Raw genomic sequence first — 288,358 nt, forward strand, 5'->3', positions numbered from 1 at the left:
AATTAAATTGCTATGTGTAAATTCAAATCTGCAGGATTTCTGCGTTTCTGAACTGTATATTAATCTTAAGAAACATATGCACACACGCACGCACACACACACACACACACACACACACACACACACACACACACACACGCACACACACACACACACAAACAAGACATTCTGCAGTAGATGCTAATAGAAATATGTTGTGATTTATTCAGTTGTTCATGACTGGAAAGAAAAGCATTGTAGAAAACTGTACATTCAAAAGAATGTCATTTATTTGGAAACATGCTAAACATTCGAATTGTGGCAGTACTCGTATGTCCTTACAGCAATCCCACTATCTTTGAAGTGTTACACAAAGCAGATTTCACACAGGTACTGGTTCGTCCCTCCAGTGTCTGAGGTCGACTCGAGGTATTGACTGACTCGTGCAGCTGACTCTTTGGTTCCTGAAATTAGAAGAAATATTTTCGTTATTTATTTTACTTACATATTCAGAGAAATTGTTGTAAGGTTTGGTGTAGTGGTCTAACAAATAAGTTTTACCACTAAATCATCAAAGCATCTTCGGATTTCCACAGTGGGCCTGCGGTTTTGCTGGTAATTCATAATAGTTACATCGTTGTATTTACGAGTGATGCATTACAAAAGTTTGCGATTATGTTTTTACTCCAGATTGTAAACAAAACATTTTCGAATAATCAGAAATGCAGCATTATCTTATATGGATTATATTAGTAATTCACCAGAAAATAAGAACATGCCGTGTGAAGAACTTTCTATTATTAGCTAGAATGCGTGTCAATGGACTCTTAAGTGACAATAATTTTTTAGAGTGCAAATAGTTTTTAAGCGAACAGTGTGCTCCTTATACACAAAGGCCTAACGGATAAAGATTGTGTACTTACAACAGCCAGGAATCAAATAGCTGACTTTGAACTGTATGCGGAGAAAGATTCCGCTGTAACGAACCATAATTAAGTACAAATGTATCAGCAACTTACAAGAATGAAGCTTGGACGAATACTAGCGGCTGCACCTGGGCCAGGTCATTCGTATTGTCGCACAACACTCTCGCTAAACTTGTCTTCCTGATGCTGTCCAGTTGTGCTGAAACGATAATGAAACCGAGTTATAAGCACTATGATAATAATGAAAACCAGAGGATTACGCTATTGGAATTTCCCGTAACTGCAAGACATGCAATTGCTTCTAGTAGCACACAGAAACTGTTAACAGACTAACATGATTCAAATACATAGACCTGATACAATTAAAGCTGAGACTTATGAGTCTCAACTTTATGAATTAAAATTTGTGCAACAGCCGGGACTTGAACCTGGATCTGATTGCTTACTAGGGAGGAGTGCTAGTCTTTACAACACAGTCACAGTGTAGGTAACATAGCAGCACGAACTACCCTAGTCCAAGGTCTCCCTAATACAAATTTCAATTCACATCTTCACCTTACTTTAATTCATTTCTTCAGCTTACAACATTATCGTAGATAAGGTTGAGACTCATATGCCTAACAAAAAAAAAAAGTTATTATATCTGATCTAAAGATCACGTACGCCAGGAGGTACAGGCGGGATTTCCCCATTACGTCCAAAGTTGGGGTGCTACTCCAATACAGGAGAGCCTCGGTGATAGTGACGATGTAAGAAGCGGAAAATAACCTGAAGACGTGAACTGAAGTTTGTGTTAGGGAGAGCACTGGAGTGGGATAATCCATGCAGCTGTGTTCCCTATTTTGCTGGCTCACACGCCTCGTAAACAACGGAACCTTTGTTCAAGTCACGGTTGTGGCACAAATTTTGGTTAATTTCTTCAGCTTCCAGCATTATCATCATGGTTCAAGTGTCTTTATTAATAAAGCATGCAGTTAATTTTTGTGTGTTTGGACCCACGATTAGTTTATGAAAAACGAGCTATGAAGCGAGATCCATCGAAGCAAACAAACGCCCGAACTGTTGGCTGGGGTTATTTTGGTCCCCAGTTTACCTGTCTTTTTATATAAGGCAAGAAAACGATTGATATTGGCAGAGAGAAAAACAACAAATTTAAAAAGATATTAAACAAAACACATTACATCTCTTACTGTGGTACCATTAAATAAAAGTGGGCCAATTCCGTCCACACTCAGGGCTACTTCGACCCACTCAGTCATTTCTTCAGGAATAAAGCGGTAAAATGATGTTAGGACAAAGCAAACTCAATGAGTATCTCTAGATTAGACGTTCAAGGGCACAGAAACAATTAAAACACTATATTTTGAAGGCAGGAACATGGAATATTGAACTTCATTCAGAAGGTGATACAGTGAATATACAAATGTAATATATTTCCCAAGTAAGCTAATTCATTTTCAAGTCATGTGCTACACTATAGCAATTATTTGCGAAGAGAATATATTGCATGTTAAGGCTACTGTACAATATGAGTTCGAACCTTATTACATTAATTACTGAAGCTCTGGTACCTGAAAATAGCCACGTTTTGTTAGTCGTGTTGGACTGATAATTCTTATCGAATCCTCCATCTTATTGTTCTGTCCTTTTGCAGTAGCACTTTACCACCCTCATCACTCACCTCTTTCCCAATTCCGGAATATTCGTCTTTGTCGCAAAAAAAAACTGAAGCATATTGTATCTGAATTGTATTTCACACAAACGAAAGTTTCTCATTACCTAACACAAGCAGAATGAAAAATTACGTCCACCACACTTTCAGTTTAACTGATGTGACCCTCCAGGCAGAAATTATTGGAGTGTAATAGTTGTTGAACTATTTATGATTAACATTGAGTCCAGTGCTGCCAATACAGTATTACTTCACGGAACTCACGACTTTCTAGATCTTTCTTCGCACATTGTGAATGCATCCTGCCTTGTTTACTCCATGCTAATGAATTAATTTTAGCGTGAAAAAAATTTGAAACTTTTTCCGACCAGTGGGCCAAAGTTATCTGCAAAGGGCCAAAATAACCCCAGCTTACTGAATGTTAAAAGTAAATGGGCTGCATAGCCATGATGAGTAAAGATTGTAGTGTTGCGTGGTTCCTCTGAGGTCTACGACGGACTCCACCAAAACAAGTACGAGGCGTGTGCTTTAAGTAAGGTTCGTTTTGTTGTAGGCACTAGTAGTTCGCGCGCATACCGCAACGAGCGCGTGCATCGTGTACCGACACGCCTCGGGAACAACTGCGCTAAGTTTCAGCTCTGTAGCTAACCTGTACGGCTCTGTTGTGTGCTTTCAAAATGTTTAATAAGACTATCAACTCGCCCGCCACGTATGAGGTTCGCTCAGTGATACAGTTTTTGTCAGCAAGGAACCTGTCTGCTGCAGAAATTCAGCGAGAGATCTGCGAAGTGTACGGTAATACTGTTATGAGTGAAAGCAAAGTGCGTAAGTGGGTACGAGAATTCAAAGATGGCCCTGACAACGTCCATGATGAGGACCGCTCTGGTCGCCCTTCTTTGATTACAGACGGTATCTTGTGCTGCAGAAGGCGCTAGCAGTGTTTGCCGGCATGCAATGGATGTAAAAGGCAACGACCCGGCAAGGCAAACTGACAACGAATCAGAATTTTGAACATTAGAACACTGACAGGGAAGGAAGAGGGGACAGCGGATGTGGTGGAAAGGATAAAGCTAGACATTTCAGGAATGGGAGAGACAAAATGAAAAGGAGAAAGCGTTAGGGAACTGAGAAGAGGTTACAGGTTGTGTTGGAGTGGAAATGAGGAAGAAAGACAAAAGGGAGTGGGAGTTGTTGTGAGGGTTAGTATGAAATAAGAGGTACAAGGATAAGGGACAGGATAATAAAGATAATAATGACAAACAGAAGACGTACAGAGGTGATTCAACTGTGTGTCCCTCGGGTGGGCTGTACATCTCAAGAGAAGGAGGACTTTGAGAAGTAACTACAAAATTAGTGAAATGGACAAGGATAATAGTCATGGGAGACTTGAATGCACACGTAGGGAATGAAAGACAAGGGTATGAAAATGTATTGGTAGCAGAAGTATGGGGAAGTAGATATGAAAGACATTGCTGGAACTCTGTAAGAGAAATGGTTGAGTTAAGGTAACTCCTGGTTTCGGAAGAAAGATAGCCACCAAGTAGCGTGATACAGCAGCAATCTAGCGCAGAAATCTTTGTTGGATTACATTCTCTATGGCAGGTAAACGAAGAGGACTGCAACGGATACAAAGGTACACTACTGGCCATTAAAATTGCCACACCACGAAGATGACGCGCTACAGACGCGAAATTTAACCGACAGGAAGAAGATGCTGTGATATGCAAATGATTAGCTTTTCAGAGCATTCACACAAGGTTGGCGCCGGTGGCGACACCTACAACGTGCTGACATGAGGAAAGTTTCCAACCGATTTCTCATACACAAACAGCAGTTGACCGGCGTTGCCCGGTGAAACGATTTTGTGATGCCTCGTGTAAGGAGGAGAAATGCGTACAATCACGTTTCAGTCTTTGATAAAGGTCGGAATGTAGCCTATCGTGATTGCGGTTTATGGTATCGCGACATTGCGCTCGCTTTGGTCGAGATCCAATGACTGTTAGCAGAATATGGAATCGGTGGGTTCAGGAGGGTAATACGGAACGCCGTGCTGGTTCCCAACGGCCTCGTATCACTAGCAGTCGAGGTGACAGGCATCTTATCCGCACGGCTGTAACGGATCGTGCAGCCACGTCTCGATCCCCGAGTCAACAGATGGGGACGTTTGCAAGACGACAACCATCTGCACGAACAGTTCGACGGAGTTTGCATCAGCATGGGCTATCAGCTCGTAGACCATGGCTGCGGTTACCCTTGACGCTGCATCACAGACAGGAGCGCCCGCGATGATGTACTCAACGACGAACCTGGGTTCACGAATGGCAAAACGTCATTTTTTCGGATGAATCCAGATTCTGTTTACAGCATCATGATGGTCGCATCCGTGTTTGGCGTCATCGCAAGAACGCACGTTGGAAGCGTGTATTCGTCATCGCCATACTGGCGTATCACCCGGCCTTATGGTATGGGGTGCCATTGGTTGTACGTCTCGGTCACCTCTTGTTCGCACTGACGGCACTTTGAACAGTGGACGTTACATGCAGATGTGTTACGACCCGTGGCTCTACCCTTCATTCGATCCATGCGAAACCCTACATTACAGCAAGATAATGCACGACCGCATGTTGCAGGTCCTGTACGGGCTTTTCTGGATACAGAAAATGTTCGACTGCTGCCCTGGCCAGCACATTCTCCATATCTCTCACCAATTGAAAACGTCTAGTCAATGATGGCCGAGCAACTGGCTCGTCACAATACGCCAGTCACTACCCTTGATGAACTGTGGTATCGTATTGAAGCTGCATGGGCAGCTGTACCTGTACACGCCATCCAAGCTCTGTTTGACTCAATGCCTAGGCGTATCAAGGCCGTTATTACAGCCAGAGGTGGTTGTTCTGGGTACAGATTTCTCAGGATCTATGCACCCAAATTGCGTGAAAATGTAGTCACATGTCAGTTATAGTATAATATATTTGTCCAATGAATACCCGTTTATCATCTGCATTTCTTCTTGGTATAGCAATTTTAATGGCCAATAGTGTACCATCGCTTGAAGCATTGGATAGTGACCACCAACTATTGGTAATGGGCACGGGAATCAGGAGGGAATGGGAGAAGGCAGAGAACCAGGAAAGGTGAATCAGAGTATGGAAACTGAAGGAAAAGGAATTCGAGAAAGAATATCAGGATATTATAAGGGGAAGGTTCCCAAAGGATCAACCAAAGGCAGGAGAAGAGGAATGAGGACAATTTAAATGTGCTGTGGTAGAAGCCGTATAACTGTTTGTGGAAGGACAAGTGATAGAAAACAGAGGCACTATGGTGGAATGAAGGAGTCAAGGAGGTAGTGGAAAGGAAGAACAAGGCTCAGACTGTAGTTCAGAAAAAGGATGGAATTAGCAAGAGAGGACAATAAGAAAAAATTAGAAAGAGACCAATAAGACAGCGGCTGAGGAGAGAAGGAAGTGGATAGAAGAATGGACAAATATGATGGAAGAAGACAGCAGGATGGAACGGTAAAAAGTAAGAGGAAAGGTTTGAGAGAGGCTGCAGCAATGATGGATAGAAAGGAGAAAAAGGTTAATAACAAAAAGATACTGAAGGTTGTGTGGAAGGAGTATTTTGAGCACTTGCTAAATCCGAACGGACTTGGAGATGAGGATAACAGACTACAGGAGGCAGACGTAAACTCGTGGAGGGTGGCGGGGGAGGGGGGGGGGTGGCGGGGGAGGAGGAACTGACATGGAAGGAAATGCAAATGGCACTCGACAAGATGAAAGGAAGAAAGGCATGAGGTGTGGACGAAGTAAGAGTCGAAATGCTGAAGGCAGAAGGGTAGGTTGGGAAACACTGGGTGTATGACGATGGTGTGCAAGGAGTAGAAGACTCCAGAAGATTGCAAGAGGGCACTAATTGTCCCTATACTCAAGAAAGAGAGTAGGAAGGATTGTAGAAACTACAGGGGAGTCACACTAATACCACATTGTGGCAAGATATATGAGAAGATCCTGGAGAGTATAATCCGAACAAGGGTCGAGAACAAATTGAGAGAGGAGCAGCATGGTTTCAGACCTAGAAGGTCAACTGTTGTCATCATATCTGCAGTGAGGTAGCTCCAGTAGCAGCACTACGAATTCGGAGAAGGTCTTCTGATGGCCGTTCTCGATATAGGAAAGGCATTTGCTAGCGTCTATAGAAGAACGATCTGGAAAGCACTAGAAAAGAATGGGATGAAAAAAGAGACAACAAACAGAGTGAAGGAGATGTACTGTGGAAGTCTGTATGAAAGTGGGAAATGAACGGATGGATTGGTTCTAGCAAATAAGTCATGTGAACAGAGTAGTGCATTATCACCTATCCTTTCCATTGTGGCCTTAGATGAAACAATGACTAAGGTGGCAGAAAAAAACTGGAGAACGCAAGATGAAAGCAATAGCATTCGCGGATTACTTGATGAATTGGAGAAACAGGGAGGAAGAGATTCAGGAACAGCTAGATGCTTGGGAAGAAACAGTGAGACAGTATGGAACGAAATTTAATATAGACAAATGTGAGATCCTAGAAATAAAGATAGAACAACTAGCGGAATAAGGGTTGGGGGGTGAACAATAGAAGAAGATGGAAAGTGTCAAGTACTTGGAAAGTGTGATGAAGAAATTGGAATAAATGAGAAAAAAAATCAGTGAACGTGGTAGACAGGCAGAAGCATTCGTGCGAAGCGTAAGGTACCTACCTGGTTTGGAACCAAGACGTCCTACAAAAAAGTAAAGAAATAATACACAGAAGTCACTACATCCCAATGCTGAACTATGCATCTGAAACATAGGCAATGAAGAAAAGAGATGTAAGCATGTTACGTGCACATGAAATGGAGTCCCTCGAGTGGGAGCAACAATGAGAGATAGGATGAGGAACCAAAGGGTAAGGGAAATTTTTAAAAGAGTAAACCGCCACTTGACTCTGTATTATTATAGTTGTCTTTTGTACAATACAGATTTCGACTTTTATGCCATTATCAGGTAGAGTGCTAAAGATTGTTAGACTGTTATTAAATCATATTTGTTAAGTCAGTCCAAAGCAGGTAAGTAAGGCTAACACATGTCTTTAAGATGTAACTATGAGAAATAGTGAAAGACAAACCCTTGCAGAGGAGGACAGAAACATCAAGGCAGAGGTGGTATAGGCGCTTAAAGAGAATGGAAAACAAGAAGATTCCCAAGAAGATACATGAAATGGAGATGCGAAGGAAACGGGCAAGAGGAAGACCACAGGTTAAATGACTGAAAAGTATGAAGGAGTGCGTTGAAAAAAGAGGTGAGGAACAGTGTGTAAACAAAAAGATGATGAGAAAACAGAGAATTAGACGGACAGCCTTCTGTTCGAAACACACCCAGCCTGGTGCTGAAAACTTTTGAGATAGTTATGATGATGATCTCCTGAACTATGATATACTTTGCAAGGATATTCAGTAGTATATATGGATACTGTCTGCAAACTGTATTACGAATAGTGTCGTTAGTAAAGCAGTAATAAATTGAAACGTCATGTCTGGTGATGCAGTTTTATTGAATGAGCAGCGAAGATGTAGTAAGCGTTAAACTTCTTTAATCATTTTGTCAGCGAGAAAAAGTTCGTAAATCTTTGAAATTATGTGCAAAGTTTGTTGAAAGTCGCTTTGTGCTCTGATTCTCAAATACTGAATGAATAAATTGCGGGTATTTGCGCGTCGCCAGTTACGCTGCCTCATGACAAACACATGGTTTCTAACTGTAATACTTGTCCTACCGTGTTAAACTTTTGACATAGGAATATGCTTCCTAATAAGTAGATTATGAAATGATTTGAAACTTTAAATTCGAAATAAGTACGCAAAATATTACAAATTAAATTTTTGCCACTGGAAGTTGCCAGAGAGGCAACCTGCAACTGATACTGGGTTCTGGGTTCCGGTTTCTGGGATAGTTGCTTAATAATATAAACTGTCCAGTGATGTTAATGTGGTCAGATGTCAACAGCCTGAAGAACCACCTTTTGCAGCACGGATCGCTGCGAGACAGGTTAGGAAGAGAGCCAATGAGGGTCTGGGAGGTACCAGCGCTGAGCCATGCCGACTCAAGGGCCGTGGACAGCTGCGTTTCTCAGCTGAAGATCCATAGTGCAAACAGCCCGATCGATGTGGTTCCACAGGTTCTCGATCCGGTGGCGAGTGGAGTACGATAAACCATCTTGCTGCTCTTCGAACCATGCCCGTACACTGAGAGCCGTGTGCCACGTCGTACTGACCTGCTGGTAGTCACCATGCTGCCGAGGAAAAGCGAACTGCATGTAGGTGTGGACTTGGTCCTCAAGGACAGATGCATAATTGTGTTGATCCTTTGTGCCTTCCAGAGTGACGAGATCACCCAGGGAATGCCACGAAAACATTCTCCAGACCATAACGCTCCACCCTCCCATCTGGATCCTTCCGACGATTGTTGCAGGGTATTTTCTTTCAGATATTTCATCCCGTACATGCCAATGGCCATCTGTCTGAAGCACCAATAAACGTGATTAATCTGAAAAGGACGCCTGTCACCATTCAGTGGATGTCCAGTTGCGGTATTGGCATGTAAATTCCAGGATTTGTCGTCAATGCACAGCAGTGAGCATGGGTTCATAAACCTCTACCTGCTGCAGAGGCCCTTATGCAGCAATATTCGCTGAACAGTCGTTGAGGAGACACTGTTGGTGGCCCTTTGGTTCATCTTGGCAGCCCGTTGCTTTACAGTTGCACTTCTATTCGTCAGTATACACCTCCGCAGCCGCCGCTCACCCATATCATCTATGGCCCGTAGTGTGCCACACTTGCCTTTGCTCCGCTTTTGGATGCCCCCATTTTGCCATGCACGGTATACTTTAACCACGGCGGCACTCGAACAGTTTGCAAACTTGGACGCTTCGGAAATGCCTTCACCCTTGGCCTGCCAATCAATGATCGGGCTGTGTTGGACATCAGATAAATCGCTCCGTTTCCGCATGACAATGACTGCACTATTTTCTGCATCCCCTCGCAAGCTTTATATACCCTCCATTGCTAGAGCTGCCACGGGCCGATTGTGAGTGGTTTTTGCACAATGACGTCGAACATAAGCCTTGTACACATTAATCTGACTTGGCCGTGTAAATTGCCAGGAATTACAAGTTATGCTATGTTATGTTATGTTAACCGGGGACCTAGAAACGACGGAGAGGCTCCGTCTCCACCGCAGCCGCAGTGGTCCGCAACTCCACGACGAATACGGCAGTCCACTTCACCCCTCCGCCGCCCACACCGAACCCAGGGTTATTGTGCGGTTCGGCCCCCGGTGGACCCCCCAGGGAACGTCTCACACCAGACGAGTGTAGCCCCTATGTTTGCGTGGTAGAGTAATGGCGGTGTACGCGTACGTGGAGAACTTGTTTGCGCAGCAATAGCCGACATAGTGTAGCTGAGGCGGAATAAGGGGAACCAGCCCGCATTTGCCGAGGCAGATGGAAAACCGCCTAAAAACCATCCACAGACTGGCCGGTTCACCGGACCTCGACACAAATCCGCCGGGCGGGTTCGTGCCGGGGACCGGCGCTCCTTCCCGCCCGGAAAGACGTGCGTTAGACCGCACGGCCAACAGGGCAGGCCTGGAATTACAAGTACTCTGTATTAATTCAACTTGGAATATTTTTAATTTTGAAGACCGTCTCTCATTTTATATGCATACGAGTTGAAGAATTAGATTTGACTAAACGTGTTTATAATGTGCGATCTTCATAAACAGTAATAGAAATTAGTATAAAGGCATGGATATTCGTAGGAAAATTAACATTGTCGGTTGGTACAGTTATGCGCAGTGTGTATGCAGTAGCATGATACCCAGTACACTGACATATTCAGTCAAATGATATCGCATTTGATGTCAGTAGTACGGTATATAGCAAGACTTCAGCGATTCAGATGACAGAGGGTGGAAGTGGATATGAAGGCAGTCGGCTCTGCGCGATGTTACTGTGCCTGTACATGCCTTTCCTGCAGACAGAAAACAGACACCATTAGTGACAGTGCGTATTGTGTACGCGGAAAACAGTTATCATGTGATGAAAAAACAAAAATTGGTATGTACAAGGGAATGGGACTCTACAATCGTCAAATCGCCAAGAAGTTGAACCTTTCGAATGCAGTGATTTATAATTTCGTTAGATTCGAACAAGATATGGAGAGAACGGGAAATATGGGAAAAGCAGAAAATTATCTGAGGCATCTAAACGGTTACGCTTGCGCAAATCAAGGGGCACAAACCGTTACTATTGTTCTCCAACTTTTTGCTGGTTTACAGTTGCCATTACCTGTCAGACGTGTACGACACATTTTGTTAAATGACAAACACCTTGCATTGAAGAAACGACTGCAGAAGCCAGCTCTAACACCGAAACATAAACAGGGTAAACTGGAGTTTGCTGAAAACCATACGTCATGGATTTGAGAATGGAATAAAGTGATGTACAGTGATGAGAAGAAGTTTAATTTAGATGGTGAGGATGGAATTCAGTATGGTTGGTAAGATCTGAGAAAAGAGGAGCAGGTAAGAAGGAGCAGAAATTTTGGTGGTGGAACGGTTATGATTCGGGCAGCATTGCTTTGGTGAACACTAGAATGAACTGTAATATGTACACTGAGATGCTGGAGACAGAATGGACTAGAATGTATTAGGACATGAGGGACAAAAGCGTAATGTTTCAACAAGATAACGCATCTGTCCACGTTTCTGCACAAGAAAAAAGTAGTTTTAAAATGAAGATATCCATGACCTGCTTTGGCCTGCGCATAGTCCGAATTTGGACCCGGTGGAAAGCCTTTGGGGAATAGTTGCAAGGCGTGTTTATCGCAATGGGACGCAATTTGACTCCATATATGAGATGAAAAGAGCGGTGTGAGAAGATTGGGCGACAGTTTCACTGCAAGAACTACAAACCCTAGCTAAATCAACGCCGAAGATAATATTTGAGATAATTGGGGATGGAGGTTGGACAAAGTACTAACAATGCAATGACACAAGGGGACAATGAGTACTTCTATACCGATTTCCATCCAGGGACTGCAAACGACTTATTTTGTTAGTCATGTTATGAAAGAAACCATGTGATTCCGCAATGACTGTTTATGTCTTATATGTATCTACTACTTACATACACGGAAGGGCCAAAGAAACTGGTATAGGTATGCGTATTCAAACAGAGATAAGTAAACAGGTAGAATACGGCGCTGCGGTCGGCAACACCTATATAAGATAACAAGTGTCTAGCGCAGTTGTTAGATCGGTTACTGCTGCTACAGTGGTAGGTTATCAAGATTTAAGCGAGTGTGAGCGTGTTGTTTTAGTCGGCGCACGAGCGATGGGACACAGCATCTCCGAGATGGTGATGAAGTGAGGATTTTCCTGTACGACCATTTCAAGAGTATACCGTGAATATTACGAATCCGGTAAAATATCAAATCTTCAACATCGCTACGGCCGGAAAAAATCCTGCAATAACGGGACCAACGATGACTGAAGAGAATTATTCAACGTGACAGAAGTGCAACCCTACCGCAAATTGCTGCAGATTTGAATTCTGGATCATCAACAAGATCAGCATGCTAACCGTTCAACGAAGCATCGTTGATATGGGCTTTCGGAGCCGAAGGCCCAGTCATGTACCTTTGATGACTGCACGACACAAAGCTTTATGCCTGCCTGGGCCCGTCAACATCGACATTGGACTGCTGATGACTGGAAATACCGGGTGATCAAAAAGTCAGTATAAATTTGAAAACTTAATAAACCACGGAATAATGTAGATAGAGAGGTAAAAATTGACACACAAGCTTGAAATGACATGGGGTTTTATTAGAACAAAAAAAAAAACAAAGTTCACAAAATGTCCGACAGATGCGCGTAGCTTGGTGATGATCGTGTGCTCAGCCGCCACTTTCGTCATGCTTGGTCTCCCAGGTCCCCAGACCTCAGTCCGTGCGATTATTGGCTTTGGGGTTACCTGAAGTCGCAAGTGTATCGTGATCGACCGACATCTCTAGGGATGCTGAAAGACAACATCCGACGCCAGTGCCTCACCATAACACCGGACATGCTTTACAGTGCTGTTCACAACATTATTCCTCGACTACAGCTATTTTTGGGGAATGATGGTGGACATATTGAGCATTTCCTGTAAAGTACATCATCTTTGCTTTGTCTTACTTTGTTATGCTAATTATTGCTATTCTGATCAGATGAAGCGCCATCTGTCGGACATTTTTTGAACTTTTTTTTGTTCTAACAAAACCTCGTGTCATTCCAAGCATGTGTGTCAATTTGTACCTCTCTATTTACATTATTCCGTGATTTATTCAGTTTTCAAATTTATACTGACTTTTTGATCACCCGGTATGTTGGTTAGTCGGACACATCTCGTTTCAAATTGTATCGACCGGATGGAGACGACCTCATGAACCCATAGACCCCGCATACCAACAGGGAACTGTTGAAGCTGATGGAGGCTCTATAATGGTGTCGGGCGTGTGCAGTTGGAGTGATATGGAACCCCTGATACGTCTAAATACGACTCTGACAGGTGACGCGTATGTAAGCATCGTGTCTGATCACCTGCATCCATTCATGCCCCATTGTGCATTCCGACGACCTTTGGCAATTCCAGCAGGACAATGCGACAGCCCACACGTCCAGAATTGCTACAGAGTAGCTCCAGGAACACTCTTCTGAGTTTAAACACTTCCGCTGGGCATCAAACTCCCCAGACGTGAAGATTATTGAGCATATCTGGGATGCCTTGCAACGTGCTATTCAGAAGAGATCTTCAGCCCCTCGTACTCTTTTTGATTTATGGACAGCCCTACATGATTCATGGTGTCAGTTCCCTCCAGCACTACTCCAGACATTAGTCGAGTCCATGCCACGTCGTGTTGCGGCACTTCTGCGTGCTCACGGGGGCCCTACACGATATTAGGCAGGTGTCCCAGTTTCTTTGGCTCTTCAGTGTAATAATTCTTAGGAACCCTGCCTTTATACTGATTTCCACTATCGTATCTATGATGTATCACTGTAACGATGGTTTGGGAATTAAAGGTAAGTAAGCAGGAAACACAAAAATGAAGAAGAGGAGGAGAAGTGTACCTTCGGTGAAGGAGGACGGCTGGTCGGGCTCCTCGTAGAAGAAGCGGTCGCCTCTGCGCAGGCGCGCGAACTGGTCACCCACGAGGCAGACCAGCGTGGGGCCGAGGAGTGCGCCCGGCAGCGGGCGCTCCGCCACGGCGCCCACGAACAGGTCCACCTCCCGCGGCGAGCTGTACAGCTGACGCAGGGCCGACACCGCCTGAAACACCAGCATCTCCGTACGAGCAGTGCGAAACCTAATCGGCATTTAATAGTTCACTTAAATGACCATACATATTTCATCACCTTTGTGTCGTCATCAGTGTGTAACACCATGGCTCAAATGCTCTACTCATCTATTTTTTTTTTTTCATTTAATATTACATCGTTAAGAATCTGTAAATGTTTTTGATTGAATAGATAACACAAAATTGTATACTCTTTTCTTTGTTAAAACTTTGATGTCGTAGTTTGTTTCAATGCAAAGTAGTGTATCTGTACTGTAAATACTTTGTCCCATTTGGAGGGAACAAAACTTACTGTATATAATTGTAATCCTGTGTAAATAATTTTTTGTAGAAGTGTCAATATGTGAAAATGTTCTGTTTTATTTAATGTGTTTGTTTGCTGTTATGTAAACTGCTGACCTTCACTTAGGGCTCTTAGTTATTCTGTACGTAAATGGTGTAGTGGTTCCCCTCGGGAACGGAACTGTGTAGCGCGCGCAAATTGTGGTTGGCCTAGGTAGAAAAGGTGGAACAAGAGTCAGTCGGGGACGAGCCAGCAGTCGGAGATGAGCTACGAGTCCGTGCACTGCCATGTAAAAGACGCATATGGTGCTGGTTCCGAGAGAGGTTTTTCCTGCTACTTTCTAAGGCCTCTGATGGATGGATAAATAGCCGGAACTATTCTGGAATTTGTATCTATCTTCGCCACCAAGAAATGACAGAGTCCAGCAATTCTGCCTGCGATTCCACCTACCAACATGTAGTTGCCACCACATTGCGCAATCATAGCAATGTAACACTATAATGGTGTACAGTGAAGGATCAGCTTAATGGATGTGCTAATGTGCTGAAATATAAGGTAATTTATATCTGAATTTATGTACCTACCTTGACTTTTCTCCTCATCATAACACCTCTCAGGGTCCTCTCCGTTTGAACTAAAGTGATTACCGAGTATCCTTACTGAAAGTACGTTAAAACTCAGTTTGCTAATTAATGCCTATTGGACAGAGTAAAGTTAAAGTTAATGTGGCAAGAGAGTGAGTTAGAGTTAATGATGCTTGCTGAAATAATTTTCCTAGTAAAACTGGTTATTAATGTGTTGTTGCCAAATTCAAATTAAAATTTCTCAAGACTGAGGCTTATAAAGTTTTGCTTAGTAAATGATCACATTACTACCTGTTGTTAATCGCAGAAAGTGAGTTAGTATCTTACATAAATGTTAATTTTATGTCTCATGGTAGTAAAAGTGGAAAATTGCATAGTAGGAAATTATATGTTCATGATTACTAAGTGTTTGTCTCTCTTGTGTGCATATTAACAGTATAAAGACCACTCACTTTGTGTAAGTCCTGAAAGTAATAGTGTGTTTCGGTAGCTGTTATAATTTTGCAAATAGTTTGTACTGTTCCAACTGTTAGTTTCAATCTTACCGTAAACATATGAGTGTGTCAGAGTTCATAGCACTCGCGTGTGACCAAGTATAGGTCGTGTTTATCCGTTAAAATTACTAATAACTACTTTCTTGAACGAGAATGTTAATCATTCTCTTGCCTAGTTAGGCTGACGGCCGTTTTCTTTATCCGTTTAACAGTGCAGATAGGCAAAATTTTGTTTGGTACTGTTCAAATATTTACGTAATTCTGACTTTCATTTCCGATAAGCCACTTCCGTTAGGTACAACGCGGTCAACTTAACAAAATTCCTCCCAGAGGGTAACACTGCCCTGCTGCTTTGTACCATAATTGCTTTTACAAAATAGTTTTATGTCACAACCTGTTTCTAGCATTGAGGTTATGGTGCAGTAATAACAGCAGACAGGAGTGTTATAAATGGACGCCTGTACTCACAAGGGGACCACGACGTTTGGAACGCGGATTTACTGCAAACTTCGTACACTCGTAGTACTCGATGAGGACAACAAAATGCGTAAGCAGTAGCGCGTACTTCTCAAACGTTACTGAGTAAATCGCAAGATAATTTCGGTCGCCAAATATATACCAGTGCGTGGCCATTTTTACCATGAAGCGCCGGCAGCCGAGTGGTTCGCCGGCACGGCAGCTCAGCGTGTTCGGTCAGAGGTTTAACTACTCTCTGTAATAAAAAAACTGAGTAAACGGATCAACGAAGAACCTAAATGGGTGTCATCGGGCGTCCGCCCCGAACAAATTCCACGAGCAATATAGAACAAAATGAGATCATACAAAAAAAAAGTGGTTAGCCTTCAAGCCCCGTAATCTCTGGATCACTGGATCGAGTCCCGTTCATCAGTTTTTTTTATTTTCAACACAAACATTTTCTTTACTCTTTATATTACAATTGATATAATGGGAAAAATACGTGTAATCGGATGAACTTTTATTAAATTTACAATGCTATTTGGAAGTCTACAAATTTTTATTATCACAAATAATATAGTATTCATAACTATCGGCTAGTAAACGACCAAACGCATAAAGTTATACTGCAAATGTAAACTTCACAAAAAGTATGAGTTATGGCTTGCGTGTGGATCGTTTTCTGCGCAATGGGGGAGGCACAGTATCTTATAACCTCCAAAGACTGCAGTGCAAGACAGACAGCACAACACACCAAATACCAATGTAAATATCTGATCATGACAATCAGAAATTCTCGAAACGTGTCGTGCTAAGCATGAAAAAATACGTAAGTGGTGCAGCGTTTCATTATTTAAAGAATGAATGACAGTAGTAGGCTTTCCAAAATATTTATTAATAATGAAATTGAGTCAGACGTTTCTGATTCCTGCTTATGTTGGCACTTATTGGAGAAGCAGTGATACGTAATGTTAACAGAAGTTCGTAATTATTCGTGATACCACTTTGCCTCATCAACATCCTGTTTTCTTTTACATAGTTTGGATATATACATTTGATGACAAATTTGATAAGCATGTCTCATTGATTTCGGTGATACAAATTTTATTGCAGATTCACAGTACACTACAGATAATTAGTACCAATGTTAGTGAACTACAAACTAGTAAGTGCCGAAACACTGCAATGCTTGAAATAATCTAATAAGAAGAAAAATTTTCGTTGGTTTAGTTGCTAGGGCACGGCTGAAATGTGTCCACCGGTTATAAATCTGGCATGCAGCTTAATTTCACTAACGTGTATGTAACAGAAAAGTATGCTTATTTCTACCTATGCCATCGCCCCTCTAAAGTGAGAGGTGAGTTAATGTCTGCATTTCATATATAGCCATAAGTATATTATGTGAATCCCAATTATCGTCTCCTCGGGCATGGATGTGGTTCAAATGGCTCTGAGCACTATGGGACTTAACTTCTAAGGTCATCAGTCCCCTAGACTTAGAACTACTTAAACCTAACTAACCTAAGGACATCACACACATCCAAGCCCGAGGCAGGATTCGAACCTGCGACCGTAGCGGTCGCGCGGTTCCAGACTGTAGCGCCTAGAACCGCTCGGCCACCGCGGCCGGCGTATGGATGTGTGTGATGTCCTTAGGTTCAAATGGCTCTGAGCACTATGGGACTTAACAGCTATGGTCATCAGTCCCCTAGAACTTAGAACTACTTAAACCTAACTAACCTAAGGACAACACACGACACCCAGTCATCACGAGGCAGAGAAAATCCCTGACCCCGCAGGGAATCGAACCCAGGACCCCGTGCTCGGGGATGTCCTTAGGTTAGTTAGGTTTAAGTAGTTCTAAGTTCTAGGGGACTGATAACCTCAGCAGTTAAGTCCCATAGTGCTCAGAGCCATTTGAACCATTTTTGAACCAATTATCGTTTCTTGTGGTCGGATCCTTACATGGAAGAAACCAATAATCTTAGATTTGTTCTTGATAATCCCGCAAAGTCGAAAATGCGTAAACAGTGTCTCCAGGCTCTACCTGTAGCACCTCCGCAGAAACTTTACGTAACTGATTTTTTAAAGTAACCGAAGAAAATTAAGAGAAGGCCGATAGTTTCAGTAATTTCCGTGACATACTGTTGCTCCACGCTCCTCCTATGTGTCGCACACATTCAAGTTTAAACATGGGTGATAACATTGCAGCCGGGCGCTGTGGCCGAGCGGTTCTAGGCGCTTCAGTCTGGAACCGCGCGACTGCTACGGTCGCAGGTTCGAATCCTGCCTGGGGCATGGATGTGTGTGATGTCCTTAGGTTGGTTAGGTTTAAGTAGTTCTAAGTTCTAGGGGACTGATGACCTCTGATGTTAAGTTCCATAGTGCTCAGAGCCATTTTGATAACTTGCTCATAACTTTGCCACACGTAGAAATTACATACATGTCTTTACGTCTTTCCCGTAACACATCTGACAAGCAGCTCGCTTCTCAGTTTTTCCCTTACCGGACCGGATGTACCTTTCTGAAGTCAGTACAGTTTTTACATGACTTATTTATGAAGGTCACTGATAAATGTTAATTAAACATTAAACAGATATTGGTAGCTTTAACATAACATCTCCAATTCTACGAAAACATCACATACTATGTAAATACAATTTAGCTTATTTGATCAAGCCAACGGCCTCGCCGCAGTGGTAACACTGGTTCCCGTCAGATCACCGAACTTAAGCGTTGTCGGGCTGCGCTAGTACTTGGATGGGTGATCATCCGGACTGCCGAGCGCTGTTGGCAAGCGGGGTGCCTTCAGCCCTTGTTAGGTAAACTGAGGAGCTATTTGAATGAGAAGTAGCGGGTCCGGTCTCGTAAACTTATATACGGCCGGGAGAGCGGTGTGCTGACCATATGCCCCTCCGTATCCGTATCCAGTGGCGCCTGTGAACTAAGGATGACACGGCGGCCGGTCGGTACCGTTTGGACTTCCCAGTCCTTTTCGGACGGAGTTAAGTTTAGTTTTTATATTTGATCAACTAGTTGTTATTAATATCTTTAAAGACAATTACAGTTTAAGGTTTTCCTTTTTCCACACACAGCTTTTCAGTTTTTAAATGTTGTTTAAATATTACAAAATTCCAGACATGCTGTTAGTGGCAGTAGATGTGTGAATTAGGCGTGTTTCTAAAATTCAATTTGAGACACAATACGTATGTAATATTTGAATTGTATCCCAATACAACAGTTGTGTCATAATCTAAACTGTATTGTGCTGTGTCCTGCAAGCATTCCACTGAGATAAAAATTATTGGAGGATAACAACTTATTAAAAAGACGTAGATTTTGAAGCATAGTACACTGGTGTCTACAATTAAAGCAATAAATGGAAAATTTGCAAGTTTGCGTTTATTTTGGCACAAAACAGTATAAGCAGATGTTAGTAAAATAGTGTAATATGCATAAAGGTAGACAAAAATGTTCTTCGTTTTTTGCAACTTGACGGAGTTGCACACACATTAGGACAACTGGTTAATATGCTCAGTATGGTGTGTGCGCATCTCTGGCAGCAATACATGTCTGACCACAACAGGGCATGCCGTGAATGGTATCATCAATCTCATGTGGAGGCCATAATGCTCATTCTTCCTGTAGAGCCGCTCGCAAGTCTTGGAGAGTGGTTGGTGGGTGGTGACATCATGCAGCCCGTCCCCCTATCGCATCCCAGACTTGCCCTATGGGACACAAATCGGGAGAGCTATCAAGCCACGCTATGCGGGCAGAATCTTCTGTTTCTAAGAAAACACCCCTGCTCTATGAGGTAGAGCATTATCGTCCATCGGTACGAAGTTTGAGCCCACAGTACCTCGCAGCTACCGCACAAGAGATCCTAAAATTTCGTCATGATGCCTGACAGCAGTTAAATCTTACCGATTGATCCGAAAATTTCATGAAGAGATGTTCGTGTGGTCAACATAATCCATACCCACACCATTAGTATCCTCCTCGGTATCGGTCTCCTTCCACAATGTTTCGGTCCCGAAATCGTGTTCCACGTCCCCTTCAGATGCGAATCGGTCGAGGATCACTCTCCAGACCAAATCAGGACACACCTGTGAAATGAATTGCCCCACTGTTCGACCGTCCAGGTGGCATGTTGACGACTCCACTCTAGACGTTGTCCTTCTTGAAGAGGCGTCAGAAGTACACATGCGGAAGGTCCGCGACAATAAACGCCACTCTTCGAAGCATTCTGTTCACCGTTTTCCTCGATACAACACGTAGAGTGAACGCTGCGAGGTCAGATGCCAGTTGACGTGCAGTACTAAGGCGGTACTGTCGTGTCCTTACAGCCAAATAACGGTATTCTCTTTCTGATGTCACACGTAGTCAGCCATGCCCTGGTCTTCGTGATAGAGTTTCGGTCTCCATAAACTGTCGCCACATCCGAAAAACAACAGAACGATTCACGTTGAGCCATCGGGCCACATCAGCTTGCGACTGTCCTGCTTCCATTCTTCCTATGGCCCTCCACCGCAGAGAGTCTGGCAGGCGTCTTCTCTGTGCCATACTGCACCGCCTGTGACAGTGTACACAGCGATTGTGGATGTGGGACAACCCGGCAAACACTAACCCGCTTGATAGGTGCTCTGACGTCATCGTTGGCGTTGTTGTCCCTTTGACCGGAGTGCCACAGTCGGTGCAGAACACGATCGTACCGGTTGACAGTTTGTATGATTACATTGTGAATTAGAACAAAACGGGAAAATAGCTGTTTGTTGCTTTAATTTTGGACACCAGTGTATTTACTGTGTCATCTGCAACGAAAAGATGTTATTTTGAGTGGAAATTCGCCAGTTAACAAGTCCAGCTGTCTATTAATGTAATTTTGTTGCACGAAAATATTCTCGGACTGTAACTTATACTGAATAACTGTAACAAATCATTTTATCTGGGAAAGTAATTTTGTTTTGTGAAAATGCTTCGGGACCAAATTTTCACGCAATAAAATTACTTGTATAGATAAAGTGATGTGTTAAACTCACGATAATATCGTTTTGTCGGATGTGCAGCAACGTAAGGGAAGGTCGTACAGAAGCTAACACTTCAGACAATATGCAGTACTCATAACAGACATAAAAGCTTTTAGGCCTATTTTTCGTTCTAATATTATTACTCAAAATATATTTGCGTTTTACAGAACTGAATAAATGAACCAACTGATGATGGTACAAAATTCCTCAAACTTATTTGGATATTTAAAAAGAACTATTGTGTAAATAACAGGCGATCCTAAATTCACATAAACTTTGTTTATAGTATTGACAGAAGGATACTGCAGTGTATCAAGGTGGAAACTATGAAAAGGGCGACGCATCAGAGCACACAAGATATTTTCATAAGCTTATTAGGCCAAGATTTACTTGGAAGAAATTCGTTTGGTTGTAAAAATATTTTAAAAATTTCTCACTGGATGAACCATTATTAAAAGAATGGTATATTCCAACTGGTTGTTAATTACGACTGCCTCGCTAACCCATAATGTGCGTCGTGAAATCACGTGACATTACTGAGAAGTTGTCATGAAATTCTGTCCACGTGGCGCACAGCAAGACTTCAGACTAATAGATGACACTTGCTGAATGTAAATACCTGCCGGTATTCGCTTACACAAAAATCATGAGGACCCAGAAGACTGGCTTCTCAATTTCTCAAACGGCTGCACTTGCCATTTCAGACGAGCTAATGTTCGGCGACTAGCAGACTACTAAACGCAGAAATTTATCATTCACTGCAGAAGTTTTCAGGTCGCCAACGTATACACGATGCCTACGCTCTGCACAGTGCTCAAGCAGACTCCCAGTGCGTCATATGTGTGTCGTACGTAGTCACCAACGAAGCAGTGTACCGAATGGGCCAGTGCGAAGCGGCGCAGTGGTTAACACCACAGGACTCGCATTCGGGAGGACGACGGTTCATATCTTCCTCCGGCCATCCAGATTTGAAATGGTTCAAATGTTTCTGAGCACTATGTGACTCAACATCTGAGGTCATCAGTCCCCTAGAACTTAGAACTACTTAAACCTAACTAACCTAAGGACATCACACACACCCATGCCCGAGGCAGGATTTGAACCTGCGACCGTAGCGGTCGTGCGGTTCCAGACTGTAGCGCATAGAACCGCTCGGCCACTCCGGCCGGCCATCATCAGTTATTTTGCTGCCCAAATAGCAAAACTCAGCTACTACATTAGGCGTCTCGTTTCCTAACCTAATTCCATTATCATCCCATGATTTAATTCGACTACATTCCATTATTCTTCTTTTGCTTTTGTTGATGTTCATATTATTTTTTTCCTTTCAAGACACTGCCAGTCCGTACAACTGCTCTCCCAAGTCCTTTGCTGTCACTGGCATAGTTACAATGTCATCGGCAAACCTCAAACTTTTTATTTCTTATCCCTGAACTTAAATTCCTACTCCAAATTTTTCTTTGGTTGCTTTTACTGTTTGTTCAATGTACAGATTGAATAACATCAGGGATAGACTACAACTCTGTCTCACTCCCTTCTCAACCACTTCTTCGCTTTCATATCCCTCGGCTGTTACAACTGCCATCTGGGTTCTATATAAGTTGTAAATAGCCTTTCGCTTCCTGTATTTTACCCGTGCTACCTTCAAAATTTCAAAGAGTGTTCCAGTCTACATTGTCAAAAGCTTCCACAGAGTCTACAAATGCTCTAAACGTAAGGTTTGCCTGTCTTTAACTTATATGCTAAGGTAAGTCGTAGGGTCAGTATTGTCTCACCTGTTCCTACATTTCTCCGGAATCCAAACTGATCTTCCCCTAGGTCACCTTCTACGAGTTTTTCGATTCCTCTATAAAGAATGCATATTAGTATTTTTCAACCATGACTTATTAAATTAATAGTTCGGTAATATTCACACCTGTCAGCACCTGTTTTCTTTGTAATTGAAATTATTATATTCTTCTTGAAGTATGAAGGTACTTCGCCAGTCTCAGAAATCTTGCTCACCAGATGGACGAGTTTTGTCATGGCTATCAGTAGTTCTGACCGAATGTAGTCTACTCCAGGAGCCTTTTTCGACTTAATGTGTTTCAGTGCTTTGTCAAATTCTTCCCGCAGTAACATATCTCCCATCTCACCTTCATCTCGTCGGAGGTTCGAGTCCTCCCTCGGGCACGGGTGTGTGTGTTCTCCTTAGCGTAAGTTAGTTAGATTAAGTAGTGTGTAAGCCTAGGGACCGAAAACCTCAGCAGTTTGGTCCCATAGAAGCTTACCACAAATTTCCAGTTTCCTCCTTCATCTACTTCTTCTTCCATTTCCACGACATTGCCTTCATGTTCATCTCCCTTGTATGGGCCCTCTGTATAGTCCTTCCACCTTTTAGCTTTCCCTTCTTTGCTTAGGACTGGTTTTCCATCTGAGCTCTTGATATTTATACAACTTTTTCTCTTTTTTCCAAAGGCCTCTTTAATTTTCTGTAGACGGTATTTATCTTTCCCCTAGTGACATACGCTTCAAACTCCTTAAATTTGTCCTCTACCCATTCCTGCTTAGTAAATTTGCATTTCCTGTCAGTGTATTTTTTTAGACGTTATTGTTCGCTCTGACCTGCTCCATTTGCTGCATTGTAATATCTTATCCTTTCAGCAGCTAAATTCAGTAGATCCTGTGTTATCTAACGACTTCTACAAGGTGTTGTCTTTTTACCTATTTCACCTTCTGCTGCTTTCACTGTTTCGTCTCTCAAAACTACCCATTCTTCTTCTACTGAGTTCCTTTCTCTGGTCTAGTCAATCGTTGCCTAATGCTCCCTCTGAAACTTTCAGCAGCCACTGGTTCTTTCAACTTACCCATGTCCTATCTCCTTAATTCGCTACGTTTTTCCAATTTCTTCAGTTTTAATCCGCAGTTCGTAACCAATAAATTGTGTGCGAGAGTCCACATCTGCCCCTAGTAATAACTTACAGTTTAAAATCTGATTCCGAAGTCTCTGTCTTACGATTATATAATCAATCTGAAACCTTGCCGTGTCTCCACGTCTCATTCACGTGCGCAGCATTCTTTCACGATTCTTCAACCAAGTGTTAGCGGTGATTAAATTATGCTTTGTGCAAAATTCTGCCTGGTGGCTTCCTGTTTGATTCCTTTCCCCCAGTCCGTATTCACCTACAATTTTCCTTCTGTTGCTTTTGTTAGTACCAATTCCAGTCCCCTATCACAATTAAATTTTCGTTTTAAGTATTTCTGAAAGAGAAGTTCTCGGTACACATTTGCACCGAACTCCGTCGTTTGAATTTCTAAACCTGTTACGTACCCCCGCATTTGCAGCAGTCTTAAAAATGAACGTTGGCCACGATGGAGGGTTTCTGTAACGTAAAATGCAAGTAAAAGCAGCAGTACTTACATCTGGGTCCATCATTTTGAGCATGTCGTCCCACGTGTTGATGGGCTCAAGATTGCACACTTCCCTCCAGTCAGCGTACGGGGGCAGCCCGTGGTCCCGTCCCCGCTGTATGTTCAGAGCCACGAGGTCCAGTCCGAAGTCCAGATCTCCTTGGAACAGGTGGTCAGTTATCTGCCAACCAAAAGGAAAGGGTAAATACGTCTTCTTATCCATGTCTGTTGCCTTTATATGACGAACACTTTAGTATCCTCTGGGAATGGACTGAGCATGGATGCTTTGGGAAAGACAAACAACTGTCGTATAAAGCTTTCACACGCGTGCCACGAACGTCTTCACAAACCCTTAACACTTCCGGCAAAAAAATCTTAGTTTATCCACTCTGTATTATTAACCTTTGGAGCTTCAGCGCCTTGCGACGTTTCTGCTGGCATTCGTCTGTTGTTTGGTGCTGAGACCTCAACAGATTAGGTTGATTCGCAGTCAGGCTTCATGATTCTGGCAGATAAGGTTTATAAAAAGGAGACAGATTATTCAGCTATCCGTGCACTCCAAGAATTTTCGAATGACTTTTGGCAGCACCTCAAAATTTGGAAATTACCGAGTATACTATGACGTGAACTCGTTGCAACTGGATGATGTCCGCTGTGTTAAAATACCGCCACCGTTTGAGTCCAACTTCTGTTACGGATCTGGGCTGGAAACGTAACGATTCTTTGTGTGTTCGCTAAATATTCTCAAACTGATTTGATGTATATTTTGGTTTGTAACAGGATTTATAGTCCATTACGACGGAGGCAACTTATAAAATCCTCGTCCGATCGTTACTCAAGTATTTCTCGACGATTTGGGATCTTACCACATAGGACTGATACAGGAAATAGAGGATACCCATAAAAAAGAGCAGCGTGATAAGCCACAGTTTCGTTTAGTTGGTGAGGAAGCGTCTCGAAAATGTTTGCCAGACTTCAGTGGCAGACGCTACAAGATTGACGATATGCATCACGGTACGGCTTACTGTTTAAATTCCGTGAGCGTACTTTCCTAGGAGCTTCAACCAACAAATCATTGTCTCCTGCATATGTACCTCGCAAAAAGACCATGAAGGTAAAATTCGAGCACACACTGAAGCCTTCCAACAATTGTTCCTCCCGCACACTATTCGCGGTTGGAGTAGGCAAGGGGGGAAATGAGAGCAGTACACACTCTCCGCGACACGCCACAACGTGGCTTGCGTTGTATAGATTGTAGATGTGTCGTTGTAAACGTCTTCGCGCTGCTATGGCAGAATGTAAAAGAGGGCTCTGCTGCCGCCACGGGTCGGATTAGTATTTTCGGTCTGGCTGTGAGTTGTGTACGGAAAGCCAAAGCGGTTCAAGGCGACAGCTCGCGTAAAGCGGGAAACACGGGTTCGAGTCCTGGTCCGGCACAAACTTTCATCGTCGTCATTCCATTATACAGTCATTCCATATACCTCGAAACTTCGCAACTTACCTCCTTGGTGAAGAAGCGGTCCATGCGCTGACACGGTTGCGTGGACAGTCCCCTCACGAAGTTGTCGAACGCCCCGTCACCGTACAGCGGGAATGGTGTGAATTGGTGCTTGTGAAGAGTCAGATTTTGTTTGAGTGTCCCGAATATACTGAACCCTCTGTAACAGTGACCACAAAAATGTCAGTTTTCATAGTCACACAGGGACACGTATAATGAAAAGAAATGTTCAGTACTCACTCTAGGCTACTTTGGATCAAGCTATGTCCGAAGCGGTAAGCGGCAGTAGCGAATACGTTGGTGATGCCACCGTTCAAGTTGTTGTCATACAGTTTCGAATGCCCTTTGTTTTTCGGCCGCAGCTCAAACTTATCCATGTACGCATTACCTGCAAATGAAAGAAAGTAAAACGTGCATGATTGTTTCCCCCAATATTTTCTTGGTAGCGTTGTAAGAAAAATAAATATCAGTGGTAAAAAAACAATGAGTGTGACTTGCTGCATTGGAAAATAGCCTTGTGCTTGTATCATACGAGCTAAGGACAAAATTTCTTGGCCAGATAGTAAAATACTGAGATTTTTTGTAAAAAGGGACAAACCTTTCGACTTAATGGCGATTTAAGTTAATATGAGCAGATTGCATATCTGAAATGCGATTTCTGAAGGTCGGCAATGAATCTATACCTTCCATACCTCTTCCATGAACTCAAAATTATTTCCAGTCACAAACTTCGTTCGGTATGGAAATAGGTGGAAGTCAGAGCGTGGCAAACCGAGTAGACTGTAAGTCTGAACAATCAGTAGTTCTGATCCCTGAATTTTCCCATTGCTCAAACACATCTGTGGTCAGACGTGTGGTCCTGATCAAAAACATTTATTTTTCGTTAGCACTCCCGGCATCTGGTGTAGGGACACTGCTTTGATATTTGTTTCTTTTCTGGGAAGATGAGAACGCTGCAGCAGATCGGCGCTCAATATTAGTTGAATGCTTTTTGAAGCGGTTCAAACACTGTTGAGAACTCCGTTCTACTTTTGTTGTTGGTGAGTTTACAACAAATGCGGCTCCTATATGGAACACAGCTTTTTTAGGGTTAATTCTTGGAGTACAGTATACCGGTCTTGTTCTCTTGATATGCCTGTAGCATCTAGTTACTTGATTCCTCTTTAATCAAGAATGGTTCTAAGGTGCATCGTACATGCTGTTTCTCGGTCATGCATTGCGAAGACCCTGATCATCCTCAAGTGAAGAAGGATGGAGTTCGCATTCCTCCCCCAATTTCTTAACTGCTGAAAACAAGGGAGATAGCGGCTTATAAAGCTTCGCATGTTTTGTGTGGTGTCACAGCCAGACACCACACGTGCTAGGTGGTAGCTTAAATCGGCCGCGGTCCTGTAGTACATGTCGGACCCGCGTGTCGCCACTGTGTGATCGCAAACCTAGCGCCACCACAAGGCAGGTCTCGAGAGACTGACTCGAACTCAGCCCAGTTGTACGGACGACAGAGCCAGCGACTAGACGTACGAAGCCTTTCTCTCTCATTAGCCGAGAGACAGAATAGCCCTCAGCTAAGTTAATGGCTACGAACTAGCAAGGTGCCATTAGCCTTACAGTGATTGTAATTAAAGTCTCCTTTGTGCGATGTACCACAATGAGTTATTAAAGATAAGTATTATATCAGCTACGTACTTTTCTTCATAGCATTAATTACGTATCCTGTTCCAGTACTTCACGCCCGTCTGCGTTAGTCTAGCGTGCATTAAGCCACCTCTATCTACAAGGTGTTGGCCCAGCTGCCGACACATCATTTTGAATGAATTTCCTTTGGCAATAAGTTATTCTAAATGAAAAATGTTATGCCAGTACAGTATACCGGTTTATCCATCTAAAGTAATACTCAAACACCTCTACCTCGAAAATCCGTGTATCAAAATTATTCAAAAGATCAAGTTGACACTTAACTTAGGATCGAAGCGAAATGGTTGCGAAAGCATACTTGACCTCATAGCAACAAATAATCCCGGACAAATTGTGAGTATTGTGACGAGTAGGATAAGCGACCACAAGGTAGTTGCTGCTAGGCTGAATGCCGTAACACCTACAACCATCAAAAAAGAAAAGAAAAGTGTATCTATTTAAAAAAAAAAACGCCGTTTTAAGAGCCAGTCTTCTGGTCATGTAAGCGCAGAAAAATAGTGGAATGATTTCAAAGAGATAGTATCGACAGCAATGGAGAGATATATACCACATAAATTAATAAGTGATGGTGCTGATCCCCTATGGTACACAAAACGGGCCAGATCGCTGTTGCAGAAGCAGAGAAAAAGGGATGCCAAATTTAAAAGAACGTAAAATCCCCTAGACTGATAAAGTTTTACAGAAGTTCGAAATATAGCGCCAACTTCAATGCGAGATTCCTTTAATAATTTCCATAACGGAACTCTGTCTTGAAATCTGGAGAAAACCCAAAGAGTTTCTGGTCATACATAAAGCACACCAGTGGCAAGAAGCAATTAATACCTTCACTGCGCGATAACAACAGTGAAGTCACTGATGACAGTGCCACAAAAGCAGAGTTATTACACACGGTCTTCCGAAACTCCGTCACCACAGAAGACGAAGTAAATATTCCTGAATTCCCATCAAGAACAACTGCCAAGATGAGAAACATAGAAGTAGATACCCACGGTGTCGCAAAGCAGATTAAGTCACTTTATAAAGGCAAGGCTTCTGGTCCACATTGTATACCAGTCAGGTTCCTCTCAGAGTATGCTGATACAATAGCTCCATATTTAGCAATTATATACAACGGCTCGCTCGCAGAAAGAGCCGTACCTAAAGGCTGGAAAATTGCACAAGTCACACCAATCCCCAGAATGAGAAGTAGGAGTAATCCGCTGAATTACAGGCCCATACCACTAACGTCGATTTTCAGTAGGGTTTTGGAACATATACTGTATTCGAACATTGTGAAGTACCTCGAAGAAAACGATTTATGGACACGTAGTCTGCATGGATTCAGAAAATAGCATTCTTGTGAAACACAACTAGCTCTTTATACTCATGAAGTAATGAGTGCTATCAACAGGGGATGTCAAGTTGATTCCATATTTTTAGATTTCCAGATGGCTTTCGACACCGTTCCTCACAAGAATCTTCTAACCAAACTATGGAATATCGCCTCAGTTGTGCGACTGGATTCGTGATTTCCTGTGGGAAAGGTCACAGTTCGTAGTAATAGACGGAAAGTCATCGAGTAAAACAGAAGTAATATCCGGCGTTCCCCAAGGAAGTGTTATAGGCCCTCTATTGTTCCTGATCTATATTAACGATATAGGAGACAATCTTAGTAGCAATCTTAGATTTTTTGCAGATGATGCTGTCATTTACCGTCTTGTAAAGTCATCAAAGTCATCAGATGACTAAAACGAATTGCGAAAAGTGGCAATTGACCCTGAATAAAGAAACGTGTGAAGTTATTCACATGAGTACTAAAAGAAATCCACTAAATTTCGATTACACGGTAAGTCACACAAATCTGAAGGCTGTAAATTCAACTAAATACTTAGGGATTACAATTACAAATGACCTAAATTGGAGATAATGTTGCGGGTAACGCAGACCAAAGAAAGCGATTCATTGGCAGAACACTTAAAAAAAGAAGGGGTGCAACGGGTCTACTAAAGAGACTGCTTACACCATACTTGTCCTCCCTATTCTGGAGTATTGCTGTGCGGTGTGGCATCCTCATCTGGTGGGACTGACAGATGACATCGAAAAAGTACAAAGAAGGGCGGTTCGTTTTGTATTATCGCGAAATAGGGGAGATAGTGCTACACTTATGATACGTAAATTTGAGTGGCAATCATTAAAACAAAGGCGTTTTTCGTTGCGACGGGATCTTCGTATGAAATTTCAATCGCCAGTTTTCTCCTCCGATTGCGAAAACATTCTGTTGGGACCCACCTATGCAGGGAGGAATGATCATCACGATAAAATAAGAGAAATCAAGGCTCGCGCAGAAAAATTCAAGTGCTCGATTTTCCCGCGCCGTTCGAGAGTGGAACGGTAGAGAGACAGCTTGAAGGTGGTTCATTGAACGCTCTGCCAGGCACTTTGTTGCGTATAGCAGAGTAATCATGTAGATGTAGATGTGGATGTTGTGGAATATGTAGCAACATAAAATTAAAACTTAAATACACGATGTGACCTAGAGAAACTCGCCATGCCGGCTGGCCCCCTTATCGTTCTCTGTCTGACAATGAGTTGTGGACGTGGCAATAAAGTAAGCGCACCACTCTTCCAGCTGTTGCTAGCTAGGACTCATTTCAAATTGGTCCTCCACTGGGCACAGTAGCATGAGCGCACACCGTTCCCGTCGTCCTACTATGGAAATATCCCTGGCAGTACTGCGAATTGAAGCCAGGTTCTATGCACTGGAAACAGGCAAGCTCGTCACTCAACTACAGAAAAGAAAAATTAAATTTTAGATGTCGACGTTTAGATGTAAAGAACCTGATGATGGCAGCATGCCGACGAAACGTGTCACGCTAATAAACACACTCTAAGACGTTTATGTATGAGCAAGAGCTTCACAAACTGAGCAAGTCAATAACGCGTCCTCCTACCTCTGGGCCTGATGCAAGCTCTTGTTGGGTTTGGCATTGATTGATAGAGTTATTGGATCTGGCCCAGAGGGATATCGTGCCACCTTCTGTCCAATTGGCGCCTTAGATTGTCAAAATGCCGAACTGGTTGGAGGGCCCTGTCCATAATGCAACAAATGTTCTTAATTGGGAAGAGATCCGAAGAGTTTGCTGGCCCAGGTAGGGTTTGGCAAACACGAAGACAAGCAATAGAACCTCTCGCCATGTGCAAACGGGCATTATCTTGCGAAAATGTAAGCCCATGATGGCTTCCCATGAGGGGCATCAAAACAGAGTGTAGAATATCGTCGACGTATCGCCGTGCTGGAAGTGTCGTGTATGACAGCAAAAGTGATTCTGGTATGAAATGAAATGGTACCCCACACCATTACCCCTGGTTATCAGGCAATGTGGCAGGCGACAGTGAGGTAGATATCACACAGCCGTCCGGGTTGTCTCTAGACATGTCTTCGCTGGTCACTGGGGCTCAGTTCGAGGCGGGACTCATCAATGGAGACAGTTCTACTCCATTAAATGAGATTCCTGCCTAATATGTGTCTGCAGACGCTCCGACATTGGCGGGATTCTAATCTGACTGTCAGCTGGGAGTGACGGTCTGGAATGCCATTTCTTTTTACAGCAGGACTCCTTTAGTTGGCTTCCGCGGCATCCTCATTGGACATCGCTACGTCACGATATTCTGATCCCCGTTTTCTTAAGCTTTGTGGCAAGTCATCCCGGGTGATAACGCCCACACGTACGCGGCGAGAGCTTCTACCGCTTGTCTTCGTGCTTGCCAAATCCTACCTTGGCCAGCTAGGTCACCGTATCTCTCCTCAACTGACTTCGCCTGAAATATTGTGGACGAGGCCCTCCAACCAGCCCGGGATTTTGACGAAGTAAGGCGCCAGCTGGACAGAATTTGCCACGATATGCCTCAGGAGGGCTTGCAGCGATTCTATTAATCAATGCAAAGCCGAATAACTGCTTGTATCACGGCCAGAGGCAGATCAATGTCTTATTGACTTGCTCAATTTATGAAGGTCCTTCTCTTAACTGGATCATCCAATTTTTCTGAAATTATAATCATTTGTTTGTCTGTACATATATGTAAGATCTACTGGTTTCCGCCCCATTTGCGTACTTCTTCGTGGTGCATCGTTTATTTTTCTTTTGTCTTAGATTTTATGTCCAAAAAAGTGACTGAAGCAGAAAAATTATCCTATATATATTTTGTAACAAAGCCGCTAATCTCAGCATGTTGTTGTTGTTGTTTTTGTTGTGGTCTTCAGTCCAGAGACTGGTTTGATGCAGCTCTCCATGCTACTCTATTCTGTGCGAGGTTCTAGCATCTCCCAGTACCTACTGCAACCTACATCCTTCTGAATCTGTTTAGTGGATTCATCTCTTGGTCTCCCTCTACTATTTATACCCTCCACACTGCCCTCCAACACTAAACTGGTGATCCCTTGATGCCTCAGAACATGTCCTACCAACGGATCCCTTCTTCCAGTCAAGTTGTGCCACAAATTTCTCTTCTCCCCAATTCTATTCAATACCTCCTCATTAGTTATGTGATCTACCCATCTGATCTTCAGCATTCTTCTGTAGCACTACAATTCGAAATCTTCTATTCTCTCCTTGTCTATACTATTTATCGTCCACGTTTCACTTCCATACATGGCTACATTACATACAAACACTTTCAGAAACGACTTCCTGACACTTAAACCTATACTCGATGTTAACAAATTTCTCTTCTTCAGAAGCGCTTTCATTGCCATTGCCAGTCTACATTTTTACATTTTATATCCTCTCTACTTTGTCCATCATCAGTTATTTTGCTCCCCAAATAACAAAACTCATTTACTACTTTAAGCATCTCATTTCCTAATCTAACTCCCTCAGCATCACCCGACTTAATTCGACTTCGTTTCATTATCCTCGTTTTGCTTTTGTTGATGTTCATCTTATATCCTCCTTTCAAGACACTGCCCATTCCGTTGAACTGCTCTTCCAAGTCCTTTACTGTCTCTGACAGAATTACATTGTCATCGGCGAACGTCAAAGTTTTTATTTCTTCTGCATGGATTTTAATTCCTAATTCAAATTTTCTTTTGTTTCCTTTACTGCTTGCTCAATATACAGATTGAATAACATCGGAGAGAGGCTACAACCCTGTCTCACTCCCTTCCCAACCACTGCTTCCCTTTCATGCCCCTCGACTCTTATAACTGCCATCTTGTTTGTGTACAAATAATACAAATCGTAAATAGCCTTTCGCTCCCTGTATTTTACCCCTGCCCCCTTCAGAATTTGAAAGAGAGTATTCCAGTCAACATTGTCAAAAGATCTACAAATGCTAGAAACGTAGGCTTGCCTTCCCTTAATATATTTTCTAAGATAAGTTGTAGAATCAGTATTGCCTCACTTGCTCCAACATTTCTACGGAATCCAAACTCAGCATATTCCACATAAATGGATAAATATGCAGTTTCTTTGTTGGCCAGTGCAAAACGAAAGGGGAAGGGTACTACTTCCCGGATTTCAGGGGTGACTTTGTGCCGGTATCTTGGGGGTTGGCACAGACGCGTGCCGTGAGCCGCCTTACCGAGCACGAGCGGCAGGAACTCGTTGTAGGTGATGTGCTGCAGCTCGGCCACGACGACCCTGCGCGCCTCCTGGAAGAGCGCCTCGTCGCTCCAGCGCGGGTTCAGCGCCGCCAGCTCTCGCGCCACGCGGTTGTGCTCGCGCATCCACAGCGTGTGCACCACCGCCAGGTCGATCTGCTCGTTCACTCGCGAGTCGCCTGCAACATCAGCGCACTCTCACTTTCCAAACAAACCGTCTCCGTTACTCGTCGTAACGCACACAACACGTCAGTATACAGAGTGTCAGGGGTACAAGTGCAGATATTTTTATTGGTGTCTGAGGGTAGTGTGCTGAACAGCGTTACATCAGTATTAACTTCACTTGCAGACTAATGATTACAGCTATTAGATGTAGCACTTTTTTGGGTTGGTTAGTACTTCCAGGTACCTATGGCAAGAGCAAGTCATTAATGCTTATTTGCCCATGGGCAGCAGGTCAGGTGGTCAAGTATAAAAGGGCGGACGCAAATCGGTTAGCCTATACCGATATAGCGACAGGCGTACTCCAGTTAGCGGTGCAGTTACGACCGAGCAGAAAACATTACGTAGTAACTTATGTGACGTGTTTGTGGGACGACTGTTAGATGCAGAGAAAAAGAAAACTAACACACTGAAGTGGATATGTATTAAGGTATCAATGATCACAATATTGTCACGTAGAAGAAGGTGTAAGGAGATGAATGACGAACGCTAACTTCACTTAACGAAGGTGTATTCAGCACTTGCACATACAAGAGCGCGGAGCGAACTGCCTCCGGCCAAAACACGTACAGTATACAGGGTGTTACAAAAAGGTACGGCCAAACTTTCAGGAAACATTCCTCACACACAAAGAAAGAAAATATGTTATGTGGACATGTGTCCGGAAACGCTTACTTTCCATGTTAGAGCTCATTTTATGACTTCTCTTCAAATCACATTAATCATGGAATGGAAACACTCAGCAACAGAACGTACCAGCGTGACTTCAAACACTTTGTTACGGGAAATGTTCAAAATGTCCTCCGTTAGCGACGATACATGCATCCACCCTCCGTCGTATGGAATCCTTGATGCGCTGATGCAGCCCTGGAGAATGGTGTATTGTATCACAGCCGTCCACTATACGAGCACGAAGAGTCTCTACATTTGGTACCGGGGTTGCGTAGACAAGAGCTTTCAAACGCCCGCATAAATGAAAGTCATTCCTTCAATTGGGCCAACTGGCGGTGAATCGAGGAAGTACAGTACATACTGACCTAACTAAAATGAGCTCTAGCATGGAAATTAGGCGTTTCCGGACACATGTCCACATAATATCTTTTCTTTATTTGTGTGTGAGGAATGTTTCCTGAAAGTTTGGCGGTACCTTTTTGTAACACCCTGTATATACAGCTACAGAACATTCCAGTACAATACTTCTTGACATTTGTGGGTACTTCTAGAATGTACTCGAACCGAATATAGAAATTACAATGGTACAAGCCAGGTGAGTTTTTGAACGCACGACCCTCCAATGACCAGTTTAGTATCATAACCACTACACCACGGTCCTACTCAGCTTCTTTTGCGGCAATATTTTCACTTACACCCCTAACGCCTTGTGTGTAAAATGTTATGAAACCCTCCCAGAAATCACACGACAAATGCTTACAGCGACGTGGACAACGAACAGCCGATATCTTTGAAAGTAATGCAGTTACGACTAGGAAGAGCATTAGGTGTTTTCTCTCCCCTTTTTTGAGCACATGTTTAATGTCGCGTGTTGTGAATTGTCTGTTCAGTTTTGTCTCTGTCTGTGTTTGTTTTTAACAAACAAAAAAACTGAAAACAGCACATTATATCAGGTGATAAAATTGTATAATAAATTTCCAAAGCAAGAACAAAATTACTAAAGCACGTTGGTTTAAAAAGGCAGCTAAAACATTCTTCACAAATAATGCATATTACACAACTAAAGATTACTCAGAGGACGCAGAGTAGTGGACAGTAATGAAAGGGGATAACTCTAGCACCTTGTCACATTTCAATACTCGATTTGCTGCTTTCACAAGGGTCTCATGTCAAGATGTATAATGCACGAGAGTCATGTCCGTTGGCTTAGTTTTTCAGATGGAAAGTATCACATTGAAGAAGGAAACTATGGTTTATATTGCGAGTTACATGAAACAATTTGTGTCTGAATGAAGAAACATTATTCATTAGGGAATTAACGAATGAGGCAATGCAGTAGTTTGGACACTGAGTCGTACTTGGAAGGATGGAGCTGCTCTGTCTGGCCATCCTGATTTGGGCTTTTTGTACAGCTAAGGCATATGCAGCGATGGTTCCTTAAGCCGGTATTACACTATCAAATTTCTTTGTCAAAGAAATTTCATGGTATAATAGGGACCTTTGTCAAATCTCGCCTGTCGTTAAATAAATTTGATCAAATCTAGGGCCTCGCTGTAGATTTGATTAAAGAAGTCGCTTGTCTTCTGTTCACTGGAATGTGACATGTTACCACGTGGAGCGCTAGCATCGCTGCAGCGTTTTGTCATCTGTAGTGTTTTTATGAATATTGTCAGTAAATACATTTGGTGTGTACCGACAACTACAAAATTAATAGACATGTATGAAGCTGATGAGGCTCTTTACAACGTGAAGCACCCTGACTACAAAAACGGATTAAGAAGATTGGAGAGCTGACCTGACCTGACCTAACCTAACCTAACTCTCTCCTGTAGCAAGAAATCGGATTGTTACAGTGAGCCTGTCTTCTGCAGATATAGCAGTTCTTAAGTGAGTATTGTGCTTTGTGGTATGAGGATTCACTTCACTGAGCACATACTGAAATGTATACTCATCCATTCTTAAGTAATTGATGTACGACTTGACGTCCTCCACTATAAGCTCACGTAACTAGTTTTGTTGAATGTTTTTATCGTGGTATCGTAAAACCCACGGCTTCGTCCAGGTACTTTTCCTCCACTTCTCTTCCGCATGTGCACACAGTGCAATTGTGGTACATGCAACTGCTGTGGTTAATAAAAAGTTGTTGTCAGCCATCTTGAACTTTGACGAAAAATATGATGACAGTGTAATACCCCTTTTCAACGCCACGTCAAAGATCTTTGTCAAATATATTTGACGAATATTTGATCAAATCTTTGACAAAGAAATTTGATAGTGTAATACCGGCCTTAATGAAAGCCGCGGCCGACCACCTGTTCTATCCTCGAAGGCCACCTGTCCTATCTTCCTAAAGCATGCTACGTATGCTGTGTGTTATATTTTTGCCCACTGACTGGCATTGTATTATTTTTTTAAAATGTTATATCGTTGTGAGATGATCCTTGGATGAATAAATAAATAAATAACAACAGCAGCTGGGAAAAAGGGATGTGGCAGCGTTACCTGCACCCCCGTGGAATGTAGTGAATAGGAGGTAGTTAAAACTAGGATCACGTGCGATTGTAAAAGTGTCCAACAGAGAGGACTAAATGCGATCAGATTTGTTCAGAGTTTCGGAAAGGGAATATTTATTGTGGTAGAGTGGCTAGTAGCCAGCTGAACGGAAAGTGTTGTACTGGTGGTGTTACATTATTTATTGAATTTACAAATTGATAAAAGCACAGTGACATAACTGAAGAAAAGCCAAGTCATCGATAGAATACATAAACGAGTCCAGTTATAAATAGTTCTGTAGCACTTGTGTGGCGCCTCTTTTAGAATCACAGAATGATTTAAGAATGATTCTCGTTTTTCAAGTCATTTTACATATATATGAAGAAAATAAATGTTGCATACAATGTTAATAATTCATGTAAAGTGTCATGTTTGTCTAAGTATATGCATACAGTATGGCGCTAACGATCTTGGTTTGTTTAATGTTTTAGTATATATGCTTTTACACGACAATGAGTCGTCCATTATCACAGCATTATCTTGTCTGGTCTGATCTTACGCTGCTCTGTACGATTGCCTCCTTTGTTCTGTTGAATGTAGGTGCAGCTTATGATTGATATAATAATTATTGTAAAGATACAGCCAATTTTCTTTACACCAGTTCCTATCCCGCAGTACCTAAAGTTAAATTTGGACATTTAATTGTACTAGCGGAAGCTAATGTGGTTTTGCGTAATGATATTAAATTATTGCTAGCTTCGGTAGTCATTCCTGGAATCTTCCGTTTAATAGAATCTACAGATTTAGTTTACGAAGTCCGACGTTTTATTAAGTTACGCGGCGTATATCACTTTCAGTAAATGTATTTTAAACGCAACCACACAAGCCGAAGCTACTTAGTAACTACGGCTTGAGCAGAAATTAATATCTTTTTCAGAGACAGAAATTAATTAGTCCAAATATGAGTGAAAAGCAAATTATTACGTGCAGTCTTTGCCCATAATTCAAGGGAGCGCAGAGATATTGTTTAACGCTGGCTCACATTTCGCTCTGTTGCAACGAATTTATAGCTGACGCTCATGAAATATTAATAAAGCCCGACAAAGTACGTTTCGTAAGCTCCTTGTTTTGAAATAAATTAAAATAATGTTATACGTCAGTTATACTGGACATCGTAGTAATGAGTTGCAGGTATATAATATCTGGCTGAAAGAAGTAGATGGCACTCCGCCCTCCAGTTACCATCTTTATAGAACATTTGGGATTCGGGCAGGCCGGCCGCTGTGGCCGAGTGGTTCTAGGCGCTTTAGTCCGGATCCGCGCAACCGCTAGGGTCACAGGTTCGAATCCTGCCTCGGGCATGGATGTGTGTGATGTCCTTAGGTTAGTTAGGTTTAAGTACATCTAAGTCTAGGGGACTGATGACCTCAGATGTTAATTCCCATAGTGCTTAGAGCCATTTGAACCATTTGATTCGGGCTGTGCTGCTGCTTGCTTCAGTGTGTCTGATTATGAGACAGAGCACCGCTGTCGGCCGTAGTCGCTGCGCCGCGAGTGGTGAGTTCGGTGATCCTATCGACGTCGGCACTGTCCGTGTCGAAGGAAGTCACAACAGAAAGGGAGTACTTCCCAGATAATTGAGGAATTTTTGAGAGTGTAGTGTTACGTATGATGCATGTTTTGTGCCACTTCTGGGGGTTTTTAGCGTTCAGTAATTTTCTGATATTTGGTTGTATTTTTGGGTGACGTGTATCTCGGCTAGCAGGAACGAAGAGTGTAACCGACCTGTTTGATGCAAGAGTAGATCTTGTGGACGCATTGTATGACAGGCAAGAAAGGCTTGGTTTCTGTGTAGCTGGCTGTGGCGTCTAACAAGATATGCTGTAAGGAGGAAGCGGCATAACGGATATAGTCAGTGATTTGGAATGTGAGAATCTACAGATCCTCGTTATTTCCAGTTGGCGAGACAGGAGTTTTGGATAACATTGGTATGGTAGTTGTTTGTGAATAGTGAGCAGGACAAGCACGTTGTCAGTTCTAGATGGATTGGGGAGTTACGCAACATTTCCCCCTAGGACGTTAGGGGACACCAGGACAACATTGGCATTTACTGTGGCAATGAAAACCACACTGATGAAACAAAACATAATGATTTAATGGCGCCTGGTGACGTTGCTGGTACGTGACGGGGTAAGGCAGCGGACAAGTGTTCCTATCGGAGCACTAAAAATGTAAATATGTTGATGTTTATTTAAAAGACTGAGTGAAAAGTGGGGTACCAGTGATTACGTAATCTTTTAAATAAACAGGAATATATTAACATTTAAAATGCTCCAATAGGAGCATTTTGCCACTGGTTCCCTTCTTTTCTCTGCTACAGCAGAGCATGTAACTCATATGAAAAGAAATGTATTGGTCAGTAAAATTTAGATACTCACTTATTTGAAATTGAAGTAACGTAAAACTAATTTTACACCTCAGAACGGGTTTTACGAGCACAAAAATTTTGCATGTGCTTCAGTACTAGAATATCGGGTCCCCAAATGATAACGGAGCATGTTTCTCCGTGCTACGTCACTTTACAAACTGCGTTTTCGCTTCGCTCCGGATTTTACGTGCGTATTTTCCGTGTACAAGTAGGGTAAATTTGAACCTTGATATCTCGGAAACGGATAAAGATATGAAGAAAATTTTCAAGTTTTTCAACATCGGGTTTTTAGGAATACATTGTAAATATTACAGCCATTTGCTGTCCACAGCTGTCTCGGAATCCACTGTTGGGATTGGTACGAAATGAATAAAGATATGAATAACATTTTCAAGTTCGTTCGAGATCAGGATCTTTGGAATATATCGTAAAAATTTCACCCATTTGCAGTGTATAGCGGTCTTGGTATCCTCGGCTGGGTTTTGGTCCTCCGGCGACGGCGAAAATATAATAAAAACAAAATTTTGTTCAAGTGATTCAAATGGCTCTGAGGACAATGGGACTTAACATCTGAGGTCATCAGTCCCCTATAACTTAGATCTACTTAAACCTAACTAACCTAGGGACATCACACACATCCATGCCCGAGGCAGGATTCGAACCTGCGACCGTAGTGGTCGCGCGGTTTCAGACTGAAGCGCCTAGAATCGCTCGGCCACAGCGGCCGGCACCCATTTTGTGGGGTTTTCCGAGGTACCGCCCATGAAGTAATTGTGCCTCCGTAAGTGCCATCAGTCCCGCCGTAGACCACATCAAATGCAAAAAGAACCAATGGATTTGTTCCATTTACCTTAGAATAAGTAAGTGTGTAGTATTCAGACCCTGTGCTGTAGTAGGATAGTGACACTAAGACGATCCTTCTGTTTGGTATAGAAATGGTCCCCAGACCAAGGGCTATCAGACAAAATGGTTCAAATGGCTCTGAGCACTATGGGACTCAACTTCTGAGGTCATTAGTCCCCTAGAACTTAGAACTATTTAAACCTAACTAACCTAAGGACATCACACACATCCATGCCCGAGGCAGGATTCGAACCTGCGACCGTAGCGGTCTCGCGGTTCCAGACTGCAGCGCCTAGAACCGCACGGCCACTCCGGCCGGCTACTATCAGACAACTGACTAACTTTTTATCTCCAAATGAAGCCGAGATATGAGCACAGGAAAATCCCGTTTTAATGCGCGGCGTTTTTGAACATATTAGATACGAATGCTGTCGCATGCTCACCGATGTAAGTGGAGCAGAATAAATGGGGTACCATTCTAGCGACGGCCGCAAATGGGGAAATTCACTGTCATTAGTGATTGAGAAAGAGCAGATTGCTATTGCCTGACGCCTTGGAATTTGCGAATATGGTCGGCTGTTCCCTTATAATAGACGCGAGCATCTGTCAAAATTGGCTGAAGGACGGAGAAACCACGAGTAGGCGCCAAGTGTGACAGATACGATGACAGAGTATAATACTGGTGCAGGCACAAGTGTTTGGGAACGCACCGATCAGCGAACGTTGTTGGACATGAAGTTCCACAGCACATAACCCGTACGCGCTCCCACGTTGACTCAATGTCATAGTTACGATTGCAGTAGGAACGGGACTATCGAGAGTGTACCGTGAATGAATGGAAAAGCATCGTTTGGTGATATGAGTCATGTTTCTTGTTTCACCATTTTCGGTTGTTAAGTCCCCATATGCCGACGTTCATGTAAATGGCTGCTCGGAACATGTACCGCACCACGGGCGAAGGCCGTCGAGGGCAGTATTTTGTTGTGGGAGACGATCACTTGGGCTTCCATGGGACACAATGACAGCTGTGGACTACGTGAACATTACTGAGGACCACCTACATCCCTTTATACTTGATTTCTTCCCTGACAGTGATGGCATCTTCCATTAGGACAACTGTACGTGTCACAAGGTCAGAATCGTGCTACGGTGGTTTAATGAGAACAGCAGTGAACTGTCGTTGATGCGTTGTCCTCCATCTTCGACTGCTCTGAACCCGATGTAACACATTTGGGATGTTACCGGGCGCCAGCTCTACGGAGACCCACCACCGTCCCGTAATTTACGGGAACTCCGTCACCAGCGTGTAGACATCCGGTACCTTATACGTCCGGGACCCTACCAAGGACTTGTAGAATCCATATCCCGCAGAATATTTGATGTATTGCGTTCGAAAGGTGAACCAACTTGCTATTAAGGAAGTGCTCTTAAAATTTTGGTTCAGCAACGTATGCCGGACGGCGCTGGTAAATCAACACCACCTCTGCAGTTCTACGGGAAATCGGCTGTGGATTTTTATGTCAGCAGGAACAACATGTGTGAAAGAAATAGTTGAATAAGTCGCACTGAAGATTAAAAAATAGGGTGAAGAAAATTGTCAGGATGGGGTGAAATGTTGAACAGGGAATCGGAACAATTTGATAATAAGATAGTTACTAACTGCTCGATACAAATTATGAAAAGTTACTTCAACAAGCTCCATTCCGAAACTAATACCTCCCACTTTCGTGTTGGCTTCGAGTGCCCAACCAAGATTATGTTGGTGCAGTACTAATTTTTGAAGCTTCCTCGTAAAAACCTGCATGGTAGCACTCTAAAACTGCGCCTGGCATCGAGGCGAGTACAAAGCAGAGCTGTTTCATTGAATTCCTCGGTAGTCAACAAATAGCTAAAAATGTACTGAGACAATCCTGTAGACGAGAGTAATATGCGACTGTGAATACTGCGCTTCAGTAGCGGTGAAAAGGATGCACATGACGAGTCAACCCTGTTTATAATGAACAGGTTCTCGGTCAAGTTATCCAGAATGACGGCCGCATTATGATAAATGAATTGAGTGCACACTTGATTGCCGGTAGTTATGCCTTGGCTAAGATGTTAACCAACCTAGGTTATTACAAAGTGTGGGAGACATTGGTCCTGCAAAAGCTTGCACAGTTCCCGAAAATTCATCGAATAGAAATTCATCCGCATCTGCTGAACCAATACAAGGTAGGACGTGTCAATGTTCTGAACTCCCGCATCAACTTAGGTGAAACGTGGTGTCATAACTACGAGCCAGAATCAAAAGACAATCTGAAAGCACTTTGTCATATCGCTGGCTTGGTTGCGGAGTATCTTTGCGAGCGGCTGTATTGCAGAGTCGAGCACGGGACACGGAGCTGCTATGTTGTGTTGAGGGTAGCTTTACATGGGAAAGGCACTACTATGGAAGTTCAAGTTTGGCTACAAGTACTATTATTTTGAAGTAAAGAGATATGGAAGAGTATTCAGTGAAAAGTGCGTAAAAAAGTAATTAAGTATGAGCAGTGCCGCCGACAACGTATTTGAGTATCCGCCAGTTCGCGTTTCGTACCGTACAACAACAATCATCCGCGTCATATTCGGCCTCCCAGAATGAAACTAATGTGAATCTGTAAAAGGAGAGCAGTCAAGTGCCAGTGTCTTCTAGCGAGCGTGAGAATATGCGTTCGGTAATCGCGTTTCCGCATCATCAACAGTCAGCCATGTTATATTATTACAAGAGTCAAGAAGGACTGATAACAGATATCTGTGTGTACTTGGTGAGCGTTAGAACTTCGTTCGACCATTCGGCTTCCGCATCATCAACAATCGCCCGCGTCCTGTCGGTTACGTGTACGCTCGTCCAAGTGATAATTGTGGACAGTTAATCATCACCATTTCCCGTGTATCTATCACCGAAGGTTCGGCCAGAGTAAGGCTGTCAAATACGAGTGACGGTGTTAAGTACAATAGTGACAGACATTCAAATTGTCAAGAATACTGTACAATAATAAGGGAACGATAATTATGATCTCTCAGCAATTAGGAAGAATATTAATTGGCATCAACACTTACGACTTAGTGTGTAAACAGTGCAACCTGCTATTTTCTTATCGTCTCAGAATATAATTGTTCATACCAGACGTAGGACAGTGTTGAGTTTAGTGTTTAGTATTGAACGGCTTCCCTAAACCCATTCGCATATTTATTAACATAATTTTAGGCAAGGCAGCAGCAGTGTGGAGCAGAAATAATACGATCGCCGCCGGAGTACCAGGTACGTGGCGTGGACAGGATGCACGATCAAAGTGAGAGCAGTTTAAGGGTCCCCCAACAGTTGTACCCACGGGCGCGTTTCAAGTCCACTGAATGGTTCAAATGGCTCTGAGCACTATGGGACTTAACATCTATGGTCATCAGTCCCCTAGAACTTAGAACTACTTAAACCTAACTAACCTAAGGACAGAACACGACACCCAGCCATCACGAGGCAGAGAAAATCCCTGACCCCGCCGGGAATCGAACCCGGGCACCCGGGCTTGGGAAGCGAGAACGCTACCGCACGACCACGAGATGCGGGCCCACGGAATGGCGACGTACGAATTCTTCAACAAAGGAGTAGATCAGGAAAATACTATCTGTAGGCCAAGTGATATGCACAGTCTTCTGAGATAGAGAGAGTGTAGTTGTTTTGGACATGTTGGAGACTAAAACAGTCATCAGTTCAAAACACTATAAGACGACACTGATGAAACGGAAAACCCCAATCCCAAATCATGACAGAGAAGTAAAGAAACTTACGCATGCTACACGATAACGCCACGCCTCTCAGACGTTTTGCGACCTTGGATATTATTGCCAAATTTGGCTTGGTTGCCTACAATATCCACCGTGCAGTGCAGATTTAGTGAAGTTTGGAAGGTAGGAGACGAGGTACTGGCGGAATAAAAGCTGTGAGGACGGGTCGTGAGTCGTGCTTGGGTAGCTCAGTTGGTAGAGCACTTGCCCGCGAAAGGCAAAGGTCCAGACTTCGAGTCTCGGTCCGGCACACAGTTTTAACCTGCCAGGAAGTTTCATACCAGCGCACACTCGGCTGCAAAGTGAAAATTTCCTTCAGATTTAGTGCCTTCAGACTTCCATCTCTCTCGACGAATATTTTTCTGGTTTTGATGCTGTCGCCAAAGCTATAAGTTAGTCTCTTCTGGTTTTTGACGAGTGTAGCATGCAGGCTCTTGTTTATCATTGGCAAAAATGCATGATTATCGATCGTGACGATGTTGAAAAATGATGGTACGCAAAAGAAAACTTGCTCTATTTAACTGAATTATCGTGCTTTCTGTATTTGTTTTAGATTCCATCAAAGTAATGGAGGCATTAGTTTCGGAATGTCCCTCGTATGTACAGTGTAGAATACAGGAGGATGTTAGGATGGCGTGACTGGATGTAAGAATGTACGATAGAGGGTAAATGTGTAGACTTTTTAAAAGGAGAAAGAGTTTGCTCACTGGGAAAGAATGGACGGCGTGAAAGACGGTGTTGTACTGTCAGCATTCTGTGATCAATGACACGGAAGTGGTTTTAAGGTGAAAGAGGAGTGACAAGGCGGTATTTGATCGAATAGCTGACTTGAGGAAAACGCCGTGCTCGGTTAGCTCCAGGCTGAATATGTGCATGTGCACAAAGCCCCACCGGAAAGGCTACGTACCGGCTTTGAAGCAGGCGAGCTGGTCGAAGTCGTCGGTACACTCGTCCCTGTTCTCTGGCAGCATGGCCTTGCCGCGGAAGTTCTGGATGCGCAGCCTGCCGCCGCGGAACTCTCGAAGCTCCCTCTGCGCGTCGTCGCTGGAGCCGTAGATGTTGGAGCCGTCCAGGTAGCCGGTGATCTGGTTCATCTGTTGGCAGGTTCAGCTCAAAGCGGCTCGCTGCAGAGCGAGGGAAGTCCGAGTCATCTGCTGGCAGTAACTCATACATCATTAACCAAATGTTAAGACCAGTGCTAATTAGAGGGCTCTGCCTCTGTTGATGGGGAAAAAAATTGCACGCTCCTAGAACCATAAGGAGAATACATGACCAGTACAATGTGTGCACATGGAAAATCTTTATTTAACGGCAATGTATATCCAACGATGTTAGAGCCAGTCAGATTGCCACTCCAAAAAACTGACCTTTTAATTCTCCAAGCTTCGTTCACTACTGTCTCCTGCGCCTTTTGTGAGCAATAGGAAACAAACCTCATCCTATTTTTTGCCTTTATTTCGTATTCCACATTAAGGATATATCGGCATCCAACAAATTATACAACAAATTATTAAGTTGGTACAAAAATTCGTAGCGTTTTTGTTTTGCATGTTGGCATTCCTGTGGATATGGGTTCATTTATCGACTGTCATTTTTCGTTTGTAATTCACTGTCGCTGTTCGAGTTTATACATTGTCATTTTGTCATTTGGATATAGGTAGTGGAGCTGTGGAGTCTAGAAAATCGAGTGGGGAAATCGGAACATTTCCGACATATTCTTCTATTTGAGTTCAATAGAGAGTTGACAGCGGCAGAGGCGGCCGTATATGGGAATAATGCCATAGGACAGAGCGCGGTAATAAAATAGCTTTCTCGTTTTAAGCAGGTCGTGTTGACAATAGTGACTCTACAAGTTCAGGAAGACCCTCGGGATTTGTTGAAGATCGTTTAAACGCATTAATCCACAATGGTCCACATCAGTGAATTCGAGAACTGTCAAATGTGGTGAACCGTGGTCATTCCACCATCGTTGCGACATTTGCGTGGAATGGGAATGGTTCGAAAATAGGGTATATGGGTACTGAATGGTCACAGCCAAAATCATAAAAATCAGTGGGTGGTCATACGTACATCTCTACTTGCTCGTCATCAATTGGCTCGTGTACAGCACCGACCAATCCTATCCTCTATCGATACTGGCGACGAGAAACGCCGTCTTTATGGTAACATAAGGAAAAGAAAGGAATGGCTGAGCCCAAACACAGTGTAATAAATACAGTTATTTCATCAAAACAGACATTGTAGCCATTAACGACATAATCACACCTGGCGGGGCTAAAATGACGATGCTGTATAACAATAATCTTCCTATACTTTATTTCACAAATGTACGAGCATTTGAATTGTGACTTTGTGACACATGGAGATTTGGATCCGCACTGGGGGCGTGATCGGATGGCTGAAGTGGTTAAGGCGACGGTTCACGACAAGCGGGCAATCCGTATTCGAGTCCCGGTCAGGCACAAATTTTCATTTGTCCCAAGTAGCTAACGCTAATACGTATTTGCAATGTGTGTACCCATTTCACGACTTCTCTCATCGTTACGATGAAGTCTAGAGTCTCTTGACCGAGAATTTCCCCTTAAAATGTGGATCCAACATATCTGCCGCAGCATGAATAGATTTACATGCATACTTGTACCTCAGTGTCACTGCATCTTTAATGGAAAATATCTCTACTGGAGAAAGGGTATTACATGCTACGACTATAGCGTCTACTGCCCTTGAAATACTACCAAGGAAGTACAGCGTTATCGGCTTCAACTTTGCGTATGGCTTCTGACATTGATCACAAGAGACTATGCTACATCAAACTGCTGCTACATTTCGTCTGTTAATACAGAAGCTTTAAGTGTTCCCTCGCTCTGCACGTTGGGAGTACAATAGTAACTAACACAGCCTCTTTATTCTTAAGTAAAATGTCCGAAAAAGTCACAGTACCTGCTCAACAGACTGGTGATGGGAGCTTTAGTATCGCAGAGGTATGCCGTATATCTTTTTCGTCTTTGTTCTCGATAAAGCGTGGGAGACCTGGCGCTCCTTGAAGAATAATACCGTCGTCTTCGCTAGATGGATGCACTCTTACAGCCTTCTCAGTGAAATTGTGTCCTTTATTAGTAGATTAAATATATGTGATACACAGTCTATTCAGTATATGTGTGCACATTGCTCCTCTACAATTTTCGACGGGACAAGCGTACTTCTCGCGTTGTCTGTGACCACTGCTACGAACCTCTCCGCACCTATTTCAGTAGTAACTTCAATTAGTTCAGATGCAATATACTGTGCAGTTTCTCTTTCCTCACCAGGTCGAATACTTTTATAAATACTGGACGAGGTGCCGTCACGATCAAGTTCAGGGCATTATTCCCTAATAACATCAGACTACCCATCCAAAAACAATCCAAGAGCAGTTGCACAATCCTACGTCTTTGTCATAAATGCCTTCACATGGTATACGGTAGAAAGCAAAGATGTGCTAAGCAGGTGGTAACTAGGAGAGTCATAGCCAGGTCATATTTTCTGAAATGCTTCCTGCCAATATTTCGAATTCAGCATAGATACTGGAACAGCTGAAGCATACATAGCCCTGGCAACAGCTTCGTCATTATCACTATCAGTTCTTTGATAGGTATCCTTATGCCCCGATGAGGAGGGGTGTGACAAATCGGTCGTTACTTGTTCACTGAGAGAAGAATCAGAAGGCATTGATGATAACGTAAATGAAGACGCCGTCCTTTACACTTCAATATCCTGCAGCCTATTATTTGTTGACATTTTTTTTTTTGCCCTTTTTGCTTGCGATGTATCATCTGAAGCTACCCGTTTAACAGGCTGACAGCAAAGATCCCATGTGATAAGATGTTCTTTTAAGTGTGGCACCAGGGCGTTATGATATTTAGTTTTACAATACTTACATGTTGTCTCCATCTTACCATCGACTTGTCTTCCATACCTTCGATCGAAGACGCATTCCACTAACTAAACTTTCCCTTTTGATTGCGTAAGACAGCTCAACGTGACGTCAACTGGCGTTATATAGACCTTGAGGCTGTGACCCAATTTTTCTTCTAGGTGTTACCGAATTCATTACGTTTTTTCCAGCGTACTAGTCCCTATGCGTATGCAGTACACGCTGCCGAATGGTATAGCAGGTTGCGTGTCAACCGGGATGAAAAGAACCATTCCCGCTATTCTTACAGGATTTTAAAAACTGGATTGGTGCATAAGTTCGTAGCTTTCTTCCGTAAGTTAAATAAACACAACAGATACATATGACAGAGACTTTAATGATCAATAGTATATTCTCCATCTCTACAACAGTATTTCAACGCTGGGGCAACTGTAGAAATTACGTGGTGTTGAGGCGAAGAACTAGTCGAGCCATCTTCGGAGTGCATTTACATCTGGAAAGGAAGTTCCTAGATGGTTGTTCGACAGAAAGCGGGAAAGACGAATATATGAGAGAGCAAGATCAGATGAACAAGGTGGATGCGGAATGATTTCCCATCCCAACTCCTGTATAGTTGTTTTTGTCAGTCTAGTAGAATGCGGCCAGGCGTTATCGTTGAGTAGCATCACTCAACGCAGTCTCCCTCATCGTTGTTTTAGGATTTTGTCTGCAGGTTGTTTCAGATGTAGACAATATATGTTAGCAATGATGGTTACACCTCGGGGAGGCAATTCGCATTTTGGTACCAGCTCGTGTGCTCGTCGTCGTGCTGTTTTCGTTAACACGTTCCTTTAACGTCCAGGGACCACTAGAATCGTGTGCCATGTCAATTCTCCGGATATGAACCCAATGGAACGTTTGTGGAGCCGACTGAAACGAACTGTTTTTGGACATCGTAAACGACCCCGTACTCTGCGCGACTTACGCAGAAGCACCATTGAAGAGTGAAATGATGATCTCTTCTATGTTATGCCGGGGCGGGTTCAAGTCTGCGTTCGAGCAAGGGGATGTTCCATCACGTGCTGACGTTACTCAGCAGTGCTACGAAAAAAAACCATGGGAAACAGACGATTCTGTCATTACAAATATATATATTTTTTTAAATTTGGTGATACGCCTACATTGCGAATGAATGTATAGCATGCCTCGGAGCCAATTTTTGTTTTCTGTCCCACGAAATTCGAAATAAATAGGCGATGATAAACTTTTGTTGACATATGTATCACTTTTTGGGTAACTGGGAGTGGAGGGTTGGGCGCCCATTAACGGAGACTACCTGCATTTATACTTCGTGTGGTCTCGATAGCTATGAACCGCAGTACGGGGCAGCTACGTGCAGTATTATGTATATTTACTGCTTAATTTGCACATAATGCTGCAGATATTTAGTCTCCTCGGGAAACTCGAGAGTGTGTGCTGCACATCGCACAGCACAGGACCCGAAATGAGTTAAAGCGTACAGCCAGAATAGATAGTCTACGCCGTAAGAACAGTATGTATCAAGTGGCACGCCTTTGTTATAATCTAATTTGAATTTCTTTGGCGGAATATATTGTATATACGGCGTAGCAATTATCTTTGTCTCATTTTTACTCCATTGTTCTGACACTGACGACCCGTCTGTGGTGCATACATCTGCATGATGATTGCGGTTTAGAGGTCACTGGGGAATATTCACGCCTATTAACTCGCTCTCACTTTCGAAGAAAAGCTTGCAGAGCACAAGTCACCATTGACATTTGTTCTGCATCACAATATTATGCACCTGGTTTCTGAATCCATTTATAAATGGAAGAAAAAACCTCTTCTGTGTATTTAACTACTTTCCTGGATGTTTTCATATTTTCCAGGATTTTATTTTTGCAATCGGGTACACAAACATACTAATTAAGTGACGTGTGATGGCCATCTTTTTTTTAAAAAAAAAATGTGTATTTACGAACATTTCCTAAGGCATTTACTATCATTTAAATTTGTCAGTATGAGATTTCCATATTATTTTTTTTGGTGGGCTGGTTCTTATTCTTTAACCAGCAACGCTTTATTTTTAGTTCTTGCTGGAAATAACATCTCCAAAGCATTCATATGTTTCAGCCGTGTCTAGCATTTCTAGTGTAATAGTTAACGAACACTTCCCTTTTTTTATCTTGTTCTGCCTTCTGCCATTTCTTCCTTTTCCGTCTTCCTTGCTGTTCCTCTGCTTCAACGGTGTGGTGTTCGTTCACTATAAGTTTTCTCTTTGTTACAGATGACAACTGCGTTTAATAAATTTGCCCTTTCTCCTAGTCTTCTAGCTCATGCGGTTCATCACGCCCTGTGAAATATTGCATTCTGGAGTGCACTGTAGGTTACTCTTGTTTTCTTAATCGCGTTTTTCTGTACGTGCACATAATGCCCTCATCTTATTTTGTATATTTATATATCCGTCGACACCAAATTATTGCTAATGATTGGGAAATCCAGAATCATACTTTTATTCGATGATTCTTTCGTCTCCAAGATTTAAGAAGCGCTGTTTGATAATTTAGTGCTTTTAACAATAGGCTTGTTCAAGTTACGATAAAAATAAATTACCGAAGACAAAGGGCAATTGCTGGTATGTGCTTCACTGGTTGAGTATAAAGATAGTAATACTCAGATTTATATTGCGTAAACTTGGAGATAAACTCGTTTTGCTACAAATCATGATATGTTCTGCAATAATACAACAAAGTAAATTACACTATGAATTGCTTCTTTATTATTCATTGCTATTCTTTTCAACGAATGTGAATATTTTCGTTGTTTCTTTGATGTATAAGATCAACGCCAATTTGTGGAAATAAAATGATTAAAAATTATTATTTTGCCTTTTGTAGGCACACAGCCAGTGCAAGAGATGTTGTTTTATATAGGTTCCGTGATGTTGTCTGAATGGTAAAGTAGACTCTTTGGAATATGGACGCTGAGTAGCGATTCTCAAGGGAACAGAGATAGAAAATGGACGCCATTTAGCTGCGAATGTAAGAGGACGCAATTGCGCGTGTGGCTACGGCATAATGGCTATGTATGCAGCAATTACTTACTGCTGTGAGAGGCAATGTAATTCCTGTGGGCCTCATTACAATGATAATTATGATAATGTTTCCAGAGAATTTTAGAGGAAGATTACGGTTTGGCCAAACCGCGCATAAGAAATATCTGCAACTGGCAGATGAGTCATGATTGTTATTGCTGTTACTATTATTACTATTATTATTGTTACCGAGCCAATACATCGCGCCAGCGGCTTCTCAGAAAGTAAGACTGAACGATTTCGGACATCCCGTTCCGTAAAACACGTATCAGTGTCTTAAGAGTTATTTTTGGACAGTACATTACGTGTGTGAACCTTAAACGTAGTTCTATAAAGGTCAAAATGGTTCAAATGGCTCTGAGCACTATGGGACTCAACTGCTGAGGTCATTAGTCCCCTAGAACTTACAACTAGTTAAACCTAACTAACCTAAGGACATCACAAACAACCATGCCCAAGGCAGGATTCGAACCTGCGACCGTAGCGGTCTTGCGGTTCCAGACTGCAGCGCCTTTAACCGCACGGCCACTTCGGCCGGCTATAAAGGTCATTAAGTCATTGTTACCGTAAACAGAATCTGTAGCCTAACGTCCTAAATACCGAGAATCATATCATAAATGAAAGTATACAATAAACGAAGATAATATTGTCTGACAGAATAGCTAAGTTTGCTCTTAAATGGAAAATTCATTTCTTGCTGATTAATCACAGTCATTACGAATTTTTTTGCACTACCAATACAAGATTCTCAATTAACCCTTTGAAAGTAATATTTGATAACTGTTTAAATTACTTAATCTGATAAAACAAAGAATTTTTTATACAACTCTACTATTTACTTTTATATGCTTTGATAAATCTATGTATTGATGTCTTGGATATTGTAATTCAGCCTTACCTTAGTATTTTGTTGTTGCTTTGAAGTCATTCATTCTTAATAATTAATTTATTACATATCTGAAATGACTATTTAATCAAAATTAGCAACAGTATCGATTACTGTGATGCTACACTATGTAACGATTACCGCGTCGCGTAATGCAACAGTTTATTCAATTTTGATTGTTTCTATAAGGCTTTTTAAAAATTTTGAAGTTTTGAATATATAGTAATATATACTAATATATACTAATTTTGTAATTACAAATGAACTCCCGCCTGAGTAATGTCCGTCGTCGCGCTTACGCGTTTTACTAATTGTTCCGTTAGCTTACATCCAAAAGTCCGATTGGTTTCAGGGATTAACTGTCCGCCTTAGGAGTGGCGACCGTCTTATTTCTTTAGATAATTAAATTTCAGTTTCTTTCATTAATGACAAATTCGACTAACTATTGAAAATCAATCTTTGTAATTACATATGTTAGCGGTCACTCGTTATCGGGGCAGGGTATCCACCCGTCATATAAGCGATTACATTTACAAAAATGGCTCTGAGCACTATGGGACTTAACTTCTGAGGTCATCAGTCCCCTAGAACTTGGAACTACTTAAACCTAACTAACCTAAGGACATCACACACATCCATGCCCGAGGCAGGATTCGAACCTGCGACCGTAGCGGTCGCGCGGCTCCAGACTGTAGTGACTAGAACCGCTCGGCCACCCCGGCCGGCTTACATTTACACTTTTCCACATCATTTTAGTTTACTTTCTTTGCAATCGATGCCTTTCCGATAACGTAGGTGTACACTTAGTCGTAGTCGAGTGCAGCATGTGCTGAAGGTTGTGGGAGATGTAGAGTGCGTCTGTTGCAAACCTATGTAACACAATTTTCACATTAAAACTGGCTGTACATCTTCAGTTAATTTTATCCACAGCCACGGAGCTCAAATATCAGTGTAATGGATGAATTAACAATTTTTATAATTCAGTTTCTCACACTGTCCCAACAGACAAAGTAAGACGACTTTACGGTAAGGTCAGATACTATGTTTAGGCTCTTTCTGTATTTTCCACTAAACTGTCGTTCGATTGAAGCTATGTGTTGATCACGGGACACACTCAACACATACTGCGGTGAGCACATGCAAATATCACGTACACCGTCAGCGAAAAGCGTAGCTATGAAATTTCCTTATGTTTCGGTGGCTGACCTGTTCTCGAGGACCGAAGTTGCACTCAGGCCTGGGCGCTGGTAGCGATCGCACGAACTCCATACATCTCTCTCCGAAACGAGAGAACGTACGATCGTTGTTGGGTATCAGTATTGGAAAACAGTCCGGATGTCGCTTCGACGGGGCTATGATGTCACCATTCTCACAGCAAGTTATTCCAGTCCCACTCTGACCTGAAACAGTGTTGAGCAGCATAGAGTCTTTGCGCACTGAATGTTTCATTTACTGATTACAAGGAACTAACCAGTGTATCGCCTGTACGGGCCGAATCCGATCTCCACCAACTGAGTATTTTGGTATGGGGTATCCTTGATCTCCGGTAGTTCGTTGCAGGGTAGTTACATTTCACTGGACTCACCGCCTCCGTTTACTTTTGGTCTGTATTACACAGGAAATATTTTCACAAAAGTGCAAATCTCGATTGTATGAGCTGTATGTCTTATTTGGGAACAAACTTGTTCCATTCAATCGTGCTGCTTCCTGTCTACAACAGCGGTTTCTATTAAACTCTTCGCCCTCACCTTTGGATACAGTACTGCTCGGGTCTGTCTCGGGTCTATTTTTCCAGTCTCGGGTTTACTTTTACAGTATTAGTTGTACGTTCATAGTGATACACAACAGTACGAATGATTATACTGACGAAGAGGTGGCCAATATGCACCTGGTGTATGGATTCACTTAATGCAATGGAAGAGCGATCCGACGACGCCATGGTGTGCTGTTCCCGCAGTGACGGCAACAGTATCTTCTGTACCTATACATAGGCGTCAACAAGGAACAGGATCATTCTGTTTTAGAGTGGAAGATAATGCGCTAAGAGCGACTGGCGACAATTGTGATATCAGTAATCCGCACGTCATACAAGCTCTGAACACAAGCCAAACGATTCTGAGAATCTAACATGAACAACTATGTTTTGGTGACTGCACGCTACACACTTTTTCACGGTTGCGAAAGTATTTCCACAGAAATAAATTTAAATGGAGCAACAAAATGAGAAATTCATAATCACAGTATTGCTATTTAATGAACCACTGGAGATCACGCGTCCCTTCCTATATCAAAATACTCAGAAAATATTCCTGAACAATCTCGGAAATTATTTTTCTGTCCATCCTTCCGATTGGAGGTTGAGGAACTTTGGCCATTGACTTATGCAATAAAATGGAACATATACAGCCGTCCTTACGATGTTATTTATTATATGGCTACCAGTTTCGGTGTTTCAGTACACCATCTTCAGGCCTTAACTGACGCTGACGGGTTAACTCTAGTCTACATACGATTCATCAGTGGCCATCATCTACACTCCTGGAAATGGAAAAAAGAACACATTGACACCGGTGTGTCAGACCCACCATACTTGCTCCGGACACTGCGAGAGGGCTGTACAAGCAATGATCACACGCACGGCACAGCGGACACACCAGGAACCGCGGTGTTGGCCGTCGAATGGCGCTAGCTGCGCAGCATTTGTGCACCGCCGCCGTCAGTGTCAGCCAGTTTGCCGTGGCATACGGAGCTCCATCGCAGTCTTTAACACTGGTAGCATGCCGCGACAGCGTGGACGTGAACCGTATGTGCAGTTGACGGACTTTGAGCGAGGGCGTATAGTGGGCATGCGGGAGGCCGGGTGGACGTACCGCCGAATTGCTCAACACGTGGGGCGTGAGGTCTCCACAGTACATCGATGTTGTCGCCAGTGGTCGGCGGAAGGTGCACGTGCCCGTCGACCTGGGACCGGACCGCAGCGACGCACGGATGCACGCCAAGACCGTAGGATCCTACGCAGTGCCGTAGGGGACCGCACCGCCACTTCCCAGCAAATTAGGGACACTGTTGCTCCTGGGGTATCGGCGAGGACCATTCGCAACCGTCTCCATGAAGCTGGGCTACGGTCCCGCACACCGTTAGGCCGTCTTCCGCTCACGCCCCAACATCGTGCAGCCCGCCTCCAGTGGTGTCGCGACAGGCGTGAATGGAGGGACGAATGGAGACGTGTCGTCTTCAGCGATGAGAGTCGCTTCTGCCTTGGTGCCAATGATGGTCGTATGCGTGTTTGGCGCCGTGCAGGTGAGCGCCACAATCAGGACTGCATACGACCGAGGCACACAGGGCCAACACCCGGCATCATGGTGTGGGGAGCGATCTCCTACACTGGCCGTACACCACTGGTGATCGTCGAGGGGACACTGAATAGTGCACGGTACATCCAAACCGTCATCGAACCCATCGTTCTACCATTCCTAGACCGGCAAGGGAACTTGCTGTTCCAACAGGACAATGCACGTCCGCATGTATCCCGTGCCACCCAACGTGCTCTAGAAGGTGTAAGTCAACTACCCTGGCCAGCAAGATCTCCGGATCTGTCCCCCATTGAGCATGTTTGGGACTGGATGAAGCGTCGTCTCACGCAGTCTGCACGTCCAGCACGAACGCTGGTCCAACTGAGGTGCCAGGTGGAAATGGCATGGCAAGCCGTTCCACAGGACTACATCCAGCATCTCTACGATCGTCTCCATGGGAGAATAGCAGCCTGCATTGCTGCGAAAGGTGGATATACACTGTACTAGTGCCGACATTGTGCATGCTCTGTTGCCTGTGTCTATGTGCCTGTGGTTCTGTCAGTGTGATCATGTGATGTATCTGACCCCAGGAATGTGTCAATAAAGTTTCCCCTTCCTGGGACAATGAATTCACGGTGTTCTTATTTCAATTTCCAGGAGTGTATAACTGGTTTTCGCAGACTACCTGTAGCAACGATGTTGTGTCTCCAACCATCAACTCAATGCCCTGCTGATAGTTGGATACACAACATCGTTGTTACAGGGGGTCTGCGAAAACCAATTCATAGATGTTGCTCAGTGATTAATCGTGTATACTACTGGAGTTAAACCCCTCAGCGCCAGTTAAGGCCTGAAGATGGTGCACTGAAACACCTAAACTAGTATCAATGTAATAAATAACATCGTAAGGACGGCTGTAAGCGTACCATTTCATTACGTTTGAAATTATTGTCGGTGGAGTTCGGGGTCACCTAATACAGCGGTTAGATAAAAATGTGAAATACAGCTCGAAACGTATGCTTGAACATGAATGTAGATGCTAGCCAAGCCTGGAAGTTGCGTTGTTGTATTTGGCCACAAACAGCGTCTGCGAGATGTTCTCAATACGTTGAAAGTGTTCGTGGTGGTCAGAACAGTGTTCCGTGTAGTTGTCATTGAATCACGTCGTACTCAAATGTATTCGAAAGATGGCAAATTGTTGGTGCTTCCATAACCAAAGTAGCGGAAATATTTGGTGTTTCAGGAGGCACTGTATCAAATATTTATACGGCATATAGGGAAAGCGGAAAACCATCCTCTAATTTATAATATGGAGAAAAGTGTATGTTGAGTAGCCGTGACATACGGTCAATGAAGAGGATTTTGACGAAAAATAAGAAAACGATGTCTGCAAAAGTCACTGCAGAAGTGAGTGTCATACTCGTGAACTCTGTCACCACCGAAGCAATAAGATAAGCAGGAAATTGTAGGGCGAGCTGAAATTCCAAAACGAGTTAGCAGCGTTGAAAATGTCCGTAATAGGAAAACATAATGCCGAAGCCATAATACTTGGGCTAGAGAGTAATAGAAGAAAGTAATATGGTCTGATGGGTCTTGTTTCAGACTGTTTCCAATTTCTGACGAGTTTTCGTTCCAAGAGCGAATCATGGTGGAGAGTGAGTGAGGATTTGGCAGCCATATCGTGGTATTCCAAGGGCGCTATGGTCACTGTGCAAAGCTCCATTACTGCCAAGGATCGTGTGAAGAATTTGGCTGATCAGGCCCATCACATGGCACAATGTTTGTTCCCCATTGGTGATGCTGTGTTCCAAGATGAGAGGACCCACGTTCACACACTTTGGATCGTTCACGACTGGTTTTGTGAGCACATTTGCCGCGTTTCCCGTGGTCACTAGATCTCAGTGTTATTGAACCTTTATTGTCTAATTTGGAGAGAAGGGCGAGTATTCACCATCCACTACCATCATCGTTTCTCGAAGTTTCCACTCTTTTGTAGGAAGGATGGTATAAGACTCTGTAGAAAATGATACAGGACTGAAATGATAAATAAATCAAGACCCTAAACTGTCGACAGGCGTTGATATACATCAACGGGGACAGTTGAAAGTGTGTGCCCCGACAGGGACTCGAACCCGGGAACTCCTGCTTACATGGCAGACGCTCTATGCATTTGAGCCACCGAGGGCACAGAGGATAGTGCGAGTGCAGGGATTTATCCCTTGCATGCTCCCTGTGAGACCCACATTCCCAACTTGGTGTCCACACACTACATTCGTAGTGTCTCTGCTCATTACACTCATTAATCGCGACAGAAAATCTTACCGAGTCCCGTAAGAGTTAGGGCAATGCGTGTGCATCCAGCACAGAAGAAGAAGGTCAATGGTCGGTTAGCCTTAACTGTATGAAGAGGGTATATTTTCTTTCGGACATGTCCGAAAGAACAAATACCATCTTCTTATCATACAAGACTTCTGTTTATCCATGACAAGACGCCCGGAAGCTGTTTCGAATGCCAAGAGGTTTCGTGCACTGTATTAGGCATAGTAATGTGTTTCTTGTGTTTCCATATTTTCATCCACTCCCCGCTATGTCTGTACGACTTGAGCCAATAGACGCTAGCACTGATGTGATACACGTTTTAAACAAATAACTACTTGCGAGTAAACACTCACCGAAGTTGATGGGCGTGTGTGTGAGGTCGTGGTCGAGGAACTGCCCCCACTGCATGACGAGCAGCGTGTAGTTGTCGTAGGGCCGGTTCGCCTCCGGCGTGAACTGGCTGCTCACGACCCGCGCACTCGGCAGCGGCTCCCCGCTGGAGGCGCGCGACCGCGGCGCGTTCACACCTGCGGCACACGTCGGCAGCGCTGTCAGCTTACAGAGTTGCCAGCACAGGCACTTATGTGCTAGTCTGTCTAAAATTAACATGGTTAGATCATGGCTGAATAAAGGTACAGATTAACTGTTACAAAAAGTATGAGCGGCAGTCAAATGAAAACAGAAGATCCGCTAAATTGGGACTATAGAATGGTTCCATTCAAAAGTAATCACCACTCGGAAACCAGACGATCAATTCCTGCTTTGCAGAACGGGGTCGGCCGCTGACGGATCCACAGCCGCACCCACTCTTGCACTTCCTCGTCCGACTGAATCCGACGTCCACACATGTCATTCTTCAGGTGTGGAAACCACACGGTGAAAAATCCGAGCTGTACGGAGGATGTTGCAGAGTTTCCAGACCAAACCGATGAAGTGTAGTCTTCGTGCGATTGGCAGTGTGGGGGCTGGCGTTATCGTGCAGCAGGACGATTCCATCCGACGGCATTCCGACAGCCCGACGTCAAACGTCTAAGCCATCAGTGGAAACATCCCACATCTCCCCCAGCCAAAGAAATCCAGAGCTGTTCACAGAAGTTCCGGTACGGTCCTGATTCTGGTAGCGCGCGCCACGGAATTTGAATCCCCGCCAGACGTCATGGACGTCGAAGTCCCCTAGAGGTCAAACTTTGAACATAGCTGCTAAGGTTCAGTGACCGTGTCAGAATTATATTAGAACATATAAGTCCTCGGTCGTAATATTAAGTCAAAATTGACCAGGTTTCGACGCTACTATGAGCGTCGTCTTCAGAATTAAATTAACTGTCCTAAAACATATTAGGTATATAATACATTATTAAAATTAAAGTTTGTACTGACTGGAAAGAGATGCAGCACTTACAAGTCCGTTAAGTTAATTTTAATTCTGAAGACGACGCTCATAGTAGCGTCGATACCTGGTCAATTTTGACTTAATATTTGTGACCGAGGGCTTATTTGTTCTAATATAACCTCTAGAGGTCTCTGCACCATCGCGCCGTAAGCTGTGTCGACGCGCGCCTCCTGGCCCGCTTTTAGTGTGAGGGCGTCACAGTGGAACACGTGGTTCCAGTGGCCAATAGCGTCGCCCCCGATAGAGTATTTAAGCGTCTGCCTTTCGCTCAGCCAGTCCCCCCCCCCCCCCCCCAATCTCCCCTCAGCTGTGGTATATGATATTTGTGAAAATTTTTTAGTGCAGTGTTCAAGTGAATGTTTAGTGTTGTTCGTCTTTCCAAAGTGTTGCGAACAGAAACCATGCTGTCGCTGGGTGTAAATTTTATATCTCTTGCGAACAGAAACCAGATTGTCGCCGTGTTTTTTTTAATTATACGTCTATTCGTTTACCTGTCTGCTTCTTTTGTATTTTATTAGCATCATCAACCCTTTGTTTATATTTTAAGTTCCACGATTTTCCGCCATTTTACCATTCAAGTCACCAATTTTATCGCCTCGTTTAATTATTTATTATCTTCTTCTTTTTAAAACAAAGTCTGTAGGCTGAAGAGCGGCGTACTAAGCTGATGCCAGCCCGCCCCCTTCGGGGGGAATCGAAACTCAATAAAGGGAAACAAAAGCCCAGCCAGCCAGTCTAATCTCGCGTACGTCTGTGGACACATCGCCTCGCTTTAGACAGCTTACTTACTTTACTTACTTTCTTGTTCTGTGTACGAGTGGACATGTTTCTTAGGTTTCCTTGTGACTCCATTGTTCGAGCTTGTTGTTGTTCGTTCTGTCCTTCGTTGGTCGTGTCCGTCCTTTCCCGTTGTGTTGTTTTTCGCGGGCCTCTCCACGGGTCCCGCCGCGCTTTCCGTCGTTTAAACCCCGCGACCGTCCCGGTCGCAGTTACAACACTGATGACCTCCCTCGACGGCAGAGGCGTCGATTTCCTCGAGCATAGAACCACACAATGACCAGCAAGCACTATGCTGTCACCTTGCCCGCATCTCGTGGTCGTGCGGTAGCGTTCTCGCTTCCCACGCCCGGGTTCCCGGGTTCGATTCCCGGCGGGGTCAGGGATTTTCTCTGCCTCGTGATGGCTGGGTGTTGTGTGCTGTCCTTAGGTTAGTTAGGTTTAAGTAGTTCTAAGTTCTAGGGGACTTATGACCACAGCAGTTGAGTCCCATAGTGCTCAGAGCCATTTGAACCATTTTTTTGCTGTCACCTTGCAGAAACTGCGATGCGCCATAAAGTAAAAACGCCCACGAATGCTCTCAGACGGAATTATCCTGTTGCACGGTAACGCCTGCCCCTAACTTACCATTCGAACGAGGCTACGAATCAACGATTTGGTCTGGAAACACTGCAACACCCTTTGTACACATCTTTGACGTCCGGAAAAAAAAACATACGTGTACGTCGGTTGCAGTCGGGCGAGGAAGTGCAAGAGTGTTTGTGGTTGTGGATCCGTCAGCGCCTGGTCCCGTTTTATGGAGAAGGACTTGATCGTCACGTCTCCCAGTGGAATAATTCGCTGAAAACTTTGTTTCAGTATCTCGAATCACTCACGAAAAAAGAAGGGAGCATGTTTTAGGCGATTTACCACGTATAAAAGTAGGTCCAAACACGAGTGAGGGCAGGTAGGAAAGCAGTGCTTGAAAGCAGAGCCGGAGCAGGCTGCGCTGCGCACAGAGCAGAGCGGAGCAGACCTACCGTCGTCGTACTTGGGCGGCAGGATCCTCTGCAGCGCGGTGCCCGCCTTGCCCCACGCGTCGTGCTGCACGTTGTTGCAGGAGCCGTCGGCGCTGCGGTACTTGGCGCGCTCGGGGCAGCGCGCCGTGCGCGGGCACGTGTCCGCGATCACCGTGTTGAGCACGCTGAACTTGGGCAGCGCGAACGCGCCCTGCTGCGGCGTCAGCTGGAACCTGCAACGCGCCGAGGGCGTCGGCTAGAGACGGCTCTTCAGCAAGCGACCGAATTAAGAGGCTAACCAGTTCAGGAATGATTACTGTGCCCGACTCCAGTGCTAGCAGAGTTGTTAAATTCCTCAACTCATCGTGTTCCATGGATCCTATCAAGATGGATAGCCTAAATGGATGGTGACTCAACAGAAGTATACGTCAGAAAAGACAAGAAATTGTTAGAAACTACATTGAACACAGTTTAAATGGTGGACAATGACTGGTCTCCGTTGCGATAAGGACCTGGATCCAATTGAGTCGAAAATATACCGGTCTGTAATCCGTCCATTTGCCTTGTACGGAACAGAATATTGCTCTGTAACAAAAGAAGCAGATCAACGACTTGCTGTTATGTAAACCAAAAAAGCGGGGCGCTTGACTATTTCTATTGCCCCTCTAATCTCCCTCCTGAAAGTAAGAGGCTGTTTCGCCAGTACGCCAGTTTCACCAAAATCAACCTGTTTGCCGCACTCATCCTGGTCTTCTGCCACCGCTCACTTCGTGCATTACCTTAATCGGATATATCTTTCGTGTTCAGATATCCGTGTGCTGATGGGTCTTCCCGTCTCGCCTACAATACGCTAATCCAATCTCGCACCTGATTTCGTAAACTCGAGCACCATGTAGTTTGTCAACTGCATCTTTCGTTGTGCGAAGAACATCTTTTATTTTGTTGCTGCTTCGGAAAAACGGCTTGATACCTGCTCGGCGGAGAATTGTGCCCATCCTGTCAATGGCACCTTGAACATATGGTAATAGAGCGATGATTTGTGCTTCCTTCTACTCTCCTCTATTGCCTTCATTCTTTGTCGCCATAGTTCTGTTACTTTCATCCCATTATCATTGGTAACAAAAATGGACTTGAGGTGTTGTAGTCCACCCTTTAGATGTTTCTTATCGATGATCCTGTGAGCCCTCTTGGTTAAAGTGTGCAGGACAGATTTCTTCTACCTAGGGTGATGATGAGAGGAGGCATATGGGTACCTGTCAGTACTGGTTGGCTTCCTATATACTCTATGGCCCAGTTTACCATCAGACTTCTGTGAACTTGCATGTTGAGGAAAGGCAGCACCCCATTCTTTTCTGTCTCCATAGTGAATTCGATTCCGCTGTGCTAGTGTTGCCGGCCGGTGTGGCCGAGCGGTTCTAGGCGCTTCAGTCTGGAACCTCGCGACCGCTACAGTCGCAGATTCGAATCCTGCCTCGGGCATGGGTGTGTGTGATGTCCTTATGTTAGTTAGGTTTAAGTAGTTCTAAGTTCTAGGGGACTGATGACCACGGCAGTTGAGTCCCATAGTGCTCAGAGCCATTTGAACCATTTTGAACCCCTAGAACTTAGAACTACTTAAACCTAACTAACCTAAGGACATCACACACATCCATGCCCGAGGCAGGATTCGAACCTGCGACCGTAGCGGTCGCGCGGTTCCGTACTGAGCGCCTAGAACCGCTAGACCACCGCGGCCGGCGGTCTCTGCTCTGACCAAGCACATGAGTATCCCAGGTGGAGACAGAGAGCCAAAAGGGCGGTTCCTGCTACATTGCGAAACAAACGCTGAGGAGAGAAGAAGAAGAACGAGATCCATGCATGAACTATTTCCGTGCGGGGTAGCCGCGCGGTCTTGGCTTCCTGTCACGGTCTGCGTGGCTACCCCCGTCGGAGGTTCGAATCCACGCTCGGGCATGGATGTGTGTGTTTGTCCCTAAGATAGTTTAGGTTAAGTAGTGTGTAAGCTTAGGGACTGATAACCTTAGCAGTTAAGTCCCATAAGATTTCACACACAACTGAACAAATTGAGAAGAATCAGCTTACTTTTTCAAGGAACTCGTCGACAGAATAGAGGGAGTGACCCATGAGGAAACTCTTCAGTTTAGATTTGAAAGTGCGTGGATTACTGCTAAGATTTTTGAACTCGATTGGTAGCTTATTGAAAATGGATGCAGCAGTACACTGCGCACCTTTCTGCACAAGAGTTAACGAAGTCCGATCCAAATGCACGTTTGATTTTTGCCGAGTATTAACTGAGTGAAAGCTGCTTTTTCTTGGGAATAATCTAATATTGTTAACAAGAAATGACAGTAAGGAATGTATATATTGAGAGGCCAATGTCAAAATACCCAGACTCTTGAACAGGGGTCGACAAGAGGTTCGTGAATTTACACCACTTATTGCCCGAAACGCCCGTTTCTGAGCCAAAAATATCCTTTAGAATGGGAGTTACCCCAAAATATAATACCATACGACATAAGCGAACGGAAAAACGCAAAGCAGACTTTAATAGTAAAAATGGCAGCATTAAGCCTTTGAACAGGGCTTTCCACGACAGTTTACTATCTATCTGAACACCTAGAAATTTGAACTGTTCAGTTTCACTAATCATATGCCAATTTTGTGAAATTAAAACGTCAGGTTTTGTTGAATTGTGTGTTAGAAACTGTAAAAACTGAGTCCTACTGTGATTTAGCGTTAGTTTATTTTCTACAAGCCATGCACTTACGTCATGAACTGCACTATTTGAAACCGAGCCAATGTTGCACACAACATCCTTTACTACCAAGGATGTTCTGTTATACTGGGGGGTTCTCTCAGTCACTACCGGCTTTGACTTGAAGTCATGCCCACACTATGACACCAGGAGATCCTCTCGAAAACATTGGAAAAACGGCATTTGCCCCCAGATCATCGCCATACTCGGCAACGACGGTGAACCCCTGTTCATCGCTTCGCTGGTCACGCCATCACTCCAAACTCAGCCGTCTGGGTCGCGGTGTTGATGGTAGCCTACGCATAGGACTATAATTTCCTAGTCCGTCTACTCCTCGTCTCTCATCAATGATATAGGATGATACAGAGCGTTGTATGGGGTCCATTACGTGTTCTCGGAAGGCAGGCAAATATTTGAATGGGATATCATGTGTCTTGTGCACAATACAACGATACTTCCTTGTGGTGATGTGGTCGACTGAAATCTTGACGACAAGGATACTTGACCTCGAGTCCCCAGGCAGTCCAACATCGGGTCACTGTTCCATGCGAATGTCCCACGAAAATCTCGCTATTTCACGATTCGACCAGCTGGCCAAATCGAAACACACTGTCACGTGCTGATAGCATTGTCTCACATGAGTACGCGGCATCTCCGTGGCCTTCACAATTATCATTTAACATCTAACGCTGTTCAAACCTCTTGTATACCCTACCAGGTCTGATAACAACAATATACACGAACAGCAGTCTTGCACTCTGGTGGACGTTCTACCTGTCACAGAAAATTGTAGCTGTAATCGTTTACAACCCGCTGGTGATGTGTACGTATACGTAGTTACTTTGACATCCGACCATGTCTTCTGGCTAATGTATGTACTAATTTCAAAAAGATTGCAAGATCCGACCACAAGAATGGAATATGTGAACGCTGACACTTCATACACAGCCTTCAGCTGGTCCTATAGTTCTTTTCACCTATAATCTCCACAAAGATACAACCTGATAACAGTTTAAGGTCAAGAGGCAAAACGTCAGTCAGAGCACCATATTAAAATTTCCAGGGAATAAAATGGAATTTATTGGTGTCGATTAATCTCAAAACGCTCGGTTCGTTACTGTACACTACTTCCAGCTAGCTACTGGACTCCCAACAAAAAGTGAGCACATACTTGCTCACTAAAATGCAACACTCGCCTAGAAAAACTGGAAAAGCACTAAAGCAGATTCCACCGCATTGCACGGGAGCGCACTTCTTATTGTTGTGGTCTTCCTTATTTGGACATTAAATTGGTTTTAATAAAATCTTCTCGGTCTACAAGCAGCGTCACCTCAAATAAAACACTCGAACTTTCGATAGCTGCCTCTGCCACCTTCAACAGGAGCTAAAATTATTCAGCGCCAGGGCCGGCCCGTGTGGCCGAGCGGTTCTAGGCGCTACAGTCTGGAACCGCGCGAGCGCTACGGTCGCAGGTTCGAATCCTGCCTCGGGCATGGATGTGTGTGATGTCCTTAGGTTAGTTAGGTTTAAGTAGTTCTAAGTTCTAGGGGACTGATGACCTCAGAAGTTAAGTCCCATAGTGCTCAGAGCGATTTGAACCATTTGAGCCATTCAGTGCCAGGGCTGGAACGATAATTTTGACTGCTACTAACGGTGGTGGAGACAGGTCGAAAGTTCGTGTTATATTCGAAGTGCCGGCCGCGGTGGCCGAGCGGTTCTAGGCGCTTCAGTCCGGAACTGCGCGACTGGTACGGTCGCAGGTTCGAATCCTGCCTCGGGCATGGATGTGTGTGATGTCATTGGGTAGTTAGGTTTAAGTAGTTCTAAGTTCTAGGGGACTGATGACCTCAGATGTTAAGTCCCATAGTGCTCAGAGCCATTTGAACCATTATATTCGAAGTGACGCTGCTTGTAAACCGAGAAGATTTTATTGAAGCATACTGCCGCGAAAGGCTCCAAAGATAAGTGCCTTTTTGTTCTTGACCGATTAGCAGTTTCTGACGTCAGAAAGTATAACACATTAAAACGACAGAGGGCACAAGACATCTCCTTTCCCTACAAGAGCCATCGGCAGACCATCAGTTTCTCAAGTTTCAAAGCGCTTCGCGAAATCATTCAACATTTAGTCCTTTCAGCCGATTAGATTGAGGAACAGAAATCTGGAATTCTGGAATCACAGGTGGACACATGCTGCTCGCAATAACCGAACTATTCTGTACAGCGCTGCTTTCTGCCTGGACTTCTGTGTTCTAGAAAATGCCTACCACCTGGGAAAGTCATAAGCCTTTAAGCCCCCAGAGGAGCAAACAGGACGAGCATACAGGCTCGGCCAGGACATGATACGTTACGTCTATACGAATCCTCTGCAGTTCACAATTAAGTGCATGACGGAAGATTCATCGAGCCACCTTATGCTACTTCTCTACCGTTCCACCGTCGAACAGCGCGCAGGAATAACGAACACTTAAATCCTTGCGTGCGAGCTCTGATTCTGTTATTTTATTGTATCATCTCCCTCAATGCAGTCGGGCGCCAAAAAAATATCCTGAGACTCTGAGAAGAAAGTTGGTGATTGAAATTTCAAGATAATGTCCTGCCGCAGCGAAAAATGCCTTAGTTTTAATGACAGCCACCCTAATTCGTGTATCATGCCCATGGCACTCTCTCCCTCATTTTGCTATGATACAAAACGAGCTGCCTTTCTTTGAACTTTTTCGGTGTCCTCCGTCAGTCCTGTCTGATGTGGATCCCACGCCGCACAGCAATAAACCAAAAGAGGGCGGACAAGCATAGGGTAAGCAGTCTCTTTAGTAGATCAGTTACATTTTCTAGGTGTTCTGCCAATAAATCGCAGTCTTTGGATTGCTTTCTCCGCAACATTATCTATGTGATCATTCCAATCCCTAAGTGTTTAGTTTAATCTACAGCCATTAAAAAAATTTATGTGCTTTATCGTGTAACTGAAATTTAGGGGACTCATTTTAGTGTTCATGTGAATGACTTACACTTTTCATGATTTAAAGTCAATTGCTCTATCTTATCTAAATCATTTTGCAAACAAATGGTTCAAATGGCTCCAAGCACTATAGGATTTAACATCTGAGATCATCAGTCCCCTGGACTTAGAACTACTTAAACGTAACTAACCTAAGGACATCACACACATCCATGCCCAAGGCAGGATTCGAACCTGACACCGTAGCGGTCGCGCGGTTCCGCACTGAAGCGCCTATAACAGCTCGGCCACAGCGGCCGGCAATATTTTGCAATTCGTTTTGATCATCTGATGTCTTTTCATGACGGTAAATGACAGCATCATCTGCAAACAATCTACGAGCAAGAGGATTGCTCGAATTGTCTCCTAAATCGTTTATGTATGTCTGCAACAGCAGATATTACTTATATTTTACCGCTGTCTTTTCTGGACGCAAATCACGAATCCAGTCGCATAACTGAGACGATACTAGACAGGTTTGCAATCTGATTAGATGTCGCTTGTGAGGAACATTGTCAAAACCCCATGGAAATCTAAAAATTCATTTCACATCCTCGGTCAAAAGCACTCATAACCGCTACGGTCCCAGGTTCGAATCCTGCCTCGGGCATGGATGTTTGTGTTGTCCTTAGGTTAGTTAGGTTTAACTAGTTCTAAGTTCTAGGGGACTAATGACCACGGCAGTTGAGTCCCATAGTGCTCAGAGCCATTTGAACCATTTTTTTTGAGCACTCATAACTTTGTCAAAACAAAGAGGTACTTGTGTTTCACAATATTGATATTTTCTGAATCTGGGTTGGCTGTTTGTCAACAAATCGTTCGTTTTCGAACAGAGTATATGTTACAAATTTGTACTGCAGATAGGCGTTTATGATGTTGTTGTTGTTGTCGTTGTGGTCTTCAGTCCTGAGACTAGTTTGATGCAGCTCTCCATGCTACTCTATCCTTTGCAAGCTGCTTCATCTCCCAGTACGTACTGCAGCCTACATCCTTCTGCATCTGTTTAGTGTATTCATCTCTTGGTCTCCCTCTATGATTTTTACCCTCCACGCTGCTCTCCAATACTAAATTGGTGACCCCTTGATGCCTCAGAACATGCCCTACCAACCGATCCCTCCTTTTAGTCAAGTTGTGCCACAAACAACTCTTCTCCCCAATTCTATTCAATACCTCCTCATTAGTTATGCGATCAACCCATCTAATCTTCAGCATTCTTCTGTAACACCACATTTCGAAAGCTTCTATTCTCTTCTTGTCCAAACTAGTTATCGTCCATGTTTCACTTCCATACATGGCTACACTCCGTACAAATACTTTCAGAAACGACTTCCTGACACTTAAATCTATACTCGATGTTAACAAATTTCTCTTCTTCAGAAACGCTTTCCTTGCCATTGCCAGTCTACATTTTATATCCTCTCTACTTCAACCATCACCAGTTATTTTGCTTCCCAAATAGCAAAACTCCTTTACTACTTTAAGTGTCTCATTTCTTATTCTAATTCCCTCAGCATCACCCAACTTAATTCGACTACATTCCATTATCCTCGTTTTGATTTTGTTGATGTTCATCTTATATCCTCCTTTCAAGACACTGTCCATTCCGTTCAACTGCTCTTCCAAGCCCTCTGCTGTCTCAGACAGAATTACAATGTCATCGGTGAACTTCAAAGTTTTTATTTCTTCTCCATGGATTTTAATTTTTCTTTTGTTTCCTTTACTGCTTGCTCAGTATACCAGATTGAATAACATCGGGGAGAGGCTACAACCCTGTCTCACTCCCTTCCCAATCACTGCTTCCCTTTGATGTCCCTCGACTCTTATATCTGCCATCTGGTTTCTGTACAAATTGTAAATAGCCTTTCGCTCCTTGTGTTTTACCCCCGCCACCTTCAGAATTTGAAAGAGAGTATTCCAGTCAACTTTGTCGAAAGCTTCCTCTAAGTCTACCAGTGCTAGAAACGTAGGTTTGCCTTTTCTTAATCTAGCTTCTAAGATAAGTCGTAGGGTCAGTATTGCCTCACGTGTTCCAATATTCCGCATAGGGTAAGTAGTCTCTTTAGTAGATGTGTTACTTTTTCTAAGTGTACTGCCAATAAAACACAGTCTTTGGATTGATTTCCCCGCAACATTATCTATGTGATCATTCCAATCACTAAGTATTTAGTTTAATTTACAGCCATTAAAAAAAATATGTGCTTTATCGTGTAACTGAAATTCAGGGGATTGATTTTAGTGTTCATGTGAATGACTTACACTTTTCATGATTTAAAGTCAATTGCTCTATCTTATCTAAATCATTTTGCAATTCTTTTTGGTCATCTGATGACTTTCATGACGGTAAATGACAGCTTCATCTGCAAACAATCTACGGGAAAGAGGACTGCTCGGATTGTCTCCTAAATCATGTATGCAGGTCTGGAACAGCAGATATTTTACCTATGTTTTACTCGTTGACTTTCTCAGTTACAACGAACTGTGACTTTTCTGAAAGCAAATCACGAATCCAGTCGCATAACTAAGACAATACTAGATAGGCATGCAATTTGATTAGCTGTCGCTTGTGAGGAACAGTATCAAAACCCCATGGAAATCTAAAAATCAATTTCACGTCCCCTGTCAAAAGTACTCATTACTTCGTGAAAACAAAGAGCTAGTTGTGTTTCACAAGATAGATATTTTCTGAATCTGGGTTGGCTATTTGTCAACAAATCGCTCGTTTTCGAGCACAGTATATGTTACAAATTTCTACTGCAAATAGACATTTATGATATGGGTTGTAATTCAGTAAATTACTCCTTATTCCTTTGGTAGGTACTAGCGTGACGTGTGGAACTTTGTTGTCTATAGGTACGGGCCTTTTGAAACCTTCCCTTAGAAAAATTTATGAATTACTGTGCTGGTAAACCTCTACGTTATTTGATTTTCAAACGGCTGAGCAAAACTGAACGTACTCAGACATTTCTCTCTTTACTTATTCTAATCATCTCTAAACTGACACACAATATTTTTTTTAGCGCAACGCAATCTGAATTTCAATAATCCCTACAAAAGAATGGCCATGACTAACAATAACCTATACCTTTCATGAATCACTTACCTCACAAAAATCTTCGTTACTCAAACTACTGCAATACAGCGTGCGCCAATACTGCCAGCTGAATAAAATATTCTAACTACTGAAGACACTAACTACTAATAGGCATAGTTAGCAAAAGAAAGATTTTGATAGAGAACAAACATTGTATTTACCTTAATAATGTTCCAAAGTCATCATATATATATATATATATATATATATATATATATATATATATATATATATATATATATCAGTTCATGATATCCAATATTACAAATTTACTCTTTCTGATGGACACACGTCGAGATCGTCCGCTCTCAAAATTCTGCCATCTCTCTCCCCACATCCACCACTGCTGGCGGCTCCCCTCCAACTGCGCAACGCTACGCGCTGTTCACATCCAACTGCCCAACACTACAATAGCAAATATTCCAACAATGCAAACCAGCCCCAGACTGCACACAGCACAGTCAACGATTTTCATACAGAGCGCCACGTGGCGTTACCAAAATAAAAACCTAAACAGTCTACTTACACTTTGTAAGAGCGATCGGTTGTATATGGTTACTGTTGTATCAGCATACTCTGAAAGGAACCTCACTAGTATAGAATCTGGACCGGAAGCTTTGCCTTATTAAGTGTTTTAAGCTGCTTAGCTACAGCCAGGTAACTTAGTAAAACCAAGTTGCCAGTTGTTCTTGATTCTAATTCTGGAGTATTTACTTCCTCCTTTTTTTTTTTTTTTTTTTTTTTTTTTAAGGCATTTCGGAAGGTTGTCCAAGTGCGACCTTCACACCCTTCACTCCCTTCACTCCTTTCACTCCCATGTCCCATGTTCGCCTACCCACAGCTCCTCGTTCTCCCTCAACAACCGACAGCTCTCTCGTACTGCCCACCCAGGACGGCTGCTTCGCCCCGCGCGCCGCGCTACTCACTCCTGGATGAGCCCGACGCTGGCCTCGACGTTCTTCTGCGCCTGCTGTCCGGTGGCGAGCGTGCGGTTGGTGGTCTGGAAGAACTCCTGGTGCCAGGCGGCCGGCGTGCCCGGCGCGACGACTACGCCCCCGGAGAAGAGCGCCGCGAGGAACTGGACGCGCTGGCGCACGCGCTCCAGCGCCGAGGCGGCCGCCGCGTCCAGCTGCTGCGGCGTCAGCGGCGGCACCACCACCGGCGGCGGCGGCGGCGCCTGCAGGATGCCCTTCGAGCCCGACTGCGCCACTGCGGGACACGGCCAGCTCACCAAGTGTGCAACCACACCACTAAACTACAGTGGTGTGCAAACTTAAGGGATGATACGTCACTCTCAAGTAATATAGCTCGCTGAAACTTGGAACATACATAGAAAGAACTGTTACAGTGTAGTACAGAAGTAACTGAAAAAAATACGCAATGAAACGAACAGAAGTGGCACTATTCATCATTTTGTTTTGCGGCTCCTTGTATTGGCCGTGTATGCAGTTAAAATTGTTGGATGTGAGGTCCGCCAGTTACGCAAAACACCGTTTTTTCTCAGTACCCAAACATGTTTCGGCACCACTGTACCATCATCAGTGGGTTATATAAAAACGAAAACCCACTGAAGATGGCACGGTGGTGCCGAAACATGTTTGGGTACTGAGATAAACCGGTGTTTTGCATAACTAACGGACCTCACATCTAACAGAAACTGCATTTTTATTTAAATACCATAAGTACTCGTACACTGAAGTCACCACGATTTACGACGATCCCTTGGACGTTACAAAAGGCGGGACGTAGCTCCCATTAGGGACTGTAGTCAACAGGGACGCTAATGCATCCTCTCCAACGTGATTCTATGCTGGTCACAAGGTTGGTAAAGAGTTCTTGTCATAGGGCGCCCCTTTCCTTCACCCACGTGGTTGCCAATTGATGGATAGTCGTTGGTGCACATGGGCGTGTAGTGGTACGTCTCCCCAGTGCATCCATAAGTGTTCTGCAGCATTTAAGTCGTGGGAACGGGCAAGCCAGTGCATTCAGCAAATATCCTCTTGTTCCAAGGGCTCCTCCTCCTGCAGAGTTCCACGTGGTCGCTTACTGTCACCCATTAAAGCCAAGTCAGGGCCGAATGCATCCCTGAAAAGACCCATACGGGGAGCAGTATTGTGTCACAATAAGGATGACCGGTGAGTGTACCGTGTTCAAAGATTTGGAGGTCAGTACGCCCACGCAACATAATGATGATGATATTTGGTTTGTGGGGCGCTGAAATGCGTGGTAATCAGCGCCTGTGCAAATTCCCAATCTTTTTTACCGTCCAGTCTCGTCACTTCCCCGAATTATGGGGACAACACGTACACCCAGTCCCCGGTCGGAGAAAAAACTCCCAGACCCGGCCGGGAATCGAACCCAGGACCCTCTGATCCACAGGCAGCAACGATAGTCACTAGACTACGAACTCGGCAACATAAGGTCTCCCCACGGCATAATACCTGGACCACTAAAATGATGATGTTCGACAAGCCGAACCGTCCCCTCATATGGCGAGAGGTGAGAATGCATAAAAATGCACCCAGCAACATTGTCGAAAATCATCGGCTCTGTAGAGCAGGCCGGCCGATGTGGCCGAACGGTTCTAGGCGCTTCAGTTTGGAACCGCGCGACCGCTACGGTCGCAGATTCGAATCCTGCCTAGGGCATGGATGTGGGTGATGTCCTTAGGTTAATAGGTTTGTTTATAAATAAATAAATCTTCTGCTACCAGTCACGATTTTTCTTTATTTTACTATTCGCACGACGCGTTTCGAGAAATAATTCCCATTTTCAAGTGCGTTTTTTGATGTGTGTTAAGCCATTTCTTTTGATGTCACTGTGTGTGAGTCTGCTTCATTTTGTTGACTTTTACTGTAATACATAAGAAACGCTATTTTTAGTTGGGTATCAATTCTTTCTGTGAGGTTAGTGGCTAAAGTTTGAGAACAATTTGTACTTACAGTTTTCTAATGGTCCATTTGTGTAGAGTCTCACACACACTTAACATCACACACAACTTGTACACTTTACACATCGAAAATATCTTATATAAACAAAACAGTTACAGAGATCTTCTTACAGGTAGTTCACAGAGATAACATTATAGGTCTTCCACAGATTATGATATGCTTTTGTACAGAGGTTATTTATCTTAACAGTTTGATTTTACAATTGTGCTTATTTATATGTTTTACTATTTTTATTTAAGTAAATTATCGAAACATCTGAAGAAATTCACTGATTCACTTTCAAGTTTTTCATTTAATATTTTATCTTCATATTTTCTGTAATGTGAATATATCTCCAGTTCTTCAAGCACATCCATTTTATGTCCTTTATTTAGTCGGTGGAGTACTTTGACATTTTGCTCTATTTTTCCAAATGGGTGTCCTGTATTATGTATGTGTGTTGCTATTGCTGATGTAGTGTGTTTGTTGTGTGTGTATGCTCTAATGTGCTCTGTGTACCTGGTGTTAATATTTCGGCCTGTTTGTCCTACGTAGAACTTGCAGCATTCCTGGCATGTTACCTTGTATATTCCAGAGTCTTAATATGGATCATGATTACACTTTATATTATGTATTAGTTTTTGGTGTAGTTTATTGGATGTAGAAAACCCAATTTTTAATCTGTGATTTTTGAAAATATTTGCAATCGTCTGTGATACATTGCCTATGTATGGAATGCTAGATATATATTTGTTTTTCTCTTTTTCTTCTGTGGTGCAGTTTGTACCTGGGTTTCTCTTCACTTTGTCTAAGATTGTGTCAACCATGGAAGTATTGTAACCATTGGCAACTGCAATCTTCTTCACTGTGTTTATTTCTTATTGCATATTTTCTTGGTTCAATGGTATTTTAGTTGCCCTATGCAGCATTGACCTGTATGCTGTCTGTTTATGGATATTTGGGTGACATGAGGTTGCAGGGATTGTGGTGTCAGTCATTGTGTTTTTCCTATAAATTTTTTTGAATGTGCATGTGTTGTTGTGTCTTGTAATATTTAGGTCCAGAAATTTAATACTTTTATTTTGCTCATGTTCCACTGTAAATTTGATTTTCTCATTTAGATTATTCAAATGATTAAGAATGTCTGTGATGTCTTTGGTATCTCCTTTCACTAACAGTAGTGTGTCATCTACATATCTCCTATAAAATTCGATTTTCCTTAGGCAAGGTTCTTGGCTGTCAAATAATTTTTGTTCTAAGTAATTTATGTATATGTCAGCTATGGTACCGGATATACATGATTCCATTGCTAGGCCATCTGGTTGCTTATAAATGTTGTCATTAAAGGTAAAGTAGTTGTAACTTAGGGTTAGCTGAAGGAGTTCCATAAATTCGACAATCTCTGTGTATGAAAGTTTCTTGTGTTGTGTAAGGTTCTTTTGTATTACTGTTAGAGCTTCTTGTATGGGTATGTTTGAATAAAGGTTGGTGATGTCAAGTGATATAAACTGTGCATCTTGGGGGAGCTTTCTGGTTCTTAGTTCTTTGGCTAGAATCATGCTGTTTTTTATGGAATATGTTGTTTCACATGTATAATTTTTCACCAGTATGTTATTTAGTTTTTGTGACAGTTTGTATGCTGGGCTGTTTATAGAGTTAACCACAGGACGTATCGGGTTTCCATTTTTGTGTATTTTAGGCTGTGCTCTTAGGCGTGGTGCTTTTGGATTCATGCATGTAAGGTATTTCTTTTCAGTTTCTGTCAACAGAAAATGTGTGTTCTTTAATTGTTCCTTAATTTTACTTTGGAATTGTTTGGTTGGGTCTTTTTCAATGTGCTGAATGTTATTAGCAGCAAAAAATTCATTTGTTTTGTCTATGTATTCTTTTTCTTTCATCACAACTAATGTATTACTTTTGTCTGACTTTACAACCATGGATTGGTTGTTTTTTAGTTTATTATTTATAGATTTTAAAGTTTTTGAATCATTTATTGTATATTTAGATCTAAACTTATCTTTATTCATTTCTTTCTCAAGAAGCTTGCTTACTTTGTGACCTATTGCTGCTTTTGTATTTGAATTTAATTTTGCAGCATCTGCTGCACTTTTAGTTGCAGCTATAACCTGTTTCAGTGTATCGTTGTTGAGGTTAGGTTTTACGTTGTATTTTAGTCCTTTTTGGAGTAGATCGTTTTCTCTTTGGTTGAACTTTATGTGAGTGTTGTTCACCACTCTACTGTAGAATGTGTGTTTGCTTTTGTCAGTTATCTCAAGGTTAGATCTCTTGTCTTGTTTGGATGTCAAGGTCTGTAGTTTCTTGTTATGTGTGTTGCAAATGGTCAAGTACTTCTTGTCGACTATGTCCTGGATATGCCTGCAAATGCTGTCACAAATGCTCTACACAAATGGACCATTAGAAAACTGTAAGTACAAATTGTTCTCAAACTTTAGCCACTAACCTCACAGAAAGAATTGATACCCAACTAAAAATAGCGTTTCTTGTGTATTACAGTAAAAGTCAACAAAATGAAGCAGACTCACACACACTGACATCAAAAGAAATGGCTTAACACACATCAAAAAACGCACTTGAAAATGGGAATTATTTCTCGAAACGCGTCGTGCGAATAGTAAAATAAATAAAAATCGTGACTGGTAGCAGAAGATTTATTTATTTATAAACAAACCTATTGTATCTACAGTCGCAGGCTTTCAGAAACCATTTATAATGGATCAAATCAAAGTCCTTAGGTTAGTTAGGTTTAAGTAGTTCTAAGTTCTAGGGGACTGATGACCTCAGATGTTAAGTCCCATAGTGCTCAGAGCCATTTGAACCATCTGTAGAGCAGGTATTATAGCGAGGAGAGGCTAGTGTTGCATTGGCATATTGACCTTTATAGCTTTAAACACGGTACGTTCACCAGTTAGCGATACTGAGACACTGCAATCCTTCGCCAAGTGCTTCTTTTCATGCTTACATTAGTCCCTGACTTAGTTTTTATGGATGATAATGCACGAGCGCATCGAACTGTGCAGATGGAGCAGCTCTTGGAAAGAGAACATATTCGGCGAATGTACAGGCCTGTCAGTTCCCCCGACCTAAATCCCATTTAGAATGTGCGGGATGTTTGAGAAGAAGTTTTGCAGCGCGTCCACATGCACCAACGACCATCCAGCAGGTGTCAATCGCACTGCTGGAGGAAAGCCAACCCTACTACAAGAACTCCTTACCAACATTGTGGCCAGCGTGGGAGCACGAGGCGCTACATGAATTTCCGATGACCATACATCCCATTAAGAACCATGTCCCACCTTTTTTAATGATCAGGTTCAAATGGTTCAAATGGCTCTGAGCACTATGGGACTCAACATCTTAGGTCATAAGTCCCCTAGAACTTAGAACTACTTAAACCTAACTAACCTAAGGACATCACACACACCCATGCCCGAGGCAGGATTCGAACCTGCGACCGTAGCAGTCCCGCGGTTCCGGACTGCAGCGCCAGAACCGCTAGACCACCGCGGCCGGCTAATGATCAGGGACCATCACAAGTCGTCATGAGCAGTGTAGTTATTGTGTTTGAATGAAAGCGCCATTTCTGTTTGTTTCATTGCGTACGTCTTTCACTTACCTTCTGTTCTATACTGCAGCAGTTCTTTCTATGTATGTTCCAAGCGTCATCGAGCTATGTTACATGGCAGTTACATATCATGAGAAAGTTACTTTCGTTCTTAAGTTTTGGACACCAGTTTTATACCTCACTTGGTGCCACTAAGAAATTCGTTAATGAAGTAAGAGGAGTTAGCTTCATGGCCAATAAATTCTTCATGTTCCTCTTAAACTGAACCTTATTAGTAGTTAAACGTGTTATGCCTACTATCAACTTATTAAAAAATGTGTTTTCTTGAAAACTGGACCCTCTCTGAAATAAATTTCACTGAAAAACCGCGACAGTGAATGCCGCCTGGTGGCGTCTCGGGCATGTGACACGCTAAGAAAAGTGTATAAGAGGTGCAAAAGTTAAAGCTGGTCATTCTAGCGACGATACGGGCCGCAAATGGGAGAAACTGCTATGTGCCGACGCCTAGGAACGGGCATCTCGGAAACGGCGATGCTGGTCAGCTTGTTGCGAGCTACTGTCGTAAGCATCTATGAGAAGTAGTTGAATAATGTTAGACAGTGCGTGTTGTTATAATATGAAATCAGGCAACTTCATTTATGATGTGGTCATAGGCACCTCTAACCACGATAGCCTCTTTCTATCATATTGTCTCGCGTTCATGTCGCCCCATCTTACTAAACTGGTTCCATATAACCGACAGGCATCTGGATAATATTACTTCACTTCCACGACTGATGTCTGTGGTGGAGGGTCTCATCATCATCTGGTACCAGTTCTGCACTATCTAAAAACTAAAACTAAACTAAACTCCTCCCGCACAGGCCATGAAGGCCCAAAGGTACCCACTGGCCGCCGTGTCATCCTCAGCCCACAGGCGTCACTGGATGAGGATATGGAGGGACATGTGGTCAGCACACCGTTCTCCCGGCCGTATGTCAGTTTCCGAGACCGGAGCCGCTATTTCTCTATCAAGTAGCTCCTCAGTTTGCCTCACAAGGGCTGAGTGCATCCCGCTTGCCAACAGCACTCGGCAGCCCGGATGGTCACCCATCCAAGTGCTAGCCCAGCCCGACAGTGCTTAACTTCGGTGATCTGGCCGGAACCGGTGTTACCACTGCGGCAAGGCCGTTCTGCACCATCTACAGCGCTCCAAAGGAACCAGTGTGCTATTTTCTCTGGTTTACAAAAATCTCGTGTCGTTAACTTACATAGACTGCTCCATAAATTTTTAATATGCACCATCGTCATCACTTCGCACATTCTTTAGACCATAGGAAATTGCTACATACTGCCACCAATGTAAAGGAGATCAAAGTGAACCAGCGTTTCAGATCAGTTCTTTGTCTCCAATCATGAGCAGGACAATCCAGCGCCTGTATGTCAATATACCTCGAAAGATCACTACGCGAACACAGTCACTTAAAGTCAAGAAGCATTGTCAGCACTGAGACTTGCCTCCTGATTTCACGTACAACGTAGCGACTTCGTGTTAACGTTCCACTGATATCACGAGACAAAAAACGCTCCTCGTCATAATAACAGCAGGAATGGAACCTGAACCAAAGGTGTCAGGTCTTCTTCACCGACGAGTGCAGAACTTGTCTCAGGCCTTGTGATGAATTGTACGAACGCACGCAGGTACCAGTCCATGTCTCAGACATGCAGCTCCATGGATTGAGCAAGGAAGTAAGTCAGTCTCGTTTTGGACCGTTGTCATGTACGGCTTTCTTTCGCGTCTCATCTCTATCAAGGGTAATTTGATCGCCGAACGATAACCGAACAGAATCCTACAATCTATTGTCCAGCCGCTGTAAGCAACATTTTGGGTTCGTTTTCCAAGACGACAGTCCTCGACCACACGGCGTCCATGTCGCGGACATTTTCTTCAGCTAGGCTAGAATTAATCGAATGGTATGGCATGTAGTGTTTGCATGCACGAATCCAATGGACGCGTTTCAGACCAGTTCAGACTCGAATTGTGTCGTTGGAAAAACCCCTCTTGAAACAATGGATGATCTGGGTTATTGAAGTATATCTAGAAAGTAAACGAAATGGAGGACCCTAGGAACATATCAACTGGGGTCTGGTTTAGGCGATGGGAGCGTTCGTCGGGAAAAAGTTCCTTAAGTATCAAAGATTGATAGAACACTGAAATGAAATGTACTGGCATTGATGCCCTAAAATCTCCATCTGGGAAAGTTCGGCTATCAGCTGCAAGTCTTTTTAAGGTGACGCCACACTGGGCGACTTGCGTGTGGATGATGATGAGATAGTAATGAGGACAACTCAACACCCAGACCCCGAGCGGAGAGAATATCCTACCCAGTGGGGAATGGAACCCGGGCCCACTGCACAGCTATAATAAGCGCTGACCACTCATCAAAGTAGGCGGACAACAGAACACTGATGAAGGAATAAGTGAAACTGTACGTCTTGGTCACAGCATTGTATGGAAGTGAAACATGGACTGTGGTATAACTGAAAGTATTCGAAAGGTGACACTAGAGAAAGACGTTAAAAAGGATACACTGGAGAAAAAGAAGATTTTGTGCAAATATCTGTAGAGATTGAAGAAAAGCGTCTTGTGTGAACCACAGTTTGCTCCATTCGTGTGGGAAACAGTTTCCTTTAATCGTACACAACATCTTGCAAACAATTTACCGAGATTAACTGGTAGATTCCGATCGCCCAGATTTCAGAAAGGCGCTGGACACTGTAACATGTTGTCGACTACTGAGCAAGATGTGTGACTGGCTCGACTAGTATTTGACTAATAGAAACCAGTTCATCGTACTGGAAGGCGAATGCTCTACAGAAATGAAAGTAATATCGAGTGATCCCTAAGGAAGCTTGTAGGGACATCTAACTAACTTTGGATGGTATTTATGTCAGGCAGCCTGGGTGGTCAAATCATTCGCTCGAATTGTCCGGAATATTCTTCAAACCAATCGCGACCAGTTGCAGCCCGGTGACATGGCGCGTTGTCATGCATAAAAAAATCCGCTGTTGTTTGGGAACACGAAGTCCATGAAGGGCTGCAAATGGTCTCGAAGTAGTCGAACGTAACCATTGCCAGTCAGTGATCAGTTCAGTTGGACCAGAGGATCCAGTCTATTCCACGTAAACGCAGCCCACACTATTATGAAGCCACCACCAGCTTGCAAAGCGCCTTGTTGACACCTTTGGTATATGGCTTCATGGAGTCTGCGTGACACTCGAACCCTACCATGAACTCTTACCACTGTTCGGGAATCGTCTGACTAGGCCACGGTTTTCCTGTCGTCTAGGATCCAACTACGAGCCCAGGAGAGGCGCTGCATGCGATGTGCTGTCAGCGAAGGTCCTCATGTTGGTCGCCTGCTGTCACGGCCCGTTAAGGCCAAATTACGCCGCAATGTCCTAACGGAGACATTCATCATACGTCCCACATTGATTTCTGCTGTTACTTCACGCAGTGTTACTTGTCTGTTAGCAATGACACCTCTTCGCAATCGCCATTGCTCTCGGTCTTTAAGTGAAGGCCGTCGGTCCCTGCATTGTTCGTAGTGAAAGATAATGCCTGAAATGTGCTGCTCTCAGCACACTCTTGACATTGTGGTTCTCGGAGTACTGAATTCCCTGACGATTTCCGAAATGGAATGTCCTATGCGTCTAGCTCCAACTACCACTCCACGTTCAAAGTCTGTCGATTCCCTCCGTGCGGCCGTAATCTTGTCGGAAACCTTTTCAAATGAATGATATGAGTACAAATGACACCTGCGCAAATGCATTGCTCTTTTTTGTTCACGCGATACTACCGCCATCTGTATGCCGCTATCCCACGACTTTTATCACCTCAGTATATATGCTTGATAGTGTGTAAACGAAGAGTAAGAAACCGATAGTATCCAACACCAAGGTAAGTAACGAACCAACCGTTACGAAAATCATCAGACTATCAAAACTGCTTGCAGAATGATTTAGACGAGATATCTGTATGGAGTACTGACTCTAAATAACGAAAAGTGTAAAGTCATCCACATTTGTACCTTGGACAAAGAGTAAAGGTGCTGCTGAACTATGGAGAAACAAGCAGCGTGGAAATAGGAAGAGGCTTTAGACAATGATGCTGTCTATCGCCGAGTCTCTTCAACCTGTATGGGGAATGGCTCCCGAGAGAAGCTTTGAAAGGATGCGGAAACTTCAGGACAGGAGGACGCCTCATCAGTACCATCAAGCATGCTGATGACCTGGTAGGGCTTGCTAAAAATCGAAGATAACTGCAACACATAATGAATCATTTGGTGGAAACTGGAAGGAAATGCGACATGAAAATCAGCAACGAAAAGTCAAAAGTGATGCGGATATCAAAAAGGGAGAAACATTTGAGGATAACCATCGACAATCGAGAATTGGTGGTTGTGAAACAGTTCAAGTATTGGGAAATTTGGTGACAAAGGATGCCCAATGCACCAATGAAATTAGAGCAAAAATCGCTATGGCCAAAACTGCATTCTATAAAAAGAGGAGTCTGCTGACCAACAAAGTAAGCTTGGAATTAAAGAAGAAGCTGGAGAAGTGCTACATCTGGAGCATTGCACTGTACGAAGCAGAGAGGTGGACTACGAGAAAAAAGGAAAAAAAATACCATGAAAGGTTTGAAACGTGATGCTGGAGGAGAATGGAGAAGATCAGGTGGACCGATCGGGTGACGAATAACGATGTACTGAGAAGAGTAGGAGAGAAGAGAGACATTCTTAATACTATTCTTCAGAGGAAGGCCTACTAGATCGGACACATACTTGGACACAGAGGGCACATACACGAAGTCATTGAAGGGAAAATTAAAGGAACGGCAGGACGAGGAAGAAGAAGAATTCAACTTTTGGATGGCGTGAAAGATGGAGAGAGATACAGCAGACTGAAGGAAGAAGCTGAAGACAGGGAACATTGACATCAGAAACTCTCCGTACGAAGACACAGACTTGCCACTAGGCAGAATACTACATAGTAATAATAATAATGAGTACTAAAATGAGTCCGCTATACTTCTGTTACTCGATAAATCATGCAAATATAAAGGCTGTAAATTCAGTACTTACGGATTACAATTACGAGTAAGTTAAACTGGAACGATGACATAAATAATGTTGTGGGGAAAGCAACCAAACACTGCAATTTACTGGCAGCGAACTTCAAAATGTAAGAGGTCTACTAAACGGACAGCTTACGCTATTCTTGTCCGCCCTCTTCTGGAGCAGTGCTGTGCGGTGAGGGAACCGCATCAGGAAGGATTGACCGAGGACCTCGAAGAAGTTCAAAGAACGGCAGCTCGTTTTGTATTATCATGAAATAAGGGAGAGCGTGCAACGGATATGATGCACAAATTTGGGTGGCAGTCACTAAAACTAACACGTCTTTCGTTGCTGCAGGACCCTCTCATGAAATTTCAATCACCAACTTTCTCCTCAGAGTGTGAAAATATTTTGTTAGTGGACACCTACGTATGGAGAAATGATCATCACAATAAAAGAAGAGAAATCAGAGCTCACACGGAAAGAGTGTGAAACGGTAGAGAAGTGGCTTTTAAAGGCGATTCCAAGAAACCTCTGCCAGGCATTTAATTGTAAATTGCATAATAATCATGTAGATGTAGGTATAACATCAGAAACATGTCACACCGATTAAATAATTGGGGGTAAGAACCGACATCGAGTTGGACGATCATACAAATCCATTTTTAGGAAAGGCGTCTGGAAGGCTTAAATTTCTTCGGAACGATGTGGAAAAGTAACGTGCATCTGTGAAAGAAACCACATACAAGGCGCCGGTGTAACCGATTAAATACTGCTACAGTGTTAACTGCAAGCGATTGCAAGATAATGTCTATAATAAAGATAAAGGACAAGAAACTTTCTGAGTATAATACTAGTGGTGAACACCTTCAGCACATAACATCATATAATTGTTTAGAGTTGCTAACCAGGTGTGTGAAATGGAACTGTCACTTAAAGTAAGTATTATGGAAGGCGAATGGAAGACTTTGATGGAATGATTGTGGGAAAGTACAGCTCACCTACTAAGGAAATCGCGTGCTAGACGCTAGTGTGACGAATTCTAGAGTGTAGTTCCAGTGTTTGGAGTCCTTTCCAACAAGGCATGCAAACAGACATCGAAAGAATTCGCTGCTAGAATCATAAGAGTGTAACAGAAATGCTCGGGGAACTTAAAAGAGGGTACTTGGAAGAAAGAGCACGTAGTCTCCCGAAACTCTGTTGGATAAATTAAGGGAACCACTATTGGAAGAGTGTGAGACCACTATAGTAACCACCTACGTATATCTCGAATAGGGATTCTGAGAAAAACGTAAGAGATATTAGAGCGGGTACAGAAGCATAAACGATGTTTCAAACCTTCTGTGTCGAATTGAAAGAGGTAATTGTTGCCCCACGTAGCACAGTTCCCACGCTCGCCTTGCACCGTTCGCAGTGTACCTTGGTACGCGAGCCATCGCCACCGGGTGAGTCACGGGCAGCGTGGGCGGTGTGTGGTGGGCGACTCGGAGGCGACCACAGCGGCCGCCGTTGCGACACGACACAGCACCGGGCGCCCGTCCGCCCCTGCCGACGTTCCCATCCCACACACCACGTGCAGCTGTGTGATGCGAGCTGCTGCTGGAGTCCTCCAACTCCTTTATTTTTTTCTCACGCGTCCTACCGTCCTACTCCTTTCGTTGCTACAGATTCTTCGATAAGTTATAATTAGGGTTGTAAAACTACCGCAGGGTATCATTGACTACCATAAGTAAGCGCAGACTACGGTAGTTTGCTTAGTAACTTTGGTCAATTAACGTCATACCAGCGTCTCCTGTACGTTACCTGTCTTGCACATCTGTCAGACGTTACCTCATAACGATTTGCGTATACGATCAGTGACTTACTAGGTTCCCTTAAATACCGGAAGTGGTGAGCCGTCTAGAAACTGACTAAAGATATATAAAGGGCTAGGTAACCTATGGAACATTGTTGTTCTAAATAGTTATTCTCTTCTCTGTTACTGAAGAATAAAAATTACGAGTATTTATAGCAAAACTGAAATTGTCAATATGTACCTCAGGTTTTATTCGAAAACTTAATATGTTACGTGAAACAAAGGGATGATGTAATAAAAATAAAGAAAACAATAAAGATTTATCATGGAGCGGTGGGAAACGCAGTTTCGTCAACTAAAGGGTAAAATTAAAAAATCGCAAAAGAAAAATACATCAAACATCGCTTTAATACTTCATCGACTTTATATAAAACATATTTTTGTTATTCCTAAATGACTTTCCCATTTATCAGTAATAACAGAAAACTCTTGCCTTTAATCATAGTGAAAGAAGTTCTATTGAGTAGAAAATAACAATAATAATAACATACATTTTCTTACGTTTGTGCAGGTAAATAACATTTGCCTGAAATGTAATTGCATTGGTTACATAAAAGCACAGAAGTTACGCAATCAGTAATTTTTATTATTTATAAAATGCAATTTGTATTCTGTAAGGATACGGAATACACAATGGACTAAAACTGAATGATGTGCGGTCCGAATGATGTGCAATACAAACAACCAAACAAATAAAAAACAAAAAGATGTCATCGGCTCCCATTTTCTCTATAACAATTTCATTTATGTTTCTTTCCCTACCAATTCTACCGGCAACCTTATCATTTACTACGTCATTTGTGTAGTGTACCAAAACTACCGAACCGTATTGTTGGTAGAGCGAACCAGTAGCTATTATTAATGCTCTAACCATTGTGTACTTCTACGGTTTCCCCCTTTATCGTTGCTTCCACTTCCAGGTTACCTTTTCCTGGATGCATTAGCGAATACTCTATTAACTTATCTTTTGTTTTGCTAACAGTTATCCTTAAGCTGCTAGCCTCTCCTGTTCTTTCTAGTGTCTCTTAATTATGTACTTTGCATCTACATGTATACTCTCCAAGCCAATGGAGAGTATCTAGTACCAATATTGTCAATTTTCTTTCCCGTTCCTTTCTCATACTGAGCGAAGGTAAAATGACTATCCATGCAGAGTGTCGCAAACCTTTTGGTTCAAATTGAAACAGGTGATAGTGCGTCCTGAACCGATTTTACCGAGATGGGGAATGATCGGAAATGCATATTTGTTGACCTATGGACTTACACAGCGTACACCGCAAAAAAACAACGAAACTCACAGCGCTTGCTCAATGCAAAGACCGCCAGTCTCATTGCATGCATTGCAACGACGTATGCAGTTATATCGTACTCTTGAAAAGATCCCGAGTGTCTGTTGTACACTGAACAGGCATCGGCTAACAAACAGCGTACAACCCTGACCAGCAAACAGGCATACTGTACACAACTTAGCTCATAGCACGTGCGTCATGTGGCAAGCGCGTGCATCACAACGGCGCAGTAACCTGTGTCGCATGCACACCACTATCCTCAGTGTCAGTTGTCCACAACATCAGACAGCTTGTGAGATGTCCATGGTAAGTGGTGTTACTGCTGTGTACAGTGCATGACACGTAGTAAAGGACAGAACGTTACTCATCACGAGAGCTGGCAGACATGCATCTTTGAGAGAGTGCGGCAGAACTTCATGCGCCGTTGTCATGCAAGCAATGACACTGGCTTTCGTCATTTCCAGCAATTACTATGAGCGACGTTGCTGTTATGCAGTGTACTCTGCATATGTCCACAACACAATAAACATGGATTTCCGACCATTGGTTCCCTATCTCAGTGTATCATTATTACAAATGATTGAAGCGATTTCACAGCTCTACAATAACTTTATTCTTTGAGATATTTTTACAATGCTTTGCACACACATACAAAAACTCAAAAAGTTTTTTTAGGCATTCACAAATGTTCGATATGTGCCCCTTTAGTGATTCGGCAGACATCAAGCCGATAATCAAGTTCCTCCCACACTCGGTGCAGCATGTCCCCATCAACGAGTTCGAAAGCATCGTTGATGCGAGCTCGCAGTTCTGGCACGTTTCTTGGTAGAGGAGGTTTAAACACTGAATCTTTCACATAACCCCACAGAAAGAAATTGCATGGGGTTAAGTCGGGAGAGCGTGGAGGCCATGACATGAATTGCTGATCATGATCTCCACCACGACCGATCCAATCTCCTGTTTAAGAAATGCCGAACATCATGATGGAAGTGCGGTGGAGCACCATCCTGTTGAAAGATGAAGTCGGCGCTGTCGGTCTCCAGTTGTGGCATGAGCCAATTTTCCAGCATATCCAGATACACGTGTCCTGTAACGTTTTTTTCGCAGATGAAAAAGGGGCCGTAAACTTTAAACCGTGAGATTGTACAAAACACGTTAACTTTTGGTGAATTGCGAATTTGCTGCACGAATACGTGAGTATTCTCTACCGCCCAGATTCGCACATTGTGTCTGTTCACTTCACCATTAAGAAAAAATGTTGCTTCATCACTGAAAACAAGTTTCGCACTGAACGCATCCTCTTCCATGAGCTGTTGCAACCGCGCCGAAAATTCAAAGCGTTTGACTTTGTCATCGGGTGTCAGGGCTTGTAGCAATTGTAAACGGTAAGGCTTCTGCTTTAGCCTTTTACGTAAGATTTTACAAACCGTCGGCTGTGGTACGTTTAGCTCCCTGCTTGCTTTATTCGTCGACTTCCGCGGGCTACGCGTGAAACTTGCCCGCGCGCGTTCAACCGTTTCTTCGCTCACTGCAGGCCGACCCGTTGATTTCCCCTTACAGAGGCATCCAGAAGCTTTAAACTGCGCATACCATCGCCGAATGGAGTTAGCAGTTGGTGGATCTTTGTTGAACTTCGTTCTGAAGTGTCGTTGCACTGTTATGACTGACTGATGTGAGTGCATTTCAAGCACGACATTCGCTTTCTCGGCTCCTGTCGCCATTTTGTCTCACTGCGCTCTCGAGCGCTCTGGCGGCAGAAACCTGAAGTGCGGCTTCAGCCGAACAAAACTTTATGAGTTTTTCTACGTATCTGTATTGTGTCGTGACCATATGTCAATGAATGGAGCTACAGTGAATTTATGAAATCGCTTCAATCATTTGTAATAGCCCTGTAATGTAGAGTAATGAAATTCCGCGAATACATCTGTCTGTGTAACATATTTCAGTGAATAACATTGCAAGATCGCAGATTAATGTGAGCGCGAGATAAGCCATTGCAAATGTGAAATACTGGTACAATAATAACCGGTGTAACGGCCAAAATGTTGAACACAAGCGTGCAAATGTGCTTACATTCTGTCATAGATATGCCGGATGTCGGTTTGTGCGATGGAGTTCCATTCCTGTTGCACTTGTTCGATCAGAACAGGTACGGTTAATACTGTTTCTGGATAATGCTGGAGCTGTCGTTCGATGGTGCCCCATAAGCGCTCGACTGGAGATGGATCTGGTGATCCAATAGGCCCCCTTAGAGCATGTTGGGTTACAACAGCGGTATGTGGGCGGCCTTATCCTGTTGGAAGACATCGCCTGGAATGCTGTTCACGAATGGCAGCCCAACATGTCGAATCACCAGACTGACAAAGAAATTTGCAATCAGGGTGCGCCGGATAACTACGAGATTGCTCCTGCTCTCATACGAAATCGCACCCCAGATCATAACGCCAAGTGTAGGTCCACACAGGTTGCTTGCAGGCGCTCACCTGACCTCCTCCTAAACAACACACGGCCATCGCTGGCACAGCGGCAGAACCAGCTTTCATCAGAAAACATAGCAGACCTCCATTCTGCCTTCCAGTGAGCTCTCGCTTGACACTACTGTAGTCGAAAATTGCGGCCGTTTGGACCAGTGGAATGCACGCTACAGGGCATTTGGTTCGGAGCTGTCCTTAAACTAACCAATTTGTAACAGTCCCTCTTGCTCGAAATGCTGCTGCACACGCAGTATGATGTGCCTCAGCCACAGGCCGAATACGACAATCTTCCCTCTCGGTAGTTCCCCGTGTCCATCCGGAGCCCGGGCTTCTTGTGACTGTACCCTCATTTGAGCACCGCTGCCAGGAATTACGTTCAGTGGCTAAATTTCTGCCAAGTCTTCCTGCAGTATCGCGGAAGGAACATCCAGCTTCTCGTAGTCTCACTACATGACCTCGTTCAAAAAATGGTTCAAATGGCTCTGAGCACTATGGGACTCAACTGCTGAGGTCATTAGTCCCCTAGAACTTAGAACTAGTTAAACCTAACTAACCTAAGGACATCACAAACATCCATGCCCGAGGCAGGATTCGAACCTGCGACCGTAGCGGTCTTGCGGTTCCAGACTGCAGCGCATTTAACCGCACGGCCACTTCGGCCGTCCTGACCTCGTTCAAACTCAGTGAACTGTTGATAACAGCTTCTTCGTCGTCTTAAAGGAATTATTAACGAACGTCAACTCATTACCTCCAATCTCTTAGGTAACTTACTCTCACGACAGTTACAGCCCTTATTTAAATCAAAACCAATTTGCATCCTCACGGCGGCGTTACTAACGCCACTCTTACGCGACTGGCGAGAAATTTGAACAGACATCATCTTTCAGAGGTAGAAATTTCTGTTTATGTCCCACATCTCCTTCTTGGTGTTGGGGTTCCCATCATTGTATGTACAGCATGAAAGACCAATACAGATAGCAATGGGTCGCTCATAATTTTCTATCCGAGATATTATAATAAATGCGGAATAGTTCAATATATATATCTGCATAGCATAAAACAAAAATTGAATGTCTGGCATTTGCTGATGACATGGCAATATTGGCAGATGACATCGAAACAGCAAAGATTCAGATAGAAATGCTGCATGAGATCGCTGAGAAGACAGGTCTACAAATATCGTATGAAAAGACAGAACTGATGATACAGGACAAAACAGACCCAACACAGACATTGCAAACTAAATATGGAATAATTAAGAGAGTTCATAAATTTAAGTATCTAGGGGAATGGATTACACCGACAGGGTTACCAAATGTTTCACTACAGGAAAGAGCAATAAAGATGGAAACGGCGTACCAGCTATGCCGAAATGTATACAATAAAAAGTCGATCTCCATCAATGCCAAGCTCAGGCACTACAATGCGGTAATAAAACCAGAAAGTTTGTATGCGATTGAATGCATCCCACTGAACAGAAAACGTCTGTTGGAGAAATTGGAAATAAAAGAGAGAAAAATACTGAGAAAGATCTTAGGACCTAAAAAGGATGGACAAGATTATAAATTGCGATCCAATAAAGAGTTATACGAGAAAATTGAAAAACTGACAACATCCTTTAAAAAGAGAAGACTGAGTTTCTATGGGCATGTCAAAAGAATGGCACCAGAAAGAACGGCAAAGAAAATCCTGGAATACATGGAAAGCAGAAAGACACAAATTAACTGGCTGAAAGAAGTAAAAGAAGACATTGCAGAAATGAACATTATACCAGAGACAGTTTACAACAGAATGGAATATAGGAATGCCATCAACAAAATACAGGGATTCAAAGACCGAACGCAATCAAAGAAGACGGGAACAACCTGGTCGCAAGAACGTAAAGAAGCCCACTCAGAAAAAATGAAGAAGTACTGGGAAGAACGCAAGAAAAAGCACAAGAAATGACTGATGCTTAGCGTAGTCCAAAGTTGACTGTAACGAATAATAATAATAATAATATCTGCATAGCGGCTACAGTTCTGCGTAGGCAGGAGAGACAGACTTAAATCGAGTGCAAACGCCGGAATAATGAGCCTTGTTCCCGTGCATTGGCTTTACAGATGGTGGTTTCTAAAAGGATACGTTTTCTAGCCGGCCGGTGTGGCCGAGCGGTTCCAGGCCCTACAGTCTGGAACCGCGCGACTGCTATGGTCACAGGTTCGAATCCTGTCTCGGGCATGGATGTGTGTGATGTTCTTAGGTTAGTTAGGTTCAAGTAGTTCTAAGTTTTAGGGGACTGATGACCTTAGAAGTTAAGTCCCATAGTGCTCAGAGACATTTGAACCATTTTATGTTTTCTACTTTGGGCAGCAAAACAACTGATAATGGTCAAAGTAGAGATGATTGAAATGTAGACTGGCAATGCTAGGAAAGAGAAATGTTTCCACATACGATACAAACGGTATTAGCAAGTGTTTGCTGAAAAAAAATTTTCTGGCGTGTAGTTAGTACGGTAGTGGAACGTGGACGATAAACGGTGCAAACGAGAAAAGAAAACAAACGTTCAAAATCCACAGTTATAGGAGAATGCTAAAGATTAAATGGGTGGATCAAATAAATGACGAAGATGTACTGAATGGATAAAAGATAAAGATACCAGAAATTTGTGGTGCAAGTTGAGTAAAAGAAGGTATCGGTCGATAGGGTACATCCTGAGGCAGCAAGAAATCGGCAGTTTAGTAATGTGTGTAGCGCAAAAATTGCAGAGGGAGACCAACGTTCGATTGCGGTAAGCAGTTTCAAGTAGAACTAGCTCACAATACTTGTGCAGAGATGAAGAGGCTGGTACAAGATAGACTGCCGCGGTGAGCTGTGTCAATCCAGTCTTCAGGTCGAGTATCGGAACAAAAACAAGGCGCCATTTTTACTACAATGTATTTGTTTCTTAGACTTCGCAAATGAGTAGTTTCGGCCGTAATCCGCTATCTGTCTGATGGATAATGTAAGTGAGATGAGATACTGTGTATCAGATAGATGGCACAGAGATGCTATGATATTCAACGCCATTTTTGTATGTTTTACCAATATTTTATCTCAGGCGCTTCAGTCCGGAACCGCGCTGCTGCTACGATCACAGGTTCGAATCCTGCCTCGGGCATGGATGTGTATGATGTCCTTAGGTTAGTTAGGTTTAAGTTCTAAGTATCGGGGACTGATGACCTCAGATTTTAAGTCCCATAGTGCTTATAGCCATTGTATCATTTTTTTTACCTCAGACTGTAACAGTAAAATTCATTTCATTTTGACAGGTCTGATGAAGACACCTAGTCGAAAATAGTTATTTATGAACTGTAAAAAACAAAAATATTCCCTATTCGCAATCGATAGTGAATATTACTATTAAATGAATATGAACAAATTGGAGTGGCGCCCTTTGGCGGCATTTCTTCACGTGTAGCCTACGACGTTCCTGAATGGAACATATAACTTGCAGTGGTCTAGTAATCTTGCTGAGATGTTGCTCAGAAAAGTTTTTGTTTCCCACAGAAGCGCCTACACCTTCGGCAAAGGACTAATTACTGTCAGATGCCAGGCGGTGGATCAAATGCCGTGAGCAGAGAGTCACACAAAAAGAGCGCAAAGTAATGCCACGTAATGGGGAGCTGTGGAACGAGTTTCTGGCTCGTAAATTACCTGTCAGCTGTACCGGTGGTCGGGTAATCAAGAAGGCTCACCATTTACAGACGTCGCGGTAGTATGACTCCGTCCAACAGCCGTTTTCCTGTAACCGCGTCTGGCTTCCCGCTTGAAGTAAATCCACTACTAAAAGCGCTGTTTCACGACCTCTTCGTTACGTCAGAACCCAGTTCAGTCGCAGCAGGGAATTCAATAGTGAATCATAGTCGACCGGGAACACTTCCGTTCTCGTTATCGGAAGATTTTTCGGTATGTTCTGTTTTGTTAAGACCCTAGCGTACTGTCAGTTATCGGAAAGCCTGCACAATACATAAAAAACGCTCGAAAAATTATTGTATTATAATAATTGCAAGTCGTTTGCATAACGCTAGAAAAGAAAACGTAAATGTTATTTGATTTATTAGAGAACCTCTAGTGTCTCGAAATGATTACGAGTTCAGCTCGTACGCAATTAATATGAAAGTTAACTTTACGATGTAGGGTGGTTTGTATGGAAATACGTACATAAGAGCCTAAACTGTGCTCATCATGCTTTGGCATTTGCGGTCTCGAACTTTTGTTTGATGGTCAGATATCTATATTCTGTGGATAAAAGTACGCCGGCCGAAGTGGCCGTGCGGTTAAAGGCGCTGCAGTCTGGAACCGCAAGACCGCTACGGTCGCAGGTTCGAATCCTGCCTCGGGCGTGGATGTGTGTGATGTCCTTAGGTTAGTTAGGTTTAAGTAGTTCTAAATTCTAGGGGACTAATGACCTCAGCAGTTGAGTCCCATAGTGCTCAGAGCCATTTGAACCATTTTTTTTTTGATAAAGGTACTGGGATCTGCGAAGTGTATGTGTTGTCAGAAATTAATATGGAACGAAGTAACGTAGAGGGCGAAACACAACAGCGACGCATAGTTTGCTTGCTTCGAGGGCATCTCCCAGCATAACGTCCACATCTTTCACACGATTCAACATGTGACGTTCTGTATAATCGCTCGATGAGATATTTTGGAAAGGTTTGCAATGCAACTAACTTACTATCTTGCTACCAAACGCTTGCTACCCTGTCTGACGTCTTCCCTGTTCTCTCCAGATAAGAAACAGCGACAAGATACTTTCGTAAGAAGGGCTCGGTCATCGATCTCAGAGTGGGAACTCCCAAATTACTGGAGCTGAGCTCAGGCTCTTATTCGGAGCTTTCTTCTCCAATCGGATCTCTCTGTCATCTGAGCCACGGTATTTCATACCACGAAAAAATTACGCTGTTTGGCAGAAGACGGCACGGCGACCTGTCAGCTTCCCCCTCTTTTCTAGACCGGATCGCTGAAATACTTTTTTTTACTTGGATACTATCCATGAGCTCACCGTCCAGTACCTTCACTTTCTGATAAGGCGTATATGGCGTACAACAGGTTACCTAAAACAGTCTAAAACCAGGTGTTGTTTTTTTGTTCAGTCTGCTATCTTAATTTACTGCTCTATGACAACTCACTATACACTTCTCTGAGCAATGGTAGTCTTGTAGTCTTATGTAGTTGACTGAAGACTGTCTGTGAAGTTCGAAATGTGACAGATAGGTAGCGCTAGAACGAAACCCACAGCGGGATCCACGCATAAATGATTCATTGAAAGGGAAACCAAAGATCCGCGTCTCAATCTCTGCTGACTGAATTGTTTGGAAAAAGCGTATTTGTGCCATCAGCTGTACAATTTTATACTTATTCTCTGCCGGTTTCGATTGTTACTATCATCATCAAGGAGAAAAACAGTGTACATCAATGGATCAATCGTATATGAGCCATCGAACATATCTACTTGTCATAACAGTCTGTCTTAGCACACTCCATACAAACACACTGTGCCTGCCAAAGCAGAAATCTGCTCTTTCTAAATTATTTCACAGCTGTGAACACACCTACGAGAGGCTGGGTGAGTTGTTTTAATCTTCCACGAACACTCGTGCAGTGTATACTCCATTCTCATGAAGAAACATGATGTCGACCTGGGAAACAGCCCTCGACACAAAACGCTCGGCAGATCCTTCTGCCGGCGGCTATGGTCGAGCGGTTGTAGGCGCTTCAGTCCGGAACCACGCGGCTGCTACGGTCGCAGGTTCGAATCCTGCCTCGGGCATGGATGTGTGTGATGTCCTTAGGTTAGTTAGCTTTAAGTAATTCTAAGTCAAGGGACCGATGACCTCAGATGTTAAGTCCCATAGTGCTCAGAGTTATTTGAGCAGATCGTTCTCATGTTGGCTTCAAAGAGTGTGTTGATGTAGACTCTTACAGAGAACTTTTTTGCTAAGTTATTTCTATCAGCAGCCTGTATGCTATCTAAAACGTCAATTTACCAAGAGTTAAGCACCGTAGTTGCGCTACACATTCTGGAAAGGGAACAGGTGTAGGTACTGCACCGACAGGAATAATTTAGACGTAAAATTAATTGGTACAAGAGGGTTGCGCATCTTTTTAAAATAAATAGTCTTTTATATCATTTAATTTAATAACCTGATTTATTGAAAATGACGGAAGTGTTACAGTAGTGTTAGACCAGTGAGACTCTGCTCGTAATGTATCCTGTTTTGCTCTGATAGTAGCTCGCTATGTGTCAGACTACTAACTCAAAGAACTTGGTTTCATGCACACTTGGTTCCAATGCTTTTGCTGTTGGGTTTTTTGACTCGCTTCTCAGGCAATGCTCCGTGTACATGAAAACAGGGGCGGTGTGGGACGGATTTCTGTAGGCCCACCTGTAACTGCCAGAATGGACAGATGCCTAGTTCGGAGAAATGCACGAGCGAAGCAACTTCAGTAGAACAATAACTAACGAAGCAAAGTGAGGTACAAAACAGCCTCTGGGTTGCTGGCAACTTCACTCTTACTTGGGAGGTCCCTCATTCGTTGTTGGTATCAGCTACTCCATTATAAACCAGTTACGGAGCCTAACTGCTTTCCTTAGGGTCAGGTGCATTGTAATGTCAGCGTAATAGTGTAAGACATCGTGGTTTCCTGACCTTCAAAAATGGTTCAAATGGCTCTGAGCACTATGGGACTTAACATCTATGGTCATCAGTCCCCTAGAACTTAGAATTACTTAAACCTAACTAACCTAAGGACAGCACACAACACCCAGCCATCACGAGGCAGAGAAAATCCCTGGCCCCGCCGGGAATCGAACCCGGGAACCCGGGCGTGGGAAGCGAGAACGCTACCGCACGACCACGAGATGCGGGCCCTGACCTTCATTGCTTACATATTCCACCCTCACAATCAGATTCCGCACATCAAGAAGCTTCATTCGAACCCAAACTCGATAAGATAAAGCCAGTGTTGTATGAATTCATGCAAACGATATGCAAATAACTAGTAAATCACAAGTGCGCACAGAGATTGAAATACTTGAGGCTGGCGTACACACAAACATTCAAGACACGACGGTCGCAGGGGCTTTTAGTTCGGGAGAGGCAACTGCATGCCAGGAGGCTGGTCCCTGCAGAGGACGAGACAACCTATCTACGTCGGCCCGTGACTGCCCATACAGCAGACAGCGTTTGCCCGAGTGAAAGGAAGAACAACCCCGTGTTCGGTTTAAAAGCAAATTCCACTACATCGTGTTGGAGCACCCAGCCTACGCATTCTTTACAAACATAGCACACAGATTCAGAGGTTTTCACAGGGAGACAGCACACGCCAAACGCCGATGCTACAGATTTCCGGATTGGTCGCCTTAAACGAAACATCATTCTCCCGTTTTAGAAGAGCAATGCTGATTGGCAGACGATATTCCTGACGCCTTCAGCTGAAGGAGTAATGGAAGAGACCGAAAGATATACCCGTTCACTTCTGGCGTGGAGAGGGGCCGTACCGTTGCCGCTCTTGGAGCGAGAACACGTAAAGAGAGCGTGTGCGCTAGTACATGTACTCAAAGAGCTAGGAACAAGTTCTCAGTGCTTCACTGGGAGAGCACCTCTGTCGAGAGCGAATCGGAGTGCGACTTTGTATTGAGTCCTTGCGATTGACCGTTGTTCACTGTGTTGGCCGCCACACTTATTGTGCGGTGTGAATGGACAGAGTTATAGTTAAACGCCTGTGAGCGAATTTTTGAGTGGCATCGCGGTGGACTTGTTATCTGACCGGTGTACCACGCCAGTAGTTCGACTAGGGGCGAATAGGAGTCCTTGACTTCATCAAAGCGTAGGGAGAGTTTGATTGGCGAAGGTCAATCCAGATCGAACGAGAGTTATCTTATTTGTCAGCAGCGAGCAGCGCAGACAGCAGTCATCGCAGCTTATGGTATTGTGCGCTACAGCTCTTGCGAGCCCCATATTTCCTCCACAACAGTACACTTCAAGGCATTTCACACGCGACAGCCTCGACTATACCTAGCAACATTCTAATGGATAATTATTCAACTTGAGTAGGCGCGGCTCTCAGCCATTCAGCCAAGTCAGTATCAATCTTAAACTTTGTATAGAAATTTCTTTAGCGAATCCTATCCTTAAGAGGTAACTTCACATTCCGAAAAGAACCCGGAAATAACTCGTTCAGTTCATAACTAAAAGTGCCATTGTGATTTCTCAGAATTTTTGCAAAATAAACAATAATTTTCGTTAGTTTCATGTTTTTCTTACACTAACTAGCACTACTTCAGTACCCAAGTTTCCCACTAGTTACGTAAGAAATTTTATGAATTTTTGTGTCATTTCCTTACAGCGGACGACTCCAGAAGATATTTATTGCTGAAAGTTTTTCAGGCATTTCTCTTTAGAACGTTAGGAGCGTCTGTCTGACTTCTGTAGTAGTGTGGGGGTGGAAATTGCATCTTGCAGGAGACACAGGGTAAAGGGTACATCTCAGATTAGTCCGTTGCGCAGAATGACAGAATAGCACCCACACGCTCACAATAGTAAGCAATTTTTCAAGGCTTTACACAGGTGATAAGTGAATGTATTGTACTATTAACAAAGAGATGCAGAATTAATTCATAAACTGACCGTTCATGTGGAAAGTAACTTCAGATTCTGCGCCAGGAGTAAGGAAGTGAAATAAAAGCCTATAAATGAAATACTTTGGATAAGAGTTACCAGTAATTATAAGAATTACAGCAAACTTGGCTTAAATAAAGATGTGTAAAGTGTGAATGGTTGCTGTGTTCCTTCAAGTAATTCAATCCTCTTTCAACATTGACGAAAAGTCATCGAGTAAAACAGAAGTGATTTCTGGCGTTCCTCATGGTAGTGTTATAGGCCCTTTGCTGTTCCTTATCTATATAAACGATTTGGGAAACAATCTGAGCAGCCGTCTTCGGTTGTTTGCAGATGACGCTGTCGTTTATCGACTAATAAAGTCATCAGAAGATCAAACAAACTGCAAGATGATTTAGAAAAAATATCTGAATGGTGCGAAAAGTGGCAGTTGACCCTAAATAACGAAAAGTGTGAGGTCATCCACATGAGCGCTAAAAGGAACTCGTTAAACTTCGGTTACACAATAAATCAATCTAATCTAAAAGCCGTAAATTCAACTAAATACCTAGGTATAGCAATTACGAACAACTCAAATTGGAAAGAACACATAGAAAATGTTGTGGGGAAGGCTAACCAAAGACTGAGTTTTATTGGCAGGACACTTAGAAAATGTAATAGACCTACTAAGGAGACTGCCTACACTGCGCTTGTCCGTCCTCTTTTAGAATACTGCTGCACGGTGTGGGATCCTTACCAGATAGGACTGACGGAGTACATCGAAAAAGTTCAAAGTAAGGCAGCACGTTTTGTATTATCGCGAAATATGGGAGAGAGGGTCACAGAAATGCTACTGGAATTGGGCTGGAAATCATTAAAAGAAAGGCGCTCTTGTTCCGAAGGAATCTTCTCACGAAATTCCAATCACCAACTTTCTCCTCCGAATGTCAAAATATTTTGTTGACACCGTCCTACATAGGGAGGAACCATCACCACGATAAAATAAGGGAAATAAGAGCTCGTACGGGAAGATATAGGTGTTCATTCTTTCCGTGCGCTATAAGAGATTGGAATAATAGAGAATTGTGGAGGAGGTTCGATGAACCCTCTGCCAGGCCCTTATATGTGATTTGCAGAGTATCCATGTAGATGTAGATGAAGATGTAGAATATGGATAAACTAGTATGAATCTGAGAAGCATGTCTGCGAAGGGTGCAGCGGGGACCAGCGAAACAGTTCTACCTCTCGTGCTCTTCCGCTCCGCGGATGCTTATGGCCCACGTCCTCGGGAGTTAGAAAAACATTGCCTTATAAGTAGAATTCGTTGTCAGCGTTGTTGTTTCATTGTTCGCTATTTATGACTTCACAGTTCCTATAATTTTTTTTGTACAGCAACAGCGAAAAGAGGGAAGCTGTAGAGTAATGTGCAAACACACGTCACACGGAAATTGTAAGCAAGAGGCGGGTGAGAAAACCCTCACATTCGTGATATTTTAACTGAATAAAAGGATTGTGTATCGTGAGGGAAAAACACATTTCAGTAGTTGCAAACACTGTACCAGTGTTAATGAAATATTAATACAGCAGCTGCTGATGCCAAATACACACAATTATAGAATTTGACCCATTTTATTTCGGAAGTACCAGTACACGGGGGAGCTGCGACGATTTAATATATTTATGGCGCTCGAAACTCATCAAGTCAGTCGCAGTTAGAATGTTGATGTAATCACATTCGTGAAAATATGCATTCTTTTCAGTTGCGGACAATACTGGAAGTATATGTGATACTCTTAAAATCAGTATTGTAGCACTGGTCTGCATTGTGGTATAACCTGCTGCGAACGATGCTGTGCGTCATACACCTTTACTGACGGCATCACTGGCTAAGCCTAATGCTACACTATGTGATCAGAGGTATCCGGACAGCCCTCCCCCCCCCCCCCCCACACACACACACAAAAACAGTTGCGCAGGGTAGCCGCCCGGTATGAGGCGTCTTTTCACGGTTCGCGCGGCCTCCCCTCGGAGGTTCGAGTCCTCCCTCGGGCATGGGTGTGTGTGTCGTCGTAAGCGTAAGTTAGTTTAAGTTAGATTACGTAGTGTGTAAGCTTAGGGACCGATGACCTCAGTAGTTTGGTCCCATAGGACCTTACCACAAATTTCCAAAATTTTACCCCCAAAAACATACGTTTTTCATTTTAGGTGCATTGCGCTGCCACCTACTGCCATGTACTCCATATCAGCGACCTCAGTAGTCATTAGACATCGTGAGAGAGCAGAATGGGGAGCTCCGCGGAACTCACAGACTTAAATCCTGGTCTGTTGACTGGGTGTCATACATCTGTACGCAAGTTTTCCACACCCCTAAACGTCCCTAGGTCTACTGTTTCCGATGTGATAGTGATGTGGAAACGTGAAGGGACACGTACAGTACAAAAGCGTACAGGCCGACCTCGTTGTTGACTCACAGAGACCGCCGACAGTTGAGGAGGGTCGTAACGTGTAATAGGCAGACTTCTGTCAACACAATACAGAGGAATTCCAAACTGCATCAGAATCCACTGCAAGTACTATGGGAGTTTGGCAGGAGATGAGAAAACTTGGATTTCATGGTCGAGCAGCTGCTCATAAGGCACACATCACGCCGATAAATGTCAAAAGACGCCTCGCTTGGTGTAAGGAGAGTAAACATTGGACGATTGAATAGTAGAAAAACGTTCTGTGGAGTGACGAATCACGGTACATAATGTGGCGATGCGATGGCGGGATGTGGGTATGGCGAATGCCCGGTAAAATTCGGGGGCGGTGGTGTTATGATGTGGTCGTATTTTTCATGGAGGATGCTTGCACCCCTTGTAGTTTTGCGTGGCACTAGACCTACATTGATGTTTTAAGCACCTTCTTGCTTCCCACTGTCGAAGAGCAATTCGGGGATGGCGACTGCATCTTTCATCACGATCGAGCACCTGTTCGTTGCACAGAGTCCTGACCTGAATCCTATAGAACACCTTTGGGATGTTTTGGAATGGGTTGGTAATAAATATTTTGTAAAGAAATTGGATTTTCAGTTAGTCTTCCTGTCATCTATGACTCATATGCTCGCTTAGAAAAACTTCTTAATAAAAAGATCGGCAGATTAAAGGGTTAAATATGGAGACACACACGCATAATAAAGAATTGCACGATTTGTGTTTCTTAAGAAAACGAATGAAACTTTAAAATGTAAGACCGGACGTTGTATAGGTTTGTTAGTACTTTTACTTAATATACGTAACTAGTATGTAGGTTCATTCATATTGTTTTGATTTATATTCTGTAAATTACTAACCAGTTGTATTTCCACTGATTGAATGAACTGAGAACGTCGACGGGAGTTGTGCACACAAGTACGAGTTATCTTCCTGCGTGTTTTGTTTCTCAACACAAACTAAAGTACGAAAGGAACATGTGGGCGGGTGCAAGGGGCAGTCAGCGATAAGAAAACAGAGGTTTGTTGGTAATAAGCCAACAATGGAACCCAAGTGGTCGAGACCCTGCGAGGTGGCGCAGTGGTTAGCACACTGGATTCGCATTCAGGAGGACGACGGTTCAATCCCGAGTCCGACCATCTTCATTTAGGTTTTCCGTGATTTCCCTAAAATCGCTCCAGGCAAATGCCGGGATGGTTCCTTTGAAAGGGCACGGCCGACTTCCTTCCCCGTCCTTCCCTAACCCTTGAGACCGATGACCTCGCTGTCTGGTCTCCTCCCACAACCAAGTGGTTGAGTGCTTTCGAAACGTGCAGTTCCGGCATTCGCTGAGGCGTCCCTTAAGTGTACTGGGTGATCTGTACCTCATGGTGCACCGTATTCTAACGCTTTTGATTACCACTATCGCCTCGTTCTGAAACTCGTTTCAGAACTTTAACGTACTCGAGCATTCTTGGAGTGAATACGCATTGGTATTTCGAACTGTCAGCAGTGAGGAAAATTCGGGAAATTTGGTGTCTCACGTAGAGCTTACAAGGTAGAAGTCATGAGGCCTCTAAAAATCAGGACGTCTGGCAACACTAGATGTGGCTCACGCTTCATGGAGCTGGATTTCCCACTGCAACGGCGACTTCATGTCCCACATTGTAAGGTGAGCCTTGCGGATCTGCTGATGACACAATCGCACCGTACGGCAGTTCCTGGTAGGGGTGACCAGGCAGGGAGTGATGTAACGCGAGTGTGACTGGAAAGCGGAGTGAGTGTGTGGCGTATGGAGCGCCAGCCGAGGCGAGGCTCGCGGCCTTGGCGACGACGCCCAGCAGCCTCGTAACGCTGCCCCCAGACGCGTCTTCCCGGTTCTCAGTAGGTCCCCCGTCCCTCCCCCAACCCTCTTTCTACTCGATGCATCTGATGGGCAGAGAGAAGAACGAATCCTCCACTGATCGACGTCATCTTACAACGGGAACCACAAAATGTTCTGGTTTGGCATTGCAGACTAGTTAATCTTTCCCTGTCAGGTTAAAGAAAACTGTTTTCCATCTCTTTCACTTTCCTATGTTCCACGCCCAGGTCGAGTACGTATATGTTTTTGTGATTTTTGTTTCATCGAATCAGGTCTGTGCCTAATGTTTCGTCTTCCATTGCTGAAGACGTCTTCAGAAGCTATGACGACTCAGAAAACAGTTACAGTTTCATACTAGTTCAGCAAGCCTCCCTGTTTGTATTTATACACACATCGGTCACTTCGTGAAGTCGTCAGACAGCTGTCTAAAGCTAAATTTTCCTAGCAGCGGGAATTTCCCTCAACGTGCTGCGTCAGACACATGCGAGACTACGCTCCCCACTGGCAACAATGCGAACATACCAGACCGTTTTCCTAGGGCGTGAACAACATAGTGTTGCTGCCGTCTCTACTTGCGGAAACTCTTGCTGCTTCTGGAGGAGTCTTTCCCACACGTCGCAGCGATTTGCTTAATTGGAGGAGAACCTGAGAGCTCTCGTCCGCCTATCCATGGACTCGCACAGATACACAGATACACAGACACACACACACGCACACTCAAAAACTGAACAGTTTACTACAGTAACTCATTAAAGAAAGACGTGCGAACCGACAGACCTTTTCGAAATTTGTCGACAAGCTAGTGGAGCCTGAAACTGAGGACGAAACTGGTATGTTCTTCAAATCCATGGCAGCAACAGACGAAAAATTTAAATCAAAGCCAAAAAACAAATTTGCAACATTGTAATGGACTTGGAAACACAAACCGGAGAGATCAAGGATATGCCAGTAACTCGACGTTTCTGTACGGAAACTACATTGTCATCTTGCCTTCCTTCTTTTATCTCAAGCATTGACAGTCAACAAGGCCCTACATACTACGGCAATAAGCCACTACTTCTCTGCTTACAATAAATGAAACGTGATTTCTATATTATGCCACCTACTATTATTCTCTTTCATTCTGCTGCAATATACACTCCTGGAAATGGAAAAAAGAACACATTGACACCGGTGTGTCAGACCCACCATACTTGCTCCGGACACTGCGAGAGGGCTGTACAAGCAATGATCACACGCACGGCACAGCGGACACACCAGGAACCGCGGTGTTGGCCGTCGAATGGCGCTAGCTGCGCAGCATTTGTGCACCGCCGCCGTCAGTGTCAGCCAGTTTGCCGTGGCATACGGAGCTCCATCGCAGTCTTTAACACTGGTAGCATGCCGCGACAGCGTGGACGTGAACCGTATGTGCAGTTGACGGACTTTGAGCGAGGGCGTATAGTGGGCATGCGGGAGGCCGGGTGGACGTACCGCCGAATTGCTCAACACGTGGGGCGTGAGGTCTCCACAGTACATCGATGTTGTCGCCAGTGGTCGGCGGAAGGTGCACGTGCCCGTCGACCTGGGACCGGACCGCAGCGACGCACGGATGCACGCCAAGACCGTAGGATCCTACGCAGTGCCGTAGGGGACCGAACCGCCACTTCCCAGCAAATTAGGGACACTGTTGCTCCTGGGGTATCGGCGAGGACCATTCGCAACCGTCTCCATGAAGCTGGGCTACGGTCCCGCACACCGTTAGGCCGTCTTCCGCTCACGCCCCAACATCGTGCAGCCCGCCTCCAGTGGTGTCGCGACAGGCGTGAATGGAGGGACGAATGGAGACGTGTCGTCTTCAGCGATGAGAGTCGATTCTGCCTTGGTGCCAATGATGGTCGTATGCGTGTTTGGCGCCGTGCAGGTGAGCGCCACAATCAGGACTGCATACGACCGAGGCACACAGGGCCAACACCCGGCATCATGGTGTGGGGAGCGATCTCCTACACTGGCCGTACACCATTGGTGATCGTCGAGGGAACACTGAATAGTGCACGGTACATCCAAACCGTCATCGAATCCATCGTTCTACCATACCTAGACCGGCAAGGGAACTTGCTGTTCCAACAGGACAATGCACGTCCGCATGTATCCCGTGCCACCCAACGTGCTCTAGAAGGTGTAAGTCAACTACCCTGGCCAGCAAGATCTCCGGATCTGTCCCCCATTGAGCATGTTTGGGACTGGATGAAGCGTCGTCTCACGCGGTCTGCACGTCCAGCACGAACGCTGGTCCAACTGAGGCGCCAGGTGGAAATGGCATGGCAAGCCGTTCCACAGGACTACATCCAGCATCTCTACGATCGTCTCCATGGGAGAATAGCAGCCTGCATTGCTGCGAAAGGTGGATATACACTGTACTAGTGCCGACATTGTGCATGCTCTGTTGCCTGTGTCTATGTGCCTGTGGTTCTGTCAGTGTGATCATGTGATGTATCTGACCCCAGGAATGTGTCAATAAAGTTTCCCCTTCCTGGGACAATGAATTCACGGTGTTCTTATTTCAATTTCCAGTAGTGTATTTCAAACTACAGAATCAATATCTTTGTTCCATTCCCTGTCTTCGTAAACTCTAAAAACTACATGTATATACATTTCAATTATTGTGACGAAAATAATAAGGTCAACACTTTCGTTATACGTGCGGCAAATCAGCATTTATTCTACTGGAACAATGGCCCAGCAGTTCATATAGCAATCAATACCACGTCGCGTCGCCTGAAAACTTACATTAGTGAGTAACTACCCTTACAGTGCCTCGCTGACATTTTTTTTTTTTCGTCCGCAGCTCGTGGTCGTGCGGTAGCGTTCTCGCTTTCCGCGCCCGGGTTCGATTCCCGGCGGGGTCAGGGATTTTCTCTGCCTCGTGATGACTGGGTGTTGTGTGATGTCCTTAGGTTAGTTAGGTTTAAGTAGTTCTAAGTTCTAGGGGACTGATGACCATAGATGTTAAGTCCCATAGTGCTCAGAGCCATTTGAACCATTTTTTGACATTTTTTCTGCTGGTGTTATTGGTTTCGCCTCTCATTTACAGAGTAACTTCTCAGTTAATCTTCAATTGACGAAAGAAGATAATAAACTGGTTGGATGTAAATCTGAAAAATGCCTTAAACTTGTCCTCATCGTTGAGCATATGTTCTGTTACTAAAATGTTACAGGCTCCTTGTTCTTCACGATGTAAGAACAATCGTCTGGCTTCTTTGCGCTTCCTGAGTACTCTTCCCAATAACACGCAGTCTTTCTCCTCTTTTCTAAGTTGCATGCGCTATCAGAGTGCCAGAATTAATTTTTTTAGATCGAACAATGAGCTGTATGTTTGACCTTCGTTGTGTCCGCTACTGCAGTCTTTACCTCACTGCCCCGAACAAAGCAAAATGTTGCTCGCAACGTGCATGTATTCGTGACGCGCTAATGGGCCACACAATATTGTTCTCGTCTAGGAGAAACTGTAGCACCCACTGACTTCCAACAAACTATAAGAATAAATTCTACACTTTCTGATAGCTGTATTCGATTTCACCGCTTCCTTCCCCCCCACCCCCCACCCCCCCCCCCCACCCCCTCCCATCCCACACACACTCACACACCCACATACAAAAATGCAGGGAAAAAGTTTGTTGCTTATTACACTTCTGATGTTGATTTGCTAAAAATTCCACGTCAGACGTGAGAATATTACTTCACTATTACTGTCTCTTTTGGCCGGAAAGACGTATACTACTGAAGGCAACTACAAAATTATATTATTGTACAACACATGGCGTGGAAAATCGACTTTTCTTAAAAGCTCAAATATTTTTCTACTTCCATAACACCAGAAGATAGTTTTCGTATCATGTACCATTCCCATATTATAACAAAACACCACTTTCATTTTTCACGTTTTGACGCGTATCATCCCGCACCTAGCAGAACGTTTCACACAGCGTCCTGCTGCCGCATCCGACAGACGAAGACGCAAGCGTATTCCGCAGCACACTGCGATCAATTTCCGCACCTCGGAAAACGTAGCTTAAGATCTTGGAGGGTGCTGACGTGTGTTGTGGAACTTGTAGTGGGGAAGTGTTGGCGCTGTTTGCTTTATATACCACAAGGGCGCACAACTTGCTTAATTTCACTCCTTCTCCTTTTCTTTAAAGTTATTTTTGGATCTCTACGGGGTCTCTGTATATCCTAGAATCGCAATGATTAGAGTTTGATAAAACCAATCTCTTATATTCCATTTTTATAGTGAAGGAAGTAAAAATGATTGTCTATATGCCTATATAAGCTACATAATCTCTCTTATTTTAATCCGTGATCTCTACGGTGGAATGTGTTGTGGTGGGGACAGAATCATCAAAAAATCCTCTTAGAAAACCGGTTCACTAAATTTAACAAACAATAGTTCGCTGTAATTAAGTCGCATTTCTTCAACTGATTTATTTTTAAGTTTCACGAGCACCCCTGTTACACCCTGGTATGGGCTATACTGATCTATTATGATCGTAACAGCATGTCTCTGAACTCCATGGATGTATTCTGTCATGTCTACAAACACTGTAGCAGTACACTAAAATTTGTTACAATGATGCCTTGTATGCGATTCCTTTTACAAACACAATGTGCTTTCCCAGAATGCCCGAAACACATTTAAGTCTTCTAGTCACCTTTTGTAAAAATGATTTTACGTGGTCGTCTCGTTTGCTAACGATTCTTAGTATTGCCCCCATTAATTTAAATGATGCGAGATGCTTCTGATGCTTCGCCACATATCTTATAGTTGGGTACTACCGAGTCCCCACTCTTTGTTGTATCCATTATCTAGCACATATCCTCTTTTAAAGGTAGCTTTTATCCAGTACACAATGCGGAAATGTAGTCTGAGCCTTTCTGCAATCTCTTACGACCGTCCAATGACTATTCTTCCCTGTACACGACAGCATCGTTAGCGAATAATTGTATTGCACTGCTGCTCCTTTTTGATAAATCGCTTCGTGTGTTGAGTACATTAGAGCTTTTACACTGAGGTAACGGAAGTCATGGGTTACCTCCTCATAACGTGTCGGGCCTCCTTTTGACCGACGTGGCGCAGCGCTTCGACGTGGCATGGACTCAAGTAGTCGTTGTAAGTCTCTTGCAGAAATATTGAGTCACGCTGCCTCTTAAACTCTTCCATAACTGCAAAAGTGTTGACGGTGCAGGAGTTTATGCATGACCTGACCTCTCGCTTATGTCCCACAAATCTCGATGTGGTTCATGTCGGGCGATCCGGGTGGCCAAATCATTCGCTCCAACTGTCCAGAGTGTCCTTCAAACCAGTTGCGAACGTTTGTGGTCCGGTGACATGAAGCATCGTCATCCAAAAAATTCCATCGCAGTTTTGGAACATGAAGTCCACGAATGGTTGTAAATGGTCTCAAAGTAGCGGAACATAACCATTTCCATTCAATGATCGGTTCAGTTGGACCAGAGGACCCAGTTCAGTTCATGAAAACACAGCCCATTTCATTACGGAGCCACCACCAGCTTGTGCAGTGTCTTGTTGAAAACTGAAGCTGGAACTCATCTGGCCAGTCCACGATTTCCCAGTCGTCTAGAGTCCGATCGGTATTGTCAAGAGCCCAGGAGAGGCACTGCAGGCGATGTCGTACTGTTACAAATGCACTCTCGTCGGTCGTATGCTGCCGCAGCCTATTAACGCCAAATTTCTCCACGCTGTCCTAAAGGGCAATTCATCATACGTCCAACGTTGATTTCTGTGGTTATGTCACGCAGTATTGCTTTTCTGTAAGCAGTGACAACTCTATGCAAACACCGCTGCTCTCGGTCGTTTAGTGAAGGCCGTCGGCCACTGCGTTTCTGTGGTGAGTGGTATCTCCTCAAATTTGGTATTCTCAGCACTCTTGACACTGTCGATCTCGGAATATTGAATATTGAATTTCAGAAACAGAATGTCCCATGTTCTAGCTCCAACTACTATTCCCCGTTCAGAGTCTGTTAATTGCCGTCGTGCGGCCATAACCCCGTCGGACACCTTTTCACTTGTGTGACCTGAGTACAAATGACAGCTCCGCCAAAAGAGCTGCCCTTTTCCATCTAGTGTACGCGATACTACTGCCATATTACGCTACTTGAAGAGCGCCCTCTGTCACTTTCACTTTCCGCTCAGTATAACGAGTAAGGTTTTGTGACTAGTGGAAGATTCTTCTAGTACATCGAATATCCGCGAAGATATTCCGTATTACCGCATCTTTGGTGTTAGTCTACAATGTGGTAATGTGTAAAGGCTCTTTCGGGAAGTTAGCAAGGCAGAATCTACTTGTTTATCTGCATCTGTGGTGTGGTGCACGAATACAACGAGCTGCCTTTAACACATGTGGGTTTTCGTTGAATCGTGCTGATTCTATGAGATTAGCTTCTTTTGCTCTATGAACACCTAATGTTTCAGTTTAGGAAACGCTCAAGGACTGACGACAGACGGACGTCAGCGATATTCTGTGCTTCCGTTCTTTTACTCCTCTTGCAAACAGGTGTGCCCTGCGTTCTTTTCCCGCCACGCAGAGCTATTGGCAGCAGTCGATAAATATAAGGTAGGAAATCGTCAGTCTCGCAGCATATTTATTGTAAAATCGATAATGAATGCCTTCGCCGTCTGTTGTTTGATTTGAAATATCCTACTTGTTTTTCAATAGCTTGGATGCTAGTATTGATATCTCTCTCTAATCGCCTGTGCGGCGGCCCTAATGTTGGCGCAGTAGTATCCGCAAGCATAAAGAAGTTCACCAGACAATGTAGTATTCATTACCTTAAGAGAGGACGCAGGTCGCTCTGGAGCGCTGTAGACGGCATACAGCTGTTACCAGGCGGTCAACTGACCTCCCACCGCTGAAATGGATCATGGCAGTGAAGTGGTGTGTGGGTGCCAGTCGGTCCATCTTCCCACCATCCACCCCAACACCTACCTCCATCTGCTTAGTTACATACCCAACGGACTCATATTTTTCAACCACACCTTACAACCCTGTGTAACACCTTTTCTCCTCCAAAAATCCTTTTCTCCCAGTGTAGTGTTGTTTTTCTAGACTTTATTTTTGTCTTTCAGCCTTCACATTTTAATTTAAACAATATAAAAAACAGCTGATGTAATGTTTTTTGTAAAGGCAACAAAATTGACCCTTCCTATAGGTTTTAAAATCATATGCAAGATTTTCACCTTTTAATCACGTATGTTTCGTCTTTGTTTACATTTTTAAAGGCTTGCGATGAAGAGCGGATTGTTCTACAGCTGATGGCGTCCTCCCATCTCCGCCGCCCATATGGGGATATGGTGGTAAAAGAACAATAAAGAAAAATATATGATGCAGTCAGTAGTGTGGTATCGGAGCAGTAAGACGGGTCGACGTGCAGCGTGACAGAATGGGAGATAATAGCTGATGTGTTTGAATGTGCCCATTATCACACCGTATTAGAAACTGCCCAGTTTATTGCTGTACGAACGCGGACTGTCCGATAAGTCTACAAGGTGAACTAGACCATTCACAACCACAACCACGTAACGTGGCGTAAGAACAGTGGTTGTAAAAGGAACTTAACAGACAAGAATCATAGACGAGTGGTACATTTGGACCATGACAATAAGATTTAAACCCTAAAGGAACTGATGGTGTCAGTGAATACAAGCCCATCTCAATCAGTTTCTGAGCGAATATTGCGAGAGAACCTCCAGGTAATAGGGCACCTCGCATAACACCATCGCTCAGCCGTAAATACAGCTGCAGGTCTTCACTGGGCAAAACAACACAGGAACTGGGCAGTAACTGATTGTATGCGTGCAGTGTGGTGCGGTGAGTAGCGATTTAGTCTCTATTCAAATGATGTAAGGCGTCGGGTGCACCGACGGTTCAATAAGACGTTCAACTAACAGTGTTTAGTTCTATCGGTAGGTGTTTCTGTTATGTTTTGGAGGTGTTTTACGTACTAGAATGTGGGCCCACTCATTCAGGTTACCGTGAACATTCTCAGTTACCAAGTAGTGCTCTTTATTCTGTACCTTGGTGACGCGAAAATTCGAAAAATTAGAGCTAATACAGAGGTATATCGACAACCACTACCCCCACGCGCTGTTCGCGAATGTAACAAGGAAGGAGGGATCAGTCCGCCAAAGACTGTCACGTTGTTTGTGGAGTATTTGTGTAGATGAGTATGCCGTGATCACTCCCATTTTTCAAGATGACAACAGCCGTGTTCACAGAGCTAAACACACACGACTCTGGTTTGACGAACGCTCGCACACTGTGTTGCACCTCGACTGGCCCCTCGAATACGCTCATTATTAGTCCCATAATAAATTACCTAAATTGAAGTTTGAGGGGGGGGGGGAGGTAAAAGGGAAGGAAATGGAAGGAACTGATGGTATCAGCTGCATCAGGACTCGATGCAGAATCGGCGGGGACGAGTGGAAATGTGTGCAGGAGGGGGACTCGAACCAGTGTATCGACAACGTGAATCGACAACCTTCAATGCGGATGCGCAATATCGTTTCGACCTCCACCGGGAATCTAAAAATTAGCGAGCATGGAGCATGGACAGGGACGGTGGATAGGTGAAGATCGGTGGGAATGTAGATCGATTGGAGAGAATGCCGAAACTGTCTGTGCATTTGCTATAAACACTGTGTCCGGATGGCGAAGGGGTTATCGCAACCGCCTAGTAAGCAGGAGATCCCGGCTTCGAGTCCCGGCCCGGAACACATTTTCACTCGTCGCCGCCGATTCCGCATCAAGTCCTGATGCAGCTGATATCATCAATTCCTTTCCTTTCCTTTGTCCCTCTCCCCATTCAATTTACTATATATATATATATATATATATATATATATATATATATATATATATATATATATATATCACTGCTGCGGAGCCGGCCGGGGGGGCCGAGCGGTTCTAGGCGCTTCAGTCTGGAACCGCGCGACTGTTACGGTCGCAGGTTCAAATCTTGCCTCGGGCATGGATGTGTGTGATGTCCTTAGGTTAGTTAGCTTTAAGTAGTTCTAAGTTCTAGGGGACTGATGACCTCAAATTCAAATGGTTCAAATGGCTCTGAGCACTATGGGACTTAACATCTGAGCTCATGAGTCCCCTAGAACTTAGAACTACTTAAACCTAACTAACCTAAGGACATCACACACATCCATGCCCGAGGCAGGATTCGAACCTGCGACCGTAGCGGTCGCGCGGTTCCAGACTGAAGCGCCTAGAACCGCTCGGCCACACTGGCCGGCTTGACCTCAGATGTTAAGTCCCATAGTGCTCAGAGCCATTTGAACCATTTGAACTGCTGCGGATTCTGTGTGGTTCTTTCGGATATTCATACCCATAATAAATGCCTGGGACTATTTGTAGTAGCCGATCAAACGTAGCAACCAACATCCTCAGAATTTTGTAGCTCTTCGGGATCTAATCATCAGTGAGTGGCTTCAGATGGACACGGAAGAACATTGTACTCTCTCTTTCTCGCCAAAATGACGTCATTAACAAGGTTAGAGGCGAGGTTACGGGGTGTTGGCATGATGTTTCGTGGGGTTGGGTAATTTTTCGCCCAACATGGTTATAATTTTAAATGCGAATTTTAATATATCTGCTTTGTGTTTGCTGTGTTGAATAACTTCGCGTCTCGACGATCACTGTTCTCTGACGTCTGGGCGCCATGCGCTAATGGGGAGGTGTGAGATCTGACACTTGAGCAAATATTTTATTTGCTGAATGAGAATACTCCTCAGCTGCCAGTTCGTACAGAGAGCTTGAGAATGTGCGAGTACAGAGCAGAATAGAGCGGACTTGCCTGCGGACTCCCTGCGCAGCGGGCAGCAGACGCCCAGCTCGTTGTCCTGGAGACGGCAGGGCTGGCGGCGCAGCTCGGGCACCTCGGCGTAGAAGGTGATGCACTGCACCAGCGGCCGGCACGCGCCCGCCAGCCCAGACTGCGTGGAGCAGGGCGGCGCAGAGCCCACCTCCTGCACCTCCACCACCACCTGCTGCAAGCGCCGCGCGCCACCGTCAGGACACTACGCTACAGCTGCCAGATTCCTGCTTGCAGCAGAATATCTCACAAACGATCGTCTCAGTTTCTCCAAAATAAGTACTACATTATTCCAAGTGGCAGGACCGGTCCGTGTCCTACAGATATTCAGGGTTTGCCATAATTAATAGTGAAAACTTACAGGGCGAAAGTATGTGATAGCAGAATCAACAACCCTCTAGTAAAAATAAGCCATCAGACGTGGCGTGGCGTTTACGAGTTATTTGCTAATGTGTGGTTACGAACCATCAGTGATTTCAGCATCGAATATAGTCCCAGTTAGTACAAATGTATTTGAAACACTAACTCTTCTATTAAATTCCCAACTAACTGTGCTCAAATTTCACCTACAGCCCATTGTTGAGATGCTTTACCCTGTCTTCCAAGATCATCTGACCTCAATCCTCTGAATTTTTCTGCCTGAATCACCTAAAGAATGCGGGTGTGTAAGTAGAGTAGCGAATTGTGTAGGGTTGTCAAGATTTACGACACGGTCTAGAGGTGTTTGAAAAAATTCTTAATTCATTGCAAGGTGCAGTATTGTATCAAAATGCAAGCAAGACTCATGAAACACCCTCTTTAACATGTACGAGTGTACAGTAAATTGTAACATGCAACGTGCTGAAGCCTTGGGCGCAATTTGAGCTCAATTCGATGTCGACTAAGTTGCCACGTTCACATTTGAAATATATTTGTACTAACTAGGGCAATATTTCACACTGTAGTCAGTGGCTGCTTGTAACCACACATTTACAGTTATCTCGTAAACGTCTCGTCTGCTGAGTTACTTTTAATAGAGGGTCGTTGATTCTATTATTTATTTATTACTTATATCTTGCTTATTTAGCCGAACCAGATTAGGATCTTAAGGCCCTCTCTTACACCCGATCAGCAGCAACACATGCCAAACATATTATAAAACCTTCTCAGTAATAATACTACTAACAATAACAATAATAATAATGCATTATCAATGGTAAAGGGCATGTAGAATGATATCGATTAGCAAATGTTTAACATAATGCAGCGCTTCAGCAACCGTGAATTGTTCAGAAAATAAGAAATTCAGCCTTCAGTTGCAAGGTAAAATTTTATTAATTTAGCTTGGTTTTGATGCCAATAATGGTATCTTCTTCAGAACAAAAATTAAATTATTTTAAGGGCCAAACGTTGCCCATGTCACAGAATAAAATTAAAACATAATAAAGACTCATAATCATAAGATTATTTTTGTCAAAACCAAAAAGATTAAGACAAACGTAGACGGATCTAAGCCGGGCCAGGCATATCGATTTGCTTCGCACATTTAAAGCCATGTTTAATATTATCGGAAACGGAACGGATAAAGGAAGAGGAGATCATTGAAACGACAGTGACAGTGGCTGTTACGAAAAAACAAAATATAAGTGAAGAAATCTGCCAACAGCAGGTAGGAAAAAGTCAAGGAGGAGGGCGACTGACGAGAATAAGATGCACAGAGTGTAGGAGAGATGCCTATTGTGACAAAAGGTGGATCATTAGCTGATTACTTCCACCCCCAATCAGTTTTCAGTATTAATTACGACACATCCTGTGTGGTTTGGTATAATACAACACCACTTTTCAGTCATACTAAAAAACTCAATAGACTGTAGTTCAGCAGTTAGTAGAAATGGCTTCAGACGCTGAGATAATTTAAGAGAATGTTTCCACCCAGACACACTTGTTATGTTAACAGCCTTAAAATCAGAATATCTCATCGCACAGAAGTTACAGATTGGTTCAAAACTAAAAATAATTTTCATTCTAAATCCTCCTCATTCACGCTCACGAGAATAACTTGCCACAAACCGTGACAAGTTGAATAATATATGCCACTGACCAAAGATGCTGCGTAATTCGACAGGCTGCATGGCTACGACGAAAATTGTGCCCGATCAGAGGATTGTCGAGTGAAGCAAACGAAGACAACTTACCAGAGGTTGAAAGTACCGCTTCAGTTGTTAAGTTCTTTTATTATCAGAAGACCGGTTTCGGGCTTTAATAAGCCCACCTTCAAGTGTCGTAACTGTGTCCCCGAGCGCCGCGGTGGACGTGTACTAGGCGCTGCGTGCTACCTATGAGCGCAGAACAGGGATCCCTTATAAGAGCCCGAAAACGGTCGTGTGATAATAAAAGAACTTTACAACTGAAGCGGTATTTTCAACCTTTGGCATAATGCTCAGTTGCGGATGTTTCTCCAACAGGATTGTTTGAAGACAACTTAGTCTCACTCATGAACTTTTATTCGATGAGTTATTCTGATTTTCGTGTTGGTATATGTGTAAATATGCAAGGTTGCTCTCGCGAAACGCATCGGTTTTGATGTAATCAGATTTTAAGGTGATTAACGTTATAAATGTGGTTGAGCCGAGAAACTCTCTTAAATTGTTAAATTCCGAACGCGACTTCAGTTTCATACAGTTATGCATAAAATTAAAGCTGATAAAATGTATCTTGGCCTCGAATTTCATCCACGTCAGCCTGCTAGAACAATACAATGACATTTCAGAAGTGAGTTTTACTAATTCGGTGAGGGTATCCACATTGCAGTCACATATCTCTTTTGTAACGGGGAATCAACGGATAGGTCGACAGTAATTGGGAAAAATATATGAGTACGTCCCAGAGGGTCTCCGCGTAGCCACAGAAGCTGACGAACACTGCAAGGAGAGAGCCGAACAGTCCACAACCGACGGTTGAAAGAGCTTCAGTAGACGCCCGAGGACGAATTCGGTCACTTTGTGTATGCTACATGAATAGAAAAATGTATGGAAGAGATAGTTTCGAGAGAAACTTAACTTTACTGTAAACAGCAGCGTTCTATTTTCATCGTACGGTGAATTAATTTGAGAGTCAAGTAGACAGAAATTTTGCTCGGTGTAGTGTAGCCTCATAGCGACTCAACAAAAGTTTCTATGTTTTGAGTGCTGTCACATTTTAATGATGACAGTCCTACTTTCTCAGACAAAATGTAATTGGAAAGCAAAATAAACATTAAACATAAGGTGCAACTAGTAAGGGTATAAAGACGAGCCCATTACTTTAGTGCGCTTTGTAACAGAGATATTACACGCTTATAGCTTCCCCCTCTCATGCTAGTGGAGTTTCTCTAAAATCTCGAATAGTGACATTCGGTAAATAAGACGGTTGAAAGTACAGCTTTTTGATAAATAAATCAATGGCGTATGTATCAAGATCAATAAATACAATAGTGTGCCACCTTTACCAGCACACCCAGAAACTGCAATCTAGCATCAACAATACCTTCAAACATGCTGAGATGAACAAAAATGGCTCTGAGCACTATGGGACTCAACTGCTGAGGTCATTAGTCCCCTAGAACTTAGAACTAGTTAAACCTAACTAACCTAAGGACACCACAAACATCCATGCCCGAGGCAGGATTCGAACCTGCGACCGTAGCGGTCTTGCGGTTCCAGACTGCAGCGCCTTTAACCGCACGGCCACTTCGGCCGGCATGAGATGAACATGTTATGTTAGGGGGTGGAGGGCGACGACACCTGTAGCACCTTGTAACATGTTTATGAGTCTCTCTGTATGACTGAAAACGTCCGAAATGCTGTTTCAAAAAACACAGTTGCAGTGAATTACTGAAACCGTTACGGTCATTTCTAAAAACCATTTGCAATAAACGGTAATAATTGATCTGTATTAATTACAATAAGAGGTTAGAGAGCTATTTCTCTAAAAAAACACAGTCTCATAATGTTAGTCTTTGACAGAATAACACTTATTTGAATGTTGCACATTTACTGAATTTTCTTTCAATTACATTTTAGGTTTGGCGTTTAGAGAAAGGAGTAAGCGGTAATGTTGAGACAGATGAAGTAGAGAATGAATAGTTATCTCCTAACTATGATATTTTAGTAAAAACTAAATTAGATTTCTCTGTCAGAAAGATGAGAAACTACTGATACTTACAGTTGGTATTTCAACTTGCACCACTTGTACTGGCGGAGCAATGGGCTGTATCTGCAAGGCAAACAAAGTATAAGATAAAATAATTGAACAACGAATACTCTTAGAAAGCAATGAATTTATGTAACTCACTAGTAAGCCGTAGAATAATGAGTTACTTCTAGAATGACAAAATGCATAGGTTTTAGTGGTTAATTACGTACTCTGCTCCGTAGATATATACAAATGCCACCATTATTGCAGACTTACTTTTCAGTTAATTGAACAGTGTTATCAATCGATTATAAAATCAAGAATAGCAATAAAATTGTACATCAAACAGTGTCATTTAGTAACTATGGCGGTAGTCCTCCATATGTTACTTAATGAAGCAAAAGAACTAATTCTTTTTCCTCTCTGTGTTTTAGACAAGTGTTTTGGCATATTTCACGAATTTTCAGAAAATGTTAACGGGGAAAAAAAACGAACTGATATCTGTGGGTGCTAAAGTGCAAATGTGGCGAAATATGTTAGTCTCTTTACATTATTTTGAGAACGCTACAAATCGGATAGCCTATCAAACTGCTTCACAATTAATGTGCGTTGATCTATGCTGGTAACATCCTTCCATACGGTTAAACTATGGATCCCTCCGCGGTCGTTACAAATTCTTGTTACACCGAGAACGAGTTTTCACAAAATTTTCCATCTCTTCACTGACAGAGGTGACAGGCGTTTTGGATAATTATTTCAGAAGCTCAATAACCTGCAAGCCATACAGTTTCTGCAGAGGTCATCACATTCAATGAGCATTTTACTTCGAGGAAACATAAACTAACAACCATAGTCGGTTTTTCACACAACAGATGTATCGGACTGCAAGTCTAACTCCCGGAATCTACAAACTTCTCCGCGAGATTTCTTTAGCTAAAGTTTCGCATATGGTAACATAAATTCAGCTAAAACTTCGTTTTACACATAGAATGCCAGGGAATTACTTGACAAAATGGTTTCTACGAGAGGTGATCAGCCATCTTAGGTAAGTTTCGTTTGCATTCGGGGTAACACTGCAGTGTCACTGGTGTTTTATGGGTGCAACTGACATAGTTTGATATTTGAGTTGGAAATATGCGACATTTTTATTTACTTGTGGGCTATGTTAGTGCAGTAATTGATTTTTACGAAGATAGGCAGAACATAGTGACAATGGACGCCAAATGCATGAGGTTTACAAGACAAGTCAATCAATTATAGTAATTCGAGTAATTCGTAGGTGGGCCCAAACGCCCAGTCCAAATCGTAAGAAAGTTGTCGATGCGTAAGTGAAGCAGGTGGCTGGAAACAATGATAGAAATAAAAATTGCTGAAAGCGGCTGAAGTCACTTTTAAATAGACCAGAAGTTTCACGATGAATACTGTAGAGCCTCCACTACAGCAGCTGGTACTTCGTTATTGTCACTTGCGGCAGGCCCCTGTGGTGGCGGTGAACTGATCCTGCTTCCTCACTGCAGTGTCCCATCTGCTGAGGTATCTACACTCATGCTCATAAATGAAGGATAATTGCAGAATGTGGTGCCACACAACGTTGCACTACACAAAACTGGCGCTAATAGCATAGGCACATAGGGAACTTACACGACACAGATCTACTAGTCCACGGTATTGGTGATAAGTTGAGAAAACCGTCCCGAAACCCATGTGCTACAAAACGCTAGTGTTTCCTGCGCATGTACCCCGCCATCAATATGGGATATGATCACCATGCACACGTACACAGGCCGCACAACGGGTCGGCATAATCTGGTTCAGGTGGTCGAGCAGCTGCTGGGGTATAGCCTCCCATTCTTGCACCAGTGCTGTCGGAGCTCCTGAAGTGTCGTAGGGGTCTGAAGACGTGCAGCGATACGTCGACCGAGAGCATCCTAGACGTGCTCGATAGGGTTTAGGTCTGGAGAACAGGCAGACCACTCCATTCGCCTGGTATCTTCTGTTTCAAGGTACTCCTCCACGATGGCAGATCGGTTGGGCCGTGCGTTATCATCCATCAGGAGAAAGGTGGTACCCACTGCATCCCTGAAAAGGCGGACATACTGGTACAAAATGACGTCCCGATACACCTGACCAGTTACAGTTCCTCTGTCAAAGACATGCAGGGATGTACGTGCACCAATCATAATCCCACCCTACACCATCAAACCACGACCTCCAAACAAGTCCCTTTCAAGGATATTAAGGGGTTGGTGTCTGGTTCCTGGTTCAGGACAGATGAAAACCCGGCGAAAATCACTGTTCAGACTACACTTGAACTCGTCCGTGAACATAACCGGGACCACTGTTCCAATGACCATGTACTGTGTTCTTGAAACCAGTGATCAGTGGAATGCACCTTGCAGGTCTCCGGCCGAATAAACCATGTCTGTTCAGTCGTCTGTAGACAGTGTGTCTGGAGACAACTGTTACAGTGGCTGCGGTAAGATCCCGAGCAAGGCTACCTGCAGTACTCCGTGGCCGTCTGCAGGCACTGATGGTGAGATATCGGTCTTCTTGTGGTGTTGTACACTGTGGACGTCTCGTACTGTAGCGCCTGGACACGTTTCCTGTCTGCTGGAATCGTTGCCATAATCGTGAGATCACACTTTGTGGCACATGGAGGGCCTGTGCTACGACCTGCTGTGTTTGACCAGCCTCCAGTCGCCCTAGTATTCTACCCCTCATAACGTCATCAATATGTGTTCTTTGAGTCATTTTTAACACACAATCACCATTGGCACGTCTGAAAACGTCTGCACCCTTACTCGCTGCACTCGCTGCACCAACACACCTCTGTGTATGTGGACTGCTGCCAGCGCCACCGTGCGACGACCGCATGTCAAATTCTCCGCATGGTCATACCCCGAGGTGATTTAAACCCGCAAACCGCCCACCAGGGCGTTGTTTCACCATGTATCAGCATTATCCTTAATTTATGAGCGTGAGTGTACAAAGGATACGGTTGAGATGTGTGTAATTGCATTAACTCCAATGTTATTACGAGTTACATGTATTTTTTTTTTTTTTTGCTTGGAATCAAGATGCCTTATTTACGACCCTGATCCAACAGAGAACGGATACTATACATGGTGTCCCATTTATCTTGACCACCCTAAATAACTGTTTGTCCAGATGCAAATTACAAAAATTACAAAGTGTTTCAAGCAAATGTTCTTTAGCCGTCAGGGGGACATCAATCAGCATGATTGTCTTCGTTGTGGCTTCATTTTTTACAAAGATATGAACAGCGGTGTGACTTTTTTAAATGGCACCCTGTGTTTTTTATTCGGTAGTTCATTTCCTCTCCTAAAGACCTATTCAAAAATGGAATCACAGTGTATCATTCACTGAAACACAACGATATTAATCACATAACACTACATTGACGTTGACGCTCCCGGCTCTTAGTGCAGGTACTCGGGGTAATGGAACACATACACGTGCTGAGGTTGACAGAGGACAAATGTAGAATGCACACTCATAATTCCGTCAACAATGGTCAGTTGAAGAGTTGTATGAGCAGACTGTACACTAACGAAGAGAAGGTAGAAATGATACTCATCTATGGGGAATGTAAGTTAGCATAACAGTAATTGCAGTACTGTTTTCTTATGTGCGGGTACATTTAGTACAGTAGTTTAGTCCTTTTAAATACTGTTGTGTAGAGTAGGCATAGAGTGAAGGCAGTTCTTCCTACAAACTGCATAGACATAACGTTTCTTTTATTGTTGTTGTTGTTGAAGTTAGGCGAAATGTTACGCAGGCAGCGGAACTGTACAGAGAGCGATATCCTGACAAGAACCCCCTTCCCGACGGATGTTTTCTCGTCTTGTTGAGACGCTTCAGGAAACTGGGAAGTTCCAACCCACGTGAACGCAATCGTCGTAGCACTTGCACAGACGAAGGTGCCGTAGTTACTGACCTCGCTTCCGTTGCTATGAATCCACATGTAAGCACACGACAGCTTGAACACGAGATTGGCATTCCTAGGACCAGTGTACATCGTATTCTTGCACGTCATCGGTTCCATCCTTACCATGTTCATCTACATCAAGAACTGCATGGGAATGATTTCCAGAATCGTGTACAGTTCTGTCAGTTGGCGCAGCTGCAAATCTTCGCCAACCCGAACTTCTTCTCCAATGTTCTATTTACCGGTGAATGTTCCCTCTCAAACAAAGGACAGCTAAATACGAGGAATACGCATTAGTGGTTCAGCGACAACCCACGATGGCTTAGACAGGTGGAACATCAGCGCCAATGGAGAGTTAACGTCTGGTGTGGGATGCTTGGTACTACAATTATTGGCCCTTATTTTATCAATGGTAGTCTAAACGGCACTGCGTATACGAACTTCCTCAGACGAATTCTTCCTCCTTTTCTGGATGAAGTGCGGCTAAGAACCAGAATGCTTATGTGGTATCAACACGATGGTTGTCCAGCACATAATACCTTGCGTGCACGTCTTGTTATGAACCGAAGGTATCGTGCCAGATGGATTGGTCGAGGAGGAACAGTTACTTGGCCTGCTAGGTCTCCTGATTTAAATCCTCAGGACTTTTTTCTTTGGGGATGCATTAAAGACGTTGTCCATCGCGATATTCCAGCAACTCCAGAGGACATGCAGGAACGTATCGTGCTTGCTTGTAATTCTCTTCAGCAGGCAACACCGGAAGCAGAAAATAATTCTTTCATTCAGCGAGTGCACCAGTGTACTGGTCTCCAGGGTCACCACTTTGAGCACCTGTGAATGTTTCACTCCTGGGAATGGTACGGGAGAGTCAAAGTCAATTTTGTGTTGTGTTTTTACTTGGTTTTAATTTGTTTCCTGACAACTCCAGCAAGTGGACGAGTTTGTGATACCGGGCTCAAAGTCAATGTTGTGTTATGTAATTAATAACGTGTTGTGTTTCAGTGAATGGTACACTGTGATACGTTTTTGAATAGGCCTTAGGAGGGGAAATACATTACCGAATAAAAAATGCAGGGTGTCATTTAGAAAAAGTCATACCGCTTTTGATATCTTTGAAAAAAAAACAAAGCTACAACGAAGGCAATCATGCTGACTGATGCCCCCGTGACGGATAAAGAAAATTTGCTTGAAACATTTTGTAATTTGCACCTGGACAAACAGTTATTTAGGGTGGTCAAGATAAATGGGACACCCTGTATACGAGAGGCAGTCATAAAGTGTTAATTAGGAAATCGGAAAAATAATCTAGCTGGGACGATGGACGTTAGTGGTGGTGTTGGTTCTTCACTACACGTTCACCCTTCAATGCGACACATTTTCCCCAGAGATGGATGACTCGTACAGACCTTGTTTGGTAGTCAGCATTTTGGCTGTTCAGAGAACGGCCCATCTCAAATATCACCTGCTCGTCATTCTGGAAATGACTATCACGCAATGATTTCTTCATCCAAGGAATTAGGAACAAGTCACTGGGTGCCATGTGATGAAATACTGGATGTGAGACCAAATTTGATAGCCCCCAGTAGTTATCGGTAGTTTCATTCTACGACAGTTTGCCCCGTACGAGCGTAATCTGTTAGCACTACACCATGGCACCCCCAAAAACTGCAACATATTGCATGACAATGGTTGGCTTATCACTTTATTCGGCTGTGGTGAATCCTCATGTTTTCACTGCTCGCTTTGCTCCTTTGTCTCGGAAACGGAGAGATAGACTCAACAGTTGTCCATAGGAATTAGTCGGTTACAGAAGTCACCTGGTCTGGCTTGAGACATTTACATTATTTCTGCTGCTGCCTCGATTCACTTTTTTTCTGGTGCAAGATGTTGTAAACAATTGAGCGACCCAGTTTCACCATTACCACTATCACCTCGGTTTTGATTTGGTGGTCTTCTAGCACTTGGGCCTCCATTTGTCTAGCGATTTTAGGATTTTCACAGAGTAATCGTCTTCACTTCTCCGCTGGTCTCAGACAACGTTAGATGAACCACTGTCCATATGTTGATGTTTGACTGTAGTCCACTTCCGCCAACAATGCGTCAACTATTGCTCCCCTTCAGATGCGGGAAATGAATTGCCGCACAGTACTCAACTTTATTAATCGCTTGTACCATTTTGTTTTGGCGCCTTCAGCGGCGTCTGCGGCACCGTGGCCCAACGACGTTAGAGTGCACATTGACTGCAGACACGTGGAGTGCAAACAGAATAACTTGGTCCCTACCTGGGCAGGCTGCATAGTAGGGAAGGGGACAACGGTCGTGGTGGGGATTGTGTTGCTAGCGGCCAGTGGCTAGCAATGTAGGGGAGGTATAGCGCACCAGCTTAGGACTGCTAACAAGCAGAACTTGTAAGCTACAAGTAGTGAATCTGCGAAGGATAATATTAACACGTTATACCAGGACGATAAATAATTCTACAAGCCAACAGTTTGTTTTTAAGAACACAGTGGGTTATAGGATTACGCTGGAATTGCAACAGAAAGAGTCTTTTATTTTCGCCTGATTTGTAAAACATATTTTCTTTCTTTTGTTGCCATGTTAAAATTAGCTACTGTGGCAAAAACACAGCGCTGTTTAAAGGATATTACCTCACTAACATGCTAATGCACTTGCAATTGAGAGAGAATTCTGAAACTACTACTAGACAAACGATTCAGGACAAGACAGGTCAGTAGGTTATGACGACGACCCTAAAATAATTTCATCATTTCATCGAAAAAATCTGTAGTTATTCATCTATCGCAGTACATAAGAAATACTGTTTTGCCTGCTATGATTACCAAAAACTCATTTTGATGTCCCGGAACGTTTGTGAGATGTTAGAGATGTTATGAGTTTTTCATGTTCACTGTATGATTTGCGAACATTGAAAATGGAGATAGCTATCGATCTCATCTCAAGTTTCAAAGAAAAATTCGATATATTAGCTACATTTTCTGTGCAGCACTGTATGAACTAACATGTAGCAAACAGAAACCCATAGAAACCCTCATTTTGTTTGCAAAATATTCGATTTTCACGCAGTAGCTTACTTAGCCCTGGCAATACCAAGGCATTTTCCATAATGCACGCAACCAAGGCGGAGGAGGGGGGTGTTAAAACAGGTGTTTATGTACTGTTCAAAACCTGAAAATACGTGTGGTGTCACAGCCAGACACCACACGTCCTAGGTGGTAGCTTAAATCGGCCGCGGTCCTGTAGTACATGTCGGACCCGCGTGTCGCCACTGTGTGATCGCAAACCTAGCGCCACCACAAGGCAGGTCTCGAGAGACTGACTCGAACTCAGCCCAGTTGTACGGACGACAGTGCTAGCGACTAGACGTACGAAGCCTTTCTCTCTCATTAGCCGAGAGACAGAATAGCCTTCAGCTAAGTTAATGGCTACGAACTAGCAAGGCGCCATTAGCCTTACAGTGATTGTAATTAGAGTCTCACTTGTGTTCACCATAGAGATGTACAAGAAGAAATTAAAGATAAGTATATGAGAAGCTCCGTTCTTTTCTTCATAGCATTAATTACGTATCCTGTTCCAGTACTTCACGCCCGTCTGCGTTAGTCTCGCGTGCCTTTAAGCCACCTCTATCTACAAGGTGTTGGCCCAGCTGCCGACACATCAATACGTTTTAGCAATATCAGTCCACTTCCAATAATCTGTATACCAGTTTCACAACCACCACAAAAAATTTAAAGAAAGCAAATTTCGTTCATTAATGTTGACTTTTACTCTCAACACACTTTTTACAGACCTACCGATATGTAAGTAAGGCCCTGAACCAGGAAATACTGAATACGACATTCTCTGGGAAAAGTGGCATCTGCTACTGAGATTTAAATTTTTAGGTTAAGTTCGACCGAAAACTTTAAAACATTTATGGAATTTGGTAGAAGAATTCATTAAAAGCAAAAAAAAAATTTTTTTTTCAAAATTTTAAAATATAAAGTAACTGACTAGATTAAAATATTTTCAGAAGTTTGGCATAAAGTACCCCTCCCCCCTTTGTAATGCGAGGGTTAATGTAGAAATATCATGATAACTACGATCATTAACGAAATTACAGGTAATTCGTCATGAAGTTGCGAAAGTAGGCTATGAAATGAGACTCTTTTTTTCGTTTGAGGAAGATTGAAGAGCAGCCGGCGTTCGTGCTTCTCCATTGCCACAGTGCGCTGAAGCGGGCAGAGAATCTTTCGTTTGTGACGGACGAAGCACGCTGCTCATTAGGCGGCAGAAAACAGGCGGGCCCCCTTCGGAACAGCGATCAGAACAGGAATACATTTCTGTGCACGGCCAAGTTATCTTGCACGTGAATTTCTAATAACAAACAAAGATCGTTTTAGATTTGATAATGAAACACGTATGTTGTGCGGCAGCGATGCTGAGACATTGTAGAATCTCTGACCAGAGCAGTTGCGCTCGACTCGCAGTAGCGAGCAGTCAGTCAGTCAGTCTGCAGTAGTCAGTCCTCAGTAGTGCTTGGAGTCGGTTGCTAGCAGTAGCGGAGAGCAGTCGGCGGGCGTCGGCATCGCAATGGTCGAGATTCAGGACGAGGTATAATTTATTTAAATAAATAATCATGCAGCTTTGCGCTCATCAGATAATGTAACGAACAGTCATTGTAATTTAACTTTCAAAAATCGCCCCCAATAATAATTTTGATTTAAAAGCAATTTTAGAGACAATCATTCAAATTTCCTTCCATTTCCTTTTAACAAAGATTTTTAAAAGGTACTTCCAATGCTTTTCATGCAAGCGCCAGAGAACAATAAGAGCAGAATTTTGACATGCAGTTTCACTAAGGTAAGAAATTTATTCTCGTTTCGCACAGGGCAAACACCGACTTTTCGGTTGAATTGAGTTTAGGTTATCATTACAGTTTCATTATCATGGGATTAGCGTTCATTATTTAATGGGAACTTGTACTTGAGTCAGATAGCGAGCTTTTATTTAATTGTCATTGTCATTAATATTCTTGTGGGGAGTTTATACTTAGCTGTGGCACCATTACTAATAAATATAGTTATATATTATTAAGAATTTGTTGTGGGGAGGTTACACTTGGCGACACCCAGTCCAGGATCGTATTTCGTGTGAATCTTTTGAAAAACAGTCAGATATCTGCTCTTATTGTTTAGATATAATTATAATTTGGCGCAACGCTTTTATTAATTTGTAACTTTCTTTCCTCAGATCATCGGCAATTCGTTGCTCTGTTGAATTTGTGTGTTGTTTTGCATTGTGATTATTTCTTTTGTGAATATTTGTGTTTATTGTGAAAATGCCGCGAAAGACTGTGAATAGTGTATCGCGAGGTATTTTGAATGAAATTACCGATTTAAACAACGTGACTGATAGTAATTCGGACACGCAGTGTAATAATGACAATCCTGCGTGCACCGACAATCAATGCTTTTCAACCACTAACGATGATTTTTGTCTTAATGATGAACAAACGAACTCGGTTATGTCCTCTGTTGATTTGACGACAATCGATGACGAGGGACGCTCTGTTGTAATGAGCGCTGCCCAGCCTAATACACCCGGTCTGGAAAATTCAACTAACGCACAGACAAATTTTTCGAATGAAAATGATCAATGTACGGAAAGTACGCCGGATTTATTTAATTCCGAAATAGTGACCGACAGTGTAAATTCGACTGAGAAACCTTTGTGTGAATCTCAGAATAACCAAATGGTTACTGAAAATGAGACAATTCCAGATCCAGTATTAATTAACACAGAGAATAGAAATGCTAATTTTGGCTTGGAACAAATTATGGCATTTTTGCAACAAAGTTTCAGACAACAGAGTGAAAAACAAGACAAACTTAGTGAACAGGTCAGACAACAGAGTGAAAAACAAGACAAACTTAGTGAACAGGTCAGACAACAGAGTGAAAAACAAGACAAACTTAGTGAACAGGTCAGACAACAGAGTGAAAAATTAGACAACAATTCCAGGCAGCTTAGTGAACAAATTAGAGCCGTTGCCGCGCAATGTCATGACACTAAGGAACAGTTACGCGAGGAAATTGAGGCTTGTTCAAGAAAAAGTAGCGAAGAAATTAGGTCTGTAGCTCTGGAATTAAGGGAATCGCAAACAGCTGCAACAGAAACACTCAGAGACGAAATTAGCGGAGTCGCTAAACAATGCTCTGAAAAAGCTACACAATTACGCGACGAGTTTAAAGCAATGACAACAGAACTTTCGCGCACAATGGATGAAAAGATTGACGCGAAATTCGAACAACAGAACACTCAAATTAACGAACGTCTTAGTCTTCACATACAGAACAGTGATACGCGTTTCCGCAAATTTATTGATGATCAAAATAAAGTCAAACGTCAAGTCATGGAAACAATCACTGCACAGAGACAAGAAGACAAACGTAAGATGTTTGCGAAAGCAAAAACATACGTAGACAACAATATTGCTACAATGTCCGAGGAAATTAATTCCATCAAACAGTTGAACGCGGAATTACGTGATGAAATTTCTGATCTTAAATCAAAAACAGATACACATACAGCAGATATTCAAATAGTGACCGACAGACTCGAACAATTAGAAATAACACAGGATTCCGATGTCGTGAAAGCTGACGTTAGAAAACTGAACGAAACTACACGTAAATTGAAAAAACAGATTAATGCCGCTGACACTAAAAACGATGATCAGGTTAAAATACTGACTGAAAAATGTGATGAATTGGCCAGTCGTATTGACGTCATCGAAAATACTAATGACAATAAATCAGACGATACTACACCGGTTTCATTTAATCAAACACCTGAATTTCAAAATTTACAGCAGACAATTAATGAGATTGATTCGTCTAATAACACATTGCGTCGAAAACTGTCAAGTTTACAACAAGAAGTAACAGAGATGAAAAACACTTCAGTTAATAACACATCACAGCAGACGCCACTTTGCGAAAATTTGTCAGACTCACGCAGCGCGTATAGTTTGAACAATTTACAGCAATTACCCGACTTAAAATGCGAAAAGCTACGCGACTTAAAATCTGAAAAGCCACGCAACTTGAAATCCGAAATGACACAGACAAACAGATTCTCACACAAACCTGAACGTTTTGTTAAATTCAGTGACGAGAACGTACATTACGAGCAATTTTTATTTGTAAGAAAATCGAAGGAACATAATAATGACAGAGTACAGATACACGATTTGAACTGGTTATGTCGATTTATTTTTGTACTTTCACCAGCTTGGTCTGTAACAGTGAAACAAACTTTGAACCTGATACGACAATTTACTTTTGTATTTTCATCAGCATTGAGTGTACTACAGAAACGACAATTAGCATGGATACAGCAATTTATTTCTGAATTTATACCGCCATTGCCTGTGACGCAAAAGTTAAATTTTATTTGCAGTGCGTAATAGACCTCAGGGGATTCATTACGCTTTAATGAATATGTGCCGTAGCGAGCATAGGGCCCCGAGCTGTAGTAGTGCTGTTTCATCTTTAGTTTTCTGCACTGCTGCCTTCTCTTCTACTATCCTTTATATCTATCAAAACAGCTCTTTAACTTTTGCTCTACCTAGAATTAAGAATATGTACTGAACACCGGATATGACAATTTTTACCGAATGTGACAATATTCAGTAGGCACTCCCGTAATGACAACTACCACCGTAATTTTAATATCAGATAAAATAGTAATCATCAGTATGTTTAAAATTATTAGTAACAGGAACCACATTTTAGTAACAATAGACGTTTTTCACCACAACAGCATGAAAGTCAGCCGCTTAGCATACGTAACCAACAATACAGTCTACAAGGTCAACCAGGCTTTAATGTTTCGCCGCGTGCACGTATAGTCCCAGCTACAATAAATAGTAACGCACAGCAGAGAAATAACTACGTACAGAAAACACAATATTTCGACTCGTATCGCAATGCGCCGTATAGAAGTGACTATTATGACAGACGTAAAATTAATGAGCACAATTTTTCAGCGTACATTCAATAACAGTCGATCTTTTCAGCAGCCAGAACATCAGCAACAGCATATTATGATGAATGAACAGACAATAGGTGTCATCTATAGCGTAACATGTCAGTAAGAAATAATATAGCAGTTCAATTAGTCGATATGCCACAGCATCGTCCCGTAAATAACAGTACGTACGACAGAATTTGACCAGATACAGTACAGGTTGCATATTCCAGTAACGTAAGTAATAATTTTGACACGTAGAATCTTATTCACGAGAATGTTGTTGAAACATGCTTTGCTGAATACACCACTTTTATCGCACCCAGATCTTACTAGAAATTTTTCCATTGCCACCGACAGTTCCAACACAGCTTTAGGCGTACATATTTTTCAGGAAATTGAAGAAGATGGTTCTACAGTAATTAAAAACATCGCATTTGCAAGCCGCATTTTGTCACCTGCTGAACGAAATTATTCCGTTACTGAACTAGAAACATTATGTGTTGTATGGGCTTTTACGAGATTTCGACACTTTCTTTATGGCAGACATACGACCGTTTACACGGATCACAGAGCTATACAATTCTTACTTTCGGCTAAATTTACTCATGATAGATTAAGTAGATGGAAACTTTATTTACAGGAATTTAATTTTACAATAGTTCACATTCCCGGCACACAAAATGTTATAGCAGATGCACTTTCTCGTTCTCTCAGCAACAATCAGCAAGACGTAGCAACCAACTTCTGCAAAGCAAATTTCAGTGTCATGTACATTCAGCAAGTAGCATTTGAAAATTTTATTTCCTCGTCATTACAGGACATAGCACGAGAGCAAAGCAAAGACAATGTGTGGAAAGAAATTAAACACCTTTGGCAAGATAAGAATAATGTTACGGTTAGAAACCACTACACTGTACGCAATGACATTCTGTTTCGCCGCTCTCATCCAGACAGCAACAACTGGTTATTATGCATTCCTGACGAACTGGTTAACAAATTAATATGGTACACGCATTTAAGCTACGCACATTACGGAGCAAGAAAATGTTTTCTTATACTGAGACAGAACTGTTATTTTACAAACATGGAAAAACGTATACGACGAGTTTTAGCGTCATGTAAAATTTGCCAGAAAGCTAAGTCTGACACCACTTCACACATTCCTCCATTATATCCCATTATACCTGTTAAATTAAGACATATGGCCGCAGTAGACATTTTTGGTCCAATTCCGAGAACTAATAGAGGTTTTTGCTACATCTTTGTCGCTGTTGAACTCACTTCAAAATTTGTTACCTTCACTCCGTTACGCAAAGCTACTGCTAAAACTGTTTCGAAAGCATTTGTAAAGCATTTTCTATTTCATGTAGGGCATGTGAAGAAAGTAATTTCTGACAATGGATCACAATTTCGTTCTGCTCTATGGACACGCATGTTACGAGCTAGAAACATTTCTCCGATTTATATATCCAAGTACCACGCCTCTTCGAACCCTTGTGAACGACTAATGAAAGAAATTGGTAAACTGTGTAGAATATACTGCCACAAAAGACATGTTAATTGGGACACACACGTACACTCATTTCAAGATGTAATTAATTCCATTCCAAATGAATCCACTATGCTATCTCCGTCTGTTATACTGAAAAACGTTGAACCACCAAACAAAATCAAAGAATTAGTAACATTTCCTACATCTCGTCGATTACGACACCACGAAATAATTGACATTGCGCTGAACAACATCAAACGTGCCGCAGAGCGCCGGAGAAGACAGCAAAAACAGGTTTGTAGACACCGAGATTTTCACGTTGGACAGAAGATATTAGTACGTACACACTATTTATCCAGCAAATTAAAAGGTAAGTGCAGTAAATTTGAACTTCTATACGCAGGTCCATATCGGATTCGCAGCATTCCTCACCCCAATGTTGTACACGTCGAAACTCTGAGAACCAGAAAATCGAAAGGCAACCATCATGTGTCAAACATTAAACCCTTTATCGAATGAAACCACTTTACGATGTAACATGCTATGAGGCCGTTTACACATTTTATGACCACTTATGCAATTATATTCACATGACTAATTACTGATGATTATCGTATTTTTTCTTGGCAAGTGCCCGGCAAGGTAAGGTTAGCAGGTCGCTTTTCTTGTCGTTACACATCAGACCGTGCACATTTTTTCAGATGAACTTACACATTTATGACCACTTATGCAATTATATTGACATTACTAATTACTGATGATTATCGTATTTTTTCTTGGCAAGTGCCCGGCAAGGTAAGGTTAGCAGGTCGCTTTTCTTGTCGTTACACATCAGACCGTGCATATTTTCCAGATGAACTTACACATTTTGTGACCACTTATGCAATTACATTTATGTGACTACCTATTGATGATTATCGTATTTTTTCTTGGCAAGTGCCCGGCAAGGTAAGGTTAGCAGGTCGCTCTTCTTGTCGTTACACACTAGACCGTGCATTTTTTCAGATGAACTTACGCATTTTATGAATAATTATGCAATTCTCTATAATGACGCATTAATTTTATCAAATTCTCTCTCCATTGAAGTCTTTAATTATCGCATCTATCAACTACACTACATATAAGCTGAACTCAACGAATGTCACATTTTGTCTTTCTTATGTATGTACGATTGTTTTTATGTTTTGTTTGTATGCACTGTGAACTAGTTAAGGTATAACACACACCATTTGACTTTGACTTTTTGCCCTATGATATCTCAACATCATGACTGTTTTACATTTTCCTTTTTTGCTGCTGCATTACGATATTCTCTGTACACTTTTTGCCTTTAAACACTGTCTGTGTTTTGAGATATTACGTTTTCTGTCATGTTATGTTGTATGCTTAATTGAGTCACCATTAACCAGTCACTATTTAATGGGTATATGATTTAAATGCAAGACATTAATCTTTGTTCATCAATTTCAGAAATAAATGATGCGTACAGGAAATGAATTAAACAGAAGTGGGAATTTCACCTATGGAATAAACGAAAGAAGATGCAATAAGCTAATGAGGACGAGTAAATGGATCAGAATTAACAAGCATTAACCAGAATATATAATACACATCGCAGAATAGCAGTCTTAACTAATTTTTTCTTTCAGAATACAAAGCGATTGATGCAAGCTGTCAGACAGAACTACACATTTTAGTTTTAAGTGATGAAATATGCTAGGGATTAGGAATAGTTGTGTGATGAATAATGAAATGATTTTTGCAGATGATAATTAATGCTGACGAAGAATAATGATGAAGAATATGGTACTATGAATAATGAAGTTTTTGTTTACAGGTGATGATAATGATGGAGTTATGATGATATGAATAATGAAGTTTTTCTTTACAGATGAGGATAATGTTGAAGTTATGTATTTATGCTATGTAGTTATTTAAGTATTTGTTGCAGTTTACTTTGACAGCAGGTGTTATATTGCGTAGTAGGATGACTGGAGGTTTTGGAAAGGACAGCTATGGAACACATTTTTTATACACATTTCACTACCTGTTAATTCGAAGTTCACTACTTTTCAGCATAGTCTGTGTTTCTTCTTTCAGCTCAATAATCCATTTTGTATTTTTCTTTCAGGAGAAGCTTTTTATGATACTTACTAAACTTGTTACTTATTATACCTGTTCTAGTACTTGCATTTTTCTTACCCACTTGTGTCTATCATTTATAAATGTGATAACCTTGCTACAGCTGACTCATGACGAATGACGTTACACAATCTTTTCATTTATAGGAACAACCTAGAAGCAATTTTTTCTCTTATTTCTTCTTGCTTTCCCTTATAATTACCCAAAGCAATGCATTGCTAGCAGAAAAAACAAAATGTATTAACAGTCCCAGATAATGTCACTAGTTTATGATAATTCTGAATAACACTGATCAGCTCTGAATAGTATGTCACTTGAATAATGACTTCTTAATGATACCAAAACATAATTGCCACTATCTATTGTAATGAGAGTACTTATTATGCCCATGCTTATTAATGCTACTAATGTTTTGTACTATTCAATACTTGCTGGCCACTGAGTGCCCATAATTAATGTAACTTATAATGCCCATGCTTATTAATGCTATGACTGTAATTAACTGATTTCTAATAATGATTTCTTAATGATATGAAGAATACTGAATGATGAATAATGTTTTATACTATTCAATACTTGTTGGCCACTGAGTGCCCATAATTAATGTAATTACTTATTATGCCCATGATTATTAATGCTATGACTGTAATTAACTGATTTTTAATAATGATTTGTTAATGATATGAAGAATACTGAATGATGAATAATGTTTTATACTATTCAATACTTGCTGGCCACTGAGTGCCCATAATTAATGTAACTTATAATGCCCATGCTTATTAAGGCTATGACTGTAATTAACTGATTTTTCTAATAATGATTTCTTAATGATATGAAGAATACTGAATGATGAATAATGTTTTATACTATTCAATACTTGCTGGCCACTGAGTGCCAATAATTAATGTAACTTAACGTTTTCCCATATTAATACTGAATGATGATAAATATTTTGTACTAATCGAAAGTTGCTAGGCCACTGAGTGTTAATAGTTACTTGTAAATATGTCATTTGAATGAGGAAAAATGTTTTGTAATACTCAATACTTGATGGCGATTGATTACCACTCTTGTCTTTAAATTAATTAATGAACATTTTTCTGTAATACTACATTCATGGTACAGAAATGTTCAATGACTAGAGTATGGATACCGCAAACTACTTATGTAATCACTAATCAAGACTTTGTTATGGAGCACTGTGTGCCGCCTCTTAAGAGCGTGGTGTTGACACGACATGCTGTCCACCACCGTAAGCGATGAAGACGTTATTCTGGTCCCACTGTTTGGTGTACCTGGTATACTGCCAAATGATAGTATGGAATACTACTACGACGTTTCACTGTCTTGATACGCTGATAAATACTTCTGGGAACGGAACTGCAGATTGTATCACTTAGTTGTGATTCTGTGGAAAGATATGGACTTTCAGTGCAGCTATGTGCAAACTAAAGTGCTACAACCATGATGCAATCCTTTCCTTTCCTATCCTAATAGTGAAAATCATTTTTTTTACTAACACCATTTATGTTCATGGCCTATACATTTTTTCTCGATTTGTTGAACTCTAGTGCGAGTACACTTGTGTCACTTGTCGACATGATTTTTGCCATTTGTTGTCAAAATACTAAAGACATTTTCGATTTGTTTTGAAGTGCAGTATGTGTGCACTCTTGTCATCTATATTGTATATACTTTTTGTGATTTGATGATTTTTTCTACTCTTGCGTTTATTTGTTATAAAAATGTTCAAAAGTTTTCAGTGCATGTGCACTTATGTGAATATGTTTTCAACTGAACTACAGTGCCTGTGCACTCTTCTCAATTTTCGATATGATTTGTGTTCATTCTGTATACCTTTTATGATTTATGTCATTTGTTACTCTTGTATATACATTTCGTCTTTTACTGATATGTTCTCCACTGCAGTGCATGTGCACTCACGACACTTGTCAACATGATGAAACTGCTAAAGAATTTTTCAGTGTGTGTACACTTTGTTATCTGTCAAATAATTTGTATATACATTTTTCCTGATTTGTTTTGTACTTATATTTTGTCTTGTCTGTAATGTTTTGTAATTGGTGCATGCGCACAACATTTAATTCATGTATTACATCCAAATATTTTGTAAATGTTAATTAATTAAATGAAAAATTTGTTACGATGGCAAGTCCAAATGACTCACCATCGCTGCCAAATTTTTGCCCCCCCAGTGGAGGGTTATGAAACACGTATGTTGTGCGGCAGCGATGCTGAGACATTGTAGAATCTCTGACCAGAGCAGTTGCGCTCGACTCGCAGTAGCGAGCAGTCAGTCAGTCAGTCTGCAGTAGTCAGTCCTCAGTAGTGCTTGGAGTCGGTTGCTAGCAGTAGCGGAGAGCAGTCGGCGGGCGTCGGCATCGCAATGGTCGAGATTCAGGACGAGGTATAATTTATTTAAATAAATAATCATGCAGCTTTGCGCTCATCAGATAATGTAACGAACAGTCATTGTAATTTAACTTTCAAAAATCGCCCCCAATAATAATTTTGATTTAAAAGCAATTTTAGAGACAATCATTCAAATTTCCTTCCATTTCCTTTTAACAAAGATTTTTAAAAGGTACTTCCAATGCTTTTCATGCAAGCGCCAGAGAACAATAAGAGCAGAATTTTGACATGCAGTTTCACTAAGGTAAGAAATTTATTCTCGTTTCGCACAGGGCAAACACCGACTTTTCGGTTGAATTGAGTTTAGGTTATCATTACAGTTTCATTATCATGGGATTAGCGTTCATTATTTAATGGGAACTTGTACTTGAGTCAGATAGCGAGCTTTTATTTAATTGTCATTGTCATTAATATTCTTGTGGGGAGTTTATACTTAGCTGTGGCACCATTACTAATAAATATAGTTATATATTATTAAGAATTTGTTGTGGGGAGGTTACAATAATTAAAACTTTGGCTACCTCTCGGAGGTCGTATGTATCATAGGCTATATTCATTTGAATTGAGGTGACTTACTGTAATTTGCTACTAGCCTGTTACAGGCCCCCACACATGTTACTGGAGCTGAATAAGGAACAAATTCAAGAACACGCTGGTGACATCTGTTTGCCTTGCAGCGAAATGCGCTGCTGTGACTCGTTACGTACCTGCTGCAGCTGGTCCGGCAGCTCTATAGGCACGGGCGGCGGCAGCGGCAAAGGCAGAGGCAACAGCTGCTGCTGCTGCTGCTGCTGCTGCACAGGTGGCGCGCCGCTCAGCTGCGCCTGCAGCCGCACCTGCAGCTCCTGCTGCTCCCGCTGCGTCGCCTGAGGACACCAAAACCACCACCATCAACTTATTTATGTACTTCTGACGTAGTCTCTGGTGTGCTACCTGTAATACGTACTAAAGCACAACGCATTATTCACCAGTAAAATGTTTCGAGCGAGATCGAGTCTATCACTAGTTCAAATATGGTGAAAGGGTAGACAATTATTTGCTTTTGTTATCTAGCAGTTGGAGTCATAAAACTACCTTAGGCTACCGTAGACTATCCTAAGCAAGCGTAGACTACTGTAACTTTCCTAGCAGGCCAGTTGAGGTCGTACCCACATTAGCTGCGCATTAGGTTTTTTGCATACCTATCGGGCGTTACCTCTTGACGATCGCTTTCTTTACGTATGCGATCAGTCTCGTACTAGAGTCCCCTAAAAACCGGAAGCGGTGAAGTATTTAGAAACCGAGAGAGAATATGTAAAGTGCATAGTAGGCTACAGAACACTTTTGTTATACATACTTCTCCTCTTGTCTGTTACATAAAAGTTAACAGTATTCATATCAAAACTGAAATTAATTCAGGTTTTATTCTAAATTGTTGATTTGTAACGTGAAACAGCGGGACGTTGTGGCAAAAATAAAGAAAACAATAAGATTTGTCTAGAAAACTCAATTCCTCAACAAAAAGCTGAAATAAAAAAAACGCAAAACAAAACAATATCAAACATCGCTTCAATACTTCCTAGAAATTATATACACTAGGTGATCAAAAGTATCCGGACACCCCCAAAAACATATTGTTTCATATTAGGGGTATTGTGCTGCCACTTACTTCCAGGTACTCAATATCAGCGACCTCAGCAGTCATTAGACATCGTGAGAGAGCAGAATGGGGAGCTCCGCGGAACTCACGGACTTCGAACGTGATCAGGTGACTGGGTGTCACTTTTGTCATACGTCTGTAAGCGAGATTTCCACACTCCTAAACACCCCTAGGTCCACTGTTTCCGATGTGATTGTGAAGTGGAAACGTGAAGGGACACGTACAGTACAAAAGCGTACAGGCCGACCTCGTCTGTTGACTGACAGAGACCGCCGACAGTTGAAGAGGGTCGTAATGTGTAATAGGCAGACATCTATCCAGACTGTCACAAAGGAATTCCAAACTGCATGAAGATCCACTGCAAGTACTATGACAGTTAGGCGGGAGGTGAGAAAACTTCGATTTCATGGTCGAGCGGCTCCTCATAAGTCACACATCACGTCGGTAAATGCCAAACGACGCCTCGCTTGGTTCAAGGAGCGTAAATATTGGACTATTGAACAGTGGAAAATCGTTGTGTAGAGTGACGAATCACGGTACACAATGTGGCTATCCGATGGCAGGTTGTGGCTATGGTGAATGTCCGGTGAACGTCATCTGCCAGCGTTTCTGTATTGCCAACAGTAAAATTCGGAGGCGGCGCTGTTATGGTGTGGCCGTGTTATTCATGGAGGGGGATTGCATCCCTTGTTGTTTTGCGTGGCACTATCATAGCACAGGCTACACTGATGGTTTAAGTACCTTCTTGTTTCCCACTGTCGAAGAGCAATTCGGGGATGGCGATTGCACCTTTCAACACGATCGAGCACCTGTCCATAATGCACTGCCTGTGGGCGAGTGATTACACGACAAAAACAACCCTTTAATGGACTGGCCTGCACAGAGTCCTGACCTGAATGTTACAGTACACCTTTGGGATGTTTTGGAACGCCGACGTCGTGCCAGGCCTCACCGACCGACTTCGATACCTCCCCCCAGTGCAGCACTTCGTGAAGAATAAGCTGCCATTCCCCAAGAAACCTTCCAGCACCGAACTGAACGTATGCCTGCGAGAGTGGAAGCTGCCATCAACGCTAAGGGTGTGCCAATACCATATTGAGTTCCAGCATTACTGATGGAGGGCGCCACAAACTTGTAAGTCATTTTCAGCCAGGTGTCAGGATACTTTTGATCACATAGTGTACATGTTTCTGTTGTTCAGAAACTACTTTCGCATTCCTCAATAATAGGAAACTCTTGCCTTTGATGATGACGAAGCACATTCTATTGCGTAAAAAATTAATGTATATATGTGTGTGTTATATGTGTGTGTTTGTGGTTGTTAATTGTACTTCCATCAAAAGTAATTACTTTGGTTACATAAAAGAACAAAAGTTACGCGAGCAGCTAATTTTTATTGCTTACAAAATGCAGTTTATAGTATGTAAGGATAGAAAATACGCAGTGGACTAACACTGATTGATGAGCGGTTCAAATAATATGCAAAACAATAAATCAAATAAATACAAGTCGTCGGCTCCCAGGTTCTCGCCGGCCGGTGTGGCCGAGCGGTTCTAGGCGCTTCAGTCTGGAATCGCGCGACCGATACGGTCGCAGGTTCGAATCCTGCCTCGGGCTTGGATGTGTGTTTTGTCCTTAGGTTAGCTAGGTTTAAGTAGTTCTAAGTTCTAGAGGACTGATGACCTCAGATGTTAAGTCCCATAGTGCTCAGTGCCATTTGAACCCTGGTTCTCTCTCACATTTCATTTATGTTTGTTTTCCCATCAGTGCTAGCAATAGTACCGATTATTCTACCATTTACTACGTCATTTAAGTAGTGTACCAAAACTACCGAACCGTAGTTTTGGTAGAGCGCAACTCTACTAATAATATTACGTGATTAGTATTTACGGCAATAATAATAATAATAACAGATATAGTAACGAATTTATGGATTTTTAAGAAATGTCAGTCGTAGTAACACTGTGTTAAGGAATTTTCTCATTATGTTCTTGCCGAATGTGAGTTATGAATGTTTGCAAACACCTATATATTTGAGGATATCTTGAGAAGCAATTTAACTGTGGCTAATACTTGATTTACTTCGACTATGACTACGTCTTGTATGTTGTTGTTGTTGTTGTGGTCTTCAGTCCTGAGACTGGTTTGATGCAGCTTTCCATGCTACTCTGTCCTGTGCAATCTTCTTCATCTCCCAATACCTACTGCAGCCTACATCCTTCTGAATCTGCTTAGTGTATTCATCTCTTGGTCTCCCTCTACGATTTTTACCCTCCACGCTGCCCTCCAATGCTAAATTTGTGATCCCTTGATGCCTCAAAACATGTCCTACCAACCGATCCCTTCTTCTAGTCAAGTTGTGCCACAAACTTCTCTTCTCCCCAATCCTATTCAATACCTCCTTATTAGTTACGTGATCTACCCACCTTATGTTCAGCATTCTTCTGTAGCACCACATTTCGAAAGCTTCTATTCTCTTCTTGTCCAAACTAGTTATCGTCCATGTTTCACTTCCATACATGGCTACACTCCACACAAATACTTTCAGAAACGACTTCCTGACACTTAAATCTATACTCGATGTTAACAAATTTCTCTTCTTCAGAAACGATTTCCTTGCCATTGCCAGTCTACATTTTATATCCTCTCTACTTCGACCATCATCAGTTATTTTACTCCCTAAATAGCAAAACTCCTTTACAACTCTAAGTGTCTCATTTCCTAATCTAATTCCCTCAGCATCACCCGATTTAATTTGACTACATTCCATTATCCTCGTTTTGCTTTTGTTGATGTTTATCTTATATCCTCCTTTCAAGACACTGTCCATTCCGTTCAACTGCTCTTCCAAGTCCTTTGCTGTCTCTGACAGAATTACAGTGTCATCGGCAAACCTCAAAGTTTTTACTTCTTCTCCATGAATTTTAATTCCTACTCCGAATTTTTCTTTTGTTTCCTTTACTGCTTGCTCAATATACAGATTGAATAACATCGGGGAGAGGCTACAACCCTGTCTCACTCCTTTCCCAACCACTGCTTCCCTTTCATGTCCCTCGACTCTTATAACTGCCATCTGGTTCCTGTACAAATTGTAAACAGCCTTTCGCTCCCTGTATTTTACCCCTGCCACCTTCAGGATTTGAAAGAGAGTATTCCAGTTAACATTGTCAAAAGCTTTCTCTAAGTCTACAAATGCTAGAAACGTAGGTTTGCCTTTTCTTAATCTTTCTTCTAAGATAAGTCGTAAGGTTAGTATTGCCTCACGTGTTCCAACATTTCTACGGAATCCAAACTGATCTTCCCCGAGGTCCGCTTCTACCAGTTTTTCCATTCGTCTGTAAAGAATTCGCGTTAGTATTTTGCAGCTGTGACTTATTAAACTGATAGTTCGGTAATTTTCACATCTGTCAACACCTGCTTTCTTTGGGATTGGAATTATTATATTCTTCTTGAAGTCTGAGGGTATTTCGCCTGTCTCATACATCTTGCTCACCAGATGGTAGAGTTTTGTCATGACTGGCTCTCCCAAGGCCATCAGTAGTTCTAATGGAATGTTGTCTACTCCCGGGGCCTTGTTTCGACTCAGGTCTTTCAGTGCTCTGTCAAACTCTTCACGCAGTATCTTATCTCCCATTTCGTCTTCGTCTACATCCTCTTCCATTTCCATAATATTGTCCTCAAGTACATCGCCCTTGTATAAACCCTCTATATACTCCTTCCACCTTTCTGCCTTCCCTTCTTTGCTTAGAACTGGGTTGCCATCTGAGCTCTTGATATTCATACAAGTGGTTCTCTTCTCTCTAAAGGTCTCTTTAATTTTCCTGTAGGCAGTATCTATCTTACCCCTAGTGAGACAAGCCTCTACATCCTTACATTTGTCCTCTAGCCATCCCTGCTTAGCCATTTTGCACTTCCTGTCGATCTCATTTTTGAGACGTTTGTATTCCTTTTTGCCTGCTTCATTCACTGCATTTTTATATTTTCTCCTTTCATCAATTAAATTCAATATTCCTTCAGTTACCCAAGGATTTCTATTAGCCCTCGCCTTTTTACCTACTTGATCGTCTGCTGCCTTCACTACTTCATCCCTCAGAGCTACCCATTCTTCTTCTACTGTATTTCTTTCCCACGTTCCTGTCAATTTTTCCCTTATGCTCTCCCTGAAACTCTCTACAACCTCTGGTTCTTTCAGTTTATCCAGGTCCCATCTCCTTAAATTCCCACCTTTTTGCAGTTTCTTCAGTTTCAATCTGCAGTTCATAACCAATAGATTGTGGTCAGAATGCACATCTGCCCCTGGAAATGTCTTACAATTTAAAACCTGGTTCCTAAGTCTCTGTCTTACCATTATATAATCTATCTGATACCTTTTAGTATCTCCAGGATTCTTCCAGGTATACAACCTTCTTTTATGATTCTTGAACCAAGTGTTAGCTATGATTAAGTTATGCTCTGTGCAAAATTCTGCAAGGCGGCTTCCTCTCTCATTTCTTCCCCCCAATCCATATTCACCTACTATGTTTCCTTCTCTCCCTTTTCCTGCTGACGAATTCCAGTCACCCATGACTATTAAATTTTCGTCTCCCTTCACTACCTGAATAATTTCTTTTATGTCGTCATACATTTCTTCAATTTCTTCATCATCTGCAGAGCTATTTGACATATAAACTTGTACTACTGTAGTAGGCATGGGCTTTGTGTCTATCTTGGCCACAATAATGCGTTCACTATGCTGTTTGTAGTAGCTAACCCGCACTCCTATTTTTTTATTCATTATTAAAGCCACTCCTGCATTACCCCTATTTGATTTTGTATTTATAACCCTGTAATCACCTGACCAAAAGTCTTGTTCCTCCTGCCACCGAACTTCACTAATTCCCACTATATCTAACTTTAACCTATCCATTTCCCTTTTTAAATTTTCCAACCTACCTGCCCGATTAAGGGATCTGACATTCCACTCTCCGATCCGTAGAACGCCAGTTTTCTTTCTTCTGATAATGATGTCCCCTTGAGTAGTCCCCGCCCGGAGATCCGAATGGGGGACTATTTTACCTCCGGAATATTTTACCCAAGAGGACGCCATCATCATTTAATCATACAGCTGCATGTCCTCGGGAAAAATTACGGCTGTAGTTTACCCTTGCTTTCAGCCGTTCGCAGTACCAGCACAGCAAGGCCGTTTTGGTTAATGTTACAAGGCCAGATCAGTCAATCATCCAGACTGTTGCCCCTGCAACCACTGAAAAGGCTGCTGCCCCTCTTCAGGAACCACATGTTTGTCTGGCCTCTCAACAGATACCCCTCCGTTGTGGTTGCACCTACGGTACGGCCATCTGTATCGCTGAGGCACGCAAGCCTCCCCACCGACGGCAAGGTCCATGGTTCATGGGGGGGACGTCTTGTATAAGAAACCGAAAAATGAACCAAGAAGGCTAAGAAACAAAAATACATTATAGCAGTCATGGCACCTGGTAATATTTTCTTCTTTCTTCAGATAAGTAAATCATTGTCGGACAGGCATTTCCAGAACTGCGACGAGTTGATTTTGGAGGTTGAACATTTCCTTAAGAGCCGAAATGTTTTTTTTTTTTACAGGTTGATTTTGGTAAATGGGAAGAAACTGCACAAAACGATTGCTGAGATGATGAGGAGAAAAACAGGTCATACAGACATATGGCTGGAAATGCGATGCAGTGGAGGTACACCAACTTGAAGGTGCAGGTATAAGGTCTTTGACAGTGTAGGTTTCAGTGGCTGACAACACATATGAGAACACACTATGCTAGTGGAAATGTTCTGTCGGCACTAGTGTGTTAGCTCCACACACAAGATGGCAGTGTGCTCTAGCACCATCATGTATAGTCCGATTAAAATTACTTGACAGTTGACATCTGTCAGTTGCTACTACGGTGTTGCCACAGCGGCCGGACGAGGAATCAGGAGTGAAGTGATCAGTTGTGGGAGTTCTTCACTATCTGATTTTAATCAGGCTATAGTAGCCGCTTTACTCTTGGCACCACCAAACGCACGTCTTCCAGCGGAGGAGACAGAGTCACCCACATGAAGCCCATATTTGCCGATCAGTCGTTGTGCAAGGACGACTGGCCCTATTAGGCGTTCGCCAATAATCCCTGCGCACACACTGAGACTGAGCTGGTGCTGATGGTTCACTGCCACCACACCGTGGGGATTTTCCGTTGCCAACAGGTCGGTAGTGTGAAAGTTGACGAGACCGTCCCTCTGGAGAAACGCCTTCTGTAAACAAGTCGGATGACAGAAATGCCATCACCGTAGCTGCCTGCGTGAAGAACCAACAACAAAACCATCGCCTTGGTGGCAAATGCACAGGTAATAAGGCCTGCATGCATTGTACGTGATTCAGATAGTGACAGTTGTGGATGATGTTTCACACGATCGCGTGGCTTACTCCATGCTGGAGGGCCAATTGCGCCGTTATGATTCGAGGTCAGTGTCGAAGATATTTTATCTCCACCTTCAAGTGGATGCACCTCCACTGGATCGCATCTCCGCCCTTACGTCCATATGACCTTTTTGCTGCTTATCGTCCCAGAGATAGTTTCCTGCAGTTTGAACAATTTAACAAACTCGCCTTGTATAACTAAGGTTGTAACGACCCAACAAAATGCCAGTTATGAGTTTCTTTTTGTAATTAAGATAGTGAGATTTATCTCCGGCCGAAGTGGCCGAGCGGTTCTAGGCGCTACAGTATGGAACCGCGCGACCGCTACGGTCGCAGGTTCGAATCCTGCCTCGTGCATGTATGTGTGTGAAGTTCTTAGATTAGTTAGGTTTAAGTAGTTCTAAGTTCTAGGGGACTGATGACCTCAGATGTTAAGTCCCATAGTGCTCAGAGCCATTTGAACCATTTTTGAGATTTATCCTTTCCTGCGCAGTTTGGATCAAGAGCATTTAATCAAATAATTCACACTTAATTTGTAACTAATGTAATCACAGGGATAACATAAGACAAAGATAATTGATATGGTTAAGATGGATATATCTTCCTGACAATGACTTTGAAATTTGGTGTGTGCTAGTGCACAGATCGAAAAGGGACTGATTAGAGTGCTGAAAGCGTCGCTAGTAGTAGGTTTGAGCCATGATGGAGATTCGCAAATGTGGCTCGCGTGCAATTGCAAGGCGCGATTGAAGACCATGTGAATTTCTCGCAGGCGTCACAAAAAAATTGTGTGAAATCTTATGGGACTTAACTGCTGAGGTCATCAGTCCCTAAGCTTACACACTACTTAACCTAAATTATCCTAAGGACAAACACACACACCCATGCCCGAGGGAGGACTCGAACCTCCGCCAGGGCCAGCCGCACCGTCCATGACTGCAGCGCCTGAGACCGCTCGGCTAATCCCGCGCGGCCGCAGGCGTCACACTCGTGGGTTGTAGGTGGCTGAGAAAAATCACTGACAGCAGTTTATCTCACTCCACAACATTAGTGCGTTGTCATAAACGTCGTACATTGAGTAGTTCTGCACCACTGTCGTCTTTGACCAACCTCTATACAAAATTAGGGCAGTCGACGACGCCAGCATCACGGGATTGTAACACTGCCACTGAGAGTGATCAGTAAATTAAAGGGAAAATTCCGATGTCTCTTTTGAAAACAGTTAAGTACTGAAAGAAATTTGAGTGTGTTGTTATGCTGTCACGTGCTTATCGCATGGTATGCAGTTTTACAGCGTTGTTCCAACAGTTAACGTTTCATTATAAGTTTCCATTATTTTCTAGGTTTTCCCGTTCTGTTTATTTCATCTAAAAATACGCTGATCAGCCAAAACAGCCCACCGTAACTGTAGATGCCGCCTGTTAGCGTTGCGCGCACGTGACGGGTATCAGAAATATGTAAGCAGAGCAGACACGGTCCGGGGTATCACCCTAGCGAAGGTAGGAGCTGGAAATGGGGGAACCCACTGAGACAAGCGACTTTGGCAAAGGGTAGATTATTCTTAAGCAGAGCCTGTAACGAATATCTCGAAAACGGTTAAAAATGGTTCAAATGGCTCTAAGCACTATGGGACCTAAATTTGAGGTCATCAGTACCCTAGACTTAGAACTACTTAAACCTAAGTAACCTAAGGACATCACGCACATCCATTCCCGAGGCAGGATTCGAACCTGCGACCGTAGCAGCAGCTCGTTCCGGACTAAAGCGCCTAGAACTGCTCGGCCACAGCGGCCGGCCAAAAACGGTGAATCTGGTCGAATGTTCACGTGCTACTGTCGTGATCTACGGAAAGAAATAAGACAGTGAAAGTACCATTAGGCGCTAAATGATTGGACGTCCGCGACTCTTTACGGAACGTGGGGTTCGGAGGCTTGTCTATTCTGTAAAGTAGGTTAGACGGTGAATTGTGACATACCTGCCGAAAGAGCATATTTCTGGTGCACGCACAGGTGGTTTCGGAGCACATCGTCCATCGTACATGGTTGAACATGGAGCTCCGCAGCAAACCACCCCTACGTATTCACATGTTGACCCAACGACTTTGTCAATTACGATTGCAGTGTACACGGGATAATCGCGATTCGACCGTTGATCAATAGAAACGCGATCAGTGGAAAGGTGTCGGCTCTTCGGGTGAATCACATTTTTACTATGCTAGGTCGCCGTCATCGAGGTGAACGACGGCTCGAAACGTGCAGCGCGCCACGGACACAAGCTGGTGGGAGCAGTATTACGCTACGGGAGACATTCTCCTGCGCTTGAATGGGACCTGTGGTAGGAATCAAAGACACACTGACGGCTGCGAACCACCTCCATCCATTCACGCTTGATGTCTTCCATGGTGGTGGTGGTGGTGGTAACTTCCTATGGGACCAAACTGCTGAGATCATCGGTCCCTAGGCTTACTCACTGCTTAATCTAACCTAAACTAATTCACGCTAAGGACGACACACGCACCCATGCCCGAGGGAGGACTCGAACCTCCGACGGGGCGGGAGTCGCGAGAACCGTCGCAGTGCGCCGCAGACCGAGCGGCGTCTTTCCCCATGGCGATGTCATCTTTTAGCAGTATAACTGTCCGTGTCTCGGAACCAGAACCATGGTACAGTGGTTTGAGGAGATATATAGTGAACTCACCTTGATGTCTCGGAGATCAAATTGGCCTGATGTAAATCGTATGAAAGCCATCTGTCTCGCTATCGGACGCCACGAGCACGTATGCAAATCACCGGCCCGTTACTTACGTGAATCGTGTGACCTGTGCGTAGCCATCTAATGCCACATAACTCCACAAATCCACCAACAAATTGTCGGAACCCTGATGCGCACAATCAATGATGTATTTCGTTCCAAAGACAAAGAAACAAGCTATTAAGCAGGTGGTCATACTGTTTCGGCTCATCAGCGTACATATCTAACAGTAAGTGCTAGTGTGCTACGGCATCTATATATTGTTGTGTTGAAGATCATTTCAAGTACATTTTACTATAGTAAGTACGTTTTACTGTATTAAGAATGTTCTGTCAAAATCATTGAGCAGAGTGATTCAAGCATTCTAAATTCAGTAAGTGCAGGGAATTTCTGTTTCAGTAGGCACGGTACAAAATTTTATAATCGACTTCTACGCGCAGTTGTACATTATGTATAACACTGCTTTAATCAACTGGTTTTGCAGTAAGTTTGTCCAGTTGGATTACCGACCGTATTACTTCAAACTCATCGAAGTTTATTTCAAGCAGATAAGTTATTCAATGTTAACTTTTATTTCCGTGGAAGCTCAGCAACAAATTTTACGCGTTTTATTCATTAATAACCTCATTTTAAAAATACTATAGTAGTTGAGTGTGCTGTAACTGCTATTTCGACAGCGAGTTGTGTACATTTCCCCATTTCTGTTTGGAATCGACAGCCTTGCTTGCGAAATCCTTAGATATGCGACCATATTGTTTAATTGGTTGTAACGTAGAGTCTCCGCCAGGTCACCCATCGTTTCGAAAAATGCGGTCTGTGGAAGAGTGAGCGTGTAGTGAAGGACCTACACCATCAACAAGTTTCATGGTGAGCTTGTTTTTTTTTCAGGTAATTATTAAAACTTCATTAGTACTACCCGTCGTGCACAGAGAGCCCGCTGCATCACTCCCAACCACTGCCGTCTGTCAGTAAAATGTTCAAATGTGTGTGAATCCCTAAGGGACCAAACTGCTGAGGTCATCGGTCCCTAGACTTACACACTACTTAAACTAATGCTAAGAACAACACACACACCCGTGCTCGACGGAGGACTCGAACTTCCGGCGGGAGGGGGTCTGTCAGTCGCAAAGCTATTCTATTCGAACTACAGAGATGCATTTCATTCTCTCCTCTATCTCATATTCTGAGATTAGGCTGCAGCAAGACAAAGAGAAACCAATACCTGCAAGTATCCATCCTATTTACATGCCATACGCAAGGCAAGGTAGGAGGTAGTCATTGGTGTGTGTGTGTGTGTGTGCGCCACGGCAGACAGACAGTGAGCCTCACCTGCAGCATGGACAGCAGCTGCTCCTGCTGTATGAACAGCGCCGACTGCAGCGCTGGGTTAGTCGCCGTCTGCAGCTGCTGCTGCACACCTTGCAGCTGGTCCTGCAACACAAAACACAACAAAAATGGTTCAAATGGCTCTGAGCACTATGCGACTTAACTTCTGAGGTCATCAGTCGCCTAGAACTTAGAACTAATTAAACCTAACTAACCAACGTGCGTCATACTTTACCGCCCTTCGCGCGCAGTTTCGGCACCACTGTAAAGTCACCAGTTCAGTCGTTTCTGCCCATTGTACGCGTTTTATTACTAGTGTACAGAATAGTAAAAGTTTTCTGTGCCTGCCCGAGGCAGGATTCGAACCTGCGACCGTAGCGGTCGCTCGGTTCCAGACTGTAGCGCTTAGAACCGCATGGCCATTCCGGCCGGCAAAACACAACACATCATGTCTCATCCTCATACTGACGACACGGGACGCAACTTACTCTTTATTAATGTCGGTACGTTTACGAAGATATTCTTAGCGCGTTCTCGCTCACAAGTTGTTAGGGCGGTTTGTCGCGAGGCGTGTGATTCACATCTCAGCTGAAGCGATCTGCTCTGCACTGGACTTACTCTTCCTTCCACACTAAGAGCGCAGAGCTTCGTCTTCGGCTCACCTTACTAGTCGTGTAGCTTGTTATGTGAATCGCTGCTACTCGTTTTACACCAGAGGTGCCCAACCCTTTAGCTGACCTGCGCCGCATTGGAAGAAGACGAGTATATTTGGGCCGTGCTTAATACTGTATAATACTTTACACTACCAACAATAACTGCTGAGAAAAATAAGAAGAAGAGAAAAAACAGTATGGACCAATGACAATAACATTGTGTGGCAGGAGTTTCAGATTGAAAACATTCAATTTATCGTACCTTTACATAAAAGGAATTCTATGGAATTTCTTTTTTTCTCAGTCGTGTGATAGATGGTTGGTTTGGGTCGCATGGGGCCCATGGGATGTTGGCTGGACACCCCTGTTTTACACAGAGCCGAATGGGAACCCTCAGACGGGACGGAGCGAGCCGCTTGCTACGTGCGTCATACTTTACCGCCCTTCGCGCGCAGTTTCGGCACCACTGTAAAGTCACCAGTTCAGTTGTTTCTGCCCATTGTGCGCTTTTTATTACTAGTGTACAGAATAGTAAAAGTTTTCTGTGCGTGCCTGACGATGATGAAAATATTAGCTACATTCGACGTATTGTGAAAAATTAAAGAACGCATGTTATGAAATCATTATGAAAGGACAGGAAACGGAATGCACAGAAGGAAGATGAGATCGTTTTAAAAATGGGGTCAAAAAGGCAGTTAAGGAAACGCTCGGAGTCAAGGAGAGGAAAAAAGTAAAGAAAGAATGGGTAACACCAGATATGATAACCAAGATTGATGATCGCAGGAAATGGAAAACTGTAAACACAGAAGAAGGGAAGCGCAATTACAGGAGGTTAAATAAAGAATTAAGAAGGGAGACAGAAAAAGCAAAGGAGAAATGGCTGACAGAAAAGTGTGAACAGATAGATAAATTAGAGAAAGAAGGAAAATATGATTTGATGTACTAAGAAGTAATGGAAAAAAAATGGTTCAAATGGTTCTGAGCACTATGCGACTTAACTTCTGAGGTCATCAGTCGCCTAGAACTTAGAACTAATTAAACCTAACTAACCTAAGGACATCACACACATCCATGCCCGAGGCGGATTCGAACCTGCGACCGTAGCGGTCGCGCGGTTCCAGACTGTAGCGCCCAGAACCGCTCTGCCACTCCGGTCGGCAAGAAGTAATGGATTTGACATTCAGGGAAAAGAGAAATAACAATGGACTAAAGGAAGTAGAGGCAGCAGACGGTAAAATGGTGAGTGAACCCCAATAAGTAATGAGAAGATGGGAAGAATATATAGAATGACTATACGCTGCAGACAGCCGACTAACAATAAGTGAAGAAGACCTTGAGATAAAGGAAGAAGATAAAGTTGCAGATGATGACAAAGGAAATGCAATACTAACTAGTGAGATTGAGGAATCTATGAAGAGATGAAAAATGGAAAGGCAATGGGAATTGATGAGATTCCTGCGGAACTGTTAAAGTCATTGGAGAAAGAAGGGAAAAGGGAGTTGACTGAATTGTGTAATCAAATATAGATGACAGGAAACTTTACAGAAAGTATCGTAATACCTATATAAAAGAAAAAGCACAGCAAAAAGTGTGAGGAACATAGAATAGTGAGCCTGATATCGCATGCAGCCAAAGTCTTTCTGAGGACGCTCAACAGAGGGCTATATGGAGAGCTGAATTGCGTAATAGGAGATGAACAATTTGGTTTCCGTCGAGGAGTGGGAACTAGAGATGCCATTGGGCTACTGAGAGTGATAGGGGAGAGGTACATGGAGAAGAAAAGGAAGGTGTATGTTGTGTTCATTGATCTTGAGAAGGCTTTTGACTGTATCAGAGTGGACAAACTGATGGAAATCCTAAGGAAACATGGAATTGACTGGAGGATAGATGGCTAATTAGAAATTTCTATTTGAACCAGAGAGCAAGAGTAAGAATAGGAGGTGTGATGATTGAAGAAATTGAACTGGGAAGAGGTGTAAGACAAGGATGTTGTTTATCACCAACACTGTTCAATATATATCTGGGGGAAGTTTTGATGGAAGGAGAGGAATTTGCATAGGGGGTCGGAGAGTGGAGTGTATAAGATTTGCAGACGACATGGTTGTGAAGGCAGAGAGTGCAGGAGAGATGGAACAAATGTTAGATGATCTAAACGCAAAATTCTACAATAAATTTCAGCTAGTAATAGCGAACAGAATACTCCGTTCAAGAATTACAAGAGGGTGAGGTATACTTGGAAAAGATTGGGAGATACCGGAAGATTTCCGTTAGATTACATCATTGTCAGGAAGAGATTCCAAAATCAGATACTGGATTGTAAGACGTAACCTGGAGCAAATACAACCTCAAACCATTACTTAACAGTGATGAAGGGTAGACTGAAGTTTAAAAGACTAGTCAGGAAGAATCATTGCACAAAGAAGTGGGATAAGGAAGTACTAAGAATTGATGAGATACACTTGAAGTTCTCTGAGTTTTTATAAAAACTGCGATAAGAAGTACCTCTGTAGGCAGTTCGGTTGAAGAGGAATTGTCATGTCTAAAATGGGCAATCACAGAAGTTGGAGACGTAGGTACAAAGAAGGTAACTGCGAAGAAACTGAGTTACGGGGAAAAAAAATCAGTTGATCGATGAAAGAAGGAAGTACAAAAATGTTCAGGGAAATTCAGGAATATAGAAATACAAGCCACTCAGAAATGAAATAAATGGGAAGTGCAGGGAAGCTAAGACGAAATGGCTGCAGGAAAAATATGAAGAAGTCGAAAAGAAATAATGGTCGGAAGGACTGACTCAGCATAGAGGAAAGTCAAAACACTCTTTGGGGAAATTAAAATCAAGAGTGACAAAATTAAGAATACAATGGGAATTCCACTGGTAAATGGAGAGAAGAGTGCGGATAGGTGGAAAGTGTACATTGAAGGCCTCTATGAGGGGGAAGACTTGTCTGATGACGTGGTAGAAGAAGAAACAGGAGTGGATATAGAAGAGATAGGGAATCCAACATTAGAATCAGAATTTAAAAGAGCTTTCGAAGATCTACTACTAAAATTGCATACGAATATCTCAGATGCTTGCTGCCTGCTGCATCTCAGGGACATAACCAGTCTTAACCTACGCCTCGCGTCGCCAGGAAGCTTCGGCGAACATATTGTTCTCCATGACGTGATTCATGAACCATACACATTTCTGCAAAGGTTTTGAAACAGCGTCCATATATATTTGTTTGTTTGTGTGTGTGTGTGTGTTTGTGTTTTTGTGTGTGCGTGTGTTTGGTGACAGGTTTTACTTCATAACAAATGGTTCAAATGGCTCCAAGTACTATGGGACTTAACATCTGAGGGCATCAGTCCCCTCGACTTAGAACTACTTAAACCTAACTAACCTAAGGACATCACACACATCCATGCCCGAGGCAGGATTCGAACCTGCGACTGTAGCAGCAGCGCGGTTACAGACTGAGGCGCCTAGAACTGCTCTTCCACAGCGGCCGGCTTACTTCGTAACACTTATCATGAATATAGTCTATGAACAACTAACAGTTACATTAGATGGTGAGAAAAGTAGTAGATTACTTTAGAAATACAGAAAAGTATGTCGCGATTATTGGACGACACATGCCTTTTGGTACGATTAGGAAATAATGTAAGGTGCTTCTTTACTCGACACTTCCATTTCTGCCCATTATGCTCTAATTGTAGTGCATCGCGATTATTATCTTCGTCATGCTTTAAAAAAATGGTTCAAATGGCTCTGAGCACTATGGGACTCAACTGCTGAGGTCATTAGTCCCCTAGAACTTAGAACTAGTTAAACCTAACTAACCTAAAGACATCACAAACATCCATGCCCGCGGCAGGATTCGAACCTGCGACCGTAGCGGTCCTGCGGTTCCAGACTGCAGCGCCTTTAACCGCACGGCCACTTCGGCCGGCGTCATGCTTTACACGGGTCTGTTATAGTCAGTTTTCATTAATTGGTACGAACACTGAAACAACTTCTCTGCTTCACCGCTCTTCTAATTATACATCTTCGCGGAGTCAGTTTGCTTTCGACGAATGGAAATAGTTCACAGGTTGCTGCCCATGTGATATTCCTTTGTGTGAAAGAGAACTCGCCGTTACTGTGTTACATCCGAGTCACTGTGCTTCTTTGGATCAGTTCCTTTCTTTGAGATGACCATATTTGGAAAGAAGATTGCTTTTGTCTGCTGTAGGCCAATGTTGCCATGCAGATTTTACAATGAATAAAAAATCAGGTGAGACCATTTCAATTTTCGTGGTGGAGTTATTGTATGCCGAGGTTAGCTTAGTACTGCTAAGTCGTGTTCACTCCACTCACAGGAATCGGGCTGCGTGCTTACGCATAGTAAGTGGGAGCTCTTAGGTTGATACACGTGATTGAATGGGAGGTGATTACACTTATGAGCCAAAACATTATGACCACCTGGTTAATAGTCTGTATATTCCGGCTTTGAGACGAAATACATCACTGAATCTGTGTATCAGGGATCCGACAGCTTTTTGGCAGATTTGTGGAGGTATGTGGCATTATATGGCTACGCACAGGTCATATACTACGCGTAAATAACGAGCTGCTGATTTGCGTAAAGTGGGGTGGCGCCCGATAGTGGTCAAGATGGGTTCCATGTGGTCTCCGATACATCAACGTGAGGTCACAAAGAGCTCGTCCAACCACTATAGCATGGTTCTGGCTCCCGAGACACGGACAGTTATACTGCTGAAAGATGACATCGCGGTCGGGCAAGATATCAAGCATAAAACGGTGCACGTGGCTCGCAGCTGTCACCGTGTCTTCGATTACTACCACAGGTCCCATTCAAACGCAGAAGAATATCTTCCGCAGTATAACACAGCTCCCACCAGCCTCCGCCCCTGCCGCACAGCACGTTTCGAGCCGCCGTTCACATCTACATCTTCATCTACATTTATACTCCGCAAGCCACCCAACGGTGTGTGGCGGAGGGCACTTTACGTGCCACTGTCATTACTTCCCTTTCTTGTTCCAGTCGCGTATGGTTCGCGGGAATAACGACTGCTGGAAAGCCTCCGTGCGCGCTCGAATCTCTCTAATTTTACATTCGTGATGGGAGGTATAAGTAGGGGGAAGCAGTATATTCGACACCTCATCCAGAAACGCACCCTCTCGAAACCTGGACGGCAAGCTACACCGCGATGCAGAGCGCCTCTCTTGCAGAGTCCGCCACTTCAGTTTGCTAAACATCTCCGTGACGCTATCACGCTTACCAAATAACCCTGTGACGAAACGCGCCGCTCTTCTTTGGATCTTCTCTATCTCCTCTGTCAACCCGACCTGGTACGGATCCCACATTGATGAGCAGGACTCAAGTATAGGTCGAATGAGTGTTTTGTAAGCCGCCTCCTTTGTTGATGAACTACATTTTCTAAGGACTCTCCCAATGAATCTCAACCTGGCACCCGCCTTACCAACAATTAATTTTATATGATCATTCCACTTCAAATCGTTCCGTACGCTTACTCCCAGATATTTTACAGAAGTAACTGCTACCAGTGTTTGTTTGGCTATCATATAATCACACAATTATTGATCCTTCTTTCTATGTATTCGCAATACATTACATTTGTCTATGTTAAGGGTCAGTTGCCACTCCCTGCACCAAGTGCCTATCCGCTGCAGATCTTCCTGCATTTCGCTGCAATTTTCTAATGCTGCAACTTCTCTGTATACTACAGCATCATCCGCGAAAAGCCGCATGGAACTTCCGACACTATCTACTAGGTCATTTATATATATTGTGAAAAGCAATGGTCCCATAACACTCCCCTGTGGCACGCCAGAAGTTACTTTAACGTCTGTAGATGTCTCTCCATTGAGAACAACATGCTGTGTTCAGTTTGGTAAAAACTCTTCAATCCAGCCACGCAGCTGGTCTGATATTCCGTAGGCTCTTACTTTGTTTATCAGGCGACAGTGCGGAATTGTTTCGAACGCCTTCCGGAAGTCAAGGAAAATGCATCAATCTGGGAGCCTGTATCTAATATTTTCAGGGTCTCATGAACAAATAAAGCGAGTTGGGTTTCACACAATCGCTGTTTCCGGAATCCATGTTGATTCCTACAGAGTAGATTCTGGGTTTCCAGAAATGACTTGATACGCGAGCAAAAAACATGTTCTAAAATTCTACAACAGATCGATGTCAGAGATATAGGCCTATAGTTTTGCGCATCTGCTCGACGACCCTTCTTGAAAACTGGAACTACCTGTCCTCTTTTCCAATCATTTGGAACCTTCCGTTCCTCTAGAGACTTGCGGTACAAGGCTCTTAGAAGGGGGGCAAGTTCTTTCTCATACTCTGTGTAGAATCGAATTGGTATTCCATCAGATCCAGTGGACTTTCCTGTGTTGAGTGATTTCAGTCGCTTTTCTATTCCTTGAACACTTATTTCGATATCAGCCATTTTTTTGTTCGTGCGAGGATTTAGAGAAGGAACTGCAGTGCGGTCTTCCTCCGTGAAACAGCTGTGGAAAAAGGTGTTTAGTATTTCAGCTTTAGGCGTGTCATCCTCTGTTTCAATGCCATTTTCATCCCGGAGTGTCTGGATATGCTGTTTCGATCCACTTACTGATTTAATGTAAGACCAGAACTTCCTATCATTTTCTGTCAAGTCGGTACATAGAATTTTACTTTCGAATTCACTGAACGCTTCGCGCATAACCCTCCTTACGCTAACTTTGACGTCGTTTAGCTTCTGTTTGTCTGAGAGGTTTTGCCTGCGTTGAAATTTGCAGTGAAGCTGTCTTTCCTTTCGCAGTAGTTTCCTAACTTTGTTGTTGAACCACGGTGGGTTTTTCACGTCCCTCACAGTTTTACTCGGCACGTACCTGTCTAAAACGTATTTTACGATTGCCCTGAACTTTTTCCATACACACTCAACATTGTCAGTGTCAGAACAGAAATTTTCGTTTTTATCTGTTAGGTAGTCTGAAATCTGCCTCCTATTACTCTTCCTAAACAGATAAACCTTCCTCCCTTTTATTATATTCCTATTTACTTCCGTATTCAGGGAGGCTGCAACGGCCTTATGATCACTGATTCACTGTTCTGCGCTTACGGAGTTCACCTCGATGACGGCAATTGTGGAGACGACCATGAATCTAGCGCAGCAAAAACGTGATTCACTCGAAGAGTTCCATTGATCGACGGCCGAATCGCGACGGTCCGTGCCCACTGCAATCGTAACTGACGATGTCGCTGAGTCAACATGTGGACACGCAGGGGTGGTATGCGGAGCTCCATGTTCTACACTGCTGGCCACCGTAAATGCAACACCAAGAAAGACAAGAGGTAGCACAACAAAATTTATTTTGTAGATAACACGTTGACCAAGTATCAAATGATTACGTTTACAGACGTCTGTGACATGTGGTTCCTGCCAGAATCAGTAGCCAGAGTAGCCGCCATTGTTGGAGATCACCGCTGCCACACGTCTCGGCATTGAGTCAAAGAGACGTTGGATGTGTTCCTGGGGTACAGCAGCCCAAGCAGCTTCCACACGTTGCCAAAGATCATCTGGTGTGGCAGCTGGGGATGTAATCTGGGTCACTCGTTGAGCAACCGTGGACCACATGTTTTCTATCGGCGAAAGATCCGGAGAGCGAGCCGGCCAGGGAAGCAATTCAATCTGGTTATTGACGAAGAACCTTTGGACAATGCGTGCCACGTGTGGTCGCGCATTATCCTGTTGAAATATGGCTGTGGCCGAGCCCTGAAGGTAAGGAAGGACAACTGGCTCCAGCACCTCGGATATGTAGCGCCGGCTATTTAAAGTACCGGCAATGCGTACTAGAGGCGTGCGAGAGTAATATCCAATACCGCCCCATACCATAATACCCGGTGCAAGACCAGTGTGGCGGTGCATAATGCAGCTGTCCAGCATCCTCTCTCCACGGTGTCTCCACACTCGAATCCGACCATCGTGGTGCTGCAGACAGAAGCGTGCCTCGTCAGTAAAGACAACGTCATTCCATTCTGCCGTCCACATCCGTCTGTCATCACACCATTGGCGACGGAGACGTCTGTGGTTCTGCGTCAATGGTAGACGAAGCAATGGACGTCTTGCGGACAGACCACTCTGCTGTAAACGGCGTCGAATGGTACGCGCAGACACTGGATGATGCGTTACAGACGCAATGTGCTGTGCTATGGTTCGGGATGTCACTGAACGATCCGTCACTGCCATGCGCACAATTTGCCTATCAGCACGTGCAGTGGTGCACCGAGGTGAATGCGATCGACCACGTCGGTCCGTCGTACCCTCCTGCATCCAACGGTCACATATCCGCATTACAGTTGTTTGGTTTCGTCCAACACGACTAGCGATTTCTCTGTATGATAATCCACAATCTCGGTAAGCCACTATCCTTCCTCTGTCGAACTCGGATACTTGATCAAAAGATGTTCGCTGTTGTCTACGAGGCATAACTGATCGTCTTGTGAAACAACCACAAGGTAAACACACGTGCCGAACGTACACTCGTCGAAATCGCCAAGCCTTAAATGGCGCTATGAGGTGGCGCCACAGGCGCGCGTGATGTGCGTCTGCGTTGAAATTCTAATCAGTTGCATATCTCATCGCTGCAAACTCATGGTGTAAATTTCACTTGATTCGGATGCTTCCTTCAGGGTGTTGCATTTACGGTGGCCAGTAGTGTATAATGTATGATGAACGGTGTGCTTCGAAACACCGTGCACCAGCGTTGTGCTCTTCGGCAGAGATGTCACAGATCACCATCTACCCTACTTTACAGAGCAGACAAGCCTCCAAACCCCACGTTCTGTGAAGAGTCGTGGACGTCCAACCATTTAGTGCTTAGTAACAGCTTCGCAGTCCTTATACCTCTTTCAGTAGATGCTAACGACACTAGCACGTGAACATTCGACCAGCTTTGCCGCTTCGTTCCCAGGTTCCCAGGTTCTGTGTAATAACAATCTGCCTTCTGTCACCGTTTCCCGTGCCCACAAAGCCACCAGGCGACATCCGACGTCGCGGTGGGCAGTGATCATAATGTTTGGCCTATCAGCTTATGGAATCGTACGTTACCCTTTCACTTCCTCGCACTGTAAATTCAACGACATTCTACTCCCCTGAAGCACAAAATCGTTTTCACATATTCAAGAACTCTGAAACGCGAATATGATGTTTCTGTTGCTGGTTGTAAACGTAAATCTTGTACTTTTGGGGTTGAATAGTTCGCGGAGTTATAATGTGGTTTCCTTACATTCAGTTAAAATATACTTGCCTGTCATAGCATGTCTATCAGAGTCAGTGCAAAATATTCCTCATCATTCTTTGCATTAAGTTGCCACAGAGTGCCACGTTTGATGGGCGTCATGAAATTTTTACGATCACTTCACGATCCACAGTCACTAAGGGTATTTTGGAAATCAGCTAGCGAACACCGATCCAATGGAAACAGAAAATGCGCGACGTTTCTCTGTACGCTATTAATGTTCAGGTGCTCATAAAGCTAGATCGATGGATACTGTTTCGTTGATTGTTAATTGTTGTTTGCCAGACAGTGCGTTACGTAACCTCACTCACTCTTACGATGTTATGTACAAAAAAAAAAAAAAAAAAAACACTCTCACACCCCTTTTAGCAGTAGTATCGTTTAAGTACCCAAGTCGTAAATCTTGCCTGCGACTGAATTGTCGGAAGACACTTTTATGGTATAATATAGCTGAGGTAGCAGTAGAAAACAACTGAAAGGACAATACTAGCCTAACGTATGCCCTGTTTATATTCTTGTCGCAACCTGCCTCCTCGGGTAGAAGGTGACACCGCTATAGCACTCCACTTGAAACAATACCGCAACGGACCTAATAGCCATCTCTGCTGCTACCTTTCTCTGATGTAAACATAACGGTACTGCCAGTCTAAATGGGATTACAGCTAACCTTCTCGCACATAAAGTGTGCACAATACTGCGAAACGTCTACGCTTTCCTACATCGGATTTTTGTGTGTTTAAATGAGGGCAATCTACCATTACTGGCGTCGTCAGTAGTTCCTCGCAATTTTACCGATTAACGTAAATAGTGTAACAGCATATAGTAGTTTTTCATGACTGGAAAGTGTTAAATAAAAGTGCGCTTTATTACACAAAAGACGTCATCTTGGTTAGTTGTTGATCAACCATCTTCATATCGTAGCACCTCATGCAATTGGTTTCATAAAGTAGATTATCAGGCGATACAAATAATGGCGCACTGGAAACAGAAAATTTCTAAGGCGCTCAAACCTGCCCAATGTACTGCCAACGCGATCGACAGCACCATTCTTTATATGGAGACTGTATCTGTTCTTTCGGACATGTCTTACGGGACTCGGTAAGATTGGCTGCCGCGAGTAATGCGTGTAATGGGCAGGGGCACTACGAATGTAGTGTGTGGACATTACGTTGGGAGTATGGTTCTCACGGGGAGCGTGCAAGGGATATATCCCTGCAGCCGCACTATCCTCTGTGCCCTCGGGGCTCAGATGGATAGAGCGTCTCCCATATAAGCAGGAGACCCCGGGTTCGAGTCCCGGTCGGGGCACACATCTCCAACAGTTGATGTATATCAACGCCTGTCAACAGCTTAGGGTCTTAGTTCATTATCATTTCAGCACCATTATTGGTTACGTCTCACAATGTGCTTAACGATACCCGTTGCATTAGGGACTATGATATAAAGAAGGTGGGGAAGGAGGTTGGCCGTGCCCTTTCAAAGGAACAATCCCAGCATTTGCCTGAAGCGATTTTGGGAAGTCACGGAAAACCTAAATCAGGATGGCCGGACGCGGGCTTGAACCGTCAGCTTCTCGAATGCGAGTCCAGTGTGCTAACCATTGCGCCACATCGCTCTGTAATTAGCTGTCAAGTCTTACACACAAATAATAAGGCAGTCAGTTCGACTTCCGGCGGCAGAAGTTTCTTTATTACTGAAAATGAACCGCCCAGTTGACGAAAGTAAGCAGCAGGCAGTTTCTGATAGCCTAGTTACTCGTCGATACACATTCTGTTTCAAAAATCATCACAGTGTACTGTGGAGGAAGGTGTGAGCCACATTATTGTGAACTGTTGGTTGGTTCGGCCCACTGAGCTTTGCTGTGCGAAGAATCGAAAGACGCCGACTGGACTCTACCACAGAAGACTAGTTCTTACCATAGAGGTGCGACGTGCTGAATCGAAGTCGTAGGTTGTCGAAACGGAACTGTAACTACAGCGAGGATATTTCTATCGACACTGCACTCATCGAAAATGTACTCCGAATCAAACTGAGTGAGATCATTACTTAAGAAAGGAATAGCAGCATGAGAAATAATTTCATCTTTGTTGGCACTTTAATTTGCTTTATTAGTATGCAAGGCTATTTTTCATTAATGGATATCGTTTGGTTTGACAATAATGTCGTAATGGAAAAATAGTAATGACCTGTCATTACGTATGCTTTCCCGGTGGAGCAACTTGTGATATTCTTCTCGGATTTGAGGCCGGATCTTCCAATCAAGTTGACCCAACATTTCGACAGTCCACATGGCAATCATCTTCAAGTGATACTCTGCTGTTAAAGAGTCTCTTCGAACTGACTTGTGTCAATTTCACTTGAGGATCCGGCTGCAAACCTGACAAGAGTATCACAACAATTCTGGCCTCTCTGTAACAGAGTAACACTTTTTCGTGTGCCATTACCCTTTATGCCTGTAACCGTCGTAAGACAATGGAGTTTGGCATCGTTGTGGTGTCAGCGTGTGTCGAAGTGGAATTGAACATTGTTGTTAGCACTAGTTTATACTGCACAAAATTCTCTGCCAGCTAACGCGAACCCTGACAATTGTACAGGAAAGTCGCTAAAATGGACGCAAATCAAGGATTATGATTCCTTCTAGCAGAAGGAAGTACCACTCGGCCAACACGAACTGTGGTGGTTGCAACAAAAAACCAGGAGAGCTGATGAGCTTCGTCTTCCAGTGGTACGGCTTAATGGCAGCACTGCTGACGAGACGCCGACTTCACAGAGGCGTGTAACAGCCCACTAATTACCTGCTCTCCGGTTCCCCGCATCGTGAGCTTCAGGATATTACCGTCCCGCAATTTACCAGTTTTCGGTACTTGTGGGAAAGTCATGTCCAGATGCTGGATTGAGATAGTCACGGCTGTTAACAGACCCATTCCACAAACCTTGGACTGTGTGCACGTACAAAATTATTGTGACTTTAGGACTTCTGTCGCGGGATCTTCGGCTGACGTTTGTTAAACGATTTTCCTGACTTTTCTCCAGTACACGTTGCTGGCATTGTCAAAGGTACACGTTTCACAGCTGACAGTGGACTGGAGTTGCACCTGTGTCACTATTTCAGGGCTTTTTCCTGGCATTACAGATTTGCTTCTCCCGCTGCTACCCGCAACGGTCGTTCGCTACAGCTCGCGAATCCAAGAACCGTTCACTTTGATGTTTTCTTCATTTTTGTTGTAACTGTTCTCACGTTTATGAATTTCTAAGGCCTCCGTGAACAAGCTGTTGTGGTAGCTGTTGTCCACAGAGAGAATCTCTGCGTCAGCGAATTTAATTGTGAGGTAGGTTTCTCACTGCATGTGCTCCGCCAAGGACGATTTCTCCTCTCCTCCCAACCAGCAATACCGTTTGTGTAGTGATCCAGCTATTGACGGATGGTCCAGCCATTCCAACATAGACTTTTCCACATGTACACTCACTGCAAGTGAGTCTTTTTGTCCTTTGCTGATCTGAGACACTCTCTGATCTTCTTAGTCACTTAGTAACTTTGTAAATGGTCTTCACGCCATGATTGTGCAATATACGGCAGATTCTGTCCATGACGCCACGAATGTATGGTAGATAGGGCGTATCCGACAGTTCTTCTCCCAATGTGTTGCCGAGTGATAGGTTTCGTGACACTTATGACGCAACTGGTGGAATACCCATCCCTTCTCAGAACGGAATCAGGGTGCTGCGGCTCATGTACGCACCGTAAAGACAGGCTTATTCAGGGAATCCCTAGTAATTCACAAACATGAGAACAGTTGCGACACGATGGATGAAAGCCTCGTGGAAAGCGGATGCTGGATTCCCGTGTCGTAGCGAACGATCGTTGCAGATAGCAAGCGGAGGACGACAGCGGTGACGAACAGGGAAAAGCCCTCACTCGTGGCCGCGAGAAGTACATATAACCTTCAGCGACTCTTGGTCGTGTTCTGTCCTATCTCAACGATTCTCGGCATTGAACCTACATACTGTCGCTGACAACAAAACTCGGAGTACAACATTCTTAAATCTGGCGCGCAATTACTACGAAATTGCTAGGGAGTAACATAATGATCTCAACTATGATTCGATTGATTGAGAATCTCTATTATCAGTCCTGGAAGAAATGGGTATGGATAAGAAAACAACTAATATTATAAAAGCGACCCTTACAAATACATTTTCGAAAGTTAAGTTTATGGGCGAATTATCGGAACTCTTTGAAATAAAAACGGGGGTGCGACAGGGGGATGGGCTCTCACCGTTGCTGTTCAATTGTGCGCTTGAGAAAGTAGTCAGAGAATGGAACATAAATATTAACAGTGGTATAAGCCTGGGTTGCAAAAAGAGGAACCTTAAAGTAAATTGCATTGCTTTTGCAGATGATATGGCCCAATTTGCTGAAAAAATGGAAGAAGCACGGAGGCAAATCCTTCAATTAACGAAACAAGCAGCTAAAATAGGTCTTCACATCTCCTTTGAAAAAACTAAGATACTGACAGACATCAAGCACTCATGTAAATACCTCAAATTTCAAGAGCAGAACATTGAAATAGAAAAGAATTCAGATATCTAGGAGAATGGATTAATTGGAATGCTGGGGAAAGCAGAGCAATGGAATCCAGAAAAAACAAACTTGAATTGGCCTGCTAACTAACAAAAAATACATACAACAAAAAATCCCTTTCATGGGGGTTCAAAATTACACATTACAAGACAGTGATTAAGCCAAAAGCACTGTATGCAGCAGAAACACGAAACATGAATTTCAAAGGCCAAATGACGAAACTTGAGCTAAAGGAAAGAAAAATTTTAAGAAAAATCATAGGGCCAAAATTTCAAGAGAATAAGATTATAAACATCAAAAATGAAACTCTCTACATGAAAATTGAAAAACTTCCAGATACTATGCGAAAAAGGAGAATAAATTTTTATGGTCATCTTCTCAGAATGAATTCCGACAGATTAACTAAACAAATCTTTGACTTTTTCCGTAATCGCAAAACGAAACCCATCTGGTTTAAAGAAACTGAGAAAGACCTAGTAGAATTAAAGATTTCAGAAAATTCACTTATTGATCGAACAGCTAAATTAAATACTTAAGATGAAAACATACAGTTCCAAGACAAATCTACACAAAAGTCCAAACCCTTCATCTTGGAAGAAGAGAGGAAAAGAAGATCAGAAAGAATGAAGAAATACTGGGACCTAAGAAAAGAACAACGCACAAAGAAATGATTGACCCAGCATACCCCAAAGAGGGTGAAACGAAAAACGAAGTAAGATCTCAACAAAAATTTAGAACAGTACGAAACCGCACAAACTAAATACAGAAGACACAAATTCCTACTCGATTACTAACAAGAATACGTAACAACTATACCAACATAACACACATCTAAAAGCAAAGTTTAACAGATATCCCCCCTCAAAAAGTGACGTCAAGACGATGCCTTAGGGAAAATCTTCTCACAGAAGGCAGTTAAATGTAATAACAGTAAGTTAACTCCCGTCTGCCACCAGCAATGGAGTATGAAACTCTGACGATACCAACCACCAGTGCTGGCGAGACGTCAGGAAAATTCTTAAACGAACTTCGGCCGAAGATCCCGAGACAGAAGCCAACAGGTAACAAACAACAAGTGGCCACTAAAATCCTAACATTATTTTGCTATGCTTTTGCAGCGAGGAGATTTCAAGCTTACAGCGACTCCTTGACCAACGACGGAGGAACAAAAGCAAGTTTGCTGTTTGCTGTTCCCTCTCAACATTTTTATTTATTTATTTATTTATTAATTTTTTTTTTTTCGTTTTGCAGTGCTGGATGAACAGATCACACCAAAAGTTCTAACATGGAGCACCTATTCACTACCGCCGAGGCGTATCATTTCGACGACAGTATGGAACGAGGTCTTTTTATGAATGAATTCATGCAATACAGAGAGGTTTGGCAAGAACTGACGAACAACTTTTGGACATTTTCTATCAATTCAGTGACTGCATGCATCGAGACGGTTGGAATAAAATCGACAGTATCACTCACAACAGGATGCTGAACGAATTCGAAAACTGCATCGAGCGACAAAAGAAAAACTTTGAATGATGCGAAGAGGAGATGAGAAGCCGATTCCCAATATGTCACACACTTTGGGAAACCTAAGCAAATGGCGGCTGACGTCAAGGAACTATGTGTATAAAATTCTTCTGGGTATTATGCCGCGTCATTGCTGAAAACTAACAACAATAATAAACCAAAACCGCCGTTTCGGCCGAATTGCAACGGCCTTTCTCAGGGCCCTGAGGAAGGCCGTAGCAATTCGGCCGAAACGGCGGTTGTGGTTTATTATTGTTGTTAGTTTTTAGCAATGACGCGGCATAATACCCAGAAGAATTTTAATCACTATGACACCGGCCGCGGAAGCCTACGTTCTTATATCAGAACTATGTGTACTTCGAAAAGGAGGGAATTTTTCTATCATCCGCAGACCATTACTCGCAGGGGATATCGTTGCTACGGCTAAAGTGCCTATTCGGACCCTTTCCTCTGAAAAAAAACGATAAAATATGCTGTGAAACCTCCACGGCAATAGACCTAGCAAAACTACCAGTTTGTAAACCGAAAATAGAAGTTATAAGCTATCAAGACCCGTAACACCTACAAGAGCATTTGATACTACCTGCCCACAACGGAAATGCGGTCATTGTAATGAAAACCGGATTATGAGCAGAAGGTACATGAGCTATCATATCCGACAACGTACCGGAAGGTAAGCATAGATCCGAGGCAGCGGATCACACGGAATACGAATCGGTTAGTCAAGGCGACTTCCTTCTCTGCGGACGTACAGAGGAACGGAAGCCCTACCACCTCTGCTGTATGTGTTACCAAATTCTATGAAGATGATATGCTATTAAGTTCAATAGCAGGTGTTTCTAGCTCACCGATGTATAACATGGAGAAATATTTGACTGGTCTGCTGTACCTACAAGTGGCAAAGACTGACTCATGCATAAAGGACTCGGAATATGCTGAAGGAGCTAACACTGGGGACAAATGACATCCTGATCAGCTTTGATGCTGTTTCTTTGTTTGCCAAAGTGCCACTTAATAACGCTCTATAACGTACTGTTTCCATTTTCCTGCAGGACGTCAGCAAGCCTTTCATGCATGTTTTACCATAAACTATTTTAAGTGCAAGGTGATGCGACCTCATGGGTTTTCTCGGTGCGACTGATTAATGGTGTACTTCCGGGTGTTTCACCACGTTGTTGCTTCTATTTCATGCATCGTGAAATCTGTAGGAGGACAAGGAAACCGTAGTTCTGCCAGCCGACAAGGACAACGCTACAGCTGTACCGTCGTGTGCGGACTACAACAAGATTACTTTCGATCTTTTGAATGACGTTGCTTACAGACAGATAGATGTTTATTCTACGAATAAAATCGAGAGTCGGCCGGAGTGGCCGTGCGGTTCTAGGCGCTCCAGTCTGGAACCGCGAGGCCGCTACGGTCGCAGGTTCGAATCCTGCCTCGGGCATGGATGTGTGTGATGTCCTTAGGTTAGTTAGGTTTAAGTAGTTCTACGTTCTAGGGGACTGATGACCTCAGAAGTTGAGTCCCATAGTGCTCAGAGCCATTTTTAAAATCGAAAGGAGGATGATGAGTCTTCTCATTGAGTCAGTATCGCCACGTAACACCTGTAAGAGTCTCAAAACAAAGGCTTCTTCTGTCGCTCCAGCACTTGCTCCGTCCTTTTAAATCCGCGAAGCGCTGCACTGCGCATGCAGCCACAGATACACAAGGCGCCAGACACGTTGATCGGCGGCAAAGAGATACGACATATGCATTAAATTAGATCTATAGCTGCACGATCGATCCACACGGTGATATCGAAGTATCAATACGTGCTGCACCATTGCGACGTCTTTATGAGTTTACAACAGGAAATGCCGGATTCCATTATTTGTCCAAGTTGAAGCCTATTAATTAAACCCGTCGCCAATGAAATTTCAGTTGCTTATTTCCCTACGATAACGTCGAAATTTTAGCCTCGACTTTATCTTTCTGGGAGTCAGTAGTGAGGGGAAAAAAAGGAGTGAGAGAGAGAATAAAGGGTGTAGTGGGCGTTGGAAATCGAACTCGGCTACAAACAGTGGGGCGAAACCAACAATAAATCACAGTCTGTTTGGAGTCCAACGGAGAATAGTCGTTACGGTATAACCATTAGAATCCGAAGAAGATGGCTGAGTCAGTCATCAAAATACAGTGCATAACAAGGAAGAAAAAACAGCTCAGCAGAACACTCGGAAGTACACCATTAAGCTAGAAGATGTCGCCATTAGTAGTCCACATAGTTCAGCGGTTGGCAATTTCCTCAGGGAATATTTCGGAAGACAGGTGGCGGACTTGGCACCTCGTAAATCTAAGGTGCGTATTGACATCTTCGTTGTGAGAAGTCATGTTAAAGAACAACTCCATGACATCTGAACAGTCCCCACACCAACATAAAATTTACTACGGTGAAACAGAAAGACTAACAGCTACCCTTACTAGTCGTTCTGTAACGAGAAATGGTGACAGCCTGGGCCACAGCATAAATTGAAAACCGACACACATGGACTGATTCCTGCACAAACTGTCAAATCATCACCCGAGCCAGAACACAGGAATGATAAATACACTCGTAATGCGCACAAGATGAACAAGTGAGCCGCAGCTCCTCGCGCGCAAGATGCAATACCTGGAATGCGTTCTGAGGAGCAATGGGTATTCCACCAGTTGCATAAGAAGTGTCACGAAACGTTAACACTCTGTTAAGTGGCAGGTCGGAAATAGAAGTATAGGGTACGGCGTTCCTACCATCCAAAAGCGCCGGACAGAATCCGCCATATATTGCGCGAAAACAGGATAAAGACTATTTACAAAACGACAAAGGAGATCAAAAAGGTGTCTCAGGTCAGCAAAGGTCAAAACAGATCCACTTGCAAAGCCAGGAATATACCGCACATCATGCACATGTCTATGTCGAAATGACTGGACGATTCATCGCCAAGTTGGAACAGGTGGAGAAATCAGAGATTACGTTGTGTAAGACCGAGCACACAGAAAAAATTCGCCGACCACGAAGTTGTAGCTGTGGAGAAGAGCAACCGTATTCGCTTCTTCAGGGAAGCCATAGATATGCACGGACATGACAACAGGTATATAGGAAAGAAGTAAACCTTAACGTAAACGGACCTCGCATTCCCCTGCTGTACCGAATGACCGTTGCTCGCAGCAAAGGGAGAGAACCACAGCAGCGATGAGCAGGAAAAAGGTCTGAGACGGTTAAACACAGCGTGCAGCAGAGACGATGACCTGTTCTAAACATTTTATTTGACTGCAAATACATACAGCTACACACTGTTGAGTGTGCACTGTTCGAAAGAACACTTCATAGCAGTTAATTAGATACGTCACTTTTTACAAGCTGTGTCTTTATGTATCCATCATTGTTGACGACACATGTATCGGCAGGGACACACACACTCGCCATTAGCCTGCGAAGACTGTTGCTTGTTGTGGCCTCGATTTTGACGTGAATGTTGTTTTTCAGATCCTCACTAGTTGGTGACCTGTTAACATACACATCGGATTTGAGAAATCTCAACAGAAAAAGTCATAGACCTATAAATCGGCGATCGGGGTGTCCAGTTGACGTCATCAAACAGGGAAACAAGACCCTCTTGAAACATTATGCGGTAGTCTGTCGTGGAAGTTCTGTCTCTCTGAACGGTTACCCCGTCCTGTTGGAACCATAGTGTCTGAATGTGGATATTCTTATCATGCATTTCCTGCATTATGAATTGTTGCAACATAGGAATCTATTGGTCTGATCGTACTGTAGCAGTGACACCCGCACCAGTCTCAAAAGTATGCGGACCATTAATACCCTGTGGTGGCATTTTAATTTTTGAACTACGAAATGTTCTTTCGCGCATTTAATGAGGATTAGTGGGTGCCCAGTACGTAAGGTTTTGTTTGTTCACAAAGCCCGATAAATAAAAAAGGGTCTCGTCAGACACCATGAAATAGTTGAGAAAATGTGACTGACTGTTGATCATCTCCAGAAGCTGTGTATGGAACTTGTAACGCACTCGCTGACTTCTGGGCAATAATTGTTGCACCACTTGTAGCTTATAAGGATGGAAAAAAAATACCAGCTGCGGCATCCGTTGTTGACGTCTGTCCGAGATATTAAGGACTTTCAAACGCCGAAGAATCAGTAGAGCTAGACTTGGCTGACGAGCGGCTGTTAGTGTTGCAATGCTGTCCGGGTTGCTAACCGTTCGTGATCTACCGCATGACGATTTAAGCGTTGCATATGCTGTTGTCCTGAAATGCTGAATCCATCTCGCAATCGACTTTTGTGTCGGAACTTTGTGATTACGACCAGTGTTAATACTTTGCCGAAACAAGCGCTGCGTTCCTACGACACTATCACTACGTTTGGAAAACGTTCCAATTGCGAACGCAGAATGTTCGTTTGATCAGCGACTCACATTGACTGATAATACTTTCAACCGTACTATGTACTGTTACTAATATCAACTCTCTTGTAATCCGTGTTCAACCATAGCGCGCAGTTTAAAGCAAGTCATTGCTTCTGCCGCACCCCTTATACTCTCCGACAGCGAGGTCGACTCCAGTCGGCCATTGGCAATGGAGGGTGAGCCTCTGACAATGCCAGCCACTCGTACTGGCGAAACGTCAGGAAAAAAGATAAATAAACTTCGGCCGAAGAACTCTAGACAGGGGCTAATTGGCAGTACGCCACTCTGTTTCCTGCTTTGATGTATTGACAATGTTGGGTACCATCCTTTTTGTTGTTGGACGATAATCTTGCAGAAAAGCTGCCGCGCTTGCTGAGTTTATGTAACCAACAGAAGCACGTTGCTCACGGCTGTGCTGTGCGGAAGTGTCGTTTTTTACCGACAGCGGTGGAACAGCCTCTCAGCTTGTGACAGCAGGGAAGAACAGCGCCGCTTATTCCCCTAATGTTCCAGTAATACCTTCGCTTCTGGATGCTAAATGCATCAGTGTCTGTACCGTCCAAATAAGGTCGTGAGAAGAAGCTTATTGACTCTGATACACCACGTGAGGCACGTTCGACTGTCAGTGGACCTGTGTTTTGGCTGGTAGGCTCCACGGTCAGTTTGGGTTGAGTACTTGCCGTAAAACGAACAAGAAAAATTCGCGCAACTTAACATGATTTTACCTACGTGGTAAAGTAATATAGAAGTATACCATTGGTTATCGGCTGTCCATCTATGGACGTATTTCATTAATCGATGTAGATGTAATTTATTCTCCTGAAGCATCTGATGATGGAATGTGTATTCCGAAATCAATCATGCATGTTGAATGACATTACCAACACTATAAGACGCAGCCTCAAGAAGTCTACAATTTCAATATTTGGGGCGCTGAATAAGTAATGCAACATTTTTTTTTCTGACTGCAGGTTGGTTTTATTCAGGATTCTTGGACACAATTTTATTTCCCCCTCTTTTGGCTGCAAACCCTCCGTTCAATGCGACGTCCTTGCGCCACCTTACTGGAAAATCCTGTATGCCTGCATGGTACTACTACAATAGTCAACGTCGGAGCCAACAAAAATTTATCCCTTTCAGCCTCTTAACACACAAGAAATTCCGCACAGATGGTCATTCGTTGCTTTTATGGTCTTTTGTTAGGTGACGAGGAACCAAGCGGGCCCACACCTTTGAGTACCCCAACCGATGGACGAGTGTGTCAGCACTTCCAAAAGATACGTCCAGTTGTGCAACGAAGTGTTTGTGATCGGTCGAGCATCTCGAACGAGAGTGGTCGCATATTCCAACGCAGGAGTTTCAGCTATGTGCGGCCGTCAGGTACGCGGGAGGTCGGACAGGTTTGCGCGACCTTGTTCCCATGACGACAGACGCCTCGCCCAACGACTCACCTTGCTTTTGTTCTCCATAGACAGTCTGCTTGCGCCTATGAATATCTGCAATGCTCTGGTTTACCACGAAAAGAAACTCGATGACAGCTATCTGCTTGGAATGCACTTTCGTTACAGACACCGTTTTGAAGAGTACGTCTAGCGCCGGCATCTATCGGAACTTCATGAAACTTTAGGGGCTGAATCGGGAATGGTCCACGATGTTCCACAACAGATTCCGCATTTTATCAGCCGAAATTGGCATCTAGGTAGATGTTATTTCATAAACATGGCCATTCTTACCGTGAGAACGACGCCTCCCTAGTCTAAAATCTTTTTCTTTTTTTTTCAGGCAAGAGAGATTCTGAGTCACTGATTGGCTCCTCTCAGGATACACAAAGTGAAGGCTTGCTCCCCCATTGTGCGAACCCTGGCGTGTGTCTGGATTGGGCGTGTGTCTGGATTGGCTAGCAAAAAATGTTCAAATGTGTGTGAAACCTTATGGGACTAAACTGCTAAGGTCATCTGTCCCTAAGCTTACACACTACTTAACCTAAATTATCCTACGGACAAACACACACACCAATTCCCGAGGGAGGACTCGAACCTCCGCGGGATCAGCCGCACAGATTGGCTAGTAGACCAAACGAACAGTCAAGAGGGGCGATTTAATGAGTAAAGGGTAATCCGACTGGTTTGTGCGATGTAGGACCAATTTTGTTTCTGCGAATTCGGCCCCCATACCGAGACTTGATGGAAAGTGGTTGTCATTCTTTGCCTTCTTCGTCATCTGGTCCTCCCCTGGTGGAGAATTTCATGTGTTTCTCTAGTGGGTGAGGCTTGTTGTCTGCACCTTGCGGTGGACTGAGCCAGTGGCAGTTTAGAAGTATACCGACCGTGGAACTGCATATATTCTCGGACATTTCGTGGGTCATGAGGGTGAACTTATTCGTCCTGAGTCGGCCGTCTGACGTTTGACAATTCCAGCACGCACCGTCGTGCCTGAGAGTTCAAATGGCTCTGAGCACTATGGGACTTAACGTCTATCGTCATCAGTCCCCTAGAACTTAGAACTACTTAAACCTAACCTAAGGACATCACACAACACCCAGTCATCACGAGGCAGAGAAAATCCCTGACCCCGCCGGGAATCGAACCCGGGAACCCGGGCGTGGGAAGCGAGAACGCTACCGCACGACCACGAGCTGCGGACTGCCTGAGAGTCAAATTGTTATGTGCAGACCAGTAAATGGGTGTACCTCCACTGAAATATGTCGGCATTTCAGGGCTCTGTTAGGGAAGTTCCCGCGTTCTTATAATCAAAACGCCAGTCCGAGGTGTTTACAAATTTTCGAGGACGCGTCAGAACATTACAGCTGCCGCTGCGCACCGCTCCACGCTCACAGCGCGCCGTTTTCTGCTGCCGCCTGAATCAAGGTGAATGGGTAAAGTGTTGCTGCACCGGCGTAGGGTTGTTAAATGATACTCACAGCTCCGTGTTCACAGGTGAACCATAGTTTGTGGTATACTTGGTCGTAGATTATACCATCTGAATAGAGTTGGACCTCACAGTGAATTCATGTTAATAAAGTCAGATTGTGTTGTTTAAAGGGATCAATTTCTATAGCTTCAACCCCAATGTATGCTTTGCCAATTCCTTTTCTGATTTTTTTTTGTCATTTTCGTTCAAGATTTATCATCTGGTTGTAGTTACAAAATAATTAATAAAACTTCTCATTACTTTTTTAAATTCTGTTCTCATTCATACTCCCTCAACTATTCACTGTGTTTATTTTATTGTTGTGGTACATGCGTACACCAGCAAATTAAGGTTCAATCTTATTATATTAACAAATTTCGTTAGTAATTTGAGTTCTGAAAGAGACCATAGGCATTGAAAACAAAAGTGCTATGATTAAATTCACTAATTCATATACAAAAATTAAGGGTGTGTAGCTCACGATTTGAAGATTAATGAGAACATAATACTTTTCTTTGTGTAAAAATACTAACATTTATCATCACTCACACATATATTTATGATTAAAGCAAGCGAGGGCTTGCGCATTTGCCACCTCATTTACGTATTGTATCAAAACTGCCGAACCGTAGTTTTGGTAGAGTGCAGTCCTAAGCAGAGTCCAAGACAATTAGTCACGAACTCAAACCCTTTTTTCCGCAACTTCGTTACTGCAGCGTCTCCAAGCGGCTGGCGTATGCAAACACACTGTGAAACGATTGCGAATTCTGTCATGGAGGGGAGAGTACATCCAAAATCCAAATATGTTCGTATTTTGGAGCTTGTTGAGACGCTAAAAATATGGAAGGACATATTATAATGTGGGATGAAACAAAATGTTTTTCCTTTTTTCAGGCAGTTTGCTTCGAATAACAGAGGGAGACTGAAATCCAAACGCTTTCTTCCAAGCGAATCAGAATAGTGTGTCCTGACAGGTTTGTGTAAGAAGCCCGATCCAGGGAAGGTCTAAGTCAAGTTCATTGTCACAACTAATCTTTATTTGTTCATTTAAAAGAGAATGATTGGATTAAAAGATCTTTGTTGTTTGTCAGAGACAGAGAATTAGCGCAATACGATCCACTGATGATGCAGCAGTGGTAGCAGAAAGCGACGAGGAACTGGATCTTTTGTTAAATGTGCTAGTTGTAGATTAAGGTATGCTCACAAATAAGAATGATGCGTCAGAGGTGGATATACTGGAGGAATAGTATATTACAAGCAGGAAAAAGAATTTAGAAGTGATATACACATTTTTATACTTGGGAAGCAGAATAAATTAATATGAGAGGTACGCGCAAACCTTAGAAGCAGGAACAATGCCAAAACTTCTTAAATAGCTGCTACTGCCCAAGAATATAAAACTCGCACATAGTTTTGAATGCATTAAAATGAGTCTGAAATCCGTAAGGGAACTCCAGAAACGAAGTAAAATCGGCGCAAGTAACAGAAAGTACCGGGTGATCAAAAGTCAGTATAAATTTGAAAACTTAATAAACCACGGAATAATGTATATAGAGAGGTAAAAATTGACACACATGCTTGAAATGACATGGGGTTTTATTAGAACCGAAAAAACAAAGTTCACAAAATGTCCGAGACATGGCGCTGTACAGCAAAATAGAATTTGGGCTACCGAAAATTCTCTAACTGTCGTGGAAATTCCATTGTACGACGAGAAAGTCACGGTGTGGGTTGGATTTACCACACCTACCGTTATCGGGCCTTTTTTCTTCGAGGAAATGCGTGATTCTGGTTTAGTAACTGCTACCGTGACAGGTGAGAGGTACGCTGATATGTTACAGAATCGCATCATCCCCAGCCTGGCTGATAAACACCTGCTGGAACGTACGATGTTTATGCAGGATGGCGCTCCACCCCATATTGCTAGAAGCGTGAAAGATCTCTTGCGCGCCTCGTTTGGTGATGATCCTGAGCTCAGCCGCCACTTTCGTCATGCTTGGCCTCCCAGGTCTCCAGACCTCAGTCCGTACGATTATTGGCTTTGGGGTTACCTGAAGTCGCAAGTGTATCGTGATCGACCGACATCTCTAGGGATGCTGAAAGACAACATCCGACGCCAATGCCTCACCATAACTCCGGACATGCTTTACAGTGCTGTTCACAACATTATTCCTCGACTACAGCTATTGTTGAGGAATGATGGTGGACATATTGAGCATTTCCGGTAAAGAACATCATCTTTGCTTTGTCTTACTTTGTTATGCTAATTATTGCTATTCTGATCAGATGAAGTGCCATCTGTCGGACATTTTTTGAACTTTTCTATTTTTTTGTTTCTAATAAAACCCCATGTCATTCCAAGCATGTGTGTCAATTTGTACCTCTCTATTTACATTATTCCGTGATTTATTCAGTTTTCAAATTTATACTGACTTTTTGATCACCCGGTACATGGCGAGTCTGCAGATGTAATCAGTTCCTTTTGAATTTTAATACATCAAGTCTCAGTTCATTACTTGTGTCAAACAATTTTCGGTGATACAATTCGGCTACTGTGAACTGTATATATTATACTGCACTCAGATTTTATTATTACCTGTTAACATTAGCAGGAGGTGGGATATTAGTCTAATTATACTTTCCTATTAGTATTGGAAAAATAATTGCCCTGTTTAGTGTCGGGGAACTATGCAAGTAACAGTACTAAAAATAGTAATTTCTCTGTTGATATCATGTAATTCTTCTATTACTACACGCCAGTCACTTGGAGCGTTAGCATCGCTGCATCTGTAAAGAAGATTGCAGTTTTTTGCTCTTTAGAGTTACGCAAGTGTTTCTGTGGTTCTATAATGCCGTCTTGTATGAAATGTGCATTCCATCACCATACCACTGCGACTAGACGGCCCTTCTTGAGTGTCCTGATTTCACACGCATTCAGTGTGCAGCTTACAACGACTATTCTTCTGTTTACTATTTACTCTTTCGCATCAAACGTGGACAGAAAAATGATGACACCAACACTCTTAAAACTGGTTTCGCCCCCGTTTGCACATTCTAGATGTGGAACCATTCAACAGAGTTTCGAAGGTTGTCCACTGTATGTTCGTGGTGTCAGCCGATAGTTATGGATCGGCCGTAAGCGGAGTACGGAACTGCCATTGCACCATTGTCCTAATCTGACGGTACGTGACTTGTGGGGTTTGGCGAAAAACTCCTGCCAACAATTTTGGGTGAACTGCGATGGCGGAAAGCAGCATCAGTTGAATGTAGTAACTCCGGACACGTTCGTAAAAGTGTGAGACAAATTTGACTATCGTCTGAATGTTTGTCATGCGTAAGGGGAGATCACATTGAAATTTTTTTGAAAGATAACTGAAATCTTTGATCCGAAAAATAACTGTAAAAAGTACCTCAAGATTGTATGAGCTTGCATGTAATGGTTGTTTTGAAACTAAAAACTTCGTAATCCTATGCGTGAATTGAAATTTAACCAACGTTTATACCTTCATCTATGTAGAAGATGTAGTCTCGTGAAATCGGAAGAATCTTTTTGTAACAACTTGTATTTCTCCAGTGGAAAAGAATGTGGCCCATGTACACCGACGCTTCATTAAGAAAAGAAGGATGAGGAGGTTCTTCCAGGCATCCTATAGCCTGAAACACAAGAAAATTATTGCTTCCACCTGCCATCGCTACTCTAACAGCAGAGATGACAGCCACCCTTCAGGGTCTCCAGTATACTTACCAGCATGTGGAACGACCGATCATCGTATTATCGGATTGCTGATCAGCGCTTATTCTCCAGAAGGATTTACACGACGGAATAGCTCATCACCGCGTTGCGTAAGATACGTGAAAAACTGCAACATTATGCCCCATCCTTGTACAGGAAGTCAGACACTGCTCTATACAGGCAAATTACAAAATTTGGGAATAGAAATGGCGCTCTTTTTGGCTAATGAAGCTAAAAGGAAGAAATTAGTCGTTTAGGAATCGCAGCTTCCGATTTCCCACGAGGAGCTAGAGTTTAGTCGGAAAGCGTGGAGCACAAAATAGCTGGAGTCCAGAAGTACGGAAAGAGCTCAACGTAGAAATATGCTAGTCACTGTTATGAAGACAGCTGATTTTCAGAGACATTCAGAATCATCATTGCATCCTCAAGTTCCACTCGGTTCCTTCAAGTAACAACTCATCTCTCTTACGCCATCCGCTGTGTGCGTATGTTGGAAAGGAGCACGATAACCGTATTTTCGTAGGTTGTATAAATCGATGTGATTCTGCAAAATCTCTGCTACAAGAGGTATGAATACTGAGCTGTTCCTGCAGACTTTAATAACGCCGAAACTACGTAGAACTACAGGAAATGCCTGTGTGTTTAGTCAACTTTGACTAGGAAGTGTCTATAATATAGTGTTAAAGTCTAACGAGGTTCTGAACTGCTCATATGATCGTGTTTTACTATTAGTCATCATTGTAAAAAATCTGTCTGTAAGAGATCCTCTGAGCTACATTCGCATGTGTGGTGCTGTGTCGATGGAGTCGATAAGAGAAAATCAGAAATATAGTGGAGGCTGGGGGAGGGGGCTGGAGAAAGGAGAATGAGAAGGAAGAGATTGCAAAAAGCATTAATGTGGCCACAGAGTTTAACGCTCCCGTAGGTTGGGTGGTACATCGACAATGCCCCGTAACTTACTTCATATGACATTTGCGATACAGACTGGGAGTTTAAACTTCGTCTCCTCGACCTGAAAGCCTAATTATAGCAAAGCACGTAGATTTGAAAAATGATTTTTTATTGTGAACTGTGTCTAATCATTACTTTTTCACCTTTCCCAACAAAGCCAGGAAACATTAGGAGCACTCCTGCTGACGAAGTGCAGCGCTAATATTTGTAAATCTCTGTGGACTGCATTATATGTCTGGTTAGAGCGAAAGTGAGAATGCGGAATGATTTAGCAAAGTCACGGAAATTTCAGTTCTGAATGGCTGGATCGAGTGAAAACGTGTGTTTCCATTAACTGAATAGTTTTTCGAACTCCACAAAGTAGTGACTCACAACTGTACCAACACAATTAAGTGGAACCATACTACTCACATATGAATAGAGGTGTCTGCTGTTCCATTCATCTACATGGATACTCTGCAAATCACATTTAAGTGCCTGGCAGAGGGTTCATCGAACCACTTCCACAATTCGCTATTATTCCAATCTCGTATAGCGCGCGGAAAGAATGAACACCTATATCTTTCCATACGAGCTCTGATCTCCCTTATTTTATCTTGGTGATCGTTCCTCCCTATGTAGGTCGGTGTCAACAAAATATTTTCGCATTCGGAGGAGAAAGTTGGTGATTGGAATTTCGTAAGAAGATTCCGTCGCAACGAAAAACGCCTTTCTTTTAATGATGTCCAGCCCAAATCCTGTACCATTTCTGTGACATTCTCTCCCATATTTCGCGATAATACAAAACGTGCTGCCTTTCTTTGAACTTTTTCTATGTACTCCGTCAGTCCTATCTGGTAAGGATCCCACACAGCGAGGCAGTATTCTAAAAGAAGACGGACATGCGTAGTGTAGGCAGTCTCCTTAGTAGACCTGTTACATTTTCTAAGTGCCCTGCCAATAAAACGCAGTATTTGGTTAGCCTTCCCCACGCGTCAATGATCTTTATTCCTATGCGACCATCAAGCAGACTCTTCGTAGTCATTGACAGGCCGACGGATTTAGGGGGTGGGGAATATATATCAGAAAGCATGAAATACGTACTACAGAAGTGCATCAAACATATCCCTAAGAGGAGCAGAGGGATCTTTCCGGGAGGGGGAGAAACTTTCGACTTTTGTTTTAATAGCTGTGGTTTGTCATTGACATCTATCCACTCTTATGCAAACCTACTGAAAACATATTCGTACGTTGCACACTTTCTAAATCAGTAGTTAAGGATGTTTCTGAAATATCGAGATCATTTCTCAGTCTTTTGTTTACAGAACGATACTGCTCATTCTGCTAGACGACTTTTCAACCGTAAATCTCTTGAGCTTGTAGATGCTCTATGATGCCAGCGTAAGAAGCAGCACCTGGTTGAACAGAGGCTTGCTGGAATTTAGTGAATTTACAGTATGTATTACTGAAAGCGAAGCAACGTGTCACACTAGAAGGAAAGACGTTCTAGTATAGTTTCCAGCAGTGGTCGGAGTGCGTCATCTCTGACCGGCCGGGTGCTGTGACGGACTTGCTACTGACATTTACAATTACTGCCGGCTGTCTGCAGTGGTGACATGACACAAGACTTCCAGCGACCACGGCTGTCGGCTGGGCTGTAAAGTGAGTTCTGTGGACATGCATGACGGAGTGACGTGCACTGCCTCCTGGTCTTGACCTAAGTTACTTAGCAATGCTAAGCCATTCAACGTTGACATCCAGAAGTTTCCGTTGTACCAACCAGCACATGTGTCCATTGCTAAAAAAATCTGCTCATCTATTGCACGAGTGTAGTACATACATAAATTTAACGTATGTTTTTATAGTACAATGCGCTTATCAAGCGTACCACGCAAGACAAGATCGTATGAGTTGTAAAATAACAAAATAATTTGACATTACATTACGTCATTTTACCGACAGAGGGTGGAGAAAAATATGGCAATACCAAAAATGCAACACGCTACGATGCCTAATACAAGGCAGTAAAAGTGCTCTCATCCAAAACAGCTTCCAGTCTTCTCGGAATGGATAAATACAGGACCGGTATCGCTTTAAAGAGAATCTTATTGAGCCGTGTGGCTCGATTAGCGATATTCCCGCAGCCGGTATGGGTCATCTTTCCGGCGGTGTGCGGAGAGCGCGCACTGGCGCCACCTACCGGGCCGATCGGGAGCGAGAGGAAAAGCTTAGGACGAGCTGAGGAAGATAGAGTGATTTTGCTTTGGGACGCCGAGCAGTAACGGCGTTTTGGGAACTGTGACGGACAGCTAAGGTCCGGTGTCAGCCAGCAAGCAGGGCACGTCCAGAAGGGTCTGTTAACCCGGGTGACGGCGCCGTGGCAAATATCGCCAGCGTGGAAAGAGACGCTACTGGGAAGCTGTTGATGTTGTTTTTCCGCTTGCTTCATGTCTCCTGGCATCGGGATCTGCGGCGGCTGGCTTCGTCGAACAAGCAAGAGGGTAAGGGCCTTGCTTGTCCTGTAAATTGTGGTCGGAATCCACTATTGGGCTCTGTGCGGTTGACTGTATTTTCTTGGGCGGCCGTCGCTACTCCTACTGACTCTGACCTACAATGTGTTGATTTTAATTGGTTTAATACGTAATGTTTTAAGGTGTTTGTGGTGTGATCATTAACATTTACGAGGGACTGGAGTGCTGAGCCCCTCCGTTGTAGAACCCTACTGTCAAGGTTTGACCGCCATAGAAAACAGTTTGCTGGTCCTTGTTTAAGTACCGCCTGGTTATTGTATTTATATCACACCACGGAGTTAAGATGGCCAGTCGCTATATATATATATATATATATATATATATATATATATATATATATATATATATATATTGTAACAACATTACTGTTACGTTTCTGTTTGAAATGATAGCGTGTCTGAGAGACACGTGTATAATTTTGAAATCAGTAGTTCCTAAATTCTTACCGGTTATTGAGAGGCCAGTTGTTATTGTGTGTTTAATGGCCTCAAACGGATTCTATTAACAGTGGTGCTAGAATTCCTATAATGACAGTAGATCGATATTGTAATTAATTTCATGTATTAATTTTACTGATGTGTTGTAATGAGTTACTGTGTTTCTAGTTATTTAAGGCAGATGTCAATCTGTTTTAGGTACCCAATTTTTTCTGGAATTTTCTGGTGCCCATTCGTGACCGTTGCTGATCCCTTCTGGGGGTCCATGTCGAGCCTGTATTGGAAACAGCTGAGCGGGCGGGCGTCCGTTTTCTGAGTGTAGTTCTTGAATCCCACGAGCCTGTTTGCTCACTTGAAATTTTTTATGTTATATGCTAAATTAGATTTATTTTGGTAATAACAGTCACTGTCGTAAGGAAAGAGTACATTAGTTATAAAATTTAACTCATTTCAGTAAATGTGTAATAGGCCATAAGTGCCGCGTTTTTATAAATGTTTAAAATTGAACTTATTTATTTTCACCTGGACGGTAAATTTTAAAGATGTGTGGTGGTTTTAAGCATGTGATGGTTTTATTTGTCAAGTTCTCTTGTTTAAAGGTACCAATTAAAATGTTAGTTGCAACTGTCGATAGTGATTTCCCGATGTGTTATTTTGGCCCAGTCCTACCACCCTACAGCCTATTGTGCTGAGTTTGTGTCGTTGTGTAAAAGGTGTAATTACATGTTGTCTCGACAAATCACTTATATATACCATTCTTCCTGCAAAATAGTAGGAAATTCAGGTGACGGTGGAGGAGGTGGATAGCTATGACGCACCCTTCTCTCCAAAGTAGACCAGAGAGGCTCAATAATATTGAGACCTGGTGACTGTGGCGGCCGGGGGAAATGCGACACTACATCCTGGTGCTCACAAAACCAGTCCTGGACGACGCGAGCTGTGTGAACGTGGGCCCAGCCGTCTCGGAACACAGCTTCACCGTTGCAGAACAAATATTGGACCCTGAGATGGATCCAATCAGCCAAAATTATCACATAATCCTTGGTAGTAATGCGACCTTGTTGAGTAACCATGGGGCCCACGAAATATCACGATACGTCTGCCCAAATCATCACCGAACCCCCGGCGTGTTTCGGACGTAAACACGGCCAGAATTTGGAAACAGTGTGAAGCAAGACTCATCCGACCAAATGACTTTCTTCCATTGCTCCATAGTTCAGGCTTTATGACTTTGGCACACACTTTAGTCTGTGTCGTGACTTAGCGTGTGATGTTTTTCTATTTTCATTGCGTGCAGTTTCAATCTTCACCTCTTCAAAGACCAAACACGTCGGCTCCCTTGGCTACGGAAGCACTCACCATACGAGCACCAACAATTTGCCCACGTCCTAATTCACTTAACTCCGACGTAATGCACTCACAAGTACACAGAACACTGTTCTGACCATGACTGACATTTTCAAGGTATTGAGTACATTGTACAGGTACAGTTAGTGGTTAAATACAACAACGTAGCCTGGAGGCTTGAGTGGCATCTGCATTTACGTTCAAGTATGCATTTCGCGCTCTGCATCTATGTTTTTGTCCAACCCCTGTACATGGTACAGTAAAATGGCAAGCAACCAGTGGTTATGACATTTCCAAAAGCACATTGGAGCGATATACGTAGTACAGTCATTATGTCGTGAGACTGGGCGTGTAGCAGCACTGTGGTGCACTGAGTAAATAGGTGGCACCATGGTGTAATACATTATGTGTTAAGCTTGTCCCAGCAGGAAACAGCTGAGTGCATGCGCCGTAAGTAGAGTTACGGGTTTAGTTGTGACGGTGATTTGACTGCGGGCGTCGGAGCTCCAATATATCGCATTTGGAGTAACAGACAAGTTCTACCAGAAATTAGGCAAAAACCGGTACCAAAACGATTAAAATGTGAAACGTCCCCTTAGAAAAATTAATGAATTACTGTGCTGATAAACCTCTTACATTATTTGATTTTCAAACAGCTGAGCAAAACTGAACGTACTCGCTGTATTGCAGTAGTTCGAGTAATGAAGATTTTTGTGAGGTAAGTGATTCATGAAAGGTATAGGTTATTGTTAGCCAGGGCCATTCTTTTGTAGGGATTATTAGAAGTCAGATTGCGTAGCGCTTAAAATATTGTGTGTCAGTTTAGTGATGATCAGAATAAGTAAAGAGAGAAATGTCTGAGTGCGTTTGGTTTTGCTCAGCTGTTTGAAAATCAAATAATGTAAGAGGTTTATCAGCACAGTAATTCATTAATTTTTCTAAGGGGACGTTTCAAATGCTGCAACCAATTTACAGTACCGACACATTGAGTAGCAGAGTTGTATTTAGGTGGGATCGACGTTTTTCTCAAGGAAGAGACGTTTTGAACGATGATATTGGTACTGGTCGGCCGCAAACGGTTCGAATTGCAGGCAGAATTGAAGAGGTTGCAATGTGGGTGCGTGCCAACAACTGTAGACCTCAGCCATGGTAAGTGCTACAGAATTCTGACTGATGACTTGAACATGCTGCGTGTTACCCAGTACAGTATCCGACGCACAGTATGCGACTGATAATCGCATGACGATGCCTGGGGACCTGATTGGTAGTGCGACGATGATTCAATGTTTCTCAACCTGATCACGACTAGAGACAAGAGATGGTGTTCCCCGTGCCATCTGCAGCTGAAATGACGACCCGCCACCTGGAAAACGCCAGTATCGCCACGACAGAAAAACCGCAACAAGACAGGTCAAAAGGAAGGTGATGCTTAAACTGTTTTTTTATTCAAGTGGAACTGTTGACATGGAATTAACCCCAGAAGGTACAACATTAAGCAAAACCCGGTACAAGGAGATGCTCAGCCATTTACGCGATTCAAGTCGTCGTAAGTGTCTTGAGCTTTGGAAAGGGAAGAATTGGCTGCTGCTATGCGGTAACACTCCTGATCATCGCTCTGTCCTCGTCCAAGAGGAACTTGCAGCGCAACAGGTCACCGTTTTGTCACACTCTCCATACGTATATGATCTCCCACCAAGCAATTTTTGTCTTTTTCCCCGCATGAATGTATTCCTACATGGCCGTAGATTTCATTCAGTCGAAGAGATCATGACTGCCGGAAGAGTAGATGTACTTGACCTTCCATTACGGACGTTGGCAGGCGTCCATAGTTACCAAAGGCGACTATTTTGAGGGAGGGTGTGGATCTTTTTAGGTGTAGGTCGTGGCACATGGCCAATAAAAATAAATAAATAAATAAATTTCACGCGGCGCAGCATCATGTTAAACATCCAGGTTCTTATCAGTGCCTGCTTTCCTGGATTCAGAAGCTCCATAAGTCCTTTCTCTCGTGGCTGTATCTGAGAATGATTTGCGTTTGCACTTTCCGCCAACAGGTGACGCATCGAATGCTCTAAACCTCAACATTACATTTATATTTCTCCCTGTCTCCTTCTCAACTCTATAGGTCTACTTATAGAAGCACTGGTTACTGTACAAAATACTAAGAACTCATTGTCACTCTTTTAGCTCGACAACATGCCACTTACGTCACGTGAAAGTAATGATTAACAAAGTGTGCGCTTTCGAATTCAGGGTTGCCTCTTTCGAAGAACGTATCGCTCGAGCCTACTTTTTGCCATAAAACGCTCCTACTGCAGACGGCACTATGCAGTTGAATGTACGGTATTACAGAGACAAAGCAAAGGTGAAGAGATCCTCGAATAGTGATGTAGTAGATAAAACGTATAGAAATTGTAACATGTTGTTAAAGGAAGGCAAAATTTGTAACGATATTTGAGTTAGATCATGCAGATGTTCAGTATTACTGAAGTAGTGAGTTTACCTTCAGTGATGGAAGCTGAATCGACTTGCCTTCTGCCTCCCGAGCCACCTTCGGAAAAATTAAGTGCAATTTCCCCTCTTTTAACAACATACGTGGTCTTTATCGTGCTACGAGAGACAGGAACGAGGAAACCCATTTTGCCATTTCCTCTCTGTAGCCCTATATATCACACAACGAACGAAAGGATTAGATAGAGTTAGTCAACTGTTCCCGCTGTTTATGACTCCCTAATCCTAATCTAGTATCCAGAAGTAAGATTTGATGGAGGATATATTACATCTTAATAAAGGGGCGATCTATATTCGAATATTTGCAGAATTTTGAATGGAAACAAAAGTAACTTTCGAATCGGTAAACACAAAAGAAAACCTAATTAGGTTACTGAGAATTTCATACAATATAGAAGTGAATTACTCAGCACGTTACTATCTCCAAAATATTGAATCTCAGTTGTAGAATGAGGTCATGGCCACAAGAACAAGGCTGAAATCATCGAAGAGGTAGTGGAGGAGTAGTGTTCCTGAAGTTGTTACCCGATGGTCAGAATCTCCTGGACAGTGTTTCAGCACTCACAGCTCTCAATAAAGACAATTGAGGATCTCAGCTTTCCATTTTGTGCATTGCGAACAGCTCGTCGCTGTTTCGAAAATGTGTGTAAGCACTCCACTGAAACACAGATTTCTCCGGCTCCATGAAATTCACCAAAAGCACTTTCTTATGGTTGCAAGAGACGGGTGCCGTGTTTATGGAGGACATATGTGAATTTTAATGACGACACTTCATGGACTGCTATTTCGACTTTGCGCTGGCATAAGAGTCACAAGTTTCAGCAATATGTAAGGGAGGCTTTTTCCATCTTTCCCTTATCGGGCCAGAATGCAGGCTCAGATATCGTTCATTATGTTTTATCAGGTTCTGCTATGTGATAATATCTTGCAACATTTTCGTACGATCAAGTTTGGCGGCATCAGTGCCATGCGTTGTTGCCCAAAACTCTGGAAATCCTGTAGCCAGTACAGTAATCGTAAAGCAACGAGCTTCTCTTATCTTTTCACACGCCTACTTAAAACCGCATACTTTTCCGACGGGTTTGGGTTCTCTCTCGTCATCGGTGCAACGTTCTCTCAACGTACGAAACTAGCGCCTTACTTTCTTTTCAGTCAGTTCACTATAATTTTCATCAGTATTATGGCCTTTTCCCTTGAGACATGGAGTCACACACCTAATTCATACGAGGTATGACTGATTATTACCTCGATTGTTTTCGCAGGCTTTTCAACTCACCGTCATACACAACCTAAAAACTGCATGAGAATGCTAACCGCGTTGCGCAGATCTGTGCCTCTGGAGAGGTGGAGCATTAGCTGAAAATTTCTAGTAGTCCTGTATCCTTGTCAACCTGTACTTAAGATTGAGGTGTTCCTAACTTTTTTTTAACATATAGTTTCATTTTTCATTTCTCTCTTTCTCTCTCTCTCGCTCTCTCTCTCTCTCTCTCTCTCTCTCTCTCTCTCTCTCTCTCACACACACACACACACACACACACACACACTCTTTTGTGTTACAGGTTAACAGTGACATTAATCGTGCGATACTGATCGTACTTTCAACACGCTTTTCCATGGTGTAAAACTCTGTGTACCAGTAGTTGTTTGGGTCATAATATTTATGCCAAAACATCGTCAGCCGTGTCACGCTGTACAATTATCGTGGTTACTGTGCACTAACGTTAAAATACATCGATATTTTTGCGTTGGTACATGCGGCTCACGGGTAGTTTGCGTTTCTGTCAGATGACTACGTTTGTTCCATTATATGCACAGACTGTTACACATATGAGGGCCCTTCTATCTTCACCTGTCTCATTTCCCTGGCCTACTACATTTAACGCAACGATGGCAAGTGTTTGAGATGTTATTTGGTTACGAGCCAGGTGTTTGCCTTGCCTAATGTCAATCTAAACAGAACACTGGGATATTTGTTTTGTCATATTTTGATCTTCCTCCATGACTTCAACGGTATGAAGTCGTGAGAAGTAACCTAAATTCTAGGAAAGTGTAAATACATCGTTTCACATGCAGCGAAGAAGCTTTCGGGCATTCTCAGTACCTAAAGTTGTAAGCAGTCCCAAATTTGAACTTAAAAGTCAGTGCGCTGATCCGGCAGTAGAAAACGTCCTATAATGTAAACACACTACACAGAAAAGATACGTCTCTTATTTCCAGAATGTCAAGCTGTAGCTCGTCGAAGTGGTCCCCACGTCACGTCGACATGTTAACTCTCGTCTGCATTACAAGAGACCGGTACTGACAATTATGTATCAGCATGTATACCCGGATAAGCGGTTTTCCTGCTTTACGAAGCAGACGAAGGTGCAACGTGGTGACTGTAAACTACGTAAATCAAATCCCTGTTTCTAGTAATGCTGTTTTTTTCTTTTTTCATCGAGAGACAATGGCTCTATTATCAGATACGTCAGCGCAGAAGCGACAAACACATGACTTACATTGTTACCTTATCCAAGTACTGTAAATTCTAACACTTTGCTTCATATGTGCGGCCGAATAGACAAATAATGTACTTCCTTGTGAGAGACATACAGTTCTGCCTCACGTTCAGAATATTTGCTCCCTCTTGAGTAGTGTCATAATAGGTTGTTCATCGGCATGCATGCGACAACATGCTCACCAGTACGTTCTGAAACGCCGCGCTTGACAACGGGAGTTTCCAGTTCTCATACCTCGGGTTCTATTGCTGATAAGAAGTTAGGGTCATGTGTTTTGGATATGCCTAGGGCCAGGGACCATTTGTATACTCAGCAGAAGGGTAGCCAGTGTCACAACCCTACAGTACAGCGTCAAAATATTAACATTACATACTTCGTTCTGCTTAGGCAAATGGAGCAAATCTTTTTTTTATGGAGGCACCATTAGTTTATGGGCGGCTCCTCCGAAAAAAACCCAAAAATGGATTTTTTGCTATATTTTCGCCGTCTCCAGGGGAACGAAACGCAGCCGAGGATTCCAAGGCGGCTATGCAGATCAAATGGCAGCAATTTTCACGATGTATTCCTAAGATCCCGCTGTCGAATGATCTTGAAAAATTTGTTCATGTCATTACCCGCTACCGAGATACAGAGGTTGAAAGTTACCCTACTTGTACACGTAAAATCCGACGTGAAGCGAAAACGTAGTTTCTACCGTGACGTAGCATGCAGAAATATGCTGTAATGTGTTCCCGTTATCGTCTGGGAACCCCATGTTGTAGCATTGAAGCACATGCAAATATTTTTTGCACGTAAAATGTGGTCCGAGGTGTAATATAAATTTTGCGTTATTGAAGTTTCACATAAGTAAACTATCTAAATTTTAATACATTTCTTTTCATATGAGTTATTGCCCTACTACAGCAGGAGAAAGAATTGATCCAGTAGAAAAATGCTTCTATCGGAGCACAAAGAATGCGAATGTGTTCCTGTTCATTTAAAAGAAAATGGTTCAAATGGCTCTAAGCACTGTGGGACTTAACATCGGAGGTCATCAGACCCCTAGACTTAGAACTACTTAAACCTAACTAACCTAAGGACATCACACACATCCATGCCCGAGACAGGCAGAATTCGAATCTGCGACCGTAGCAGCAGCGCGGTTCCGGACTGAAGCGGCTAGAACCCCTCGGCCATAGCGTCCGGCTCATTTAAAAGACTCTGAGTGAAAGGTGGAGTCCCAGCTGCCTCATTCTACCTTCCTCAGCACATTCAAAAATTTTATAGTGGAGTGGAACATAGTTGATAGTGACAGAATAGCGCTAGGAAAAGAGTTAAGGAGACAGTGCCGAGGAAGGGGAGAAATAAAAAAGAGAAAATAAAAGTGAGAGGGAGCCAGTGACAATGAGAGACAGAGTGTATGACAATGACAAAGATGAAGAGAGAGATAATGACAGTCAGAAGAGACAGCAGCAGTAGGAAGGAAGAAATGAGATATTAGCAGAAAGAGAGAGACAGTGACGGTGAGAGGAGACTGTAGAAGTAGGGCAGAACGAAGAGGTCTGTGGCTGTGACACAGGAGGCAATAACAGGGGGACACAAAGCTATAACGACAATGAGTTGGGCTGAATGAGTGAGTGAGGCAGGGCAACTGGGAGGGCATGGATATGAGGGAGCTGTAGGTGTGAGTGAGTTAAAGTTGTAACAGCTTGTGGGAGCTGAGTTGCATATTTAAAAAAGCGCGAATATGTTCGCATGCCAAAATTTTTGGAAAGATTTTTTTGAAGGTGCTGAGGAAGATAGAAAGAGTCAGTTGATACCTCACTTTTCAGTCAGTATTTTGAATAAACAGGAACACATTCGCATTTTCTGTGCTCCGATAGGAGCATTTTTCTACTGATCGCACCTGAACGAGAGTTCCCAAGTTGTGAATTGGCTGAAGCCGGTAGAAGTTGATCGACTTTGGCTCACGAGTGTTTTGCGTCCGGTCGCTGTCAACATTGGCGATCTAACAATGCAGTGGCAGTGTGTACCGTAGCCGTTACGAAGTGATTGTGGTGCGCAGTGCTCAGCCAGCAAGCACAACTGTAGTGCCAGAACCGCGTGAAGGAAGAGCAGCCTACATACAGCAAGAAGAACCTATCGACGAACGTCAAATTGTGGCATTGTGTTCCGACATTCACAAACACTGCGTTATATGCAACGAAGACGATCGCGTTGGCTAAGAGGGTCGGTAGCCTGTTTGAAAAAAGGGAACGAATACTTTCAAGAGTTTTAAAACCAATTTATTTGCCAAGATCGCTTTGAATACACAATTACTGGATTTCTAGTTTGGGCAATATGTATAGGCAATCTCAGCTCCATTAAACCGGGCAGTGGTAGCTACATCATACAATCCTTAGACGATTTAGTCACACCAAGATTATATAGTATGCATGTGGCTCGACTCTTTTGTGTATATTCTATAGTCCTCACGTAGCAGAGTGGTGTAAGCATTGTATGATGTAGCTACCACTGCCCTATTTCGTGATCTGAGGATGGCAGTTCATATTACCGAAACTAGTAATCCAGTAATTTTCCTTTAATTTACGTCTGTGGTCACAAACTTTTTGTTGACAGAAAACAAAGTCCTAATGTACTGATGCAGTATATTAGGACTTTGTTTTTATAAAACAGGACTTTGTTTTTATAAAACAGATCTGATGATGGTCATTATAGACCGAAACTGGTAATCTGTTAACAAAAAGTTTGTGACCAAAGACGTAAATTAAAGCAAATTTATTGCATATACGAGTCGCTGTTTTATTCGCGATAATATCGCAGCTTGTGAAATCCAGTAACTGTGTTTATGTAGCGATCTTGGTAAATAAATTGGTTGGCAAAAGAAGAGTACCATATAAAATTATATATCGCCTCCTGCACTGACTGATCGCGTCCTGGTAATCAAGCTATAAAATTCTTAAAGAAAGTCGTTTTCCGTGTAAGTTGCGCTTTTATTTTAAAATAAAACTTTATTTTATCATTTAGCAGCTAGCTAGTTTCGCCTCCTTGGACATTACCAAGTTGTATCTCAGTAAAAATTGATTACTGAATGAATGGACAATATCAGGATGACAAAAGTGATGTGTATCGTAACATGCTTAACAGGAAGCAACGGGTGAAAAATGTCGGGCAGATTGGAAAGGGACTGGAACAAGTGAAAAAAATCGAAGACAGCTCTGCGGAGGAAAGCAGTGCGAGATAGTGTGGACTATAAGTTTCCTTTAATTTACGTCTACGGTCACAAATTTTTTGTTAACAGAGTACCGGTTTCGGTCTATAATGACCATCATCAGTTCAGTTTTGTAAAAACAAAATCCTAATGTACTGCAGCCATAGTGGCATCGTCAAATGTTAAATGCAAAAGCAGCACCAGTATCGTCAAATATATATAAATATCATGATATGCACGACTCATGTTATTTATATATATTTGACGATGCTGGTGCTGCTTTTGCATTTAACATTTGACGATGCCACTATGGCTGCAGTACATTAGGATTTTGTTTTTACAAAACTGAACTGATGATGGTCATTATAGACCGAAACCGGTACCCTGTTAACAAAAAGTTTGTGACTATAGACGTAAATATAAGGAAACTTATTGTATATACGGGTCACTGTTTTACTCGGACAATGTCGCGGCTTGTAGAGTGTGTGGACTGATAGTAGGATTAAAATAAAGATCACGGAAACAGAGGGAACAAAAGAGAAACAGGAGGAGCGAGAGAATGAAAGCATCGAAGAGTCACATAACATGTCACTCGTGACTTGAGAACACGGTTTTGAGGTCAGTAATAGGGAAGACTCCAGTCGCGGGGCAGGTGACGCGAGTCGCTCTGGCAGCAGACACTGAGCACAGCAGGGAGCAGTGGAGGTAGCCTACCTGTAGCTGCCGCTGGCGTAGCTGCAGCTGCTGCTGCTGGAGCTGCTCCGGGAAGAGGCTGGTGCGGAAGAACGGCGACGCCGGCTGCTGCGGCTGCGGCTGCACGCCGGCCAGCGCGGCGATCGCCAGCAGCACTCGGAGGCTCACCAACATCGCGGGCCGAAGTCTGCTGGCCTTCTGGTCCGCCGCCGGCCGCCGGCTGGCTGCGGCCGCCCACGCCAGCAGGACCAGACGGCTCCACAGCCGCCAGCGCCGCCACTTAGCCAACAGCCGCCAAGGTCGCGACGCCTGGCCGCGTCACGGCAGGCGCGCCATCCTGGATACCGCACGGGCGCTGGCGGCCACCCGCCCACTGTACCGTCTTCGTCTGCCTCTGCACTGCCACACTAGAAAATGACAACAACTGGAAGCTGCGCTGAACACGGTTAACGGTGATACACGCGTTACACTGAGGTGACAAAAGTCGCGCACACACTGTATCAAAGGACTATACACTGACGGGGCTGTCATTTGTATTTAGGTAATCCGTGTGAAAAGGTAGCCGGCCGCGGTTGCCGATCGGTTCTAGGCGCTTCAGTCCGGAACCGCGCTGCTGCTACGGTCGCAGGTTCGAATCCTGCCTTGGGCATGGATGTGCGTGATGTCCTAAGGTTAGTTAGGTTTAAGTAGTTCTAAGTTCTAGGGGACTGATGACCTCAGATGTTAAGTCCCATAGTGCTCAGAGCCATTTGAACCATTTTCCTTTAAATGAACAGGAACACATTCGCATTCTTTGTGCTCCGATAGAAACATTTTTCTGCTGGATCAATTCTTTGTCCTGCTTTTTTGTGATTATCGTCACATGACGACATAAACAAAGTAAAAGCCTACGGAATATCAGACCAGCTGTGTGGCTGGATTGAAGATTTTTTAGCAAACAGAACACAGCATGTTGTTCTCAATGGAGAGACGTTTACAGTCGTTAAAGTAACCTCTAGCGTGCCATAGGGGAGTGTTATGGGACCATTGCTTTTCACAATATATATAAAGACCTAGTAGATAGTGTCGGAAGTTCCATGCGCCTTTTCTGATGCTGTAGTATACAGAGAAGTTGCAGCATTAGAAAATTGCAGCGAAATCCAGGAAGATCTGCAGCGGATAGGCACTTGGTGCAGGGAGTGCCGACTGACCCGTAACATAGACAAATGTAACGTATTGCGAATACACAGAAACAAGGATCCTTCATTGTATGATTATATGATAGCAGAACAAACACTGGTAGCAGTTACTTCTGTAAAATATCTGGGAGTATGCGTGCGGAATGATTTGAAGTGGAATAATCATGTAAAATTAATTGTTGGTAAGGCGGGTGCCAGGTTGAGATTCACTGGGAGAGTCCTTAGACAATGTAGTCCATCAACAAAGGAGGTGGCTTACAAAACACTCGTTCGACCTATACTTGAGTATTGCTCATCAGTGTGGGATCCGTACCAGATCGAGTTGACAGAGGAGATAGGGAAGATCCAAAGAAGAGCGGCGCGTTTCGTCACAGGTTTATTTGGTAACCGTGATAGCGTTACGGAGATGTTTAGCAAACTCAAGTGGCAGACTCTGCAAGAGAGGCGCTCTGCATCGCGGTGTAGTTTGCTGTCCAGGTTTCTAGAGGGTGCGTTTCTGGATGAGGTACCGAATATATTGCTTCCCCCTACTTATACCTCCCTAGGAGATCACGAATGTAAAATTAGAGAGATTCGAGCGCGCACGGAGGCTTTTCGGCAGTCGTTCTTCCCGCGAACCATACATGACAGGAACAGGAAAGGGAGGTAATGACAGTGGCACGTAAAGTGCCCTCCGCCACACACCGTTGGGATGCTTGCGGAGTATAAATGTAGATGTAGATGTAAAGATTTGAACGCATAATGGTAGTTGTAACTAGAAGTATGGGAAAAATCTTGAAATTTGGTACTCTCCGTAAAGTCTGGGCGCTGTGGATTTCGAAATACTGAATTCCCTAACGATTTCCGAAATGGAATGTCCCATGCGTCTAGCTCCTGCTACCATTCCGCATTCGAGGTCTGTTAGTTCCCGTGGTGCGGTGACAATCACGTCGAAAACGATTTCACACTAATCACCGGAGTACATTGACAGATCCGCCAATGCACTGCCCTTTAAAACCTTGTGTATGCGATACCAGCGCCATCTGCAAATGTTCATATTAACAATGAAGAAATTTCTCCAACTGTATTTAAGGTGCCGATTTTATTTTGGCGACTAGTTTCAACGTTGTAACAACGTCATCTTCAGGCCCATACACTTGTTGACGTCAACTGCGTGCGGCTGATACTAGAAGTCAGTGGTGAGCTACGGACGTGCTCCGTGTGGAAGGTGGTTAGTAACTAGTATGAAGTTTAGACTCAACTTCATAAACTCTAAACTTCATCCTAGTTACTAACCACCTTCCACACGGAGCACGCCCGTATCTCACCACTGACTTCTAGTATCAGTCGCACGCAGTTAACGTCAAGAAGTGTATGGGCCTGAAGATGACGTTGTTACAACGTTGAAACTAGTTGCCAAAATGAAATCGACACCTTAAATACAGCTGGAGGGATTTCTCCATTTTTAATATAAATTTATACCAGCTGACGTCTCCCTGTCCTCCATATCATCTATGGATGTACGAAAATCTGTATATGTATATATCGCTATCCCATGAATTTTGTCACGTCAGTGTACCTGGTATGGGTCCCAGAACCAAGAACTGGCCATACAAGTGTTTTGCAAGCCACTAACATCTTGGATGCATTACGTTTCCTTAACATTCTTCCAAAGAATCTCTGCCTGGCATCTGTACCCGTAGTGGTCGCACGGTTCCAGACTGAAGCGCCTAGAACCACTCGGCCACACCAGCCGGCCCAGATGGTTACTACCAGATATTTTACAGTAGGTATTCTTTCCAGTGATTTGTCCAACAGTGTGATCGAACAGTACTGTATCTCTTCGCCTATTTTAGCGCAATACGCTACGTTTACTTACCTCCAGCTCATTCGCCAGTACTTGAGAGTCAACCATCGATCCTCTGCAGATCTTGCCGCATTTCGCTCCAGTCGTCTGACACTGCAAACTTCCTGGTAGACAACAGCATTGTCCGCGAATAGCCTGACGGACCCTCCGACGTTATCCACAAGACCACTAATATAATCTGTCAATAGTATCTGCGCTATAACACTTCTCTGCGATATTTCCGAACTTACCTTTGCGTATGTTGGCTTTGCTCCTTTAAGAACGACGTGTTGTGTTTCATCTGGTAGAAAGTCCTAAATCCAATCGCAAACCTGAGCCGATACTGGGTAAGCTCGTATTTTATTCACTAAACAACAGTGTGGAACTACCAAATGCTTTCCGATGTCATGGAAAACCGCGTCAACTTGGGCGCGTATGTGTACGGCCGTCTAGATTTTATGGACGAACACCTAGAGCTGTGTTTCGCAAGATCTTTGGCTGACGAAACTCATAGCTGCCTTTATAAAGGAAGTATATTTTCTAAAAAAAAAAAAGTCCTGTTGTCTGAGCGTTAAACATCTTCCATAGTTCTACAACAGACTGACGCCAGAAATATGCACCTGTAATTACAATAACAAAGAGTGAAGATGTAGCTGGGATGAAATAGGTGTTTGTTAACTATATTGACCACGCTGATACCGAAAACGACAATGAAAAACTCGAATTACCTTTATTTTCTGAGCTACAGGGGAGTGCATTAAGTTGTAATTATATTTTATTAGCATTCTTTGTCAGTCCTTTCCTATATAGGCTTCGGAATCCCGCTGATGGTAGACAGAATGATGAAGTTTAACGCAACAATAGCTGTGTGTCTTTTGTCGCTATTTTGGGTCCGGGCTCGTATCAACAAGGGCAAGGGGAAGAGGAAGGGAAGAGCGGAGCATGCCTCATTTAAGCGTAGTTTCAGTCTGTTAAAAACTGTGTTCTGTTCGTTTTTCTGAAAGAAAACGTGTTCTAAAGCATAGTTAGTGCGTTATTGTAATTCCTGGGATTCAATATGCCTCACAAACGCGTTAACAGTGCTGACAAGTTTTGCTATGTTTGCGTACAGGCAACATTGAAATTGCAAAGGAGGGCAATAACTTGTACTTTGTTCATAAAATCGAAAACCACGACAAGCCCTGGGTTCCCCCTGTATGCTGCGTGTCTTGTGTCTCGAGTTTTCATTCGTGATTGAATCTAAAAGATTTTCCACGGCTTTGCTACACCGATGTCTGGCGAGAACCATCAAACCACATGCATGATTGTTACTTTCGTGTGACAACTCCATTAACACATGGCATTTCCAAGAAAAAGAAGTCTTCCTAACATACAACCGACCATGCGACCAGTGTCTTACAGAGAGGACTGCCTGTTTCTGTTCCACTTGTGGCAGTGGCGTGGGCGGTAGTGAAACTAGTGCTGCACCATCTCCTTCAAAACCCAGTTTTTCGAAAGATCAAGATTTTATGTGTAACTATGAGTGTACAGAGATCCACAAAATAACATAATGTTAACTTAGTGACCTAGAGGGAGGTCTGGAATTGCCGAAAGGTAAAGCTGAACTGTTGGCGTCAAGGCTACAGCAAAGAAATTGTCTTGATAAGACGGTAAAAGTGACAGTGTTCCGTAACCGCCATATGCCATTCCTTCCATTTCTCTAAAGTGGAAAGAACTTGGTATTTTGTAGTGATGTACATGGACTAGTAGTAGCTATGGACATTGATTATAAAAGTGACCAGTGAAGTTGCGCATCGCCTCCTCCAAAGTAAATCAGGTGTATGGTACTGCATAATGGCAACGTGTTACCATCGATTCCGACTGGAAAGAAACATTTCATAACATGAAGCAGTTGTTTTCGCGATTGATGGTTCAAATGGCTCTGAGCACTATGGGACTTAACATCTATGGTCATAAATCCCCTAGAACTTAGAACTACTTAAACCTAACTAACCTAAGGACATCACACAACACCCAGTCATCACGAAGCAGAGAAAATCCCTAACCCCGCCGGGAATCGAACCCGGGAACCCGGGCGCGGGAAGCGAGAACGCTACCACACGACTACGAGCTGCGGACTTTTGCGATTGAACTACTATAGTTTAAATGGCTGGTTTACGGGGAACTGAAAGTCATAGGCATATTACTTGGGCTACAACACGCCTACACCAAATTCTGTTGCTTCCTGTGCCTCTGGGATAGCCGCGCCAAAGCACTTCATTATAAAAAGAAAGATTGACCAAAGCGTCAGTCACCTGAACCAGGATCTAACAATGTTCTGCACGAACCACTTGTCGAATTCAAGAACTTAGCTCTCCCTGCTCTTCATATAAAATTGGGCGTAATGAAAAACTTCGTTAAGGCCATGGACAAAAATTGAGAAGCATTTCTCTATTTGAAATTTCCACATCTTTTTTGTTGGTCCACAATTGTCCGCCACAGCTGGTGATGTAAAGAACTTAACTCTCCCTGCTCTTCATATAAAATTGGGCGTAATGAAAAACTTCGTTAAGGCCATGGACAAAAATGGAGAAGCATTTCTCTATTTGAAGTTTCCACATCTTTTTTGTTGGTCCACAATTGTCCGCCACAGTTGGTGATGTACCCGTGAATTTTCGTTCCATAATAGACGTCTTCACATCGAAAAATCCTTTTAAACAGGATCTCCTCCAAATACTGAACGCATGTCAGAATTACCTGCTGAGGCCTCCACGACACAACGGAAGCGCAGCATGGTCAGTAGTTTTCGCCGTCCTGCGTTGTTGATTCACGCGGACACCTGAGCTCCTGAACGGCATTTTTTACGACTGTTGGTAGTTCACGATGCAGCTCCGTGTTCGCTATTTTAAGGACGAGGCCACAATAAGACAATGGCTCGTGATCGCAAGTCACGATCGCGGTTCCGAGCATCAGATAAGAGTGGCGGGAGTTGTATCGAACCCAGATGTTGCACATCTGTATGACGAGTGGATCGGAGCTCTGTTAAATTACCACCGGACGCCTAGAATTCTTCACAGGACCTTGACTGCCGCACGAAAAAGGTAACTTTTTTCAGTTCTTGTGAAATTCTCTTTAAGAGAAGTGTTGTAGTGAGTTACGAGTTGCGAACTAGAATTTCAGTAGGATTTCATAACTTTCGAGTGGATGTCATAACCACAGGATCTTGTTCATTAGATTGCCAATTGATAAAGTGGTCTGTAATTCTGTGGACGCTGTCTAAAACTTGTAAGGTGCGGTGATGTACCCTTACAAAACTGAAATCTGTAGGTGTTCACTACTCTATTGCTTTCTAGGAAAAAAACATTAAGGGTTGGTTGAAAACGTGAATAATATCGAAAACTGAGATAAAAGTTTACGTAGCCTCGATTGTAGGAGTGAAGAGTCACTATTGAACCTGCAATCGTGAAACAGGACTCATGCATGTCAAACAGGCACAAAGCAAAAGCTCGCCATGTTATAAATTAATTGGAAGATTCCTGTTTGTTAAATGAAAAATTCTGCTTGTCTATAAGAAATGTGGGGCCGGCCGGTGTGGTCGAGCGGTTCTAGGCGCTTCAGTCTGGAACCGCGTGACCGCTACGGTCGCAGGTTCGAATCCTGCCTCGGGCATGGATGTGTGTGATGTCTTTAGGTTAGTTAGGTTTAAGCAGTTCTAAGTTCTAGGGGGACTGATGACCTTAGATGTTAAGTCCCATAGTGCTCAGAGCCATTTGAAACATTTTTTATAAGAAATGAGTCTTCTTGACACCTGAGTGAGAATTAGTTCTAGTATTGACACATAAACTATATAACATCTATATTTACATCTGCATGATTACTTCGCAATCCACACTTAAGTACCTAGCAGAAGGTTCCTCGAAACACCTTCAAGTATTTCTCTATCATTCCACTCACGATGGCGCCCAGGAAAAACGTACTCTTAAATCTTTCTGTGCGCGCTCTGATTTCTCTTACTTTATCATGATGATAATTTGTTCCTATGGCCGGCCGAAGTGGTCGTGCGGTTAAAGGCGCTGCAGTCTGGAACCGCAAGACCGCTACGGTCGCAGGTTCGAATCCTGCCTCGGGCATGGATGTTTGTGATGTCCTTAGGTTAGTTAGGTTTAACTAGTTCTAAGTTCTAGGGGGCTAATAACCTCAGCAGTTGAGTCCCATAGTGCTCAGAGCCATTTGAGCCATTTTATTGTTCCTATGGGTGGGCGGTAGCAGAATATTTTCACAGTCGGAGGCCGCAACGAAAAAGCCTTTCTTTTAATGATAACCACCCCAGTTCACGTATAATGTCCGTACTACTCTCTCCCCTGTTCCGCGATAATACAAAAAGATCTGCCCTTTTCTGAACTTTTTCGATGTCCTCCTTCAGTCCCAACTGATGCAGATCCCACATCGCACAGGAATACTCAGAAGACGGCGAACAAGCATGATGTAAGCAGTCGCTTCAGAAGACCTGTTGCACTTTCTAAGTGGTCTGCCAATAAATCGCAGTGTTTCGCTTACTTTCCTCACAAAATTATCGACATAATTTGACCTATGCATGGGGAGAGTGTGCAGACGGTTATTTTTACTGAAACGTAAGCTAAAACGGTAAATATTTCTTGGAGCAATCGGATTATCTTCTGTAATATTGCCGTAAAATCATAGTGGCTGTGTCGGAAATGTTTCGATTTACCACTTGGCTCTCTATTTTCTAGCGTCCACAGTTCCACTCACTATATACAGATGACGAAATGACTATATGTAAACTGAAATAGCAACGGTGAACTACAAACAAAAAATGACGATCGATAAATAAATCCATAGTAACCGTAATAGCAACATGCATAACAAAAACATTACGAAGCTATGCACCAGACCCTAAAAGACGTATGACAACTCGAGATTTCAACTCAGTTTGCAGTAATCTGTATCTGACGTTTCTTGGTCGATGCTTGTAACCTCTGCCAGTTTTCAACTGCTGTCACCTGTCTATTGGTGGCGTAGTTCTGAAAGTATCCGTGCATACTCATCAGCCACACTGTTGTCCTTGGTTCATCTCGTCACCATTCGTTCTGCAGTCAGTGCACACACACGTTCTCTGGGCACACTGCGTTGCAACCTCCACTAGATAGATTTCGGTAAAATTAGACACATTGCGTAGCCATCACTTTCTCAAACCATTCATCCGTATGAATGATTTTTCTGTACTGAAAATACAAAATATAAATTCGCATAAGGATGGTATTTTAATCAACATAGCCTATCAATCAAGCAGATAGGAAAAGTTTTTCTGCTGGAAAGAGCAGATAGACAATTGTCAGCAACACACTTATGCAATGAAGTGACATCATTTAGGTCCAATACGATGGACTTAGCGTAATTATGGGCAAAGTTTAAACAGATTGTAACTCATGTGCCGTATAAATGGATTAAGGACGGAAAATACCCACCACGGTTTAACAACGAAATTCGAAAAATGCTGAGAAAGCATAGGATTTTGCACTTTCGGTTCAAAACAGATCGCAAATGACGACAGGCAAAAGTTAATAGAAATCCGTGCGACTGTATAAAGATCGATCCGCGAACCTTATAACAACTACCACCGTCATATCTTAGTAAAAAATCTTGCCGAGACCCGAGAAAATTTTGGTCCCACGTAAAATCTGTGAGTGAGTGTAAGGCTTCCACCCAGTCCCTTGTTGACCAGTCTGGTGTGGTAGCGGAAGATAGAAAAATGCCAGACCTCATTTTCTCTCCTACAGATACATGTAATGTATATCAGACAGCACGACAATACCTTGCATCGTCCGCGTCTGGGCTACAGAGCACTGCTGCAAGACACCATCTTAAGTCCTATTCTTTATGCAGTTTACTCGTCAGCTCTTGGCATAATCTTTGTTTCTTCAGTAAAAATTCTAATGTACCCCGATGACATCTGCATGTAAACGTTTTCTCTCAGCCTGAGGATAACGCTAAGGTGGTTAGATTGAGCGGTGAACGTACTGTACTTGTGGTCGTGCAGAACTGGATTCATTTTGGCAGATACCAAGTCCTCGGCGGTTGTCTTTACGCGACGTAGATGGACGATAACAAGGCTCGAGATACGATTACAGCCTGTTATCATTCCAAAAAGGAGCTCAGTCAAATGGCTTGCTCTCTTTGTCGACAGGAGATTGACGTGGGCAAGCTACGTGCAATATTTGATTTCCAAGCTCGGTCGATCTCTCAGTATTCTACGCATGGTAACCCGTGTACGGTGGGGAGCTCACTTTACAGTCCTACTCGCTCTTTATCGTGGCATGATTCGCTCTGTATTGATTACGGATGCACGTTATGTGGCAACGCTTCGACATCTCTCCTAAACAAGATCGATACTCTGCAGTACCGCGCCCCGCGAATCTATCTTGGGGCGATAAATTCGACACCTGTAAACGTGTTTTGGTGGAGGCAAGGGAGATGTCCCTTCCATTCAGGAGGACTTATTTGCCTCAGAAATTCATCCATAGTACAGCGGCGCAAACAGTTCATCCTCTTCTTCAAAATCTTAACTACCTCATTGAGGACAACAGGTACGTCGATAGGATTCGAAGGTGGGCATCTCTAATATTCAAAGTTTCACGCAGTGAAGATGTTTGTACCCCTTGTCCTGAAACTCTCTGCCACCTGCATTTAGCTTGGAATACGAAGTAGGCCTACTTAACCACGGACCCACAACCCCTATCACTCCAGATGGTCGGGTCGAACTTTCACTACTTCTATTGGCGTTTCCCATCTGATTGCCTCACTGTGGACTTCATCAGTCGAAATTGGCCGCGTGGGGTAGCAGCGAGATCCTTGGCGCCTTGCCACGGTTCGCACTGCTTTCCCCGTCGGAGGTTCGAGTCATCCCTCGGGCATTGTGTGTGTGTTATCACCAGCGTAAGCTAGTTTATGTTATATTAAGTAGTGTGTAAACCTAGGTACCGATGACCTCAGCAGTTTGGCGCCATAGGAACTTACCACAAATTTCCAAATTTTCAGAATGTTCACTGACGGCTCAAAAACAAAAGAGGGCACTGCGTTTGCCCACTTTGCAGGGATCAACTATCTAAGGCTATGTTTAAGCTTCCGACGGAAGCCAGCGCCTTCAGTGCAGAAGTTCTTGCAATTAATGGTGCCTTTCGGTATGTGGCAAATCAGTTCGACGACATCCGCACTGTCACGGATTCGAGGAGAGCACTGGAAAACCTGAAAAAGCATCAGTTGGCCTCCAAGACTAACCACCATCTGCTTAATGTAATTAAGTTAATCCATCAGTGTCAAAGTCAACATAAACAGGACATTCTGGTATCTCTTGTAATGCGGTGGCGGACCACCTGTAGAATCAAAGTGTGCTTGATTGCCAGCCTTACTACAGTTGTCTTCCACATACAGATTTTGTTTCTGGGCCGGCCGGTGTGGCCGAGCGATTCTAGGCGCTTCAGTCTGGAACCGCGCGACCGCTACGGTCGCAGGTTCGAATCCTGCCTCGGGCATGGATGTGTGTGATGTCATTAGGTTAGTTAGGTTTAAGTAGTTCTAAGTTCTAGGGGACTGATGACCTCAGATGTTAAATCCCATAGCGCTCAGAGCCATTTGAACCATTTTGTTTCTGACGTAAATAAAACTTCCATCAAGACCGGTCAAAGACGTTGGAGATCTCACAACAGCCCAAAAGAAGACTTTATGCCGCAATACAGTCGATTATTCGGCGAAAATCCTGCGTCTCCCAAATCATGCTATCTAGACGCTATGCCGCTACTATTACGAACATCCGGCTGGGTCTCGGCTGTTCACATCTTCATAGGATGAAAGTTCAGCAGTCTCCGTACTGCAAAGTCCACCCAACTGAGATTTCAGATCTCAACCAAGTGATACTAGGGTGATCACGCCATGACACACAACGCTGCAAGTTTCTTAAGGCCTTGATCAGAGCAGGAAATCCACAGCCCATATCTTTGACGGCCATCTTCCGGACTACGTCGCTATTGCATGCTTTCTGCAAAAAGCGGATATCCAGTTACAAGTCAGACACGAAGTATCCGATGTGTAAAGTTGTGATATGTGGACTCTGTTGAGTGTGTGACTGTAGAAAGTGAACCGTGAAGTTAACCTAGAATTAATACAATTTCTAATGTCCAAAATGTATATGTAATTTTCTATACCAAATCTCTGGTTATTCACTTCTCTGGCTAAATGGTTAATGAAACGGCCAATGAATTAAGAAAAGTAGCAAAAGCGAAGCCGAAGTTCTAAATTTCGCATTTAAGAGATCGTTCACGCAAGAGAATCGTACAATCATACCTTCGTTTGACCATCGAACAGACTCCCATACGGACAACTTAGTAATAAGCATCTCTGACGTAGAGAAACAACTGAAAGAGTTGAAAGCAAATAAATCTCCAGGCCTGGATAGAATCCCATTTTGGTTTACAAAGAGTACTCTACAGCATTGGCTCATTGCTCAGCTTGCATTTATCGCTGATATCTCGCTCAGCTCGAAGTCCCAAGCCACTGGGTAAATGCGCAGGCGACTCTTCTATAAAAGAGGGGTAAAAGAAAGGACCCGCAAAATTACAGATCAACATGCTTAACATCGGTTTGCTACAGAATCCTTGAACACTTTCTCAGTTCGAACATAATAAATTTCCTTAAGAGGGCAATGCTTTCGTTCACAAATCATCACGGTTTTAGAAAGCACTCCTCGTGCGAAACTCAGCTTGCCAATTTCTCACGTGCTATACTGCGAACTGTGGGTGAAGGGCAACAGGCAGGTTTCATGTCTCTAGATTTCTAAAAAGCATCTGACCCGGTGCCCCACTGCAGAATGTTAAAGAAGGTGTGAGCATATGGAACAGCTTCCCAGGTATGTGAGTGTCTCGAAGACTTCTTAAGTAACAGAAGAGAGTACGTCATCGATGTCATGTGTTTATCAGAAACAACGGTATCGCCAGAGCGTCCCAGAAACTGTGATAGGACCGTTATTATTCACTGTATACATAAATGATCTGCCGGACAAGGTGGGCAGCAGTTTGTGGCTGTTTGCTGACGATACTGTGGTGTACAGGAGGTGTCGTTGTCGATATGGAAACAAACCCATAATGTTCGAATAAAACATTAATAGTATGGTGCTTGACACAGTCATGTCGATTAAATACTTAGACGTAACGTTGCAAAGTACGTAATATGAAATGGAATGAGGACGCAAGGGTTGTAGTAGGGAAGACGAAAATCGACTTTGGTTTATTGGGAAAATTCTAGGAAAGTGTGGTTCATCTGCAAAGGAGACCGCCTATAGGATATTAGTGCGACCCACTGTTGAATACTGTTCGAGTGTTTGGGATCCGCACCAGGTCGGATTAAAAGCAGACATCGAAGCAGTTCAGAGGCCTGCTCCTAAATTTGTTACCAGTTGGTTCCAACAACATGTAAGTATTGAGGAGATGTTTCGGGAACTCAAATGGGAGTCACTGGAGGAAAATAGAAGTTCTTTTCGAGGTGCAACCGGCGATTGAGGCTGACCACAGAACGATTCTACTGCTGTCCACGTGCATTTCGCGTAAGGACAACGAATATGAAAGTAGGGAGATTAGGGTTCGTACGGAGGCATATAGACACTCGTTTTTCTCTCGCTTTATTAGAGAGCGGAATTGGAAAGGAAGTAACTAGTAGCGGTACAGGATACCCTCCGCCACGCACCATACGGTGGCTTGCGGAGTATGTATGAAGACGTATATGTAGATGGTACACAGGTATGGACGTACCGGAGTATCAGTTTGGCAGCGTTCGGTCGTGATATTAATAGTGTAACACTTTCCATTTCTGTCAGTGTATGTTCTCAACCAGTTAAGCATCTCTTGATAAAGTTAGAGCATTAGCCAAATACTGAGGGAACCACCACAAATAACTATTTAATCACTCATCATTTCAGAGAAGAGAAGAGAAAAGGGATGTAGACATGTACTACAGACTTCGCAGGAGTGCTGAATCTGCAACAGAAGGAAGAGCGGAACCTAGAACCAACAGAACCTCACATCAGGATTATGCTGCAGCCCTTATCTTTAATAATGATGCAGTACATGTCTTCGATTCACTTTCATCTGCATGATTCTTCCACATCCCATTTTACTTGTACCAGCTCTTCACAGTATCAGTAAATATCTTAACTCACATCAAATTCAATTATAAAAAGGTAGTGTCAAATGTTTTGGATAGCCCTTAGGCTAGAGACCATTTGTATACCCAACAGAAGGATCAGTGTCTCTATCCTACAGTACAGGGCCAAAGTATTAATAGCCGCGCGGGATTAGCTGAGCAGTCTAAGGCGCTGCAGTCATGGACTGTGCGGCTATTCACGGCGGAGGTTCAAGTCCTCCCTTGGGCATGGGCGTGTGTGTTTGTCCTTCGGATAATTTAGGTTAAGTAGTGTGTAAGCTTAGGGACTCATGACCTTAGCAGTTAAGTACCATAAGATTTCACACACAACAAAGTATTAATATTACACACTTCCTACTGCTTAGGCAAATGGAGAAAATCGGTTGGTTGTTTTTGCATTTGATGTGGTTTACGGTCGGCTTGATGGGACTTATGGAAGCACCATTAGTTCTTGGTCAGTTCCTCGGAAAACCCCACAAAAAGTGTTTTTTGACTATATTTTTAACGTCCACAGCGGATCAAAATTCAGCCGAGGATTCTAAGAAGGCTATGCACAGCAAGTGACTGAAATTTTTGCGATATATTCCTAAGATCCTGATCTCGAAGAACCTTGAAATTTTTCTTGATCTTTTTCCATTTCCAAGATACAGAGGTTCAGAGTTACCCTACCCCTACACATAAAATCCCGTATGAGACAAAATCTAAGTAATGAATAACCGCAGCAAATTGCATTTACCTAGAAGAGCCATCTCCCCACTTTCAAAAACCTTTATCCGTTATCGAGAAACACCCCAAAAACTTGTTTTTTTGGGTACTAAAATCCAGCGCGGATTCCGGGACGACTGTGCACACTGATGGCTGTAATTTTTACGTTGTATTGCTAAGATCCCGTTCTCGAACAACCTTGAAAATGTTCTTTATATCTTCATCCTTTTCCGCGATACAGAAATTCAAAGTTACCTTATTTTTACACGTAAAATACGTTCGTAAAATTCTAAAGTGACTCAGCACGCGGAAATATGCTGCAAGTCGCCTCCGTTATCATCTGGAAGCCCCTCGTTATAGCACTGAAGCACCTGCAAAAACGTTTTACGCGTGAATTCCGGTCTGAGGTGTAAAATTAGTTTGTCTCATTTCACTTTCACAAAAGTAAAACTATGTAAATTGTACTGACCAATACATTTCTGACTTACGTGCCGTGTTGCAGCAGGGAAAAGAAGGGAACCAGCGGTGGGGTACTAACTGCCTCATTCTATCTGTCGCAGCGCCTTTAAAAATTTTCCAAAAAATTTTGGAATGCGTAATCGTACTTTTTTTAAATATGCAACTCACCTCACGCTCTCACAATCTCCCCTAACGTAACTCACTCACATCCACTAGTAAATCGTTGTAATGCGCTTGTACCCATCCACCAACCGTTCCCCGAAAGTTTTGGCATGTGAACATATTCGTGCTTTTTTGTGCTGAGAGAGAACAAGACAGCGGCTGTGCCAAAGAGACGGGAAAGTAATAAATATTCTATGATAGCAGGCTGTGGTTGTATTATAGGAAGAGCGAAGGAGACACTGTCAGTATGAGAGAAAGAGAGTGACCAAGGGCAGTACACATAACTGACAGCGAGCGAGGTGTCGCAGTGGTCAGCACACAGGACTCGCATTCTGGAGGACGACGGTTCAATCCCGCGTCCGGCCATCCTGATTTAGGTTTTCCGCGATTTCCCTAAATCGCTTCAGGCAAATGTTGGGATGGCTCCTTTAAAAGGGCACGGCCGACTTCCTTCCCCATCCTTCCCTACTCGAATGAGACCGATGACCTCGCTGTTTGGTTTCTTCCACCAAATCAACCCAACCCAACCCATAACTGACAGCGACAGATCATTGCTAGGAAAAGGCAGGAGACAGTGCCAGGGGGAGGGGGAAGGAATAAAGCGAGAAAGTGGAAGTGGGTGAGAGCCAGTGATAATGAGAGAGAGAGTATATCACAACTGCAAAGAGGAAGAGAGAGACAGTGCCAGTGCGAAAAGACATCAGCAGTAAGACAGATCAAGAAGGTGACAGTGAGAGCAGACTGTAGTAGTAGGAGAGAACGATGGGGACTGTGGCTGTGACACAGGAGGCAGCGACTGAGACTCACAAAGAGATAAGGACAATGAGCTGGGCTGTATGAGTGAGTGAGAAAGGGCAACTGGGAGTGGATGGGTATGAGCGACTTACAGCGATTAGCTAGTGGCTGTGAGTGGGTTACAGCATGAGGAGCTTGTGAGAGTTTGAGGTGAGTTGCGCGTTAAAAAAACGCGTGCCATATTTTTGGGAACATTTTGAAAGGTGCTGAACAAGATAGAATGAGGCAGCTGCTACCCTATTTTTTTTTCTTTGCTCCGATAGAAGCGTTTTCCTGCTGGTAGGTATTTCTTTATTTTTCGGAGATAAACTGCACGAGTAAAAGCAACTAGGTTTCATTGCAGACCTTGTTCAGTAAGTGAATGTAGAGAGTGAGTCACGATTGCGTAGTGAGTCGGCAGCTCCGTAGAGCGCGGAGTTAAGAGGCCTGCTGCATCCGGGGCCGGCTTCGCTTCCCAGCTGGTGCTCCACATTCCCTCGAGGCCGCGCCGCTTAACCCCGCGAACTAATGGTGGGTATCCTGTTCTTTATCTCACCTCAATACCTTATGGATCACCGAACTTACTAATCAGCGTTTCGTTTATAATCGTGTGTTATTCGAGGTAAGAAGCATAGCGATATCCTTTGGATGTTATTCTCACGATATACGTGCGAATAACGTATTTAAAATAATTTTGAAATTACTAATAACGTAGCCCTACGAGCAGCGAGTTGTAAAAGTATCTCGAAAAGTCAATGAAAATACAAAGACAATATCAGAATTACGATGATACCGTTGTTTGAATACTGCTTCACAATACATTGAGAGCGTTTCGCTTTAAGGTACACATCCTGTAAATGAAACTGTCGATGTATAAACACGAAGTATATCATGGAATGATGGGTGAAAGAAATGGTAGGGGGTACTGAATACCCAAACTGGCAAGGAACTTATAGGAGTTCACCTGCAAAAAGCAGTAGCATGATTCTAGTCTTAAAATAAAAAAATTAAAAAAATGTTCTGCCTGAGCGATGAATAGTTTAATCTTCTTTTCTCATCTACGACAATTGATAGAGGAAAATATAAAATAATTTTTACTTAAACAACTTTTACTTTATTCGACGTAAGCTTTTGTGTATTAAGCATTTTTTCTTGTAGTTAGCAAAACTGTTAGGGTAACTCCATTTCGAAATTGCAGGTGACCGTGACTTTCGAGATGTTGGGTGTGGTGTCAGTCTTATTAAGGCTGTGTAGCTACAGCTACTGAGGAACATTGTGTCTGATCGAAAGGGAGTGATGTTTCAAGAGGTGCTGGGACGCAGCGAGGTGCCCTCCTTACCACGCTCTGACAGAAAACTGCGGCGAAGGTTGAAATGATGGGCAGCTGCTGGTCTGACGGCACGCCGTCCTTGTGACACGCTACAAGGTTATAATTATGTGAAACTCGTCTCACAGTTAATTAGCCAGCAGGCATCTTGCTGTCGTCAGAGGCCATATTCAGTAAATGATGAAGCAGCGGAATTCAGTTTTAATCAAGATGGTTTTCGGGCGGTTCATCTTGCTTTGAATTGCAAAAAGATGCAATTCTCTTTGCACCCATCGACCCTACATAGTTTCTCTATGTACAAGTGATACCTTTTATGTCAACAATCGGCTTAAGTGAAGATATTTATTTTGTAAATCTTACAGTTGTGCCTCTTAGCGATATAACACAAAAAGCAGTTTTTCAGTTGCAGCAAGAGGAAAATAATACTCGTACCAACGGTGTGTTTGTTAATATTCAGCACACTTATATTTATAATCCGCAAGCCACCTTATGGTGAGTGGTGGAAGGTTCATCGTGTACCACCGTCACTCTCCCTTTTCCTGTTCAAGTCACGAAAGGTGGGCTGAAAGAACGATTGTTCGGAAGAATATGTTAGTTCCAACCTCTCTAATTTTACCTCCTCGGCCTTTTCACGAGATATACGTAAGAAAAATCAACGTGACTCTTTTAGGAATGTATAGACAAGGAATTGTAACAGTAATTTGTAATTTTTTGTGCACGATGTAATTGCTGGATTAAGCGTGTTTCATAGTTCTCTAAATACAAGTTTCCTAGTACACTGCAATTAGCATGTTTTTTTATTGTTTACCATTTCTCTTCGTTGTTACGTTTAGAATCTCCGTCATCACGTTTGCAGTAATTTTTCTGCCTCGTCCAGTTGTTCAGACTGTAAGGTAGCATTTGGGAGCAATATTTTTTTCTAAAGCAAATCTATATGAGTATCTTACATATGGATGTGGGGACGTTTTGCCTGGAGATATGTAAGAGTCTAGCCAACAACCTAAAACATTTGTTAGAAATCTGATCTGACTTGAAATCCTACTGGAACATGGGAAGATTCGGCTGCGGCTCTCTACTGAACTATCGTGAGGTAGAGGGTGGGAAGCAGAGTGAATCACTTTTGTCTCTGCCTTTGACGAGCGTATGTTGATTATTGAGATTAGTCGTAGAACCACAAAAATTGAGTGCAAATTTTTAGAAAAGAAAAAATTGCTACCTCTTCTACCCTAAAAAAAGGATGTTGTTGTTGTGGTCTTCAGTCCTGAGACTGGTTTGATGCAGCTCTCCATGCTACTCTATCCTGTGCAAGCTTCTTCATCTCCCAGTACCTACTGCAACCTACATCCTTCTGAATCTGCTTCGTGTATTGATCTCTTGGTCTCCCTCTACGATTTTTACCCTCCACGCTGCCCTCCAATGCTAAATTTGTGATCCCTTGATGCCTCAAAACATGTCCTACCAACCGATCCCTTCTTCTAGTCAAGTTGTGCCACAAACTTCTCTTCTCCCCAATCCTATTCAATACCTCCTCATTAGTTACGTGATCTACCCACCTATCTTCAGCATTCTTCTGTAGCACCACATTTCGAAAGCTTCTATTCTCTTCTTGTCCAAACTAGTTATCGTCCATGTCTCACTTCCATACATGGCTACACTCCATACAAATACTTTCAGAAACGACTTCCTGACACCTAAATCTATACTCGATGTTAACAAATTTCTCTTCTTGAGAAACGCTTTCCTTGCCATTGCCAGTCTACATTTTATATCCTCTCTACTTCGACCATCATCGGTTATTTTACTCCCTAAATAGCAAAACTCCTTTACTAGTTTAAGTGTCTCATTTCCTAATCTAATTCCCTCAGCATCACCCGACTTAATTTGACTACATTCCATTATCCTCGTTTTGCTTTTGTTGATGTTCATCTTATATCCTCCTTTCAAGACACTGTCCATTCCGTTCAACTGCTCTTCCAAGTCCTTTGCTGTCTCTGACAGAATTACAATGTCATCGGCGAACCTCAAAGTTTTTACTTCTTCTCCATGAATTTTAATACCTACTCCGAATTTTTCTTTTGTTTCCTTTACTGCTTGCTCAATATACAGATTGAATAACATCGGGGAGAGGCTACAACCCTGTCTCACTCCTTTCCCAACCACTGCTTCCCTTTCATGCCCCTCGACTCTTATAACTGCCATCTGGTTTCTGTACAAATTGTAAATAGCCTTTCGCTCCCTGTATTTTACCCCTGCCACCTTCAGAATTTGAAAGAGAGTATTCCAGTCAACATTGTCAAAAGCTTTCTCTAAGTCTACAAATGCTAGAAACGTAGGTTTGCCTTTTCTTAATCTTTCTTCCAAGATAAGTCGTAAGGTCAGTATTGCCTCACGTGTTCCAACATTCCTACGGAATCCAAACTGATCTTCCCCGAGGTCAGCTTCTACCAGTTTTTCCATTCGTCTGTAAAGAATTCGCGTTAGTATTTTGCAGCTGTGACTTATTAAACTGATAGTTCGGTAATTTTCACATCTGTCAACACCTGCTTTCTTTGGGATTGGAATTATTATATTCTTCTTGAAGTCTGAGGGTATTTCGCCTGTCTCATACATCGTGCTCACCAGATGGTAGAGTTTTGTCATGACTGGCTCTCCCGAGGCCATCAGTAGTTCTAGTGGAATGTTGTCTACTCCCGGGGCCTTGTTTCGACTCAGGTCTTTCAGTGCTCTGTCAAACTCTTCACGCAGTATCTTATCTCCCATTTCGTCTTCATCTACATCCTCTTCCATTTCCATAATATTGTCCTCAAGTACATCTCCCTTGTATAAACCCTCTATATACTCCTTCCACCTTTCTACCTTCCCTTCTTTGCTTAGAACTGGGTTTCCATCTGAGCTCTTGATATTCATACAAGTGGTTCTCTTTTCTCCAAAGGTCTCTTTAATTTTCCTGTAGGCAGTATCTATCTTACCCCTAGTGAAACAAGCCTCTACATCCTTACATTTGTCCTCTAGCCATCCCTGCTTAGCCATTTTGCACTTCCTGTCGATCTCATTTTTGAGACGTTTGTATTCCTTTTTGCCTGCTTCATTTACTGCATTTTTATATTTTCTCCTTTCATCAATTAAATTCAATATTTCTTCTGTTACCCAATGATTTCTATTAGCCCTCGTCTTTTTACCTACTTGATCGTCTGCTGCCTTCACCACTTCATCCCTCAGAGCTACCCATTCTTCTTCTACTGTATTTCTTTCCCCCATTCCTGTCAATTGTTCCCTTATGCTCTTCCTGAAACTCTCTACAACCTCTGGTTCTTTCAGTTTATCCAGGTCCCATCTCCTTAAATTCCCACCTTTTTGCAGTTTCTTCAGTTTCAATCTGCAGTTCATAACCAATAGATTGTGGTCAGAATCCACATCTGCCCCAGGAAATGTCTTACAATTTAAAACCTGGTTCCTAAATCTCTGTCTTACCATTATATAATCTATCTGAAACCTGTCAGTATCTCCTGGCTTCTTCCATGTATACAGCCTCCTTTCATGATTCTTGAACCAAGTGTTAGCTATGATTAAGTTATGCTCTGTGCAAAATTCTACAAGGCGGCTTCCTCTTTCATTCCTTCCCCCCAATCCATATTCACCTACTATGTTTCCTTCTCTCCCTTTTCCTACTGACGAATTCCAGTCACCCATGACTATTAAATTTTCGTCTCCCTTCACTACCTGAATAATTTCTTTTATCTCGTCATACATTTCATCTATTTCTTCATCATCTGCAGAGCTAGTTGGCATATAAACTTGTACTACTGTAGTAGGCATGGGATTTGTGTCTATCTTGGCCACAATAATGCGTTCACTATGCTGTTTGTAGTAGCTAACCCGCACTCCTATTTTTTTATTCATTATTAAACCTACTCCTGCATTACCCCTATTTGATTTTGTATTTATAACCCTGTAATCACCTGACCAAAAGTCTTGTTCCTCCTGCCACCGAACTTCACTAATTCCCACTATATCTAACTTTAACCTATCCATTTCCCTTTTTAAATTTTCTAACCTACCTGCCCGATTAAGTGATCTGACATTCCACGCTCCGATCCGTAGAACGCCAGTTTTCTTTCTGCTGATAACGACGTCCTCTTGAGTAGTCCCCGCCCGGAGATCCGAATGGGGGACTATTTTACCTCCGGAATATTTTACCCAAGAGGACGCCATCATCATTTAATCATACAGTAGAGCTGCATGTCCTCGGGAAAAATTACGGCTGTAGTTTCCCCTTGCATTCAGCCGTTCGCAGTACCAGCACAGCAAGGCCGTTTTGGTTAATGTTACAAGGCCAGATCAGTCAATCATCCAGACTGTTGCCCCTGCAACTACTGAAAAGGCTGCTGCCCCTCTTCAGGAACCACATGTTTGTCTGGCCTCTCAACAGATACCCCTCCGTTGTGGTTGCACCTACGGTACGGCCATCTGTATCGCTGAGGCACGCAAGCCTCCCCACCAACGGCAAGGTCCATGGTTCATGGGGGGGGGGGGGGGGGGGGGGGGGAAAGGATAAACGCATGGAAATTGTACGACGAAAGCAAGAATCAGCTCTGCATTTACTGTATTAAGAAAGTGTGCTTCCACTACATTGTAAATTATTAAATAATGGCAGAAGACTGTACGCAGCAGAGTAATAGAGTTGCTTATTTTCCAAATAAACGTCATAGTTTATGTGGGTGATGCAGTTTTATGGGAAAACTGGGTGAAATATTGCTCGCGTTGATTAATTACACAACCTAATTTTGTTTAGTGACTTTATCAATATGAAAATATTGGGCAAAATTTTTACAGGGTACTGCAGGGCTTTGTACGTCAAAAATAGACACCAGAAATGTCTCTGTACGTTAAGCCTGAGGAGTACATGTAAAATGACTTATTTTGTAGCTCGATCACGTTCTAGCCATTCCAAAAATCGGACAAGAAAAATTGTAAACTACCCCCGAAACTACATGGACTATCAGCTCGAAGGCCATGGCTGCGGTTACCCTTGACGCTGAATCACAGACAGGAGCGGCTGCGATGGTGTACTCAACGACGAACCTGGGTGCACGAATGGCGAAACTGAATTTTTCGGATGAATCCAGGTTCTGTTTACAGCATCATGGTGGTAGCATCCGTGTTTGGCGACATCGAAGTGAACACACATTGGAAACGTGCATTCATCTTCGCCATACTGGTGTATCACCCGGCATGATGGTATGGGGTGCCATTGGTTCCACGTCTCGGTCACCTCTTGTTCGCATTGACGGCACTTTGAACACTTCTCAGAACACAGCTCAGATGTGTTACGACCCGTGGCTCTACCCTTCATTTGATCCCTGCGAAGCCTACATTTCAGCAGGAAAATGCACGACCGCATGTTGCAGGTCCTGTACGGGCCTTTCTGGATATGGAAAATGTTGGACTGCTGCCCTGGCCAGCACATTCTCCAGATCTCTCACCAACTGAAAACGTCTGGTCAATGGTGGCCGAGCAACTGGCTCGTCACAATACGCCAGTCACTACTCTTGATGAGCTGTGGTATCGTGTTGAATCTGCATGGGCAGCTGTACCTGTACACGCCATCCAAGCTCTGTTTGACTCAATGCCCAGGCGTATCAAGGCCGTTATTACGGTCGGAGGTGGTTGTTCTGGGTACTGATTTCTCAGGATGTATGCACCCAAACTGCATGAAAATGTATTCAAATGTCAGTTCTAGTATAATATATTTGTCCAATGAATACCCGTTTATCATCTGCATTTCTTCTTGGTGTAGCAATTTTAATGGCCAGTAGTGTGTAATTTTGCTGGTAGATCCAGTGGTATGTGTGCCTACTATCTTCGAAATGTGTTGAGAGTAGAATTAGAAGTGAAGAAGTAATAAACCCAAACGACATGCATAATGGGCAGTTTTTCACACATCTCAGCATTATGAGGTCAAACCTTCTGAACTATGACATAATTTTGTCGGTAAATTCAGTGGTACATGTTAATACTGTCTGCAAAATGTGTCGCGAATGTAGTTAGTAGTAAAAAAGTAATATATTAATACTCATGCTCCGTGCGGCAGTTTTAGTGCAGGAACGGCGAAAATGTAGTAGCTATAAACATTTTTCCTTTCATTTTTTATGGCGATTATCAGTGAGAAAAAGTTTCGTAAAGGTTTGAAATTATGTCTAATGGTTGTTGCAAGTCGTTAAAAAATGGTTCAAATGGCTCTGAGCACTATGGGACTTAACATCTGTGGTCATCAGTCCCCTAGAACTTAGAACTACTTAAACCTAACTAACCTAAGGACATCACACACATCCATGCCCGAGGCAGGATTCGAACCTGCGACCGTAGCAGTCGCGCGGTTCCGGACTGAGCGCCTAGAACCGCGAGACCACCGCGGCCGGCTCAAGTCGTTAAATGCCCTCATTCTTAAATACTGGATAAATAAAGTGTAGGTATTCGCGCGTTGTGGACTACACTGCTTTTGTCACCCCCACCCCCACCCATTTGATGGGTAGGTTGTTCTTACCATCACAGCGATTCTTTCGACACAGTATGCGATATTGTACTAAGTTTGGCTGAAATCAGTCCAATTGTTAAGGAGGAGAAGATGTGGAACATACATACATACATACATACATATTTACGTATATCCATTTCTATAATATGCATGCATTTGTTTTTGTATGTTTCAGCACGTCTATTGTCATCTCAACTCGATTCGATCACACGATTTGCATGCGAACGGAACCAACAGTCTGTAAGGGAATGCTTGGTTGACTCCATGGCAATAATGTCACAAGCCACAATTACAAAAGAAGCTGCCTCAGCTGATACTGAGCCGAGTATCGAAAGAATATCGATAGTGATGGTCAGTAGTGATTGGGTCCACAGCAAGTCAGATTGCTTCGGGTGACACTCTATTTGTTATCTGAGTAATAATTTTTGAGCAATACTGATGGCAGCCATATTGCAGCGGTTAAGACAATGTTTCTGTTAGTGCTGGAAATTAATATTGAGCAAATATTCCGTAAAGTTTTTGTTTTTTTATAAAAGCCTGAAAACAAATGAAGCTGTGGACTTGTAATTCTGGACGAAACACATCAAGTAAAATAAATATATCAAGGAGAGTTATGGATTTAGGTAGTTCAACTCACTTTTCTCCTATGAACTTCTGATGGAGGTATTAGGAGAAGAAGATGATGGCAGTCACCAGAATTGCGAAGCCTTGTGCAGAGTTGGCTCAAGAGGCTGTTAACATAGGACAGCTATGTAGGAATTTTACGAAAGAAAATCAGGTAGTGATTGTGGGTGGAGCTGGGAATATAGTCTTGATAGGGACGGAGAGTATGATTTAGGTGGAGAGTATGATGTAGGTGGTGACCTGGTAAAGATAGCTGCTCAAGCTGGTGGCACTAACGAGCACTTCTTGCAGCTGTTTTAGCGTCATGATTGACCTCATCTTAATGTTGCTGTTTTTTTTTGTTTTTTTTTTAAATCTCGTAATCTCGTTTTTGTTCGCTTTTGTTCGTTGCGTCTGCTCGGGGCGGACGTCGTAAGACAGCCGTTTAGGTTCGTTGTTGATCGATTAACTCAGTTTTTTTTTATTACAGAGGGCTGCTTACCCTCTGACCGAACACGCTGAGCTACCGTGCCGGCTGGGCAGTGTTGCTTTTGGGTCTGTCAATTGATCAGGTTTCACTAGGCATGGCTGGCATCTCAATATGTATAGGGAGGGAAGGCTGGCAAAGCTTATAGGGATCAGTGTAGCGGGCAGTGGTGGGATCACTCTTCGGAAAATCCCTGTAGTAGTTGGTGTTAAAGCTGCACCCTTTTTAGGCTATAGTCAGCTGGTAGGTATCCCAGCTTAAAGGAAGTTCCTCTAACAAAGAAATCACCTTCAAAGGAGGTCAGGTATACAAGCAGTGAAAGAATTAGCGTATTTCATCAAAATATACGATTAATTAGAGATAAAGTTAGTAATTGCTTATAGATGTTGACTCTGACATTGTAGGTAAATCGGAGCATCACTTAAGTAACTGGACAATTCAGAGACTTCCTTTACCAGGATACAGATTAGATGGCTGTTTTTCAAGGAGTTCTTTGCGGAATTGGGGAGTGACCATGTACGTAAAAAACAGTATTCTATTTGATCCGTAGACGTGTCAAGGCACTGCACTGAACAGATATTTGAATGTTGTGCAAGGGCAGTTAAATGTAGTGAAACTAAACTTCAAATTGTTGTTATTTATAGGTCCTTTAACTCTGACTTCAGAGCATTTCTGCTCAAGCTACAGAGGGTCCTTGGTTCACTTTATAAGAAGTACCAAAAATTAGTTATATATGGTGACTTCAATATTAATTTCTTATGTGACTGTGCAAGAAAAGGGATGTTGGAATATCTCCTAAACTCATATGATCTGATGGAAATTTTGGTTTTTCCAACCAGAATTCACGGGAACAGCAGCACAGCAATAGACAAACCTTTTAATCGTTCTTCATTACCAGGTGAGCATTCTGCTTGTAAAAGGGTGAATGGCCTTCCAGACCATGACGCACAAATTGTAATACTGAAAGGTTTTTGTACTCAAACAAATGTCATATATAAATAAAAACTATGAAGAAAAGCTAAGTCAACGGCAATAAAGAGTTTTTTAAACCTCGTTAAGTTCGAGCGGCAGGATGCTTATAGTGCTGATAAGATAAATGACATATATAATACTTTCCTTAACACATTTCTCATACTCTTTGAAAATTGCTTTCCGTTAGAACGTTCTGAACAGGGTACTAGCAGTAAAAGGCAGTCTGGGTGGCTGACTAGTGGGATCATGTAGAACAAAGTGCGAAATATATCAGAATGTTGGGAGTAGTCACACTCGAGATACAGTAGCCCATTACGAACATTATTGTAAGGTGCTTAAAATGTTATAAGGTAGGCAAAGAGTAGTACGCAAATAGAATAGCTAACGTACAAGATAAAATTAAAACTATATGGTCAGTTGTGAAGGAGTGTCTGATCAGCAGCACAAGGTCGGCGGTATAGAGTCAATTCGTAGTAGGAATATTCCTGTTAGTAGTAAGCCAAATATATGCACGGTATTTAACAATCACTTTCTGAGCATTGATGGCGAATTAAAAAAAAAACCCTTAGTTTCTATAGGCAATCATGTAACTCCGTTGAAAAATGCTTTTCCGAGACTGATGTCTGAAATACTCCCCTGTGATACTGACAAGGGGGAGACTGAGTCAATAATTAAATCACTGAAGACTGAGGACTCTCATGGATTTGATGGAGTACCTAGCAGAATATTGAGGTACTGTGCTGCGCATGTTAGCCCTGTACTTAGCCATATCTGTAATTTTTCCTATAAGAATGGTCAGTTTACTGAACAATTAAAGCACTCAGTAGTGAAGCCGCTTCATAAAAAGGAAGAAAGGGATAATATAGACAATTTTGGACCTATTTCTATGCCACCAGTGTTTGCGAAAGTTATTGAAAAGGCGGTGTATGTAAGGATAATTGATCTTTTTCACATAATTTGCTATCAAATGTACAGTGGGGGAAGGTCAAATGGCGGATGCCCCAGAAATCAGTGCTGGAGCCACTCCTGTTCCTTATTTATATAAATGATATGCCCTCTAGTATTACAGGTAATTCTAAAATATTTCTGTTTGCTGATGACAGTAACTTGGCAATAAAAGATGTTGCGATCGACGTTGGCACTGTTTCAAATTGTGTAGTTCATGATGCTAAATCACAGTAAGACTTTGTTTTTACAGTTTATAAAGCATAACTCAACAAAACCCGACGTTTTAAGTTCACATCGTGGGCATATGATTAGCGAAACTGAACAGTTCAAATTTCTAGACGTTCAGATAGATAGTAAACCGTCGTGGAAAGCCCACGTTCAAGATCCTGTTCAGAGACAAAGCTGCCATTTTTATTACTCGAACGATATCTGAAGTAAGTGATAGTTGGACACGAAAAGTAGTCTACTTTGCTTATTTTCGTTCGCTTATGACATCTGGTATTACGTTTTGGTATAACCCTTCCCATTCTCGAAGGATATTTTTCGCTTCGCAACGGGCGGTTCGGGCAATAAGTGGTTAAGTTCGCGAACTTCTTGTGGACAGCTGTTCATTAGTCTGGGTGTTCTGACATTGGCCTCTGAATATGTATACCCTTTTACTGTCGTTTCTTGTTACCAATATCAGCGTATTCCCACGAATAAACAGCTTTCATTCAGTTAATACTAGACAGAAATGCAATCTGCATTTGGATCACACTTCTTTGAGTCTTGTGCAGAAAGGTGTGCAGTATACTATTGCAATCATTTCCAATAAGCTACCACAAAAACTCAAAAATATTAGTCCACTAGCTTTCAAGTAAAAATTGAATTTCCTCATGGGTCACTTTTCTATTCTGTCGAAGAGTTCCTTGAAAAATTGAGCTGATTCCTGTCTCATATTGTTGACTGCGTTTACATAAACTTACGGCTTGTCTTTCTTTGGGTTCATAAACATTATATTTTATTTGTTGTTTCTTTTATGTGGTAATTTCATGTAGTGACACAGTCTGTGTCCTTGAAGGTTTGCTCCTCAATTTGATCCTACGGACCTAGACGTGTAAAATAAACTATAAATAAATATAAACCAGTGACAAGGAGAGGCTTGTGGTCGGCAAGTGTATGGCTGTGTGTTTAGTGGTTTCCTCCAGCTGCTATCCATGTTGCCTCCCGTATTCATCAATAAAGTTGCGTCTCTTCTGCAGGATCACGGCCGTGACTCTTTCTCCTTTCGACCTTCGCCAAAGCTTGGCACTTTGCGTCTGGCATATGGCCAAGTATCATTCGATCAGAAATTTTCTTTGGGACTTCTCTGGCGTGTTTCGAAGCAAACTCGCGAAACATCAGCTGTTTCATGTTGTTTACAATGCATTATTTGTAGCTTACTCATACGTAGACTGCAACACGATGGTCATGACTTTATATTCTCGTTCCGCGTACCCTTTCCCTTTATACTTTTACAAATGTATTGGCCGTTAGTACTATGTAAGGGAGAGGTGCAAGCTGTCCGAGGGAGGGGGGGGGGGGCAGGTGAGAGGACCGGTTCAATGACATAAGGCCGATGTGACATAAGGCCGATGCAGATTGGACACTGTGAAGGTCACGGTCTAATTTTCTCTCAACTGCTGGAGAAATCCTCAACGGAAGGTGCTTGGCTGGGGATCTGACGAAATCTAAGACGCTATGGAGGTGTCTCAGTTGCTCTGAAACTTAATTTTCGTGATGGAGAGTCAATTTTTGCGTTTAATGGTCTGGGCAACTACCTCGATATCTCAATTCAAATGACAAAGTACAATGAGGTGACAAAATCATGGGATACCTCCTAATATCGTGTCAGACCTTCTTTTGACCAATGTAGTACAGCAACTCAACCTGGCAGGGACTCAACAAGTCGTTGGAAGTCCCTTGCATGCTGCCTCTATTGCTGCCCATAGTTACGAAAGTGTTGCATGCGCAGGACTTTGTCCACGAACTGAACTCTCGATTATGTCTCATAAATTTTCTATGGGATTCATGTCGGGCGGTCTGGGTGACCAAATCATTCACCCGAACTGTCCAGAATGTTCTTCAAACCAATGGTGAACAGTTGTCGCCCGGTGACATGTCGCACTGTCATCCATAAATATTCAATCGTTGTTTGGGAACATGAAGCCCATGAATGGCTGCAAGTGGTCTCCAAGTAACCGAACAGAACCATTTCCAGCCATCTAGGGTCAAACCGATATGGTCACGAGCCCAGGAGAGGCGCTGCCAGCGTTGTCGAGTTGTTGGCAAAGGCATGCGTATGGGTCGTCTGCTACCATACCTTATTAACGACAAATTTCACCGCACTATCCTGACTGATACGTTCGTCGTACGTTCCACATTGATTTCTGAGGTTATTTCAGGTAGTGTTGCTTGTCTGTTAGCACTGACAACTTTGTGCAAATGCTGCTGCTCTCGATCTTTAAGTGAGGGCCGTCGGCCCCTGCGTTGCCTATCATTTTCCGAAATGAAATGTCACACGCATCTAGCTCCATCTCCCATTCCGCGTTTAAAGTGTGTTAGTTCCTACCGTGCTGCCATACTCACTTAGGAAACCTTTTCACACGAGCCACCTGAGTATAAATGAGAACTCTGCCAATGCACTGCCCTTTAATACCTTGTGTACTAGATGCTGCAGCCGTCTGTATATGTGCATGTCGCTATCCCATGACTTTTGTCAGTTCAGTGTATTTGGATAGTTTATCATGCATTCAGAACAAATCTTTAACGTTGCTTTCTAGTGTACTGTGTGTGAGCTGACAGATTAAAAGTGTATAGCCGACCGGGATTCATGCTGGACACATTACCGACCAGTCTTTGCTTCGCCTGAGCACACTCCGCTCATTCTGGAAACAATCTCCTAGGCTACGTCCTAGACATTTCTCCGTAATATACTTTCACGCAGGTGTGCTAGTCCCGCAAGGCATGCAGGCGAATTTCTGAGATGCTTGGGTGGTAAGAGTGAGGTAAAGGAGGAAATGAAGTTTTGAGGGTAAGTTGCGGATTGCAAACAGCGCACCCTCCACTGCGGCGCTAAAGTTTCATTCTGAATATCTGATAACTCTGTCACTGTGTTAACTGTCGATATGGATATTACGGAAAAGCAGCATAGTTTACAAACTGCACGTTTACCCGAAGTTTGTCAGTCGAGATTTTACAATTATTTTTTGTGCTGAGCATGTTGATGTTGGAATGAAAACGTCATGGACGTCACATTGCACGAATTTTTTGATCTGTTACATTGAATGGAATTATGACTGGAGCTATTCTGAAAAAAATCTCCCAGTGCCTCTTTTGATATGCTGAAAACTTGTCACAAGTGACTTCTTCATTCGCCAGTTCACTCTGTATTCTATATCCACCTCAAAGATACTTTATCTATAGAAATTCGCAGTTTGTCTTAATTATGGATGTTACCGATAGAAACACTGTGACGCTCCTTTCATTATTTTTGGCTAGCTTAGTATTTTAAACGGTTGTTTGCTATCTCATACGTTAATTAAAAGGTGTAAAGTATTTGAAGTATCGGTAAAGTGCCTCAGATAACACTGTCATTCATCAAATAACTGTAACCATTGCCCAAATAAACTATTATGTAATGTTCATTATCGTAGGGAATTTGTTGTTCATGTAATGATTACAAAATGATGATTCGTGGTTGATTTATCTCTCTCTCTCTCTCTTTCTCTCTCTCTCTCTCTCTCCATGAGGCTTCCGCGTGGTACATGGAATTGTTATGCACAGTAAGTATCAGCCCTTTAAGTATTTCAATAATATCACTATAAGAAGAATCTCGTTTTTATTCGAGTAATCTGATTACTCCGAGTTGCATTCCAAAACTGAAATCATTTTTAAAGAATAGTTTTGACCTTACTAACTGTACTAGCTGACACTTTGTGTGTGTGTGTGTGTGTGTGTGTGTGTGTGTGTCTGTGTGTCTGTGTGTGTATGTGTGTGTGTGTGTGTGTGTGTGTCTGTGTGTGTGTGTGGGCGGCGGTCGGCATTCTCGACCCATCGTAATTTCAGTATCTGCATTGAGAACGTTAGCAGAATACGCTCTATGAAGAAACGTTTATTTAAACGACAGAATGTATTTTCACTTCAGAGAACCAAACAGGCAAAGTTCATATTAAGTGACAATATTAGTTTTTATCAATTGAAAGAATATAACTTCTCCCGTAGTATTACGATAAAGCAATTCTGGCTACTTTTGCGTTTCACTCATGTAAGCTACATTTTACGTAGAGGGAAGTTATAACACACACACACACAATTTATCCGTATATGATTTGGCCTATCTAGGCATGAGTTGCGTTAAGTGCCCCTGAACGGAAGCTTCCAGATTCGTGTCCCGGCTCGGTACACTGTTTGAGTTTGTTAGGAAGTTTCAAGAAAGTGTACATACCCCCGTAGAGTAAAGAGTCATTTTGGTGGCCTGCGACTGGAAGGTCAGATGCCACAACATTTAGTGGTTCCGACTGCAACTTATCGAGGCTTCACTACGTACTGAATTCTTAGAGTTCTATTACATTTCTGTGATCTTGGTGCGACGAACCTATTCCGTGGTATAAAATTCATTTTAGTCAAGTGTATTCTTTTTACCGTTGCAGTTTTCACAAACTTTAGGGCCTAGACAAACAACATAGCGCTTTTCTTTAGATTCAGCATTTTGTTGACGGGGAACCAGCAACTTTATTAAATTCGTTAAAGCGTTTATTAACGATTCTGTCAACAATTGCAATATTTGCATTAGGCGACTAGTTTCGAACCTTACAAGTTCATTTTCAAGCTTGACCTATGAGGCTGCACTGACAGTGCCTGATCTTAATAATGAACATCAAAGCAGCAGAACAAGCTTTATAAATGTTTGCAGAATGAGTGCCACAATCCACACATGCCTCTTACCAATGCAAAATCAAACTGACTGATTGTAACTTGGTAAGAGGCATGTGTGGACTGATTGTGGCATTCATTCGGCAAACATTTATAAAGCATGTGTTGCTACTTTGATAGTTATTTTTAAGATCACACACCATCAGTGCAGCCTCAGTAGGCTAAGCTTTATACTGAACCTGTGAGATTTGAGACTAGTCGCCTAATATAAATACTGCAGTTGTTCACAGAATCGTTAATAAACCCTTTAAGGAACGTAGCGTTCTACATTGAAATCTTTCTATGTGTGAGAAGTGTCCCTGTTTGAGTGTGCGTGTGTTTATGTGTGTTTGTGTGTGTGTGTGTGTTTGTGGGCGGCGCTCGCGATAAATAGGGCTGCCTAGTATACGCTGATGTCACAAGATAGAGAGCTCCCCGAAGCGTGACATGTTGGCGTCACCCAGAAGCCGCTCCAAGGCCGCCCGTGCTGTAGCTTACCTGCTGGCCAGCCACGTCATGCTCGTCAGCTTTAGGTGACCTTCGTCTCCTAATCGTAAAAGGCAAATTGTTGCGTTCTGCACCGCAATGTTGTGGGCATAGTCTGGATGAATAATACTTGGTAGGAATGATCGAAAGTGTCACAGTTGTGCTTGTCAATGTCTTAGTAGTTTTCGGAAAGAACAGCAATAAGACAGGCAACGAGAATGTTGCAAACAAAGAGCTCAATGTGAAGATAAAATGCCCCACTGAACTGCTCTATTTAGTAGCTGAGATCGATAGCTAACACAAGACAGCACGGTGATCGAACTATTTTTGTGGAACTAATTTTTTTTTGAGACCGAAGTGGGGAGGGGTGGTGACGGTAGGGGAGAAAGGAAGGACGTGCGATAATTCGCGAAGCCCTGCTCCTAACGCTGGGTTGAGAGTGAGTCGCGAACCTGACCACAGCATTTCACGAAGTAGAGGAGCCAGGGACGCGTTTACGCTCAGCAGGGGCGCCCGTACCCAGGGTCAAGGGAGCGAGGGGGCGGGGGGGGGGGGGGGCGTCGCGCCCTCCCGCTCCCCCCCGCCCTCCTCCCTAGCTCTAGGGGAAAGGTGTCGTGAATCACAGTAGCGCAGCGATTAGCACTGTAACAACACTTTACTACATAGTCACAGAACATACAATGCAACAAGTGAAAGATACATTGTCCTAAGAGTAAACAAACAGTCTCTCACTTGTCCAAAGTACATCACTCTGTGACATCCTCCCCACCCTGGTCGACCTCCAAAGGTATGGCCAGCTGCACAGGACGACTAATGATGTGACCTTCTGGTGTCCGGAGTACTATCGTCCTTACCCTGCCGTCTTTTCCTGGTAATACCTTTTCTATCCTGGCCTTCTTCCACATATGTCGCGGACGAAGGTCCTCTTGGATCAGCACGATGTCGCCAGGGCGAAAGGGGATGACTCGTCCCGATGGGCGTTTAACTTCATGGTAGTTCCGGAGCTCCAATAGGTATTCTTTAACCCAACGGTTCCAAAAACTGTCACAGAGTTGCTGTCTCAGTCGGAACTCCTTTGTTAAATTGGGGTTCGCTGAAGGCTCTGGTCCCGTCGGAATAGTCGTAAGTTTTCCTCCCGTCAAAAAATGGGAAGGTGTGAGTGCATCACAATCATCTCCTGGTGTGATGGGCCTGGAGTTCACCGCGGCTTCAATATTGATCAAGGTGGTGTTCAGTTGTTCCTCAGTGAGCCTTGCGAGTCCCAATACCTTCCGTAGGCAACGCTTTATAGTGCCCACCATTCTTTCCCACCATCCTCCCCACCAAGCCGCCGGGGAGACAATGAATTTCCAAGTAATACCGTGGTGAGCGAGGAACTGATAAGTTTTTGTGGTAGTTAATGCATTCCAAAGTTGGGCTACTTCCATATTCGTGGCGTGGAATGTTTTCGCGTTATCTGTATATATCGTGTGGGGTAGTCCGCGTCTTCCGGCGAATCGCTGAAGTGCCATAAGAAACTTGTCCGTTGACAAGTCTGTACAGAATTCGAGATGTACAGCTCGTGTGGTAGCACATGTGAAAAGAGTGATATATGACTTGTGCGTTTCCTTCCCTACTTTGATGAATAGTGGTCCAGCAAAGTCTATTCCGGTTACAGCAAATGGTTTGGCAGGTGAAACTCGTTCAGGCGGCAGCGGTGCTTCGATCTGTTGCCCTCGTGGATTCTTCAAGATCTTGCATGCGAGGCATGAGTGTAGGATTCTTTTGATGGCCTGACGAGCTCTAAGGATCCAAAATTCGGTTCGTAGTTCGGATAGTACAGAACGAACACCAAAGTGATGAAGGCGGATGTGTGTCTCTCGAATAACCAATTGTGTGAAGTGGTGGGAACCGTCAAGGAGTACAGGATGTTTTTGTTCCCTATTTAGGCTAGTACACTGCAGTCGACCTCCTAGACGTATCATTCCATCTTCTAGGAAAGGATTGTATCGTGCAATGTTTGACTCTTTTGGCAGTGGTAAGTTATTCTGAAGTGCATTTATTTCGCCGGGGAAGGAATCTCTCTGGCCCACTCGAATTCAATACATTTTGGCAGCTGATAATTCGGCGGCTGTAAGTTCTCCTGAAGATTTATTCTTCTGACGAATGTTGTGTAGGAAGCGGAGAGTCCATGCTGTGATACGAATGAGCTTCCAGTATGAGCTGAATTTAAGTAAGTTCAAAAGGCTGGTTGGCGTAGATATCGACAAAACTTGGCTCTCGGTTTTCTTCCGCTTTTCTTTGGGAGGAAGTCGTACCATCATTGGAGTATCGTTTGGCCAGCATTCAGGAGGGCGTCTAAGCCAAGGCGGCCGATGCCACCAAATATCCAGAGAATTCATTTGGTAGCCGAGGAGTCCACGTGAGAGGTGGTCAGCAGGATTGTCTGGTCCTGGGTAGTGTTTCCATTGCGTGGGAGTCGTGTGTGTTTGTATCTCAGTTACCCGATTACAAACGAGGTCTTCCATCTGTTACGATCACAGCGAATCCATCTTAGTGTTATTGTAGAATCCGTCCACAATATCGCATGGGCAATTTTAAAGTCTGTTGCACGGCAAAAGTAACACAATAGTCTGGTCCCAACTACTGCCGCTAAAAGTTCGAGTCGAGACAATGTCACCTTCTTAATAGGAGCAAGTCTGTTCTTGCTACAGACTAAATGGGTTACGACATCATCATCTAAGACAGTACGAATGTACAAAGCTGCTCCATATGCCTTTTCCGAGGCGTCACAGAATACGTGCAGCTGAGAGTCTCTTCCATGAGCTGTAGCTATCCATCTAGGGACACGTATACGTGACAATGAAGGTAAGCTAGATATCCAAGTGCGCCATCGTGCCCCTAAGTCCCAGGGCATAAGTTCATCCCAGCCAATTCCTCGGCACCATGTGTCCTGGAATAGCAAAATGGTTCAAATGGCTCTGAGCACTATGGGACTTAACTTCTGAGGTCATCAGTCCCCTAGAACTTAGAACTACTTAAACCTAACTAACCTAAGGACATCACACACATCCATGCCCGAGGCAGGATTCGAACCTGCGACCGTAGCGGTCGCCTAGTTCCAGACTGTAGCGTCTAGAACCACTCGGCCACACCGGCCGGCCCCTGGAATAGCAATTTCCCAACAAGAGAAACAGGGGAAAACAGTCCTAGTGGGTCATAGAATTTAGCCGTACATTGTAAAAGAAGTCGTTTGGTGGCTGGCTCTTCTGACGACCTTCTAATGATTTCGCTAGGATCGATACAGAAGTAGTCACCTGCGGTGTTCCAGTCTACACCTAAAACTTGAGTCTGGGTGTGGAGTTCTCGCCCTTCTGCCCTCCAGATAGTGTGGAGTTGTTCACAGTTGGTAGCCCATTTTGATAAGGGGAGACTGATCAACTTCATTAGGGTTACAAGTTCATAGCATATAGTTATCACCAAATTATCACCTTCTACTGAGATCACAAAGTCGTCCATGTATGCAGTCTTGTTTATAAGTGGCGCTACGGTGGGAAATGCTGTCATACACTTGTCGGCAAGTTCTCTTAGTGTTGCAGAAAGTAAAAATGGGCTGCAGGTCAGGCCGAATGGGAGTCTGTTAAAACGGTATTCTGTTAGTTCGTCCGTCGTTTGAAGATTTCCTGTTTGATCCTGGCTAATTTTGAACCAGAAGAATCTGGTCAAGTCTTTGTCCTTTTCGTTCAAGGTTAATTGAAGCAAAGCTTGTGTGATGTCCGGGACGATAGCCGTAGAATATAGTCTGAAACGCAGTAAAATTTCCAGAATCTCTGGTAATAGGTTCGGTCTTACTTCTAATACCTCATTCAGAGAAGGTGCATTGTTTTCGTGAGATGAGGCGTCAAAGACTATTCTCCACTTAGTGGTTCCGTATTTCTCCTTCCTCACTGCATGATGAGGGAGATAAAATAGCTCCTTTCCTGAAAGTGGGGTGGGACTGACCTCTACTTGCCCCTTCGTAATGTAGTCTAGCATAAGATCGAAATACATTTGCTTAAATGTCTCTTGACGTTGAAATCTTTCCCTAAGGTGCTTGAATCGTTTTTCCGCGATCGGTCTGTTACTCGAAAGCACTGTATGTTGCCTTTTGGGAAGTGTAACCACTGCTCGATGATCCTTTATAGAGAAAGATGTTCTAAACTCTTCAAGAAGTCTCGTATCCTTGTTCTTCACAGGTAGATCCTGATCGGCAGTAATCCCTATAGTTTCAAAGTCTCAAAAGCGTCTGAAATCGTTGTCCGAGTGCAGAGGAGATCGGTCAGTCTGAGCAAAATTTACCACGGTTGCATGCACACAGGCTTGTGACTTGTTACCACTAAGTATCCAGCCAAACAGAGAAGGAACTAACACTAAGGTTTCAGAGATGCGTATGGGCGAATTGTGCTTCACTGTCTTCCAATAAAAATCGCCTCCTACAAGAATCTCCACGGGAAGATCTTCTGTTGAATCGGTTTTCGGATCTGCTAGCGTAATCTTTTTGGCATGTGGTAAACTCTTTATATGTTGTGGAACCGAAGTCTGGTGAGAAATAACGTGAGTACTTTCGAAGTCATTAAGTGGCACTGAAGAATTCTGCCAGAGCCCCTTCATATTAAACTGAACAAGCCTGCGGTGGCGTGGGCGTGTAGGGTTTGATTCAAAGGAACAAACGGTTAGTTGTTGTCGGTCTACCGTTTGCAGTTTGAGATCATCAATCAGCGATTTTGCTATGAAGCTGGACTGACTACCTGCGTCGAGTAGACATCGCGTTGTCCTGCTTAATCCTGTAGGTCCTGAGACGCATACTTGAGCTGTCTGAAGGTACGTATATCCGTGGGGAGCGACAGATACCTTTCCCACGGAAGTAACGTTTGTCTGACCCGCAGGACCCCTAATATCCTTTCGTTCCTCACAAATGGACTTATGATGCAGTCTTTTACAGTTAACACACCGAGCCTTTTCTTTCTTTTTGCAATTTGACACTTTGTGCCCATATTGAAGACAAAGAAAGCACCTGTTTGCTAGTTTCAATTTATCTAGCCGATCATTAACGCGTACGATCTTCTTACATTCTTGCGCCCAATGACCGCAAGATTCGCAAAAGACGCAGAATGGTTCCTTTACGCTGGTATCCTTCGGAGTCGATGTTTTAGATTTCGTATGTAGGTGAAGTGCGGACGCTGTGGGAAGGTTACCAGAAGTGCTGGAAAATTCACCGCGTATCTTCTGCGTGGTAAGCGCCCCATCGACTTCCTCGTTCAGAAACGCCATCATTTGCAAAATGTCCCCTTCGGATATTCCCGTACGCTTGGCGTGAATTATCCAGCGGCGGCATGTCATCGGAAAAGCGCGTAAAATTTTCGGCGCGAGGACTCGGCCGTATCCGTTCACGTCTTCCCCAAGTGCCCGGAGAGCTTGAATACGTCGCTGGCATTCAATGAATGTTGAATTACGTTCCTCTGGGGTGGACAGCTGAATTGGTTTCAGGGCTTCGAGATAATCTAAGTGGGCTTGAATTATTCGATCCTTGTTGCCATAACGCGCTCGGAGAATCCTCTTCGTTTCTGCATACGTCTCGGCCGTCACCGCAATACCGTCCACTAAATGCTTTGGTTCTCCCGAGAGATAGCCGCGAAGAAAGATGTGTTTATTAATTGTAGTTACCGTCGGATCGTTGTCAACCGACTGCTCAAACTGCTCCCAGAATCGCGCCCATGTCTCGATATCGCCTGAAAAAGGCTCAAGCTTGATCGGCGGAAGTTTTACTGAAGCTCTGGGAACACTCATTGTTACAGATTGTACCGGTGGGTTGTCGGGAATCGCGGATTATAAATATTACAATGACAGATTGGGAAGCGTTCTGAACCGCCTCGTTAAATTAGATGAATATATTCACGAGTTGTTAGACGATGACGAATACGAAGAAGATGTTCTTAAATGCGAAGATTATATAGACACCGCGAAACTCACAATTTTGTCGATTGTCTCACGAAATAGAGAAGCAGCTTGCGAAATCGGTAGCAGACATAAAGATTCCCGGGTTTCGGCACCAAATTTTTATATCGTGAATCACAGTAGCGCAGCGATTAGCACTCTAACAACACTTTATTACATAGTCACAGAACATACAACAAGTGAAAGATACATTGTCCTAAGAGTAAACAAACAGTCTCTCACTTGCCCAAAGTACATCACTCTGTGACAAAAGGGAAAACTATATTGTCAGGTGTTTTCTTTCAGAACTGATTTAAGAGTCAGTATTATGCAGGTTTTTAACAAGGTTGGAACTGGAACTTCATTATTGCTACTTACAAGTCGCCTTTGGTCTTCCAAAATATTAAAAATACTTCAGAACCGCGAGTGTTATCCTGTTGGAAAAAAAACCTGGAATGCTGTTCATGACTGGCACCACAACAGGCCGAATCAGCAGACCGACGTACAAATTTTCAGTCAGAGTGCGAGGGATAACCGCGAGAGTGCTCTTGCTGTCCTACAAAATGGCACCTCAGACCATACTTCCAGGTGTAGGTCCAGTGTGTCTAGCAGGCAGACAGCTTGGTTGCAGGCCCTCGGCTGCCGTCCTTCTAAACACCACACAGCCATCACTGGCACCGAGACAGAACCAGCTTTCAGCAGAAAACACAACAGACCTCCACCCTGCCCTCCAATGAGCTGTCGCTTGACGTCACTGAAATCTCAAATAGCTGTGGTTTGGGATCAGTGAAATGCTTACTACAGGGCGTCTGGCTCAGAGCTGTTCTTAAAGTAACTGGTTTGTAACAGTTCGTTGTGTCACTGTAGTGCCAGCTGTTGTTCAAGTTGCTGCTGTAGATGCAGCACGATGCGCTAGTGCTATACGCCGAACACGATGGTCTTCCCTCTCGGTCTTTTTGCTACGGTACATTCTCGGCTGCCAGCAGACATATACAGTGACTTAATTCCTGACAAGTGTATCCGCAATATCGCAAATGGAACATCCAACTACTTGCCCTAATGCACGACCTCCTTCAAACTCTGTGTGGGGTTGGTAAAGGCGCCTTGTAGCCTTAAAGGCATTCTTTACTAACAGGAGCTCACCACGTCCAGTCTCAAAGGTAACTATTGCTCACGACCGTCACAGCGTGTATTTAAAGCAAACCTGATTTGCATCCTCATAGCGGCGCTGGTAGTGCCACTCTTATGCGACCAGGGCGAAATTTGAACAGACACCATCTTTCAGATGTAGAAAAATGCCTACGAACTTTCGTTTATGTCGCATGATTCTTTCTTGGTGTTCCGAATTTTTTTCCTTCAGTGTAATAGTAAAATATACTATATTGTGACTTTGCTATTACTTATCTTGCATTAACCTAAGATATACTTTTGTTTTTAGTTACAGTATGTTATTTTTGAAACTGAAATACTGATTTGTTCATGGACATAAGTTCAACTTTTTCGTATTATGTTAAAACTGTAAAGTTCTTCACAGTTATGTCAGTAAATTGTGGTGAATAGACAATCATTTCGATACATTTAGTTTTTTAATATCATTAGTTCGTTAAATCATATATTTTACATAACGTTTTATGCAATTAAATTATAAACCTTAAATGCTGCATTGTTAGTGCTGTTATTGTAATCTTAGATCCGAAGATCGGTTTGATGCTGCTCTCCGTAACTGTCTATCCATCTGAACCTGCTTGCTGTATTCATGCTTAGGTAGCCCTCCACAATTTTACCTACCACCTTTCCCTCCAGCACCAAACTGACTAACCCCTGATGGCTCAGAACGTGTCCTATCATTAGTCAAGTTGTGCCATAAATAGCTTCCCTCCCCCATTCAGTTCAGTAACTCCTCATTAGTTACTCGACCCACCCATCTAATCTTCTGCATTCTACTGTAGCACCACATTTCAAAAACTTCTACCCTCTTCTTGTCTGAACTGCTTATCATCCACATTTCACTTCCGTAGAAGGTAACATTCCAAAACAAATAGCTTCAGAGAAGACTTCCTAGCATCTAAACTGATATTAAATGCTTATATTAATTATATATTATATTAAATACTTGAATAAAGAAGCAGCGACATCATCAGGATTCACCCACTGGCCATAACGGCTGCGAGGGTAGGCGACTTGCTGATTATGCGTCCCACTATCATACTCCCCACACTGCCTTGTAGCCAGCAGTCGGCCAGTCGAAACACGCCTAAGGCTTAATCCGTGAGTAGTGTTTACTTATTAAATGTTAACAAATTTCTCTTTTTCACAAATGATTTTTTGTCTGCGTTTTATTTCTTTCCCACTTTGGTCATCATCGGTTATTTGGTGCCCAAATGGCTAAACTCACCTACTGCTTTTAGTGCTGTCTTTTCTAATCCAATTTCCTCAACAACGTCTCTTTTAATTCGATATCCCTCCTTCGCCCTTGTTTTACTTCTGTTGACGTTCATGTTGTAATCTCTTTTCAGGACACTATCAGTTTCATTCAACTACTCTTCCAACTCCTTTGTCGTCACAGACAGAATTACTGTACCATCGGCAAACATCAAACTTTTATTTCTTTTACCTACACTTGAATTCCCTTTCCAAATTTCTGCTTGCCCATTGTACAGACGGAATAACAGCGGGAATATGCTACGACCCTACATCACTCCCTTCTCAACTACTGCTTCCCTTTCATGTCCATCAACACATTTTAACTGCATTTTGGTTTCTATCCAAGTCGTAAATCACCACTCGCTCCCTGTATTTTATCCCTGCTACCCTTCAGAACTTCAAAGAGTGTACTCCAGCCACTATTGTCTAAAGATTTTTCTAAATATAGAGATGCTATCATCGTAGCTTTACCTTTCCTTAACCTATCTCATAAGAACAGTAGTAGGGTCAGTATTACTTCGTGTCTTCTATCATTCATCCAGAACCCAAACTCATCTTCCCCGAGTCCGGGTTCTATCAGTTTCTCCAGTCTTCTGTAAATAATGTGTATCAGTATTCCAATGATCTCAATAATGCCGTGGAATTGTTGTCTACTCCAGGGGCCTTGTTTCCACTCAGGCCTTCCAGTGTTCTGCCAAATTCTTCACGCCGTATCATATCTCCTATCTCATCTTCACCTAATTCCTCTTTTCTTTCTATAGTATTATCCTCAAGTTTGTGTCTCTTATACAGACCTTCTATACGTTCCTTCCACCTTCCAACTTTCCATTCTTTGCTTACTATTGGTCTGTCGTCAGAGTTCTTTACGTTCATACAGCTGCTTCTCTTTTCTCCAAAGGCATCTTTAATTTTCCTTTAGGCAGACTCTGTCTTCCCCTAATTATATTCTATAGCCCTACATTTGTCCTCTATTCATTCCATTCATTCCCATTTAGCCATTTTGCACTTCCTATCGGTCTTATTTTTTTAGACGCATGTATTCCCTTTCGCTTGCAGTTCTGCATTTTTATATTTTCTCCTTTCATCTGCAGTTCACAATCAACAAATTATGGTCAGAGTCCACATCTGCTGCCGGAAATGTGTTGCAGTTTAAAATCTGGTTTCGAAATCTTTCTCTTACCATTATATAATCCATCTGACACGTTGCAGTGTCCGTATGTCTTTTGCGCGTATACAACATTTTTTCATGTGGCAGTGGCTGAATTATGTTCATTGGGAATTCTACCAAACGGCTCCCTCTTTCATTCCTTTTACCGAGTCCATGTTCTCTTACTATTTTCCCTTCTCTTATTTTTCCTGCTACTGAATTCCACTCACTCATCACAATTAAATTTTCTTCATTCTTAACTACCTATACAATCTCCTTTCCCTCATCATACATTCTTTCAATTTCTTCTTCATCTGTGAAGAATGAACGTTGTACAGCTGTGGTGAGTGTTCGCTTCGTGTCTTCTTTGACTACGAAAATTCGTTCAACACTCTGTTCATAGTAGCTTAACTGCTTCCTATTGATTTTAGGATTCTGTTGTTAACCCCATACTGAACTGACCAGAAATCCTGCTTCCTACCACTGTACTTTACTATTTGCCAATATATCTAACCTCATCCTATTCCTTTCCATTTTTAAATTCTCTACCGTTCCTACCCCATTAAGGGATCTAATATTCTACGCTCCGCCCCGTAGAATGTAAGTTTTTTTTTCCTCATGACAACGTCCTTCTCAGTAGTTCACTCTTGGGGATCCGAATGGGGGACCATTTTATCTACGAAATATTTTAGCCAGGAGGATGTCAACATCATTAATCCATACACTTGAGCCGCATTCCCTCTGGACATAAAAAGGGCTGTAGTTTTCAGCCGTTCGCAGTGCCAGAATAACAGGCCATGTTGGCCATGTTCGGTAATGATACAAGGCCAGATCAGTGACATAAGATTATTGCTCCTGCACCTACTGAAAAGTTTGCTGCAATTCTTCAGGAACCATGTGTTAGCCTGGCTTCTCTACAGATACCCCTCTGTTGTGGTTGCATCTAGGGTACTGCAATCTGTACGTTGAGGAGTGTAAGCAACCCCCCTCATAAAGATCTACGGTTCATGAGGAAAAATCTACATTACAGACTTTTAATTCGAAAATTGCTCTGAAACGTTAGTTTTTATAGTTCGTTATCACAGAATTTCCTCTGGAAGGGCCTCCGCCACAGGTTCACCCTCCTCAATATGACCATGGAAGCTATGTGACACTACAGTATTAAAGGTGATCTGTCTATCGGATGAGGTCATCGAATACTGTGGTATCGAGTTAACTTCAGAGGCTGCAATGACACTAAATCAGAGGAATGGTGGAAATGGGGTATGCACCAGGTTTCACCTCTAGCATCTTGGCTCTACATCATATGTACGGGCTATCTCTACACGCATTTGTCACAGCCGACTGCACGAAACAAATACACATACGACGAAAAGCAGATATACCATTTATGGTGCTCAATAACCTCCTTGGAGTATTCCAGCCTCATTGGTATACGAATATATTTTGCAGACGAGTTTCGTGATCGATTTTTGCTGTTCCACTACACCTACTACTTTCTGTTCTTTTTAACTGAAAATCTGTGTTATATTTATAGTCACAAAATGACAATCTTTGCAATACACTCACCATCGATTTTTCATAGCCTAAGTGGCATGATAAAAAATTAGTTTACCTGTATCAGATTACTTTGTAATAATGTCTGCAGAAGATTCTTATGCTAAATTACTCAGCAGTATCACCAGACCTCCGACATTTATAAGGACAGTAACTGTCACAGCCGCTGCCACGTCAGTGCAGTTATTCTTCTGTGTCAGTGAGAAACAATGACGATAGTTGTTACCCTCTACATTCTCTTAGCAACAGTAGCAGTATCAGTGCATACGTTTTAATAACACAGTCCTAATTTTACAAGCGTTTTATTATTCGACCCGCACTCCCAAGTTTATCAATCCTGTGACACCTCTTCCATAATCCTGCAGCTTTCCAGGACGATACCAACGCATGGCTATCACAACAACAGTGCCATATGAATACAGCATACTTTAATTTTGTATCGTCTTGACGAAGTTTGGAAAGCTGTAAGCTTAATAAAAATGTACCACAAGCCTTTAGCCAGCAGTACCATACACCGACTGGCAAAACCAAAACCTACTTGTGGCTACCAGGAATACTGATTGCACCACAACAGTAATCGGAACAAGAGTGGACATCAAACGAGATCGCACACCACGAACTCCTGTCGCCAGTATGAGAGCCCTATTCGTGATAGAGGCCGGTACCACGCCCTCCTCATTCGGCAATACACCTAGAGTGAGACAATACCGTAGCAAAATTTCATTTCAGTGATATGGCGAAGAGGGCAAATACCATAGAATACACATTCTGACTTCTAATCTGTGGATCAAAGTCCTTAATAAAATACCAAAATTGTCAGCAACGTCTCCTAGTCTAAGAGCATGTGGCATTTGTTAGTCCGTCCTTGACACCGGAAAAATGAGTTTTGCGTGTACTCATGGCTGTTTGAGAGGAACAGGCTACGTATCTGCACCAAATTTGACTATCAACAACACAAACACTTTCTATCAGCAAATATGGCAACACCTATACCAAAGAGAACACTTAAGACAAAATAATTGTAAATCGAGAAGAAGAGGCGTATTCGCACCGATGAATCAGCCATATCCAGCCTAACAACCTCTTATAGGTACGCGTCAAACAATACCACAGAACTGTTTTACAATCAAGAGAGCACTACAAAGAGGATGGCAGGAAAGAAAAGGAAAAGAAAAAAAGGACACCCAGAAGCGCTGATGCTGCGATCAGAACGCAGTGCGAACGAAAGCAGACCTGACAAAACTAGGCACAGCACATCACGTGATAAGTTAAATATCGACAGTTACTATGAACAGGAAATTCACGAGCATCATGTACGGTTCTAAGGCTGTAAGGACGGTTGGAAGATGGGCTAGAAAATAACATATTCGAGATATTAGACACAAACCACACATACTCAGAGTGGACATAAATGAGGCATAAAATCGACTGTGATCTGTAATAATATACACTGACGGGAGAAAATCTTAACACCTAGAAGGATTGTACGACATAAACGAAAGTTGTTAGGCGTGTTTCCACATCTGAAAGAAGATGTCTATTTTGACTGTACACAGTCGCATTGGAATGGCGCTCGTAGTGCCACTTAGAAGGTGCATATCAAGTTGCTTCAAATACAGGTTGTAGCGGTTGTGACCTTTAGTTACCTTTGAGATTGGACACAGTGAGCTGACGTTAGTCAATAATGCCTTTAAGGCGACAAAAACGCCATTATCAACGCCTCACTGAAGTTGAACGAGGTCGTGTAATAGGGCTACGAGGAGCTGCATGTTCCTTCTGCGATACTGCAGAAAGGCTTGGCAGGAATGTAGACACTGTACTCGATAGCTGGCAGCGTTGGTCACGAGAATGTGAGGCCTCAAGAAGACCGCGCTCCGGACGACCACGTGGCACTACCGACAGGGAAAGACCATAGCATTCGGCATCTGGTTCTGGCGTATCGTATTGCATCTGCAACAGCAATTTTAGCAGCAGTCGGCATCACACTGACACGGCGAACTGTTATAAATGAATGACTTCAAGGACAGCTCCGAGCCAGACGCTCTGTAGTGTGCACTCCACTGACTACAAAACACAGCCATTTGCGAATTCAGAGGTGTCAAGCGACAGCTCATTGGAGGGACGAGGACCGTTGTGTCTTCCTATGTAAGCTGGTTCCTCTTCGCTGCCAGTGTTAGTCGTGTGTTTGTTAGAAGGTGGGCAGTTGAGAACGTACAACCAACTAATCACATTCAACCTACACCTGAAGTTATGGTCTGGGGTATGATTTAGTATGATAGCAGGAGCACTCTCGTGGTTATTTCACGCACACTGACTGCAGATTTGTCCGTTAATCTGGTTATTAGACCTGCTGTGTTGTCATTCATGATCAGCATTCCAGGGGGTGTTTTCCAACAGGATAACGCTCGCCCATATTCCGCTGTTGTAACACAACATGCCCTACAGAGTGTCGACATGTTGCCCTAGTCTGCTCGATCATCAGATCTGTCTACAATGGAGCACATATGGGACATCAGCGGGCGACAGCTGCAGCATTATCCACAAATAGCACTAACCGTCTCTGTATTGGACGACTAAGTGCAACAAGCAGCTAAGTTCATCCCACAAACTGACACATGGCATCTATGCAACACAATGCATGCATGTTTGCATGCTTGCATTCAACATTTTGGTTGCTACACCGGTTATTAACGTACCAGAATTTCAAATTTTCTATTGCTTATTTCGAGCTTAAATTAACCTGTGATCCTGCTATGTTAATCATTTAATATGTTATCTAGACGAATCAAATCTAGATATTTCATTTCTACATTAATTTTATTTGATGTTGCGATTTTTTCCCGTCAGCGAACGAGTGGAAGATAGGTTAGAACGTAATACATTCTAGATCGTTAAGACAAAACAGAAACACGGAATGGACATAAATAAGGCATAAAATCGAGCTTGACCCGTAAGAACATAGTTTGACATTTATAGCATGTGGCTGAGGAAAAATCCTTCGCCACGCGGGAGTAGCCGAGCGATCTAAGGCGCTGCAGTCATGGACTGTGCGGCTGGTCCCGGCGGAGGTTCGAGTCCTCCCTCGGGCATGGGTGTGTGTGTTAGTCCTTAGGATAATTTGGGTTAAGTAGTGTGTAAGCTTAGGGACTGATGATCTTAGCAGTTATGTCCCATAAGATTTCACACACATTTGAACATTTTTTTGAAAATCCTTCATCAGAGAGGCCAAATGGGGATCTGATACAAGTTTCTCTCAAAAACCGTCATAGCTGGCTTTCATCTCGTCTCTTTACAGTGGCGTGGATCATTCAGTGCACTGGCATAATGTCCGTACAGTAAAACAACATATGAAACTTCCTGGCAGATTAAAACAGTGTGCCGGACCTAGACTCGAACTCGGGACCTTTGCCTTTCGCAGGCAATTGCTCTACCATCTGAACTACTCAAGCTACCCAAGTTGAGTGCTCTACCAACTTGGGTAGCTTGGGTAGTTCAGATGGTAGAGCAATTGCCCGCGAAAGACAAAGGTCCCGAGTTCTAGTCTCGGTCCGTCACACAGTTTTAATCTGCCAGGAAGTTTCATACCACCGCACACTCCACTGCAGAGTGAAAATCTCATTCTGGAAACATCTTCCAGGCTGTGGCTAAGCCATGTCTCCGCAATGTCCTTTCTTTCAGGAGTGATAGTTCTGCAAGGGTTGCAGGAGAGCTTCTCCAAAGTTTAGAAGGTAGGAGACGAGGTACTAGCAGAAGTGGAGCTGTGAGGAGGGGGCGTGAGTCGTGCTTGGGTAGCTGAGATGGTAAAGCACTTGCGCGCGAAAGGCAAAGGTCCTGAGTTCGAGTCTCGATCCGGCACACAGTTTTAATCTGCCAGGAAGTTTCATATCAGCACACACTTCGCTGCAGAGTGAAAATCTCATTCTGGTTTAAAACGACAGTTCACGACAGAGAAATCACTTTCATCAGATCATTCGAATAACATCCTGTCATGGAGGTTCGTTGTTAGCGGATTTCAAATGATTCCACATAGTAATTGTTGTTTCGAAGGCTCGGACCGAACGAAATAGCGATATGCTGAGGCAGTGGCTCACCTTCCAGAAAAACGGGGTTCACATTTTCCTGTGGCCATCCTAAATTAGATTTCCGTCATTCCCTTGGAGTATTTCTGACGAATGTTTGGGTAGTCCATTCGAAAGTATCAGGGATTGTTCATTGCCTCAACTCTCCGCTGCTGAATTCATCTTTCCACTTTAATTATCCCTCTGATGACGTGGCGCCAAACTGTAGCTTTTCTTGCTTCGAAGACCTGGTGCTTGATGGATCCGTTTTGTTACGACAGTCTGATAGGGAAGGAATAAAAGAACGTGACGGAGTACGAGGGAGTGGAGAGAACCTGAACAGCGGACCACGATTCTCGGTCATTAGCTGCTAGTTTTTAGATAATTACAGTGCTGTGGAAGGCTTGTACCCGATCGGTGGTCTGGAGGAAGATCCTGAAAGCGGCTTTCAAAGTCACGACCTCGCGAGGATGGCGCCCCAGGGCGCGCGGAGTCGACCTGCTCGCAGATGCGGAACGGGCCTCCTGCGGTGATCTCCGGCGCGGCTGTTGCTGGGCGGCGATTCGCGAGTCCCTGCCGTGGCCGGCCGTGCCCGGCACGCTCTGCTGACCCGGATGTGGGCGGCGGCTTCTGCCCCGTCCCGTGCTGCGTCTGCTTCAGGGAACTCACAGCCACCGTTTCGCTTCAGTTGGATTTACATCTGTGCGGTTGTGTGTGCCTCACACTCAAGAAGACGGTTCACGCCTCTTTCTTGACATGTGCGCTTGCGTGAGTCAAGTCACGACTAGATAGAGCCACGCTCGCTGTTCCAATGATCGAGATGTCCGCTTTGCTAGCAGCATCCGTTGCCGCAGCCCGTATATTTTGTGGCAATGACAGAATTTCAGAAAGAAGGCCAAGTATTGAGATAATTAATACATTTTCCGTAATACACATTTGAGCGTATTGAAAGAGACAAACGTGGCAAAGTGTATTATACACTGCTTAAAAGAATTAGGTGAACATAACTTTGGGCGTCTGCTTTACTCCACTGATGAATAACTGATGACTCAATATGTTACCAAATTATACCTTTGGCAAATTAGGCCCACAACAAAACACAATTATATCCTCGATCGTTGTCCGCCTGCTTAGCTGGGTGGTAACGTGCTCGCCTCCCATGCAACCGGGCCCGGTTTCGATTCCCGGCCGGGTTGGAGATTTTCTCCGCTCGGGACTCGTGTTGTCCTCATTGTCATTTTATCCTCATCACCGGCGCCCAAGCCGCCAAATGTGGCGTCGATTGCAATAAGACTTGCACTCGGCGGTCGAACTTCCCCGGATGGGGCCTCCTGGCCAACAATGCCATACGCTCCTTTCATTTCCATCCTCGATCGTTTACATAAAAAGAATTGAAATGTCCGACAGATGTCGAAGACAAAGTGCAATCATTCGTCCCGTCATCCTGGGAGCTTTTCATTGGACTTGAGAGCTTCCGTAAGCGTTTATCACTGCTTGATACCTACATGGCATGCTTCTTATAGCCCTACGGTGGTCACTGTGTGGCACCCGTTCCCACTCTTCAACGAGAGCCCATGAGAGTTCTTGGGGAGTGCATGGCGGAACAGACATGCAGTAAGACCTCAGGTACTGCCTTTATGAAAATGGATTTAACATACCAGACGCTGACACTCATGTTCCTCTAATTCCTTTGAACAGTGTATTTAACAGCTGTGCTCGTGATTTCGAACCAATGAAATGAAATAAAATGAAATGAAAGGATCGCGCGGCATGTTGGCAGGGAGGCCCTAACCGGGGAAGTTCGGCCGCCGGGCTGCAAGTCTTATTTCAGTTGACGCCTCATTGGGCGACTTACGGTTATGATGATAAAGAAAGGATCGTGAGGACTGCACAACACCCAGTCTATAAGCTGGAAAAATCCCTAACTTGGCTGCGAATCGAACCCGGTCCCACTACATGGTAGGCAAATACGTTACCACTCACCGAAGCAAGCGGAATTCGAAGCAATGTTTCATCCTCTTGGGCCACTGACAGCGAACGAAAACAAAAAATTACAGAGACGTTGTACTAGTGGCGACAAGAAGAGCTGACGCTTCGAATTCTTGCTACAGTGGGCAACTGCCCTAGTGCCAAGTTCCGGTTTAAGATATCTACTGTGTCGACCTCTGAATATCATTTCAGAAGTTTTCCAGATTCTGGTGAAATACCTGAAAAACTACATTAAACTAGATTGATAACCATTCGACGTTTCTTTGTTATTTCACGCTTCCATTTACTGCCAGTAATCCAAGAATATGCAAATACATGTTTATTTCTGAATACACAGCACTGTAGAGGTATATGGAAAGAAAGAGCTGTTGTTGTTGTTGTCTTCAGTCCTGAGACTGGTTTGATGCAGCTCTCCATGCTACTCTATCCTGTGCAAGTTTCTTCATCTCTCAGTACCTACTGCAACCTACATCCTTCTGAATCTGCTTAGTGTATTCATCTCTTGGTCTCCCTCTATGATTTTTACCCATTTTTACCCTCCACACTGCCCTCCAATGCTAAATTTGTGATCCCTTGATGCCTCAGAACATGTCCTACCAACCGGTCCCTTCTTCTTGTCAAGTTGTGCCACAAACTCCTCTTCTCCCCAATTCTATTCAATACCTACTCATTAGTTATGTGATCTACCCATCTAATCTTCAGCATTCGTCTGTAGCACCACATTTCGAAAGCTTCTATTCCCTTCTTGTCCAAACTATTTATCATCCATGTTTCGCTTCCATACATGGCTACACTCCATACAAATACTTTCAGAAACGTCTTCCTGACACTTAAATCTATACTCGATGTCAAAAAATTTCTCTTCTTCAGAAACGCTTTCCTTGCCATTGCCAGTCTACATTTTATATCCTCTCTACTTCAACCATCATCAGTTGTTTTGCTCCCCAAATAGCAAAACTCCTTTATTACTTTAAGTGTCTCATTTCCTAATCTAATTCCCTCAGCATCACCCGACTTAATTCGACTACATTCCATTATCCTTGTTTTGCTTTTGTTGATGAAGAAAGAGCTCGAGGGTCTCATTTTCTCAAAAGTGTTTAATAAGAATTTCTAGTTTCTTTTTTGTTTATCTACGGCTTCCAAACTGTAGAGAAGAGCGGTTGGATGTCACGCGAGATCCTGAAGTGAGAAGCAATTTCCCGTGCTGTTTGGGGACTTTGAACGCCATACACAGCGAAAGCAAATGTATCAATAACAAGCGCGATTTCAATATTCTTTTATTTGCTTTTGTCGACGCGAACAATTTATGAAGGTGAGTGGCTCACAATGGACCGAGAATGGTTTCTTCCACACATCATCAAGGGCTCCAGTGTCGCTTCTCTTCTTCAAAATGAATAAGTAGGAAGCACGAACGAAGACTTCTTATTCTATTCAGCTTTACCTTTGTCCCTTCCAAGTTTTCTGTTTGTGAACTGTAGACAGTCAGTTTTTTTGCACTCTCAAATGGTTCAAATGGCTCTGAGCACTATTAGACTTAACTTCTGAGGTCATCAGTCCCCTAGAACTTAGAACTACTTCAACCTAACGAACCTAAGGACATCACACACATCTATACCCGAGGCTAGATTCGAACCTGCAACCGTAGCGGTCGCGTGGTTCCAGACTGAAGCGCCTAGAACCGCTCGGCCATATCGGCCGGCTTTTGCACTCTGTCTTCATAATCAGCAGAATTAGGTAGCCAAAAACAAGGAAATGCGTGATAATACACCTCTCGTTAGATCCATCGGCTTAGACAAAGGCAGATTTGCATGTGTGAATGAATCTTTTAACAGGGACACGTAGTGAAAGAAGGCACCAAACTAACAGAACCGCGGAGTCGCACGGCTGTTGCACGGGTCTCCCCGTCTGACGTTGAGAGAGTGCTGTGCTTGCGCACGATGGCCCGCGGCCGCGCAAACCGAGGCCCACGAGAAAGACAGAAAGACAGGCCGCTGCTCATACATCACGAAGGTAGGCCCGAACTCGCTCGCTCAGCTCGGCAGACAAAATGCGTTTCTAAACCTGTTCACTCGGAGCTTGGCGTGTACGTACTAACGAGAATTGCATCTTCAACTGGACTCTGCTATTATGAAGTCTTACTGATTAACAGTACTACAACAAAATTTAATTTAAGGTCAATACTCGATATAAATGGTATAACGGATTTTTATAGCATTTACTCTCTCCTGCTTAAAAGTCCTCATTTGGTACATGAAGTGGTGCCCTGTGCAACTGATAATCTTTTTGGCATCATTTTAATTTTGTTGGACCCAGTAAAGCCGTAACAAATTACACTCCTGGAAATGGAAAAAAGAACACATTGACACCGGTGTGTCAGACCCACCATACTTGCTCCGGACACTGCGAGAGGGCTGTACAAGCAATGATCACACGCACGGCACAGCGGACACACCAGGAACCGCGGTGTTGGCCGTCGAATGGCGCTAGCTGCGCAGCATTTGTGCACCGCCGCCGTCAGTGTCAGCCAGTTTGCCGTGGCATACGGAGCTCCATCGCAGTCTTTAACACTGGTAGCATGCCGCGACAGCGTGGACGTGAACCGTATGTGCAGTTGACGGACTTTGAGCGAGGGCGTATAGTGGGCATGCGGGAGGCCGGGTGGACGTACCGCCGAATTGCTCAACACGTGGGGCGTGAGGTCTCCACAGTACATCGATGTTGTCGCCAGTGGTCGGCGGAAGGTGCACGTGCCCGTCGACCTGGGACCGGACCGCAGCGACGCACGGATGCACGCCAAGACCGTAGGATCCTACGCAGTGCCGTAGGGGACCGCACCGCCACTTCTCAGCAAATTAGGGACACTGTTGCTCCTGGGGTATCGGCGAGGACCATTCGCAACCGTCTCCATGAAGCTGGGCTACGGTCCCGCACACCCTTAGGCCGTCTTCCGCTCACGCCCCAACATCGTGCAGCCCGCCTCCAGTGGTGTCGCGACAGGCGTGAATGGAGGGACGAATGGAGACGTGTCGTCTTCAGCGATGAGAGTCGCTTCTGCCTTGGTGCCAATGATGGTCGTATGCGTGTTTGGCGCCGTGCAGGTGAGCGCCACAATCAGGACTGCATACGACCGAGGCACACAGGGCCAACACCCGGCATCATGGTGTGGGGAGCGATCTCCTACACTGGCCGTACACCACTGGTGATCGTCGAGGGGACACTGAATAGTGCACGGTACATCCAAAGCGTCATCGAACCCATCGTTCTACCATTCCTAGACCGGCAAGGGAACGTGCTGTTCCAACAGGACAATGCACGTCCGCATGTATCCCGTGCCACCCAACGTGCTCTAGAAGGTGTAAGTCAACTACCCTGTCCAGCAAGATCTCCGGATCTGTCCCCCATTGAGCATGTTTGGGACTGGATGAAGCGTCGTCTCACGCGGTCTGCACGTCCGGCACGAACGCTGGTCCAACTGAGGCGCCAGGTGGAAATGGCATGGCAAGCCGTTCCACAGGACTACATCCAGCATCTCTACGATCGTCTCCATGGGAGAATAGCAGCCTGCATTGCTGCGAAAGGTGGATATACACTGTACTAGTGCCGACATTGTGCATGCTCTGTTGCCTGTGTCTATGTGCCTGTGGTTCTGTCAGTGTGATCATGTGATGTATCTGACCCCAGGAATGTGTCAATAAAGTTTCCCCTTCCTGGGACAATGAATTCACGGTGTTCTTATTTCAATTTCCAGGAGTGTATAAGTAGCCCTATGGACTTCCGATCATTGTAGGACTAATAACGGTAAGATTCCATAAGAGCGGATTCCAGTAGAAGATGCAATCCTCGTTTGTACGTAGACACCTAGTTACGAGTTAACAGGTGCAGAAACGTAGTCTGTGTGCTGAGTCGAGCGAACGAACGAGCGCAGGCCTACCTTCGTCACGTACGCACCGCGGCCTGTCTTTCTCGTTGGCCTCGTGAAAAACGCACAAAAGTCAGAGCCATGCTTGACTTTGTACTGCAGCAGGCACCCCCTTGCTTCTTTGCACAGGTGTAAACGCATCTTTACTGACACAACCACAGGGTACTTGTTTATTTGTGATTGGTGATTCAATTTTGAGAGAATCCTTTTTTATCCTTAAACCGTTGGGAGATTCGGGATACATACAAGAGTCAGTAGCCACCGACGCTACTCTCAGTACGCCAGAAATACAGAATTAACTCCTTTTCCAGCTTACACAGCACACGTAGTGATCACAGGCTGACTGGTATCGGTATGTGTCTGGGGCTACAAGGTCTTCAATTCGTGATGGACGAAGCCTGGTGGAGGACTGGCGTAGTCAACACTACGGCTGAGGTGGCCCTTATAGATAACTAATTGATCGAACTTTGTAGAATCTGGTCACTGGGAAAATGCTTTGATGTGGTTGTTTGTGCTCTGGTACCCATTTCCAGTTGTTGAGCTCAGAGCAGGAATTCGGCCTCTCAAGGGTGGCCTCTGTTTATGTTAACAGCCCCATAGCAGGTTACTGCAACACTCAATTGATCGCAGTGCTGTTTGTATAACCTTGACTTATTTCGGTAATGGTGCTATAGAAACTGTTCGACGTTTTTCATTGTACAAGCCAACATACACCATTCTTGAGAAGCAGAAAACGTGGTCCCTCAGAGATATACCTCTCCACTAGAGACAGTTTAGACACTGCCGAGCAATGTTATAATCTTCGCTGTAGATGCCTACACTATCTCCCCCGCTGTGCGACCCACACACCGGGCGTATAGCTGAACTGTAGTAATAGAAACAAGTCGTATTGTACTTTGCGTTGCTTCTGCCTAGCTGTTCCACAATATGGCGGCAACTGGTCTGACAATACGGTGGGAGTCAACGTTCACCAGTGAAGGTCCATTCTTTCCATGACAATTTGTCACAATGACACAATTAGTCCACTGGTGATGCAGTTTCAAAACAGAAGCGTACGGGCGATTCACAATGTAGCTCGAATAAACTGTCCATTTGCGGATATTTCAGAGTAAGGGATAAGCTATTAATTTGATTTTACCAACTTTGAATGAATGTTGTGGTTAGTCGTCTAACATACAGAATATTATAAAGGCACTGTATGTCACTTTATCCATTTGAAGAAACGCCAACAAAATGACAGATGACTTCTTTCTAAAGTGGTATGAACTACATCATTGCACAGATCAACTTTGGCTTGGGCCACGTTATTTTTCAACATGTACCAGCGTTTAAGGTTAACTGACATCAACATAATTTCAAAGCATATCAGCAAAATTTCATGTTTCTTATGCGATGTTCGATCTTTTATTTCATTGCTTGAATTATTCATATTCATATAAGAACTTCTGGTATACAATAATTAAAATAAAGAAGGGAGAGGAAGTTTGTTATCTACGTACATCCGTACGTGTAATAATGAATGAACCAGATGTGGGAATCAGTATAAAGGGAGGGCTCCATGAAAGTAATAGTACAATGTCTGATGCATGTATGTGTCGAGTTTACTGTGAAAGGAGTGGCTACGTACAGAACATAAACAATAATTACGGAATTATATAATTTCTTTCGTAACACGAATAACAAAAGAAGGCGTTTGCTTTTGCTGGATGAAAATTGGTATCAAGGCACTTCCTGTCTTGTCGTGTTATTGCATTGTTAGTACTCTCTCCAACTTCCATTCCTCCTTATAACCTCAAAAATTCTGTTCGGTATTGATTTTGTCAGGGTTTGTAGTTCTTGTAGTGAAATTGTAGCCCACTCTCCTCGTATCATTCTTCTCAAATCACATAGGGCCTCAAACTGCCTTCCATTGCGATAAACATGGCTTGCAACAATTTCCCAAAGGTTTTCCAAGTGGTTCAGTTCCGGGGTACGCTCAGACTAAGGCAAAGACATCGATAACTTTATCTTCAAACCACTTTTTGATTGAAGCTGAAACACACACAGACGCATTAGCTTCTAGAAATATTAGACTTTCGTCCCCTATGTCCTTATACGTTATAATCAGCTCTGTCTCTAACATCTCAGTGTACAGGTTAGAGTTAATTCTAGTTTTCAACCAAGCAATGCGTGACTTACCTTCAGCGCAAAAGGCTGCGCAAATCCTAACACTTCCACCATCAAAATTTCTGCTCATACTTACCTGCTGCTCTGTTCTGAGATCATGCCAATAATACTGAACTCCATCCTGCCCTTCTAAATTAAACGCCTTCTCATCACTGAAGGTCACTTTATTCCATTCTGAAGTCCAGGGCACATATTTTTCAGTAAACTCCTATCTAGCCTGTTTATGTTTGGGTCTGTGAGAGGGTTTCTGCAGCCGTTTCTTGATTGCAAGATGTTTGTCGTGTGATAAAATTTGTCGTACAAGTCTGGCAGTTACTGGCAACTGTAAACCAGCAACAAGTTGAGAAGAATAACGGTTCGTGGCTCTTGCTTAGCGCAACAGTAACTCTTTCTATGTCTCAGATAATTTTCTACTTTGCACATATTTTCCGTTCTGTCCATACCTTACTCTCGGTCTAACTAAATTGTCCATCACTATACTTGAAATGTTCAAATTCTTGGTAAGCTGACTATTAGATGGACCCAGTTCCTTGCAGGTGTCGACTTTTGCTTTTTCATCACATGATGTTTCCCACGTGGCATTGTCACGATTGTGGTTTTATGTACACAACACGCACTGTCACTAACGGAGTCTTTACTGTCTGCGAAAACAGGTTGAACCTGTCTGAGGTCATCAGTCCCCCAGAACTTAGAACTACTTAAACCTAACTAACCTAAGGACATCACACACACCAATACCCGAGGCAGGATTCGAACCTGCGACCGTAGCGGTCGCGCGGTTCCGGACTGAAGCGCCTAGAACCGATCGGCCACTGCGGCCGGCTTACTGTCTCCAGTAAAAGTAGGGAAGCACACGCTAACATCTCAGAGAACCGACTGCCTTTATACCGAGTTCACTCTCTACCACCTGAATCGTTGATGTGTTGTTATATCCTTTACTATTGACATCAAATGCGGTACCAGTTGACTGCATTTGTCGGTATACTGGATTTCGTACTATTCGATACACATTGTGCAAAACTATTCCAAGCAACAATGTTATTTTTTCTGTATATATCCATGCCTTTATGCTGATTTCCACTACTGTATAAGCATTTCATGGTAAGTGCGCGTTAAAATGTAACTCGTTGATAGTTATGATGCATTAACTCAAGTTTTATCTCCGCAGAAAATTTTATTTGTCTGTATACTAAAAGTTTTGATAAAGGCAGTAGAACAGAGAAAAGCTAAAATTTTTAAGAAATTTTTTCACTGGAAATTTACACTCTAAGAAATTGCTCAAAAATGATTTTTTGCCACCCTTTTGACTTCCGGAAACTGCTAACTCTGTAATGGAGGAGAGAGTAAACCTGCATTTTTAGGACAGTAGAGTATAATCAGGGCCAGTTTAAGGCCCAAGGGACACAAACTGCCGCTTGGGCCACCAAAAAAGACCTGATGAATAAAACGTGAAACTAAATCTGCTGTTGATAAGGCGCTGATGTGGAAAATTTTTCTCGAACCAGCCCTCAGTATAATGCCCAATATGTCCAATCGTGAACGGGCAACGCGAGTTGTTTACACTGCACAGTCTCTCACCCTGTCTTGAAGATTTATATCAAGCTTAGAACGTGCGCATATTGACACTTAACGGCAAGAGGTGCTGGCAGTACGGAAATAAGCCTTCGAATTGGGTACACCAGAATGACATCAAGTAAACATTCAACAGCTATCGTGAGATACAAAACACTGAAGTTCTGCCTTTTAGGTGTCACCTGTGGCCAACACCAGCCGGTGATCCCCACCTACTAGCTATGGGTCGCAGGTACCTCGAAGAGAATGGAACAGAACTGAGCGCTGCCCTATTGGGAGGCAACTGGGAGGACTTTGTCGATCCAGACAGTGTGCAACAGCATCCACACCATCAATGTGGCTTCTAGGCGTCAGTTGAGAGCAACAGTACAACACTCACCACCCCTCCCCCATCTTCACGCTTCCATTAGTACCTTGGTGAGTAAAGAAAGTTGGCAAAGGAAGACTTAGAATAGAACTTTGGTCAGTGGTGTCGTATTCTCTTCCAGGATTTGTATGAAGACTGACGATCGACGTAGATGAGTGTGGAGGCGGCCAGATGCCAGTCCACGTCCATGTCAGGCAGTCGCACTGAAGGGAGGTGGATTAGTTACGTTTTGGGATGGCAAATTCGAAGGTCCGACTCTTTCATCGATATCGAGAGTAATTTGAAGGCTATGCAGTGTCCACATTTAGGACACTGGTGCGACCTATTCTTGAGTACTCCTCCAATGTTTGGGATCCGCACCAGATCGCGTTAAAGGAGACATCGAAACCATTCAGAGCCAGGCTAGATTTGTCATCGACAGGTTCGAACAGCATTCGAATATTGCGTATATGCTTCTGCAACTCAAATAGGAATCCCTTCAGGGAAGGCGACTTTCTTTTCCATGACCACTACTGAGAAAGTATAGGAAATCGGAATCTGAAGCTGATTGTTGAATGATTCTACTGCCACCAGCATACGTTTCACGTAAGGACCATGAACACACACAAAAAAAATTAGGCTCATACGAAGACATATAGATAGTCGTTTTTCCCTAGCTCTATTCGCATGTGGAACAGGGAAGGAAATGACAAGTGGTGGTACAAGGTACCTCCGCCACGCACCGTACGCTGGCTTGCGGAGTAGGAATGTAGGTGTAGACGTAGATGTACAGATAGATATAGATGTAGAATCGAACTGAGCATGCTTGGGACCAGCTAAAAATTGCACTACGGCGTCGCAAGAATCTCCCTCAAATAATGAATTATTTTAGAAGGGCAGCCATTTGCGTGCACCTTCTCCGTAGCATGCCAAGGAAAATCCACGGAGCACGGAAAACAGCAACACGTTATTGAATATTAACAACCAGCACATTTTGACTTCATAGATATGCAAAGATGGGCACTGCCAGTCTGTCTTATTTTGATTATATTTGACATTTAAGTTACTTTTTTATCTCATAGGGCTTAGTCTATCATATCTTCTCATCCTTCAATCTAAGCTCACAGCCGACTGTAAATATGCAGGGGGTGCAGAACATTTTTGAGCAGTTTGTGACGGCATGAACTCGCATGAGAAATGCAGAATATCTCTGAAACTCACAGATATGATTTATTTACTCAATATAAAGTAAATGATCGGGCAGGTAGGTTAGAAAATTTAAAAAGGGAAATGGATAGGTTAAAGTTAGATATAGTGGGAATTAGTGACGTTCGGTGGCAGGAGGAACAAGACTTTTGGTCAGGTGATTACAGGGTTATAAATACAAAATCAAATAGGGGTAATGCAGGAGTAGGTTTAATAATGAATAAAAAAATAGGAGTGCGGGTTAGCTACTACAAACAGCATAGTGAACGCATTATTGTGGCCAAGATAGACACAAAGCCCATGCCTACTACAGTAGTACAAGTTTATATGCCAACTAGCTCTGCAGATGATGAAGAAATTGATGAAATGTATGACGAGATAAAAGAAATTATTCAGGTAGTGAAGGGAGACGAAAATTTAATAGTCATGGGTGATTGGAATTCGTCAGTAGGAAAAGGGAGAGAAGGAAACATAGTAGGTGCATATGGATTGGGGGAAAGAAATGAAAGAGGAAGCCGTCTGGTAGAATTTTGCACAGAGCATAACTTAATCATAGCTAACACTTGGTTCAAGAATCATAAAAGAAGGTTGTATACCTGGAAGAATCCTGGAGATACTAAAAGGTATCAGATAGATTATATAATGGTAAGACAGAGATTTAGGAACCAGGTTTTAAATTGTAAGACATTTCAAGGGGCAGATGTGGATTCTGACCACAATCTATTGGTTATGAACTGCAGATTGAAACTGAAGAAACTGCAAAAAGGTGGGAATTTAAGGAGATGGGACCTGGATAAACTGAAAGAACCAGAGGTTGTAGAGAGTTTCAGGGAGAGCATAAGGCAACAATTGACAGGAATGGGGGAAAGAAATACAGTAGAAGAAGAATGGGTAGCTTTGAGGGATGAAGTAGTGAAGGCAGCAGAGGATCAAGTAGGTAAAAAGACGAGAGCTAATAGAAATCCTTGGGTAACAGAAGAAATATTGAATTTAATTGATGAAAGGAGAAAATATAAAAATGCAGTAAATGAAGCAGGAAAAAAGGAATACAAACGTCTCAAAAATGAGATCGACAGGAAGTGCAAAATGGCTAAGCAGGGACGGCTAGAGGACAAATGTAAGGATGTAGAGGCTTATCTAACTAGGGGTAAGATAGATACTGCCTACAGGAAAATTAAAGAGACCTTTGGAGAGAAGAGAACCACTTGTATGAATATCAAGAGCTCAGTCGGCAACCCAGTTCAAAGCAAAGAAGGGAAGGCAGAAAGGTGGAAGGAGTATATAGAGGGTTTATACAAGGGCGATGTACTTGAGGACAATATTATGGAAATGGAAGAGGATGTAGATGAAGATGAAATGGGAGATAAGATACTGCATGAAGAGTTTGACAGAGCACTGAAAGACCTGAGTCGAAACAAGGCCCCGGGAGTAGACAACATTCCATTAGAACTACTGATGGCCTTGGGAGAGCCAGTCATGACAAAACTCTACCATCTGGTGAGCAAGATGTATGAGACAGGTGAAATACCCTCAGACTTCAAGAAGAATATAATAATTCCAATCCCAAAGAAAGCAGGTGTTGACAGATGTGAAAATTACCGAACTATCAGTTTAATAAGTCACAGCTGCAAAATACTAACGCGAATTCTTTACAAGCGAATGGAAAAACTGGTAGAAGCGGACCTCGGGGAAGATCAGTTTGGATTCCGTAGAAATGTTGGAACACGTGAGGCAATACTAACCTCACGACTTATCTTAGAAGAAAGATTAAGAAAAGGCAAACCTACGTTTCTAGCATTTGTAGACTTAGAGAAAGCTTTTGACAACGTTAACTGGAATACTCTCTTTCAAATTCTGACGGTGGCAGGGGTAAAATACAGGGAGCGAAAGGCTATTTACAATTTGTACAGAAACCATTTGGCAGTTATAAGAGTCGAGGGGCATGAAAGGGAAGTAGTAGTTGGGAAAGGAGTGAGACAGGGTTGTAGCCTCTCCCCGATGTTGTTCAATCTGTATATTGAGCAAGCAGTAAAGGAAACAAAAGAAAAATTCGGAGTAGGTATTAAAATTCATGGAGAAGAAGTAAAAACTTTGAGGTTCGCCGATGACATTGTAATTCTGTCAGAGACAGCAAAGGACTTGGAAGAGCAGTTGAACGGAATGGAAAGTGTCTTGAAAGGAGGATATAAGATGAACATCAACAAAAGCAAAACGAGGTTAATGGAATGTAGTCAAATTAAATCGGGTGATGCTGAGGGGATTAGATTAGGAAATGAGACACTTAAAGTAGTAAAGGAGTTTTGCTATTTAGGGAGTAAAATAACTGATGATGGTCGAAGTAGAGAGGATATAAAATGTAGACTGGCAATGGCAAGGAAAGCGTTTCTGAAGAAGAGAAATTTGTTAACATCGAGTATAGATTTAAGTGTCAGGAAGTCGTTTCTGAAAGTATTTGTATGGAGTGTAGCTATGTATGGAAGTGAAACATGGACGATAAATAGTTTGGACAAGAAGAGAATAGAAGCTTTCGAAACGTGGTGCTACAGAAGAATGCTGAAGATAAGGTGGGTAGATCACGTAACTAATGACGAGGTATTGAATAGGATTGGGGAGAAGAGAAGTTTGTGGCACAACTTGACTAGAAGAAGGGATCGGTTGGTATGACATGTTTTGAGGCATCAAGGGATCACAAATTTAGCATTGGATGGCAGCGTGGAGGGTAAAAATCGTAGAGGGAGACCAAGAGATCAATACACTAAGCAGATTCAGGAGGATGTAGGTTGCAGTAGGTACTGGGAGATGAAGAAGCTTGCACAGGATAGAGTAGCATGGAGAGCTGCATCAAACCAGTCTCAGGACTGAAGACCACAATAACAACAACAAAGTAAATGAATTCGGAGGCAAAGGATTATTAGTGAAGTTCCTAAATATGATCTCAATTCTCAAGATGTACCAATATTGTATATGAAATACGCAAACAAACTAAGTACTTACAATCAACTCTCTTACAAGTAGGGTGCGCATTGGTAAAGTACCGGAACTTCAAGCGCTGATAGAAAGCACCGAAGCTGAAATCGTTATAGGTACAGAAAGCTGGCTGAAGCCAGAGATAAATTCAGCCGAAATTTTTACGAAGGCACAGACGGTGTTTAGAAAGAATAGATTGCATGCAACTGGTGGTGGCGTGTTTGTCGCTGTTAGTAGTAGTTTATCCTGTAGTGTAGTAGAAGTGGATAGTTCCTGTGAAACATTATGGGTGGAGGTTACACTCAACAACCGAGCTAGGTTAATAATTGGCTCCTTTTACCGACCTCCCGACTCAGCAGCATTAGTTGCAGAACAACTGAGAGAAAATTTGGAATACATTGCACATAAATTTTCTCAGCATATTATAGTCTTAGGTGGAGATTTCAATTTACCAGATATAGACTGGGACACTCAGATGTTTAGGACGGGTGGTAGGGACAGAGCATCGAGTGACATTATACTGAGTGCACTATCCGAAAATTACCTCGAGTAATTAAACAGAGAACCGACTCGTGGAGATAACATCTTGGACCTACTGATAACAAACAGACCCGAACTTTTCGACTCTGTAAGTGCAGAACAGGGAATCAGTGATCATAAGGCCGTTGCAGCATCCCTGAATATGGAAGTTAATAGGAATATAAAAAAGGGAGGAAGGTTTATCTGTTTAGCAAGAGTAATAGAAGGCAGATTTCAGACTACCTAACAGATCAAAACGAAAATTTCTGTTCCGACACTGACAATGTTGAGTGTTTATGGAAAAAGTTTAAGGCAATTGTAAAATGCGTTTTAGACAGGTACGTGCCGAGTAAAACTGTGAGGGATGGGAAAAACCCACCGTGGTTCAACAACAAAGTTAGGAAGCTACTGCGAAAGCAAAGAGAGCTTCACTCCAAGTTTAAACGCAGCCAAAACCTCTCAGACAAACAGAACCTAAACGATGGCAAAGTTAGCGTAAGGAGGGCTATGCGTGAAGCGTTCAGTGAATTCGAAAGTAAAATTCTATGTACCGACTTAACAGAAAATCCTAGGAAGTTCTGGTCTTACGTTAAATCAGTAAGTGGCTCGAAATAGCATATCCAGACACTCCGGGATGATGATGGCATTGAAACAGAGGATGACGCGCTTAAAGCTGAAATACTAAACACCTTTTTCCAAAGCTGTTTCACAGAGGAAGACCGCACTTCTCTAAATCCTCTCACAAACGAAAAAATGGCTGACATCGAAATAAGTGTCCAAGGAATAGAAAAGTAACTGGAATCACTCAACAGAGGAAAGTCCACTGGACCTGACAGGATACCAATTCGTTTCTACACAGAGTACGCGAAAGAACTTGCCCCCCTTCAGACAGCCGTGTACCGCAAGTCTCTAGAGGAACGGAAGGTTCCAAATGATTGGAAAAGAGCACAGGTAGTCCCAGTCTTCAAGAAGGGTCGTCGAGCAGATGCGCAAAACTATAGACCTATATCTCTGACGTCGATCTGTTGTAGAATTTTAGAACATGTTTTTTGCTCGAGTATCATGTCGTTTTTGGAAACCCAGAATCTACTCTGCAGGAATCAACATGGATTCCGGAAACAGCGATCGTGTGAGACCCAACTAGCTTTATTTGTTCATGAGACACAGAAAATATTAGATACAGGATCCCAGGTTGATGCTATTTTCCTTGACTTCCGGAAGGCGTTCGATACAGTTCCGCACTGTCGCCTGATAAACAAAGTAAGAGCCTACGGAATGTCAGACCAGCTGTGTGGCTGGATTGAAGAGTTTTTAGCAAACAGAACACAGCATGTTGTTATCGATGGAGAGACGTCTACAGACTTTAAAGTAACCTCTGGCGTGCCACAGGGGAGTGTTATGAGACCATTGATTTTCACAATATATATATAAATGACCTAGTAGATAGTGTCGGAAGTTCCATGCGGCTTTTCGCGGATGATGCTGTAGTATACAGAGAAGTTGCAGCATTAGAAAATTGTAGCGAAATGCAGGAAGATCTGCAGCGGATAGGCACTTGGTGCAGGGAGTGGCAAATGACCCTTAACATAGACAAATGTAATGTATTGCGAATACGTAGACAGAAGGATCCTTTATTGTATGATTATATGATAGCGGAACAAACACTGGTAGCAGTTACTTCTGTAAAATATCTGGGAGTATGCGTGCGGAACGATTTGAAGTGGAATGATCATATAAAATTAATTGTTGGTAAGGCGGGTACCAGGTTGAGATTCATTGGGAGAGTCCTTAGAAAATGAAGTCCATCAACAAAGGAGGTGGCTTACAAAACACTCGTTGGACCTATACTTGAGTATTGCTTAACAGTGTGGGATCCGTACCAGATCGGGTTGACGGAGGAGATAGAGAAGATCCAAAGAAGAGCGGCGCGTTTAGTCACAGGATTATTTGGTAACCGTGATACCGTTACGGAGATGTTTAGCAAACTCAAGTGGCAGACTCTGCAAGAGAGGCGCTCTGCATCGCGGTGTAGCTTGCTGTCCAGGTTTCGAGAGGGTGCGTTTCTGGATGAGGTATCGAATATATTGCTTCCCCCTACTTATACCTCCCGAGGAGATCACGAATGTAAAATTAAAGAGATTCGAGCGCGCACGGAGGCTTTCAGACAGTCGTTCTTCCCGCGAACCATACACGACTGGAACAGAAAAGGGAGGTAATGACAGTGGCACGTAAAGTGCCCTCCGCCACACACCATTGGGTGGCTTGCGGAGTATAAATGTAGATGTAGATGTAGATGTAGATGTAGATGTAGATGCTAATTGTGAGGTATCAGGAAACATGTTCACGAATAGTTAACGCACTTGTTCTGAGAAAGGCTGGAAACCTCGCAATTAATAGCCCTTCTGAAAATTACGGGTATCAGTGTGGTGGCCGGAGCACAACCTTTGTGATTTGTGCTATCGGATTAATTTATCACCCAGGAAAGTATCTGTCGTTTCGCAGATCGTCGGTACATCCAAGTAAACTACACTTTTGAGATCAAAGTAAATCTCATTAGAATAAGTTGAACCGTAGTTCCTCTACCTCATTTACTTGGATTTGTAGATGTTTCGAGACTATATATGGCTATAAAGTAGTTCCCATTGATGTGTAGTAATGCACTAGGTTAGTTAGTAGTTAATACGTATCTCAACCTAGAGAGAAAGAGAATGACGGTGATATTAAGTCGTAGTTGTGTAAATATTCAACGAAAATCTTATAAGACTTACCTAGAAGTTGTATCGTACTTGACTTACCTATGTGCTGTATCATGTACGCCGTCTAAGGTGGATCATCAATGAATGGAACATGTCAAGCTAATGTAAACAGATGTGTTACTGTGCATTTTATTGTAGGCTATAGTGTGATTTTCATGACGTAACAGTCATTTGTGAGTGCTGCTTAAACGTCCATGGCAATGTGCACAATATGCTTTTTGACTTTAAATGTTTTATTGCTGAGAAGCGTTTGTATAAGTTGCTTCATTTCATTCACTAACATGAGAACTTGGAGTGAGGTTCCAACTCACAATGAACACGTTTTGTAACACAAATTTTGAAGACCTGAAGATGACTGCAAAGTTTGTCGAAGCCGGTTGTTCAAAATAATGTAATATTTATGCGATCTTGGCTTTAGAAAGTTTTTACTTACATCTAAGACATGTGATGTTTTGTACACATATTCTTCCCTCATTGAGACAGAGACTTTTGTTATAATGTTCATGTCGCACTTTTTCCAGTGCAAGTGAAAAGTTGTGGGGACAACTCGAGACTGAAGAGATACCAGATCTAATGTCACAAATTTTGATATTTTTTGCAACTGCCGACCCAATGTATGTTAGACACATTTTACTCTCGTTTTATTATATTTTAAATTATATACACTCCTGGAAATGGAAAAAAGAACACATTGACACCGGTGTGTCAGACCCACCATACTTGCTCCGGACACTGCGAGAGGGCTGTACAAGCAATGATCACACGCACGGCACAGCGGACACACCAGGAACCGCGGTGTTGGCCGTCGAATGGCGCTAGCTGCGCAGCATTTGTGCACTGCCGCCGTCAGTGTCAGCCAGTTTGCCGTGGCATACGGAGCTCCATCGCAGTCTTTAACACTGGTAGCATGCCGCGACAGCGTGGACGTGAACCGTATGTGCAGTTGACGGACTTTGAGCGAGGGCGTATAGTGGGCATGCGGGAGGCCGGGTGGACGTACCGCCGAATTGCTCAACACGTGGGGCGTGAGGTCTCCACAGTACATCGATGTTGTCGCCAGTGGTCGGCGGAAGGTGCACGTGCCCGTCGACCTGGGACCGGACCGCAGCGACGCACGGATGCACGCCAAGACCGTAGGATCCTACGCAGTGCCGTAGGGGACCGCACCGCCACTTCCCAGCAAATTAGGGACACTGTTGCTCCTGGGGTATCGGCGAGGACCATTCGCAACCGTCTCCATGAAGCTGGGCTACGGTCCCGCACACCGTTAGGCCGTCTTCCGCTCACGCCCCAACATCGTGCAGCCCGCCTCCAGTGGTGTCGCGACAGGCGTGAATGGAGGGACGAATGGAGACGTGTCGTCTTCAGCGATGAGAGTCGCTTCTGCCTTGGTGCCAATGATGGTCGTATGAGTGTTTGGCGCCGTGCAGGTGAGCGCCACAATCAGGACTGCATACGACCGAGGCACACAGGGCCAACACCCGGCATCATGGTGTGGGGAGCGATCTCCTACACTGGCCGTACACCACTGGTGATCGTCGAGGGGACACTGAATAGTGCACGGTACATCCAAACCGTCATCGAACCCATCGTTCTACCATTCCTAGACCGGCAAGGGAACTTGCTGTTCCAACAGGACAATGCACGTCCGCATGTATCCCGTGCCACCCAACGTGCTCTAGAAGGTGTAAGTCAACTACCCTGGCCAGCAAGATCTCCGGATCTGTCCCCCATTGAGCATGTTTGGGACTGGATGAAGCGTCGTCTCACGCGGTCTGCACGTCCAGCACGAACGCTGGTCCAACTGAGGCGCCAGGTGGAAATGGCATGGCAAGCCGTTCCACAGGACTACATCCAGCATCTCTACGATCGTCTCCATGGGAGAATAGCAGCCTGCATTGCTGGGAAAGGTGGATATACACTGTACTAGTGCCGACATTGTGCATGCTCTGTTGCCTGTGTCTATGTGCCTGTGGTTCTGTCAGTGTGATCATGTGATGTATCTGACCCCAGGAATGTGTCAATAAAGTTTCCCCTTCCTGGGGCAATGAATTCACGGTGTTCTTATTTCAATTTCCAGGAGTGTATATGTATGTCACGTAGCTACAAAACTGCATTTCTCTCTTTTCATGAAACTGTTAAACACGGAGAGAATGAGTGCCGCTTTTGTACACAGGCTGAGCTGTCGAATACGTGTTCACAAGCCATAAAGTACCGAAGGCCATCGTCCCTCATAGTAACGATCTCATTCAGGGATGAGTGAAAACATTATGACCACTGCTCACCGCGAGGTTGTATGTTGCCTGTTGGCGCCGTGGACACGTGACGCGGCAAGAGAAGTATATGAGCGGAGCAGAGACGAATGGGGAATCATTCATAGCGACGATAGTGACGCAACTGCGGAAATCCGCCGACTTAAGCGACTTCGACAAAAGCCAGTTTGTTGTGGCCCAGTGTCTGGGATCGAGCATCTCGGAAACGGCAAAGCTGGTTTACTATTCGCGTGCTACTGTCGTGAACGTCTATTGAAAGTGGTTGAAGAATGCTGAAACCGGAAGTAGGCGACAAGAAGTTGGTCGTCCATACCTCACCACAGAACAGAGGGTTTGCAGGTTTACCCACTCTCTAAAGCATGATATGCGGCGATGCGTGGCAGATATGACGACAGAGTACAGTGCTGGCGCAGGCACGAGTGTTTTGGAGCCCACCGTTCAGTGCAAAGTGTTGAACATGGTGTCCCACAGCAGAGAACATGGTGTTCCGCAGGTGTTCCAACAACATAGTAAATTATGATTACGCTGGTCAGTGGATCATCGAGAGTGGATCGCGGATCAGAGGAATCGCTTGGTCGGAAGAATCGCGTTTATCATTAAATCAGGTCGTGTCCAGATACACCGTCATACAGACAAACGGGTGCTCGAAAAGATGAGAGCAGTATTCTGTTATGGGGGACGTTCACCTGGTCCTCCATGGGACCTGAGGTAGTAATCGAAAGCACCATGACAGTTGTGGACTATGTGAACATTATTAGGGACCACTTGTAACCCCTTATGCTTGATGTCTTCCCCAATAGCGAAGTGTCACAAGGCGGGAACTGTGCTGCAGTGGTTTGAGGAGCATGTTAATGAACGCATGCTGATGTCTTGGCCATCAAATTCAGCATATCTGAATCCGATGAAACCAGACTGGGACGCTATCTGGCGCCAGCTTCGCCCCCCCCCCCCCCTCTGTAAATTACGGGAAGTAACCTCTGGAAACCTATCAAGTACTTGTCGAATCAATGACATCCAGAATCACCGCTGAATTGCATTCCGGAGGTGGACCAACACGCTTTTACGTAGGTGGTCATGATGTTTTGGCTCATCAATGCATTCTACCTGTTTTCTCGTGAGATTTCTATTGTGATTCGTGACTTTATGTTAATGAAATTGGATTGAGTGGATTGGGATTTGTTAGAATAGGTCTGTTGATTTTGATGTACAACGGTTATAATGTCAATAAATATTTATTGAAGACAAGAAGATAACAAAACAGTTGCTATGGACTTGAATACTACATCGAAATTTGTGTGAGACACAGAAATTTTCACCAGAAAATAGTATTATGATTTTTGTTATAAACTGAAGCCTGGAGAGTCGTTTATGGGATGCACGACGAAAGGTTGTTGAATTATTTAGGCATATGATGACATTTTTAAGAGATAAGAATTACACTTAATATTTTCGAATCCTTTGCAGGCAGTGGTGGCCTAGCAGGTAGAATACTAAACTTTCGCCTTGAATGTCTCGGGTTCACTCCCAGGTAGCGCGGGGATTTTTCCTCGTTCCAGTCCTTCTAGGATTGCCAGACGTCAACTCATCTTGCAATAAAATGAGTTCCGGTGTCTTTCCCGGGGGTGAAGGGCGGCCGGGGCGAAGGGTTCGCCACCCTGCCTCTCCTAGGGTTGAGCGAAGAAAGGCTGCATTGTACCTGCAATTAAGCTAGTAGCATTGTCAGGGGCTGGCGACACAGACTTTATCTTTACCCTTTTGTAGATGTTCTGTGCCGATCAGCGGTGATTTAGTGAATGCTACTGACAACAGGTAGATTCAAAGTTTAACACAGTCGTCATACCTGCTATACGTATCCTACTGTCTTTCCCTTCTCACGTTGTACAAAACCTGCAATCTAAAAATCGAAATTTTTATTACCAGTCAGTGAAGAATTTTTGATACTCAGCAGATAACATAGCACTGGGGTTGAGATTCTGTTCTCGCTGGAATGTTACGTGATATTAAACAAACTTGGAGGAGATAAAAACTACCACATGTCGAGTCTACGCAGTGACGAGATCTACCGACGCCGAAGTGTCTTTGAAGAGGAATGGCGGTCGGTGCCTCTACCCACTTGACGTTTAGCATAAGCCCTGACCTGAATTGAATTGGGTGTGGTGCTGCCAAAGCGAGGACAGCAATTGTTCCGCTGATTGCTAAGTATGTACGTCACCTATAGAAAAAGTGACGAGACCTTTACGACGCAACAAGAGTAACTGTGAACACCCGGCTACAGGACTTGTCTTTGGCAGCTGACGAATCCAGTTCGTTCCACAGCGGATTCCTTGCTCCTCAACACAACGATGTCCGATTGGACGAGACTATTAGAAAATATCTTCGAGAGGACGTGAGAAGATGTAATGAAAACGGATTATAAAATCTATTTAAAACCATAAGAGTGTAAAGAGCACAAAAAAAAGGTTCAAATGGCTCTGAGCACTATGGGACTCAACTGCTGTGGTTATCAGTCCCCTAGAACTTAGAACTACTTAAACCTAACCAACCTAAGGACATCACACACATCCATGCCCGAGGCAGGATTCGAACCTGCGACCGTAGCAGTCGCACGGTTCCGGACTGCGCGCCTACAACCGCGAGACCACCGCGGCCGGCAAAAGAGCACAAAATAGAAACTTGTTTTCTGTAAATAGCACATTTCATCAATATTGTTGCGGATGGTAAAGTAACCAAGGACGGAGGAATATTTGCACAACCAATAAAAGATGTAACATAAAGGTTTTCTGGATGTTTAGCCACGTCATATGGTAAAATAACTGTCACTGAATGAATAGTAGCGACGTTTCAGTGACCTTACTCTGGAACATCTGCAGGCGTGCTCGAAGCGTTCGTATAATCTATTTAGTGACAGATCATTTTTATTCTGAGTGCGGACGCGGAAGCCTAAAAACTTACAATCCAAGACTTCTTTAAAATTTTAGATAGTTGAAGAGTCGAATCGGACGCATAGGCGATATTAAAAAATAGAGACGTACAGAAAGTACTGTAAGGGGAGGTGTGTAACGTCTTTCGAGGAATGAAAAAAGAAAACGGGCCAAGAGATTATGATATTTCAATTGAAAGCAGGGGGAAGAGAATACCAAACGAAACTTTAAAATTATTTCCGGAAAGCAGTAAAACAAACGATAGGCTCATCAGCATCCTCTTTGCAGTGTACAAAATATCCTCCAAGAACATCACTACCCTCTTGCACAAAGCGGTTTATTCAACCTGGCTGTTTATGTATTTATAATACGGAATCAGTCATTTTTTGAATTTAATACGAGTTGTTGTAGCATTAACTGGTTTTTGTGCCCGTTCTGGCTCACCATCAGATGGAAGTATTACACAAACATTATCTGACCCATGTGCAGATAAGCGCTATAGTCGTGGTGATTCTTCTCTCCCGTCGTATATCCATGACAAAATTCATTCCGGTTATGTACCTTTTAGCCAGCTTAGACACACATACACACACACACACACACACACACACAGAATAAACAAACACAGATGCAGTTTGTCATCCACAGTGGATATAACAGATTGCAACCTGAAGAAGGAACAAAATGGCTTTGGCAGTGTATATAGATGTACCATTTGCAATTCCTGAACGGAATTATGGAACGTAACAATCAGTATCAGTTATTACTATTACACAGGTTTCACAGATTCAGAGACAGTTTCGATGAGCTCTGTACAAACAGCCTTCGAAAAACTATTCAACCTACGTTAGTATACGGAAGAATATACTAACAATGCTACAGCTTCCATTAAACTTCTTCATGGAAGTGGAGAATTCAGAACTGAAAAAGCAGCGCGACCAGAAGTTTCTAAAGCAGCAACATCCCAACAACCGAGACCTCTGCCTCACCACCGACACTGGTGACAGATTGCTCCTAAGCTCGCCCGAGATAGTAGAGTTGTAATTATACTGATAAATGTGTTTAAAAATGATATAACATAATATACACAACACCGTTACTAATCAACTGATATTTCAAAGTATGTCAGATTTTATTTGAGTACCCTACCTCCTTTGAAACGTATCGTCTCAGTAACGCACTTGTGTTCGTTTACTATTTCTCTCTTCCTCTTTTCCTCTCTCTCTCTGCCTCTTTTCCTCTCTCTCTCTCTCTCTCTCTCTCTTTCTCTCTCTCTCTCTTTCTCTCTCTCTCTCTCTGTATGTATGTGTGTGCGTGTGTTTGTGTGTGTGTGTGTGTGTGTGTGTGTGGCGCATGTGTCTGTATGAAAGAGAGAGAGAGAGAACTGCAGATTAAAACTGCAGAAAATGCAAGAAGGTAATAAATTAAGAAGATGGAACGTGAATAAGTTAAAAGAACCATAAGTTGTGGAGAGGGTCAAATGGAGTATTATACAACGTTGCATTGAAAACAAGGGACAGAAATAAAATAGAAGACGAATAGATAGTTCTGAGAGGAAAAAAATAGGACAAAACACCAGGCCCTGTGGATGTCGTTGGTTGGTACATGACATTTGGAATTTAAATGATGAAAGGCGAAAATATACGAGTGCAAAAGTCGCAAATGAAGCAGGTAAAAAAGTATACATTCGTCCAAAAAAATGAGACTGACAGAAGGTGCAAAATGGGGAAGCGGGAACGGCTAGAAGATAAAGGCAAATCTCTAGAGACATTTAGTACAGTGTGAAAGTTATATGCGGGCCATAGGAAAATGAAAGAGACCTTTGGAGAAAAGAGAAGCAGCTGTATTAATATCAGGGACTCTGAAGACAAATCAGACAATGCAACGAAAGAATGACTGACTGATGGGAGGAGTATATAAAAGTGCTATATAAGAGAAACGAACTTAGAGACAATGTTATAGAAATGCAAGAAGAGGTAGATGAAAATAAAATGGGAGATAAGATTCGACAGAGTAGTGAAAGAGATAATTCGAAAGAGTCAGCTAGAACTGATGACACTTCCTCAGAATCACTGAGACCGTTGGGAGAACATACCAGGACAAAAGTACTCCACTTCGTGCGCAAGATATATGAGACAGACGGAATACCCTCAGATTTTAAGAAGAACATAATAACTGCAGTTCTGAAGAAGGCAGGTGCTGACAGCGAAAAATATTACACAACCATCAGCTTAATAAGTCACGATCGTGAAATACTGGCACAAAATAATAATAGAAGAATGGAAAAATTGTTAGAAGCCGACCTGTGGGAAGATCAGTTAGGGTTCCAGAGACACACGGGAGACAACACTGGCCCAACGTTTTATTTTAGAAGGTAGGCCTATACTGTAGAATGGCAAACCTACGTTTACAGCACTTATAGATTCAGAAAGAGTTCGTAACAATGTTGACTGGCACACTCTCTTTGAAATTCTGAAGGTAGCAGGTATAAAATACAGGGAGTGAAATGTTATCCACAACTTATACCGAAACGACTCAGCAATTATAAGAGTCGAGGACATGAAAGGGGACAGTAGTTAAGAAGCGAGTGAGACGAGGTTGTGGGCTATCCCCCACGTTATTCCGTTTGGAAATTGAGCAGGCTGTGAGAAACCAAGAAGTGTTTTGGGAAGGGAGTTAAGGGAAAAAAATTAAAATCTTTCTGGTTTGCCAACGATGTAGGGGTATTGTCAGAGACGAAAAAACTCTTGAACGTCGGTTGGACGGCGTGTTGAAACGAGTTGCCAAGTGAATATCAACAGAAGTACAACAAGGATGTTTGAATGTAGTTGACTTAAATCAGATGATGCTGATGGAATAAATGTAGGAGATGTGTCACTAAATATGGAAGATGCGTTTTCGATTTGAGCAATAAAATACCTTACGATGGGTGAAGTAGAGAGGGCATGAAAGGAAGACTTGCAATCGGACGAAAAGATTATCCGGAAAAGAGAAAGTTGTTGACGTCTAATCTAAATTTATGTATTTGTAAGGTTTTTCTGAAGGTATTTGTCTGGAGGTAGCCATTTACGGAAGTGAAACGTAAAGGATGAACTATTTAGACAAGAAGAGAATAATAGGTTTTGTAACTTGGTATTACAAAAGAATATTGAAGATTAGATGACTAGATTGCATAACTAAAGACGGTGTACTTAACCGAATTGAAAAGAAATTATATTTATGGCATAATTTGAATAAAAGAAGGCATCACTTGTCATAATACATCTTGAGATGTCAAGGAATCGTCACTGTGAGAACGGAGAGAAGTATGTGAGGAGAGTGGGGGAGGGGTAAAAATTTTAGAGGGAAACCAAGACTTGACAAGTTCAAATGGATGTAGGACGTAGTAGTTACGCAAAGATGAAGACACAGAAGTTAGACTAGCGTGAGCAGCTGCATCAAAAGAGTGTTCGGACTGAAAAATACGACACAGCTTTAGTTAAAAGGACAATTCACTAAAAGGAAAAATATGAATTAGTTAAATATAAATTTATATTTCTTGTTTCTCTGGCTAGGATCTGCTTAGCATTCGGTATCAGAAACCTGGAAGGGTTATATCTGCTGCATCAGAATTGTACAACGTTATAATTTTCATTATGGGTAATGCCTCACGTTGTCAAACCGTCTACATGCGAATGGTAATAAGCTCTACCACATTCTGAATTGCATTGCTTCAGATACAGGCTTCCGTCATTTATATGGTAAGCAAAACATCGTGGGAGAAGCAGCTTCGCGTACATGGCTCAGCATTATTGCATCATTTAATCAAAAATTTGCCATTAATTGAAAAAACTACACAGTGAAAAATCACTGCAGCAACATTCCATCGTTTTTGTGCGCAGTAAATCTAAGGTCAATGTCTGAACACCTGTGAAATTGGAAAAACGTTAGAAGATTTCGAGAATAACTGTGTTGAAGGAAACATCGCAGCTATGGTCTAACCACAGAAACTACAAAATATTCTCTGTCTTTGTATTCCTCTCTAACGTAATGCATCTCTCCATTGTTCGCTGAGCAAGCCAAAAAGCGGTAATACACTCGGGTAGTAAACTTACCAGTTCAGGCACATTGGAACACTAATTTTGAAAACACTGTTTACTTTTCCAAAAGCAGTGCAAACAATTTTTATTCTTCTGTATATTTCTTGTCTCCAAATGTCCTCAATAAAGATACTCAACTGGATTCGTGGCTTCATTGGTATTTTGTACAATTTCCTTCTCTAAATGTCATTTAGATTTTATTTTAGTTCTTTTAGTTTATTTTCAGTCCTACTTTCACATTTTCTCCCTTACGTTATTTAATTCGTTCTGGAAGTTCAGCTTCACTAGAGAAAAACGGTACCACGCCATAAAAAATGAGGGTGGGTCAGTCATGTTTAATTAACACGTATTTATTCTTCTTTTCCGAGTTTTGGCATCTGAAAATTTCTCTTAGTACAGTAGTTTGGTCATTCTTTAACTCCTTCCCTAATTAATGTTCAAGTTTGAAGTTCACACTACTCTGATCAAGTGTAATGGAAGGTATAGCACTGACATAATTCTGGGTAGTAATAAATTAATTGTAGATTTCAAATAGACGATATGTTGTTAAAGCGTAACTATGTTACCTTCCAATACGACAATATTCGCTACTAGTAAGTCAATAAAGCCTTAGTACTTCTTTAATATTGAGCTGGTATTTTTTTAAATGTTTAACACATTTCATTCCCTAGTCCCCAACTCATGGTGTAATTGACTACAGTTGCTGCCACTAGATCGTGGGTCCCGCGTTGGATTCCCGGCCGTGTCGGAGATTTTCTTCGCTCTGAGACTGGGCGTTTGTGTTGTCCCAATGATTTCGCCTCATCATTACAAAGACACGCAAGTCGCCAAAGAGGCTTCAAATAGAAATATTTGAGTCATGAGGTCGAACAACGACAGAGCTGCCCTCCAAGCCAGTAATCCCATAGCATGCTGAGGTGGTATGTTTAGAACTGTGTTCTTTACAACCTATTATTCCAGCAGGATTGGAGTGGGACAGAGGGTAATCTTTAACTGGGAATAACTGGAAAGGGATTTCCAGTCCCGGCATTTGCCTAATAACCGTGGGAAACCTCCAAAAAACTTGGCTGGAATTGGAGAATAAGAACTAGTTTATTTCTGGGAGAATTTAGTGTCTGTGTATCTTGTACCTTTATGCGTTGTAGATGTATCTTGTGTGAAGGCGATATCGTTATGGTACAAGGCTGTTTTTTCATCAATACTTTTCATTTTCTGCCCCTTTGGCCGAGCGGTTCTAGGCGCTTCAGTCCGGAACCACGCTGCTGCTTCGGTCGCAGGTTCGAATCCTGCCTCGGGCATGGATGTGTGTGGTGTCCTTAGGTTAGTTAGGTTTAAGTAGTTCTAATAGGGGACTGATGGCCTTAGATGTTAAGTCACATAGTGTTTAGAGCCACTTTTCATTTCTACTCCAAGGGGTTAAGTGGGTTGTTCGAAGTCCCATCCATTTTAGAGTCGCAGTTCTTTTCAGCTAATGTCCGGGCGACCTGATAGCTGGGTAGAGGATTTTCACAAATTCAAGTTTAGAAATTTGACCTATAATCTCGGGAAACCTCCAGGAAACTGTGGTTGGAACCAGGGAACTACAAGTATTTTTAATTGAGTTCTGGGACGATATTATGCACTGTCCCAAACAAAAGTGTGAATCTGACACTCCGAAATAGATGAATGCTACTAACAGTAACATGTTCTACCTTCATACATTCCACATTTTCTCGCTTTTTCAAACACACTAATCCATGTTAAAAACATTTGCATATAAGTGAAATGTTCTATAGTTCGTAAACGAATGAAGTGTCCTGACAACCGAAATGGTTTTGGTACGGCTGTTTCACGAGTGTACCACAACCAAATGTGTAACGCGATTTTGTGTACGCCTCAAAGGTAACGTCTCTCTGTTGCCGTAGCTCTGTAGACGGTTGTTGTTTTCAGCCATGAGGCTTTGATAGCGCCAGCAGCCTTTTACGTTTCGCAGTTGAAAATTGACAACAGCACTGCCACCCGTCAAGTCTCTCCTCACGTCGTATCAAGTGTACTATGTAGGAGAGGGTATTATACCTTGAGGATGGTGTAATTACTAATACATAATGATTCTTGGTCAGTGTTTCAATCTAAAAACCCATTTTAGAATCACACTGAAGTATGCGCACTAGAAATGCACGCTAGAATCAAGCACAAAAGCAGTTCCCAATTTTTGTTGTTGTAAGCCATGAGTTTGCGTTTTGTGCTATATTTTTAAATATAGTTTCTACACATTCAAGTGCTGTACAGTGTATTAAAGCTATGTGGAAGATATTGTTACTTCTTCAGTTACAGAGCTGTATGCTGAGTAAAATTCTAAATATTTTTAAAATTAGTTATACAACGTGCGGACGGTTAATACATACTTCGTCGATCGTGCACCACTTTGCACCTTGGAACGGAAGATTTTCCGCCGTGGAACATGTGGTGCATGGGGGCTTATTTAAAATAATAAAAAATGCAAATAATTTTAATTTTTTGATTTAGTAGCTGTCTGTTCGATTACGTAGTCTCGTAAACGGTTGGCCCTGACTAGTATTATTACGCAATCTGACTGCATAGAACAACAACAAAGAATGAAATGGAAATTTTCATTAACACAATTAATTAATTAAGTCCCCAGCAACTATAAAACCTACGAAACCAAAGCACAAGTGTAACTGTTCTGTGTGTGGAAGTATGACTCAACGTACGCATCTGGCACGGTTCTTCTTCAACAACACAAGAAATTTTAAATATCATTTATACTGAATTAATTAAAGGAAATAGAAATACCATAATTACTCAAGAAAACCAGAATTACACTCTAATCCAAGAACACAAGCCAGATGCTTTGTTGACTGAACCTGTAATGACGCATTATTTAAAACATGGAAATAATGAAAAATAAATCAAGTTTCGTTACCTTCATATATTGACCAAAATCACTCTAATCATTACAATATATCTCCACACCGACTCGCTATTACCACATCTCAACAAGAACTTTTCAGTATCACATCTCAACAAACACTCTCTGCTACGAGTTCTTAACAAGCACTGACTACCACGAGCTCTCCCCAAGCACTGCCCACTACAACATCTCAATAATCACTGCCAGTGGAGGCGGCGGAACAATGCTCTCTAGCGCGATCTCTGGCGCTGTGGCTCAGTGTAGCCACCTTTCATATGCCCTTCCTCCACGGGCTAGAATTTGATGGTATTTTTGCCAGCATTGGTGGTGAAAATACCACCAAATTCGTCAAAAAAATACAGACAAAAATAAAAGATAATATTAATGCGTAAATATCATATAACTAGATAAAATTTTGGCTTTGCACTGACCTTTCAATAACCTAATATATAAAATACAGTAAGCAATACAAATTCTTTCATACATGTGACTTTACATAATAGTTTACACAAGTATTATGTGGTTAAACAGTTCAATCAATAGCGTCAGCAATGACGAATATGTGCAGGTAAGAGTCTCATAACTTTCCACAAACAGTAATACACAAAAAATCAGTTTATACAAATATTCACATAAACGCTTTCCATAGCCCAAGAAACAAGTAGTTGACAGTTCCAGCAGTAGCACCCAGCAATGGTCAACAGGTGCAAAAACCAACAAGTGACATTTTTTCAGTAGAAACAGTCCATCAGTGGCACCCAGTAATGTTGAATAGGTGCAGACACCAACAAGTAACACCATTTCAGGATAAGCAGTTCCATTAGTGGCACCAGCAATGTTGAGCAGGAGCCGACACCAACAAGTAACACCATTTCAGTATAAGCAGTTCCATCAGTGGCACCAGCAATGTTGAACAGGTGCAGATATCAACAGGTGACATCTTTTCAGTAGAAGCAGTTCCATTAGTGGCACCAGCAATGTTGAGCAGGTGCAGACAACAACAAGTAACACCATTTCGGTAGAAGCAGTCCATCAGTGGCACCCAGTAATGTTGACCAGGTGCTGACCGCAGTCCATAAAATTCACTATCACTCATCACACTGTTCATCAGCAGAAATTAAACATGTCCTAGTGGCACCAATCATGTAGAAAACGTGCAAATAACAGTTCATAATATTCCCTATCACTAATCACACAGTTCATCAGCAGAAATTAAACATGTCCAGGTGGCATCCACCATGTTGAAAAGTGCAGCACCATCACTAATCAGACAGTTCAGGCATGAACAATAGTTTGAATACACATACAATGCTTTTACACTAAACATACAAATCATAACAAACACACAAATGATATCAGATAATTGTCCTATTAACTATTACAATACACAAATACCAGTAAACCTATAATATTTATGGGTGTCAGTGCAAGCCACAACAACAAGTAAAATAATATTTAGGAGATAGGTTGGGATCACTTCTCTGGGATTATAAAAGGAAAACACACAAAACACACTCACTCATCTTTCATCCACATTTAGTGCTACTGTGTAGTTGAATAGTGTTAACTGTGTAAATGCAATTCTGTCAAAATTTTATGTTCATCATGTGTATCAAGTAGTAGTGGCAGCAATGTGTAACAGTCAATAATAGTTAGTCAACGTCATAGTCATCATGTCAAGACCAATGTTTGCCAAGCCAGATCAAAATGTACGGTTGCTGAACAACTGTCAGTGAGCCAAGATATGCAAATGCTTCCTCTCTCCAAAAAAAAAAAGTATATACTGCTTATTGATTTAACAAAGTGTGTGTGTAGACAATCTTCTTTGTACTTGAGTGTTCTAGTCTGCCATCTTCATCCTCCTTGTTCCATATAGACCAACAAAAAAAATATGCTCCTCACTTACTTCACCTCTTATCCACCAAACTCCAATAATCATCAGCATTACATAATCTCAATACTTCAATAATACCTCATTTACCTTACCTCTTGTCCACGAAACTCCAATAATCATCAACTTCACATAATCTCAATACCTCAATAATACGTCGATACATATAAACCTCAGCACCAATATCATTTCACTTCCATAACAACTCTTTCCTCTAGTCAGTCTCCTCGAACAAGTACAGACAAAATCCTAGTGCAACTTCAATTCAGCATCCCATACAATCCGAAGACACAGTGTCCACACACAACCTCTGTGTAATCCATCTGACACAAATTTTCTACTCATTATAAATTATAAGATACATTTTGGTTCCTTGTCCATCATTAAATAAAAGAAATGCATACATGACCTCTAACAGCCTTTAGTTTGAATAACTTTCAGTAAGTAAGTACGATTACGAAGTGTTAATGATCATAATATTTCACAGTGTGTACACCACTTCAAGAATTATGGCAAACAGAAGCAAACATGTGGAGTATTTCTTGTGTCAAGTGTCACTTCCTATTTCAATTACTCACGAAAAATGCAGTGTAATAACTGTCAATGGTCTAACCTAGTGTTGGTATGTCATGTCGTTAGCTTCCTTCCTATTAGCATAAATTTATACAGCTTCCATAAAACCTCCAGCTCATGTGACTTCTATGAAGTTTCTTGTACTAATGTCGTTCGTAGAATTATAGCAGTTCATTTTCTTATCTTAAAAATATAAGGCACTGAGCGTAAGCAAAACATGCAACAGCGAGTAAATATACCAGTAGAGAACGGAATGTCAACAAGTGGATGCAGCACAATTCCTACAACGAGGCTCTGCCAAGCGAACAATCTATAATTAGTACCACAGTGTAATCTAAACTCTATGTTCGTACACTGTACATCAGCATTTCTACATACCAAATTAAAGAGTAGTTATGACAACAAAACAGAAATGTGTAAATATGCAATCCATACGCACAGCAGCAAACATATGTATCTTACATAATAAACAGGTCATTATCATCATATCAGCATAAGCAAATAAATGTTCATACGTAATCTTAATAAGTAAACATGAAGGCGCAAGCAGATAAATCACAAAGTATAACTTACATACATAACCATATCAGCACAATTAATCAGGTGACATTATAATTTAAATAAATAAGCACAACAGGCACATAATAAAAAAAATGTGACATCAGTGAAAAAGCATAGCAGCCAAGCGATGCATAATATACGCAAGTAATAACACTGTTCATTAATCACTCATTGTCAAAATCAGTTAATGTGCGCAAGCACGTCGCTTCACAAGTAAATTCATAGAATATGAAATTTAGCACAAAGTATGAATCAAGTAATCGCAAGCAGCCAATTAAGTCTAAAGTACGTACCTAAGTGGAAATATGTTACCTGAAAAATAAACTCAATTAATAGTTACCCTTTTTAGTTTATTACTTTTTTTTCTTCGAAATTACATTCTTCCTGAAATTTTCTCCATAGCAAGTCGTCTTAACGTCGGACACGCACAGAATTTACCTGAAGGTCTTAAATATTTTACACAACCGTATCCTGAAAAATACTGAACGTTAATAACATAATTTATAAAGTCACCATAGCTTTATACTGAATTTAATCCGAGAAATTAGACTGTGTATTTGTTTACGTCTGTCAGTGCATTCGCACTGAGCGCTCGATCAGCTGTAGACGCGTGACGTAGAAAGTGATTGTTTGCGGTCAACGACTGCCTTGTGCGGCGCGCAGACTTCACTGTTGCTTTGAGTACGCGCCGCCGCCAGAACACAGCGCGGTATCCTTGCATTCTCCGTGTGTTTACGTACAACTGTTGATGTCTCAAAAGTATGTCATTCCACAAAAATTTTTACGTTCGATATATGATGTATTCCCTTAGAGCGTCGAGATTTAAGAGTTTCTACTTCAATAGTGTTATCATGAATAATTTTGCGAACTCTATATGGACCGTTATAAAGCAGAAAAAAATTTGCGACATAAGCCTTTTCCTTTGTGAGACAAACGATGAGACTTAATTAATACCTTCTGACCAACTGCCAAAGTTTTTAAACGACCAGGACGCTTCGCTGATTTTTCTCTTCTAGCAGCCGCAGATGCAATATTTCGTAGACCCAGGTTGACAACTTCAGAATGCCGCAGTTTCCGTGAAGGCGGAAAAGGAACGATTTCAGAAATGCGATTTGACGGTGCTTTATTTTTTAATATCAATAGAGGCGGTAAAGAAGTTGAGTCATTAGGGAGTTCATTCAGAATGTTTTGAAAAATATGAAGATACTGATCCCACATTCTGTGATTCTGATGACAATAAAGTCGGCACAATTTATTGATTTCCTTCATCCATCTCTCTGAAGCATTAGATTGAGGGTGAGAAAGTGAAATGAAAATTGGTTTAATCTTACGACCCCGTAGAGTACGAAGCCAAATTTTAGAGCGAAATTGTGATCCATTATCTGATATAACCTTATCAACATGACCCACTTCTTTAAGAAAATGTTTGATGAAAGCATTAGATACTGAACGAGCTGTTGCCTTGCGTAAAGGTGTAAAACACACGTATTTTGATGTCAATTCCACTGCAACGAAAATGTACGCAAAACCATTAGTAGAACGAACCACTGGACCGAACAAATCGACTGCAGCCATGTCCTTTAATTTCGCTGGAATGATAGGAAACAACGGTGCTCTGTGAGAAACAGTTGGCGGCTTAGCCTTTTGACATAATTTGCATTTGGCAAGAACAGATCGAATACGTTTTTCCATATTACTGAAGTAGCAATTTTCTCGTAATTTATGAAAGCATTTTCTGGGACCAAAGTGCGCATAACTGAAATGTGTAAACGAGGTGTGGCCAAATCATCCAATCTAACAAAGCGTCTAAGAGAATTACAGACACCAAGGAAACTACGAACATCACGTTTTGTAGTAGGAACAGCATAATTACGAATAGCGTCTAACTTCTCTGGATCGGGAAGAATACCTTCTGTAGAAATAATGTGACCGAGAAATTTCACCTGAGAACGACCAAATTCAGATTTTTCCAAGTTCACTGTAATGCCAACTCTTGCAAAAATACGTAATAATGAATCCAAAATTTTGTTGTGTTCACTCCAAGAACGTTTAGCAATAAGAATTTCGTCAACATATGAAGTAATATTGTCACGAAGATAAACAGGTAAAATTTCGTTTAAACTACGAATGAATGCTGCAGAAAATATAGTAAGTCCAAACGGTAATTTCCAAAGTCACTTTCGGGTAAAATCGTTATATCCGGTTATTGTTTACCTACTGTGTAGAGAGATGGATAGTAGAAGAATTGTTTCTTTTTTTTTTTTTTAGATGCAAAGAATAGTGAAAGAGTAGGCAGCGATGCAGAGAAATAGCACCATTACAGCTCGGGGCCCTGTGAGCGCTACGGCACATATTCACTTAGTGTAGTGAATCCCCTGAGGACTTTAATAGCTGCACATAAATTTCAGTTAGTGACTTAGTGGCAAATTTGGCGGAAGTGCGTACGTAAATTGATCTAACCATGAACATGGATGTATGTCATTCTTAGAATTGCGGAAGATCTTAAATTTCCGAACAGTTAAGAAGTGTTTATAGTCAAAGTTTTCGCCTCGTGGCGACAAAGACCTACCGCGTCTGTCCCAGTCCGAATGTCGATTATTGTCAAGTTCACGCGCCTGGCGCTCTCTTGTTGCATCCCGTAAATGAAACAAATTACTTTCTTCAAACCCTTCTGCTATCTGTGATTCTAAATTTTTTCTGCTGTCTTTTCCTACGATTTCGCCTTCAATTTGTTTGACTTGCATTCGTAATGCCTCAAATTCCTTTTTAACGCGTTCATTAAATTTTGCCGGATTTTCAACATGCTTATTTATGTTCTGGTACTCTTCGGTTTCTGCAAATGGTAATGGAGTTGTATCATCCGAATCTCTGTCCCCATTTAAACTAAGACTTGTCAGTTTATCTGAAATCTCCCCAACTCTTTCCAATAAGTTTACGTCTTCCGTAAGTATCGCAACTCGGGTTTCGGTATTGTCACATTTAGTAGTTGACTGTTCACACTGTTGCGTTAAGTCATTTGGTACGGATTCCTCGATTCTTTCAAGTATTTCTTCCTTATCGTTTGCACGTTGTAAATTTAACTCTGAAAAATTTTGTACTATCACGCGATCTTTTTCTTCCCGTTCTCTGTCCTGTTCCTCTTGTCTGATTTCTGTTGAAATTAAGCTATTATTGCGAGCCTTCAAAATCGGTTGTACTTCTTCTCTAATTTCTTTCTTTGATTCATCTTTCGTATTTTTGAAACATGTCCCTATTCGTGAGCATAACCGTGTTGTCATTGCTTCCATCTCAGTTCTAATTTCAGATCGTAACTGTGATCCCACTGCTTTCATCTCGGTTTCAATTGTTCCTATTTTTGAGCTTAACCGTGTTGTCATTGCTTCAATCCGTGATCCCAAATTTAATATTGCACCCATCAACTGCTCCATCTCTTCTGTCGTTTATCTCGTATTCTGAAAATTTTTCGATTGTGAAAAATTATGAACTGTTTCCGGATTATTTTCGCGACTTATTACATTGTTTTCCACTTCATTATTCATGATACTGTTTTCCTCTGTTGGCGAGTTCGCCATGTTAACAATTTCGTTACTCCGACTATTCATCATTTTTTTTTTCTTTTCATCGATCGCGTAATCATTTACAAAACATACAAAACTCGTCACAATACGAAAATTACAGAGAATATAACACGTTATCACCAACAATACCATTCACACGAAATGCTTCCCTCAAACACGATTAACGAACAATTGAAATAATTGCACTAAATTATCAAACCCGTAGACAAGACAATAAAAATTAAATTTTGAAAAATCCATCAGAAGAATGCCAATTACCAAATCTACACATGCAATATAGACTACAATTACTAAACTACAAATTACTAAAACAATACTACTGTCTACTATTTTTACAATCAGAAGAATTCCAAGGGACGATCCGAAGCAGCGGTCGCCACGTGCATGGGGGCTTATTTAAAATAATAAAAAATGCAAATAATTTTAATTTTTTGATTTAGTAGCTGTCTGTTCGATTACGTAGTCTCGTAAACGGTTGGCCCTGACTAGTATTATTACGCAATCTGACTGCATAGAACAACAACAAAGAATGAAATGGAAATTTTCATTAACACAATTAATTAATTAAGTCCCCAGCAACTATAAAACCTACGAAACCAAAGCACAAGTGTAACTGTTCTGTGTGTGGAAGTATGACTCAACGTACGCATCTGGCACGGTTCTTCTTCAACAACACAAGAAATTTTAAATATCATTTATACTGAATTAATTAAAGGAAATAGAAATACCATAATTACTCAAGAAAACCGGAATTACACTCTAATCCAAGAACACAAGCCAGATGCTTTGTTGACTGAACCTGTAATGACGCATTATTTAAAACATGGAAATAATGAAAAATAAATCAAGTTTCGTTACCTTCATATATTGACCAAAATCACTCTAATCATTACAATATATCTCCACACCGACTCGCTATTACCACATCTCAACAAGAACTTTTCAGTATCACATCTCAACAAACACTCTCTGCTACGAGTTCTTAACAAGCACTGACTACCACGAGCTCTCCCCAAGCACTGCCCACTACAACATCTCAATAATCACTGCCAGTGGAGGCGGCGGAACAATGCTCTCTAGCGCGATCTCTGGCGCTGTGGCTCAGTGTAGCCACCTTTCAGTGGTACTTGAGAAATAACTGAGTTTCTTTAATTTATTAACAATTTCACCTATCTCAAAAACGGAAATCTATGTTAGTCTCCAATAACTTCTGTTTCAAAATGTATTTAATTTTAGTGTCTTCTGATAATACTTCTATTTAATGTAACAGACAGATTATTAAACAAATATTGACAAGATTTTCTGGAATACACAGTTTTAAATTTCAATAGAACATTTGTTCTAGGTGCATGACAATGTTGCACTGTGCAACATTTTTCACATAAAAAAAAACCTTTTTCGGTGTAATTTTTGTAATTTCAGAGGAAAACTTCAGCGCACGAAAAGTGAACACCCTCATTTGAAAATGGAATAAGAAAACATTAAACTCCTATTACAAGGCTGGCGAAAATCTGAAGTGTTCCAAGGTAAAACACTCTATTAAAACACCCCCCCCTACCGTGAGGGCAATAGCATCTGAGAATAACTGCGGACATACATGTGAGCGACCAAAGAAACCGCCAAGAATTTTAAAAAGGCGTACAAAGACTGAGTTATAATAAAACTGGTATTATTTACGCACCAACGCTTTATCTTGAGGAGAAACTGTTGCTTGCTAATGACAGGTAAACATTTTCACCAGACTCATGCACCCGACAACCATCATCCATAATTTTTCCATATTGGCATGAGCCGCATTCGTTTGGAACCACTACTCAATTTGGCGTGTAATAGCTACCTCTTCAACGAACTACCATTTGTTCCTGGACGCTACACTATTCTTCGCTTCCAATTTCGTTTCAGTATCAATGGTAATTATATGAGCTATGACACAAAGCAGTTTCGAAAAATAAGGTGCGCCCAGGAATAGCTGAAAGTTGTTGTATAACAATTTTTACGAATTCAGTGGAACTGTTTTACTGTTAGGTAGGCTATATCTGATAATTACAACACTTTATAAAAAAATAGGAACATTCATTAGAAAATACTTACCGAAATAAATGAAAAATGAATTTTTGCGGTTGTTACAAAAAGTTCTGTAAGCACAACATGTCTGTCACCCACAGCTAATAATGGGAGACTTTAACTGTCACAATAGAGTGTGGGGCTATCAAGACACAAATGAGGATGGAGAACTACTGGAAAGCTGGGCAGAAGAACACGAGCTGAATCCCATCCATGATCAGAAACAGCCTGCGTCATTCAACAGTGCAAGATGGAAGAGAGGGTATAACCCAGACCTCATATTTGTTTCCAAAACCTTGTCCGGGTCATGCAACAAATTCGTTCTCAACCCTATCCCAAAGACCCAACACAGACCAATCATGCTAAAGTTTAGACCAGTAATACTGCCACAAAAAGTACCCTTTAAAAGACGTTTTAACTTCAAAAGGGCCAACTGGAAAAAATTTTCGGACACCTTAGACATGGAAATCGTAAATTTACCATCAAACACTGAAAACTACGGAAAGTTCGTCCAAGCTGTTAAAAGATCAGCAAGACTCAGCATACCTAGAGGCTGCAGAACACTCTACATTCCTGGAGTTTCCAACGACATGAAACAAATATATAACGAATACCTGGAGAGGTACAGCATGGACCCTTTCAGTGAAGAAACCATAAAACTTGGGGACCAGCTAATTGAAACTATAAGCAAAGACAGACAAGAGTCCTGGAAACATACGTTGGAGAGTCTTGACATGAAGCACAGTAGCAGAAGAGCTTGGAGCCTCATAAAGCGATTGTCCAGCGACCCGGCAGCCCCCAAGGATCAGGTTTCCGTAACAGCTAACCAAATCGCACATTAGCTCCTTTTGAACGGTAAACCAACCAGGAACAGTAAGACTGCCACCTCATATAAGAGGCCACAAGTGACTGAAATACCACCTGAGCCATACTTCACTTCAATAGAACTGGAAGCTGCTATCAGTTCCTTGAAACCCAGGAAGGCCGCGGGTCCCGACGACGTCATTAATGAATTTATACAGAACCTAGGGCCCATAGCTAAGGAATGGCTTTTAGAACTCTATAATCTCTGCTGGTCAAACAAGACGATACCTAAGCTATGGTTGAAGGCCAAGGTAGTAGCTATCCCAAAGCCAGGAAAACCAAGAGATGATGCTAAGAACTATCGTCCAATATCGCTGCTGTGCTGCCCTTTCAAGCTATATGAACGTCTTATCTTGAATAAAATAGCACCACAACTAGAAAGGCAAATCATCCCACAACAAGCAGGATTCAGACCAGGTAAATCTTGCACTGGCCAGGTCCTCTGCCTAACACAATACATAGAGGACGGTTTTGAGAAGGGAGAAAAAACTGGCGTGGTGTTTGTCGACTTATCAGCAGCTTACGACACGATAAACCACAAAATCCTCCTGGGAAAAATTTTCAAAATGACGGGAAACTACCACCTTACTGAAGTTGTGAGATCACTGATCTCCAACAGAAGATACTATGTGGAATTTCAAGAACAAAGAAGTCGCTGGAGGAACCAGAAGAATGGGCTCCCACAAGGTAGTGTTTTGTCCCCGCTACTTTTTAATCTGTATACAAATGACCAACCAGTTGGACCGACGACAAGAAGCTTTATCTATGCTGATGATGTAGCCATTGCATGCCAATCTAGATTAATCAAACAGATTGAAAGAAATCTAACAGATGCCTTAGAAGAACTAACTGAATATTACAACGGGAACCATCTTCGACCTAATCCAGCAAAGACACAGACTTGTTTATTTCATCTAAACAACAAGGAAGCAAACAGGGAATTACAATTGGAATGGAACTCAGTTAAACTTCAACACTGCCCAAACCCAGTTTATCTTGGAGTCACGTTAGATCGAACATTGTCTTACAAGAAACACGTAGAGAAAACTAGAGCGAAAGTCAACACACGGAACGGCATAATCCGTAAACTTACCAACTCACACTGGGGAGCAAACCCTGAAATTCTACGTGCATCATCCCTGGCACTGTGCTTTGCTCCAGCTGAATATGCATGCCCCGTCTGGAGAAGATCGACACATGCTCAGAAGCTAGACGCAGCACTGAATGCCTCATGTCGATTAATCACGGGATGCCTGAAGCCTACAAACCGTGATCTCCTTTATATGTGTTCTGGAATAGCCCCCCCACAGATCAGACGGCAAACGTTGGCGATGGCCGAACGAAGCAGGCAGTGTGAAGATAGAAGACATCCCCTGTACGCACATCAGCCAGCGGAGGCAAGACTTAAATCTAGGAAAGGCTTCATAAAAGTTGAACGTCCACTAACCGAAAGTCAGTCTACAACTAGAGAATTAATGTGGAAACAGAAATTGGATAAAGGCAGTCTGAAAAGTTGGAACATTAAAGAAAAACTTCCTGCTGGATCACAATTGGAATGGAGAGTCTGGAAGAGCCTAAATAGACTTAGATGTCAAATGGGAAGATCACAGGATAACCTGATCAAGTGGGGATACGCCGAAGAAGAGCCCTGCCAATGTGGAGGAAAACAAACCATGACACACCTGCTGACCTGTCCATCTTTGCTGGCCCCATGCACTTTCCAAGACCTGTGGTTGGCCAACGACGCTGCAGTGAAGTGTGCCGAACACTGGAGAGAGATATGAGCCTTGCTTTAGACAATAATGACGACTTACAATATGTGAAGATCATGAATGTATATATGAATGAATAACTATCATTTACTTGTATTTGTAATCTAGTATATATAGCGTATTAATTAATTACAGATGTAGCTCAGACACGATTAAATAAAAAGTTAATTTCCTGATTGCTTAGAGCATAGCAGTCGGACAAACGTGCAGGAAATAGAATTGGTGGAAGTTCCGACATTGCCGCAATAAGTTAATCTTTCCGAGAAATGAGAAGCGAGGAGTTAAGAGATACGTGATGGCACGGAATTTCCGGGGGCACCTTGGTGCTAGATGCAAGAACACCTCTCTGTAAATGTCACTGCTGGTGTTCTGTATACTGGCGGAATTTCCCCGAACCTTCTGAGTTTCAAGTGGTCACAATGCGTCCCTCTTCACCGTTTGCTCTTTACCGTACTCATAACAACGTCCGGAATGATTTCTTTGAAAACAGGCTTGCAGCTGCTGACTATGTCTGCGATATCAATTACGTCAGCGGCCAGTGTGAAAAACGTTGAAGACGCTGAAGCATTAATGTCGGTTCTTACTGAGAGGAGGGAGCACGTCTCTGCTACTATTACAGTTCCACCACGTTGCCACCAACATATATCTTGGCCAGGGATCATGAGAAATAGATAAGAGAGACTAAGAGACGCGCAGAAGAACGCTAACAGTCATTCAATACTCGAATGGAAGAGCAGACAAAACTAATAAACAATGATACGATGTACTCTCCGCCATGCACTGTAAAATGGCTTTCAGTATATTTACGTAGGTGTAGGTTGGGTCTCTGGAAAAATATGTTAGGAAGGGTGCGCTAAAGCCGTTGTAGCCTCTCCTAAGGCAAGCTGGACTACGACTGTTAACTTGTCCTTGACAGAGTTCAAGTCAGAGATCGTGACACACGTGTTCTATCGGGAATAGATCTGGGGATCTTGCTGTCCACGGGATTGCCTCCATACAAAGACAGTTCATAGAGACACCTGTCGCGTGTGGAGCAGTGTTGTCCTGTTTAAAAGTGGCACCAAGATTCTGACGCATGAGAAGCAATATATGACGACGCAGGACGCTCCGTTGTGTCGTCCTCCCCTGATCATTACAAGCCGTGACCTGAAGTCGTACCCGATGACTCCGCACTCCATGACGCCAGCAGTAACACCGCTGTACTCTCCAAACATTGGAAGAATGGCATATATCCTCAGGTCGCCGCCATATTCGCCGACGGTGGTCTTCCAGAGTAGTACAGAACTGCGATTCGTCGCTGAACGCAGTGTGACGCCATTCATCATCATCAGTCCATGCTTTCCAGTCACAGCACCACTCCAAATGCATTCGGTTGTGTTGTGGTGTTATTGGCAGCCTAAGCATTGAACACTAATTCCCTAGTCTTGCTGGTGCTAGTCTTCGACCAATGATGTGAGATGACACAGAATGCTGTAAGAAGTTTCGTTATTTGTTTCATCTACATCTACATGATTACTCTACAATTCACAGTTAAGTACCTGGGAGAAGTTTCATCGAACCAGTTTTTAAGCTACTTCTCTACCTTTCCACTCCCGAACAACGCGCGGGGAAAACGAACTCTTAGACCTTTCCGTGCGAGCTCTGATTTCTCTTAATTTATTATGATGATCGTTTCTCTCTACCTATGTATGTCGACAACAACAAAATTTTTTTCAAATTCTTTTGTGGAAGATGGTGACTGAAATTTCCTGCCGCAGCCAAAAATGGCCTTTGTTTTAATGACATACACCTCAATGCGTGTACCATATCCGTGGCACTCTCCCTCCTATTTCACGATACTACAAAACGAGCTGCCATTCTTTGAACTTTTTCGATGTCCGCAGTCGATCCTATTTGATACGGATCCAACACCGCACATCAATACTTCAGAAGAGGACGGACATGCGTAGCGTAAGCAGTCTCTTTAGTAGGCCTGTTACATTCTGTGAGTGTTCCGCCAATAAAGCGCAGTCTTTAGTTTGCTTTCCTATTAACATGGTCGTTGCAATTTAAGTTATTTGTAATTAGAACCCCTAAGTCGAGTTTACAGCCTTTAGTTTTGTGTGACTTATCGTGTACCTGAAATTTAGTGAATTTTTTTGTTTTTTGTTTTGTTTTAGTGCTCGTGAGGATGACTTTTCACGATTTCGAGTCAATTGCCGCCTTTTACACAATACAGATACCTTGCCTAAATCATTCATCTAAATCATTCTGCAATTCGTTCTGATTATCTGATGACATTACATGAGAGCAAATGACAGCATCATTTGCGAACAGTTTAAGAAGACCACTCAGATTGTCTACTAAATGGTTTATATAAATCAGGGACAACGCAGGACCCCTAATACGAGGTGTGGCTAGAAAAAAACCGGACTAGTACTGGTGAAACAATAAAACGAATGCAATAAGGCTGAAAGTCGCGTGTCCTGTCACGTGACTCTCGCTCCGCCTACTGCTCGAGTTTCATCTGCCTCCTGCACTCAGTCTGCCCGTGGCGTCTGTTTTAAGTAGTTGACGTTTTGTCTGTGCGTCGGAAAATGTTGAGTGTACAGAAAGAACAGCGTGTTAACATCAAATTTTGTTTCAAACTAGGAAAATCTGCAAGTGAAACGTTTGTAATGTTACAACAAGTGTACGGCGATGATTGTTTATCGCGAACACAAGTGTTTGAGTGGTTTAAACGATTTAAAGATGGCCGCGAAGACACCAGTGATGACACTCGCACTGGCAGACCATTGTCAGCAAAAGCTGATGCAAACATTGAAAAAATCGATAAACTTGTTCGACACTTTCCTTGTCAACTCCTGTTAACTCAGACACTGCTCTGATTGTTAAACGGCGATCTTGTCGAACAAGTTTACGATTTTTTCAATGTTTGCATCAGTTTTTGCTGACAATGGTCTGCCAGTGCGAGTGTCATCACTGGTGTCTTCGCGGCCATCTTTAAATCGTTTAAACCACTCAAACACTTGTGTTCGCGATAAACAATCATCGCTGTACACTTGTTGTAACGTTACAAACGTTTCACTTGCAGATTTTCCTAGTTTGAAACAAAATTTGATGTTAACACGCTGTTCTTTCTGTACACTCATCATTTTCCGACGCACAGACAAAACGTCAACTACTTAAAACAGACGCCACAGGCAGACTGAGTGCAGGAGGCAGATGAAACTCGAGCAGTAGGCGGAGCGAGAGTCACGTGACAGGCCACGCGACTTTCAGCCTTATTGCATTCGTTTTATTGTTTCACCAGTACTAGTCCGGTTTTTTTCTAGCCACACCTCGTATTCCATTGATATCCTTCAGTTTGACTCAACAACTTTCCCTCAGTTATTACGAACAATGAGCTTTATGAAAAGAAACCACGAATACAGCCACACAACTGAGACGAAAGTCCATAGGCACGCAATTTAATTAGAAGTTACCTATGAGGAAAGATATCAATAGTCTTCTGGAAATCTAAAGCTATAGAATCAATCTGACGTCCCCTGTCGATAGCACTCATTACTTCGTGAGATTAAAGAGCTAGTTGTGTTTCACAAGAACAATATTTTTTGAATCCGTGTTGGCTATCTGTCAATAAATCGTTTCCCTCTGTGTGATTCATAATGTTTGAGCACAGCATATGTTCCAAAGTCGATGTTAGTGATATAGGTCTGTAATCCAGCGGGTTATTTCTATTTCTTTTCTTGGGTATCCGTGTGACTTGTGCAACTTCCCAGTCTTTGGGTATGGATCTTTCTACGAGCGAGCGGCTGTATACAGGGTGAAAAGTATTTAAACCGACAAACTCTGGGAGGTTGTAGGGGACATCAAAACAAATATTTTCCCTAATGTCATTTTTTCCTATGAGGAGTATTTAAACCAGTAGAGGAATATTTCTCTGGCGGCAAATCAATTAAACCAACAAACACTTTTCCATTTTTTTTATGACCAAGAGACAACAGATTAACACAACCCAGATTCAGTTACAGTAGATTTTCAAAAATGCCCCCACTGACACGTAAACAAAGGTTACGCCGTCGGATCAAGTTCTGTCTGACACGGGCAAAAACCCCAGGAGCATCCTGAATTGTTTCTGCTGCTGCTACTATCCGGGCAACCAAATCCTCTTCTGGTGCAACAGGAGTTGCAGAAACAAGGTTGCGCATTTCTCCCCACACAAAAAGGTGCAGAGAGGACGTATCTGGGGATCGAGCAGGACACGGTACAGGACCACCTCTGGCAATCCATGTTTCTGGGAACCGTCGGTCCAGGAATCGACGCACACGACGGCTGAAATGTGCCGGCGCCCCGTCATGTTGGAACCACATGCGTTGTCTTGTAGGGAGCGGGACGTCTTCCAGAAATTCTGGCAATGCTCTGGCGAGAAAATTGTAATAGTGCCTGCCATTTAATGGCCTAGGTAGCAGATACGGCCCAATTAAACAGTCCCCAGCAACAGCTACCCACACATTAACGAAGAACCGCACTTGAGCGCTAGTAACTGTGGCATGTAGGTTATCCCCACTGCAAATATGCGAATTGTGAATGCTGAAGACTCCATCACGCTCGAACGTTGCTTCATCGGTAAACAACACAGAGGATGGAAATGTAGGATGCATTTCACACTGTTCCAGGTACCACTGCGAAAACTGTGTTCTGGGTGGATAATCAACTGGTTCCAGGTTGTGGGCACGCTGAAAGTGAAAGGAGCGTAACAACTGCTCTCGAAGGACTGTTCTTATATTCGTCTGATTCGTCCCCATGTTACGTGAAATTTTACTAATGCTGATTGAAGGCTCCCGCTCCACATGTTGCAAGGCAGCTTCCTCAAATTGCAGCGTTCTTACCGTGCGACGGCGTCTCTGTCCAGGTAATCTGCTAAATGACCCGGTCTCACGCAGACGTTGGTACACAGCAGCAAAGGCCGCATGATGCGGGATACGGCGATTAGGATATTGTTGATAAACCTGCTGTGCAGCTCGTCCGTTGTTGCGTGCTACGTAGTACTCACCAACCATATCAGTGTACTCACTCCAGGTGTATCGCTCCATTAGTAAACAGAGACAATGCACTACTACACCTATGGGCAAGAGCGTAATATGGCCTCCACCGGTTTAAATAACCCTCATAGGAAAATATGACATTAGGAAAAAATATTTGTTTTCATGTCCCCTACAACATCCCAGAGTTTGTCGGTTTAAATACTTTTCACCCTGTATGATTGCTAAGTATGGAACTACTAGATCAGCATACTCTGAAAGGAACCTGACTGGTATACAGTCTGGACCAGAAGCCTTGCCTTCCTTAAATGTTTCAAGCTGCTTCGCTACACCGAGGATACCTACTTCTAAGTTACTCATGTCGGCAGTTGTTCCAGATCCGAATTCTGGAGTATTTACTTCGTTTTCTTTTGTGATCGTATTTCGGAAAACCGTGTTTTATAACAGCTTTAGTGGCGCTGTCATCAAGAACATCACCATTCTTATCGCGCAGTAAAGCTATCGATAACGTATATTTTACATACGACTAGAATCCCTTTATGTTTTCTGATAGATTTCGAGACAAAATTTTGTTGTGGAACCTATTGAAAGTATCTCGCACTGAAGTTCACGCTAAATTTCGAGCTTCCTAACATAATCACATGGGAAGAAGTGGGGACTGTATCTTAAGACGGTGTCAAGCGAATATTTATCTTCATTTTTAAACAGACGTAGTTTGGGTTTATTTTGTTGGGTGTGGATGTTACGGAATTCAGTCTAGCTACAACAACCTTGTGGTCACTAAACCACGTATCTGTCATGATTATCCTTATTTGGTCAGAATTATTTGTTGCAAAGAGGTCAAGTATGTTTTCGCAACCACTTACACTTCGTGTGGACTTGTATACTGGTTGCTCAAAATAATTTTCTAAGAAAACATTTAGTACGATTTCGGACGACGTTTTATGTCTACCACCAACTTTAAACATGTAATTGAAACGTCCCCTTTGAAAATTAAGAATGACTGTGCTACGTTATTTGATTTTCAAACAGCTGAGCAAAACTCAACGCACTCAGACAGTTTTCTCTTTACTTACTCTGATCATCACTGAACTGACACACAATATTTTTAGCGCAACGCAGTCTGACTTTCAACAATCCCTACAAAAGAATGGCCCTGACTAGCAATAACCTTTACCTTTCATGAATCACTTACCTGACAAAAATATTCGTTACTGGAACTACTGCAACACAGCGAGCGCTAATACTGACAGCTAAATAAAAGATTCTAACTACTGACGGCACTAACTACTGGTAGGCATAGTTAGCAAATGAAAGATTTTCATGAGATCCATCTTTACAAATTTCCTTTTTCTGGCGGACACACGTCCAGATCGTCCGCTTATAGTAACCTCTCAAAACTCTGGCATCTCTCTCTTTCTACATCCACCACTGCTGGCGGCTCACCTCCAACTGCTCAACGCTACACGCTCTTCACATCCAATAGCCCAACACTACAATAGCGAATATTCCAACAATGCTAACCAGCCACAGACTGCACACAGCTCAGTCAGCGATTTTCATACAGAGCACTACGTGGCGTTACCAACATAAAAACCTAAGCAGCCTACTTACATAATGTCCTCAACATATCGAGGGCAGGTTGACGTCACCACCAACTATATTTGAATGACTGGGGTACCTCATTGTAAGGAAATTTAAGTTTTCTTTCAACGGTTCAGAAACTGTATCATCGGCGTCGGGGTGTGGGCGCATGGCGAAGGAGGGGGGTCGGTAAAAACCACCAATTCTCCCCTACTAACTCACAGGAACTATGTACTTAAATTTCACTACAAGGTTAACTACTTCACACAGCCATAAGCACTCCACCGCCAACTACGTTTAATCTATTCTTTCTGAACACGGTTAAGTCCTATGTGAAAATTTCAGCTGAAAGTATTTCCTGCTTTAGCCAGCCTTCCATACCTATAACGATTTCAATTTCAGTACTTCCTATTAGCGTTTGGAACCCTGGATCTTTTCCAATACGGTCACGATAGTTTACAACTACAGTACTGATTGTTTCTATATCTGCCCTCTACCTGTCTTCGTCCTGCACGCTTTGAAACCGAAGCCCTTTCTGCACATTCCCAAGGCCTTCTAACCTACAAAACCACCAAGCCCCTACACGGTCGCAGAACTGTCTGAGCTTCTGATTCCGACCTTCCGCTCAACTCTGTACCAAAGGACCACAAGCGGTTCTGTCGACGATGCTGCAGATGGTGAGCTCCGCCTTCATCTTGCAGGCAAGACTGTCAGTCTAATTCACCTAAACCAAAGCGACACACATCGTTAGTACGAACATGAGCCACCACCTGCAGTTGTCTCAGGTTCCACAACTGTAATGACTCTTCCGGGTATGCACACATAGTGGACATTGGATTCCTTCCCATTCTTCGCGGGCATATCCCAAGGAGGCACCATTATGCGTCTGGCGCTGGATCTCTCAACTACCAGTAATCCGACTCTCGGTGAAGGCACAAATATTGCAGGCCAAGGGGATTCCTCTGGAACAGGTCAAGCGACTTCATATGGCTCAGGGACTTTGTCAGCCACAGCTAGCGCCCAAAACCTTTGTGTCACATGAAACGGGGAAGAAATCCTATAGGTCGCTTGGAAAGTCTCTCGCTGCCAACCACATCTTGGAACCACCTCCCAATCGACCACGGCTGAGGGATCACTCTCAGTGCTAGCAGTATCCGGGACAGCCACAGTAGTGGACCGATCGGTGGACACGTAGGTCGTGCAGGATGTGCCTCGAATAGGCCCGTCCGGCTGCCACATTGATGCCCACTGGCTGCGTGACAAGTCAACGCCGCCTGGAACTGTGAGCAACGGGTCACCAACTCGGCTCACATCTGAACAAAACAGTCACAGTTCTTAAACAATTCTGAAGGCGGTCCGATAAATACACAGACACCTCCGAAATACAGGATTTGAATCTAAAGAACGCTAATGAAATTTAAAATAAGTCGCTCTTTGTGGGAAACTGTGTTAACACACAGTACTCTGATGCGCTGCTGCTGCTAGGAGAACTATCACTTTACTGGTGGATCTAACTATAACAAGTGGCTCTTTAAACACAAAAACAACTGACTGGCGCGATGCAGACAGCGGTTCCATCCACTACACAGTTAATAAAGCGCGGAACTGTGCCTAATAAACAAACACAAACAAAATATAGAAGCTGAAGCTGAAGAATACTGACGAAATTTAAAGTAAGTAACTTCTTATAAGAAACTGTGTCAGCTGACAGCGCTCTGATGTGCCGCAGCATGCAGCGTGGGTAGGGGAGCTGCCTCTTCCCGGAGGCGCACATGTGAAGGGGTTACGAAGTGCCTGGTGCACAACATTGCGATTCTCCCTTGTGGTCGAAGGATGTGTTCGGCCCGAACTTGGACTATGAGTGTTGCAGTCCCTTTATAGTCACACAGTCCAATATCGGGCCACTGTCACATCCGAGCGCCCCATGAATCACGATATTTCACCCATCGATCAGCCAGACAAATGGAGACCCAGAATGAGGCCCTTTCCAAAGACTGTCAGATGGTGATAACGCTGTATCACACCAATACGTTACATTTACGTGTCCTCATTCAACATCGGATGCTATTCACGCTCGTTACATACCCTACCGGGCCTAATTAAAACACTAAACATGAACAACACTCGGCAGTGTTTGTGAAGTTGTATATGGAGCACTTTGTGGAAGAGGCCCTGACGTCATCCAAATGGAAACCACCTGCTTTTTTCGCCATGTGGGTGACACGTTCGTCATTTGTCTTCATGGAAGCCACAAACACTTCGAATTCTTTGTACATCTGAATTCCATACATGCCAACATTACTTCACTATGGGGACCGAATAAGAAGGAAGACTACATCTTCTGGGCGTCACGGTCAAGAGAAGAGCTAATGGCACCCTGGGCCACGGTGTGTATTGGAAGAAAACGCACACGGAGACGCATTTGAACGCAGATAGAGCCACCACCCTGCACACAGGAATGGGGTACTAAAAGCACTAGTACACAGGGCACATGCCACCTCAGACGCAGAGAGTCTGCCCCGGAACCAGAACACCTCACAACTATGTTCCGAAGAAACGGATACTCAGAATGGCAGATTAAGCGTGCTCTTGCCCCACCATTACAGTGGTTCAAATGGCTCTGAACACTATGGGACTTAACGGCTGAGGTCATCAGTCCCCTAGAACTTAGAACTACTTAAACCTAACTAACCTAATGACATCACACACATCCATGCCCGAGGTAGGATTCGAACCTGCGACCGCAGCGGTCGCGCGGTTCCAGACTGTAGCGCCTAGAACCGCTCAGCCACTCCGGCCGGCCCACCATTACAGTACAACCTGTGGAGACGGAAGAAATCACGAAGGAAGAGGGAGCCACAGATTTTATACCTTACACCGGAGCGCTATCGGAAAAAGTCGGGTGCATTCTGAAAAAGCACCGCGTAAGAACTGTTTTTCACCCGCCCAATAAAACATTGGCATTATTGGGGAGTGTCAAGGATAAACTCGATCTGCGCAAGGCGGGGCTATATCTGATTCCGTGTCAATGTGGCAAGACATATATTGGACAAACAGCGAGCACTATCGAAGATCGATTCCAAGAACACCAACGACACACTCGATTAACGTACCCAAACAAGTCGGCGGTCGCAAAGCACCATTTCTCAGAGAATCATGCGATAGAATACGAACGTACCAGGATTTGAGTTCGGACTTCCAGATACTGGGACTGTGTCATTAGAGAAGCCATCGAAATTCGTACCATAGATAATCTTATCAATCTGGACTGCGGCTATAATCTCATCAAGGCTTGTGAACCAGCGCTGGTCTAATCAAGCAGACTCTCAGCAAACAAAACGAACTGCGACAGGGCGGACAGAGCAGCTACTTTGACGCGACCACAGGCGCCGACCCAAGCCTCTCCGCGAGTGCCAACGCGCGCTCTCAGCGCGGACTGCGGAGGAGGCGGCTTGCGGTGGGAGGGGATATAAGCATAGAGCATAGAGTACATCTATGCTCTATGGATATAAATGGAACGCGCCCTCGGCAGCTCGGTTCGCCAACGGACCTTACGATGGCGACAAGTCTGATCGCCACGATATTGTGCCCGTTGGACGCTACAGAGTGGCAGTGCACCCGTGGACTGATCGATCAACATTAATGCACTCCGGTGGCCGTTTTACCTATCAAAGAAAATTTCAGCTATATGTTACACTCACATCCGACCATGTCTTCTGGGTGCTTCACTTTTTTGTCAGACAGCGTTTACTTATTGGATTGTTTGTATGTTAGATTAACAATATATTGCAACCGCCAGGAAAGATTCCCTGTAGCTCGCATAAATTATAACGAGCTTTGTAGAAGAAGAGAAAATGTGAGTCACTTGTGCAATGAGTATGCTTATCCTGATTTGTTCAATGGCTATAATTATCCTGAAAAAAAAAGGTCTGCTTTCTCTTTCACTACTTAACCACCTTCCAACTCCATCACTGCTCTTCGACTTATACTACAGTTTCAATTTCTGACACTTCACCCTGGATGCTATCACCAGGCATTTCACTCTAAACTCTAACCAATACTGGTCTCAGAAATTGTATTTCTTATTCACCGTACCACATGCTAAATCGTACCTTTTAGTATTCGCCTACCACTAACGGAAGAACGTTCACCGCACAAATTTCACAGTTCGCTGTCAGTGCGAAAGCAGACAGACTGCTTCTAGCCACCCACACCTAAGGAACTAAATAGCCTATTTTCTCTGCCGCAGCAAGCAGTAATGAGAAACTGTTAGGCTACCATACATTGTGGCATTACGGTCATAAATGATTTGCTGCTACACTGCATTGTTTCCTTGTATTTCTTACGGTCATTTCGTGTATTTCGGTAACAGCGTTGAAACGGTACAGTAGTTACCTCTCCATAAGCAGCAGGCTTCGTTGCTCGCTCACACCGGGTATACAAACTGAGGCGGCTCCGCCGCCAATTTACTGCACGACGTGGCCGGCCGCGGGTGCAGCGGAACCCCCTTGTGGATGGATAAAGACTGTGTTAGGTTTCATTATACATATTTATATATGTCGTGTATCATGTTTTACCTATACTTGAATGCAAATCATGCACATGAACATTCCTAATCCTTCTCCCACCTTTCCATAAAGCGTAGCCCAAAAAGGGAAGTAGGAGTAATCCGCTGTACAGGCCTATATCACTAACGTCGATTTGCAGTAGCGTTTTAGAACATACACTGTATTCGAACATTATGAAGTAGCTCGAAGAAAACGATTTATTGACATATAGTCAGCACGGATTCAGAAAATATCGTTCTTGTGAAACACAATTAGTTCTTTATACTCATGAACTAATAAGTGCTATCGACAGGGGATGTCAAATTGATTCCATATTTTTAGATTTCCAGAAGGCTTTCGTAACCGTTCCTCACAAGCGTCTTCTAACCAAACTGCGTGCCTACGGAGCATCGCCTCAGTTGTGCGACTGGATTCTTGATTTCCTGTCAGAAAGGTCACAGTTCCTAGTAATAGACGGGAAGTCATCGAGTAAAACAGAAGTAATATCCGGCGTTCTCCAAGGAAGTGTTATAGGCACTCTATTGTTCCTGATCTATATTAACGGAATTGGAGACAATCTGAGTAGCCGTCTTAGATTTTTTGCAGATGATTCTGTCATTTACCGTCTTGTAAAGTCATCAGATGATCAAAACGACTTGCAAAATGATTTAGATGAGATATCTGTATGGTGTGAAAAGTGGCAGTTGACCCTGAATAAAGAAAAGTGTGAAGTTATTCTTATGAGTACTAAAAGAAATCAGCTAATTTTCGATAACGCGATAAGTCACACAAATCTGAAGGCTGTAAATTAAACTAAATACTTAGCGATTACAATTACAAATAACCTAAACTGGAACATCACATAGATAATATTGTGGGTAGAGCAAACCAAAGACTGCGATTCATTGGCAGAACACTTAGAAGGTGCGACAGGTCTACTAAAGAAACTGCTTACATCACGCTTGTCCGCCCTATTCTGGAGTATTGCTGTGCCGTGTGGGATCCGCATCAGGTGGGACTGACGGATGACATCGAAAAAGTACAAAGAAGGGCAGCTCGTTTTGTATTATCGCGAAATAGGGAAGATAGTGTCACAGACATGATACGTGAATTGGAGTGGCAACCATTAAAACAAAGGCGTTTTTCGTTGCGACAGTATCTTCTCATGAAATTTCAATCACCAGTTTTCTCCTCCGATTGCGAAAACATTCTGTTGGCACCCACCTTCATAGGGAGGAATGATTATCACGATAAAATAAGAGAAATCAGGGCTCGCACAGAAAAAATTTAAGTGCTTGTTTCTCCCGCGCGCCGTTCGAGAGTGGAACGGTAGAGAGACAGCATGAAGGTGGTTCATTGAACCCTCTGCCAGGCACTTTATTGTGAATAGCAGAGTAATCACGTAGATGTAGATGTAGTTGGGAAACAGCAGAGGTAGTTCTGTAGTAGAGTAGTGTCAACCTTAATCCTGGGTAGGGGATCAGAGATACAGCACACTCAGGTCAAAGTCAAAAACGTTCCAGTATCATAAGTTTTGGGGTAGAGAGGTTGGTCACAGCCAAGTGGTTCGGCCATCCCCTCCACCGGGGCCCAGGAAGACCTCCGGGTGGCCGCCATATTCTAGGAACTCTACAGAAGACGGGTAAGTGAGCAGACCTGCCTTCAGTGCGTCTGTCTCGGTGTTCACAGGAAGAAAGGTATTTGAATATTTGAACTAATTCTGTTTTATTTCCAGTTTCAGATTATGTAGGGAAATGAATGTACGTTATGACTGCTTTCTCGTTTATTTCGGAAATTTTGTGTGGAAACAGAGTAGGCTCCCATCCTTTCGACAAAGCCACGTGGCGTCGTAAGCTACAAAGTCGGAGAAATAGTTCCAATTCATAAATTCTATCGCGCAAATCGAGTGCAAAGACGTATATCCAAAAGCGAGTGATTTATTTTGGTCGAAAAATTGAACTGTAAAAATGTTTGTTTGTGCGAAGGGGGTCTTAGAACACGTGGTCTGCCCCATGCTAGTAATAGCGAACGTGGTTGAATATTGGGTAGACAAATTATAACAAGGAACGGTCTCATCCTAATTGGCCGCCTCACGGCATAGTTAAATTAATTGTCGCTTCCACTTCCTTTGAAGTTAGATGTACTGTAGTTCCACATGGTCGATCGTTCGTTGCCGGTAGGCAAGAGTTCCAAATAGCTACAAAACAGATATCACTCCGTTAAACTCCTTCGACCCCTGTGTCAATGTGTCTGGTCCCCAGCCTGTCCATTAATCCCCTCTCACAAAGTGGATGTCCTGTGTAAAATAATGGTAGAATCTGGTGGTACACATGTGGCCAAACGCAGTTCCGTCTTACCCGTAAAACGATAATGTGCGTGCAGGTTAGCATACAAGATAGCCAAGCTGTAAATTATAAAAAAAATGTAATCTCTGTAAAGTGGAATAATTTCTGTAATTGCTGTAAAATCGAATGATTATGTTTACAATAAATAGGTTATGAATGATCATCAATCTTTAACATACCCTGAAATCACGATGAAGTCAATTTAAGACAATTCATTTACAGAAGGAAAAGAGTTCTAAAAATAACAGGGACCCACATACCAGCGTGTGAGCCCTTCAGCCCCTTGCTTAGTTAGTAACGTGCAAAATAGGACACGCTCTGTTCTCTAGGTAACGCTCTCATATACCCCTGTCCCCAATTATCCGTTGCGCCATTTGCATTCAGGGATAGTTGCAATGACTACCTCTTTCAGTAATGCCGATGTCAGGTGTCAGTTTCTGCCTGGTTGTGGACCAGTATAGAAACAAGAAAATCCACAAAAATAACGAGGGCTGCATAAAGTAGAAATATGAGCGTTGTCAGGGAGTTTTTATGCAAGTACAGACAACAGAATAGTTTTCTCTCCTCCACAATAACACAGTTAACTTTCATCTGGCGTCCTCTGCTGGATTTATTGTAAGAAAGTTTGTTGGATTCCCACAAAACGGTAATCTTTCATCTGGCGTCCCTTTGCCACGATTCCCACAAAGCAGACGGTAATGTTTCATCTGCCGTCCCTTTGCCACGATTCCCACAAAACAGAAGGTAATCTTTCAGCCAGCACAAAGTAGCGAAAGCGAAAGGCGGGGAACCTACACTGAGGTGACAAAGGTCATGGGATACCTCTTAATATCGTGTCGGGCTCCTTTTGCCCAGCGCAGTGCAGCAACTTCAAGTGGCATGAACTCAAAAAGTCGTTGGAAGTGCCCTACAGAAATACTGAGCCATGCTGGATCTATAGCCATCCATAATTGCGAAAGTATTGCCGGTGAAGGTTTTGTATACGAACAAACCTCTCGATCACGTCCCATAAATGTTGGATTGGATGGCATTCATGTCAGGTGGTCTGGGTGGCCAAATCATTTCCTCGAATTTTCCTCTTCAGGCTGTGACCCGGTGACAGAGCGCACTGACATCCGTAAAAGTTCCCTCGTCGTTTGGGAGTGGTTGCAGATGATCTCCACTTAGCAGAACATAGCCATTTCCAGGTGAATGATCGGATCAGTTGGACCAGAGTACACAGCCCACACCATTATGGAGCCACCACCACCAGCTTGCACCGTGCCTTATTGACAACTTGGCTCCATGGCTTCGAGGGGTCTGCGCTACACTCGAACCCTACCATCAGCTCTTACCAACCGAAACCGGAACTCATGTGCCCAGGATACGGTTTCCAGTCATCTAGGGTCCAATCGATATGGTCACGAGCCCAGGACAGGCGCTACTAGCAAAGGCACCCGCGTCGGTCGTTTGCGCCATAGACCATTAACGCAAATTGTCGTCGCAGTGTCCCAACGGATACGTTCTTCGTAAGCCTCACATTGATTTCTGTGGTTATTTCACTCAGAGTTGCTTGTCTGTTGCCACTGACAATTCTAAGCAACGCCGCTGCACTAGGTCGTTAAGTGAAAGTCGTCGGCTACTGCGTTGTTCATGATCTGAGGTAGCGCCAGAAATTTGGTATTCTCGGCACAATCTTGACATTGTGGATCTCGAAATATTGAATTTCCTAACGATTTCCGAAATGGAATGATCCATGCAACTGGCTCCAACTACCGTTCCGCGCTCAAAGTGTGTTAATTCCCTTCGTGCGGAAACCTTATCACATGAGTAGCCTGAGTACAAATGACTGCTCCGCGACACTACCGCTATCTGTATATGTGCATATGTCTATTCCATGAATTCTGTCACCTCCGTATATTTTGTCACTGTTCTGCGAAAGCTCGCATCCAACTCGGCTCTAGAACAGCACCAAACATTCTACTGCACCAGTTATTACATATATATACGTAACGCGAACGGTATTATGACAAGTAAACTTTTAGTATCCGACAGTGATTAGGTTTCTCCGTGTACCCAGAGTATTGATAGGGAGAACGATTCATACTCGGGCGCAGGCGCTGCGATTTACGTTTGTGACTTGGATCGCTCTTTGGATCATTGTATACGCTTGAGACGACTTTGCGACGGTGTGGACGTCTTGTGGCTATTCTTTCACTTCGTGACGTCCACTGTCATTTACCTCTGAAACCAACTGTTTCGTTCCGCCGGCTTCTACGTTTTCACCAGTGCCAGCTATCATAAATTATGTTCTACCTTCGCAGAGTAGGATACAAGAAAACTAATCTATGTTATGTAGTGATTTCTGAACTCACCATTTCTCTTAATATCGTACTCGGCCACGTAATGCCAGTATAGGAACTTCTGCTTTGGTAGACATATGATACATAGAACTGCGTGAAAATTGAAAATGAATCATATACCTGTTCTCTATACTCCAGGGAACGGCAAATACCACCACCCTTCCTTTTCGCACCACTCTTCCCCACTTTATGCAGATGCCCATATCTGTAGCTAATCCAACTAGTAATTTAATCGCCTTATATACTAGACAA

General features: G+C 43.1%; 1 protein-coding gene and 1 pseudogene across 1 annotated transcript; both read right to left on the reverse strand.

Annotated features, from left to right (window-relative positions):
* Window positions 1–247: 247 nt before the first annotated feature.
* LOC126252011 (peroxidase-like) lies at window positions 248–184,840 on the reverse strand. The gene is made up of 17 exons (XM_049952798.1): window positions 184,640–184,840; window positions 143,349–143,450; window positions 131,913–132,071; window positions 113,186–113,236; window positions 108,986–109,178; window positions 69,886–70,168; window positions 60,140–60,351; window positions 57,307–57,480; window positions 52,548–52,741; window positions 44,356–44,542; window positions 32,971–33,168; window positions 25,957–26,104; window positions 25,720–25,876; window positions 24,229–24,399; window positions 13,758–13,956; window positions 999–1,104; window positions 248–443 (listed from the first exon to the last, which is right to left on the reverse strand). The coding sequence occupies exons 1-17, from the start codon at window positions 184,790–184,792 to the stop codon at window positions 362–364; spliced, it is 2,769 nt and encodes a 922-aa protein (XP_049808755.1). The 5' UTR covers window positions 184,793–184,840; the 3' UTR covers window positions 248–361.
* Window positions 76,530–76,647, reverse strand: LOC126206109 (5S ribosomal RNA; annotated as a pseudogene).
* Window positions 184,841–288,358: the final 103,518 nt, after the last annotated feature.

This window comes from Schistocerca nitens, chromosome 1, assembly GCF_023898315.1.
Source record: "Schistocerca nitens isolate TAMUIC-IGC-003100 chromosome 1, iqSchNite1.1, whole genome shotgun sequence".
NCBI classification, from domain to species: Eukaryota; Metazoa; Arthropoda; class Insecta; order Orthoptera; family Acrididae; genus Schistocerca; species Schistocerca nitens.

Bases quoted from the DNA above. Each gene is read 5' to 3' on its own strand.
- LOC126252011 (XM_049952798.1), bottom strand. From the start codon at position 184,792: ATGTTGGTGAGCCTCCGAGTGCTGCTGGCGATCGCCGCGCTGGCCGGC. The intron at 24,400-25,719 runs GTAAGTTGCGAA...TTTGGTTGGCAG, and splicing joins ACCGCTTCTTCACCAAGGAG to ATAACTGACCACCTGTTCCA. The intron at 1,105-13,757 runs GTACACTTCTCC...TTATCGTTTCAG, and splicing joins GCCGTCCTCCTTCACCGAAG to CACAACTGGACAGCATCAGG.